Below are 278,353 nucleotides of genomic sequence, written 5' to 3'. Positions count from 1 at the left end.
CTCTCTCTCTCTCTCTCTCTCTCTCTCTCTCTGTTTTGCAGTAAACTGGATTCACCTTTTGTTTTGTGTTTGCATAGCGCCATCTGGTGTCAACGAGACGCTCAAGCATCAGGATGTGTTTTAGGTCAAATCCACACCAAAGATTTAAAAGCACACGGCTTCCACTTGAGGACTCTGAGAACTGTCGTTTGCAGAGGGTGCTGGGAATCGTAGCTCTGCGAAAGGTAAACTCACACTTCCCAGGACAACATTTTAAAACATCAGTGGTAAAATACAAAACAATTAAAAGCAAACTAGTTGAGAGCCATAATGAAAACACACCGCGACGTATCTAAAACAAACAATTAAGAACCTCCTGTACCTGCAGGTATAGAGTGGTATACAAATTGAATAAGTAAATAAAAAATAATTAAAAAACCCTGCTAGCACACATTTGCAAAACTAAGCAGCTTCTGGTAGGGTTTGAGAATAGATGGGGGACTGCGCGTTGAGATTGTATTGTTTTTAACACTCGATTGGGAGCCACCCAGAGTGGCTGGGGAAACTCAGCCAGATGGGCGGGGTATAAATAAATTATTATTATTATTATTATTATTATTATTATTATTATTATTATTATTATTTTCCTGCATTGCAGGGGGTTAGACTAGATGACCCCTGGGATCCCTTCCAACTCTACAGTTCTATGAGTCTATGAATTAAAATGCAGTTTGCCCTGACAGCAGCCCAGCAATCATCATTGTCTGTGCCTTCATTTCCAAAGGCCTGTCTGAACAGGAAGATCTTGTTAGCTTGCCAGTGGAAGGATAACAAAGACCTCCCTTGGGGTATGGGAGAGGTTGCAGAAGAGGCTGAATTTGCAACAATGGCAGAACTAAGCTTTTCTTTACGGCGTAAAAGCAGTGAACAGGGGCAAGATACATTTGTAACAAAATGGATAAAATTTATTCAGCTCTATAGAGCTAGAAAGACATGCTGGGAACAAATATTTTTGCTTCACTGTATTTTGAAGTACTTTGAATGTAACATTGTGTACAATATAAAATGCATCAGTGAAATCTTCCCAACATCTGATTAAAATTCTAGTAAGAAAGCTGTGCTATTCATATATTATATTAATAAAATAATAACAATATATATATATTTAAAAAATGTTTGTTCCATGCTTGCAAGGAATCAATCTTTTAATAATAATAATAATAATAATAATAATAATTTTTATTTATATCCTGCCCTCCCTGACCGAGACTGGGCTCAGGGCGGCTAACACCAAATATATAATACATTAAAAACACAAAATCAAATGATTAGTTTAAAATACAATTCGAATCACATTTAAAATCAAAATAAAATTAAGTGGGAATCCAAGAATCATAACCGTATGGGTAAGGAATTAAAAGTTCACCAGGCGTGGCCACTCGTGCTGGTCCCATATGGGCCGATAGAAATAGCCAATGAGGCCACTTACATACAGGGTCCCATAGAAAGAAGGGGGTCAGACTGGGCCCAGAACAAAGGCCTGGCGGAACAGCTCCGTCTTCCAGGCCCTGCGGAAAGATGTACAAATCCTGCAGGGCCCTGGTCTCTCGCGACAGAATGTACCACCAGACTGGGTCCAGGACTGAAAAGGTTCTGGCCCTGGTCAAGGCCAGTCTAACCTCCTTGATGCCCAGGACCTCCAAAGTATTATTGTTTGTGGACCGTAAGTGTGGCAGCACATATTCTTTGGAACTCCTTCATGTGGGTCTGATGAAAGCTTATTTCACTATAAAGACGTTGGCCGTTAAAGGCTGCCACAAGACTCCTCGCTATCTTTTTGCAGCAGCAGACCAAGATGGGCACCACATCTGGAAAGCATGGTTGGCTTTTTCTGGGGTCTTGATGGAGGATAGAAGACACTAGATGGCACTACGGACCTAAAATGGGCTGTGAAGCTGGCTGCCTGTAGAAGAGAAGTTCTATCTCATCCTTCTGAGAAGAGAAACTTGTTGGAGACCCTCTTTGTCGGTTCTGTGCAGGTGCCCTCTGTTCTCTGCCATGCCATCCATAGGCACGGCATGCCAGTTTGGTAGCTTCCATCTGTTCAATTATCTGCTGTGGGGATGCGATGAAGGAGAAGTTTGATCCAGCTCCCATTTAAAGGAGAACCTACCTAAGGCACGGGGATGCAGGTGGCGCTGTGGGTTATATCACAAAGCCTAGGACTTGCTGATCAGAAGGTCGGCGGTTCAAATCCCCACGACAGGGTGAGCTCCTGTTGTTCGGTCCCTGCTCCTGCCAACCTAGCAGTTCAAAAGCACGCCAAAGTGCAAGTAGATAAATAGGTACCACTCCGGCGGAAAGGCAAATGGCGTTTTCGTGCGCTGCTCTGGTTCGCCAGAAGCAGCTTAGTCATGCTGGCCACATGACCCGGAAGCTGTACGCCGGCTCCCTCGGCCAATAAAGCGAGATGAGCGCCGCAATCCCAGAGTCGGCCACGACTGGACCTAATGGTCAGGGGTCCCTTTACCTTTACCTTCATATCACTGTAATTTGCCCTAGGATCTTCTGGAAAGAGCAAGTATCAAATAGAATTGTCATCAGGGCTTTTCTTCAGGGGGAACTCAGTTCCGGCACCTCTCAGGTGGGGACATTTCCATTCTAGAAGAACGAGGGAGTAGGTGTTCATGGTGAGTTCTGGTACCTCTCTTTTCTAGAAAATAGCACCGATTGTTGGGACCATCATCCTCAACTGCAACACCATCGGATCTCCTGATGTTGTTGGACTACAACTCCCATCGCCCATTACCATTGGCTAAGGAGGCTGGGGATGATGTAAGCTGTAGTCCGGCAACATCTGGTTGAAGAACGCTGTGTCACACAAATGGAGGATTTCTGCCCTTGTTGACAATGAAATGACACGTGGCTTCTGCTGGTTTAGCTCCACAACAAGGAGGATAAACAAAGTTAGATAGACAGTAGGCTGCCTTGAAATCACTGCTTCTCACAATGCCGGTAATTTGGCAAGCGGGCTGAGTGACAGAGTCCTGAACAGCAACCTGCCGAGGAATCATCATGGTGGTTTGTTGTGCTAATGAGGGGCGGAGGAGACATGAATGACAGCAGGTGCTCAGCTCCTGGGTCTCTTTGCACTTGGCTGATTCATTCCCGATTGTAGAATCCTTCCTACAGGTGGTTGTGAATATAAAAAAGGATGTGCCAGGAGGCAAAAGAGACATGATTGGAACTCTCAAAGGAGGTGGCTTAGCTGGTTGCGAACAGAGAGAGGCAAATGTGCAGGTTGAATGCTGAAAAGCTGCTACCCCTATCCCCTGCCTTGTGGGCACCTGGTGACTGCATAGAATTGTAGAGATGGAACGGACCCCAAGGGTCAACTATAATAATAATTGTTATGTACTGAAGTTCTCACCCTGGGCCAGCAGGGGGAAACTGTAGATAGTTATGCAAATAAGGGATCGAAAGTGACGTTCAGTGACTGGATAGTTTTAGAAAATTGTTACAGTTACGTTGTACTGGAGCTCTATATAAGCAGGCTTACTGAACCCTTCAGTTCAGTTCTGTTCTGGCCTGTGAATAAACAAGAGCTGTTTGAAGAATCGCTGTGTCATCTGATATGTTCACCCACAACTTAACAACAACAACAACTTATTACTTATATCCCGCCCATCTGGCTAAGTTTCCCCAGCCACTCTGGGCGGCTCCCAATCGAGTGTTAAAACCAATACAGCGTTAAATATTAAAAACTTCCCTAAACAGGGCTGCCTTCAGATGTCTTTTAAATATAAGATAGCTGCTTATTTCCTTCACATCTGAAGGGAGGGTGTTCCACAGGGTGGGTGCCACTACCAAGAAGGCCCTCTGTCTGGTTCCCTGTAACCTCACAATGAGGGAACTGCCAGAACGCCCTTGGCGCTCGATCTCAGTGTCCGGGCTGAACGATGGGGGTGGAGACGCTCCTTCAGGTATAGAGGACTAGCTCAACCCCCAACAATGCTAAGGGCACCTCCATGACAACCACTGTTTTGGGGTGTGTGTGGAGTCAGGTGCATCCTGGAAATTTACGTTCCTGCAAAAAGAGTGGATTCAAGGGCTCTGCCACCCCAGTTATAAGGGTGGGGAAGCCTTTTCAGTCCAAAGGCCGCCTTCCCTTCTGGGCCCAGATACCTGCAGTGGGCGGGGCCTGGGGCAAAAGTGGGTGGAGCAACAAATCTGACCTTTGAATAGCAGGCTGGTTCCTACCCAGATGCACAGCCTACTGTCTCCCCCACACAAAGGCAAGCAAGAGGCCATGTTGCATTACAAGGGCCCATCCCAAGCAGGTGGAAACAGGCAAGGAAGGGACGAAGCAAGGCCAACAGGGGTTGGAACTGGGGAGGGTGTGTGGCCTGAGGGCCAGACAAAGAGGCCTTGAGGGCCACATTTGGTCCCTGAGCCTGAGGTCTCCCTCTCCTGATCTAGGGCAACTAGCCACTTAGACACACACACACAAAACCCACCGACCTTTTGTGGTTAGGAAAATGTTGGGGAAATGAAAAGAGCGCGAGAGACAAATGATTAATGATGAGACCTATGAACACCCTGCCAGTAAATCAGGATGAGTGCTTATTGTCATATAACCACTGTATAACCACCCTGTTCCTCTGATTCGATGAGGCAACAGCAAGCATTTTTTCCCCTTTTGAGAGCCAGTGTGGTGTAGTGCTTAAGAGTGGTGGACTCGTAAATCTGGTGAACCGGGTTCGCGTCTCCGCTCCTCCACATGCAGCTGCTGGGTGACCTTGGGCTAGTCACACTTCTCTGAAGTCTCTCAGCCCCACTCACCTCACAGAGTGTTTGTTGTGGGGGAGGAAGGGAAAGGAGATTGTGAGACGCTTTGAGACTCCTTCGGGTAGTGATAAAGCAGGGTATCAAATCCAAACTCCTCCTCTTTTTCTTCTTCTTGAAAGCTGCATTACCTCCAGAGTAGAATCAAAGAATTGTAGTGTTCAGAGGGACCCCAAAGTCATCTAGTCCAAGCCCCTGTGATCCAGGAGTCTGAGCTAAACATCCATAACAGATGGCCCTCCAGCCTCTGCTTAAAGACCTCCAGTGAGGGAGTCTGGTCCACTGTCAAACAGCTTTTGCTGTCAGAAAGATCTTGAGTAATCTCATGGAGACCAGGACAAGAAATCATAGAATTGTAGAGTTGGAAGGGACTCAAAGGGTCATCGAGTCCAACTGTGATGGCCTGGGAATCCGATTCAGAGGCTGAACCGGAGGAATCCCAGCCTTCACAGGAGTCCCCGCCTCCAGGGCCGGCTGAACTGGGGCAGGGCCTTGATTCTGAAGCACCTGCACCTGTGCCAGATCCTCAGGAGCAGGCACCAGGTGAATCCACTCTGGCTCCAGAGGTGGTTGAGGACTCAGTGCCTACAGGTGAGTCTCCCCCTGGGCCCAGTAACCCTTCAGCCTCTCCTGAACTGCAGAGGCTCAGGGCAGAGAGGCGAAGGGAACTGGTTTCTCCCAGGAGGAGTGCTCGCGGCTGGGACCGCCCCTGGCCTCAGAGAAGATAAAGGCCAGTCAGCCCGGTCCCAGGTTGCGGGAGCAACGTCGTTGAAGAACTGTTTTGGCCAGCACCCAGTCCGGTTCCCCCAGAGTTCCTGTCCTTGCCCGGCTTCCCGCTGTGGACCCCGCTTCGCCCGAGGAGGACTGTCTGCCGACCCTCAACTCAGGTCCTGGACCTCACCCCACGGTAACCTCCCCCCTGGACCAGCACACCAACCCCTGCCACTAAGGAAACATTAATGGTTATGCTGGGGAAGTGAGTCATTCTTTTAATTTATGTTGCCTGCCTCTGTCCACACGTAAGATTTATTTAATAAATAAAATAAATAAATGCTAAAAAGGAGCGGAAAGAACTCCTAGGGTATGGATGGGGAACCTGTGGCAGGTGATGGGAGTTGTAGTCCGGCGACATCTGGAGGGCCACAGGTTCCCCGTCCACGTTCCCAAGTTAAAATGCCCCCCCCCCAGTTAAAAAAATAATAATGCAAGATTGTTTGTGTGCCTCATCACAAGCTTCATTAACTGCCATGTCCTTTTTGTTAGCAAACATATCAAGAGTGTCTGACAGGCTGGCGTTGAATGGATCCGAGAGCACAACACATTGATCAGGCTATAAGAAGGGCATCTGACTCACTAATTGCAGCAGGGCAAAATAACCTCATCAGGACGCTGGAGTGAGCAGACTCCAATATTTCCAGCAATACGAAGGCAGAGGTAATGGCCCTTCAAGGCTAGGGGAGCAGAAATATCCATTCATCTGTCACTTAAGCTGTGTGTTTGATGCAGCCAGCGAAAGAGTTCAAAGGCACCTTTTTGAAGTCGCTGGCAGGCCTGACGAATCTTTTATGAAGCACCAGCCCTCAGTTCTTCCAGCTCTGAGCTGCAATGCTGGAGCTCCCTATTGGATAGCTCTTGTTCCCCAATGCCTGAGGATGAAAGACAAGTCAGATCAGGGGAAGCTGTGACAATCATGGAGGCACGGAGGAAGCTCATCAGGAGGAAGAGGTGGCACAAACTCTAAATATTGGACTTGAGTTTGAATTGCCAGCTCAGACCTAGCAACATGAATCCGCAGAAGAATCAACACGTGAGCTTTGCACGCCCATCGTAAATTCATATTTCAGTACCATTTCCCCCAACCTTCTCTTAACAATTATATATTTTTAATATGCCTGATTTGCTAATGTGATTTCTAATATTTCTTCATATACAGTGGTACCTTGGGTTAAGTACTTAATTCATTCCGGAGGTCGGTACTTAACCTGAAACTGTTCTTAACCTGAAGCACCACTTTAGCTAATGGGACCTCCTGCTGCCGCCGCGCTGCCAGAGCACGATTTCTGTTCTCATCCTGAAGCAAAGTTCTTAACCTGAGGTACTATTTCTGGGTTAGCGGAGTCTGTAACCTGAAGCGTATGTAACCCGAGGTACCACTGTAGTTTAAAAATGTGTAATTTATTTCATTTTAAATATGTGTTATGGGTTATTAACTATAATGTTGGTATCCATCTGTCTCGAGAAACAATGGAGTGTGCCTCTGGAGGTGAAGTCAAACCACTGTGTTAGAAGCACCAAAGTGACCTCTCTGGGGCACAAGCATGTGCATGGAGGTCCTGGGCTGCCCAGAAGGCCTCTCTCTTGGCCTCTCTGATGTGGTCCAAAGGAGAGCAGAGCAATATATTTGGCACTAGCTTGGCAACAGGAGTTGGCAGAAGAAGTCACATAAGGCACCATCCAACCCTCTTAGGGACTCCAGATTTGTGTAGGGTTTCACTCCTTGACCTTTTCTTCTCCTGAAGATATCCCACAAGGCAGGGGAGAGTTTTCCTTCTCCTAGATGGGCAACTGTCCCAGCTGGACGAGCCCCATCTCCTCCTCGCTTCCCTCTGCAGCACGTGAAGAAACTGCCATCTTGTCCGCTGGGCCTACTACCCATCTCGTCCACTCGATCAGCTGGAGCCTGTCTTCACATGTAGGAGAAGTCAGGGGAAATACTAACCATATTTCTTCTCAGCGTTTAAAAATAAATGTTAATTTAATGATGTGGGTACACACTTAGTGTATGAAATTAATTTCAAACAAACTAATTTGAGAACCCTACGTGAAAACCTTACCAGCAGGACCTGAATGCAACAATGCTTTCCCCACTTGTGATGCCCAGAAGATGGTACTCAGAGGCATAGTCCCTCTGGCAATGAAGGCAGGGCATAGCTATCCTGGCTAGTAGTCACTAGTAACCTGATCTTCCATGAATTTGTCCCAATGCTTTTTTCCTTGAGGGATGCGGGAGTACTCAAAGCCCTAAACATTTTGTGAATCTAATGGGAGAAGAAACTATTTTTAAAAATTGTTTCTTCTCTATCACAGCAAATCTTCAGTTCCTTTGCTACCCCCAATGGCGACCTCATTTCATTTCCTGGTGTTTCCTGAGTCTCAGACTGAAGCAAGCGTTTAATGTGTGAAGCAGTGTGGAATGTGGATGTGTGGTGTTTTACTGATGAAAGTTTGGTCTCATTGAGGGGCACTATTTCAATGAGTAGGAAGATTACATCTGGTGACGGACACCAGTGTGGAAGTTGCTGTAAGCTGTCAGCTGTTTAATACGAGGTAATGCATGTTCTTTGTACTTCTGTCCATTTACTGTACAGTGGTACCTCAGGTTAAGTACTTAATTTGTTCCGGAGGACCGTACTTAACCTGAAACTGTTCTTAACCTGAAGCATCACTTTAGCTAATGGGGCCTCCTCCTGCTGCTGCTGCTGCTGCGCCGCCGGAGCCCAATTTCTGTTCTCATCCTGAAGCAAAGTTCTTAACCTGAAGCACTATTTCTGGGTAAGCAGAGTCTGTAACCTGAAGTGTATGTAACCTGAAGCGTATGTAACCTGAAGCATATGTAACCTGAGGTACCACTGTATTTATTTTTCCTGATTTGAACTATAAAAATGGTGATTTTATTGAGTAAAAATGAGAGTACCCCTAAACATTTTTTAAAGAAAAAAAGCACTGATGTGTCCAACCCTCTTTTAAGGGCGTGAGAGTTGGCGGCCATCACTGCCTCCTCTGGGAGCGAATTCCAAAGTTTAACGATGCACTGCATGTAGAAGTACTTTCTTTTGCCTTCCCCCAAATCCTCCAACAGAAGACTTGAGTTCAAATACCCACCCAGGCACAAAGCTTGCTGGGCCCACCACTGCCTCTCAGCCTTACCTACCTCACAGGGTTGTTGTGGGGATTAAATGAGGAGGGGGAGAACCAGTGGCGTAGCGTGGGTTGTCAGCACCCGGGGCAAGGCAAGTAATTTGTGCCCCCTAACCCGTGGATTTGCACCCCCTAACCCTAACCCCCAGATGTTGCGCCCGGTGCGGCCGACCCCCCCTGCACCCCCCACGCTACGCCACTGGGGAGAACCATGGAACCACCTTGAGCTCCTTGGAGAAAAAGAGTATAAAGGCAATAAGTAAATAAATGGACATAGATTCTAGTACAGTGGACCTTGGGTTAAGTACTTAATTCGTTCCAGAGGTCCGTTCTTAACCTGAAACTGTTCTTAACCTGAAGCACCACTTTAGCTAATGGGGCCTCCTGCTGCCGCTGCGCTGCCGGAGCACGATTTCTGTTCTCATCCTGATGCAAAGTTCTTAACCTGAAGCATGATTTCTGGGTTAGCGGAGTCTGTAACCTGAAGCGTATGTAACCTGAGGTATCACTGTATTCTGAGATGGCAGGCAGGCAGGCAGATAAATGGCAGAATGGTGATTATGTGGCATTCTGGCTGACCTCTAGAAACAGCTTGTGCCTTTCAAGTGAGCTGCAGAAATTCTGAGCGCAAATTGGCGAGAAAGCCCTCTTCGCACAGAAGTCAGCTCTTCCGACAGCCTCGCTTCCCCCTTCCCGCATTCAACTTCACAGAGATGGCATCGCAAAGAGGCCGCCGACAAGAGCTCTCAATGCCAGGCCACCTGAAGCTTCCGAGTGCAGGTTACGAAGGGGCCTAACCTTTAGACGGGGAGTTGAAGCTTTATTAAAACAGCTGGAGCTGTTTTGACAGCCAGCTCTCCACCCCACCGCCCTCCCCTGGGCATCGGAGACAGATGAAACCAATAAACGCAGCTAATTGCAGATCCTCGTTGGCACAGCGAGAGCCCATCTTCTGAAAGGGATCAAGTTATCCTGCTGCTGTTTGGAAGCCAGGCAGAGATGTGTGGCAGCCAAAAGGAGGCTGGATAATTAACCCTGCGCCCAGTTGCTTTGTCATCCTTATGGCTTGGAAGATGATTCAGAGAGAGGAAAGGCTGGCATGTCTGGGCCTTTGGGGTTCAATTCTTTTTCTTTTTCTTTTTTAACCCAGCTGGAGGGATGCAGATGAAGTTTTATAAAATAACGCACAACGTAGGAATAGCGATTTTTCTTCCCTAATAGCAGAACATGGGTGTCGCCCCCTGAAATCGATTCAGGACAGATCACAAAACACATCGTTTCATAGAATCATAGTGTTGGAAGGGACCATGAGGCACACCTAGTCCTGCAATGCAGAAATCTTTTGCCCGGTGTGGGACATGAACTCACAATCCTGAGATTAAGAGTCTTTATGATACGATACGAAAATCTTTATTGTCATTGTCCCATACAGAACAACGAAATTGAAAAATCCACACAAAACATTCAAAACCCAACAAGCCTGCCACCCCACCTATCCCAACCTGGTTAGCCCCCTAAAAACTCTAATATCCCATAGTTAAATACAATACACTCCCATAGAGACTCCTTACACTGTGTTTAAAACCAAAATTGCATTTGGGTAGAAACTGTTTCTCAGGCGGCTAGTCCTATAACCCTGTACCTTCTTCCAGAAGGCAGAAGCTGAAAGAGATTATTTCCAGGGTGCACACTATCCTGCACTATCTCTGCAGCTAGAAGCATAGATTTGGTCCAAGGTGGGAAGAGTGCATCCAATTATTCTCTCCGCAGTCTTTACAACCCTGGACAGCATTGTTTTTCCCCTGACCGTGCAGCTCCCAAACCACACACACAGACCATAAGTTAATACACTCTCCACAGTACAATGGTAAAATACCATCAACAGGTCCTTTGACAGGTTGTTTTTCTGGAGGATTCTCAGAAATTACAACCTCTGCTGTGCTCAGTACCCACTGCGCTCTCCCCTCAGTACCACTCAACCCTGCTCCCCACTCTGGGTCTGATCTGGGTTTTGTGCTCTAAGTGATGGGTGGTGTAGCTGTAGCAATGAGAAAACAGCAGTTTTGGTTCCGGAGGCCTTACCCTGCAAATCCTATTCCATCGACATCCGCCACTCATTTATTTCCAGGCTCAACCTCGAAAGACTGAAGCAGCTGAGTGCTGGGTTTCCTTAGAAACCAGCTGCTCCCATATGAACCTGCCAGGCCTTCAAAGTTGACCTTGGATGCCCTGTTCTCTATTCTACCCATAACATGAGAACAGGTGGGCAGGTGTGGGAATGAGGGTCTTCTTTGGTATTGGTGCCAAGATGGTGGAATCCCCATTCGCTGGGCTCTTCTCCATGAGCATCTCCCTCCAGAAGTTGTTGAAAGCCAGCTCTCACCAGCAATGGCCAGCCAGCCTGGGATGATGGGAATTGTAGTCCAACAGCATTTTTTTTGGTAATTTTTTTAATTTAAAAAAATAAAAAATGTTCACAATAATTTCCATATCAAACAGGTTCATTGCTTCATAAATTGACTTCCCACCCCCATTTCTGCAGTGTTTTTACTCAAACCGTTTCTACTGCATTGCATTACAAAAACTTTCTCTCCTACAATTATTTTATCGTTTTTCTTCCACTGCTTTTATCTTGAATCTTGCCCGCAATTTCATTCGACTTTAGTATTTTTTTAAATGGTCCGTGAAAGGCCTCCATTCTTCCATGAAAAGTTCATGATTTTGATCTCTTAATTTGGTGTCAGCTTTGCCATTTCTGCGTAGTCTACTAGGCAGTGCTTTTTCCTGGATCTTAGGTGAGTCATTTTTTAAAAAAAATGACCAAAACTCTGAAGTTTCCTTAAAAAAAACAAAAAACTGAACATTTTTTTTTTTTTGGGGGGGTCTTCCTAAACAAAACTCAACAATTTTTGGGGTGTCCTTGTTTTTTACTTTTTGAAATCTGGCAACCCTTGTCTGGTGGAATGTTTAATTTGCTGCTGCTGTCTTTTGTAAGTTTTAATTGCTGCTATTTTTCTTGTGTTGAATGGATTTGTTGTGTTCACATTAGAGATAGATGAACATTGCTTAGAGTGTATCAACATAAAAGCATACAAATAATGACCTAAATAAACTAAACCTTTTGAACGAGTTGGGGAAAGGAGGAAGGATGCATTGTACATTTTTGGTCATTGGATTCGGTGTGATTCAAGTCTATTCATTTAAATGGGCCTACTCTGAGTAAATATTAATTGGATGCCACCCTATATTATATACAGTGGTGTAGCGTGGGTTGTCAGCACCCGGGGCAAGGCAAGTAATTTGCGCCCCCTAACCCGTGGATTTTAGTAGGGGCAGAGAGCTGTGAGTGCGAGCTCGCCCCCCGATGTTGCGCCCGGTGCGGCCGGCCTCCCTTGCACCCCCCACGCTATGCCACTGATTATATACCGTATTTTTTGCACCATAACACTCACTTTTTTCCTCCTAGAAAGTAAGGGGAAATGTCTGTGCGTGTTATGGAGCAAATGCCTGCGGGTGGCGGGGGGGGGGATCTGCTGCAGTCGTGAGCAGAGGATCCATGGTTCCCCTTCCTTCCCTCTGTGGTTACAAAGCATGGATCCACATGGATCCTCAGGATTTTTGCATTGGGCTACTCCAAACTCACTGTCAGATCACATGTCTGTGGCCACAGCATGAACCACAAAAATCATATATCCACTATTTCGTTTAGAATATTTTTTTTCTCGTTTTCCTCCTCTAAAACTACATGCGTGTTATGGTCTGGTGCGTGTTATAGAGCGAAAAATACGGTAACTCTTTTTACTTTGTTGTTAAGATAAGTGGGGCAGGTTGCGCTGAGGAGCTGCAGTTAACAGGGAGTGGCAACTAATTAATATTGGACAGGCCCCACGTTGGGCAAAAGATCCCTGCATTGCACAGGGTTGAACTAGATGATCCTTGTGGTCCTTTCTAAGTCTTCAGTTCTATGATTATCCTTGCCTTCTACCATTTTACAATTCTAAGGGTGAAGCCTTGCCCTCCCCTCAGTTCTACCTCATTGCCTAACCTAGACAAATCCGATCAATGCACCTTCCCTTGAGCTACTGCCCATTGATCTAATATATAATTTCTTTCTTCTCCTTGACTTTGAGTGTAATGAGATGAGCCTGGAGGGCCATGAGACTCTCTCTTTTAACACCATTCAGCCAATTTTCCAGATTATGAACAGCTCGACTTGGAAGCTGCTTTTAAGAAAAGGAGTCCCCTGTAGGGTGATAGACTTTCCTCTACATTTCCCCTCTCTTCCTCATCTGTTCTGATCGTTAACCACATGTGCTAGCGTCTTCTTCTTCCTGAGGCAGTAATCTACAAGTTTTTCAGGGCCTAGAAAGGCTCATTGATTTGTGACTTACATCTACATATCCGATGTACGTCCCACTTTTCCCCTCCAGGAGAGAAGTTGCTCAAAGCACCTTGCTAACATTTTTTTAAATAAAAAAAATAGCAATACCCTATCATTAAAGCCACATTTACAAGACAAAAAGCACTAAGACTACCGAATGGTTTAGAAATTAAATTAGGCAGCAACAGCATCAAAAGCTTGCCTAAAGAGAAAATACTTCAGTTGCCGGTAGATCACAAACGAAGGGGAAGATAATCTAGCTCAGGGATCACTAAACTTTTCAGGCCAGTTCGCACAATTCTGGGAACATGTGGTGGGCGCCAGTCACAAAATGGCCGCCACGTGATTTGCAGCATAACACAAAATGGGGATATTTACTGATATCATTCTTGGGTGCCATAGGAGGTACTTGATGGTACTGTAGTGTCTTCTGGCACTGTGATGCCTGTGGGCACTGCCTTGGCAACCCCTGACTGGGGATAGGGTAGAAATTTAGCTCAGTTCACATTTGAAAGGTGAAATTACCCAGCCACACTTTCTGAAGCAACATGTGAACCAAAACACAGGCATCCTTTGAAATTTGTGTTTCTCCATTTTCTCCAACTAAGTGATGTATAGAAAATGCCTATATGGTGTGCCTATAAATGCATATGTTAGTGAGAATAATGTACACAATGGCATTACATCAGCGGAAATTGCTTTGCAAAACATGTGTATACAGTGGTACCTCTGGATGCGAATGGGATCCGTTCCACAGGCCCGTACGCAACATGAAAAGAGCACAACCTGAAGTGCCGTATCTGCACATGTGCGTGGCGTGATTTGGTGCTTCTGCGCATGCGTGAAGCACGATTTAGCACTTCTGCGCACGTGTGAGCGGCGAAACCCGGAAGTAACCCATTCCGGTACTTCCAGGTCGCCACGGGATGTAACCCGAAAGAACGTAACATGAAGCAAACGTAACATGAGTTATGACTGTATTGGATTGGCTCAGTTCCAGTTCCCTGATGGGTGCTTTGAATGGGAAGTCAAGTAAGCCCTGCACTGCTACTGGTCCAAGGACTAATAATCTTATAATTATAGAGTTGGAAAGGACAATGAGGCTAATCTAGTCCAGCCCCCTGAAATGCAGGAATCTTTTGCCCAACGTAGGGCTTGATTTCAAAGTCTCATCCTCTATCAAATGAGCTTCAAATCAAGCAAAAACACTCAAAAAGGGTGCAAGGCAGTGCTGGTGAGGCATGTATTGTGGAGAGAGGATGTATGGCTCCAGAAAGGGCTGTGATCTGGAGAGAGCCTTGAGGGCCACACAGAGAAGCATTTGCTACCCTCACCCCCCCCCCAGGTCCGAGGCTTCCCACCCCTGCTCCAAGATGTCTTTCAGAAATGGTACCTTGCAGATTATGGCTCAGCACCCAAACAGAAGGGCGTCTTATGTAAGGCATCTGCCTCCTTGATAATGGTAATGATTAAGAAGAGCTTAATAGGGGACTACAATAAATTATTCAACCCCCTGATCCTTTTGAAATGCTAACAGGTCTTCTTTGAGGGACGCTTTGATTAAATTATGGCAGATCAGCCAGGCAGGTCTAATTGGTTCTCTCCAATGGTGGATGATCAGATTTGCCAGGTCAAGGCAAGTAATATGAATGGTTGCCCTGTCACGGGGACAAGAAACCCTCTCTAAAGATGTCTAGCTTGGGAAGGTTTTCTCCATGTCTTCCTTTGTTGCGATCTTGCTGTCATATATTGTTAGGCGTGATGCAGTTTACTGTGGCTGACCTGTATGTTTTGCTGTGTTCACTGCTTTGGGCTGAAAAGTGGCAATTAAGTAAGTAAAATTTCAGTCAATAAAAATGCACATTGGATTGAGGGACTCAAGGAGTTATCTAAGAACTTAGGGTCATCAGACACCTGGGGAAATTGAATGCTATTTGTGGAGGTTTCAACTAACAAGGCCATGGGCCCATCTCACCCAGCATCCAGTTTAAACAGTGGCCAAGCAGATGTTACGATGGGAAGGTACTTACCTGAGTACAACAGCACTCTCCCCATTTGAGATTCCCCACAGCTGGTATTCAGAAGCATCACTGCCTCCAATTGTGGAGATAGAACATAACTATCATAACCAGTAGCCACGGGCAACCTTACCCAACCCCCCAAATTGGGCTAATTCTCTTATATGGCCATTCATTTTGGGTTGGTGCTGACCTTTAAAGCCCTAAATGGCACTGGCTCAGTATACCTGAAGGAGCATCTTCACCCCATCATTCAGCCCAGATACTGAGGTTCGGTTCTGAGGGCCTTCAGGCAGTTCCCTCACTGCGAGAAGTGAAGTTACAGGGGGAAAGGGGCAGAGGGTCTTCTCAGCAGTGGCGCCCTCCCTGTGGAATGCCCTCCTATCAGATGTCAAGGAGATAAATAGCTACACAACTTCCTGAAGAGATCTGAAGACAAACATCTGTATAGAGAAGTTTTTAATGTTTGATGTTTTATTATGCTTTTATACTTGTTGAAAACTGCCCAGAGTGGCTGGGGAAACCCAGTCAGATGGGGGCAGGGTTCACCACCACCACACCACCACCACCACCATTATCCAAGTTGGTGGTCATCACCACTGGCGGAGGAAGAGGAGTGCAGAGGGTGCGCACCAACCCCGGCAGCATGATCCTGGTGGGGTGCCATCGCGGCTGCTTCCCCACCCATGCTGGGCACCACGCCCCCAAACATGCGCCACACCCCTGCGGGCGGAACGCCACACCCCTGGAACGCGCGCCAGCCCTGCCCCCTCCTGCTCTCCGCCCCCCAGTGGCAGAGCATGAAACTCCGGCACTGGTAATCACTGTCTCTCAGGGGAGTGAATTCCAAAGTTTAACAATGCCCAGAGTGGAGAAATCTTTCATCCTTCAGCTTCATTGGAAGGCCCTACGGTTGAGTGTTATGAGGGAGGGAAAATACCATTCACACCATGTACCATTTTATTCTCCTCTACCATGCCACCTCCCCTTCATGGATCACTGCCTTGTCGTGGCGAAGGGGCTTGAATAACTCCAAGAAGCTTTGAGCTATGCCGTGCAGGGCCACCCACGACAGACAAGTCATAGTCAAGAGTTTAGACTAAATGTGATCCACCTGGAGAAGGAACTGGCAAACCATGCTGTGGTTCATGGGGTCATGGAGAGTGGAACACAACTAAGATGACTAAACAGCAACAACCATGCCAACCTCTTATTTTCCTTTTCCCTAAAGGCCCCACAGGTTGTAAGCTTTCCTGACAGGAGAACCCTCACACTAAGAAGAACCCTTCCCATCTCTCCTAAGGAGAACATCTCTCGCCTCTTGCTTTCCTCGTGAGGCTCAATCCCATTGGAGAGGGAAGCTTTAATCAGGCCTCTTGCTACCAACACAAAGAGCAATGAATGGAGTGACTTGTCGGCTTTCGAAAGCCCTCGATAAATTTCTTCACTTGGCTCTGTATATGAAAGCAATAACAAATGCTCCTATATTAAAAGCCAGGCCTTTTGTTGAAAATGTGCCTTGCGCTTTTTGGCCGATAATGCACTGCCTAGTGCACAAATCCTTTACCCTCCTCAGCAATAGCTCCATGCTGAAACTAGTGCTGATTCAGAAGCACTTGACACTGGTCATGCCCTTATCTTCAGGCCAAACTACATGGGACATGCATTGTGCGAACCATCAGTAGCTCTTCAGAATCTCTGGCAGAGATCTTCCCCATCCCTTAATCCTTACAACTCACATGTTGGCAGCCTATGAGCCGTTTGAAGCCCTCAGAGTCCTCCAGCATGGCCTACTTGCAGAATGGCACCTGCTTTTGAATTCTGCTACCTATCTGCAGAGCTCATGCTCTCCCAAGTTCCCACACTGCCCTCCCCATTTCCCCCAGTGGCATAGCAAGCATTGCCGGTGCCCGGGGCAAGAAAAGGATTGTGCCACTTAACCTCCTTGCGGGCATTGGTTGGGAGGCAACGGGCAGACTTTGCTGTGCCCCTGGGGGTGGTCTGTCAGCGTTAATTAAATTGAATTCCTCCCCCATCCCTATGTATGAACCTCAATCGACACCCGCTTCAGCAACTGGCAAGAGCTGGTATAGAACCCAGGCAGCACAGTAAAATACCTGTACAAAATCCAGCAGTCGCCTGGAAGCACAGCGTTGCCAGACTGTGCTGACTAACGTAGACCGAGACAGTCTGAAAGGTGAGGAGCAAAAAGGCAAAGCTGATTTGAGACTAGGAAAACGTGGGAGGTAAATATTGTGACACGGCAGGCTGTTAAAGGAGTATGGTGTGTGCTTTAGGATAATCTGTGCTGAACAATCGATGCACAGGCACTCACAGGGCCTCAGTGGATGAGTTGACTAAAGAAAAAGAGGAAAACGACAGTTCACTGGGGATGGAGAATTAGATTTCGTAAGTATCCACTCCTGTCAAGCAACAGCACTACAGGAGTGGGCCTGTCATTGTGCTGAATTTCTATGGTGTCCTTTTGAATTTTAATTGCACATCTCACATCCGTAGTGTCAGGGACAGGGCAGAGGAGGAATGGTGGAGAGCGCCTCCCCAGCCTGAGCCTTCCAGAGAAGAAGAAGACCGTTCAGAATTACAACAGGGGTTTGAGGGAGGTCACAGCTCAGAGGCAGATGAGGGGGAAAGCTGGGAAATAATGGGAGAGAAGGAGGAGGAAGGGGAAGCACCAGGACGGCTGACGCACATAATGTCTTTAGAAAGCATTCCAGACCCACCTCTACCAGAACCAGGTGAGCCTTGAAAGTAGTAGAGCAAAGGGCTCACAGTGCTACCCATAGGGGAGAAGGTGACAAAAGGTGCTGGTTTTAATCTTTAAAGCCCTATACGGCCTAGGACCCTCGTACCTACGGGACCACCTCTCTTGGTATGTCCTACGGAGGACCTTACGGTCTTCAAATAAAAACATCTTGGAGATGTGGGCCACAGGGAGGTTAGGCTGGCCTCAACCAGAGCCAGGGCATTTTCGGCTGTGGCCCCGATCTGGTGGAGCGCTCTGTCACAAGAGACTAGGGCCCTGCGGGACTTGACATCTTTCCACAGGGACTGCAAGACAGAGCTGTTCCACCAGGCCTTTGGCCAAGGCACAGTCCGACCCCCTCCTTTGTTAATCCTCACAGAACTCTAGCCCAATGGTTTTGGATTTTGAACTGATTTTAGAATGAATTGATTTTAGAATGCTGTGTTACTTTTATTGTTGTTAGCCGCTCTGAGCCGGGCTTTGGCTGGGGAGGGCGGGATATAAATAAAATTTTATTATTATTACTATTACAGTGGTACCTCAGGTTAAGTACTTAATTCGTTCCGGAGGTCCGTACTTAACCTGAAACTGTTCTTAACCTGAAGCACCACTTTAGCTAATGGGACCTCCTGCTGCTGCCGTGCCACCGGAGCACAATTTCTGTTCTTATCCTGAAGCAAAGTTCTTAACCTGAGGTAATATTTCTGGGTTAGCAGAGTGTGTAACCTGAAGCGTATGTAACCTGAAGCGTATGTAACCCAAGGTACCACTGTATTACTACTACTACTACTACTACTACTACTACTACTACTATTATTATTAGCACGATGGCATTTCTTCAGTGGTCCTCCTCCCAGTGGTCATTTTCTCCTCTGGTCACTGCTACGGATGCACAACCTGAGTGTTTGTCTCTAGGCACTACGGTTATCTGCAAGGGATTCCGACACAGCAGGGTTAATGTTGCCAGCCTCCATGTTAAGTATCTTTGTAACACAAGAGTTGGTCTGCCAAGAGGCTTGGTGCCTGAAGCCAGCTCCGCGTAGAGCACATCCTTAGGGTTCCACGGGTTAAGAATCGAAGGGAGACACACGTCTCTAGGTCAGTGGTCATGTCCGCACACAGAGAAATAAAGACTTCTTTCCAGGCTAATGTGTGGCTTTCTGGGCACAGGCGACAGGCAACAATCAATTGGGAAGCCAGCAGAAATGACAGGGTGGTGCACATTTTTTCTGCCAACAGATTTGTGACTAAAAGCTAACCTGTCAAAGAGAAATGGCCCACAGCAATGGCCTGGTTTCAAGATGGTGAGATGCTGGCGGTATTACAGCTCACAATAAATCAATGACTTCGGATGGGAGAGGAAAGGCTCGCGCAAATAGATCACGTCGTCCTGGTGTGTGCGCACGCATTGGTGTGCCTTGCAAGCTTCTCTTGACACCAGCCAGGTGGCGGGTGATGGAGGTTGAAAGTGCACCCTTATTTGTTTAAGGGCATTAGACGGTATGCCTTAAATTAGTCACGGCAGCGGTGGCTGCGATGGCTATTTTTGTGACGGGAGGGAAAACATCTCTAATCAGTGTTGCAGGGTCAATAGCGAAAGGTCAGGGATTAAAAGAAGAGAGAGAGAGGCAGAGACGGAGCTGGGGTCTTTGTTAGATATTTAATAGCAATAATCTTGGGGTGGCACAGCCAAATTTGATTTCAATTTCCAACAAAGGAGAGTGCTCTATTTCTTTGGTAGCCATGTCTGAGGAATCATTCAGTGTTTGTCCAGACAAGTGGGACCTGCAAGTAGGGATGTGTGGAGGCCTTTTTGTGTGTGCAGGGAGATCTATACTATTGATCTTATATCATTTGGCCTGCTTTGATTTAACAAACTGTTTTTTTAACTCCAGCTGCTTCTGCCTCACATTTTTCTCCCTCTGGCTCTGAAACACAGAGCGGCAAAATTGTCAAAACTCCTCACTGTGGCGGGCAGGGGGGTGGGGTGGCAGAGTGGGCACTGTAGAAAAGAAGCTTATTTCATATGCCACAGTGGCATATGAGACAAGCTGCTGTTACTGTGCTGCCTACTGCTCCAAATGGTGAGGAGTTCTGTTGATTTCTTTTGGGTTTATCTTTATGATATTTTTTTTTAAAGGAGCTTGGAGATGGTGTAATAAATACATGACTCATTCTATCCACACATACCCTTCCCAGCTGACAGAGAGCCCGTATGTTTTATGGGTTTGTTTCTTCAGTTATTAAAACATTTATATGCCACCTCTCAATCAAAGATTCTCTCTCTCTCCACATATAGTGTAACATTATATATATGTATTAAAAAATCCCTGTGGTCAAAATTCAGACAAATAAAACAAAAGTGATAAAATGTCCTGTCAGTAACATCGTTTCACACTGAATCACATTAAATACTAGTGAGAATAAAACCATCATTATTTGTCTCCTAAAAGCCACTGGTGAGGGCTCCTCGTGAATGAATAAGGGGAAGGTGCTCCAAGCTCCACAAAGGATGGTCACATATCCTGCTTCACAGAGAGCAGTTCTCTATTTGAAGGCAACCTCTTGATGAACCAAGGGGGTATGAAGACAGGAATGGAGGAAGATAGGAAGATTAGTTCTTCTAATGAGTTGGACAGCTGGTCTATTTAGCACCCTATCAACTATAGATTTTGGAAAGCAGTTTGCTTGTCTGTCTGTCTGTCTGTCTGTCTGTCTGTCTGTCTGTCTGTCTGTTCTCTATAGGTTCAGCCGTTTATTGAGATATCATCACCAAACTCAGCTCCAGGTTTCTCGACATGGTGGCAGTCTTCGTCGCTGTTTGGACACCAGGCACCATTTTGAATCAAGATGGTGGACTGAAAAGTGACAAATGGCATAATTTTGTCTGTTTTTTTTGTCATAGGCTTGACCGCTGCTCTAGATAGCATCACCAAACTCAGCATGAGGGTTCCCAAAATGGGGTTGGGGTTTCTTCAGTGATGTTTTGATGCCAAGCACCATTTTGAGTGACAATATCATGGGGCAGAACACTCCTTCGTCAACCTGCTTGGATTGTCCCCTGGAGCCAGCTCTCCACACCCTAGACTACTGACTCCATCCCTGGCTTGAGACCCTTCTTGGAGGCCCAATCTCACCTCCCCCATCCTGCTAGGTCCCTCACTAGGGTGTCCAGCTCCCTGAGCACCTCCCATTCCCTCTTGGTTTCTCACCATTCCCTCCATGACATCTACACAGGACTCAGGATATTGCTAGACCTGCTAGGTGGACCTGTGGTTTGGCTCAGTAGAAAACAGCTTCTTACAGTCCTAAGATCTTATTCACATGAAAGGTTTTTTTTTTGTACTTGGTTGCCTGCACATACTCAGGTATGTGCAGACCCATGGGAGTGCTTTGTACTTGAGTATCCATAAATATATGGAAATATTTGGTATTCAGGTATCCATACTCATGTTTATACACTAATGCTCATGTACAAGTTCAAAAAACAAAGTGAGGTTCAGCCCTTAATGAGGCTTAAAATGTCATGTTTCCTCTTAAACACAGACACAACATCACTGCTCTGTCCATCTCTTTCTTCTCCACTTTTCAAGGGGGAAACCTGGAAGATTAAAGTCTCTGAACACCATTTGATCTCTCTTTCTCTCTGCCTCTCTCCACCCGCCCATTGTAAACAAGTACCAAAGGGAAAACACACGTGGTCTTTAATTACAACCAAATGAATGACTCAGTTACGCCTTACTTATTTATTTAGGAGCTCCATCTTTTGTAAAGCGTTTGGTTTGGAGACATGATTACAGCATTAATGACACCAATTATTCTCAGCCAGGACAAGAGCTGTAGCTGATGAGTGGAATTTTTTTCTTTCCCGAACCCATTGAATAAGAAGATGGGGATGACAACACAGCAAAAAAATTCCCCATTACGTATAGATGACACCTCCCCCTAGATGGCACCTTTGTTGCCCATAGTAATAGAATCATAAAATTGTACCGTTGGAAGGGACCCCTAGGGTCATCTAGTCCAACCCCCTGCTGCAATGCAGGAATATCAACTAAAGTATCCACGACAGATGCATGCAAAGCGCATGCTCTACCGCTGAATTTATTCACCATCCCTATTTATGTGTGCCAGGTCACACACCCCGGGGCTGACTTCAGCCTGAACAGAAGGGAGTCTCTGGTCACCTCATCTTTCTGCGCCACAGTTGAAAGTTCCTCCCCCCCTCCCCCAGCGGGTTTCCCAGTTAGCAGCTGATTTGGCACTCCTGAATCTGCTCTCCCCTTTATCACGGTGGCGTGCGGGAAGATAAACCGCGCAGCCCCTGTTTGATTTGTTTCAAGGGAGGAAGAAATTAAAAGGGCTCCTGTGTATAGCAGTAATTAAATTCCTAATCAGTGACAGCACATTTAGGAGAGATTTATGGGGTTTTAATGCCTGAGATGAATGCACAACAGACACTGCCACAGTGAGAGCCATGCAGTCAGAGTCACGTAGGTCGTGAAGCAGGAAGGGGACTCTGTGCTGGGTCTCTCCTCGAGGAAATGCCATCCTCCTGTTCCTCCTTTTTAAAACTAGGGCTTAACTTCATTGCCTTCCTTGATTACCGGCTTGCTAAGGACAAATCAATGTGATCTGATTGGTCATCATTAATTTTTTGGGAAGCAATTTAATTCATGCGCCCTGTTTTAAAAAAATGAAATCGCCCCTGCAACAAATAGAAAAATGCAGACTTAAGTATGTGGATACCAGGGACTGGTTGGGCACACAGGAATGGTGGGAATAACCGGCTAGGGAACCCCCAAAAGTTCAGAGCCAAGGGATTTGGGGTGGGATGACAACGAGCGGTCAGAGGGAGAAGAGGGACGGAGCTGGAAGGAGATGTTGGAAGCTGAAGAGATAACAGGGTTTAGTGAGCGGGGAGAGCCTGTGCTAGAGAGAAGCCCAGATGCAGAAAAGGAGGGAGGCCAAGAGGCAGAGAAGAGTCAGGCTTGTGAAGAGGAACGGGTGTCTCCACTTCCTGCTGCAACAAGCTCTCCCCCTCCGTCTCCCAGAACCAGGAGAGGCATGGAGCAGGAGGAACAATGGCAGACATGCAGGCGCAGTCTCAAATTGCTTTGAAAGAGCTCCACTGAAGAGGTGGAGATATAGGTGACTGTGGGGAGGTGGGGACCTTTAGTCTTGGCCACTGCTTCATGGGCCAAGACCTGTCAGAGATGAATTGCTGTGTTCACTATGCTTGACACTCCTGTGTTTTGCTGATGAAGAGTTAACTGCAACTTACTTGGTGTGATCTACTGCTGCCCGTTCTTGCCATCAGACAGTTGCCAACGGTTTTTAATTCTCAGATCTTTTGTATTTTATTGTGATATTCATTGGTGCAGCGGAAGGTGGAATGCAGGGGAGAGCAGCTCTAGGGTTTCATTCAGGATCGGAGCGAAAACATCATGTGCGCGAGCTCCAGGATAACAGATGGGACTCTCCTTGCTCTGGCAAGTGAGTGAGGCGATAAGGAGACTTTTATATTTGCTTGGTCAGGGAATGCCATCAAAGGAAAGGAAAGCTGTGTTTGCAGATTGTTTCAGAAAGTTTTTAAAGGTGACTTTGTTGTCTTATCGCTCATTGTTCGCTACCTGGGAGGAAAGGCAGGATATAAATTAAATTAAATTAGACAGACGGACAGACAGAGAGACAGATTTGTATACTGTCCTATACCTATAGGTCTTGGGCAGTTTACAACAAATCTACAGTAAATTGTTATGTACTGAGTTGAATAGGATCCAAAATGCAGCAGTCTGATTGGTCCTAGAACAATAGGATCAAAAATGCAGCAGTCTGATTGGTCCTAGAACAATAGGATTCAGAATGCAGCAGTCTGATTGGTCCTAGAACAATAGGATCCAAAATGCAGCAGTCTTATTGGTTCTAGAACAATAGGATTCAGAATGCAGCAGTCTGATTGGTCCTAGAACAATGCAGCAGTATGATTGGTCTGCAGGAGCCACCCAATCCAGCTCCAGATGGAAGTGAATCTACAGCCTGATTGGCCTACAGGAGAATTCCAGAATTAGCCAATCACGTGCAGCCCATTCTGTAAATAATGTATATAAAGCAGATACTGTGGGGGAACTTCCATTCCTCTTCACCACTATGAGCTGAATAAAGAGCATGGAATCCACTCTCGACTCTGAGTATATTTCATAAATAAAAGCGAACATTTGTTAGGTTTGCTTTTAAATGTGAACAGAATCAAATTTCTCCCTCAGCCCTACCAGGAAGCACAGAGATAGACAGAGAGACAGACAGACAGAAAGAAAGAAAGGTGTGGCAGAAAGACAGAACCACATTTGATCAAAGGCACCTTCCTGTTTCCGGAGAGCTGACCTTTTTTTTAAAAAAATGGAATTTCCCTCTTGCTTCCTTTGGGTGGCCTCTGAGCCCCCCCCCCCCGGTTCCTTTCCCCATTTCAATCCAGAGTATAATGCAACACGCTGTGTATGTGTTTTGTTTGCGCGACTGCACACCAGGCAGCCAAAAGACCAGCCGGAGCAAATGACAAACTTAATCTCAGGCCTGCCTGGTTAAACTCCAGTGCTTCTATATTCATTACAATTGTGCTGATTGATTATTCGATTCAGCCCTTCATTGCTATAGCTACCGCATGGAGGTAGCTTAGGTGATTGCTTCGCAAAGCCTGTTGCCTTTTTATTTTATTTTCTTCCTGGGAGAGGGGGACCTGCTGAGGGGCGTTGGGGGCGGGTGTCGATTCCCTGCAGCGACAAGCCAGATTGAGCCATGTGCAGAGATTTCAAGCCATACAGGCCCAGGAGCAGCATTGATTTCCCTTGTGGAACCATGGCGATTCTTGTTCCCCATATATTGAGCCTTTAAAGGTAATGGGGAAACTGCATGTGGAGTCAAGCCAAGCTGGCTTAAAGCGGGGAAGCAGATCACAGAAAGATCGTCTGTTTCTTCCATCTATTTTATTTCACATTTTAATATACATTTTAAAAGGTTGTGTGCCCAGTATACAACGATGCAAAAATGCCACAAGAGAGATAGGTTACGATTTATCTGCATCAGCTGGGGGTTGGATAATATTTGGTTCATGTGCTTCTTGTCTGTAATTTCTGTAAAGATGGCCAAATCAGATTTTCCTCCCCAAAATTCCAGGTAAAACTTCTGAATGGTATCTGGCCTACATTTCCGCAGATTATTAACAGGGACTGGCTAGCTTTTTCCTCCTGGCTGCACAAATCATGACCAGTTGCTGTTACAATTTTTAATTTCGTTATGTTACTTATGTTATTTTTTTAATTAAAAAAATCTTCTATATTTTAAGGTATCATGTTGTATAGCTTATTTTAGACGTGTTGTAGATATTCCTAACACCTTATATCATACATAAACTCAAGCCTTATGACAAACAGCTGAGGGAGTTGGGTATGTTTAGACTGAGAGGTGCTAAGATGTCGTTGTTGTTGTTTAGACATTTAGTTGTGTCCGACTCTTCGTGACCCCATGGACCAGAGCACGCCAGGCACTCCTATCTTCCACTGCCTCCCGCAGTTTGGTCAAACTCAAACTGCCATATTCAAATATCTGAAGGGCTGTCACATGAAAGACGGGGCAAGCTTGTTTTCTGCTGCTCCAGAGGGTAGGACCTGAATTCAAGTTACAGGGAAGGAGATTCTGACTAAATATTAGGAAGTAATTTTTGATGGTAAGAGCTGTTGGACTGTGGAACAAGCTACCTGGCAAGTTGGTGAGCTTTCTTTCATTGGTTTAGAAACACAGATTGTGCCATAGACTGGTCTGATGCAGAGTAATGGTGGGAAGAACCAGCTGGGGAACCCCCAGGGAAGAAGAAGGCTCAGAGCGCATGGACGGTGGTGGGACAATGATGAGCGGTCAGAGGGAGAAGACTGGGAAGAGGAAGTGCTGAAGGAAGCTTAGTGAGCTGGGAGAGTCAGTGGCAGAGAGAAGCCCAGATTTGGAGGCAGAAGCTGAAGCAGGAGGGTGGGAGGAGGAGGCCAAGAGGCAGAGATGAGTCTGGCTAGTCATGGGTGTCTCCTCCTCCTGCTGTGACCAGCTCCCCTCCCCCTTGTCTCCCAGAACCAGAAGTGGCATGAAAAGGGCGGACGATAGGTTGGCTTCATGTGTACACAGTCTCCAATTGCTGTGGGAAGGTGGGGACTTCCAGTCTTGGCAACTGATCCATGGACCTAATAAAGAGTTAACTCCAACTTGCACGGTGTGATTTACTGCTGGCTTACTCCTGACAGGTTGGACGGCTGCCTGTCAGAGATTGTTCAGCTGTGGTTCCTGCATTGCCAAAGATGACCTTTGCATGAAAACTGGATTGAATTTCTCTACCACCCCTAAAAAAAGACTGTTGTGCTGGGATAGAGGGGAAAACAATCCGGAGGGAAGCAGGCCTCTCAAGAACAACTGTCCTTTATTGCTGTAGAATGAGAGCAGTAAAATGAACACATCCACCAGAGCTCTGCAGTATGCAAACTACAGGAAGTCAAGAGGTCCAAAAGGCATTACACTGCAACACAGTGCCACCCACATACAGAACAAAGGCAAGCAGAATGTACCACCTTCCCAAATGTACTTTCAAAGCATTTTAAGGTCATAAATATGTACTTCCCTCCTTGATTGACTCGGCTGATCTCATTGTAAATTCACGTCCACTGTCTTTGCATTGCATGCGGGTCGGAGGGGGGGAAGCGGCGGCTGAAAACTCTCAGGTTCTTTGTTGTGTCTGGAGAGCCTTGCATACGCTCAGATTAATTGCAGGCTGCTGCCGAGGCTGAGCCATCAAATCCAGCCTGGGAGAAGTAATAGCTTGATTATTATTTAACAATCTAGGCCTGCCAAGCCACCTCTTATTTGCTGCGCTTGCTGTGCTTTGGAGTGTTCTTAAAAAGAAAAGGGGAGGGGGGGAGAAGCTAAAGAGAAAAGTCAGCGGGAATTCACCAATAAATGCTTTGGGCCTGGCTACCTCTTCATCTTCGCCATACTAAAAAGCTGCTTCCCAATGCACCGTAGCTGTGAAGGACGTTAAATGTTTTCATGAGGGAACAGCCAGAGGATTCACAAACTCTTACGTGATCTACAGCAGGCATTGAAAGCAGTATTCTTCCCTCAAAGAGAGAGCCGAGAGGTGCTATTCTCCTGGCGCAGCTAAGATCCACAGCATCCCCTGGAGAGAGGAAAGCTTTGTTAAACCACTCTTAGAATTACAGTGGACGCTTGGGCCACGATTTGGCACTTCTGCGCATGCACAAAGCACAATTTAGCGCTTCTGCGCATGCGCCAAAACCCAGAAGTAACCATTCCGGTACTTCCGGGTTCAGCGTGGTGCGCAACCCGAAATCGCGCAACTCGAAGCATCTGTTACCCAAAGTATGACTGTATAGCTCTGTGAGGGGAATAGAGGCCTCCTAACAATTCTTAGCACCCTGAACAAACTACAACTCCCAGATTCTTTGGGGGGGGGGGAGCCGTGACTGTTAAAATGGCATAGTAGTTGTCACGGTCTGGTTGGACGCAGAGGAATGGTGGGAGGAGCCAGCTGGGAAACCCCCAAGGGAAGAAGGCTAAGAGCCTGGGGATTGGTGGTGGGACAATGATGATTGGCTAACATTCTACCCAGCTCTGATTGGTTGTTGGGTCACCAGGAGGCTGACCCGGGGTCTGTCTGTCACAGATGGCTTTTCTAATGGATTTTGCTGTTTTGAATTTGTTTTGTATTTTTATATTGTATGAAAGCTGCCTTGGGTGGGCATACTTGATTAACTACAAATAAACAAAGGCACCATGGTATTTGTAGTTCCATGGAAATGCTCTGTTAGAGATCCCGCCCCTCCAGGAATTGCTATTCTTCATTCATCCTGAGGCCATAAAGTTCATGAGGCCATAAAGTTCTCATAGCCACACAGGACCTCAAGATAGGCAGGAGACATTTGATACAAAGTTTTATCATATCAGTGGGCCACAGTCTTGGATATTTTTGACACCTGGAAGCCAATTTTCTTGCAGCGCCATCATGAAATATTTATTGATCTGAAGATCGAGCTTAATTTCTGCCAACCCAGTCCAAAATGTTTTGTTGCCTGAGGCAAATATGTTGCCACAAGCAGAATCCATAGGCAGTTGCACATTGTTTCAACATTAGTGATAGGATAGGGCCAGTAGTTATTTGTCATTTGCAAGATGACAAATGAGCCGCAGAGAATGGATTGGAAGGAACAAACTTTACTTAGCAGTGTGCTCTGCCAAACTATATACAAGGGGTGATATGATAGCCATGTTCAAATATATAAAAGGATGTCACATAGAGGAGGGAGAAAGGTTGTTTTCTGCTGCTCCAGAGAAGCAGACACGGAGGAATGGATCCAAACTACAAGAAAGAAGATTCCACCTAAACATTAGGAAGAACTTCCTGACAGTAAGAGCTGTTCGACAGTGGAATTTGCTGCCAAGGAGTGTGGTGGAGTCTCCTTCTTTGGAGGTCTTTAAGCAGAGGCTTGACAACCATATGTCAGGAGTGCTCTGATGGTGTTTCCTGCTTGGCAGGGGGTTGGACTCGATGGCCCTTGTGGTCTCTTCCAACTCTATGATTCTATACAAAACAGAATCTTAGCTTCTTTTCCCTGCTAGTGTCACCTAGAACTGCTTCTTCACCATACAACCATTTCTAAAACGCTTTCATTCTCCTAGGTGAGCAGCCTTGCTTAGGGGAGTGGAGCGGTCAGTATTCTGAGGGCCGTATACCAGTGATGGACAGGGCCAGATACAAAAGTGGGTGGAGCAACACTCCCATCAGCTTGGCCAATGGGAAAGGCAGAAGGCATTCAGAATGCATATCGTTTTGTGCCATGCTCAAATAGGATCCAGCTGACTCGCACGAGAACGCAGCACCACTGCGACGGTAGTTCTGGAGGAGGAAAATGGGACATTTTGGGATCATGTCAGAAGTCAGGATGGCTTCTGTAATTCTGGGATGTCCTGGGGAAATCAGGACACTCAAAGGGCATATATCTGCCCAGCGGAGTCTTGCAAATGGGGCACTGCCCCACCAATTTCAGTCAGCTCTCAGCTGTCCCCCCGCCTGCCTCCTTACTTACATCCAGTCCAGGGATTGGCTCTGCTTGTGACAGCTTCCTACTTCTCCACACTCCCAGTGCCACCCTTGTAGAACTCAGCAGGAAGGAGGATGGAACAAAAGCAGAATTAATTGGCACTGCCTGTCATTGGCTCTGGCGCCACCTAGTGTTGGCCTCCTTGCCTTCTGCCCTATCAGTTCCAATGGGCACCAGCCACCACTGCAGCTGCTCTGGATATTTTCTGGGATGTAAACACTGACACACCACTCAAAGGAAATAAATAAACAGCACACAATAGGCAGGCAGCCCCCTGGAGCTGAGGATTTTATTAGAATACAAACAGGTATTGCCAAACACAATATAACCTCTACTTATGAAAATATCAACAATTACAGTTGAAATAGGCAGTAGTAGTAAGTCACCTTAGAAGAACAGTTTGCACCTATTATTTCTGTGTGGTTTTTTCCTTTTTAAATAAAAACTTTGTTCATAACTTTTTTTAAAAAAAAAAATTAAGCACGTAGACGGGTAACTTCTTGCCTGGCCTGATATAACCAGCTGTCTTTCTTTTCCCTTCCTGTTACAACTGGAGGCACCAAAATCAATTAAAAATACAGGAAGCTTCCCTCTCTTTGTCTTCCACCAGGGTCTCGATTATATTTTCTTTTGGCCTTGGTTAAATACTCACTGTGTGGATGTTGGAGGCTGCAAATAATTCAGCAAGACACTTATGAGTTATCAACAGTCATTGCATTCCGTATCAATAAACCAAGGGAATAGAATAAGGTCCTCAAAGGAGAGTCAAGGTGACCAAGGCTCAAGCGATTGCTTGAGGAGGCTGGATTTGCTCTCTGGTCCTCCCCAACAATATTTTGTGCGTAGTTTGGTTGGACCAGGATGCAAAATATGACCCTTCTCCCATTCACAAGTAAGCAATGAGCCTGCCACTTGTGCCAATGTGTCCTTCAATAAAAACACCACCAGAAGTAATGAGACAGTGCTTCTTCTTCACCCAGGCATAGTCCAGTGGCAGAGGGTCCCTTTTGCAAACTGAAGATGCAAGATTCGGTCCCCAGCAGCTCTTGTTATGACAGGTGTGGGGAACCATTGACCTTCTGGCTGTTGCTGAACTTCAACTGCTAGCATCAGCAAGCATGGCCAATGGTCAGGGGTGATGGGAGTTGTAGTTCAGCAACATCTGGAGGGCTGGGAATTCCTCACAGGTTGTGAGAAGGAACATAAGAAGTTGCCTTAAGTCAGGCTCAGGCTATTTATCGATTGACAATAGCGGATGGTGGATTGGGGCGATGGCACTCACTTGATTTCTGGTCCCCTGCACCCCTCTGCTGTGAGGGGGTGAGGTGGCGCAGTGCAAATGCATCAGTGCAGCCAATTCAGCACCCCTGCTGGTGCGTGTGCCCTGCACTGACCTTGCTGCCACCTTGCCCCTCTCACCCTCTGTTCTGGCACGCAGCAGCAGTGTGGCTAGTCAGAGGTCGAGTGAGAACCCTGTCATCCGCTGCTGTACATCGAGCCCAGTATGGATTTCCTCTGGCTGCCAGTGGCTCTTGATGGTCTCTGGGAGAACTTTCTTCATCGTCTGCTTCCTGGCCTGATAAAACTCCTCTTCAAAAGTAGAGAAAAAGGAGGCAGATTTGCACAAAGTGTTCATTGAGTGCAAATTGAGACACTATGGCTAAATTTGAAACTGAAATTCACAACACTATAGTGGGGAAGACTGTGACCAGGCGATCTGTGCTCTTGCCCAGTCTGTGGTCCAGGTGCTGACCGTTGATGATGTGCAACTCAAAGCCCCTCTTGCTATCCTTCTGTTTTTAAAGAGATTTATACATTGTGCCTGGAAGGATAAACACCCACCATCTATTATGTGACAGTGGCTTTTTGGTGGGTTCTCCTCCCTCCCTCCATTCCTGGTTTTCTTTCTCTTTTTCTCTTCCGCCATCTTTGTTAAAGGTAAAGGTGAAAGGACCCCTGACCATTAGGTCCAGTCGTGGCCAACTCTGGGGTTGCGGCGCTCATCTCGCTTTATTGGCCAAGGGAGCCGGCATACAGCTTCCGGGTCATGTGTCCAGCATGACTAAGCCGGTTCTGGCGAACCAGAGCAGTGCATGGAAACGCTGTTTACCTTCCCACCAGAGCGGTACCTATTTACCTACTTGCACTTTGACATGCTTTCAAACTGCTAGCTTGGCAGGAGCAGGGACTGAGCAATGGGAGCTCACCCCGCCAACCTTCTGATCGGTAAGTCCTAGGATATGTGGTTTAACCCACAGCGCCACCCGCGTCCCACCTATCTTTGTTAAACCCATCTTTGTTAAACTTGCCATTAATTTTCTTTTCCCCTCTCTCCTGCCATCTTTGTTAAACTTGCCATTAACTTCCTTTTTAAAGATCCCTCCTACTCCCCCTTCTTAGGGTTGTTTGTCCTTAAACAAGCAAATAAAATTTTAAGACTATGACTTGGGGCTGCCCAATGATGCTGAATGCTGGAACGCTGGAAGTTCCCTGTGGAATTTTGCTCCCAGAAGATGTAGTGATGGTCAGCAACTTGGATGGAGGATAAAGCTATTGGTTGCAATGTTCTAACTACACTGCCAGCTGCTGTGAGCTGCACATGGGCTGTTGTGCTTCTTCCCTACTTTCAGCCTTCCTGCATTCATCTGGTTGGCCACTGTGAGAACATGATGCTGGACTAGATGGACCATTGGCCTGATGCGTCAGGGATCTTCTTATGTACTTCCTGGAGACACCAGAGATTGAACCTAGGACCTTCTGTGTACAAAGGAGGGTCTCTTCCACTGCACTGTCATAGCTGGCCCCGGAAAGGCCCTGAGAGAGAGATATACAGGCCATTAAAGCAGACAAACACTGTGGTAGCTCAGTGCTCAGTTATGGGTGGTGATGCTAAAGGAGACTTAATGGCTTCCACAAGCTTCCGCCCCTTGTTTGGACAAATCCAAGCCTCCTAAAAAGGGGAGACATTGCGAAAGCTGAGAGGGCTGGCAGGGCATGCAATGGAAGCACCAAGGGCAGACCTTTATTCTCGTCTTTTAAAAATAGTAAAAGTATATGGCAATTGATTTCCACCTAGAAGGTTTAAAAAGTTTTTTTTTTTAAATCTAAACATTCAGTTGCTTTTTTTTTGCTAACGTAACAGAGTTAAATGCAGACTATAAATAGTTTAAATAGTTTAAACCTCCCACTCCCCAGTTATCAGATGCATTTTTTTTTTTAAAAAAGGATATATTGCACTTTGATGTATACAATCACGTTAACTCCTTCATCCGCCTTCCATTAAGCAAAGTCCAAATGAATGATAAAACAGAGGTGTTACACTCCTCCAACCTTAAGAACTGTTCGAAGGTAAACTTTGGTTCATTTCCACTTGCAAAGTGAAAAATGTAGAGAACTGGGAAGTTAAGGATAGGAAGTGGTAGGAGGAGAAAACCAATACTTCGTATAAAATTCAAGCTGATATACTTGTGCGCTCTTTTCACTGGTCATTATTTTGACAATTAACATTACTTTCTGAGTTTTACTGCAACCAATGTTTTAATATATGAATTGCACAGTATCCAAATCGGGGAAGGGGAAGCCCCAGTGACAACAATCTCCTCCTTCTCCTACTCACAACCTGCAAGTTGTGGTGCAAACTCACATCTACACAAAAGATCTTTGATAGCTAAGGAGGGGAAGTTTGGTTGTCAGCACCGAACCGAGGCTAAAACCTGGCTTACAGGTGCCCTAGAACGGGGATAGTCAATGTGGCGCCCACCAAATATTACTGTACTACCACTTCCATCGTTCCTTATCATTGCCATGCTGGCTGCAGCTGGTGGGAGTTCTGGTTCAACAACATCTGGAGGGCACCCCCTTTCCATGGGGAATGGTGGCGAGTCAAGTGACAACCCTGTGGCTAAGAAGCCATAGTAGCATTAAAATAGGATGGCCCAACTTGCCCAGGGGGTCCCAAAATCATGGGCTAGACCTGATCATAGCTGTGACTTCCATATAGGGTCAAGGCCCTTAGGGATATAGAATCTCAGTATCCACATACTACATGGGTGAGTCACCCTCCTTTGGTCTCATATGAAGATATCAGGCAACTGCCCCGATTCTACACTTTGACCGCATGTGCAAATTTTCATGGTTCTCTCCTGGAAATGGGCCCTTCATGTGATTACAAGCTACAGTTGACCTGCATTTGTTTTCATGCCACAAATCTATACACCCCGCTTGTGTAATGCTCTCCCCAGAGAGGTTTGCCTGGCGCCTTCATTACATATCTTTAGGCGCCAGGCAATAACATTCCTCTTTGACCAGGCCTTTGGCTAATTAAACAATCAATGGCCTTTTAAACTGTGTGTGTGTGTTTGCTTGTTATTGTTTATGTTTGTTATTATGTGAATGCATTGTTTTATTTTTAGATTGAAAACCGCCCTGAGATCTTCAGATGAAGGGCGGTATTGAATAATAATTATAATAATAATAATTTATTATTTATACCCCACCCATCTGGCTGGGCTTCCCCAGCCACTCTGGGCGGCTTCCAACAAAACATTAAAAGACAATAATTCATCATATATTAAAAGCTTCCCTAAATTCATAATAATAATAATAATAATAATAATAATAATAATAATACACCTTTGCAAAAAGGCTGAAAACACATCCTTTCTTTATAGCTGCCGATTGGACTCTGCATATCATACAGCCCCCGGCAATGCTCTTCCACAACTCTTTGTCATGGGATTCATATTCCTGTTCCTGAAAGCAACGGACGGAAGAACTGGGCTAGCAATGAACAAGGTGATTGAGACATGTGAGGAAACAACGCAGTCCAGTGTGCGGAGGTCTGCTGAAATCCCACACCCACGACGGTGCTTAGCACACCAGGAGTTACATTCCCCGTACTATACGGCCAGAGTTAACTGACCAACGCAGTTATTCAGCAGCAAGCCGTGAAGTACAATATCCCCTCAACTGTTTCCCAAACGTCTCAGAAACTCTGGTGTCATTTGTCATATGCTTTCGAAGCTGGGCTTCTGAAGGACTTGCTTATTTAAAAATGTTCTAACCATACTGCCGAAAGAATGTGATTCTTTCTTGGTCATTGTTACGCTATGAGGTCTCATGGATGTTACCTCCGAACCCCTTTTAGCGGGAGGGAGAGGTAACTCTGAAAGATAAATGATTTAATTCTCGAGCGCATAAAAAAACAAAAAGCACCCCATTCTCCATACATTCATGGTGTTGTTGTTGTTTTTTCAAATGTGTACAAATAAGCATTAGGAGCCCACTCAAGAAAGTCTTGCTGTCTTCTCGGGCTTCTGTGAGATTTATTGTCTCCATATAGATCACAAAATAATTCAGCATCACCCAGGGATCAAAGCACCGAGTGAGCTTCAATATGGACTTTTCAAAAAAGGTTCTTTTAAAAAAAAGATGCTCAAATATGTTATTTTTGTTCTCTGCTCAAGAAATCCCTTGCCTGCTCTTGGCACAATGTGCTCAACCATTCCGTGACACACAGCACTCATAGTGAAAAGGATAAGTTACAGCTCTCATGTTGCCTTGTGGGCCACAGGATGGCTTCTTCCAGTTCTGTGTCATTCCTCCAGAGAACCTAAAAAGACATACTGAGCTACCATACAAATCAATACTTTGCAGATGGATCGCTTCTTGTCTTCAACATTGGAATAATCCATGTGGTAGAACTCCGTGACAATTTGTAAACAAAAAATAACCAAGCCAGGGCAGATAATGTAAATAACCCCATCAAATATATATTTATATATGTATATATATAGAGAGAAAAGGTTCAGTACAGGTGTATGCTTGGTTAGAACATAAGTTCATTCAGGTACACTTCACAGTGGCCTATTATCACCAACAATGTTCCATGGCATCAGTGCTCAGACATCTAATTGCCACTTCTGAAAGCCTCTTTTTTCAAGGCCCTGTAGGAGATGTAGCCTGCTTCGCTGCCTCTTTCTGTCTCCCCGATATCAAAGGCTCCTGTTAACAGTTCTAGCCAACTCTCCTGACTCTGGGAGAGAAATTAAATCCAACAGCCACTCTTAGCAGTGACCATTGCTCCTCCGGCAGTTGCAGCCCATTGATGTAACCACTTGAAAAGAACTTTCCTCCACTGGGAAACCTTTTGAGTGAGGATCATGGCGATATCTTTATAGGCTTTCCATTCTTATCGTATTGGTAAACCAGCATTTTGATACAGTGGGAGTTGGCTGGAGATATCCAGGGACTGCTAGTTATGGAAAAGTTATGGTTTGTGTAGAATTGGACAGGTTGCTTCTGGCACTTAAAGAAAGCCTTGAGCGTTGTGGCTGCCATTGTGCGGAAGCGCTTGCTGATGAAACAGTACAGGAAAAAATTGATGGCTGTGTTCAGGAGCGCCAGCATGTTGGCAACATCTGAGACAATGTGGACTGACCAGCTGTTGTGTATTGGCGAGACGTAAAGGTGATAGAGGATCATGATAATCCTGGGCGCCCAAAGGATGGCGAAAATGGAGGTGATGGTAAACAAGATGGCGGTGGTTTTCCCAGTGGAATAGCCTCTCAGGCGGAAATTGCACTTCTGGCGAAGCTTGCACACGATGATGGAATTTAAGATGAAGAAGATGGAGCAGGGCACCAAGTAGACCGTGAAGCAATGGATCCAGATGAGGATGTGATGGACCAGTGTGCTTGTGTAGTCTTCTTTCCAAATATTGGGCCACCAGTAGTAAGGGATGCTGGTCAGAAAGCAAATGATATAAACGCTGACAATGACTTTCCGAGTGCGGGCTGGGTAAGAAACCGTGTGATATTTGAGAGGGTGGCAGACAGCAATGTAGCGGTCAATGGTCAGCGGCACAGTAATCCAAATGGACGTGTGGATGGACGAAAATTCCAAGACCTCGATGATTTTGTCCAGGATCTCTGGCATTTGCTTTTTCAAGATGAAGTCTTCCAATAAAAAGTCAACAAAGACAATGAAGAAGAGGACCAGCAAGTCAGCGGCTGCCAGAGCCAAAAGGTAATTGTAGGAGGACTTCTGCCTGCGTGCCACCAGCTGGGACAAAATGATGACGGTCAAAATGTTAGCTGAAGGGAGGGAGAGAGATAGGAGAGTTTTGTTAGCTTTACAGGAGAAATGGAGGCTGGTCCAATGGAACTGATGGGGTTCTGCCCGCCCCCCCCAGTCTGCCCTCAGCCCCCACCTGCCTGCCCATGAGTCCTTTTCCAAGCAGAGGTTGGCATCCCTAATTTCAGGGATGGGGTCTGATGTAAAGAGATTTGGAATAAAACATGGACGGAGGAAACGGGTGTCCTCCAGATGTTACTGAACTACAATCTCCATCATCTTTGATCATGCTGGCAGGGGCTGATGGGAGTTGTAGTCCAACAACAATGGGAGGGCCACAGGTTTCCTAATCTCAGTGTTGGAAGATGAGGAGATGTGTTTCATGGATCCAGGACACGGTCCTTCAGAACACGCTCTTTAATTGAGCCCTGATTTACCGTAATTCCATCCTCCCTGCAAAACGTGCTGGCTCAGCCTGATGCAAAGCTCTACCCACCCACACTTGCCGAAGCCCATTTAATTAGTGCATGAACAAAAGCGCAGAGGTTTGGTTTACCAACAGCGCACGCTGCCAAGTATTGACATTTTTATATGTGTACAGCAATTAGTATTTCTGCGGAGCGAAATGCGCCACATTTAATGTTAAACTCCAGATCGTGCTGATTGGCCTTGAAAAGGCAATCAAGAATAATTAGGAGGATTCCTCTGAATAAGAAGCAACAGAAATGATGTCCTTATATGCACCTTCTAGTGAAAGCTTGAATGCATATTATTTGCCACTTATGGCCTGGCATTTACCGCTCTTCCTCTTAGATTTCTAAATGCCGCTTTAAGCTTCATTTCCCATAAATATAGTCCATAATATATTTTGGATAGTTGTTTCTCCATCAGTCTCTATGCATTTGGATGCCTCTTGAGATGTTCCCAAGATGGAGCTTGCTTTCTGCTGCTCCAGAGGGTAGGAGCTGAACCAATAGAGTCAATTTACAAGAAAGGAGATTCCAATTAAACCTTAGTAAGAACTTTCTGATGGCAAGAGCTGCTCAGCGGTGGAACAGACTCCCTCAGAAGGTGGCGGACTCTCCTTCATTGGAGGTTTTTGAACAGAGGTTGGGTGACCCTCTGTCCAGGATGCTTTAGCTGTGATTCCTGCACTGTAAGGGGTTGGACTGCATGACCCTTGGTGTCCCTTACAACTCTCCAATTCTATGATTCCATCGTTAAGCTTCTTGCTCACTGCGATTTTCTGTTCCTACTCAGCTTTGAAAATGGGTTTTTGGTGCTTAAATGGATTGCGAGATACAGTGGTACCTCGGGTTACAGACATTTCAGGTTACGTGTTTTTGGGTTGCGCACTGCACCGAACCCGGAAGTACCAGAACAGGTTATTTCCGGGTTTTGGCACTCGCGCATACGCAGAAGCACTAAATCGCGCTTTGCACATGCGCAGAAGTGCCAAATTGTGACCCGCACATGTGCAGATGTGGTGCTGCGGCTTGAGAACACTGCAAGTTGCAAATATGCCTCCCACACAGATCACGTTCGCAACCTGAGGTTCCACTGTAATTTGCCAATAAAAAGCTGCATGTCTTGGTAGTTGAGCACCATCACTTTGCTAAAGGAAATCCTTTCAATTGCTGCTCATAATCCGTCTCTCAGCACTCAAGCTAACACATTTTTGCTATTAGATCTGCTTGGTCTAATAGCTACCACCGGGCAGAAATGCAGCTGCCCGTTTCTTAACAGAGACGGGGAGATGAGATTCTATGCACCTTTGGGTGCAAACTGAACCAAATTTCTCCCCTATCCCAACTTCCAAGGGGGATCAGTCAGGCCTCATCCCTGGACTGATGTTTTGTAGACTGATTTTAAGTGGAATGAATTTATTTCTTGCATTAATAGTTCACCTTTTCTGCAAACCCAAGGTGGTAACCATGCTTCTCCCCCTCCTCATTTAACCCCCCACAACAACCCAGTGAGGTAGGTTAAGCTGAGAGGCAGTGACTGGATCAAGGTCACCAGTGAACATCATGGCCAAGTTGAGATTTGAACCCTGGTCTGCCACTCTAACCACTACACCACACTGCCTCCACACTGCTGAAACTGTGTGGGTTTTTTTTATGACTGTGCTTGGTGAATTGTGGTGGTTTTTGTGTGTGTGTTGCTTATTGTTAAGGTTGGTGTTAAGTTTTAAACTGTGCTTTTTTGTTTCATTAAAGTGTGTTACATTTGGCACTTGGTGAGAAAAGTCTTCTGAAAAGCTAGATAAACATCTATAAAACAAATAGATAAAACAAATAGATAAAACAAATAAGCCCAGAGACTTGTCATTAAGATAAGGGAGAGATAAGGCTCGCTAGAATCCAGGGCTTCTTGCACTAACTCTTCTGCATTAGGTCTGGAGATCCATTTTAGCTCAATCCAGGTCCACAGACACTATAAAAGAAAACATTTTTTAAAATAAAAAAAATACAGTCACAATATATTCATTTTTAGATGTGTCTTATTGGTGATTCTGATATAGCTGGTTTTGTAGTTTGCCACGGGTTTCTTTGCCTATTGAATAAGCCAGCAAAAAGCAAGCAAGTAAATCAGTATATAGAACCACAAAGTTCATATACCAACTCTGTGCTCTGCATACTACTGGATCTCCTGCCTCAGCCAAACCTGACCATGGACTGCTCTGACCTTGCCTCTTGCCTGACACTTGCTGCAAACTCCACTAACTTGGACCATGACCCTGACCTGCAGGAGACAATTTTGGGATAGGTGGGCAAGTAGTCTAACCTGGGGCAAAGATGCCTCTTACGTTCCATCAAAGAAAGTTGTGTGAACCCTAATTGTCTAACCTGGAACAAGGCAGCCTCTTATATTTCTGTCTCTGACATCACCTTGCCAACAAAGGTCCGTATAGTGAAAGCTATGGTTTTCCCAGTAGTGATGTATGGAAGTGAGAGCTGGACCATAAAGAAGGCTGATCGCCAAAGAATTGATGCTTTTGAATTATGGTGCTGGAGGAGACTCTTGAGGGTCCCATGGACTGCAAGAAGATCAAACCTATACATTCTGAAGGAAATCAGCCCTGAGTGCTCACTGGCCACCTCATGAGAAGAGCAGACTCCCTGGAAAAGACCCTGATGTTGGGAAAGATGGAGGGCACAAGGAGAAGGGGATGGCAGAGGATGAGATGGTTGGACAGTGTTCTCGAAGCTACCAGCATGAGTTTGACCAAACTGTGGGAGGCAGTGGAAGACAGGAGTGCCTGGCATGCTCTGGTCCATGGGGTCACGAAGAGTCGGACACGACTAAACGACTAAACAACAACATGAATTTAGTGAGATCCCTAGGCAAAGATGGCTGTTTATCCCGTTGTCCCAAGAAGTCTGTGATCTTTTGCGATCCCTTCTGAGGCATCAATCCTCACCAAGCAAAGTAAGCCCATGTTTTCAGAATGGGTGCCGCCTGCCAGAGGCAAATGTCAGTGTGACTCTCCTGAAATACCACGAATTTCAGGTATGAGCTATTGCCTGGTCTTGTTCTCCTCACTCTGCAATCGAGTGTGTGATGGATGCCCTCTAAGGATGAACACAGGCAGACTGCTGGCAGATAGCTGACAGTTTCCTCCACTCATCAGAGTGGAACAGAGAGCACTCCTTAGTTGCATTTTTGTTCTGCACCTTTCTCCCACCAATCATGTGTAGATAGTAAGTGGCAAGTCTGAGATGCACAAGAGCTGTCTGTTTCCTATTGTCTGAGTGAAGAAGAAGAGTGCCTGGAGACCGTCAGTATTTTGCAAGAGGAATTCAAGTGCATACTGGAAAGTTAGGTCTGTGTAATTAAAGTGGGTCAAATCAGTCTTGCCACCCTAGCACAACAAATCCCCTTTGAGAAGCAAGCCAATGGACCTTTTTGCAGATAGGGAAATGCATTGAGAAGTGTGGGGGTGAAAGACTGATTAGCAGGAAGCTATATATATGCCAGGGACTTGGGTGGCGCTGTGGGTTAAACCACAGAACCTAGGACTTGCCGATCAGAAGGTCGGTGGTTCAAATCCCCATGACAGGGTGAGCTCCCGTTGCTCTGTCCCAGCTCCTGCCAACCCAGCAGTTCAAAAGCACATGAAAGTGCAAGTAGATAAATAGATACCGCTCTGGCGGGAAGGTAAATGGTGTTTCTGTGCGCTGCTCTGGTTTGCCAGAAGCGGCTTAGTCATGCTGGCCACATGACCCGGAAGCTGTACACCGGCTCCCTCAGCCAATAAAGCGAGATGACCATCGCAACCCCAGAGTCGGTCATGACTGGACCTAATGGTCAGGGGTCCCTTTACCTTTATATATATGCCAGACAAACAAATCAGAATGTATTTTCAATAAAGGATATAGTTTACAGAGGCCATCACAGTTTAAGGAGGATGTTGACAAGCTGGAATGTCTGCAGATGAGGGCGAACGAGATGATCAAGGGTCTGGAAACCAAGCCTTATGAGGAATGGTTGAAGGAGCTGGGTATGTTTAGCCTGGAAAAGAGGAAAGCTGGGGGAAGATATGATAGCTATCTTCAAATATGTAAAAGGTTGTCACATGGAAGATAGAGCAAGTTTGTTTTCTGCTGCTCTGGAGGGCTGGACCTGAACCAATCACTCCAAAGGACAATAAAAAGGAGATTCCGACTAAATGTTAGGAAGAGCCTTCTGGTGGTAAGAGCTGTTCAACAGTGGTTAGATGCAGCAATGTGTCAGTTTTGGTTTCTCTCAGTTTCTCATTTTCCCAATGAATCCATGTATTTAGACAGACCATCAGGGCAGCTAACTATTTGAAGTTAATTGCTAGGGCTTCATGTAGAATTGCTTTCACAGAACAAAGCCCTAGTGTTATGCCCTCTGCCTTTCTTGATGGCTGCTATAAGAAATTACTCTGCGTTCTGCAAAACAGCAATAGAGGAGTATATCACCCGGGGTTCTTTTTCTAAAGCTCGCCATGAAGAAAAATCCCTCTTCGGATCTTGAAATATGGGTCCCCCCAACAAAATTTAAAATTCGGCTTTGTAATTCGGAATTTATGTGATGTGATTTAATTTGATTTGATTGGCCGGTTAATAAAAATTATTATTATTTTTTAAAAAGAAAAAAAATCTGTCTGAGTATAGCCACAATAAGAATTGTGTTACACCAAATGAGTTCATGTGGGGTTTTTGTTTGTTTGTTTGTTTGCTGTAAAACCATGTTACTCTGTCTGTTTCTCTGTTTATGTTGGCAGTCAGGAAATTAAGAGCCAGATTTGTGGTTCAATTCTGTACGGTTGTTATTGTTGTTATGCCTTATAGCTAAACAATTAAAATTACTACTACAACATTTTTCCAATATTAAATCCAGCTCTTCCACATCAATTTGCTTTTTTTTCTTCAAAAAAGCAAGCCCCCATGAAAATTCATCAGCATTTAAAGCAAATATTTCTCCTCATATACACAATTTTTGTATGTAATTTCGTCTAATTGATACATACTTTTGCAAAGCAATCTCCCCTAATATATTGCATTTTTAAAGTGAATATAAGCATATATATATGCATACTTAACCCAAGCACATGCAATTTTTGACAGCTCAGTGAGAGATTTGCATTGCAAAATCCCAAGAAGTGTGAATTCTGGAGGACTGGGGTGTTTCGAGTTTATATCTTGCCAGAGCAAGTTAGGAAGGTTCACCTTTAAAGGTGAACTGAACTGAATTTCTCCTCTGCCCTCACCTCCCTGAAAGCTTTGTGCAAGCAAATCAGGACGAGTGCTCAATAAGCAGGCCATCTAGAGCTGTGATACTCAAGGTGCTGGCCTGCAGACCAGTGCTGGTCCACAGGCCATTGGGTGCTAGTCTGCAGCGACTCCACCACAGCCCAGTTTGGGTGGGACAATTCAGGGACCAAATGTGGCACCAGTCCCTGGCACACCGGTAATATTCCCCCCCTCCCCAGATAGTTTGAGAAGCACTGATCTAGCAGAGTCCTGGCTTCGTTCTCTGTTGCAGCTTGAGCATCTTGTACAAAGGGGGGGGGGAATTGCCCAACTCTTTTGTTGTTAATTGATGTGCTTGCCATGCGGATATATAACAGTGCCTAAGGCAAGGGAAGGAAAAAGTTGGCTGCCAAACAACTGACTCATCCAACCTGTCCTCCATCCCTGATCCAAGTCCCGAGGTCATCTTTCCTTTCCCAAGTTGGACCACAATCCATCACTGTTTGCAGCACCTTTTAGAACATTGTGTGTGTGTGTTTTTGTGCAATCTATGTAGGTTCTATTAATCAGATAGACCTGTAACAGGGCAAAAATAAAAAATAAAAAAATCAGCTATGTTGCTAACCATTCCTTCTGTTTCCAATGGCCAGGCATGGAAGCTAAAGTCACAAAAACACAAGAGGCAGGGATGAACTGATAGGGGGAACCTCAGTTTTTGCAGACATGCAATTTTATTTCAAGGAGCGAAATGCTTAAAGAAGGAAAATTCTAAAACAACCCAGTGAAGACCATTGAAGTTCCCAGAGACAGCAAGCCCTGCGTCTCCATATGTGCTACTGTACTCAGATCCTACTTGTGAGCTTTCCATAGACACTATGAGAACACAATGCTGGACTCTATGGACCTTTGGCCTGATCCATTAGGCTCTTCTAATGATCTTATCTAGTCCAGGGATGGGAAACCTGTGGCCCTCCAGTAACCAACATGGCCAGTGGCCAGATTATGTAAACTGTAGACAAAGGATGTCTGGCAGGCCAAAGGATCGATATCAACTACCTGCTCAATGCAGGGATGTTGGAACAGCCCACCACCTCCTTAGGCAGTCCATACCACCGTTGAACAGTTCTTACAGTTAGGAACCTCCTACTAACGTTTAGCCAAAATCTTCTCCTTGCAGCCCCCACCTATTGGCTCTAATCCTGCACTCTGAGCAACACAGAGGTGCATGGAGAAGTCTGCTTTCAGATATTTGAAGGCACCTGGTGTGTCTCCCCTTAAGCCTTCTCTTCTCCAGGTTCAACAAACCCATCTCATTTGAACGATCCTCATGGGGATTACTTCCCTTGAGCACATTCTGCCCATCTATGTGCTGATACCATGCAGTGCGAGGAATCCAGGCATGCCTGTTGGACATAAGACTTCTTCAAGGTTGTTATTACTGTGCAAAATGGCTGTACTTCCAACATCATGTGCCGCGCTCATTTCAGCAGCTGCTGAAATCACTGCTCTGACCTTGGCTTAGCAAAACAATCAGCGGGCGCTTCCTTGCAGAAACTCAAAGCTCGAGACCACAGGCTACTTCCAAGTTGTGCCCAATGTGCTGCTGTTTCCCTGCTGCCTGAAATTAAACAGCATCTGCCGCCACAGCTCTTCCACCCCCTGGAAATTGTATTTTAAAACAGTGGCAGCTTAGCAGACACTCTTGCCAGACTCATGGTATTGACCAGGGCTAAGTGTCTTTAATGCATACTCCTTCCTGCCACCTGCTACTTTTTTATCCTCCCTCCGAGCCATTTTTATGGATCTTTTACCCTTGCAACAAAAATAGACACTATCTCACTTTAACCACATAAGCCGTCATTTGTCCCTCTTTCTGAGCCTCAGAGCATTATCATTTGGCACAATTTTCACAAGCCCTGCTTGATGTGAAGGAATAATAAATTGCTTTTCAATATCTGTCAGTCCTGCAACCCAAGGCTTCTGCTCTTCTCTGACAGGCAGAAATTCATCAGGCAAAGCTTTCCCCATCACTGTCCTCCATTCTGGCTGCCACACAGAGAAAGCAGACAGAGAGAAACATTAGCATCCTCTCTCTTTCATCTCCTATATACTGGCGGTGAACTCATTATCCAAGTGCCTATATACCGCCACATTGACACCATACATTTAAAGGATGATGGCACCACTTTATATATATAAATTTTTATTAAGTTTTTCTTTAACAAATAATTTTGACAACCATGTTTACCAATTTACAGTTTTTGAACTTCCACCAGTACCTCCTTCAATCATCCATTTTTCATATCTTTACACATTTTCTATGTAGTATTGCCAATTTGATAATAACCTTCCATCTCAGTTTCTTTCTTACAATATACCTTGGTTTATCACAAAGCCTCTTTAAAACCCACTAGCGTTGTCTGTTCATCACCTACAGTTTTCAGATATTCCGATGGCACCACTTTAAACAGTCATGGATTCCTCCAAGGAATTCTGGGAGCTGTAGTTTGTTTAAAACATGAGAAGAGCCCTGGTGGATCTGGCTAATGGCCCATTCAGTCCAGCATCCTGTTCTCACAGGAGCCAACCACAAGCAGGACCTGAGCACAAGAACTCTCTCCTTTCATGAGGTTTCTAGCAACTGGCATTCAGTCATTACTGCCTCTGATGAACATAGTCATCATGGCTAGTAGCCATTGTCCTCCATATATTTGTCTAATCTCTCTATACAGTGGTACCTCAGGTTACATACACTTCAGGTTACACATGCTTGAGGTTACATACGCTTCAGGTTACAGACTCCGCTAACCCAGAAATAGTGCTTCATGTTAAGAACTTTGCTTCAGGATGAGAAGAGAAATTGCGCTCTGGCGGCGTGGCAGCAGCAGGAGGCCCCATTAGCTAAAGTGGTGCTTCAGGTTAAGAACAGTTTCAGGTTAAGTACGGCCCTCCGGAACGAATTAAGTACTTAACCCAAGGTACCACTGTATTTGTCTTACTTGGAGATGCTAGGGATTGAGTTTGGGGCATTTGGCATGCATGGGAGATGTTCTACCGCTGAGCTACGGCCCCTTTCATACAGTGAGACAACCTCCAAATGCACATTGAAATCTACGTCCGAGATTTCCAGCTTCCCAATTTAGGGGGTGGGGGTGGAGAGAGGCTTTGGCTGTTGCTGTTTATGACTGGAAGCCAGAAACCTTTCGCTGATGCAGATCACCCAGCAATTTACTAGCCGGACCAGATCTACCATCTGCCCACCCCTGCCTTAGATAAATGTCCTGTTCCCCAGCACATCTGCACAAACCCTCCCTGCCAATAACTCAGCGGCTCAAGCCGTCCTTGTCTTATCGCAAGCCTGAAATGAAACCCTCACATTTCTTCCATGCTCAGCATACTGTACATGTACAGCCGTGGAGGCTAGCAATGGAAACCCTGTCCTCAGATGACATTCCTGAATCGAGGCTGTGGAAGTGCATGCGGCGAAGGCATTGTTGTGCGTGGGATCCTTGTGGTCTCTTTTGATCACTTCATTAGCAGTGCCCTCACTCCTAATTGAATGAATTCAGCCTTCAGAAATACAGGCCACCCATGTTGTCCAAGGAGAGGGAGCATGTGTGTTTGTGTGTACATGTGTATCACACACAGAGATACTTGCACACCCCTTCTGACTCTAGGCCATGAGAGCTTAAGCCCCAATAAAGCTGCTGTTCTTTAGGAAGAACTACCTAGCCGATATTTGCAGTGGTAAGAAACAAAGGGGGAATTCTTCAGCCATTTCCCCCAAGCCTTACTAGAGTGGGAGGCCTGTAGCTCAGTGCCAGGGCATCTGCCTTGTATTCTGAAGGTCCCAGATTTAATTCCTGGCATCTCCAGATAGGGCTGGGAACGCATTTTGCCTGAAACCCTGCTGTAGAGTTGCAGTGCAGACTGGTCCATTGGGGAAAACAGGGAACTGCTCCACAAACCCCAGCCAGCTCTTACTTGTCTGCCTTCTCACCTGCAACCATTCCAGCGGGTGGTTGTGGCTGTCAGCTTCCTCCTCCTTAGTCCTTAGTTTTGCTGCTGCAGAATTCAGCAGAGAGGAGGATGGGGATAACACTAGAATTTGCTGGCTCAATCTATCATTGGCTCTGGCTCCCCCTCCTGTTTGGGCTCCCTGCCTTTCGCCCTGCCAGCCCCAGTGGGCACCAGCCACCACTGCCATGTTAGATGGACACAATGGCCAGCCTCAATATAAGGCAGTTTCCTATGTTCCTTGTCACCCAGCTCTTTTCAGGAAGATACAGATGGTGTGTCTGATTGCTTTCTATTAACTTCCTGCGCTCTGCTTCTTAAGGTGGACTCGATCAATTCTGTCAACAGCTACCCTGGCTCCTGTGTGAGAGGAGACCCAAGAGGCAGACCTAACCCTCCCCTTTTGTAGGAGGTTCCCCTTCCCTGCCCCCAGCCTCAGATACTGAAGAAAAAAGATGCTGTATTATAGCCAGAGTGAATCTGCTGGGTGGACATATCCATTCTGCTTTCCTCTCCCCCTCTAGGAACATTTCATCTGAATTCTTGGCATACAATTCCAGATGGGAAAGGAGGGAGGTGGAGAGAGAGAGAGGGAGGCAGGGAAGGAGGGAGAGAGAGGGAGAGGGGGCATACTTAATATTTCAGTGTATATACGCAGAGTAACAACGGCATGATTAACTACTCAGCAATGCAGAATTTGCAATGCCGGCTTCCAAAATGAGCAATTGCAGCTTAAGAGCCAATAAAGTATTGTTTGCAACAGCAGCGCTTCCACATTGAGCGAAGGATTTGTAAGTCAGTAAGCAGAGCCGTCATCCTTGCATTTCAATGATATGCTGTTAGGCATGGGCGAGCATCTCCGATATATCTTTATCTATTAATCATTGACAAATAAAGATGATGCAAACGACACGGTGCTTCCAAAGCCTTGCTTGCCCAGCCAGATCAATATGCAGCAGATTTTCTTTCTATAATGAATGGTGTTTTAAAAACAGATCATTCAGCTACTCTGGAAGGTTTGGCTGCGCTTGACATAATGAAATCCTCTCCAGATCCACAAAACAGGCAGAGAACAAGAGGTCACCTTGATGATCTTGAAAACCCACCAGCAGTGCAGCTAGCTAATTGTAAACTCTGGATTTAATGGTCCTGTAAGTGTGTCTGTGAAGGGGGGGAGGCACTTTAGAGAGTGTATTTCATTTCTGAGAGGGAGTTGTTAATTAAGCCTCCTCAAAATCTTCAGGACTTGGTCTAGCTGCTAAGGTTGGCTGTCTAGTCCGCTTCAGTTGCAGCGGAAGCAGCTGTTAGAGTGTCTGTGCTCTGGTGTTTGTCTACTGGCTGATGTGGTCCATTGCTGGGAATCCCCCCCCCCCAAAAAAAACCCCTCAGTTAACAATGCCCCTCCTGTTGGTTCCTTTGCAAAGATCCCTCAAGGTCGCCTCCCTTCCATTGGGTATCTCTAGACCAGTTTAACCTTTAGGGACCAATTTCATAATCTCTTACCATATATTTGCATGGTGGTCATGCTCCCGTTGTGACCCACCTTGGATCAGGTCCTGACCCAACCTGACTAGTGGAACCTGCAACAAAATGTTGCAGCTTGGAGTCCTCCTGGCCATTGCTCGAGCCAGGCAGCCATGCTCCCTCCCACAATACTCCCTTTCCTGCCCATTTTTTTTTTACCTGCACCCCAAATAGTCAGCATTCTGTGGTCACCAGGGAAGGGTGTAGCTCAGTGGTGGAGCATCTGCTTGGCATGAAGAAGGTCTTAGGTTCAATCCCCAGCTCCTCCATGGAGGGGCTGGGAGCCTCTGCTGCTGAAACCCTGCCAGTCAGTGTAGCCTGTAGTTAGCTAGATGAAACTGTCTTCTGACTCAATATAAGGCGGCTGTATTCCTATAAAAACATGCCTGTCAGTTGGGAATGGGTGAATCTGTCTGTTCTGGTTTCTCTCAGTGCCTCATTTCCCCAATCTTAACATCATCATCATTTCACCACCCTTCACTCTAAGGTCCCAGGGTGGGTTACAACATCAGAACACAACATTAAAAATAGTTTAAAACAACTTAAAGGTAAAGGTAAAGGGACCCCTGACCATTAGGTCCAGTCATGGACAACTCTGGGGTTGCAGCACTCATCTCGCTTTATTGGCTGAGGGAGCCGGCGTACAGCTTCCAGGTTATGTGGCCAGCATGACTAAGCCGCTTCTGGCGAACCAGAGCAGCACACAGAAACACTGTTTACCTTCCTGCCGGAGTGGTACCTATTTATCTACTTGCACTTTGATGTGCTTTCGAACTGCTAGGTGGGCAGTAGCAGGGACCGAGCAACAGGAGCTCACCCCGTCACGGGGATTTGAACCTCCGACCTTCTGATCAGCAAGCTCTAGGCTCTGTGGTTTAGACATCACAGATATTAGCTGAGTTCTACATCATTCTCTGAATCCCCTCGGGGGTGGGAGAGAAAGTCCTTGTGGAAATTTATCAGCATTTCAGTATGGATTTTTGCCTAATACACGCATTTTTACATGTTATTTTCATGACTGTGTTGAAAGTTGGATACTTTATCTCAGTGGGTGCATGTTTAGTACACATTACTTGGCAGGAGAACCGCGCTGCAAAAATTAAGAGAAGAACGGGTTTCTAAGGATGGCTGCGTTTAGCTTCTTTCAATGTTTCAGAAAGTGTGAGTTTGGGAGGTTAGCCTTTAAATAAGCTCTTTCCTATACTACCTCCCCTGGGAGCTGCAGACCCTGAGGGAAGGCAGAAGAAAGGAACACAGGGCCAGGAAGTATACATCCCATCATCTCCCCCTTGGCACGAGAGGATTCTGTCAGTCTTTGTTTTATATCAAACAAATTTTTGCTCTCATCTTCAAGCTGCAAACCGCTTTGGGTGCTTTGGCTGGAAGGCAGTATGTCAATCCAATAACAAACAAACAAACAAACAAACAAACAAACAAACAAACTTCTCCCCCATTCCCCACTTGACAGACCCAACTCAAAAGGATCCAACTGTTGTCTGGTGTGTGTACTCTAAAGTAGGAACCTGCTACAATCTCACAAAGCTTTCGAAAGGTTGGGTCCCAAATATCTGAAAGGCCATTTCCATCCCTTCTGATCTTCTCAGGTGTTCAGAGGGGGTCTCTTTTGGTAGTTCTGCCACCCTCAGTATTGTAGGGAAGGGTGGTCTGGGAGAGGACATTTTTCTGTGGCAGCTCCTATACTGTGGAACTCCTTCCTTATGGAGATGTGTTGGGAAAGCATTGTGCAGCTTTCCCAACACACACCTCCTTATCTTAGCTTCTGACAGTCGACGAGTTTTGATTTGTGGGATCCCGCTTCTCTTGTCAAATTCATACCACCCTGTTCCATTTGGAAAACTTTTGCCTCCTCTATCATCATAATGGTTTTATCTGTTTTTATAACTGCGTATTGCTTCATTGTTGTAAGCTGCTCTGGGATTTTATGGCGAAGAGTGGTTAAGAAGTCTTAATAACAGTGGCGTAGCGTGGGTTGTCAGCACCCGAGGCAAGGCAAGTAATTTGCGCCCCCTAACCCGTGGATTTTAGTAGGGGCAGAGAGCTGCGAGTGCGAGGGCGCCCCCCCAGATGTTGCGCCCGGTGCGGCTGGCCCCCCCTGCACCCTGCATGCTACGCCACTGCTTAATAAAAAGCAACAGCAAAATCCAGAACAACCCACTTAGGCTGCAATCCTATATCTGCTTACCTGAGAGTAAGCCTCATTGAACTCAATTGGACTGCACATAGAATCATAGAATCACAGTTGGATCATCTGGTCCAACCTCCTGAAATGCAGGACTCTTTTGCCCAGTATGGGGCTCAAACCCACAAGATTATGAGACCCATGCTCAACCGACTGAGCTATCATGTATAGGACTGTGCTGTTAATGTTACTTAACTGAACTGGAGGACAGGGTTGGGAGGGAACGTATGATGTACATAGAAAAAGAAAAGGGCACCCCCCCATATGGGAAACTCTTTCACGGCAGTTATGCCAGTGATTTTAAGGAATCACTATTTTTTTCTTTCAGAAGGAAGACATTCTGCATTTTGCAACCCCCATGAAATGTCTGGAAGTTTATTGGTCAAGTTATAACTCTGAAGCTGGTTTATACAGGTTAACTGTCTGAATTTTAGCTTCTGCGGCTGTTGAATTGCACTTTTTACCAGCATTGTTTTTTGTTTTTGTTTTTTTGAAAGCAGACAACCAGATCTTATTAAAATGATCTGGTTATAAAATCCACAGGGGTGGCAAATGGATGATGTGTTTTTTCTGAAGCTCTAATCCTATTTTGTCCACAATCTGAGTGGAGAGGCAGCACAGAGTAGTGGCTAAAGGGCTGGACTTGCCTTGCAGATGCTTGCAAGTGGAATTCTATCCATATCTGACTGAAAAGTAAAGCCCATTGAGTTGAATAGGACTTACCTCCCAGGAAAGTGTGTAGATAGGATTGCACTGAGTGACCTTGGGCCGGCCACTCTTCACTTTTAACCTACCTCACAGGGTTGTTGTGAGAATGAAAAGGGGGAAGGTTATCAAGGAGCTTGCTGAGTGATGTGGCTGAAATGTTTTGCCAGTTCTCCATAGTGGCTCATTTTCACACTGAACACCTCTGTCCTAACAAGCCTAATTCTCTCTAGAGCATTAATCCACTTGGTTTACTTAAGAAATGAAAACCTCTAAGTGCAATTGGCCAGGGAGGAAGCTGGGTGTGGTTATTCAGTAGAGAGGAAGTTCTTCTGCCAAAACTTAAAAGCACCCTGTATATATATATATATATATATATGCTTTCGTAGATTTTCACGGGTACAGGAATGCAGGTTTTGGTGTCCTCGGGTGTCTTCCCGTGTAAAAGCCTAGACACCCCAACTTTTACACGGGAAGACACCCGAGGACACCAAAACCTGCATATATATATATATATATATATATATATATATATATATTCCTTCTTGCTGTTTATTATTTATTTTATTTATTAAATTTATATACTGCCCTTAATTTGAGGCTCACAGGGCAGTTTGCAGTAGAATAAGCCATTTCACTACAATTTCACACATACAAGACCTTAACCCTGGGATTCTAAGGCTTCAAAGCCCCTGCTCCGAGAAGACTTTGCTCTCTAAAGAATTAGCTTAATGGTTCACAAGTAATGAGGCTCACCTGCAAACGTTGTCTTGGAGGTCTGCATTTCTAAGTTTCACAGGTATTATGAGCAGTATTATCGTTCTCTCCCCCTTACCCCATATTTCCCTTGCATCTGCCAAGCATGTTTTTTTTTAAAAAAACCCAACAACTGTCAAGCCGCTTCTCTGGCAGACGGAGTTGATGCATTTGAACCGTGAGCCAGAAAAGTGTTCTCTCAAAGCAGTCGTTGCTGTGTCAGCACCACGGACAGCTCATTTGTTGGGAGGCAAAAACAGCATGCCAGGAAACCTGTAAGCATGCACAGGCTGTAATTGTGGGCGAGATCTGCCCCCATTGACTTATGCGAATCACTCTGTATAAAAGTGTGCTGCCAGCCGCCTTAGTCTTGTCGGGACATGGTTTGGAAAGCATTGGATAGGGACGGGGAGTTCTTAACAAAAGAAGGACTAGACAAATTCACGGAGGTAACGAGCCTATCAATGGCTATAAAGTCATGACGGTGGCTAAACAAAACCTCCAGCTTCAGGGGAAGTCTATCACTGAACACCAGTTGCTGGGAGATTAACAGCAAGAAAGGGCTGCTTCTTTGATGCCCTGCTTCCCAGAGGCATCTGGTTGGCCACTGTTCAAAGCGGGAGGCTAGACCAGATTGCCTTTTGATCGGAGGCAGGATACTTACCAGTAAGACTTGCTAAACCCCAACTTCGCAGAGTTAACACACCTCACCTGCCCCAGACTCTCTTTTTTCTCTCCCACTCCATCCTACCTTGTCTGTCTGTTGTTGGCTCCCCAGTGGGGATTTACTGAGGGGTCTCCCCAAGTCTCAGCCCCGGCACCTATACTTGAACCCCAGCAGAGTCCTTCTTCATGGAAACCAGCCACTGTGTCCTCTGCAAAGGGACTGTGACCCCTCCCCCGAAAAAACCATTTTTGCAGACCTCATGGCCCCCTGCCCCACACATCCTTAAAGAGTCACCATAGTTGTTGTGGGGTTGGGTAGGGGAAAGCCATTGGAACTTAAAGCCAGGCGCCAAGTTTTGGTGGGCTGCCATCGAATCGCTCTCTCTCTAGAGTGGTCCAGGGAGCGTCCTGGGGCTTGGACCAGCCTCCCCGCTCCCCGCCCCGATCTCTTTCCTTCTCCCCCATTAAGTGATGCCTTACCTGGTAGCCCCAGGCAAAGAAGCAAGCTGTAGTAGACGACAGGTATGTACCCTAAGCCACAGCCGTGCAGAGAGCCATTGTGCATGTGGATGTAATCTTGCTCCATTGGACGTGCACCTCCCGGGTCCCCTCGCAGCGCTCAGGAAGGATGGAGGGCAGAATCAGCCTCCCAGACCCAACGCTCTGCATCCCAGCATCAGCCGCGGGAGAGAGCCGGCAGCAGCACCTGTCGCGGGGAAGACGCTGGGCAGTCTCTCCGCCAGTCGCTGGAGGAGGGAGCAGCAGTAGCGACGGCAGCACATGGTCTTCCTAGCCGGTGTAAGGGGAGGGTGGAGGAGGAGAAGGAGGAGGGATCTTCTTTTTTTCCTGCAGCTGCCTGTCGCGCAAAGGGTTAAGGCGCTTATCATTACTTTCCCCAGGCAGCGCAATGCTGGCTGGCGCTGCCCACCTTCGAATTACAGACAGATAAACACACACACACACACACACACACACAGTCTTCCCGGTCTGTCCTCGGGGTCCTAAGGACCACCCATTCCAGGCAGTCTCTTTGGATGGGTGGAAGCGTTGGTGCTTCTCACCCCCGCCATGGAATCGTGGAATTGGACTTCACACCCCAAAAGGCCACCTAGTTCAACTGCCCTGCAATGCAGGGAACCACAACTGACAGATGACCATCCAACTTCTGCTTAAAAAGCTCCAATGAAGGAGACGTCCCCGCCTTCCACTACTAAGAGCAACTGCCCCCTGATCTACCTACCTTCCTTCCTTCGTTCCTTCCTTGGTAGCCCCCTCAGCTACTGTTTCTAGAAGGAAGGAAGCAGAAGTCAGATCTAGCAAATCAAAAAGGGTCTTCAATTTGCATGTTTTGTTGTTGTTAAAGGAGTGAGGCAGCAGGGAGGTGGCTGTAGGGCAAGGTGCCAATCGAACACTACTGGCAATGCACCCACAGCAGGCTGGCGTCTGGGCCGCCCCTCCCCTCCTTCTCATCTTCCTTGTAAGTGGCCAGAAGGCACCCACCAGGAAGCTAATGCTGTGGCTCTCCATCCCCAGCTGAGGCACTTCTGTCCCAGAGAGTAGCTGCCAGTCAGTGTAGACAGTATTGAGTATTGAGCTAGACAAGTGTAAGGTGGCTTCTCATGTTCCACACTGTCTCCTTTGTGGTCTTTGTTATCGTTTTACAAAGGAATCGGCTCTAGGCTTATACCAAACCAGAATATTTGTTCACCTAACCCAGTTGCCTCTTCACTGACTGGCAGCAGCTGCCCAAGATCTAAGGCACATAATGGGGACACAAGGAACTGAATCTGCAACCTGGCATTCTACCCTGAACTAGTGCTATCAAATACGTTGGGGGGAGAGGAGTCCATGTATGGCAATAAACTGAACACGTGATCAAAGCAGAGAGGTCATTTTTCAAAAGGGAAAGGAAAACTTTTAACTCACTGTGCTCCCTGTGAGTTATGGGCATCTTCCCTAACTCTTGGGAGGAAATTTCTCGTTCCATCTCAGCCGAGTGGAGTTGCTCATATTTCAGCAGTGAAATATGCTGGAGCCAAAGAGCGGGGAGAATTAAGGACCTGTTCCCCTTTTCATTTTTTTGGGGGGGGGGGAGGCTGACCCACTGGGATGTTGCCAGATTAATCGCCTCATCCTCAGCCCACTTTGAATCATAACCTTGAAAGGTGGTAAATCCTTAAACAGGCCTTTTGCTCGTGTACTTTTAGAATCATCAGTGTTGTGGACAGCAGTGGCTCATTAAACAAGTTTTTTGTTTGGTTTTTTGGGGGTGGAATTTCTCCCTTTGGTGATGATTATTATGATGATACAACAACAACAACAACAACATACTGCCCATCTGACCGGGTTGCCTCAACCACTCTGGATGCCTCCCAACAAAATATTGAAAACACAGTAAAACATTAACCATTAAAAACTTCCTTGAACAGCAGCAGCGGGAGGACCTGCCTGCTACATTGCTGACTTTCACATAGGAACCTTCCTTTTAAAAATAGGTACTGTATCTCCTTGAAACCCCCAAGTTTGGCCTTAAGGTTCTGGAACAGACCTGATGCTGGAAGTGGTCAGGGGGTGTGGTAAAGGAAGGTTGTATGTCCTTAGATCTGACTTTCCCATGGGCTTGCGGTAGAGTTGCGCAACGTCTATGCTTGGGTGATCCATCACTGTCAATCTCAAGGGTGGGGAATCCCAGGCATGGAGGCCAAATGTGACTCTGCAGATCTCTCTCTCTCACCCATCCTTGGATCAGTGGCATGTGGTCAGTGGGCCAGGGGGGCTAGGCTAGTCCTCTAAATGTTCACAGTAAATTAGAGTATTAAAGTATGAAATCCTGGTGCTCCTTCCCAAAGCCCAGGAAGCTTCTACCCAGCTTAGGGAGGGAAGCACGATGCTCTGACAGTGTCCAAGAGCCCCCCTTCCCAAAGCCCGCCCAGCTTTGGGAAGGAGGCAGGAGGGCTTCAGCATCCTGTCAGAGGCCTGGCCCCTCCTTCGCAAAGCCCAGGAAGCTTCTGCTTAGCTTAGGGAGGCGCGATGCCCCCGTTTGACACGCACACAATGTCACCCTCCCAATCACCCTCGCAAGCTGGAGCCTCTGGACCCAACTGTTCCCCTATGAAATATTTCACCACAAGGCCTTCTTCAGGCCATACCCTTCCCAGTCCTTCTGCACACTGTTCCTGGGTGGAATGCGTCCTTGAAATGTTATAACGCTTCTTCCTTGCCTGGATAGATAACAACAACAAAAACAAATTATTATTATTATTTGTACCCCGCCCATCTGGCTGAGTCTCCCCAGCCACTCTGGGTGGCTTCCAACAAAGATTAAAAATACATTAAAATGTCACACATTTAAAACTTCCCTGAACAGGGCTGCCTTCAGATGTCTTCTGAATGTCAGGTAGTTGTTTCTCTCTTTGACATCTGATGGGAGGGTGCCACTACCGAGAAGGCCCTCTGCCTGGTTCCCTGTAGCTTTGCTTCTTGCAGTGAGGGAACCGCCAGAAGGCCCTTGGCGCTGGACCTCAGTGCCCGGGAAGAATGATGGGGGTGGAGACGCTCCTTCAGGTAAACTGGGTTGAGGCCGTTTAGGGCTTTAAAGGTCAACACCAACACTTTGAATTGTGCTCGGAAATGTACTGGGAGCCAATGTAGGTCTTTCAAGACTGGTGTTATGTGTGTGTAGGAACTTCCAATTTATACTGCGCAGAGGTAAGAGTTTCCTCCATGGCTCTGCCCACTTTTGCCCCTGTCTCCACCCATCCCTGCCATCCCTCCTGTCCCCAAGAATGTTTTCCACAAGGTAATGTCAGAGGTGGATTTATTGGGTTGTGCTGGGTGTGGAGGGCAGGGGATGCCATAAATATGACTTAGAATGGAGTGTGAGAGGCAAGCGGTGCTGAATTCTGGCATTGCACAGGGGGCAGCTGAAATTTGAGGCCTCAACGCCCACCACTGGCAATGTGGCCCCTGGACTGAGAAAAAGCTTTCCCCCTTCCCTTTGGTCTAGCATTCCCTTGGTTTCGGCTAAAAGTGGTTTGCAACAAGTCTCGAGTAGACTCTTGCACGCTCCCTGTGAATCACTAAATCCAGAGGGCAACCTGGTCGGAAGGCTGTCTCGTTTTTGTCACACTGGTGTGAGCCATTTAAACATCACTGCTCTCAAAAGATTGTGAGGTGAAGTCAAAGAACCCACAGAGAGCGGCATGTCTCATTTAGCCACTGAAAAGAGAAGAGGTGGTTCCTGTCCGGATAATAGATCAGAAGGATACAACAAAGCATGACTCACTGTTCTAATACAAACGAGCTTTATCAACAAAAGAATTGCACATTAATTTCTCGGGCCTGGAGAGCCTCTCACCAGAGGCTACAGCAGCCTAAGAAAGAACCTGCACATTCAGAAAGACCAGGTGGTATATCCTTCCTTTGCAGTGGTGCAAAGATATGGGCAGTGGTACCCATTGGGGGGAGAAGATGGAGGAGGGGGAGAAGATAGAGAGGCCAACTGGAGGCAGAGCCAATGACAGACAGAGCCAGAGCCAATGGCAGCCACTGTTCACTGATTCCAGTTTTGTCCCCATCCTGAGGTTGGTGGGTTGGTGCCCCAGTTGCCCTAACGGCCCAGCCTCCCTTGCTTCCTGGGTCTATACCAATATGCAGGTGTCAAAAATATAGCCAGTTTTGAAAGCTGTGGGAGCAAATTCTGGCATCACTCCCGGCCCAAGCAGCTGATGCAAGGATTTTGAACTAGGCATTTGTAGCTTTGAATTGTCTTCTTGCTTTTTTAAAAATCCTGATCTTAAATATTATTAGGTGTCTTGGGGATCCTGAATAGAAAAGCAGCATATAAGAGCGGCAGATCAAGCAGCTTTTAAAGGCACAAGCACAATGCAGGTTGTTTTTGCCCAATCAGTTGGCAACCTGAATCTCAGCACGAAACTCAAATTACCCCTTCTTGGTCTCTTCCCGCAACAGGTAACTACGTCTCTAACAGTGGCTCAGTAGTGGATTTTCCTTTGCATGCAAAGGTTCCAGTTCTCAGTATGTCTAAATGAGGATGGGAAAGATCTGCCAGCCAGTGCAGGTCACAGGGTAGCCAATATGCTGCCCTTGAAATGATGTTGCAATACAGCTCCCATCAGTCTTAGCAAGCCTGGCCAACAACGGTCAGGGATGATGGGAGATGATTTCTGGAGGGCACAATGTGTCTAGTCCCTGGCATCTTTGGAATGGAAGAGACTCCTGTCTTGGAATCCCGGGAATTCCAGTCAGTGTAGACAATACTGAGTTCGATGAACCAATAATCTGACTCAGCATAAGACACCTTCCTGTGGTCCTAACACCCTGAGTGAATGATTGTTAAAACACAAAAAAATAACGCTACTTGGATAGCTGCTGCCAGCCAGAGCAGGCAGTACTGAACTGGGTGGACCAATGGTCTGACTCAGTCTAAGGCAGCTTCCTACATTCTCGACTTCTGAACAGAGAAAACCCCTTCTCCACAATCTCCCTCCTTTCTCCACTGTAATTTCCCTCCTTGGGCTGTCACTGTAATTCCTCCTGGTTGGCACAAACCCTCTGCAGAAGGGAACAGGAAGGCTCTGTTTGTGGAGGTTTTGTCTGTGCCCATTGACTTTAATAACATTAATTCAATTTACAGCTGCTGGAAAGCCTGCTCCAAACTTTCAACTTTGTGACATGTATTAAAACATGGAAGGACTGCATGTTGGTTCCAGATTTTTATTTTATTTTATTTTATAATAAAAAACCCCAGCATATTAGTTAGAATTCATTCCATTTATTCAGTTTATATCCCATGCTCCCTCCCAAAGGAAACATTTTTTTTCTGAGAGTGGTTTTTAAGCACTCCCCCCCCTTTTGGGCCTGTTTTCTTTCTTAAAATGAAACAATACAATTATCTACTTATTTATTTAATTTATGAATTGCTTCCTAGGAAGCACCTCGAAGCAATTTCACAATACCATAAAAACACACATAAACACCCCCCCCCTGCAATACTCGTATGATAGGGTTTGGAAGGTTGTGCTTGTAGACAAGCTAACACACGGGTCAGCAAACTTTTTCAGCAGGGGGCTGGTCCACTGTCCCTCAGACCTTGGGGGGGCAGACTATATTGGGGGGGGGGAATAAACGAATTCCTATGCCCCACAAATAATCCAGAGATGCATTTTAAATAAAAGGACACATTCTACTCATGTAAAAACACCAGGCAGGCCCCACAAATAACCTAGAGATGCATTTTAAATAAAAGGGCACATTCTACTCATGTAAAAACACCAGGCAGGCCCAGTGGCGTAGCGTGGGGGGTGCAGGGGGGGCCGGCCGCACCGGGCGCAACATCTGGGGGGGCGTGCTCGCACTCGCAGCTCTCTGCCCCCTGCTAAAATCCACGGGTTAGGGGGCGCAAATTACTTTCCTTGCCCCGGGTGCTGACAACCCACGCTACGCCACTGGGCAGGCCCCACAAATAACCCAGAGATGCATTTTAAATAAAAGGGCACATTCTACTCATGTAAAAACACGCTGATTCCCGGACCGTCCGTGGGCCGGATTTAGAAGGTGATTGGACCGGATCTGGCCCCTGGGCCTTAGTTTGCCTACTCATGAGCTAACACAACATTGCAGAGCAGTCAGAGGTGAAATTACTAGACATAAATTCTATGATTACTGCTCTTTCATTAATTATTCTTATTTATTAAATTTGTATACCGCCAGAAGAACATAGACCATCTTCTGTTCAGTTTATTTTTTGGGAGAGGAATTTTTATCCTGAACTTTATCTCGATAGCCCCGGATTATCTTTATTTAGATATCATGCCACTGACTCTCTCCAAAGTTTAGAGATGATTTGTGTTCATATCACAAGTCTGCTGTTGCAATCGATCCTGTGTGACTGGCATTTATACACATATTTTTCCCAAAGTGTGTGATGAGGACGAATGGTTCACTTATGCATTTTATTTTTTGATACGATCTTTGGAATGTTTTATATCAGTTTGTTTGCTTTAAGGTTTCATATGGGGGGGGGGAACCCTCTCCCTTCTTTGCCGATTCATACACAAGGTGATGTTGCTGGTGGTGGGGGCGGTAATGATGTAATCTGCTCACAGCAAGGCTATGTGCTCCCGCAGCGTGAAGCTTTCCCTACTGGAGGTGGAGGCAGTTCACAGCAGCCTTAAGAGAACTCATCCTTTAATTATATTTTTGGTATCACTTCTACAGGGTGTCCTGTCAATAAAGGATCAAACTGAATTAAGGGAAAGGATGCAAGAGTCAACTGCAGACCGAGCGAAGATGTGCCCAGGATTTCAGACGCCAGAAGCAAGCATAAACAGTGACCTTTCGTCTGTGATTTCCATCAACTCTATGGGCGGGCAATTGGGTACATTTGTGCTATGATGAGGTGGGAATGGCAATGATGAGCATAAAGCCAACAAATGAGCTGCCAGGAAAGGCTGGGGAAATGGTTTCAACCTGAGGGCCATAGAGGTTCCTCACTGTGGCATGATGGGAAGTTTTGCTTCTGCACATGACTCTGGCAAACCGCTCTAAGCTGAAGCATTCCTTCTTCACCCACCCTAGAATGTTTAGTTCACATTGAGTTCATGAAACATCGTACCCTGACCTGTTCTTAATGCATGGTTGACCACATCTACGGAATGCGATAGTTATGTTCTTTTAAGTTTTGCTAGATCAATCACTAGTAATAGTTCAATAAGGAGGTTTTCATACCTGTCCAATTCTGTGTTCCCTTTCCCAACCTTTAATCTATTGATGATTAATGCCTATATGCAACCCTTGCATTGTATTTGTGTTAACCAATCAGCAACAAGCACATATGTGGCAATGCTGTAATATTCAATAAAAGGGACTCCCCAAGACATGCTCGAGAGATGCCTCCCATATGACACTTGTCATTCGCCTGTCGTTTATTTCAACCCAACAGTGGCGTTTGCCTCCTAGGTGGGTCATAAGGAAAGGGTTAAATGCGTGTGATGTTATTGGCCAGTGGGAACCCTAGGGGAGTTAGAGTGGGAGTTGTGTGGAAGTCAGTTGAGAGTTGGGAGTTGGAGAAGGAAGAGGGAGGATAAGTCTGTGGGTTGGTTGAGTTGAGTGGTGTTGTGAGAGAGTGAGAGGAACTGTTAGGTGGAGTCAGATAGATAGTTGGGATAATCAGTTTGAACTTGTTAGGAACATATAGGTCAGCAAAGAAACTAAGATTAAGAAACTGCCATGAAAAATTAACTGAAACCATAAGCTTGTTCATGCCTATAAAATAAACTTGATTATTTGTTAATATTAACAACTGTCTGGACTCCATGTGTACCCAAGAGAAACGGGTTGGTGGCAGCGGGAAAGCAATCAGTCGTGGCACAGGGATCAATAGACCGTCAAACGTCCGGGGACCCTGTGGGATCACCTCACTCACAGCCTCCCAAGGGCTACTTGCCAGGGGTTTTCGGACCAGAGGAGGAGAAAGTGGTGAAGGGCAATGGGCGCGACTCTGACACCTGCACATGTCGGCAGATCCGCACCATACATTTATGTGGGATGTAATTCACTGGGAGCAGTCAAATACAACATTCCTTGTTTTCCGAGAGCGGACATGCAAGGGGATGTTTGGTCCAGCCAGTTGAAACTTCCTGTTCCTCCTGGCTGGAGCATCCTTCGTTTGCATGTGATAGAAGGTGGCCATGACCTAACCTGTCCAGGTAACAAAAGGACAAGTCTCTCTTTCTTACTTCCTTCTTTGTTTGACCACCTTCTAGCTAGGACTGCTCTGCTAGCCTCTTAGCTAGCAGAAGCACTGGAATCTTTCTCCCATATGGGGTAGATCCACAAGTACATAGTTGTAACTAAGTCTGCCTTCAGGGATCCAGCTGTGAACTGATGTAAGTAAACTTATTTTATTGACTTTGAATAAGATTGTGGCATCTTTATTCTTTTAAGAGGGATTCAAGGGAACTTACCAGGAATGTACAATTCAATCTGGCACAGACTGAATTGCATAATAGTGAGAGGTTTACACAAGCCTGCAACCAGCTACCTGCTGTGAATGTAGAAACAGGAATGTAAACTCTGCTAAGTAAAGGAACTTGCTAGCGCAAGTGAGGAAGGATATTAATAAACAATATATCCTCTCCTGCCACCCTGAACATTCCCACAATTTAAAGCACAGCCAATGCAGATTTAAAGCACATGACTTCTTCCAAAAGAATCCCAAGGGCTGTAGTTTGTCCCTCCTAACCTTCACAATGAATCACAGCACCCAGGTTTCTTTGGGGTAAGTCATGAGTGAATGGGACCATTGCAAAAGATTTGGGTCCCAGTGAAGTCTTCCCGCCCAAGCCCCCAAGCCCCTGAGATAAGCCCAACACTTGGGGGGCACATGCACACTGAAATCAACCTAAAACCACCTCTTACCCTTATTTCGGATGGGATACCTGAATCTCCTCCTATTGAGGCTAGTTGCACCATCGAGCAGCCATTTTGACAGATATCGATGTTTCATTTTAAAGAGGTTCTCTCGTCAACTTGTTTTTAATTAGCCGTGGCAGATGTTCAGCTGGAAGAACATCTTAGGAATCCTGATTCTAATAACGTCCTGTTGGCTTTCAAATGTGCCTCTTAATGGGAATTTGTAATTAGAGCAGCCAAACAATTCTAGGGCAAGGGAGTTAAGCAAGATGTCCAGGCTGAGAGTAGGGTAGGGACTTCAATGCAAGCAATAGAGAGAGTTACGTCAACTTTTTGCCCATCTAAATTGCCCTTTCCTCCCTATAATTTTGTTATCTGGTGTGACGATAACTTTTTTTATTTAATATTTTATTTTTCATTTTCACACTTGACAATAGAATTGCAAATCTGGATTTACAGATCCAACTGAAACATCCAATCGGCGACCCCTCCTTCCCCCCTTTCTGTGGTTACTTATTTCCCCCCACTGCATAGACCGTTCATATCTAGTCGTTCTGTTTAAGTTATTCTCACAGCACATTTTTATATCAGTCCTGCTAGGGATTTAAGTGGGTTACAATAATTCTTCAGATAATCAATCAATTTCCCCCATTCTATATTAAAACACCTCTCTTCTTGATTTCTTAATCTTCTGGTAAATTTCACCATTTCTGCACCAGTTTTTGTTGCCCGTCTTCCTTAGTTGGAACTGTTTCTTCTTTTCATCTCTGGGCATAGTGTGCGAGCAGCTGTGGAAGCCAATTGGTCTACTTTTGAGTAGGACTTTGTTGGCTACAGCCAGTAATAATAATTATTTTATGGATCTATTGCATTTATACCAGACTTTTCCTGCAATGAACTCAAGGAGGCGTGCATGGTTCTCTTCCTCCCCATTTTATCCTCATGACAACCCTGTGAAGTAGGTTAGACTGAGAGGCTGTGAGTGGCCCAAGGCCACTCTGTTGACTTCCTGACTGAGCAGAGATCTGAACCCTGGCATAAGTCTAATAATCAGAGTAGGCCTACTGGAATTAGTGGAGATGCCTAACTTTGATTTCAGTGGAACTATCCTAACCAGAGGTGTTGGGGTGTGTGTCATAGGAGACTGAAGCCCCATTAATATTTCTGCAAGAGGATCCCTGTCTCCAGTGTCCCAGAGCTGCCCAATCAGCATGAAATGGGAGCATTTTAGCTGCTGAGAAGAAACCTTCTCAGTCTTTGTGCTGATCGGAGCCAATCAGAGTGAAAGGAGGGGAATCAGCCACTGAGGATTGGCTCTGAGGGCCAATCTGGAGAAGGCACATGGGGAGAACATCCAGGAGTTACTCTTCTGCATGCTCCAAAGATAATCTAAGAAGCTTAGAAGAGGCATGGATGTGACCGCCACAAAATCACCCTGCACATCTGAATTTGCCACTACACTACTGACCCTAACTTAGTTGGATACAATTCTCTGCCTCTGTGGAATTGTGTTTCCTTCAGTACAACTCAGAAGGCCAAGTAACATCTTGGGCCGGGATTCTTCTGGCTGTTTTGCCTTCCCTCTCCTGGTTTTAATGTGTGGTTGCTAAGCAGTGGCACGGCTGCAGAAATCCACCTGCGGTTCATGTTGGTGATCCCTTTAAAAATCCTGCTCCTCTAAGCACACATGAGGGTAGTTGTTCCCCTGCCCTCTCCCCACCTCTCTCTCTCATCCGTGATGTTTGTTTAAATTGCTAGGACTTCTTTCAAGCTGGAAGAGTCTTCTGAAGTTGCAAGTATTTGGACAGGCATAAAAGCAGCCCGAGGTTTATGGTGATATATTTAACAAAGGGTGTGTGTGTGTGTGTGTGTGTGTGTGTGTGTGTGTGTGTGTGTATCTTGGGATGTTCTCTTTTGTTGTTTTCTGGCCTTCTCCCTGGTAGAAGAATTCTTCCTTTACAATATAATCCCCCTTATCGGGCGCATTCAATTAGCTTTTGGCTGCAAGTCACACAATACTCCGCATTATTAAAATTGAAAGAGAAGGAACAAAATATAATGCAGCCCTCCCAAATGTTCAATGCGAGCTTTTCCAATTAAAAAAATTAATCAGAAAAAAGCATTATAACACTCCATCCCCATGTGGTACAGGATTCCTTCACTCTTTCAGATTTTAGATTAGGGTGGGGACCCCAACCAGTGTGGCCAGGGACAATAGGTGTTGAAGGACAACAAGATCTATTCCTTACCTTACACTATACATTTGCTGCATATTTAAAGCACTTGATCCCTCCCTCCAAGAATCCTGGGAACTATAGTTTTTTGGCAAAGGGTGTTTAAGGAGATAACAGAAATCGCTGGGTGAAAGCTGACCAAAAGTCTAGAGGTAGCATTATTATCAATTTACGATGGGGTGGAAGGTTCACAGGCTATGAAGGACTTGCTCGCAAATTTATTGACAGCTGCACAAATTATTATAGCTAGGAAGTGGAAGGGGCAAGCAGAATATAAAATGGGATCATGGTATAAAGAGGTGTGGGATATAGCTATCAATGATAAATTAACATGTGCCATTAAGGTAAGACGGGGAATATGCGGGATAAATGATTTTGAGGAGATATGGAGGGTGTCTGTAGAATTTGTACTGTTCTCTTCATCTATATGTTAAGTCTGCAAGTTGCGCATATTCCATCAGCTTAAGTTGCCATTCCTCTCTGGTTGGGACCTCGCTCGTTTTTCATTTTTGGGTTCACAAAACATGGGCCATAGTAGTAGCATACATAAATAACCTGTTTTGACACCTGGGAATTTCAGTCTGAATTATCCCCAACAGAAAGGACTCTGGTTTTTTTGGGAAAGTACTTTTAAACATTTTCCCCAATTCATTATGGATCATCTCTCAATACTCTTTTACCCTTTTACAAGTCTAGGAAGTAAACTTTCTACCAAGTCAGATTATTTCTCCACCCACCCAGTGTTGTCTGCTTTGAATAGCAGCGGCTTGCCAGCCAGGGTGGGGAACCTGATGTTAGTTTCTGTTTTGGTACTGTGCAGCTGCTTAGAGTCACAGGACTCTGTTTACATTCCAGAGACCCTCCATGCTCTTGGAAGTCTCACGGAGGCAGGAGACGGATGTGATGTTTACTGGTTTCCTGTTCCTTTGTTTCAGTTGCTCTCTGCTCTCATAGAGAGAGGATTTATATTTCTTTGCTGTCTGCGTAGCTTAGAAATAAAGCATAGCGATGTAGCCATAAATCTCATCACTTCTGCTGCTTTGATTCTCTGCTGAATGGAATGTGCCTGAGGCCTCATCAAAGGCTCAGGTCGTTAATTATTCGCCGGGAGGGCAATGTCGGAGGAAAATAAGCTTTATCAGCTTGGCCGAGCGGAGATCCCGACACCTTTGGCCCTCCGGTTGATGTACAAGAGCCCTCTTCCCTCTGGTGGTTTCCAGTCTCTGCCTGTGGAGACAGAGCACAGCCATCATGGCTAGTATCCTTGGATAGCTTTATCCTCAATGAGTCTGCCAAAACATTGCCTCTTGTGGGAGTGAGTTCCATAGTTCGGTCTCTGTAAAGAAGTACTTTCTTTTACCTGCCCTGAATCTTCCAACGTTCAGCTTCATTGTCTGCGAGTTCTAGTGTTTTTAGAGTGAATTCCCACTCCCCTCTATTCCCTGTTTCCATGACATGCCTGATTTTATAAATTTCTATCATGTTACCTCTTGCACACCTTTTCTCTTAACGAAAAAGCCCCAAATGTTGCAACTGTTGCTCATAGGGGAGTCATTTCATATCCATGAATCGACTTACCTTTTCAACAAGCTTTGAAAATAGAGAAATCCCAATCTTGGTTGGATCTGAAATAATTTATAAACCAAAAATTGTACTTAAATGGGGAGCCGTTTTTAATTTGCTTGTATATGTGGAATGATTTTTATGTGTGGAATTGTTTTTAATTGCTTTGACATACAGAATTGCTTTTAATTGTTTTTATTACTAATTTAAAAAAACAACAACTGTGGGATTGCTTTGAGTTATTTTATGGGAAGTGATTCATAAATGGAATCAGATCAATAAATAAACGAAGGAAGGAGGAGGAGGAGGAGGAGGAGGAGGAGGAGGAGGAGAAGAAGAAGAAGAAGAAGAAGAAGAAGAAGAAGAAGAAGAAGAAGAAGAAGAAGAAGGCTTCAAGACTGGTCCTCCACTCTCTCAACTGAGTTCATTTGAGGACAATATTCTCTTTCTCCCCACCAGCTAGCCTTTTCTGTAATGAAGCTGTTTTTCTCTGAGAAACTTCAGTGCTTTAGTGCACCTCATAAATTGAGCTTCCCTTGAAAACTGTGCCATAAGAGGATCAGTTTCATTTCCTAAATAGCTGGCCCAGGTCTGGCTAATGCCAAATAACCAAGGGATTAAGCAGAGTGGTATGGCAAGAAGCAAGGCAGAAAACTGTGACACCTCTTCCCAGATCAGACCTAAGCAGAAGGTCTGGCCAGGAAACTCTTTTATAGGCCTCAGGGTTAGTTACATAGCTGTCAACAGTCCCTTATTTGGCGGGAAAGTCCCTTATCCCAGCGCCGTGTCCCGCTGCTGTCCCGGATTGATGATATCCTGTAAATTTCCAGGATTTCAAAGGAAGCAGCTCCTCTCCCTCCCTCCCTGCTGGCCAGGGAGGAGGGAGGCTCCAACTGTGTTGCTTGGCTGCGTTGCTCACCCAATAAGGAGTCTAAGAACAACTGGGGGGTGGAGCTTGCATGCCTTGTGCCGATCAAATTGGCCGCATTGCCTGGGGACTCGCCTTTGAGGGATGAAGTCTTCCCTCAGGTCCACCTCCAGCCCCACCCCTGCACATAGCTGTGATTGGTCAAGGGTCACATGGGCGCGCCCCCAGAGGTTAGCACAACAAGAAGAGTTGGAAATGGTTCCTCCCGCTGTACCAATGCCATGTGGAGGGAGGGAACAGCCCTGTCATGGCCATGCCAGAGCCACAATGGCTGCTTCTGGTGAGATGCGCTGGAAAAGAGGAGCAAAAGGAGACGCCGATTTGCATACAATTTGCATGCGCTGATTTATAGGCATCATTTTATTTCTGCCGTTTCTAGCCCACTCTGCCTTCCAAAGGGGTACCAGATCAGCAAATGACAAAGCAGCATAATAATAATAATAATAATAAGAAGAAGAATAAAACAATTTTATAAAAGCATTAAAAATATTTAGAACAGGGATTCAGAAATAGGGAGCTTCCTTCAACATGAAATATTCACATATGTTTTATTGCTGCTTTCATTTTTTATATTGTATTTTATTGTGTTACAGTCCGAATTCTGTGGGAGTCATATTATTAATGCAATATAAGAAATAAAAGAAGTCATACAAAATACCAATAAAAATCATACAGCACCTAACACAGCACATTGCAGTTGCTACAACAGGCAGCAAGATAATTAAGTGGTCTCAGCAATTTTCAAGTGGCCTGTGGGGAAGTGGGGAGTTTAGGGAGCACTGATTTAGAACTTATGCAGTGCTTGTGGTCCAGTAATTGCCCACCTATGCGGGTGGCGCTGTGGGTTAAACCACAGAGCCTAGGACTTGCTGATCAGAAGGTCAGCGGTTCGAATCCCCGCGACAGAGTGAGCTCCCGTTGCTTGGTCCCTGCTCCTGCCAACCTAGCAGTTCGAAAGCACATCAAAGTGTAAGTAGATAAATAGGTACCACTCTGGCAGGAAGCTAAACGGTGTTTCCATGTGCTGCTCTGGTTCACCAGAAGCGGCTTAGTCATGCTGGCCACATGACCTAGAAGCTGTACGCCGGCTCCCTTGGCCAATAAAGCAAGATGAGCGCTGCAACCCCAGAGTCAGTCACGACTGGACCTAATGGTCAAGGGTCCCTTTATCTTTTAATGCTCTAAATCAGGTGTGGGGAACCTATGGCTCCCACAGATATTGCTTAGCTACAATCCCCATCTTCCCTGACTATTTCACATGCTTGCTGGGGCTGATGGGAATTGTAGTTCAGCAACATCTGGAGGGCCGAAAGCTCCCCCCCTTCTGTAGCTACCTGGAGCAGCAGTCACCTGCAAAAATAAAAAGGAATATGAAATTTATTAAAAGACTGCTGTTGGAATGCGTCATAAAATTCATTCGACTGCAGAATCCCAAAGAGAAGTGCATTGCAAACTACCCATTAGTCCAAAAGGTGCAGATGAGGTGAATTTGTTTGGGAATTTGGACCGGACAAATTCCTCAGGCAGCACACACCCTCCTGCAGTTGCTGCTTTGAATCTGTATTTAATGGTGACATTTACTCACAATCCCTATTTGTTTAGTGGCAGAATGCTGTCTGCCTGTCCCGGAGACTGGAATTTACAGCTGTGCTAGCATCTGCTTAATTCTGACATTTCATAAATGTTTTGTACTTTGAGGAGGGCAATGTTGTATGGCAGGAAAAAAAACTAACAAAAAAGGAGTAAGATAATGACATCTGCGACAGGGAAAAGGATTTCCTGGTGGCAGGAAATTTTTTAAAAAATTGTTTAAAAGAAAAGAAATATAAACAAACAGGATTGTCGTTAATCTAATAAATACCCCAATAATAGATAGGGCCCAGGCAACAATAGTATCATAACAGAAAAAGACAAGACAAGATCCTTCCAGACACCTTTTTGCTTGTGCATGATAATGTGAGCTTATGATTGTGTTAGGGCAATTGTACTTGATCCTCATTTCTATACAGTACCTCGGGTTACAGACGCTTCAGGTTACAGACCCTTCAGGTTACAGACTCTGCTAACCCAGAAATAGTACCTCGGGTTAAGAACTTTACCTCAGGATAAGAACAGAAATCACACGGCAGTGGGAGGCCCCATTAGCTAAAGTGGTACCTCAGGTTAAGAACAGTTTCAGGTTAAGAAGGGACCTCCAGAACAAATTAAGTTCTTAACCCGAGGTACCACTGTACTCTTTGCATCTGGCAAAAGCACCTGCAGGAAATTCGAGGTGGGCATACTGTTTTGTTTCCATTTGGTGAACGCCCTGTACTTTCTTGCTGAACTTCTGTTTTTATACCACAAATACTACAAGTTAGTGCAAGCAGTGCCCCTTCAGACAGCAATAATCAGGGCTTTGTTTCAGCTAGAACTTCAGTTCCGGCACCTCTCAGGTGGGTGCCAGTGCCAGTCTAAGAGAACGAGGGAGGCGTTCATGGTGAGAAAAATAGCACTGGCAATAATGAAACATCATAGAACAACTATTGAAGTGGAATTATGAGTGGGCCTCCCAGTACAAATTCACATTTACTGCGCTATTATTGTGTCAATGACATGTTGCAAGGTATAAAACAAAGCGCCTGGAGTGCCCACAATATTATTTTCTTGTTTTGGGTCTGCTACTATGGAAGAATGTGGTAATCATTAACACGTTCATCAAACAGAAAGGCCTTGAGGCACCATCATCAACATTAATTGATTAGTATTCCCCAGACACTTGGATCACAAATTATTTTTCCAAATCGTTGCGCAGCGGACTGGGAGTGTCCTTGTTCTGTTAGCGTTATTAGTATGAAAACAGAAAGTAAAGCTTCTTGCTGCTGGAAGCTTTGATTGCATCGAGCAAGTTCCCTGAGGAGCAAAGGGGTTTGATGACACCCCAGGGAAATTGTATGGGTTGGGGTGGAGATAGTTGCCCACATGTAAACGGGATTGATGTGGATCAAATTAGGTAAGTCTGCTTAGGAATCCATGCTTATCCCCAACTCCTACTTCCTAGTAATTTCTATACTCATGGAACACACTCCATTTTCTCCCCTATTTCGAAAGTTCAGAGGCGAGTGCTATTGTTTATGTCATCAAAATGGCAGCATGCAAGGAGTGAGTTTATCAGCAGGTCTGGGGAAACCCCAGGTTTTGCAAAGGTTAGGGATGCGTTGTAGTTTTCTCATTTTTCCAGTCTTAAATTCAGTTTTCCACATTGCTGCAGCAATTTGCTTTTTTAAAAAAATCATTGTATTATAAAGAATGGCACTGTTGTTGCAAATAGATTGTTCTGTTTATTGAAAATGTCAATAAAACATATATTTGAAAACTCATGGGAATCCTTCAGCATTTTAGTGCAAATGTCTCATAACAAACACATTTTGTATGCTATTTTGACACGTTTTTGCAAGCAAATTTTTCTTAATGTATTATGTTGTTTTCACTAATATATTCATTTTTATGCACACTGCTGGCTAATAGATGCATTTTTGTAAACATTGGTTGGAGAACTCCATTGCAAAATTTGGATAAATGTGAATTTCGTAGGCTAGCTATGTTTTGATTCACATATTGTTTCAGAAAGTGCACATTTAATAGATGCAGCTTCGAATGAAAATCGAATTCAATTTCTCCCTCGTCTCTAAGAGGTACAAACAAATCTTAAAAACAAAAATTATTGGCGCTCAGAGCTGGAAAGAGAGAGAATGATTGATTAAAAACCGCTATTGTTTAAATCTTTTAAATTTTCTTTTTACAGAATACCATTATCGGAGAGGACCCTTTCAAGGCTCCCCCCCCAATCAGGGGCAGAGAAAGGGGTGTGTGGTGGGGGCTGGCCACCCCAGGTGTCACCACTGAGGGGGTGACAAAATGGCGGGCGGTACTCACCATGGGGCATGCAGCGCTCCTGAGCCACGCATCTCTCCTGGGAGTGACACAGTGGCTTGGGTGCCCACAGGCTCCACGATGCCCCAAGCAGTCTACCCGCCGCCTCCCCCCCCCAGCTGTAGGGCGGCTGAGTGGGAGGAGGCAGGCAGACTCCTTGGAGGCCCCATGGATCATAGTGCCCTGGCTGGCCCCGCCCCCGTGGGTGGTGGGCCCCGCCCCTGGGGGCAGGGCATGCACGCCACCCCAGGCGCCTGATTGGCTTGCTCCGCTGCTGCTCCCAATACGGCTTTTGGTTGTTGTGGGTAGCTGCTGGTCTGGATCACTTGAGGTAAAGCACCTGTTAATTCAGTGGCTGCTGGTACAAGTGGGTGGCTAAATGTCACTTTTGCTTGATTACTCAGAAGTGACACATTATGGATAAGCAACACAACATGCGCCACAATTATATCCTGGAACAGAAAACTTTGGTCTGATCAGCTGCACCCAGCGAAGGAGAAAACAAAATATCAAGTTACCACATAATTAAGAAATTGAGAAATGGCTGTTGGCTAGTTTCCTTCTTCATTTTCGAAAGGGCAAGGCGCACAGAGGATTTGCACAGACCTGTAATATGCCAGGTATATCCAGGCACCTATGGAAAAAGGTCGTTCCTGGCTATAACCATAGATATAAACTTCACACCAAAAAGCAACAGCCTCTTCATGTTAAATGTCACCTGAGGCGAGGGATGTTGGCGAATTCAGACAAAAACAGAAGCAGAAGCAGAAGCAGAAATTGCCAGTGCTCGGTTATTTGTCCCATGTCCAGGACACAAATCAATCCAGCGAATATGATTAATATTCACTGTTGTTGCTGCTTTCAGTCTGGAAGTGATATGCAACTAATTACGTCCCTTGTCTCCATTTGCATGCCATTTCCTTTGCATCGAAATGAACTGAGTGGAAACTGTAGTGTCCACATAAGTGATGCAACTCCCCAACGTCTCCAGGTAGGGTCGAGAGAGACCTTTTTCTGAATCCCTGGGGAGTTGCTGCCAGTCCGAGTAGACAGCACTGAGCTAGATGGACCAATGGGTCTGACTGGCAGCTTCCAGTGGACACTAACATTACTATGTACGCTGCTGAACTGATCCATATTTTGGGCGCATTACGTGTGTTATGGCTAATCCTCTCTGCTGCTTGGTTTTTGCTGAAGAGCCGGCAGTAAATTGTGTACTTGTGTGTTTGTGGGCAGCTGGAGGGCAGCCACTTAGAGAATATAAATATCCGGCAAATTGGTTTCATTGTTTAAGCAGTAAGCTGTGATTTTGACCTAAGGTGGTAGCTGAAATAAAGACGTTTCAGCCTGCGTATACATGTCAGAGACGCATCATTTCTCTCATTCAAACTGCTCTTAGGAGATAGATCCTATTCAGAAACACTAAAAGCTTTACCACCTAAGTCCACCACCCACCTGTACACTGGCTCCCCCACCCTAGAGGATCCAATGGTTGTAGATTTACTAGATTTCACAACTACAGCATCATGGATCCCCAAGGTTGAATTTCAGCCAATCTTTAAGAGACCTTAGCTCAATAAACCTGTTTTGAATTCCCAAACCAATCTGGTAGCCACGTGATGGGAGTAGCAAACAGAGTTTTCAAGCATGTTTGCTTGGAGCAGGAATGAGGACCCAGTGGCCATCCAGGTAATGTAATCATCATCATCATCATCATCATCATCATCATCATCATCATCATTTATTTATACCCCGCTCATCTGGCTGGGTTTTCCCAGCCACTCTGGGCAGCTCCCAACAGAACATTAAAAACATGATAAAAGATCAAACATTAAAAACTTCCCTAAACAGGGCTGCCTTCAGATGTCTGCTAAAAGTCAGATTGTTTATTTCCTTGGTGGGAGGGCATTCCACAGGGCGGGCACCACTACCAAGAAGGCCCTCTGCCTGGTTCCCTATAACCTCACTTCTCACAGTGAGGGAACCGCCAGAAGGCCCTCGGAGCTGGACCTCAGTGTCTGGGCTGAACGATGGGGGTGGAGACGCTCCTTCATGTATACTGGGCCAAGGCTGTTTAGGGCTTTAAAGGTCAGCACCAACACCTTGAACATAGACCATAGAATCATAGAATTGCAGAGAGCGATAGAGAATTTGCTTTCCATGCAGAAGGTCCAGGTTCAATCCTTGGCATCCCCAGGTAGGGCTGCGAGAGACTCTCGCTGTCTGAAATCCTGGAGAGCTGCTGCCAGCCAGGGTAAAGAATACTGAGCTAGGTGGGCCACCGGCAGCTTCCTATGTTCAGTCTGAAATGTGGACAGGATAGGGAAACATTTGTCTATGGGATGGGTCTACCAACTGAATGGCACAGCGCTTCAAGGCGAAAGGAAGATATCGATTGTTCTCACTGAAGAACTTAACCGGTTTAGATAGCCAATGAAGATGTGCAGCTTTACCGCTCTTGCAAAATTGCTTACAGGAAGGCAGGCAAAGGCAACAGAAGGGTCAACTCGTTGATGGAGCCGCAGTGTTTCCCCCCCCATACCCAACTGATGGAAAATTTTAATGCACCAACTATAAACCTGGGATGGGGAACTGGTGGCCATAAAGTTCAATTACAACTTTATAGCTTGGTCCAAATGGGTTGAGAAGGATGCACTAGGTTCACGGCAGGCCAGCTAAAAACCATCGTCTCAAGGGCGCAACCAAGGTCATAATCCACCCCATTCATTTCAAGCATATTTCTTGCACATAGCTTCCCCCCACCCCTGGGGATCCTGGGAACATTAGCTGACCCCTCATGGAACTGCAATTTCCAGAACCATTAAGAAACTGTGGTCCCTTCTGTGAGGGAAGCTATGTGCTTGAAATTCATGGTGCGAATGTTATGTGAGGACTGGCTCCAAATTCAAACCTCCCAGCTTTAACCAGTTTGCCACCTGAGTCGTCAGGCTGAGGAATCATCTTCTGACTTTGACATGTTTCTCTGTGTTCACAGCTACACCCTGTCACGGGAGGGGAATTGGAAATGTGTGTTTCCTTGATGAATCACGCGCTTTTCCATTGTATTCAGATGGCCCCCGTTTTAATCTGGCCCGCCAAGCTTACTAACTAATGCATTTTCACATTTCTCATCCTCAGATGCTGTTTGAGGCTTATTCTTACCGACAGGCTATTTTATCATTATTCTTAAAAGCAGAGACCTGCAACAAATAATTTATAGAGTGCCGAACCAAAGATAACTAATGACCTGCTGGCACAGCCAGAGTTTGGCTATTTGATGGTGTTTTGTACTTGAGTATTCTAGTGGGCGAAGAGATATGTAATCTAATGGCGGCAATTATGAGGCTCTTCATGCAACTTTAGGGTGCTGTGTTTCTTAGCATGCAGAAGAGCAGCTCTGCCTTCCTGGCATTGACCCCTGTGACTTGCTCTGCTCCTGTATAAGATATGGGGGAACAATAGGAACAAACTCCTAGGGATCTGGGGGGGGGGGGGCTTCGGCCTGCACAATAAAATATTTGAGGGGGCTGCCCCTCCAAGTTGATGGGCATTCCTATTCAAGTAGTGTGTGCGCAGTGTGTCATGTGACTGATTATGTGGGGTGGGGCTTACCTGGGCCCCCACAGTATTTTATTCAGGTTGGCACCCCTTGGGGGAACAGAGTGCTTCCTAAGAGAACCAGAACCCCCTGTTGCGATCACACAGGGTCCCCTGACATTTCACCGTCTATTGATCCCTGTGCCACCATTTTATTTCTCGCTGCCACCACCCAGGCCCTACCTGGTACAATACTCAGTCAGGGTTAAATTGGAACATAAACTTCTGTTTATTTATTGCAGTTTAACAAGCGTGTGGTTTCATAAACTGTATCAGTCAATTACAATCATGGGGTGCCTATCCAGACCTATAACTTCCGCTACCTGCTCTCACTCACTAAACCACCTCTCAGATATTTACTTGTCTTCCTGGTTCTTAACTGTTCCTGTCTCAGCTTATTTCACTACACTAACTCAACCTACCCACAGACTCTATCCCAATTCACTCCCACTCCAACCAACCACCCAACTCCCAACGAACTCCTCCCTTCACCCCTCCCAAAGCTGGTTTTATAGTCCCTCTGACTCCACCCCCCTGGGTTCTGATTGGGTAACTTGTTTAACTAATTCACCTCCAGCACACTCATATGTTAACGTCACACCTCCATTGGCATTGGCAAGAGCTAGCCCATGAGGCAAGGTGAGGCAGTGGTTTCAGGGCAGCAGGCCATGGGAGGGTGTCAAGGGGACTCCCCAGCCAAAGCCAAAGATAACACAGTCACTTCTACAGCTCTAGATTTCTATGCACACCAATCTATCATCTGGGTAGCTATTCCCAGTCCATGGAACAGTTGTAGCAATGGGGGACCACCCCCTCTCCACCAGTTTATGCACCTCCTCCCCGATGGGCTGCATGCATGCAGCCAGAGACTGTGCCCGCCTGGCAACTTCCTCTGCTCATCCCTTTTCAGTCCCCTCCTGGTTCTGGGAGAGTGATGCAGGAGAGGGTGGGAAAGTACCTAGCACTTCACTTGCTGGCCCTGCCTCTTCCCTCTCCTAATTCCAACGCATTCTGTGCTCCACCCTCCAGCTCTGAAGTTCCCCCTGCCTCTGACTCTTCACTTCTGGCCGGAAATTTCTCGTAAATCACTGGCTCCCTCTCCCGACTCCAGCCCCCCTTCCCATGGTGCACAATTGCCTGTGTCCTGCCAGCCCCTGACAGAGAGGTGGCAGATCTGGCCTCCAAAGAGTGTGACACTTGTTGACCTCCAGTGATTGTCAACTGCATGCTCCACCTCCTCTGTTATGTGCCTGCCCACCACGGATGCATGGCAGCAAAGAAGGTCAGAGGCATTGCCTGTTTTGCCTCTAGCTGTGAAGGGGATGCAGTGTGGACACAGTCCTGAGGGTCAGAGGGAGAGACCTAGAGGACACCATTTGGCCTCTAGGCCCACGGTTCTCTCTCCCCTGGTGGGGAGGTTCCTTCCTTCTTGCTGCCTGAGACAGCCAATTGGGGGATCCTGAAAAAAGGTAAGCAGCAACACCCCCCCAACATTTTGAAGAAACTTCTCCAGTTTTCCCCAATTTACATGGGGGGGGGAAAGACTCTTGGGAAAGCAGAGAGAGGGCCTTAATTCTCATCCTAGTGATTACATTTTTTAAAAATGGAAAGGAGGAGGAAGGTGAAGAAACGTTCAGACAGAAAAGAAATATTATACTGCAGATGTGGCATGCAATCACCTCCCTGTTCAGTCTGCTGCCAGATTTTTTCTCAGCATCGAAATGCATTTTTATTTTTATAACAACAGCAGCAACAACATGAAAAGGTTTTACCAACATCTGGATGCTATTTGGCTGGCAACCAAACAACAGCAAACAATTCCACTCAGAGCTATAACGTAGCTGCCTTCTTTTTTAAATCGCACACTGGAATAACTTTCTATAATGTTACCTGATCGCTTAGAATGATATACAGGATCCTGTGTCAGATTTACAGTAAGGAGATGAAGTCAAGGCTGAGATGAGGAAGGATATTCAAAGCATGTTAACATGACCTCATTGTTCTTTTTAAAAAGTGATGTTCGCAGGACTGGTTCCAGAGTGTTTAGATTTTATTTTGGGGGAAGCAGGAACAGTGGCCAGTGTGTGTGTGTGTGTGTACTTTTAGCAGGTGAAGTGTTAGTGATAGGATTCTCTCCCTCACACTCTTCTTGCTTCCCACAGGCAGATGGTGTTCCTGGAAGCAAGTCCATTATGGGAAATGATGCAGCACCACATCGACCTCAGTCTGCCCACAGCCAGCCCCCCAACTTCCTTGCCTCCTTACTTACAACCAGCCCAAGGGGTGGCCCTGCCAGTCTGCTTCCTCCTCCTCAGTCTCAGGGTTGTCACTGGAGAACTCAGCAGAGAGGAAGATGGAAGCAAAACTGGGATTAGTAGTCTCTGCCTGCCATTGACTTTGGTGCCACCTGCTCTTGGGTTCCCTGCCTGCCACCCTGCCAGTCCCAAAGGGCGCCAGTCACCACTGGGGTGAGAGGGAGGTGAGGTGACTGAGGCAGGCCACAACTTTGTCTTTGCCTGCTTCTCTTGCTTTCTTCTTCCTTGGTGCAGGACAAACTTGGGGTTTGTTCCTTTGGTTCTTCACTCCATTCTGCGATTCTGATCAGCCCTTTTGTTTTGTCGCTTTCGGGGTTGTTTCAGGGTAGCTGACAGTTTTAAGGGAGCAAGTCAGAATGCGGCAAGCAACAAATTATCCCCTGTTATTTACACACGTGGAAAGCAATCAAAACCACCAGAACAATAGGAAGCGTGGAGATGCGCCATAAAGTTATATTCCACTGACGACATTCATTTTGTTAACTTCCTGTTGTCAGAAATCAATTTGCTTGGATTCGTTCCACAAATAATTGGAAGCCTCGCCAGTTCTAATCTTAAAAATGCTATAAAGCTGTCGGAGTCAATGAGTTTCAGTTCATGTAGGAATTATACATTCTGAACATTTCCTTTACTGGAAACAGATGTAGGAAGAGAGAAAAGACATTGTCGGGACTGGTGGTGAGAGATAGAAATAAATGTATGTAAACTGGAAAAAGGGGCAGAATGCAGGTTTTCGATTTGATTGCTGCAAGAGAGAGAAAGAGATGCTTTTTGTGTAGGACAGGGATGATGAACCTTTTCCAGGCCAAGGGCAGCATTTCCTCGTGCACAACCTTTCAGGGGCCATGTTCCAGTGGTGTGTAGAGCAACAAGTGCACATTTTTGCCTTTGTAAACGAGTTGGCTCTTGTCTGTCATTGGTGCTGCCTCCACCTCCCTGCCTTCCACCTACAATAGGCAGAAGCCACCAATGCTAGCCATCTTTGCCATTTCCCACAATGCCCCTGAACACAAGAAGGATGCTGGGGAAGAGGAACAGGCCCCTGAGATACCTCACAAATGAGTGCCCAGGTGTCTGAACACTCACCCTCAACACCATTTTCTGGACACGGTCCAGGAGGAAGGAGTGGAACCACATTGCACTACAGTGCCTCCATCTTCCAGCCCTCCTATAGAAGGATACCTGCTGCACCTGCTGTTACATAAGTCCATTAGACCAAGTCCTGTCTTCTGGGGCAGATCAGTTGGTCCTAGAGGGACTTGAAAAGTCAATGGCGTGTCCATCAGGCAGGTAGACCAGCCTGGACACAGGGATAGTTGGGGCACAGAAGGAATCACCCAGTACAGGCAGTGCATAGATAAACCATGGAACATGGAGCCACCAAATTGGGCAGCTTTAAAAGAGGATTAGGCAAATTCATAGAGGACAAGGCTACCCATAGTGATTAGCCATGATGACTATGTACTACCTGCACTGTCAGAAGCAGCATGCCTCATGACACCAGTTGCTGGGGATCTCAGGTGGGCAGAGTGGTGTTGCACTCAGGTCCCTCTTGCACACCTCCTGCTAGTATCTGGTTGGCCCCTGCGTGGACAGGAGGCTGGTCTGATCCAGCAGCCTTATCTAACGTTATAGTCTTGTTTTTGTAACAGAAGATAATAATGGCCTGGTAATGCCCTTGCTTTCTTCAGGGCTAATACCTGGTGCCTTTCAAAATTCAGAACCATGCATAATGGATGCCTTAACTCTACATATAAAATTATCATAAAAAGGCAATTCAGACTATTTTTGTCATTTGCTGTGCTGGATTATTCTCTCTTTTAAAAAGCTCTTAATGTCCATAGTCCTTCTTGGTTCCATAGAGCAAAAAGGAGTTCTCGTTGATCTATTGATTTTTTAAAAAAAACTTTGCCTTATTTTCTGCCTTACGCTTAAGCACTTTTGAAGATCGATATTTTTTACATTTTGACCAACCCACCACATAAAATATGGATTTATCCATTTGAGGACATTCAAATCGTGCACCTGAAACGTTTGTACCCAAGTAGAGCTTTCAGAAGAAGACATCTATATGCCTTATTTAATGCTACCCATAATTTAACATCATTGAAACAGCAAGGTTTTAGGGCAGAGGTTGCCAACCTTTTGGGGCTTGTGGGCTCAGTTGCAAATGGTTATCCATCTTGGGGACACCAAGCACCCCCTGCAAGGTGTTCTATTGGATACATTGGAATGCCTCTTGCAAGCCAAATTTTGAGAGGGGTGGTGAATCCCCGGCGCCACAAGGGAGGCCTCTGCAGGCCCTTGGGCACTTGTGGGCACCACATTGGCAACCCCTGACTTAGAAGCTATATAGTTTGATTAGTGATGGGTAAGCCTCCTAGTCTGAAATTGCAGAAGGCTAGGTTGCCTTTTAATGGCTGATGTTGTCCCTACCACTAGGTCAAATTAAGCTCACACTGGAAACTGCCTTATGCTGAGTCTAATCATTGGGCACGGACTGGCAATAGCTCCACAGGTTCCAGATGGTGCTGTGTGGTCTTTGTTTGCCTGAGCTTGAGTCTGGACTAAGCATTCTGAGCCCCTGTGTTCTGATTCGATACATGATATCCAATCACAGAACATTTCAGGATTTGGGCCTTTGCCATTGGCTCTTAAACTCTGAGTTATGATTCGCAGCTTGGAAGTTTAGACAGCCAATCCTGTTGGGAGTGGGAGTGGCGCCACTCAGAAATGTATATAAGCAGCTGCTTTGCCCCTGTCGTCCAGTTCTGTTAGTTCAATAAAGGTTCTTGCTGTTATCATTGTGTCTTGTCTCGTGGGAACCCACCTACACTTCACAGGGGTCTCTTCCAGTCCTACAAGCCAGGATTGATGGTGGGGTTTTCTGCATGCTGAGGAGATGCTGTACCTATGAACAATGGCCCTTCCGCACTGACCTATTACAGTAAATTTATTGAGTCGGCCAAGTTTAGATCTTCTTTCTCTGTCTTAGGCCTGTCAGGGACTGAAGCTACACTGCAACATGTTGTTGCAGGACTTGACTTCTACACTAGGAGTTGTAGCCAAAGTTAGGTCTATTTAGACACATTGAAATCAATGGACATGGCAAACTTTGGTCCCCTCATTTCAGGAGGTGCGTAGAACTTGGTTGGCTACAACCCTTGATTGACGAAGTGTTTGTACAATGGATTGATTGAAGGCTCATGGGAAAACATGATCCATTTAATGGTTCCATTGATAAATTAATGAACAGGTGATAACAATGGAATAGGGCTGGTGGCACAGTGGGTTGGTGCACCTGGTTGTTAACCAGAAGGTTGGTGGTTTGAGCCCACCCAGGGATGGTTGGGGACAGGATTCCCACATTGTAGGGGGTTGGACTAAATGACCCATGGGGTCCCTTCCAACTCGACAATTCTATGATTCTACGTCTGCCCTGAACAAAGTTCTTACATTCAAACCTGACGGAAACAGGACCTGCATTTTGCCCTGTGTGTGAAAATGCTTTCCATGTCACAGTTGGCCACGGGTACAAATTTCAGAATTAACCTCTGTTCCCAAATGGCTTAATCCATCTATCCTAATGAAGATGATCAAGAGGTCATTTTCTCTCCAGTGATGTTTTAGATGCAAGTCCTAAACTTGACTATATTTTTCATGGACAGGTGAAATATTTTTTTACTCCATTTGAATATTGGGCAGGAATGTTTATATGGCTACATCTTTAAGCGCTAAGAATCTGCTTTGCATCACGCTTTCGAAAAGGGTTTGCTCAATCTCCCTCTGAAGTAGCAATTCATTTTGATTATACACCCTCCCCCCAAATAAAAAGTGACCTTGCTTTATAGCCGCTGACCCATTCAAATGCAAAAGTGTTCTCTTCAGCAGGCAGAAACCAATGAACTACTGTTCCGCATGCAGATAAGGAGCAGTGATAGAGCACTGATGGCCCCTGTAGCAAACTAAAATAAGCTGGGCTTTTCTGGCTGTTAGTCTTCAGAGCTGGCTGGTCATTCCAAAGGCGCAAAGCCCAGCGTACAGGTTGCATTATCATGAGAGCCTTTGATGGGGCACTTTTGGCTATTTTCCCCACCCATGATGTTTGTTTGTCCTTCACTAGGAGCCGAACTTTTAGTGCTGCAGGCCCTGCCCTGTGGAACTCTCTGCCACTGGAGGTTTGGGAGCAACCACCTCTGCCTTCTTTCAGAGGTCCTCTGACAATGGTGCAGTTTTGCATACCCCTCATCCTGGTTTAGGGGGTTGTGGTCTCTCACGCGAGAGCACAGCACCTACAAATGAACGAGATAATAATAATAATAATATATTTATACTCCACACATCTGGCTGGGTTTCCCCAGCTACTCTGGGTGGCTCCCAATAGAATATTAAAAACACAATAGAACATCAAACATTAAAAACCTCCCTAAACAGGGCTGCCTTCAGATGTCTTCTAAAAGTCAGATAGTTGTTTATTTCCTTGACATCTGATGGGAGGGCGTTCCACAGGATGGGTGCCACTACCAAGAAGGCCCTCTGCCTGGTTTCCTGTAACCTCACTTCTCGCAGGGAGGGAACCGCCAGAAGGCCCTCAGAGCTGGACCTCAGTGCCTGGGCTGAACAGGCTTTTTGCCCCATAAAGTGTTTTTCTGAGCTCCATGGTCTCACACAGGTCACATGACTTGCATAGGAGCATGGATGAGAAGACGTTTGTCCCGGTTTTGGGGCTCAACATGTTGGAGGGTATGGAGGAAGGCACAGACAATAACAGATAACATATTGTTACAGGTAACACAGGTAACAATAACATACATGGTACCTTACAAGGTTATCTTACATGGTTCGGTTTAGAAATGTGCATCTGTCTTATATTTTAATATGTAAATTTAATTTATAGTGTACATTTTCTTAAAAAACTGATGATTTTATTTTGGGAAATGTTTAAGTCTCTCCCTGGTTTTTAACACGGGAGCTTGTTAATTTTAATGCCTATTTTGTATTTTCCCCATAAACCACTTAGGGGCTTTGATGAGTAAGCGGTAGATGCAATCCCATGGAATAAAAATAAAATAAACAATGTAGGCAAATGCTGTTGAATATACAGTGGTACCTCGGGTTACAGACGCTTCAGGTTACAGACTCTGCTAACCCAGAAATAGTACCTCGGGTTAAGAACTTTGCTTCAGGATGAGAACAGAAATCGCACAACAGTGGTGAGGCGGCAGCGGGAGCTTTAGCTAAGTGATACCTCAGGTTAAGAACAGTTTCAGGTTAAGAACGGACCTCCAGAATGAATAAAATTCTTAACCCAAAGTACCACTGTCTACTCAAAAGCTCAGTGACAGTTGCCCACAGCTACCACTATCCCTTGGGAGAAAAAAGCAATGACAAACGTAGTCAGCATCTTAAAAAGAAGAGACATCACCTTGCCAACAAAGGTCCATATAGTTAAAGCTATGGTTTTCCCAGTAGTGATGTATGGAAGTAAGAGCTGGTCCATAAAGAAGGCTGATCGCCAAAGAATTGATGCTTTTGAATTCTGGTGCTGGAGGAGACTCTTGAGAGTCCCATGGACTGAAAGAAGATCAAACGCGTCCATTCTTAAGGAAATCAGCCCTGAGTGCTCACTGGAAGGACAGATCCTTAAGCTGAGGCTCCAATACTTTGGCCACCTCATGAGAAGAGAAGACTCCCTGGAAAAGACCCTGATGCTGGGAAAGATGGAGGGCACAAGGAGAAGGGGATGACAGAGGACGAGATGGTTGGACAGTGTTCTCGAAGCTACCAGCATGAGCTTGACCAAACTGCGGGAGGCAGTGGAAGAGAGGAGTGCCTGGCGTGCTCTGGTCCATGGGGTCACGAAGAGTCAGACACGACTAAATGACTAAACAACAACAACAACCATCATCCCTACAGGGTGTGGGGATGTTGCAACAGCTATGCATGCCACTGAGTTACTGTGAGATTTTATGGGGGCTGCTTCGACCGAGCAGGTGTGTGATATCTGCCTGAGAGGATGTGATGGTCTGGAAAAGCCCAAGCCTGCCATCAGCATGGCTGATAAACGGAGAGACCCTGTGCTTTATTTCCTGGACTTCCTCCACTGAAATCTCACTCTGACAGTGAAAAATTGCATCTGGCGAAAGAGCAACCTGCATTATCTAAAACACGGGGGGGGGGGGGAAGCTCCCTGGTGGGAGATGGCAAAGTGGAGACCCCCCAAGGAGCAGCCATTACCACAAATTCTATGTTCCACCTCCGCTGTCAGAGGGAGTGTGTCAGTTGCCAGGAATAACAATTATGGAGAGGGAGTCCATTCAGTGCTGGATTTACTACTACTACTACTACTACTACTACTAATAATAATAATAATAAATTTATACCCCGCCCTCCCCGGCCAGAGCCAGGCTCAGGGCAGCAAACAACAGTAAAAATTACAGTAAAAACATAATGGGGGGGGGAACCAATTTAAAATACAGGTTAAAATGCCATTTAAAATGCAGCTTCTGGCACAACGGAACACTGTGATGGAAACCAGAGCACACGGAAATGCTGTTTACCTTCCTGCCACAGCAATACCTATTTATCTACTTGCACTGGTGAGCTTTCGAACTGCAGGTCAGCAGGAGCTGGGACAGAGCAACGGGAGCTCACCCCCTCGTGGGGATTCGAACCGCCAACCTTCTGATCGGCAAGCCCAAGAGGCTTGGTGATTTGGACCACAGAGCCACCCGCATCCAGAGGGTGCCCTCAATCCAAGGAGGACACAGACTTTTCCTAAAACACTTACCCAAGAGAGCAGGGTTCAAGGTGTAGTGTAATCTCAACAAGCCAAGGTTAAGCACAGAGAATCAGTTGAGGTTCAAAATGTAATCCAGAAAGAAGTTCAGGAAGTTCAGCAAGGAGCCAGAGGCCTAGGTTGTTTCTAGAAATTGGAATGCTCAAGAGGGAGGCTTTGAATACTGTGGCCTCCCAAAGCACATTCCAGATATGCAAGGAGGATGCAGCCAACTAAAGAGGTCTGAGGGGTGCATTTTGCTCCTGGACCTGAGCTTCTCCACTCCAGGATGAGATGATCTCCAAGTAATCTTCCACCTTCAAAATAGATGATTGTGATAAATCTGTGTCTGAGATGTGTGTTTTGTATAATGTTTTGGTAATACACTTTTTTTTAGTGATACCTGTTTCTACCTCAGATACACCTACATTTTCAAAAAAATAAAACTGAAAAGTTTTAAATTAATTAGAAGTGGGACTCTCTGCAGCCCATCAGCTAGCTGGGATGAAAGTTGGGTCTCAGATCTAGAAAGGCTGGAGATGGCCTGGTCTACATCTTGTTGTATAAGTGTTGTATTCTTGCTGTGTGTTAAAGGGGGAACTTTGGTAAAAACAAGCTCTGGGGATCCATTTATTTTGCCTTTTCAGATCTTGCATCTGAATTCCCGCTCTGTCTAGAAACATCAGAACAGTGTCCTTCCCAATTGGAGCTCACACATAAAAACAAAACTGCCCATTTTGCAAGGGCAGAATGAAACCTGACAGTTTCTTTTGCAGCAAGATGGATCATTCAGCCTTGGCAACGGGCACTCCCGCAAGCTTTTTATTTTTCTCTAGGGGGCCCTTAACCCGGAGGCTTGTACTTGCTGCTCTATCAAGCCAAATCACAGAAATTGGGTTGCTGCAGAGGAGGAATCAGTTCAGAAGTTAATTCAATGCCTCTTCAACCTTAGGTCTCCTTAGGTCTCCAGCTGTTATAAGACTACAACTCCCATCATATCTGACCCTCGGCTATGTTAAGTATAAATGTTTAATTTTATGTTGGAATGGAAAATAATTCTGTACATGGTCTGTATGTTCATTGCTAAGGGGGCATGGGAAATTCAATTGAAGGTAAGACGAACTCTCTGAGTATCTGACAGGTATAGTAATAATAATAATAATAATAATAATAATAATAATAATAATAATAATAATAATAATAATAATTTATTATTTATACCCCACCCATCTGGCTGGGTTTCCCCAGTCACTCTGGGCAGCTCCCAACTGAATATTAAAAACAATACAGCATCAAACATTAAAAACTTACCTAAACAGGGCCACCTTCAGTTGTCTTTTAAAAGTAATATAGTTGCTTATTGCCTTGACATTTGCTGGGAGGGCGTTCCACAGGGCAGGCGCCACTACCAAGAAGGCCCTCTGCCTGGTTCCCTGTAACCTCACTTCAGTGAGGGAACTGCCAGAAGGCCCTCGGCGCTGGACCTCAGTGTTCAGGCTGGACAATGGGGGTGGAGACGCTCCTTCAGGTATACAGGACTGAGCCGTTTAACAGTTGATATTCACTGCTAGTGTTTAACTTTAGATCATGTGAGAGGTATTCTCTTGCAAACTAACATCTCAGGGTGTTAGTTTTTGTTCTTTTTGCTCTCAAGCCACCGAAGACAAAAATTGTGCTTCTGAGTCTCTGCAGGAGAAAAAAAATAGCCTCGGGTTGGAATGTAGGCAAATGGCGTCTATGGGAGAGAAAGAGCTTTGTTTGTCAGCTCTGATTATAAATTGTACTTTATATTTTAAAGAAACTGAACCTGTGCTTGGGCAAGCATGCAATTTTATGCAACTATTTGGATGTATCATTGTTGTTTTATGTTCTGCTTTAAAGAAAGTTCTGTTAGTAAAGCTTTGAAAACATATTTTGGTCTGGATCATTTTAATTCCAAGTGATGTCAGTTTGTATTCATCCGATTGCTTCAAGTTGCACAATATTAATAGCTGCAATAGGCTAATCTGCCTGCGGATGATGGGTGTTTTAGTCCAGCAACATCTAGAGAGCCCACCTTCTGAGCTCTTGAAATTGGTACACTCATTGATTTTCCTTTTAAGGGACTTTTTCCTTTTCTACCTTTTCTACCCCACACTGATTTCTTTGAAAGCAGAAAGACTGTACTTTTAAAAAGGCAATTTCTCCATCCTCTCTTGTGTCTAGGAAAGCTCAGCTGAGGACATAATAGGGTTGTTTCTTTAAAGGAAGCACAGGCACCTGGGAAAGCTGCAGAATACCAGATAAATTAGTTGTTAAATGAAATAAAAGGCACTCCCAAACATCTTTGGGCCATTTTGAAAGTAAGACAAACACCACTAAAATCCCAACATGAGAATTTCACGGGATTTCTCTCTCCCTTTTTCCTATATTTGGAATACAGTTTCTTTTTTCAACCAGAAGGCCATATTACCTCCTCTGCAACCACTCTGAGGGCCACATGCCAGGGGTGGGCAGGGCCGGAGGCAAAAGTGGCCAGAGAAATGGAGGTACACCTTTATTTTTGCACAGCAGGTCCATTTCTACACATACTCCAACTCCCTCTCGTTCCCCCTTCCAGGCTAGTGAGAAGGATGCATTCTAGCCAGGTAAGGCAGTCCAGGTGAGTGCAAGGCTGGGATGCTGAGTGTTAAGTTGTGGGTGAACATATCAGACGACACAGCAATTCTTCAAACAGCTCTTGTTTATTCACAGGCCAGGACAGAACTGAACTGAAGGGCTCAGTCAGCCTGCTTATATAGAGCTCCAGTACCACGTTACTGTAACAACTTTCTAAAACTATCCAATCACTGAACGTCACTTTCAATCCTTCATTTGCATAACTATCTACAGTATCCACCCGCTGGCCCAGGGTGAGAACTTCAGTACATAATACTGAGGAATGTAATTTGGAGAGAGTGGGCGTGGCTTGGGGAGACTCCTGAGGGCCAGAAACAAAGACTTGGAGGGCCGCAGGCTGATGTGAACCGAACTTAAGATGGGGAAAAGTGGGAAACCGAGAGAAACTGACGGATACAGCCTACAGGGTTTGAGGTTGCTTTTCCCTGCTCTCCTGGTTCCTTGAGTTGACTCAGGCAAATAAGTTAAGCTACAAACTAGAGGCAAAGCAAAATGACAACAGCCTTTAATTAAGTCCAGGTATGAGACGGCGCAGATTTATTGAAACAAAATGCCGGACTGCAACATTTCTTCTTATCGTCGCTACACCTGCTAGACCCCTTTCTAGCACTGTTAATCCTCTTGAGTAATATAAGGCACAACCGCATTCCCTACGGCCCAATTTGTGTCCTGCTGTCTTCAGCACAGTGTCTGAAGGAGCAACGAGTGTAGGAGGAAGGCAGCTTTATTTATAATGCTGCCAGATTTGTTGCTGCAGCCTCTCCAGCTCCGGATTCTGAAGCGGCTAGGCATGGCGTCACTTCTTCTGAGGAAGGCCTGCGGAAGTGTGTAAGAAGGGGCACAAGAACTTTGGTGTCATTTCTGTGTTGCGTCTACATGAGAAGTTAAAGGTAAAGGAGCCCTGGACGGTTAAGTCCAATCAAAGGCGACTGTAGGGTTGTGGTGCTCATCTCGCTTTAGGCCGAGGGAGCCAGCGTTTGTCCACAGACAGCTTTCTGGGTCACGTGGCCAGCATGACTAATCCGCTTCTGGCACTACGGAACACCGTGATGGAAGCCAGAGCACACGGAAACTCCGTTTACCTTCCTGCCACAGCGGTACCTATTTATCTACTTGCACTGGCAGGCTTTTGAACTGCTAGGTTGGCAGGAGCTGGGACAGAGCAATGGGAGCTCACCCCGTTGCAGGTATTCGAACCGCCAATCTTCTGATTGGCAAGCCCAAGAGGCTCAGTGGTTTAGACCACAGTGCCACCTGCATGAGAAGGTCCCCGATAAACGGGCATAGCAGCACTGATCTTGTTTTAAAGGTGCCCTGTTCTTAATGAATATGGGAATGTGATGGGGAAAAGCAAATGAAAAGAACCCCGTATTTGTAAGCGCCACAGTCCCTTTGCCAGCAGCTGGGATCTGGGTATGTGCAATCTTTTGATTGTTTTCCATTGGTCTGTTTTAAATAATAATAATTAAACAAGCAGTATATGCATTCTGCGATATAAAATACAATAAATATTGGGAAAAGCTTCCTGGCAGTAAGAGCGGTTTGACAATGAGAACCGTGGCACAGAGGCTCTGCAACTATTTGTTAGGAATGCTCCATCTCTTGATTTCCTACACTGATCCAGGGGGTCAGACTAGATGACCCCCAGGTTCCCAATAGCTCCATCATTTAACAGAAGTAATGGAGGCTGATTTTTGCCCCTTCATTCACTGGAACCAAATGATGCATTGCTTCCCCTCCGCCTTAAACGAACCACCTAAAATGAACCTCAATCATTAACAGATGCAAAACCCAAGCAATTCAGAGTGCCTGTTCCCAGTAAATCTTCTGCTTTTGTCTCTACCAGTTCCCATAGAGTATTCTCACAGCAGAATATTAGTTGTACAAATTAAATGTGCAGCTTTGGCATTTATACAAAGTACAATAAAGGGGGACGGAATCAGCGCTCCCCCCCTTTGCCTACAAAATCAAATACTAAATTATGTAACACTGCATGTGTTTTTTATATAAAAAACCCCCATCCTTTCCAGTCACCTGGAATTTGGGGTAATAAAGCATTATTAGGGGGAGAAATTGCTTGGTTGTCGGTGACCTTAACAAGGCAGTGAGAAATTAATGAAAGCCAGAGGGAAATTGAAGACAAGCTCTGTTATAACAGTGCTGCAGTATTCTCCTTTTGCTGAGATGAAACACAAATGCCTTTTCTGGGAAATGTTCAAGCAGCTGGGCAAGTTCTATGTGTGACTAACCCTTGCAATCTCTAAAGCAATTTTTTCACGGTTTGAACAAGGGACTTGAAAGGCGTCTGAGCTTCCCGGCATAATTTTACTTGTCAAATGTATGTGCCAAGTAATAGTTGCCATATTATTTTGTAATATTTATGAGATTTTGTAATTGTGTTGTGCTCCAATGCTGTGTCTTGATGTATTTGCTTTGTATGTCATTTGTTTTTGATTTATTTTACTTGTGTACATTGTTTACAGAGATGTGTTGCTTAATTATGTTATTTGAAAGCTGACGAAGAAGAATTTAATTTACATCTCAACCTTCCTTGTGACAAACACGGCATTATTATTATAATTAGGTTTATAAAAACAATTAATAAGCTTAAAACAGTTAAAATGTACTCTCTCAACCTGTGATTTCAATGTTTCTGGGAACAGTTTGTTTCACACATCAAATGCCTGAGGAAGTGGAAAAGTGTTCGCTGAAAGCCAACAATGAGGGAGGCAGACACACCTCACAGGCATTTCACAAATGAGGAGCCACCATTAAGAAGGCCCTGCCAAAGGTCACTGCCAACTAGGCAAGACCCCGTGGTGTCTCCACCACTCCCACGATACTTCTCTTTGCTGTTGCACAGAATACCTGTCTAGCCCTGGGCCAGTTGCCAGTCCGGCGTTACAGTAGGGGTAGGGAACACTCCATGGGCAACCCTCTATTGCAGATATTAATACTGTGCAGCTTGAAGCAGTAGGATGAATAAAAACTGACTCTTCTTGGAATGGTTCAGGCCAATAATATTGTTCCAAAGCTTTACTAACTGAACTTTCTTCAAACAGGTACAGAAACAATTAATGATACATCCAAATAGTTGCATATAATCACATGCCTGTCCAAACATAGTCTCATTTTCCTACAAATATGGAATAACTTCTGACAAACATAGCTGACAAACATAGCTCTGTCTTTCTCACAGACTCCATTAGCCTGGAGGCTGTTTTCTCTCCAGAACAGTCCGTTGTCTTTGGTGGCTTTCAGAGAAAGAAAAAGAAGAAGATTTGCATCAGTCTCTAGCCATAGCAATAAAATAAAATGTACTGAAGACAGAGGTGAAAACTTAACTATACAAGATACATTTGGGAGGTTTACATCAATAATCAAATAATAGATCTTATTCTAATTGCCCCCGCTAAAAACCTTGCAGTTTTGAAGTATCAAACCCCTATTGCCAAGATGGTGATTTGCAGTTGAATACCTCTCACAAGTGATCTAAAGGTAAACACCATGTGAGAGAGCAGGGCAGAGATACGTTAACAGTTAATCATTAACCCATCAGGTACCCAGAGAGCTCTTCTTGGCTTCAGTGGAATTTTCCATACTAAAGCTTCAGCAATACACATACAGAGTTTAGGGATGTTTTTAATGACTAATGTTTTAATATATTTTTAATCTCTTGTTGGAAGCCGCCCAGGGTGGCTGGGGAAACCCAGCCAGATGCGCAGGGTATAAGTAATAAATTGTTGTTGTTGTTAAAATTATTTTCCCATTTCAGTGTACGATGAATTATACTAACACCCCCCCTCCCGGTTAGGGAACCCCTTTCACTAGCCCTGCTTTGCACTCTTCTTGGGTGTTTTTGTGTCTGGCTGGAATGTATCCCTGAACTCTGACCATTCCTCCTGCTTGTCTAGATGGTGGATGGAAAGGGATACACACCTCTCTTTCAGGGTTTCCACATTTCAAAAAGTGAAAATCCGGACAGAAAAGTTATTGAGCCTTTTTTTGCAAAATCACAATGAAATTGGACGTTTTTGAGCTATTTCTGAGGAAAATCAGCAAAAACAACACTGCTGACACGGGTTGCCATACATCTGGATTTTCCTGGACATTTAGCTGATTTCCGCCCGGACACTGCTTGTGGCTGGAGTATTCCAGATACGTCCAGGAAATTCCAGATGTATGGCAACCCTACTCCCTTTCTCTGAGTGTATAGAAACTAGCCTACAATACAACTGTAAAATGCCCAGCTGTAAAATGCCCCCCCTCGGTTGCCCTGAATGTGGCCCCCTACAAGAACTGCTCTACAGGAACTACCTGCTCAACTGTATCCCAATGTCAATTTACAAATGCTGTTTTGTTATTAGCTGGCAAAATCTTCCTCCCCATCTCTGCTTCTGCACTTCAGATCAATTAAGCCAGCTCATAGGAACGTGTTTACTTTAGCACAATTTATTCCCGCTGCCAATAAAGCAGAGCTCTTTGCTTTTATTATACAAATAAAAACTGGACCCCTGGTTGCACCAAGGGATGGATATATATATGTATGTACAGTGGATGTGACTAGGGATCAGTGCTTCTTTTCCTAGAAAAATAGGTGCAGGAGCTTTTGACAGACAACCCTAAGTTGTTGAGCTGGAACGCATCAAAAAAAGGTGGCAAAACTCAGTTCCGCTGAGTTCCAGCTGGAAAAAAAAGGCCTTCTTGTGATGACCCTAGAGACCAGTCTGCAAAAAGTATACAGTGGTACCTCGGGTTAAGAACTTAATTCGTTCCGGAGGTCCATTCTTAACCTGAAACTGTTCTTAACCTGAGGTACCACTTTAGCTAATGGGGCCTCCTGCTGCCATGCGATTTCTGTTCTCATCCTGAGGTAAAGTTCTTAACCCGAGGTACTATTTCTGGATTAGCGGAGTCTGTAACCTGACACATCTGTAACCTGAAGCGTCTGTGACCCGAGGTCCCACTGTACATTCTTCAGAAGGGACTATCCTACTGAAAGCCAGTGTATGGAGGTGGCTAGAGTTTCAGAAGGATTGGTTCACACTCAGATATTGGAGACCAAGGCTTGACTCCCCACTCAGCCATAAAGCTCACTGAGTGCATCCCTCGGGGACCTTCACAGGGTTGTTGTGCTGATAAAATATGGGAGGAGTGGAGAAGGTGTCTAGATTCCCTCCCCTCACTCTCTTATTACAATAGAACTTGTCGACATCACGTGAAGCTGAACGAAGGAGGATTTGGGACAGAAGAAAGGAAGCACATCTTCATGCAGCACATAGTTAAACTATGGAACTCACTGCCACTGGAGGCAGTGAGGGCTGCCAGCTTGGGTGGCTTTAAAGGAGGATTTAACGAATTCATGGAGAAGGGGAGCGTGCTCTTGTGCTTCAGTCCTGCTTGTGGGTTTCCCAAAGGCATCTAGCTGGCCACTGTGAGAACAGGTTGCTGGACTAAATAAATAATAATAATTTTTTTAAAAAATATTCCGCCCTCCCCAGCTGAAGCTGGGCCCAGGGCGGGTAACAACAATAATATAAGACAACATTTTAAAATCATTTCATTAAAAATAAAATACTTCAAATCAAATTGAAGCCAACCATTGGGTAGAGTTCTGAGAAAATTGCCAAAGGAGGGGGTCAGGCTATGCCCTGGCCAAAGGCTTGGCGGAACAGCTTTGTCTTGCAGGCCCTGTGGAAAGATGTCAAATCCTGCTAGATGGGCCATTGGCTTGATCTGGCGGGGTGGGGGTGGGGTGGGGGGCTTCTTATCTATTAAGAGAAATTTGCATTAAAGCAATGATGAAGTTTCATGAGGACATTTAAAAACCCCAATCAATCAAAAACTGATATGAAGAAGTAAGCTTAAGCGAAGCGGGGAATGAGAACTCAACAACTAAAATCGACCAGTTCACCCATGTCTAGATGTAGATCAGAGGGCTTAATGACCTCTCAACTGTTTTATGATTAGTTTGTGTGGAAAAGAGCTGAATTTTGCCAATCCCAGTTGCAAGCCAGCCCATCATTATATAATGCAGAGATACTGTCCTTGAAAAGGACACGTGCCCCTTATTTTCTAAAGGGACCCTGGCTGGACATTCCTTACTGCATTTTCCACTGAGTGATGTTTGTTGAACACACTTTATTTATAATGCAAAGCAGGGTTGTGGTGGAAAAGCGGTAATTAGCTTTTGAGTAATAATGAAACGCATCAAGTTCTCTTGAATTATTAAACATGATTAGTTTCTTTTCTCTCTCTCTCTTTTCTCTTTTTACTCCTGCAGGCCACAATATCTCTATTAAACGCCAATCAAAACTGTGGCGTGCTTTGATTTAGCAGAAGTGCCAGCTCACTAATGCATCCACAGAAATTATTGGGGGGTGGGGGCGGTTTGGCGGTGGTGGGGTAGGGTAGGTGTTTTCCCTTGGCCCTCCTGATACTTTTGTTTATATTCATGAACCCTCCGGCAATGAAAGTCAAACAGTTTATTTGGTGAGCTGCGCGGAGGGTGCATAATTTGACAGGTGAAATGGCTTTCTTTAAGATGCGGTGATGTTAATGGATTAGATTAGCAGGCTGAGAAAAGAGAACGCGTTCAGGGTTGCAGGCTGGCACAAGACTTTTTGCTTTTGAGGTCAAGGACAAGATGATTAGATGGGCGCTTGAATCTCCCTTTCATAGATGCACAGCTTGTGTGTCACACACAGCCCTGCAGTGGTGGCTCATGACTATTGGGAATGGTAGGGGTAGAAGGCAGGGAGACAACTTTTAGGCAGAAGAAGAAGAAAAAGAGTTTGGATTTGATATCCTGCTTTATCACTACCCTAAGGAATCTCAAAGCGGCTACAAATCTCCTTTCCCTTCCTCCCCCACAACAAACACTCTGTGAGGTGAGTGGGGCTGAGAGACTTCAGAGAAGTGTGACTGGCCCAAGGTCACCCAGCAGCTGCATGTGGAGGAGCGGAGACACGAACCCGGTTCCCATGATTACGAGACTACCGCTCTTAACCACTACACCACACTGGCTCATTGGCAGAGCCAATGGTAAGCAGAGACAACTGATTCTAGCTTTGTCCTCCCTGCTGAGATCTACAAGGGCAGCACTGAGACTATCAGTGGGGTAGGAGAGTCGGGGACTATGACCCAACCTCATATCTGGCAACCAACACACCCCTTCAGTTTCAGATAGTACAAGGGTAGACGAGTCTAAAAAACCCAGCACACAAATTTCCATGGCCCTCTAGTGTCTAGGGTGGCTCATGTACCAGAAGTACGGTAATGTACAGTGGTATCTCGGATTACAGACGCTTCAGTTTACAGACTCCATTAACCCAGAAATAGTACCTCGGGTTAAGAACTTTGCTTCAGGATGAGAACAGAAATTGCGTGGCGGCGGCATGGTGGCAGTGGGAGGCCCTATTAGCTAAAGTGGTCCCTCAGGTTAAGAACAGTTTCAGGTTAACAATGGACCTCCAGAACAAATTAAGTTCTTAACCTGAGGCACCACTGTATTTAGTGTTAACTCTGGAAGTGTACACTCGATTCTGAGCCTAGCCTCCTGATTTTTTTTTACTGCCCTATACTCAGGGGTCTCAGGGCGGTTCACAGAATAAAATCAAGATATAAAACCACAAAATACAGAATAAAAATAAAAACGACAACCCAATAACCCCACCCCACCCCCAAAAAAATATTTTAAAAGGGCATAGGCTATCAATCAAATCAATCAAAGGCCTGTTTAAAAAGGAACATTTTTGCCTGGAACCTAAAGGTGTATAATGAAGGCGCCAGGCGAACTTCCCTGGGGAGAGCATTCCATAGACAGGGAGCCACTGCAGAGAAGGCCCGTTCTCGTGATGCCACCCTCCAGACCTCTCAAGGAGGCAGCGCACAAAGGAGGGCCTCAGAAGATGATCTCAGGGTCTGGGCAGGTTCATATGGAAAGAGGCAGTCCTTGAGGCATTGCTGTCCTGAGCTGTTTAAGGCTTTATAGGTCAAAACCAGAATCATAGAGTTGGAAGAGACCATCGAGTCCAACCCACTGCCAAGCAGGAAACACCATCAGAGCACTCCTGACATATGGTTGTCAAGCCTCTGCTTAAAGACCTCCAAAGAAGGAGACTCCACCACACTACTTGGCAGCAAATTCCACTGTCGAAGCACTTTGCTCACTAGGGCTTCCTCACCTGGCCAGGTGAAGAGGAGGTGGTTGCCTCAGAGAGAAGGTGCATAGCCCAAAGAGAGAAACTTTTCTCCGAGAAGAGCTAGCAGGTCAGAAGGCTGCTCTTGCTTCTGTGAGAAGCAGTGAGCTTCTCCCCTCCGCCAGCTTGGCTACAAACATAAATAGCTGGCCAAAAAGGGGAAGAAGAAGAAGAACAAGAAGAGTTTGGATTTGATATCCTGCTTTATCACTACCCGAAGGAGTCTCAAAGCGGCTAACATTCTCCTTTCCCTTCCTCCCCCACAACAAACACTCTGTGAGGTGAGAGAGGCTGAGAGACTTCAGAGAAGTGTGACTGGCCCAAGGTCACCCAGCAGCTGCATGTGGAGGAGCGGAGACACGAACCCGGTTCCCATGATTACGAGACTACCGCTCTTAACCACTACACTACACTGGCTCTCATGGAGTGGTGGGCCATTTGTTACCCTGCAGCCCTCAGAGTACCTGTGCATGCGCCCCTCATTTCCCTGCCCCCTCCGGCAGTCTCACGGGGAAACAAGACCCACATTTACCTGGGATGCACACATGTGGCTATTGCAGGCTGTATGTGCCAGCACTACTCCTTACCAAGGGCACAAGAGACCCTCAGTACGGATCTGTATCCATCTAGCCTTCTCCAGGATAACTTGCTATAATCTGCCCATGTAGCTTGGGACCGGAATCTGAGTTCCAAAGTCGATGAAGGTTGGAGAGAATGCAGGAGATTTAATCAAGTTGTGTTTAGCAGAGGACTTTTTGATGTTGTGCATGCAGCATGCGACGGACAGATTGTTAATGAGCTCTCATCCAAGTTCCTGGTAAGTTACCCCAAGGATCTAATTTATAGGCGGAATAACCTTCTTGGTCCTTGATTGACTCAATCTAATTTTAGGTATCACATATGCACCTGTTGAGTGATGGGACCTTGGGCTCTTTTTTTAAAAAATAGACCTACCAGGTCAAAAAGAAATGGAGGGCATCCTTGGAGTCAGGGCCTTGTCTGAGAACTGTCTCTCAGAGGGGGACATAAACTTGTGTCTACCATTGCAAACTGCTAGCAAGGGCTCAGATGTGTGTTGCTTTTCCATGCAAAGAAAGTAAGAGTGTAATCATTGCATCTAAATCACACACACACGCACCATACATTTAAAGAACCGTGACACCACTTTAAACAGTCATGGCTTCCCCCAAAGAATCATGGGATTTGTAGTTTAAGAATGCTGAGAGTTGTCAGGATACCCCTATTCCTCCTCCCAGAGTTACCTGGAGAGGCACTGATTGTTAAACCACTCTGCAAACTGTAGCTCTAGGAAGGAAATATGGGTATTCTAACAGCCCTCGGCATCCTTAACAAACTACAGTTCCCAGAATTCTTTGGAGGAAGCTTAAAGTGGTGTCGTAGTGCTCTAAATGTAGGGTGTGAATGTAGCCATAGAAAACCAGAAGTTACGGAGAATAATAGTAATTTAAGCCTTCAGGTTCGTGGAAGGAAGACTTTACGAGTTCACCACATATCCAACTGGCATTGGAGCATATCACCAAAAATAGTGGACAGACTAGCAAGGCTGCTCTCTAGCTCCCCGGTGAGTTCAGAGAAGCCCAATGAAAGCAACAAATGTTATCATTTTCACTGTATTGAAAGGCAGGTAGCTTGAAACTCCAGCTAGTACAGAAAGCAGTGGCTAGACTGTTGATGATGCTTTTGTTAAAACCTCTGCACTGGCTGATACACTCTTAACCCCCCCACCACCAGAGTCAGTCTCTTATCAAATTCTAGATTACTTTCTGCACACACCCCTCTCTATCCTCCATCAAGACAACTGAGAGGCATTATGAGAATTCAAGAAGACATTCCACTCAGGCAAAATCACCCAGGATGCAAAGCTAGGGCCAGAAAGGGGTGTGGTTTGGGAAAAGGAGGTGTGGCTTTGATGGTAGGTGTGGCTTAGGGAAAGTTCTGAAGGGCATATAGAGAGACCTGTAGTTCTATGAGAGATGCTTACCAAACAATTGTGAGTGGGTTCAGAAAGTGGGATTCAGTTGGGTTGAGGGAGGAGGGTTTTGGTGACCCAAACTGTTAGCCTGCACCCCTGCAAAGTTTTGTGCTACTTTATGCCCCTAATGTGGTGTCTTGTCCAGATACTGTATCTTCTAGCAAGACCAGCCGATTTCTTAGAACGCGCTGGGAAGGGCTCAAAAATAGCAGTTTCTGAGGAACTTAATTACGTTTCTTCCATGCTCTGTGATTTTCTCCATGAAGGTTGGATGATTACTTTTCACAGAAGCTTGCTCGGCTTAAGAACTTCAAAATATGTATCGGAGACATTTGCTAGTTGGAAGCAAAGCACTTCCCTCTTCTGAACTGAATCCTGGGCTACCAGATTCCCCCATGTTTAATAATTACACACAGACACTTCTTGGTGGTCAAAGGTATTTCACAATGTCCCCCATCGTCTTACCTAATTGTTGTCAGTTTCTGCTGCAGTTTGATCTCTCTCTCCAGTGCTCTTTCGGCCAAATGCCCCAAACCAATGCAGTGCTGTTGTACCAGTTGACTCAAAAGTGCCTTGAACCCAACCAGGGAAGCTGTTTTTGAGCATGGACTGGGAATGAGCAAATGTATAAAGTATGAAGAATGCAGATAAACCTTTACTTAAGCTACCAGCATGCTTGTGGCTTAACAAAATCATTGATTTTGCTTTCAGGGAGACTCAAGGACATATGTTGTACAAGCATCACAACATCTTCAGATTTTGACACCCCCACCCCCCGTTCTGTAGTGTAATCAGTCCTGCCTTTAACAGAAGTCACCCAAGGGCCACATTTCGTTCTGGGCAACTTTCCAGGGGCCACATACCATTGGTAGGCATTGCCAGAGTCAAAAGTGGAAGGAGGAAGGTATATAATTTTTACCTTTGTACCGTCGGCTAGTTTCTACACACACACACACCTCTGTCATCCATCCTGATTAGCAAGAGGCATTATCAGAGTTAAATGACACATTTGAAATCATAGAATTGTAGAGTTGGAAGGGACACCAAGGGTCATCTAGTCTAACCCCCTGCAATACAGGAATCTCAACTAACGCATCCTTGGCAAATGGCCATCCAACCTCTGCTTGAAAACGTCTGATGAAGGAGAGTCCACAACCTCCTGAGGGAGACCATTCCACTCTCAAACAGCTCTTACTGTCAGAAAGTTCTTCCAGATTTTGAGTTGGAATCTCCTTTCTTGTAACTTGAAGCTATCGGTTCCAGTCCTACCCTCCGGAGCAGGAGAAAACAAGCTTGCTCCATCCTGCATGCAACAGCCCTTGAGATATTTGAAGGTGGCTTTCATATCTCCTCTCAGTTTCCTCTTTTCCAGGCTAAGCATACCCAGCTCCTTCAACCGTTCCTCATAAGGCTTGGTTTCTGGACCCATGATCATCTTGGTTGCCTGCCAATATCCATCTTCAGTAAGGAAACAACACCCAAGGAAGGTGAAAGGTAGGGCCAATGAAAATTGTGGCCCAGAGAGAGGGGACGTGACTGGGGAGGGAGTGTGTGACCTTGTGAGAGTGCCAGTGTCCAGGTGGAGAGGCCTAAGGGCCCCTCCGCCTTCATGAACAGAAGGACACATTTGATATAAGGCTGTAACTAGGCTGAGGAGCTTGCACCCCGTCTGGTACACGTGGCCTTCGGCGAAATTTAATGTGGTCCTAATTCCATGCAATATACAGAAACACACACACCGATAGAGACCACTGTCTCCATTCCTCTTTGCTCTGGTTCCACCCTCCATCAGCTAAAATGCATGATCGATTCCCCCCCCCCATGGGTCAACGGTCCTTTATAGAGGATGGGTTCTCATTCCCTGCTGTACATCTTTCCCCAGGAATACTTACTTCTGAGTAAATGTGCATTGGATTTCACTGTCAGTTCATGCATTTGGCATGGGGGAGACACAGGGCCGTCTTTACTGGGGGTGCAAGGGGTGCAGCGCACCCAGGTGCCAATTCTGGGGGGAGGGGTGCCAAATGTATGCCTACTATATACTGGTCCCTCTCAATTGGCAGCTGTTCAAAGCAATGGAGTGAAAGTCCCCGCCCCCTCCTCCATTGCTCTGTTACTCCATAGTGTTAAATATTCAGGAAACAAAAGCAGTTCTTTCTGCTGCGTCATTGTTACAGGTGAGCGATTCCCCCCCCCAAAAAAGCTCAACAATTTTGGCTTCCCTGCTCCCAGCGCTGGGCGGATCTTTGCACCCCGGCGGCACATATGCTAAAGACTGCCCTGGGGAGACATCTGTTCACATTTAAAGGTCAACTTACCTACTCTGAACTTTTTGAAGCAATAAGGAGGGGGAGAAACAGGGACACCACCAGGAGCTCCTTGGAGGAAAAGATGGGGTATACATGCAACAAACAAACAAACAAACAAACAAACAAACAAACAAGCAAGCAAAAAATTCCAAAATGGAACACCAGTGTTCAGTCAGGACCAGGCATAGGGTTCCCATACCCCAACCCACGTAAATAAGAGACCAATGAGACTGGTTTTTTGGATCAAACAGGCCACAGCCTTATTGAATACAGATGAAAGAGGTTTGGTTTAGACATGGGGCAATCAAAATACTTGTGGCCCGCCAGCCGGAAGTGACGTGTGGTCAATCCAGATCGGGGTTCCTAAGACTTACATCCAATAGGACAGGCATCCCCAAACTTGGCCAGATGTTTTGGGACTACAATTCCCACCATCCCTGACCACTGGTTCTGCTAGCTAGGGATGATGGGAGTTGTAGTCCCAAAACATCTGGAGGGGTGAGTTTGGGGATGCCTGCAATAGGGTGACCCCTGCAGAGACTGCCGTTTGGGGGAGGGCATGCGGACATGGCCACTCCCCTCGGATCCTTTTAACGGGATACCCCAGTGTTTGGAGGGGCAGGCAGAGACTACAACCTTCCCTCCACCCAGAACAAAGCATTTCCCCAATGCCTAACCAGTTCTGACCATTGCTATGAGGTAGGCAAAACCACCGGGTCGGTGCCAATTAGCCCGGTGGGCAAATTCCTACCCAGCCCCTTAAGAACGGTGACCACTGTAGGAATAACAGAGGGCGACAGGAGGTTGGATGCAGGTGAGCTGTGCAGGAGCAAGCTGGCAAGTATGCTCCAAGACAAGCTGCCGGCTAGCTCTGTAGAGGCTCCTTTTATTAGCACAATATGCAAAAGCAGTCAGATACATTTTGGACTGTGACCTTTATACATCTTCCAATCCCGAGATCATGGGGTGGTACAAAGTTATTTTGGCACCTGTTTCCACTGCGTCATTTCCCCCTTGAACAATGTATGACGAAGGAGACAAAGGTCACAGACAGGGCACGGCAGACCACTAAGAGGGCAAAGGTTAGATAGAGGGCATGATGTTCAGACAGCTGTGGCTTTGTCTGAGAGTGGAAGTGTGCTCCACACCCAGCGATCATTCCTTCAGACCACCGTAGGCACGGCAAAGTCATTGATATCAGCTTCAACCGAGGGTGGGTGGGCAGGGGAAAAATCCGGTGAAGGAACAAACAGGTAGTGCCCCAGGTGCAGGCTGCTCATATGGGCAAGGGGCGGATCCAAGGTGTTACGGAAGGGGGGGGGCATGTCTTCTTCACCTTCTTCTTCGCTACAATATATCAATTTATTTCCAATTGTCAATGTCAAAAGGGACTAAAATCTATAAAATTCATAGAAAATCAACGTGCCAGTTTGCTCTGATCAGCCTAATATATTCATGATGTAATCTGTGTAACCAAACCTCTCTTTAATGTATTCATGACGTGTTTTGCACTGTATTCTGGGACATGGAGGGAAGTTTCAAAAACTCATGTCACCCCTTTCTCACGGTTCAATCTCGTCTTGAACCTGTTGGCCAATAAACTTGGATCTTCTGCAGTTTGCTCCTGTCTCCGGCTGAGCTCATTTTCCTCCGCAGGGACCCACGGACTGAGTCCGATGAGCTGGGTGGCAGAGCAGCCTCGCACCCAGATTTTTGCCGTAACAAAGGGAAGCCCGACTGCTCTGTCGGCTCCACCCCCTAGTCCCCAGCCTGCATCCCCATTAGCCAAAGCCGGGTGCAGGCTAGGATCCAGTTCCTGATAGGTGGAGGGGGCTTAAGCCCCCACCGCCTATCAGGTAGGGCACCGCTGTTCCAGTTCCCTCGTCGGGGCTCCAGTGAAGCCTCTGCCGTCCTGCAATGCCGCCACACCAAAAGGGGTGAGCGGAGTTCCATTAATCTGAGATTAGAAACCACTGTATTCACTCATCCCCAATTTCCTGTCTGGACTAGCTTTGTCCCTCTCTCAATTTCTGGAACTTTTCAGGGAGCGGATAATTTGGACTGGAAGCAGTCGGAAAACCTAAAGGGGGACTTGGATTTCTGATAAATCCTATTGCATTTCTGCAAACAGCTGATATTTCACTTGAGAGCACATAAAAAATTTAAAGCATCACTAAATACTAAAGAGGAGGGGGGGGAGGAGAGAAAGGAAAAATAAATAAAGAAAGAGTCCTCTGTACTCCTAAAGTGAAATTATTGAAGCAATAAAGAGTAATGCTTTTGCAGATGAGTCTCCAGACTTGCAGTGCCGAGCAAATCAATAATGTCATCCTATTTGCCAGGAGGATCAAAATACTTGAGGAAATGGCTGCAGAGTGAAAGGGGAGGGAAAGGGGCTGGGGGAAAAAAGAGAGAAAGGGAGAGATTTGGTTCAATCCATCAACATGCTGTACAATGCAATAACCCAGGACCAGCTAACAGGCTTGCTAGATAAAAGCTTGAAAGGCGTTTAATCAAAGATTTGGGTCGGTGAAGGCTAATTATAAGTCTGAAGGCGAAGACTTATGCAGGGAGGGGTAAAGGGGGAGGGAACCATACCATCTGAAAAAGGTTTGAAGAGGTTATAGCAGTTGCTGGAGAATGGGGGGGAAGAAGTGTGTCAAGAGGGATAATCACTTTGTACTCAGCTGCAGCATCTCATGGAAAGAAGTAAGGACACTCTTGAACATTCATAAAAAAATGAAACAAAGAAATCATTGGCTGAGCTGCCCCTCCACATATTGCACTGGTTGAAGGTGGCTTAATAATATGAGATCTTGATGGCAGAGCATGTGCTTTGCTCACAGAAGGTCCTGGGTTCAAACTCTGACGTCTCTTAGTAGGGGTGGCGAAACCTCCTGTTTGGAAGCCTGGAGAGCTGCTGCCGGTCCGAGCAGAGAGTGCTGAGCTAGATGGACAGATGTTCTGTTAAGGCAGCTTCCTACACTCCTGTGACTTGCATTCATTTTTCACCTGAGCTGAAAGATTGGCTTATGAACGAATCTGGGCTCTTAAGATCGGCCTCAGAGGCCTTGTCCTGGCTCATGGAAGCCTGGCAGGAATCAGGAACAGGGTCTTCTTGGTGATGGCTCCCCTTCTATGCAGCTTGCTCTCCTGACAAATCTATCCGGAACCCTCCTCTTCAGAGTTCCAAGGAGAACATTCGCTGCTGTTTATGATGGTTTTGTTTTAGGAATTATGATTTTAATAATTTAGGCTGTAATTCTACATATAGATGGACATTTTTATTACTCCCAATCGAATTAGAATCGAAGAATTGTGGGAGGGAACACAAGGGTCATCTAGTCCAACCCCAGGCTTGAACTCAAAACCCTGAGATTAAGAGTCTAATGCTCTGCCCCTTGTGGAAGGGATCACACCCAGAAATCGTTTAAAAAGCAATTGAGATAAGTATCAGATTCTCTGTTTGAAATCTGGGTCACTGGAGTGCAAAGTGAGGGGTCTCCAAAAACCATGAATGTAACAGCAAAGAGTGGAGCCCCAATCTCTTTTATGTAGATTTCCAGAAACACAGAGTTATATGCCTGGTGCTCTTGAAGATTACATTAGGACAAATTCAGATGCGGTTGCTATATATATATGTATGTTTGTATATTCTCCTTTGCTCTCTTTCCTTCTTCCCAAATTCCCACTCCCTGTGTGCCCCTGGATGTGCCCCTGCCCAGCAGTCAACAAGACATGGAAGAATCATCTCCTAGTAAATGCCACATCTCTGCAAAACATTCATTAGGGAAAGTGAGTTGCTGCCTGACTCCGAAATCATAGAACGTGCATTCCCCCACCCCACCCCCAACCGCCGGGAAATTAGCAAAATAAAACCAGCAAAATGTCAGTAAATATCAGCATAATTTAACCAGCTTCCCTTTACTAAATATGACCTTACGTGTAAGTAAAACAACTTCCTGATGTCGTCTCCTCTTCCCTGAGAACTCTCGATTTGCCTCCGAGTGTGACTTTCCTCCTTATTGCTTCAGTGCATTAGGGATTGCCATGGTTTGAGCAAGATCCCGCTGTCCCAGACTGTGTACAAATGCCCTCTTTCCTCCAAGCTGTTTATGATTTTGTAAAGCACTTAGAAAGCCATTCATGTCATTCTTCTTCTGGACCCTCCTCAGGGACATGTGTCATGGGCTGCTGGACCCATATGTAGCATCCCCATGTGTGTCGCTGTGGTCTAAACCACTGAACCTCTTGGGCTTGCTGATCGAAAGGTCAGGGGTCCGAATCCCTGTGACGGGGTGAGCTCCCATTGCTCTGTCCCAGCTCCTGACAACCTAACAGCGAGTGCAAGTAGATAAGTAGGTACCACTGTGGCGGGAAGGTAAACAGCATTTCCATGCACTCTGGCACTCGTCATGGTCCTCCGTGTGCCATTAGCGGTTTAGTCATGCTGGCCACATGACCCGGAAAACTGTCTGTGGACAAATGCCAGCTCCCTCTGCCTGAAAGTGAGAATATAAAATAGGGTTCTGGGTAGGTTCTGAGCTTTTGGGCAAATAACCTTCTAGGCCTAGGCAGATTCCACCCATCCAGACTTGCTATTAGATCCTCATGGGCCGGAAGGGTTTCCTGTTCCAGCTAAGCCTTGTTTGAGCAGCAATGGTGTTGGGTGTTTCTGGCTTGTTCTTGGGTCCTCAGTTTTGCTTTGTCTCCTTGCTTGTGATTTACCTCAAACTGCAGCCAACCCAGTCTTGACAGCATATCACAGAGCCAGGACACCTAATGGCAAGGGATTTGCAACAGGCCCAACCACAATGCCCATGAGATGTTTCAGTTGCTACAGTCTTAGGTGTCGCGCTGCCTGGACTGCCTCCATCTCCAGTTCCCCCGTCCTCACCCTCCAACTCTGCTGGAATGGCCCAGCAGGTCTGAAAGCCCAGTTTTCCACTCTGAGTAAACTTTGTGCAAGCAAATGAGGATGAACGCTCAATAAACAGGTCAGCTGGAGGATCCCCTTGTGCATGTCGTATGAATTTGTATTTGCGTTAGGTATATTTTACATGATAATTTCATGCAGCTATTCCACACACGAGGAGATAAGGGGGCAGTTGAAGACTTCATTTGAGAAGCATTTTAAAAAACCAATCATCTCAGCGCAATCCTATAAATGTCTACTCAGAAGTAAGCCCTATTGTTTTCAATGGGGCTTTCTCCTTGGTAATTGTGCATTGGATCACAGCCTCAGTTTGTCAAGAGAGGATCGCCGTCATGGACTTTTGGCTGAGCTCAAGAACACAACAATTCAGTTGGGTACATTTAAATAAAACAGAGGGCATCGCTAATGGTGGTGCTCATGACCTTTCAATGAGTTAAAATGCCATTAATAATAGAGCCAAGATAAATAATGGGTGAATGAACCTGAACAATATCTCTCTCTCTCTCTCTCTCTCTCTCTCTCTCTCTCTCTCTCTCTCTCTCTCGGCTTAATTATTTGTGCCTCTATGACTCCCTTTTCTACTTGGCCTATAATGTAGCACTCCCCACCAGCTCAAAACCAATTCGCTTTTTTCCTTTCCTTTTCAGGAGGAAGGCTGGTCATTGATGTTAGCAATAAAAATCACTTGCGAGAGATTCTGCAGCCCATTTGGCACTTGAGAGGGAAGAGAGAAAAATGCGGGCAAGGACAAAAATGACAAATGACACTTCCGTGCATCATGCCTGATTGCGGTGACTTTTTATTTTTATTTTTTTATCACAAGCCACATTCAAAGGCAAACGGTTTGAGATAGTTCTATCTCTCCTGATTGCAGTCCTTCGTCTTCTGGGATTGTTAACACATTCTTTACATTTGGGAATACAACCCCTACCTTTATATAGGACAGAGGCAGAAAACCTGTGGTCCTCCAGATGTCACTGAACTCCAGCCCAGACAGGACCTACTGACCATTGTCCCTGGCAGTGAGCTGTGTCACTGCAACTTCCTCATGAAGAGCTTTTTAGAGAATTACCTTCAGTGCCTGGACTGACGGTGCCCATCCAGGCTGGCCTTGGGCCGCTCCTGCACAGGAAGTCATATAAGAGGGCTTCCTGCCTGATCTGAACTTTGTTCTGAGCTCTAAGTCTGTAGCTTTACTCTTTGATCCCACCTTATTAAAGAATGGACGATTTGCTCTTTCATTAGCATCCTGCTTTCCAGTGGTTTTAGTTAGAGTTCCAGGAACTGCCCCACTCTTTCCCCCATTAACAAATCTAGCCACCTGTTTGAGACCGGATGTCCCTGTTCTGCCAGATCCTAACCCCCCATACCAGGCTTCCTCAAACTCAGCCCTCCAGATGTTTTTGGCCGACAACTCCCATGATCCCTAGCTGGCAGAACCAGTGGTCAGGGATGATGGGAATTGTAGTCTCAAAACATCTGGAGGGGCGAGTTTGAGGAAGCCTGCCCTATACGGTGTCATGGCTTCTCAGCATTTATAATTTGTATACTTGTCTTTGTGACAGAACTGTAATTCAACTAAAAATGGGATCTGTGGTGAAGCCTGGCTATGTTCTGGTAAATGACAGGTTAGACTACTGCAATGTGTCATACGTGGGACTTCTTTTGAAGACTGTTCAGAGACTAAAGCTAGTACAGAACACACTGGCTACATTGTTTGCTGAACATGAAGGCATGAACATGAAACTGGTTCTGGCTCAACTGTAGATTTGTTTCCAGGCCCAATTCAAAATGCTGGGTTTGGCCTTAAAGACTTATGCATCTTGGACCACCTCTCCCTGTATGAACCTGCCCGGATCCTGAGATTGCCAGCTGAGACCCTTCTCTGTGCACCACCTCCAAAGAAAGTCCAGGGGATGGCATTGAGGGAGCTGGCCTTTTCTGTGGTAGCCCCTCTTTATTATGCATTTATTAATTTTGTATCCTACCCTTCCTCCAAAAGTAACCTGGGGTCATCCAACACACAAGGAGCAGAACATCCAAAACCAGCTCAGATACAGAAAAAGAAACAAATTAGGATAAATATCTCCACTTCAAAGACTTGTTGAAAAGAGAAAGTCTTCAGTCTCTTTCTGAAGAGACAACCAAGATGTCACTGGTCTAATATTTAACAAGTGGGAATTCCAGCACCTTGAATTTGGTCTGGTTTATGGAATGCTCTCCCCATGGAGGCCTTCCAAGCACCAACCTCGTCATTATTTAAATGCAGGAAAAGATGGCTTTGTATTTTCACAGACGTATGGGCAGTGCTAGTGATACTATATATCATGGTTGATCTCTTTTAGTGGGAAGTGATGTAGAAAGGGAATAAATGTAAGTCCAATGAGAAGTTCCCAGACTGGTTGAAGGTCTCTGTTTTAGGTGCTTTTCCCAAGATCAAACTGTCCTTGTAACTGTTCCACCAGCAGCAGCTTGACTCCATATCCATATCCAAAACTTGCTGTCATCAGAGAATAGAACACCTGTTTGCTCAGGCCTTCATCCATGTCTGTTGGGGCTGTGACGCTCGGCTTGCATAAGGGTTGGCCGACGCGAAGCTGCCTTTTGACTGTGTGTTCGTCATGATGGATGACTGCGGTCCAAAATGTAGACATCATCACCACATGGAGTCCTTTGCCGGGCTCTGACATGTTGGCAACCAGAGAGGAAACGTTTAGCAAGGCGACTGCATGAACATCCCTGCACAGCATGGATCTGTAGGATTGTGTCAATTACATTTCTCGCCTCTCGACATAATTGGATGTAGAGGGAAGAGGGCCAGCCGAGGGGGTACGAAACAGACAAAGCTCTCTGAGGATTCTCTATACAAAGCACATATCTGATGATATACTCATTCCTTTGAGTGATGTTTGCTCGGATGCGGTGCTCAGTCAATCGTGCCTTAAATCTATGACTCATCGACATTTTCCATCAACTGTTAAGACAATCCCTATAGGAGGCTTACTCACGGCTGGCCTTTGCCCCTGCTGGTTGCAGGGAAGCAGAAGAATTTAGGTAAAGACATTCGCTGTATGCAGCATCACAAACACCGACTCCTGGTGGACACTGGGTGCCTGGAAAAGGTGGACCTCAGGTACGATCAAGCAGGAAGCTTCTTACACACTTATTAAAGTTGAAAATAGAAGACAAGATGGCAAGTGGGAAGTGCTTGGAGAAATCAATCCCAGGAGAAAACCAAAGGTAGCAGAGGGACTATTGTCCCTTATTCACAATCCACATTGCTGTGATCATCTGGAGCAGTGCTCCCAACTTCCCCTAAGTTACCAGGTGTTCATTTAGTTTCTAAGTGGACTAAGTCTTTTAGTGTCGTGGTAACACACCTTTGGAGCTTGGGAGTCAGAGGTGGACAGAGGTCTCAGATCTGGACCAGTTGAAGACCGCTGAGTTAAACTGTGCATAAAATGCACACGTTAGTGAAAACAACGTGCAGGAATGTATTCTGTAAGGGAGAATTTATTTGCGAAAAAGGTGCATAACAGGCAAAATTGCATAGTAGGATGTGGGGCTATGGGGGAGCAAGCCCTCTTGGGGTGCTAATGCTGGGAACCCTTCCATTGTAGGCTCAGTTTGTATACATGTGTACATAAGCCATATATCACAGAGACACCACAGTTTCCACTGTCCTTCATTCTAAAAGAAACGCGAACCCTGGATAAGTGCCTGGAACCCCTGGAATCTTGAGGATCAGGTGGCATGCAAAATTAACAACCTGGAGCCGTACTGATTCCAAGTCAACAATTTAGGCTAAATTATCCTATTTTTGGGATGCGGGTGGCGTTGTGGGTTAAACCACAGAGCCTAGGGCTTGCCGATCAGAAGGTTGGCGGTTCGAATCCCCGTGACAGGGTGAGCTCCCGTTACTCAGTCCCTGCTCCAGCCAGCCTAGCAGTTTGAAAGCATGTCAAAGTGCAAGTAGATAAATAGGTACCGCTCTGGCAGGAAGGTAAACGGCGTTTCCGTGCACTACTCTGGTTTGCCAGAAGCGGCTTAGTCATGCTGGCCACATGACCTGGAAGCTGTACGCCAGCTCCCTTGGCCAGTAAAGCGAGATGAGCGCTGCAACCCCAGAGTCGGTCACAACTGGACCTAATGGTCAGGAGTCCCTTTACCTTTATCCAATTTCTATATATGTATAGACTGGCAGACTTGAAGCGGAGCATGAAATTTGTGCTTCTAACCAGGGAGGGCAGGGGCTCCAAGCCATCACTGGCTGTCTCCCACAGATAAAGCAAAGGGTTGTGCGCGCACATGTGTTTGAGCCCCATGGCTGAGTGCTGTCTGGCTCATAGATAAAAAGAAACATGAGCAGCATCTGGATTTTTGCCAGTGGCACTCTGGAAGCCTGAGAAGCACTGTTGTTCCTTCTGTGACCTTGTTGCTGTTGAATCAGCGCTGTGCCTGTTGACATGTGCTCAGATGAGCGCTATGACCCACCCCTGCTTTTGTACCTTCCCCCCTACCTTGGGCACAGGATTTAAATTCTCTCTCTGCAGATGCCGCCTGGTGTGGTAATTGCAATTTTCCTGATAGGCCATCTGGCTATATATGGCAAGTTCTTTTGAGGCAGGGGTCTGTAAGCAGTCTGCAACAGGTTACCCTTCCACCACAAGGCATGGGGAGGGAAGTTTGTGTAATGCTCTCCAAAGATGGATCTGCTTGGCACCTTCTCTTCTATCTTCTAGGGCCCTTCCAGATGATCTAGTTATTCAGCATTCATCCTGATTCGCTCGCACAAAGTTTATGTGGAAGTTAGACTATGACTGTTTTTTATAGAGCATTCATTCTGATTCGTTTGTGACAGGGGAGGAAAAACTCTTGGGATCACGAGCCTGCAATTTCTCCTGGCTCCCGAGCTACAATTCTCAGAGTTCGCAGTGGAGGGATTGATTCTTAAACCACTCTGGGAATTGTAGTTCTGTGAGGGGAATAAGGTTCAGAGGTTGCTTCTCTCTCTCTCTCTCTCTCTCTCTCTCTCTCTCTCTCTCTCTCTCTCTCTCTCTCTCTCTCACACACACACACACACACACACACACACACACACACACACACAGAGAGAGAGAGACCCACACCCACACCCCAGACCCTTCAAGTGTCCCTATTTACCAGCCATCCTGGTTTCCGATTTGATCCCGGAATGTCCCAATTTTTCCTTAGGACGTCCCTATTTTCAGCAGAGAAATGTTGGAGGGTGACCCCCAAGCCAAGGAGGTAAGTAACTATACAAACGTTTAGAAGACATCTGAAGGAAACCCTGCAGAGGGAAGGTTGTTGTTGATGATGATTATGGAATAGGATATCCCTATTTTCATGGCCACAGTTCAAGGCTATATACCAGTTAAGCAAATGCACTGGAGGAGACCACAGAGCAGGGTTGATGAGGAGTATGGCCTTGGGAGAGACTCAAGGGCTATATGTTGTTTAGTCGTATAGTTGTGTCTGGATCAGAGCACGCCAGGCACTCCTGTCTTCCGCTGCCTCCTGCGGTTTGGTCAAACACATGTTGGTAGCTTTGAGAACACTGTCCAACCATCTCGTTCTCTGTTGTCCCCTTCTCCTTGTGCCCTCAATTTTTCCCAACATCAGGGTCTTTTCCAGGGAGTCTTCTCTTCTCATGAGGTGGCCAAAGTATTGGAGCCTCAGCTTTCAGGATCTGTCCTTCCAGTGAGCACTCAGGGCTGATTTCCTTCAGAATGAATAGGTTTGATCTTCTTGCAGTCCATGGGACTCTCAAGAGTCTCCTCCAGCACCATAATTCAAAAGCATCTATTATTTGGCGATCAGCCTTCTTTATGGTCCAGCTCTCACTTTCATACATCACTACTGGGAAAACCATAGCTTTAACTACACGGACCTTTGTCGGCAAGTTGATGTCTCTGCTTTTTAAGATGCTGTCTAGGTTTGTCATTGCTTTTCTCCCAAGAAGCAGACGTCTTTTAATTTCGTGACTGCTGTCACCATCTGCAGTGATCATGGAACCCAAGAAAGTAAAATCTCTCACTGCCTCCATTTCTTCCCCTTCTATTTGCCAGGAGGTGATGGGACCAGTGGCCATATAGTGAGGCTCATAGGGCCATATCTAGCCCCCAGGCCTAAGGCTCCCTACCCCTGCAATAAAACAACATTTTTGTTACCTGGACAGTAATTGTGCACTGCATTGTAGACTTGCTTAGCCCTGGAGGTGACGTCCTTAGTGATGTCTATGAAATGTATTGTTTGAGGAGGGGGAGAGAGAGATTTGTTTAGGGGGAGAGAGGGGGGAGAGAGAGAGAGATGGCTTGTTACCCATTTAATCAGTGCTGTGGGAAGCTCTAGCCTCAGAGGGAAAGAGTTATCTGGGTTACAAATGAGACGAGAACAAAGCTATTAGCGATGCTATCTGTTTTCCCGAGGTAATTTTGCTGCCGTCCCCTCAGGTTGGCAGAGCGGACTTCCTTATCAGATGATGGCGACAAAACAGGATTGTCAAACCACATTTTTATTCACCTGAGGTAGTAGGAGAGAGCAGCATTCTCCTGGAAAGTGCCAGAGCGGTCATGTTTCCCCAATAGATCAACTGACTGACTCAAAGCCTTGTAAGACTCATGTCGATTGTAACAGAGGGCATTAGAGGGAATGGGTGAAACTGTCAATTTTGGTTTCTCTCCTTTTCTTGTTTTTCTAACCTTAAATTCAGTTCATCACATTTACACATCACTCCACCATTTTTGTGAAAATGGTCCCTCAGATATAATGTTCCTCAAATAGAATGCATCACTGTACAGTGGTACCTCGGGTTACATACGCTTCAGGTTACAGACTCTGCTAACCCATAAATAGTGCTTCAGGTTAAGAACTTTGCTTCAGGATAACAGAAACCGTGCTCTGGCGGTGCGGCAGCAGCAGGAGGCCCCATTAGCTAAAGTGGTGCTTCAGGTTAAGAACAGTTTCACGTTCAGTACGGACCTCCGGAACGAATTAAGTACTTAACCCGAGGTACCATTGTATTTTATTTTCATGAACATATGCATTTATATGTACAATTTCCTTTGGTCCATGTGTGTTTGCACAGTTTACTAGGCTGGAGAGCTGCACTGCAAAATTCAAACAAGTGCAAATTTCAAAGGATGACTGTGTTTGTGTTCTCATATTGTTGCAGAATGTCCGTGTTAGCCTTTCAATAGGGACTGAATTTAATTTCTCCTCCAGCCCTAGAAGATGAAAAGGGGAAGCTTTGAATTATTTATTTAATATTAATAGAGCTCTTCATAGCTTCTTTTCTTCTTCCACACAATGTCTCCATGGCACTTACAAAATGTTAAAGTACAGATCAACTTATCAAGCATATAAAATGGAAAACACAAAATAAAGCATGAGAATAATTAAAATGTGTTCACCCATCAACAGCAGCCAGAGGGACAAATCCTGCCCCACTCCAATAAAAGATGAGTGCCAAAATGTGCCAGAATCATACCATGTTAAAATGGGCAGCGTGGAATCGGGCTGGATTCCAGAGTAGCATTTTCAGACTTTTTCCAATGAGGAAGTAAACTGCTAAAAAAAAATATCTAGAAACATTTTTTCTATCCCCCTCCTCTATTTTTAAGTTTTGTTTGTGAAATGATGAAATGATAAAATTGTGCAATAGTGCAATGGTGAAAAGATGAAGATGTGCCACATGACTGGACAAATCTGGAACCTAAAAATATCTCAAACTGTGAAGATGCTATGGTTAAAAGCATAGAGGGGAGATTGCAGCCAACTGTCTCCCCAAGTTTTCCAGTTGATGATGTACCTGAATTTGTTCACTGGGTGCCTTAGAGAACATGGGATGAGGAATCGACTCCCACTCTTGGATACCAACCCAGAACAGATGTCTCTGAATCATATTAATTCTTGCCACGGCCTGAAGTGATTCAGTCACAGCAATGAGGCTGTCATTTCACTAGAAGCTTGTCATGGTTTGGGGCCCATGAAGATAAATTACAGAAAGAGGACTGGCAACAACACAACTTCCTATCTGCAGAGTGGCCAGCAGCCTTTTTTTCTGGGGGTACTCAAGGATACGGACATCTTTTTTTTACCAGATGTTAAAAGCGTGGCTCTTACTGTAACAACTTCATGGTGAGTTCCTTTAAAAGAAAACAGCACTGTATATAAACCTACTCTTCCCTCCTTCCCTCCTTATGGCTGCCAACATGTGTCAATTTTAAGAAATTAATAACAATATCAATAACAATAACAACAATAATTTTATATGCCACCCATCTGACTATGCTCCAACATTCTCCCCCCTTCTCCTTTGCTTGCTAGAAACCATATAATACTTGCATTCCAACAATTTTCTGATAACGTTCTGCTCTAACCAAATCCATTTGTTGGTATTTCCAGTGCCTTCCCAAATAGGACTCAGCTACATTAGTCAAAAAAACAACGCTTTGAATGATTTATAAACATGCAACACCAGGTGGCACCGGAGAGCAAAAAAAATTTCTATTCTATGATTTTTACATAGCGGTTTTTTCTTTCGTTATAACGATTTAATTTCTGACTTATTCATAGTGTTCTTTTCCTGGGTGTAGATCCACCTATAGATTGATCCATCCATCCATTCCTGATGTAGATTATGATCCAGGCTCACAGTATCTTCTAAAACAGAGGATTTGAAAGATCCCATCCATATGATGGAGATTGCATTGGTCCCCACAGTAAACAAACACATACTAGTGTTTCAGGGAATTGCCATCTACAGGGATAGCAAAACTTGCCCAGTTAAGCTGCTTAAATGTGATTTGGGGGATGCTGGGTGGATTCTCTTGAAAAAGAAAATATGATGACTAAGTCATCTTTCATGTGTGTCTTGCAGAATTGCATGCAGTTAGCTAAATATAGCTAATTGATGCTGGGATTGTCAGAAAGACAAGAAAGATAATTAGCAGTGTTTGTTTACAAAAGAACCAATTCACAATCGAAAACATGAATTCTTAATTCCAGAAAATCTGCAAAGGATTTCTTCGAAGGATTTGGGGAAGGGCCACAGCTCAGTAACAGAGCAGTTGACATCTCCTCCATCAAGACAATTTTTAGGATGTCCTTCTGACAGACCAGAGTAGATGCGTGGCACGTTCTAAAACTGCTGGTAGGAATAGGGGAGAAACTTCATCCAGGCTCACATTTAAAGACAGCCTTACTTAATTTGTGGTTTCTAAAACAATACCTGAACCAGAAAACTGCCATCTTTCAAAATTCGCACTCTGAATTCTGCAGTGCTCCAGCCAAATAATGGATACAGAAATGCATATCCATGAATAAAGTCAGGGCCAGCCCGATACATTTTGACACCTGAGGCAGACCACAAAATGGCACACTCCTGCCAGAAAAGAAGGAGTGAAGATTTACACTGGGAACAAGCAATGGTGGCAAGAGAGGGGATCAAATCAACCTTACTGGGAATCAAGTGCCATCATTGGGGGAAAGGGGCCTCCTTTGAATCATGCCTGGCATATACAGACCCCAGGAGACCCCACATTTCCTCCCTAGGGGTAGAAGGACAAAGGGACGCGGGTGGCGCTGTGGGTTAAACCACAGAGCCTAGGACTTGCCGATCAGAAGGTCGGCGGTTCAAATCCCCGCGACAGGGTGAGCTCCCGTTGCTCGGTCCCTGCTCCTGCCAACCTAGCAGTTCGAAAGCACGTCAAAGTGCAAGTAGATAAATAGGTACCACTCCAGCGGGAAGGTAAACGGCGTTTCCGTGTGCTGCTCTGGTTCACCAGAAATCATGCTGGCCACATGACCCGGAAGCTGTACGCCGGCTCCCTCGGCCAATAAAGCGAGATGAGCGCCCCAACCCCAGAGCTGGTCATGACTGGACCTAATGGTCAGGGGTCCCTTTACCTTTACCTTACTGTGGAGGCAGTATTGCAGCATGGCAAGAAGCTTGCCACAGCCATCATGGCAACAGCAGAGGGTGAGGCACTCCATGGAAGCTGGATCTGCTGCCCCTGTGTATCCTGCCTCCTGAGGCAGTGACCTCATCTTGCCTCATGGATGGGCCAGCGCTGGGTAACGTGTTCATATAGACAACATAAGCTGGTGAAAATAACATAGAAAAATACATTGTATTGGGGGAGGGATTGCTTTGCAGAAATGCATCTATTCATCAAAATTAGGTGTGTAAGGAGAAAATCACACTAAAATGCTGATGAATTTTCAGGAGGATTTGAAAAATAATAATAATACAAGCATGAACTGATGTGAAAATGTGGAGAGCTGAAGTGGAGATTTGTTAAGAGACCTCGATTCCCAGCACAGAGCTACAATTCTCAGAGTAGTTTACCAGCCGATTCCTCTTCCCAGGACCTCTGGGGATTGTAGCTCTGTGAGAGGGAAAAGGGGTCTCCTGGCAACTCTCGCCACTCTTAACAAACTACAGCTCCCAGAATTCCTTGGGGGGAAATCACAACTGTTTAGAATGGCAGCATAGTGCTTTGAATGCATTCTGTGACCGTGGCCTGTGACATGTTGTTATTCATTGTCTTATCCTACAGGAACAGTGGTACATTTGGGCAATTTTTTTTTGCTGGGGAAAGGTCTCTCTCTTTAAGATTCAGGTAAAAGGCCTCATGAAACAAGACTGTAGATCAATTGGTATGGTTCTAGCCAGGATAGAAAATTCTGTCCATTTTAGTTCTTCTCAGTTTCTCATTCCACCCTGCCCCCCTTAAATTCATTTCCCTACTTTCTGCATCAGGTGTTGTTTTTAAAGCCCTCGTGAAAATTCATAGCACCTTAGTGCTTATTTCCTCTAGTATGCACATTTTACCCCAATATAATGCATTTCATATATCATTTCCATTAATATATGTATCTTATGCACACTTTCTCTGGATGGCCACATTTTTATACATCTTGTTTGGTTGAAGAACTGCACCACAAAATTTCAAAAGTGCAAATTTCAAAAGAGAGCTGTGCTTCCATTCGCAGATTGTTTCAGAAACTGAAAATTAGGTAGATTTGCATTAAAATCCTAATCAAATTGAGTTCCTCCCCCATCACTAGGCCCCAGTGGGAGCAGGGAGAGCTTCTGTAGTTCTTTGTAGGCTTCATTTATGAGCAAGGAGCATCTGTGAGCCAAGTTTGCAAGCGCAATTGTTTATTGCACTTCATGAAATTAGTGCTGGCACCTGTTTAGAATATGGAATGGGCAATGAAATGAAATAAAAATCAAATGCTAGGCTCAGCTTCTGGCAGATTTCACAGCCACCACTTAATAAAGGCATATTGCTTTGTCAGGAGTGTTTGAACACACAACATTCCATTGCCTTTCCTGACTAATTGGGATTCTACCTGTGTTAGTCTTGACAAGCAAACAACATTTATTCCAGAAGATATTCAAGGCCCACCTGCATCTCAATGAAGTATTCTTCTTTTTTAAAAAAGAAGCTTCATTAACATTCATCTAATGCTTACAGTATAACAGCTAACCAAGGGGAGCTCAGCTGAGATGCCTGGAGAGTTCTTTGCCTGAGAAAGATGAACCAGCAGTCTTGATGATGATTAATCAGCAGTTAATATCTTTAACTATGGACCTGAGTCACCTAACGCTATTTACATATAATTCCTGGCAATATTTCTGCCTCTCCGCAGTGGACTCAGCCCCCTGTAACCACCAAAATCAGACTTGATATGCATGTTGTGGGGAAAGTAATTTTTATTTCTGTAAATATTTATTTAGACAGTCTGTATACCATTTAACAGCAGTTGTCTCTAACTGATGTATGAAGAACACAATGAAAATTAAAATGGGTTAAAACGATAACATCAGAATTCAGTTTAAATACATGCAAAGTATTCAGTAGGTGGCGGAAGTTCAACAGGTAGGAGGGACTTGTCTTGCCCTCCGCTGGAAGGGAGTTCTATAAAACAGGGCCCTCAATACTGAATGCACAGATCTGATAGGTACAAGGCATTCATCAGAGCCTTGGGGAATCACTAACAGTGACTCCCTACAAAGACCTCAGTCTTCAGGCATCCTGGACTTTGGAACCAGTGGCATAGCGTGGGTTGTCAGTGCCCGGGGCTATGCGAGGGGATGGGTGTGAGGGAGTATGCATGCACATTCAACTGCCTAATGGCATCTGCATCACCCAGGAGATCGCAGCCACAGAGATAAGAAAAGAAGAGTCATTCTGTTGTCTGGAGAGGTCACTTCCTGTTTTGCATGTAGAAGCTGTTTTCAATGGAGCCCAGTGATGGAAGTGCACAGCTGTATTGAGGCAGCACTGGGTGTTGGAATTTTGTGCCCCTAACAATTTTGCACCCAGGGCAACTACCCCTGTGCCCCCCTCCATGCTACGCTACTGCCTTGACCCTAGCCTGTTAGTGTAAGGGAAGCTAGTGCAAGTGTTTGAGCGCTGGAGATATACGCTGGAAGAAGTCTTCCCCCATGAACAGACAATGTGAGAAGGAAGGAGGTCTGGCACCAGAGTGAGGCATCCACAGGCAGTTTCTGGGGTCCCAGGGCCTTGGTGGGGCCCAAAGTTACACAAACACTAATACTGAGTCTCCTGTATTAGGCAGTTAAGTCTGGGATCTAATAAGGCACTGTTTTAATTCCCACAATGACAACGTTGCTCCAGGGCAGGAGCACGGAACCTTTCTTTTAAGTCCATGGGCCACCCTGCAAACTTCTGGGAGCCACTTGCCAGCAATGATCATGGCTGATGTGACATTGGGCTAGTTTTGTACAGTAGGCTAGTTTCTACGTACGCACATCTTGGACGCCAACGGTGCGTTCAATTAGTGGAGAGAGCTACATGCAGCAGTAAGCACAAATAAGATGTTCCAAAGTTGAAATAATGGGGTTGGGTATCAGAAGCACATTCATGGAGAGCATCATCTGTGGCCTTGGGCTGACTAGGAAGGAGTGCACCAGGAAGACTGGATCACTCATATAATAAATTCATCTAAGAAGAGCACATTAAATTGATCTAGATTTCCATCCCCTCCACCACAGTAAAAGAAAATCAGCACGCAGATAGCCCATTACATTTTCCTCTCTCTGTTCGACTGAATTCTTCACCACCTTACTGCAGCAAGGTTTTCTCTCGTTGGCTGTTAAGCAAATGTATGGATGGAGGAGACTAGAACAGCAGACATCAGCACGGTCACCCACGCTCCTTGTAAACCTGTTGAGGAAGAATACTCTCATATTCAAAGTTTGCAGGTGAAAATGATTTCAGAGATTTATTTCATAGAATCGTAGAACTGTAGAGTTGGAAGGGATCCAAAAGGTCATCTAGTTTAAATTCACCTTTCCCTTGTAAGATACATGACCTTACGGACCAATGAGTCTTATGTAAAACACAATTTGGGTCTGGTACCAAATTTGCTCGTGTTTCATTTGTAAGACACAGGAGGCAAAACATATCTATTGCATTCAGTGGCGTAGCGTGGGGGGTGCAGGGGGCCCCGGCCGCACTGGGCACAACATCTGGAGGTTAGGGTTAGGGGGCGCAAATCCACGGGTTGGGGGGTGCAAATTACTTGCCTTGCCCCGGGTGCTGACACCCCACGCTACGCCACTGATTGCATTTGAGAAATGCTACAAAATGTGTCCAAGTTATCATTATGCATGCCTACCCTTACCTGGGATTTTTTGAAGCCAGAACATTGCATCCAGATAATAATTTCAAGTTTGCTTTTTTATTTATTTAATGGGAACCCACCCACCCTTCAGGTAACAAACAAAAAAAGAGCTTACCTTGAGGTGCAGCATCCCCAGCAAGATGTTCAAAACCTGTACCAGGTGGCAGAAAAGGGTATTTTATTTTATTTTATTTTTTATTAGCTTTATATACCGCCCTTCATCATAAGATCTAAGGGCAGTTCACTGGATAAAAACAAGTAAATAAGTAAAACAAAACAGTTGGTAAGGATCACTGTACATTTTGTACAAACACCCGTTTTATGGAGCCATTTATTTCTGTCCATAAGACAGACCCGAATGCAGTTCACTTCCTTTGTTTGCCTGATGAAATTATTCCTCTCTGTTATCATCCTTTCCATTGTTCCTGCCACTCTGGGTTATTAACTAGACTTTTCTGGTTTTACCACTAAAAGTAATAGAAAGAATGCATGCTGCATACTAAAAAATTCTGCTTACTGAAGCCGCAGGAGGGACCTATTTGACAGCAGGGTAAGCGAGGCTCCTGGGCTCATCAGTGTGGTGCATTGGGTGGAGTGTTGGACTGTAAACTGGCAGATAGAGATTCTTTTTCTGCCTAGCTGTGAATGAGGATGTTGGAGAATTCCTTGCAAAATGGAAATTGGAATGGAAATTGCCACAATTCATGCGTTTGCTGAGGTCAGGGACAGAAATCATGCCAGCAAAAATGAGTGGTATCAGTGCCTTTCTTTCTTTTGTTTGGCTGTGAACATTACATAAGTAATTGCCTTTAGAAATTGCACATCATTTGATAAACCATACAGACCTTTCTTTCAAAGGCTGGCGGACCAGAATTTGGGGGTTAGCTGTAGCAGAAAAGTTAATGGAGGAGAAACACCAACATTTGGAAAAGTTCATTTGATGGTACATAGTACCTTCTCGTAAATTGTGTGATCCAACAACAAGGTCAGATTCTTCTGCCTCCCCTCTAAAAAATCTATATGGTTGGATATTATTCCCATGCATGAGGCTTACAAAGTGCTGTTAATTTTTAATGTGAATGTGTGAAATTATCGTCAATTTTGTTCCCATTATAATGCTGGAGTTTATGGACAGACACCCAGTTTAATTTCTGTTTTGGTTAGTGTACTATGTTTGTTTTATATTTTGTTTGTATATTTTACAAAATTTTAATACATTTATGGGGGAAATGATTACATTGTTTTCTGCATTGTTCCACTGAAATGTGTCAGTGTTAATGACATAATTATGTTTGTTGCAGTCACAGCAGATGGTAAGTTGAGTAATGTAGGTAGGTTTCAGTGGGAGCTGGATTGTAGCAGCTGCAAAATTTCCAGTGTGATACTGGCCATTATCTCCCTTTCGTTCTCTTAACCTAACCAACCTCACAGGGTGGTTGTGAGAATAAAGAGAGAGGATCTTGAATGCTGCCCTGAACTTATTGGAGGATAGGCGTCATGACAACTATAACAGGACCAGCGAAGTGCTGCTATTCAGCATTCCAACTAATCTATTCTATTCCCTCACTCTCATTTCTTCCATCATTCACTCAGCATTCCACATCCACTGAGCATCCTTAGTCCCACTCGGCTGTTTGCGGATTACTCCCTCCATTTAAGATTGCTTTCCTTCTCTTTTAGGGACAGGTAGACTAGTTAAAGCTATGGTTTTCCCAGTAGTGATGTATGGAAGTGAGAGCTGGAACACTAATCTGGGATGGCCACTAATCTGGATGGCTTTGAAGAGGATTAGGCAAATGCCTGGGCAACAAAGCTATAAGATCCAGAATTGCTGATCGCCGAAGAATTGATGCTTTTAAATTATGGTGCTGGAGGAGACTCTTGAGAGTCCCATGGACTGCAAGAAGATCAAACCTATCAATTCTGAAGGAAATCAGCCCTTAGTGCTCACTGGAAGGACAGATCGTGAAGCTGAGGCTCCAATACTTTGGCCACCTCATGAGAAGAGAAGACTCCCTGGAAAAGACCCTGATGTTGGGAAAGAGTGAGGGCACAAGGAGAAGGGGACGACACAGGACGAGATGGTTGGATAGTGTTCTCAAAGCTACCAGCATGAGTTTGACCAAACTGTGGGAGGCAGTGGAAGACAGGAGCGCCTGGCGTGCTCTGGTCCATGGGGTCACGAAGAGGCGGACACGACTAAACAACAACAACAGACACCAGCCCATAGGCATGTGTAATGAGAGTCCCTGGTATACTCAAGCAAACCCAGTGTTTAAAAAACTGGGGATCAATGGAAGCAGACAGAAAGAAATGCAGGCAGAAGAAAAAGGCTGGAATGGATTGGCAGAAGTATAGCCCAGGCAGAAGCTGCTGATCCACTCCAGACTTTTTATTCTGCCTGCACCTGCAGCTGTCTCTGTCTCATGGCTCTGTCTCCATCTGAGTTCTGCTCACCACCTGTTGTGCAGCAAGATCTGTGAAGGTGAGGGGCTGCTTCTGTGGCACACAAGCAAGGAGAAGGAGGAGGAACTATCCTGCCCTTGGTCCTCCAGATCTGCCCTGCCTCTGGTCAGCTTGGCATGGGTCTATTTCTCTGCAGGAAAAATCTTCTGTTTGGTTGTTTTGGTTAGCTTTTTGTCATCCTGCCCCCTTCTTCCTTCATTGAAACAAACAAATGCATTTAAAAATGCATTCCCTGTTTAGGGAAGCTTTTAATGTTTGATGTATCACAGTATTTTAATATTCTTTTGGAAGCCACCCAGAGTGGCTGGGGAAACCCAGCCAGATGGGTGGGGTATAAATAATAAATTATTATTATTATTATTATTATTATTATTATTATTAAAAGATCCTTGGGTGTACCCCCTAATGAAATGTGCTGAACATTCCTATGCATGAACCTAGCATTCTCCCCAATATGTTTCTTTCTTACATCCAGGGACTTTCCTTGTAAGAAGAAGCATCCAGCGATTCACCTTCAAGCTGAAATCTCCAGCCTAGATACAGGTTCAGCACTTTTGCCCTTGTTATTGTATTTGAAACACACACACACACACACACACACACGTACGTGTCTTTACCTTGGCGGGCAATGGGACCCACATCCAACAAATAGCCCTTTGCGACAGCAGCAGCAGCCTGGCGACTTTCAATTCCTGCGCAGCGCTACAGGAGAGAAATGTGATTTGGTTTCTCAGGAAGGGATGAAATGGACCATCCATTAGTATCAGAGTACATTGGAACCCACTAAGCTACAATTCATACTGATGAGCATCAGGCTCACCGGTCTGCATGGTCCAGCGCTAGGGTCGCAGAGGCGGACTTCGCAGTGGAGATAAACGAGGTTATGATTCCCAACGAACTTGAACACTTGGAGGGAAAACCGTCCTTGAGCCGAGACTCCATTTTCTGGGACTGTTATACTGGCATCCCGTCTGTTTGGGCAGCTGCAAAACCAGCAAGAATGTTACGTAAGACGAGCCCCACCAGTCCATCTAGAACAGGGATGGGGAACCTTAGGCCGGGAGGCGGCATGTAACCCATCAGGCCTCTCCTTCTGCCCCTCAGAACTCTCCCTAGCCACACCCCCTCTTCACTGGCCACACCTCCTTACCAGCCCTGCTTCACACCCTCCTTGAGTGTTTTGCCTGGCTGGACTGTGTCCCTGAACGCCAATCATGACTCTTGATAATGCCCAGGTGGAGCATAGAGAGGGATGAGGTGCATGTGTGTAAACACTAGCTCAATGCACAAAGGTAAAATTTGCATCTGCTGCTCCACCCACTTTTGCCTCTGTCCCACCCAGGGGGCCCCAGAAGGCTGCCCAGAAGGGAATGTGTCCAGCATCTGTCTCCAAAATGGCTCGCCAGATGTTTCCAATAACCCCATAACACAGAGACAGCCAGAATTCTGTTTGATGCAGAGGGGGAAATTAGACACAGTGGGCATATCCCATTGCCTCTTTCCCCAGTATCTTCCTAGTCTTGCTTCTTAAAATTAATTTCCGTGCGTCACTTTTCTTCCATTGAATTTACAAGAGCATTCTGGAGCTTCCCAGACAGGTACTAACCAGCCACATATTTTCAGCTAGGTTGCAGTCTGCCCTTGTATCCCTGATCCCAATCCGGATGCTCCTTCCACTCTAGGCTTCATTTCCCACACCCCGGAACCCGATCCTGAAACCATGAATGGAAAAGGACAGTCCCTTGATCAAATCCACACACCCCCCTTACTGTACCTGTTTTGAATGATGAAATATTTCAGAGGGTCAGCGGTGTCTTCTGTGGGCGTTGCAAAGCAATTGTCCATCAGCAAGACAAAGTTGCTCACGTCCCCATTGGTGACCATGACACCAACATAGAGCCATGTCTGAGTTGGCAACACGGCCATTGCTCCCTCATAGGGCGAGGTGTAGTTTTGGTCTCTGTAGAGAGCCATCTTAATTATAAACTGACCTGCTCCTTCAATGCTGATGTTGGTTGAACTGGAAGGTGAAAAAAAGGAAGTAAGAGTGTATTCAGATGTGGGGATTATGAGCATAAGAAGATGCTGTTGGCCCATCTAGTCCAGCATCCTGTTCTCACAGTGGCCAGCCAGATGTCTGAGGGAAACCCACACAGGGTTGCAGGACCATGCTTCCAGTAGCTAGTATTCAGAAGCATTGCTACCTCCCACTGTGGAGAACCAGAAGAGGTATGAAGAGGATGGAGCAAAGACAGACAAGGCAAATAAGTCTCAGGTTGCTGGGGAAGGACTCAGGGGAGGAGGAGATTTAAAGAGCTGTGGGAAAGCAGCAACCTTCAGTCCTCGCAACTGCCTCATTGGGACAAGACCTACTGGGAAGTGATGCTGTGCTCACTAGGCCTGAACTGCTCTGTTTCTTTGAATAAGAGTTAGCTTCATGGACACCTTGTGAGTATTCAATGGTCTAAACTACTGAGTCTCTTGGGCTTGCCGTTAAGAAGGTTGGCGGTTCAAATCCACACAACAGGGTGAGCTCCCATTGATCTGACCCAGCTCCTGCCAACCTAGCAGTTCGAAAGCATGCCACTGCAAGTAGATAAATAGGTACCACTGTGGCGGGAAGGTAAACAGCGTTTCCATGTGCTCTGGTTTCCATTACGGTGTTCTATTGTGCCAGAAGTGGTTTAGTCATGTTGGCCACATGACCCGGAAAGCTGTCTGTGGACAAACGCCATCTCCCTTGGCCTGAAAGCGAGATGAGCACCACAACCCCATAGTCGCCTTTGACGGGACTTAACCGTCCAGGGGTCCTTTACCTTTTACCTTTTTTAAACCAACTCCCACCTTGACAGTGATGCCCTTGCAGAACTTAACAGGGAGGAGGATGAGAACAAAACTACAATTAGTTTGCTCTGTCTGCAATTGCCTCAGGCTCTGCCTGCTCTCTGGGCTCTCTGCATTCTGCTCTGCCAGTCTTGACGGGCATCAGCCACCACTGAACTAGCTTACAGTACAAAGGTAAAATTTACATTCATTGCTTTGTCCAAGTTGCCACTGGCCCTTGCCTACCACTGGCATGTGGCCCCTGGAAGATTGCCCAGAAGTGAAAGTGGACCTTGAGCTGAAGAAGAAGAACCCATATCCAACCCCTGCTCCCTCACATTACTCCCCAGTGGTTGGAACCCTAAATAGAAATGAAAGTATCATTAGGCAAGATGAACAGCTTTCCTCTTAATAAGTAATGCCGTACCTGACAATGGGCTGGATGGCCGTTCTGAGGCTGGTTTTCATATCCAATGGGTAGGAACACTGGAAATTAATTTTGATTTCGTTCTCTCTAATGACAGTCCCATCAGCCAGATAGAGTGTGTTGCTATAAGTAGCATGGGTTTCATTTTTCTGAAAGGGGAAATAAAAAGAATTAAAGCAGCCCGTCTCCTGACTTCAGCACAGTTACATGTATCCCTGGCTATTATTTCCAAGTGCACATTTCTACTGTGAAAGAGAGAGGGAAGCTGCTTTCAAGGAAATGGAAACGGCTCTCCTAGCCCCCTTACTCCCCAGTTTCATAGATGCTCCCTCTTTGTCTCCTGTGGCTGCTTTGGCACCATTGCTTTTAGAAGTATCTCCCTCCTGACCACAAGAGTCTTGTGTCTTGGCTCCCTCCCCAAAACACACTTACTTCATTTGAAATAAGAAAGAGTTCTTTATTTGAGCAAGTACAGGCTCAGCAGCAGACACAAGACTCAGGAAAGTACAGGGGTTCAGAAGAGCAGGGCAAGGAGTTCAGAACTGGATGGAAGCAACCAAGATGTCCCAACAAGTTGCTATGCATGCCAAGCTTCTAAAGACAAGACACACCCTGCTCCCTCACCAGACTTGCTTGCCTTGTGGGAATGTCGGGGTTGGATATGGGTAGGTTTTTCTGCTCCCATATGCTGAGGTGCCTGGTTCTAGGAGACAAGACTGCACCCTCCTGCTTGAGCTTCTGTTCAGTTACTGCTGACTCCTCTTCTACCTCCCCTTGTGCCCAGAGCCCTCCCCAACTTCCACTGAGGCTCCACAAGCAGGTCAAGGGGAGGGAGAGACCAGTGTCCCTGCTGCTGCTTAGGAAGTGGCTGAGGTCAAGGTGTAAAGGGGAAAGCCCACTTCCTCTGACCCAGTTTCAGTCTGGCCCATTTCTTCTTCCTTCTGCAACAGAGCCTGCCAATCTACAACTGATCCCAAGAGCACTGTGGGGCTCACAACCTATAGCCAATCAGGGGTCCTGTAACCGGAATGGTGATCCTCGGCCCTCCAAATGTTTTTGGCCTACAACTCCCATGATCCCTAGCTAGCAGGACCAGTGGTCAGGGATGATGGGAATTGTAGTCTCAAAGCATCTGGAGGCCTGAGGTTGAGGAAGCCTGCTCTAAATTGACTTCATGATGAGACAATGTAGCCAATCATCTCCTGCCTTAAGTATTTGCAGATATGAGAACCATCTACAGGAAAGGATCCAGAAAATCCTTCCTGGTGAGGCTTTCCCACTGAATAGAGAACCTACCGTCAATAGCGTTCCACACTGACCAGCTTGGGTGGGTGTCACCACAGAGACCACTGTTCTGTTCCCCTGCTCTACAAAACCAGCACATCGGTTGTCTCTCAGATGCATGGTTAAATTCTGGAAGCTATTGAGGGTGCACTTTGCCATGGAGACCTTGATTTCATTTGCACCACACTCCAGTTGTGGCTCCATGTTTGAAGCATCTTAAGAACAAGAACAAATAGTAGTTGTAGTGGGAGCAGCTGTTAATATTTACTCAGTACATTCTTTTACTGCTAGATTATTTCCCCCATTTCAAAACCTCCAAGCAGTTCATATATTGAACCAACAATCTGTTGTAATTATTATTTTACATTCCTAGCTGCAGGAGTGCTGTGTGTGGAATAAGTAGCACAGCAAATACAGAGGTGTTTTTTTTGTTTTGTTTTTACACTAAACTGTAAGTGTTATAATTCTGCGGGGCTCAGAGTTCATTCTGGCTAGCTGATAAACCTCTTGCAGTGTCTCCTTTGAAAACAGTGGTGCTTTGATTGACATCAAGAAATCGTGGGAGTTTGCTGAAGCAGAGTTGCATAAAGAAATAGTCTGATAAGATTGACTGTCAAAAGACTCAAGCAATGGACAGTTTATTACTCCTGGCAAATAAAGCCATTCTGAGCACAAGCCATCCTGGGGGTCATGAGGTTAACAAAATGAAGGGAGGTCTGATACTAACTGGAGATTGAGGAGGAAGGAAGAAAAGCCTAAGAAAATAAACAATCTACAGGTAGTTATTTAAGAAGGACTGTGAGGGAAGAAAAGGTTGCCTATCACACCCTACTTGTTCGGATAGCTTTGTTGCTTTACAATTGCAGGTTGCTTTACTCCCAACAATATTATGAATTTTCTGCCTCTGGGGATTAATCTGCGATGGCTCGTTTGCATGTGCCATTTGAATTTTCAATTAAAACAGGGATGGGAAACCTGCAGCCTCCCAGATGCTGTTAGATCAGACTTCAACTCCCATCATCTCCAGGCAGCATGGCCAATAGTCAGGGAAGATGGGAACTGTAGTCTAACAACATTTGGATAGTAATATGTTTCCCACCCTTGGTTTAAAAGATGGAAAATCTGGATTTGGGGCAGCCACTGTGATGTTCTTCAGATGTTTGGATTACCTCTCCTATTGTCCCTGGCTATTTGCCATGCCGGCTAGGGATAGTGGACATTGTAGTCCATGACATCTAGATGGCATCTGAGAGGCTTGCCTGGTGCCTTCTTTGCATACCTTTAGGTGGCAGGCAAAAACATTTCTTTATACCCAGGCCTTTGGCTGATTGAACATGCTATGGCCTTTTAAATGGGGGGGGGGTTACTGATTTGTTTTTGTTTTATTATGTATTTTGTGTTCTCATTTTGTATCTTTATGTTGTGAACCACCCTGTGATCTTCGGGTGAAGAGCGGTATACAGATTTAATAAATTCTAAGAATAATAGATAACGTTTGGTACCCCTGATCTGTATATAGTGAGGGGGGGGAAGTATTTGATCCCCTGCTAAATTTGCCCGTTTGCCCTCTGACGAAGAAATGACCGATCCATAATTTATAATGAGTGAAATAAGTATTTGATCCCCTATCAACCAGCCAAATGTCAGGCTACCTGGTATCTTCACTGTATGTAACGAGCTGAGATTAGAAGCACCTGCTGTAAGGGAGAGGTCTTACCTGTAATCCCAGCTCGTTACAGTACCTGTACAAAAGACACCTGTCGAGAGAAGCAATCAGTGACCCAAAACACTGGGCCAAGGCAACAAAGGAGTGGCTCAAGAAGAAGCACATTAAGGTCCTGGAGTGGCCTAGCCAGTCTCCAGACCTTAATCCCATCAAAAATCTGTGGAGGGAGCTGAAGGTTCGAGTAGCTGCACATCAGCCTCAAAATCTTACTGACTCGGAGAGGATCTGCAAAGAGAAGTGGGACAAAATACCTCCTGAGATGTGTGCAAACCTGGTGGCCACCTACAAGAAACATCTGACCTCTGTAATTGCCAACAAGGGTTTTGCCACCAAGTACTAAGTCATCTTTTGGAAAGGGATCAAATACTTATTTCACTCATTATAATGCACATCAATCTGTGACTTAGGTCTTCTGGGTTTCTGGGGTTTTTTCCTGTTGTTATTCTGTCTCTCACAGCTACAATAAACCTACCATTAAAATTATGGACTGGTCATTTCTTCGTCAGAGGGCAAATGGGCAAATTTAGCAGGGGATCAAATACTTTCCCCCCTCACTGTAAATGAGCCCTTGCATGCCAGTGGGTGATGTTACGACTGTCCTAGGGTAGTATCACTCATTCCTCCTTTCTCGCTCCATGCTCTTTCGTCTTGGTCTTTCCCAGCCCTGACACCCTCAATGCACCTACCAGAATTGCAGGAGCAGCCCCATTTCCCATTGATCAGCTTGCACTCTTCTTCTGCATTGCATCCATGGCATGGGCTCCCTACGTACGCAGGATCTGGAAGATTGCATTGATGAAACACAAAGTGGATCGTGATTCACAGGTAATGCAAATGCAATAAATTAAAAAATAGATCGCTCTTTTCCCAATGCAAAACTTTTCTCCAAAACAATTCCAAGCAACATACCTGTGCAATAAGTCAAGGAACAAGCTGGTGTCCCTTGAAACTGGTAGACGTAATAACCACCTACGCAAGCTTTAATCTGTACAGGGATAGACCAGTGACAACAGTTACCACTCCAGTCGGCGCAGGCGGTACGGGTTACTATTTCATCATTACGGGTGGGGTGCAATCCATTTAGCCACATGGGTGCATCAGTGTTACACCTATTGATTGGCACGCAAGATTCTGGCATGCGCTCTCCTCCACTGCCTACAAATCGATACCACCCTTTTTTATCACTGTCACAGTTATTTCCATCCCCGTAGGAGGTGCTTCGCCAGGGCTGATCTAGAACCGTGTGACTCGAACACGGATCGGAGCAGGAACGGGATCCGTTGAGTCCCACACATTCTTCAGCAAAGCCAGCAGGTTTGCAATGGAAGCCATCTCCACTGTAACCCTCAGGACAGGAGCAGGAATAGTTGCCGTGGGTGTTAATACAGGTTGCTAAGGAATGGCAATGATTTAGACCGCGGCTGGAACACTCGTCCACGTCGGAGCAAGTGGCCCCGTCTCCAGTGAACCCATCTTGACAGATGCATTGGCGGAGATCTCCATTCTTCTCACAGGTGGCATTTGGGTGGCAGTCTGAACACTGTACTGTAGCTAGTGAAATAGAATAAAAAAGGGAAATGGCTTTAGCTTAGCAGTAGAGCACATGCTTTCTGTGCAGAAGGTCCAAGGTTCAATTGCCAGGTTCAATCACAACAGCAAAAAGTATCTCGTTAAAACAGGACATTTGTCTCCTTACCGTTCACCAGCCTCATCGTCTGTGCAAAGGTGGAACATCTGAGACTGACTAAGAACAAGAGCAGATTAAATGGATGCTTCATACTTAGCCGTAAAAGGAAAAGCGACGATACCCAAGAACACAGGGCGACAGATAGCCAGGCTGAAAGGAAGACAAAAAGATATATATTATTCCCTATAAATTGCGCTTTCTCAGTTTCAGAACCTATTAATAAAAGAAAATCTGGCATTACTAATAAGGACTCATCTGGACCAGAGTCAAATATCAAGGACTGCTCCCTGCTGGTTCATGTAATCCCCCAAAATCAATACAAAAGACACCCTTGTTCTGAACCTCTAGGCCTGTGAACAACTTATTTTAATAAGGAGGGAAATATATAAATAAAAAACTCATGGACTCAGCTTTAAAGCACTCAGGAGTCACCGTATTTCAGTTGAGCTCCAATTGAAAACTAAAGCTTTAGTTTTAAAGAACGAAATTTTAACCAACCACTCCCCAAACTCTTATAAGCAGTTTGCAGCATTGCAGCACATGGTCAATACAGTAACCACCTTTGCTGATGTGCCTATGATGTCCGGACATTGTTGTGTCTCTGCACATTCGTTAGAACTGAAATAAATTTTGGAACATGTCCTTTTGTTATCTTTTTTCAATTTTGTATTGAAATTCCTCATAATGAAATTAAGATTTTGACCTTGGCTTTGAACTCAAACTTTGAAATTTGGTGAAACTGGGTTGTCCTGCTGGACAGCCTTATACCTGCTTACTGGGGAGCCAGCCCCTTCAGACTCAATGGGACTTATTTCTATGAAGACAGCACAGTATAAGACTACACCGTTAATATCAGTAGAAGCTTCTTTTATAATTATAGTTGTTCATTTCTTTCAACATTTGTATAAAATAATAAAGCATGCTAGGATCACATTTCCGAGGTACATTTTCATTTTCTAGATAGAATAATAGCTTTTTGCAGCATTCAAAATAAGTGATAAAGCATGCCAGTAATTCATTAGGCACATTAGGAAGTTCCTTGATTGGTCAAGTTTAAAATACAACCCCTTGCCAAGTATCAAATCATGTCTTAGTTCAACCACTATTGCATGCCAGCTATCAGTTCCAATAAATGTTCAGTATCATTGCAAGCCAATTGTCAAATATTGTCAAACTAGTTACCATTGCATGTCAGCTATCAAATAACATGAAATGCACAATATCATTGCAAGGCCATTATCAAACATTGTCAGATCTTAATGCCGTTGTATGTCAAGCTATCAAATACTCTCCAGTGTCAGTGTGCAGCATTTTATTGCTCCAACTTCTAGAGTAATTTCCACCAAACATGCTTCAGCTGCAAACTCAGAATAGCCAACAAATATTTGATATCAACATTTGCACAAAAGGACGTTAAGCATTTTTGAAAGGCAATTCTTTTTAATTAAATGTCATGCTTTTGTGGGAACAAGAAGAACCATGGAAGGATCACTGCATGCTGTCATGATCCTAGCTCGTAATATGCTAGCCCAGTATTGCACTGGCCCTCCCTTGCAGTAGCTTTTAAACCCTGAACGGGATGACACAATCCTTGTGCTCCCATAGCTTCTACAGTGGACTTTTTGTTTCTGCCTCTCTCATAGCAATAGAACATGGGAACATCCAATGATGCTGAATGTTGGGAGATTTATCCCAGAGCCAGGGTGGTGTAGTGGTTAAGAGTGGTGGACTCATAATCTGGTGAACTGAGTTCGATTCCCCGCTCCCCCACATGCAGCTGCTGGGTGACCTTGGGCTAGTCACACTTCTCTGAAGTGTCTCATTTTTCAAAAAACAAAACAAAATAAATATAAAATATATGTTTGGCATTTCACATATCATATGATCTCTCTTTCTCTGCCACCCAAGAGCGCAACTCAATCTTTTGCCCAAACAACCTTGTGGTTACCTTCAGAACAGAAGCCAGTGGGATTCAGCCATGCCAGTTTGCAAACAATGATGCAACATTTTAAAAAAGAATAGGGAGTTGAATAGTTAGCTTGCTTCTCTTTTGCATGGACCATGCCTGGACCTTGGCTAACTCATTGAAGTAAATATTGGTCTTTGGAACAAAGCAATCTCAAAGCTGTCTTGGGATACTGAAGAGCTTTCAAAGAATTGATTGATTCAGTAGCCTCAATTAAACAAAGAAAGGCTTGACTGTACATTAAGAAGTGTCAAGTAATTGGAGTTTAGCCACTCAAGATCTTACATCACTTCACCTGGAGACTGTTTGCTTCTTTCAAGGACTACTTCTCATCAGCAAATGCGGCTCCATTAAGGTGAGTGAAGCACTGCCAACCTCTGCCCTTGCTTGCCTGCCTTCTTTCTTACAACCAATCAGGAGGTGGCTCTCTCTGTCCTTGGCTCCGGCTCCATCCACTCTTGGTCTCTCTGCTTTCCACCCCACCAGTCCCAATGTGTACCAGCCACCACTGCTCCTGATCCCTGACTTCCCCTTAAAAACCCATGGACATACATTGCCCCAAACTCCACCCACCCAATCTGCTCAACTTTCATAGAATCATAGAATTGTAGAGTTGGAAGGGAGCCTGAGGGTCATCTCAACTAATGCAGGGATCTCAACTAAAGCATCCACCACAGATGGCCATCAAACCTCTGCTTAAAAACCTCCAAGGAAGGAGAGTCCACCACTTTCCAAAGGAGTCTGTTCCATTATCAAACAGCTCTTGCTGTCAGAAAGCTATTCATGATGTTTAGCAGGAATCTTCATTGGTTTGGGGCCTACCCTCCAGAGCAGGAGACAACAAGCTTGCTCAATCTTCCATGTGACAACCCTTTAGCTGTTTGAAGATGGTTGTCGTATTTCTTCTGTCTCCTCTTTACCAAACTAAACATGCCCAACTCCCTCATAAGGCTTAGTTTCCAGACCCTTGATCATCTTGGTCACCCTCCTCTGCACACGTTCCAGCTTGTCAATATCCTTCTTAAAATGGTGGTGCCCAGAACGGGACACAGGACTCCAGGTGGGCTCTGACCAAGGCAAAACACAGTGGAACTATGAGTTCCCTTGATCTGGACGCTAGACTTCTGTTGATGCAGCCTAGAATAGCATTAGCTTTTCTTATTGCTGGTTCACCCTGTTTCAGAAGGCTGTTTAAGAACATTATCATCCTGATCATTATTAAGTCATACTGAAACAAACACCCATTTGCTACTATGTATAGGAATTTTCACAAAAATAGTCCCTGTGTGTTAAGGAAGGGAAAGGAGTTTTTATTTATTTATTGCCTTGATTTCCCACCTTTTTCTCCAAGGAAATCAAGGTGGTATACATGGTTCACCCCCCTCATTTAATCTCAACAATAACCCTGTTAGGTAGCTCGGGCTGAGAGGCAGCGACTGAACCAAGCTCACCCAATGAGTCTTCATGGCCAGTTGGGGATTTGAACCCTGATCTCACAGGTCCTAGTCCGACCCTCTACCAGCCTTTCTCAACCTTGGGTCCCCAGATGTTTTTGGCCTACAACTCCCATCATCCCTTACCACTGGTCCTGTGAGCTAGGGATCATGGGAGTTGTAGGCCAAAAACATCTGGGGACCCAAGGTTGAGAACCACTGCAGGACTAAACCATGGGTAGGCAGACTAAGCCCCGGGGGCCGGATCTGGCCCAATCACCTTCTAAATCCGGCCCGCAGACAGTCCAGGAATCAGCACATTTTTACATGAGTAGAATGTGTGCTTTTATTTAAAATGCATCTCTGCGTTATTTGTGGGGCATAGGAATTAGTTCATTTTTTTATTTTTTATTTTTTCAAAATATAGTCCGGTCCCCCCACAAGGGCTGAGGGACAGTGGACCGGCCCCCTACTGAAGAAGTTTGCTGACCCCTGCAGTCTAACCACTATGCTACATTGTCTGGCTGTTCCAGTTGTCACTACCAATGCTCTTGGCAGTCCCATCCAGGCTGAGTATGCATTCGGTGTCCTTGAGATGGGGCTCCATGCAAAGGGAAATCCTGGACCAAACATTGATATGTGGATAGAAGATGTCATAGCTGCCAAGCATGGGGTGGCAAGGTACACAGCTAGTTTGAGCATTCCTGCACCCCCCTCACATTGTGGGGAAGGAAAAGGAAAATATTTTCAGTGGCCATTTTTCCCAACTCACAAAATTTGCATGTGCTTGTTTCCCCAATTTTTGCAAAGCAACTTCCTCTAAAAAAGTACATTTTGGTATGCTATTTTTACTATTATATGTGCTTTTGTGCGCACTTCACTCTGGTATATGCATTCTTTGTGCACACTACTTGGCTGGAGAACTGCGTTTTAAAATTAAGAAAAAAGCAAATTTGAGAAGAGGGTGGTGTTTTGGTTTGTCCCTTTTTAAAAAATATGTGGATTTGGTAGGTTTGCCTTTAAATTAAAACTGGATCAAATTTCTTGCCATCTGTGGTTACACAAGGGAGGATGTAAGGCATCTTACATATTCAAAATTCCTAGAAAAACCTGCATCTTTAATTCAGCTTCTGCATCTTGCCATTTCATCTTCAGTTCAATCTATTCAACTCACTGGCAGCCCGACTTGCTGGTTATCTATGCAGGAGCTGAATAAATGAGATGGCTAAAATTCAGTGCACCTTTGAGTAGGAGAGGGCAGGCTTTGGGCTTATGGGATCTAACCTTTTCCCAAAAAATCCAGGGTCAGCTGGAGCCAGGTTCAAATGGCAAAAGTCACATCCACACCACTGTGGGGCAGCTTTAAACACTCCCAGCTTCGCCCAAAGAATCTTGGAAAGCTTATAGTTTGTTAAGGGTGCTGAGAGCTGTTAGGAAACCCCTATTCCCCTCACACAGCTGCAATTCCCCAAATGCAAGAATTAAAATTGCAAATGCTTGAGTTAATATGAAGTGCAAACTGGGCATTTGAGCTGTGCCAACAGAAAAGCTTCATCAGAGCAGCCTGCAGACCTCTTTCTACGGGACGGGACACTTTCCTGGGTCTGCTTTGGTTAGCAACAAGGAAGCTGAGTTAGACATACTCAAAAGCTATTCCAGAGGCAGCTGAGGTTCATTGGGACCAGTGGGGCAGAAGGCGGGGAGATCAGCAGTGTGTGGAACAAGAGCCAATAATAATAATATTAATAATTTCTTATTTATACCCCGCCCATCTGGCTGGGTTTCCCCAGCCACTCTGGGCGGCCTCCAACCGAATATTAAAAACACAATACAGCATTAAACATTAAAAACTTCCCTTAACAGTGCCACCTACAGATGTCTTTTAAAAGTCAGATAGTTGCTTATTTCCTTGACATCTGATGGGAGGGAGTTCCACAGGGCAGGTGCCACTACCAAGAAGGCCCTCTGCCTGGTTGCCTGTAACTTGGCTTCTTGCAGTGAGGAAACCGCCAGAAGGCCCTTGGCGCTGGACCTCAGTGTCCGGGCTGAATGATGGGGGTGGAGACACTCCTTCAGGTATACAGGGCTGAAGCTGTTTAGAGCTTTAAAGGTCAGCACCAACACTTTGAATTGTGCTCGGAAATGTACTGGGAGCCAATGTAGGTCTTTCAAGACCAGTGTTATGTGGTCTTGGCGGCTGCTCCCAGTCACTAGTCTAGCTGCCGCATTCTGGATTAATTGTAATGACAGGCAGAGTCATGTCCTGATTGGTTGGCATTAAGAAGAGAAGCAGGTGGGGGCTTGCTCAGAAAAGACTGAGGTGGATAAGCCAGTTTTCCATTCTCTATCATGAGCCAATCTCCACTCCTGCTGAGAATGATCATCACTGAGCCAAAACACACACAATCAAACCAGTGCATTTCTTTCTCTTGTCTTTATTTGTTTGAATATTTTCCCAAATCCCATATGATCAGGTCAAGATTCTTGTAAACAACTCTACCATCCTTCAAAAATCAATGTTATCTGTGCTTTAAGGAAAACCTACAGCTCTTCCTTTTGCACAGTTCTTTCCTTCTCCTTCTCAGAGTCTTCTTTCTTGGTTTTGGATGAGTCCTGATAAACAATCAAATAAAAAAAGTAAGTCATGCAACAAAGATTCTTCATAACAAGTTAGCCTTAGAAGAAGCAGCAAACTGGCCAGGCTGGACTTACAACTTGGGGGTGGGCCAATGGCCTTCTGTGAAGGACATGGGCCCCACTGGAGTCAAGAAGTCTTACTTCTGAGTAGACATGCTTAAGGTAAAGGTAAAGGGACCCCTGACCATTAGCGGCGCTCATCTCGCTTTACTGGCTGAGGGAGCCGGCGTACAGCTTCTGGGTCATGTGGCCAGCGTGACAAAGCTGCTTCTGGCAAACCAGAGCAGCGCACGGAAACGCCGTTTACCTTCCTGCCACAGCGGTACCTATTTATCTACTTGCACTTTGATGTGCTTTCAAACTGCTAGGTTGGCAGGAGCAGGGACTGAGCAACGGGAGCTCACCCCGTCGCGGGGATTCGAACCGCTGACCTTCTGATCGGCAAGTCCTAGGCTCTGTGGTTTAACCCACAGCGCCAACATGCTTAGGACTGTGCTATAGGTTCTGAGCCACACATTAGCCCAAGAAGTGTGGATCAGGTAATTTTGCATTGTGAATCCACAAAGACAGGATTCCTCAGGCATGGGTACATGAATCCATTATGTGCAAGACAATCCTAAAACCACCTTTAAACATAAATATATACCTTACCTTCTTTCTTGCCTTAATTTGTTCTTCTAAGAATTTAGCAAAAGCATCGAGATTGTGCTCGCCTTTGTATGGGACAACCTTTGAGGAGGAAAAAACAGGGGGGAGAGGTGAATGGAACAGTGAAATGTCTGTTATTTTGTGGATGCATAGGGCAACATGCTTGGTACATGCTTGCCCTACAGACATCCTTTAACACAGATATTGGGTTGTATACTTGGAGTAGACTTAATGAAGTTAATGCACATTACTAACTTTGGTTTACGAATTTTGCTCAAAGTAGTATTTAGCTGGATACAGCCCATTGTTCCAATGCTTATGAAGGTCCCAATCCATATTGGCATTCTGCTGGCTTTTGAAGACATTTCCCTTGAACTCTCAACCTGAATCTTCTGTTTTAATTAATGGGATTGTTTTTTATTTCATATTTTAATGCTGAATGTTTCTACAGTGGTACCTCGGGTTACATACGCTTCAGGTTACATATGCTTCAGGTTACAGACTCTGCTAACCCAGAAATAGTACCTTGGGTTAAGAACTTTGCTTCAGGATGAGAACAGAAATCGTGCTTCAGCGGCGCAGCAGCAGCAGGAGGCTCCATTAGCTAAAGTGGTGCTTCAGATTAAGAACAGTTTCAGGTTAAGAACGGACCTCTGGAATGAATTAAGTACTTAACCTGAGGTACCACTGTATTTTAATATTTGTGGACCTGGTCTTTTATATATATATATATATATATATATATATATATATATATATATATATATGCTTTCGTAGATTTTCACGGGTACAGGAATGCAGGTTTTGGTGTCCTCGGGTGTCTTCCCGTGTAAAAGTTGGGGTGTCTAGGCGACGTTTCGACGAGGTCTCACTCGTCATCTCCAGGCTGGTGCTTTCGGCTTCTTGTTACTGGAACAGAGCAGGATCTCAGTGTTTGAGTTCCTATAAATACTGTTGAGGGGGTGTGGTGTATAGCCTCCAATGTTCTGGGCAGAGAGGAAGTTCCCAGGCTAGTGTGCCTTTTCTTCTTTTGTTCCTTAATTACTTGAGGGATATCTTGAGTGATTTCTTGAGTGATATCCTGAGTACCACTTAGGTGGGTCATTAGGTGTGGATTAGTTGCTAAAGTCTTTGTGTCTTGACCTCTTGAACTTTGTGAAGAGTTTTTCTGAGAAGATGGCTGTACTGCACTTAGTTGTGCTCTGGCTTGGCTTCGTGTATAGGGGCGAGCTGTGGTTTTGTGGCCTGTGTCAGCCAGATCTGTGTAGGGATTGCAGGGGGGTGCAGCATCCGGAGGTGCCACCATGGTTTGGCTACTGGATGGTGTCTGTAATTTATCTGTGGAGAGGGTCTGGGTTTGGGTCTGGTGTGGTTGATTGGTGATGGCGTTCTGTGTGCCTCTGGATCTGGTGTCAGTTTTTGTGGGGAGGGCTAATTTCCAGATGTCTGGCAAGCGGGATGTGTCGTCACGCTTGTTCATGTTGTGAGGGTGTTTCTCTATCTCGATGGCTTCCATGATTATTCTCTTGTGGTGATGTTCCATGTTAAAGAGCAATTTGGAATCTGCAAAATTAATTTCGTGTCCTGTTTCTTTCATGTAAGAAAGAAAGAAACAGGACACGAAATTAATTTTGCAGATTCCAAATTGCTCTTTAACATGGAACATCACCACAAGAGAATAATCATGGAAGCCATCGAGATAGAGAAACACCCTCACAACATGAACAAGCGTGACGACACATCCCGCTTGCCAGACATCTGGAAATTAGCCCTCCCCACAAAAACTGACACCAGATCCAGAGGCACACAGAACGCCATCACCAATCAACCACACCAGACCCAAACCCAGACCCTCTCCACAGATAAATTACAGACACCATCCAGTAGCCAAACCATGGTGGCACCTCCGGATGCTGCACCCCCCTGCAATCCCTACACAGATCTGGCTGACACAGGCCACAAAACCACAGCTCGCCCCTATACACGAAGCCAAGCCAGAGCACAACTAAGTGCAGTACAGCCATCTTCTCAGAAAAACTCTTCACAAAGTTCAAGAGGTCAAGACACAAAGACTTTAGCAACCAATCCACACCTAATGACCCACCTAAGTGGTACTCAGGATATCACTCAAGAAATCACTCAAGATATCCCTCAAGTAATTAAGGAACAAAAGAAGAAAAGGCACACTAGCCTGGGAACTTCCTCTCTGCCCAGAACATTGGAGGCTATACACCACACCCCCTCAACAGTATTTATAGGAACTCAAACACTGAGATCCTGCTCTGTTCCAGTAACAAGAAGCCGAAAGCACCAGCCTGAAGATGACGAGTGAGACCTCGTCGAAACGTCGCCTAGACACCCCAACTTTTACACGGGAAGACACCCGAGGACACCAAAACCTGCATATATATATATATATATATATATTGTAAACTGTTGAGAAGCCAATCTGGCAAAAAGCAGTACATAAATTAAAATAGCAGCAAGTGCCTGGCATTGCTCGGGAATTCCAAGAAACAGTTGAAATCGGGGGTTAAAGTCAGTGCAGTTTTGAAACGTTCAGTCTGCCATCTTGATTCAAAATGGCATCCAAGTGAATCTGAACTTAGACAAAAACCTGCTCTTTGATCTGAAGAACTACCATGAAGAAAACTGCTTACAATATCTTAAGATTTGGGGAAAAAACCTGAAAAAACCTGTAGACCTTTTAGGGAGCTTAAATATTGAGGTGGACCTTAACTTTATTTGCTGTTGGTGCTAAGGGGCAGATCTGAATATTTTTTATGTTGATGGTTTCTTGCTTTTGAGGGAAAGGGGGTGGTTACCTGTTTTATTGCAAGCATAATACTTTTATCTACACTATGTTTCACACAATTTGTAAAACTACTCCACACTTATTCCCCCCCCCCCCAATTTTCCAAAATTTCCTTTTTTTCCCGGTGGGAAACGTTTTTTTCCTCATGGCTTCAAAATTTCCGGAAATTTTACATCTCTACTCTGGACTGCCAGCATCAAGCAGGAAATTGGACCCAGTGGCAAACAAGTCCTGCCCCCACCCTCCAAATCTGTGATTTGATTATTTTATTCCAGTGCATGGCCAATTGAGAGAACTAATGGCAACACATCCCAGCTGCCGACCTTCTCAATTAGTATTCCTAGAGGGTGAAAACACATCAGGCCAGGAGCAATGCAAAACAAGAAAAGGAAATGCATTTATATTCCAAAAAGAACCAAATGCCCCAGGCTTCGGTAAACAGACACATTTTTACGCCACCTAAATGCTCAGGGCTCCCTCTTTGGTTCATTAGAATCTGGGCATGCACACACAGCATTACCTTCCTAAGAGATTAAATGAGGACAAATGTCTTTGGATGTAATTTATGTGTGGGGAATAGGGGGAGAGAGGAGGGGGAAAAAAAGGAAAACCTGAGTAATGTCTTAATTATAAAAGAGTGCCATTGAATTGAATTACTTGGCTCCAGAGGTGATGTTCTCACTTCAGTTAGATTATCCATCGAAATGGTGAAGCAAACCCATTTGTTTGATGTATTTTTTATTATTTGTGACCTCCTTTGTTGTAAGACTAATTCCATGGTTGTTGTTTCTTTTTGAAAAGCACAGAAGAATGGTGGGTCTGAAACGTAATCGGGAAGAAGGCGCCAGAAGTTTCTGTTGCACCCAGAAATGTTTCAAGCATTGCTTGAGATATTAAGTGCCCATTCAGATGTGAGGGAATGCTGAATTCATTTTCTGAATATAATGCTAGTGCTTCTGTCCTGTTTCCTAATGTTTCTCACATTGCAATACCTGCTGCATTGTGGAACCGTAGCTTTTTGACCGATCTGCCAGCTAAATTTAATTCACACCAGTGGGTGTGCTCTGACTAGGCTGCCAAACAGTGAAAAGTTGTTGTTGAAGAAGAAGAAGAGTTTGGATTTGATATCCAAGGAGTCTCAAAGCGGCTAACAATCTCCTTTCCCTTCCTCCCCCACAACATACAGTCTGTGAGGTGAGTGAGGCTGAGAGACTTCAGAGAAATGTGACTGGCCCAAGGTCACCCAGCAGCTGCATGTGGAGGAGCGGAGACGCAAACCCAGTTCACCAGATTACGAGTCCACCACTCTTAAACCACTACACCACACTGGCGAGCTTTGACATGGGTTGACATGGATTTCCCCGGACAACAGTATTCCAGATATTTCCAGGAAATTCCAGGCGTATGGCAACCCTAGCTCTGACACACCCACAAATGTAATTGGAAAGTGTTGCTACTCCGCTATCTTTCTGCAGATGTGTGTGTCTGTTTCTCCATGATTCATGCATGGTAACAGCAAGAAATGTAGTTTTCCTTTGCTTTTGAGTCCACAGAACACCCTCGCTTGCTGCTAGAATTGCATCCCTTCCCCCTCCTATTTCATCACAAGACATCCATTACCCATAAGTACCCAATGAGGGTGGAAAACATCTCACCTCCGTTTCAGATCCTGCAGGAAAGTACCTGAAGAAGGGGTACCGTTCCAGGTTGATTAACAGAATGTCATTTGCCGTGAAGTCTATTTTGGCAATGACAACGTTTTTCCGGCTTTCATACAACTTGCCAAATTCGTCCCATACAGGTAGCAGTTTTTGGCAGTCGCGAGACCAGGGTGCATCTAGGATCGAAAACCAAGAATATGCCATTTTAAAATTAATTAATTAATTAATTAATTAATTAATTAATTAATAGTGGTGGTGCTGAACTTATAACACCTTCTAATGGTGTAGTCAGCTAGTGAGTGCCGACAGAACTGTACAGTTGTACCTCAGGTTACATACGCTTCAGGTTACAGACTCCGCTAACCCAGAAATAATACCTCGGGTTAAGAACTTTGCTTCAGGATGAGAACCGAAATCATGCTCCAGCGGCTCAGCGGCAGCAGGAGGCCCCATTAGCTAAAGTGGTCTTCAGGTTAAGAACAGTTTCAGGTTAAGAATGGACCTCTGGAAGGAATTAAGTACGTAACCCGAGTTACCACTGTAGCCAAAGTTAGACTACTGAGAAACAAAAGAGAGGTATTGGAATGCACTGGCAAGTACTTTTTATTTTAAAAAATAAACTTTCAAAGGGGAATCCTGGGAACTTTAGTTTGCTAAATGGCCTGGGATTGTAGTTCTGTGAGGTCAGCAGCCTAAACAAACTACAGTTCCCAGGATCCTCCATGACTGTTAAAGTGGTCCAAGTGTGCATGAAATGTGCGCTATGGGAGTGAAAACTGTTTCCGCTGCAGGCAAGTTTAAACTAGCAGCATTTGCTTGAACATACACAAGCCGACTCCATATCAGCTCAGTGTGCCACTCTGCTGCTGTCTTCAATCAAATCAAGTAATTCTTTCCCTGTGAGAGCTCATCCACCAGAGTCTCCTCTTCAGAAGTGCAAGTGATACTCACAGAACAGGACAAACACGTGGTTCTTCTTATTAAAGACAACCCGGTCAAAGTTGCTCCCAACCAGCACTTTCACCGGCTTCTTATCCCAGCCTTCTTGGATTTCCTCGCTGGATTTATGTGGCTAATAAGGGGGAAAGAGATAAGAACGGATGTCAACAGGGGCTCATCTTTGAAGCTGTGCTGGGTGGTTAAGTGGCTCTCTTTGCTAAAAGTCCTTGGTGAGGCTTATCTGGCTGGCCACATGTTCCCTTTCACTTTAATTACCAGCTGTCTGCTTTGTCCCATAGCAGGAGAGCAGAACTACTCACTACAGTAGAGCAATTTGTCAAAATCCCAGGGACATAGGATGATACTTTATACCGAGTCAAGCCATGGGTCCATCTATAGCATAGGTAGGCAAACTAAGGCCCGGGGGCTGGATCCGGCCCAATCGCCTTCTAAATCTGGCCTGCAGATGGTCTAGGAATGAGCGTGTTTTTACATGAGTAGAAGGTGTGCTTTTATTTAAAATGCATCTCTGGGTTATTTGTGGGGCATAGGAATTTGTTCATTTTTCTCCTTCAAAATATAGTCTCGCCCCCCCATAAGGTCTGAGGGACAGTGGACCGGCCCCCTGCTGGAAAAGTTTGCTGACCCCTGATCTATAGTATTTCAGGCAGAGGACATTCTCAGACTTACTGGGAGATGCTGAGGACTCATCCTGAGACCATCTGTATACAAAATAGATGCTCTATCTCTCCATGGCCCTTGGTGAAATTCTGAGTCGACCTTCGCTCCATCTAGTTCAGTATTGTCTCCCCTGATTAGCAGCAGCTCACCAGTGTTTCAGGCAGAGTTCCCTCCAAGCTCTACCCGGAGATGGTAGGGATTGAACCTGGGGATTGAACCTCTGATACAAAACTAATGCTCAGCTACTGAGCTATGTCCCTTCCTGTTATGTACTAAAGTTCTCACCCTGGGCCAGCAGGGGAATACTGTAGATAGTTATGCAAATAAGGGATCGAAAGTGACGTTCAGTGATTGGATAGTTACAGAAAATGGTTACTGTTGCATTGTAGTGGAGCTCTATATAAGCAGGCTGGCTGAACCCTTTAGTTCAGTTGTGTTCTGGCCTGTGAATAAACAAGAGCTGTTTGGAGAATTGCTGTGTTCACCCACAACTTAACACTTCCCTGTTGTAAGGCACCTTCCCCAACCATGTACAGAATAGGGAGTGGATTTCCTTCTACTCTGTTGCCTCAGCATCTTCTGATTCAATATGTCTGGCATTCCACTCATCTTAAACCAAAATGCACTATACAATGCAGTCACAGCAAAGAACAAAGCACCAAAACCGTGGTGTCAATTTACATGGTTTTAAGACGTTGGCAGTCCATACAGGTTCTCCATAGAAAGGTTTGTGAGGCTGGTGGAAGAACTTTACTTTCTTTTCCCCTTACATATGAAAAAAGGGAAACCAGGTTTCATTAAAGATGTTTTCTTTTATCATCTGCAATTCTTCTGAGTCCAGTTAGTCGTTCTGAACTAGCAATATCCCAAATATTATTGAACCATGTCTCCACCTGGGATTCCACCTGGCATTCCATGCATCTCGAACTCTGACTGAGGATTTATATAGTTCCTTATCAAGATTTATATACCACTTCATCAAAATATATAGGCAGTTCACATAACGTGGCATGCAATATTGATTAAAAAGAGCAAAAGCAAGGCAGACTTTAAAAACAGCAGACATAATAAAATGATCAAGACAGAGATAAACTCAGCAGATATTAAAGACAAATGTACATATTAAAAGTACATGTCTGGGAAAGGCTTGTTATGTGGCAAGGTCCCGACTCTCCCCCCCCCCCCCCAGGTTGAATAAAGACACTTGACGGCAGTATTTTAGGTTAATGGGCTAAAAAAGGCCACAACTTTATTGGTTACATATTGTGAGCAGTATTGGCTTAGGCATTGGAACTAACTATATCTGACTCCTGCCCATCTACAGGGAGTCCGGGAAGGGTTAACCACCCATAGGGGAGTCCTGCTGATGCACATCAACTAGGAGCTCCGCCAGGGTCACCAATAGGGGTCGTGCCTTAGGCCCTAGCCTCCCCAGGCTTCGGACAGGGTGACGCCCCCAGAATCCTTTAACAGAATGTGTGGGGGAGGTGATGGCGCTACCTCCCCTCCCCTCTTCTCCAGCAATATTCCAATGCCTAACCACCAAACTTTACAAAGTTGTGATGATTTGCTACGAGGTAGGAGAAAACCAAGTAGCTGGTGCCAATTTGCCAAGTGGAAAAGTCTTACCAGGCTCCTCAACAGTGACCAACCAAAGTCCATAGCAAGGTCAAAAGAGATAAAAAAATCTAAAGGGTGGGAGGGTGGGAAAACAGGAGCAGCTGGAAGAGCGAAAAGGGAAGAGCTTCCTACTGCGTCCTGCTTAAATCAAGCAGGCCACACCCCCAGACCACTCGGATTGGTTGTCTGGGCAGTGACGCAGCTGGGAATCTCCCCAATCGCGCAGGGCTGACCACACCCCTGCGCATGTGAAGGGGTCGTGAGTGCCCGCAACCCCACCTCCTTCAAAGCGGAAGTGGCTTTGAAACCTACCAACCAACCAACAACAGCATTTTTTAAAAAGAAGTAAGGCAACTCTGAAGGAAACAGCAAAGAAAAAATAGGAGACTATAGCTAAAAGACAGCAGGGTTTAGTGCAATGGTGGGGAACTGTTTTGGCTCCACAAACCAAATCCTTATCAGGATCAGCCTTGTGTGCCAAATTTGACATGGCACTATTATTGCTGGTGGGTGAATGCCTGGGAACCACAGCACAAAGGGCATTGCTAGCCCTACACTCAGTGCTGTAGGGAGCGTTGATCATAGGGTTGGCAAAGCATTCTCTCCCCAGGTGGGTGATAGAGAAAATAGCCTGCATTTTACAGGCTCCCTTTGGCTGCCAGCCAAAGAACCCACCGATCATCAGCTGCCATCAACATTACAATTTCTAGGGTGGTTTAACTTTAACTATACATGCACATTAATAAAACACTGCAAAAAAAGCAATTGATTCACTTGTGAGGCTCAATAGGAGCCACACCAATGAAACCGACAAATTGTTTGCCATGGTATGCCAAATGAAAAGTGTGACCCTGTTTGCTTCCATCCCAAAAGCTCACCTTTGCTTTTCCTTCTAAGTAGTTCCGGCAGAAGTGTCGTAGATTCTCCGGGGTCACTTCATCTGCAGGCATCTTGTACTTGACATTACTTGTCAAGTTTAGGATTTGAACAGAAGGGACTTCTACCTCTGTTACCCGGAAGTACTCAATCACACGGCCATTTCTGGTTTCATCAGTATCCACAAAGATGAACATGATCTGAAGAATGAAAGAAGCAAGAAATATTTCTACCCCCTTACATCCCAGAACAGTTTCCCACCTTAGGCCCCCAGACATTGTTCTGATTATAACTCCCATCATCCCTGACCATTGGCTATGCTGTCTGGGGACAGTGGGGCTTATAATCCAACAGCATTTGGGGCCTCAAAATGGCTGTCCTAGACGGTGCCTGAAGACTGATTTTTTTATTATTTTATTTTATATTATTATTATTATTTACTGCTCTGTGACCCTCAAGTGAAAGGCAGTATAGAAATTCAAATACCAATAACAATAATTTATTTATTTCATTAAAAAATATACTGTTTGATTGTAGAAAAAACTTCAACACGCATGTTTAAAATGATATCTTTATGGATGCTTTTTGTTGTATATTTCCTTGATATATTTGTATGAAAGTGCAAGTTATAAATGTGTAAATAAATGAATAAAATATCTACCGCAGGGAACTAAGCAGAGGGCCTTCTCAGTAGTGGCACCCACCCTGTGGAACTCCCTCCTGTCAGATGTCAAACCTATAAACAACTATATGACTGGGGCTATTTCTCATATTTCACAGCTGCTCGCCCCCAGTCCGTCATTTACAGGACTGCCTTTGGAACTGCATTTGAATATAGGCTTGCGAGACGATCCCAGGAAAGCAAACATCTACAATGTCCTCAGCACTCTGACATCCAATATTTGCAATCCAGGAGAACTCCAGAAAGCGACATTTTACCAACCTTCCCTCTGAATTCCGAGGCAGCAGATGTATAATTGTCATAAGCTGAGCCAAACATGTCAGCACTCTTGGCCATGAAGAGAACGATGTGATTTTCAACGGGCACGTCAAAAATCTTCACAGATGTCTGGAAAACAAAACATCAGAGCTCTCTCACAGAAGCCTGGCAACGAAGGTCACAATCCAGAAAGAGACTGAGGGTTGTAGTCAGCTAAGCCCTACTTAGAGTAGACCTGTTGAAATGAATGAACCTGAATTCTTTACTGCCCCGTTCAGAGACAGCAAGACTGTGGGACTATTTCAAAGTTTCTTGTTGGAGATATTCTAGTACAGTGGTACCTCAGGTTACATACGCTTCAGGTTACAGACTCCGCTAACCCAGAAATAGTACCTCAGGTTAAGAACTTTGCTTCAGGAGAACAGAAATCGTGCTCCGGCAGCGTGGCGGCAGCAGGAGGCCCCATTAGCTAAAGTAGTGCTTCAGGTTAAGAATAGTTTCAGGTTAAGAACGGACCTCCAGAACAAATTAAGTACTTAACCTGAGGTACCACTGTAATTGGGAGCTGGAGCATTTACTAAGAGAGGGAGATAGAAGCAGCTCACATCCCTGCTGTAGAGAATACAGTGGTACCTCGGGTTACGTATGCTTCAGGTTACATACACTTCAGGTTACAGACTCTGTTAATCCAGAAATATTACCTTGGGTTAAGAACTTTGCTTCAGGATGAGAACAGAAATCGCAGCAGCAGCAGGAGGCCCCATTACGTAAGTGGTGCCTCAGGTTAAGAACAGTTTCAGGTTAAGAACGGACCTTCGGAACGAATTAAGTTCTTAACCCGAGGTACCACTGTATTGAGCTGAGCAGAGAAGTCTGGGCTATTAGGGCAAATGGGGCACGGACCCACTCATCTCAGTGTACCCTCGGTCATAGAAAATGGCCCCGGATCATCCAGGGAGCCTAATGATTGAGTAGAGACCCAAACTCAGGTCTCCCCAATCCTAATCTGAGACTCCAACCACTCAGGCAGCTCCAAACTCACCTCAAGATTATACTCTATGACTAAATCCATGGTGAATGTTTTTATTAATCCAGTAAGGTCCACTTTGTTCAGTTTGCCTTCTTCGGATGCTTCATTATGAACGGGCTTTCCCTGGAGCACAAGAAATATTCGATTTAACAATAAAGGGGGCCACATTCCCTGTTAACATTCGCATGGGGAGGGCGAATCGTTGGATTCAGTTGCTGCCTTGTGCCTTTCGAGAAATGATGTTTGAAAAATGGCTGCCCTCCTGTGGCGCAATGAGTCAGTGTGTCTGGCTGCTAACCAGAAGGTTGGTGGTTCAAGCCCACCCAGGGATGGCTGGGGCTAGGATTCCTTCATTGCAGGGGGTTGGACTAGATGACCCTTGGGATCCCTTCTAACTCTACAATTCTATGATAAAGCAGCTTTCTCTAACCATCTGCTTTGGGTGCAGAAGGTCCCAGTTTTAATCCTCGGCCTCTCCAGCTGGGGCTTGGAATGTCCCATGTCTGAATCCCTGGACTACAACTTCCATCAAACACAGTCATCTCATTTTTTTAAAGAGCCACAACATTTTCCCATCGGTCAAAGCATAATGGCTGTGTTTAATCACGTGACAGATAGCAGTGGCCATTTCCACTAATGTGAAAAAGGTGCACTGCTCTCATTTCATCCAGCTGTTTAGTTGAAGCATTTCACTCCAGCAAAGAAAAAGGCTCTGTGAGGAGATCACAAAATATCACCTCAGGCTTCAAATATAAAAGACATAGCACAAAAGGAAAGGAAATTGGGAGTTTGAAGGAAAACAAGAAGTCCAGACACTAAGACCATAATGGAGTTCTTGTAACAAGCAGCTGGAAGGAATAATAATAAGAAGAAGAGTTTGGATTTGATATCCTGCTTTATCACTACCCTAAGGAGTCTCAAAGTGGCTAACAATCTCCTTTCCCTTTCTGCCCCACAACAAACACTCTGTGAGGTGAGTGAAGCTGAGAGACTTCAGAGAAGTGTGACTAGCCCAAGGTCACCCAGCAGCTGCATGTAGAGAAGTGGGGAATCGAACCCAGTTCACCAGATTACGAGTCCACTGCTCTTAATCATTACACTGCATTGTTCAAGGAGAGGAGAGCCAAAAGCTGCTGGCCTGTCCCTGTTCCCTTACAGCTTTTTATACATATAATGTATTTCTGCACTGTTTCCACTACATAGGGATCCCACTGGAGAATGAGTTTAACATTAGTATATAAGATACACATGTTAATAATACCTTTTGGAACACAACCACCGTGTCTTCTCTGATGCCAAAGTCAGCAAAAACCTCTTCGCTGGCTGTTACTCCAAATGGAAGTTCAGGGACATCTCTTGCAGAATCATAGAAAACCTCCACAGCTCCACCTTGAAGGCTCTGTATATGGGGAGGGTTGAGGGGAGAAAAACATAAGAGAAGCCCTGCTGGGTCAGTACAGTAGCCTATCTAGTACAGAATCCTGTTTTCACATTGGCCAACCAGATGTGTGTAGGAAACCCACAAGAGCCCTCTCTCCTCCTACAGCTTCCAGCAATTGGTATTCAGAAGGTTTTCTGCCACTGACCATGGACAAAGAGTATCGCCATCACGGTTCGTAGCCACTGATAGCCCTATCTTTCATGAATTTGTCTAAGCCTCCTTTAAAGTCATCTAAGAGTTGCACATCAACAACAGGACACAACGTGAAACTCAGTGCTGAATTCGCACACAGGCTAAATCAGCTGCAGTTTAGGACCTCAGATGATAAATGATGATGATGATGATGATGATGATTTATTATTTGTACCCTGCCCATCTGGCTGAGTTTCCCCAACCACTCTGGGTGGCTTCCAACAAAGATTAAAAATACATTAAAATGTCACACATTAAAAACTTCCCTGAACAGGGCTGCCTTCAGATGTCTTCTAAATGTCAGGTAATTGCTTATCTCTTTGACATCTGATGGGAGGGTGTTCCACAGGGTGGGCGCCACTACTGAGAAGGCCCTCTGCCTGGTTCCCTGTAGCTTTGCTTCTCACAGTGAGGGAGCTGCCAGGCCCTCGGCACTGGACCTCAGTGTCCGGGTAGAACGATGGAGGTGGAGACGCTCCTTCAGGTATACAGGACCAAGGCCGTTTAGGGCTTTAAAGGACAGCACCAACACTTTGAATTGTGCTCAGAAATGTACTGGGAGCCAATGTAGGTCTTTTAAGTGTTATGTGGTCTCGGCTGCCACTCCCCAGTCACCACTCTAGCTGCCGTATTCTGGATTAGTTATAGTTTCTGGGTCACCTTCAAAGGTAGCCCCACATAGAGCGCATTGCAGTAGTCCAAGCGGGAGATAACTAGAGTAACTAGATGTTACTATGTGGGGTTTTTTTTTTGCTAAATTTCATGGTACTCCAGGTGGGGTCTGACCAAGGTACTATTATTTCCCTTGATCTGAACACTACACCATCATTAATTGCATTAGCTCTTTTTGCTGCTGCATCACATCAATTCCCATCCACAATAGTTTACCTTAAAAAAGCCAATCACCACCAAATCATCGGAGTCTATGAAGGTTTTGGCCTGGTCTGTGCTATTAAGAAGTACAGTACTGAGTCCTATTTGTCTCCTGACCCATGTAATGAAGGCAGAAGCTTCTCTAACTCCTGTTAAAAAGAAAAGAAAAGAAGAAGAATCAACAGGTTTAACAGCAGGAATGATACAATTACCAGAATCGTTAAACAAACAATCCCTCTTTCCCATAGTTCACTAATAAACGTAATTCTGTGAGGCGAATAGTAGTTCTCTTTATAATCCTCAGCACCCTTCACAAACTACAATTCCCAGGATTCTTTGGGGCAGCCATGGCTGTTTAAAGTGGCATGTGAGTGCTTTAAATGTGTGGTCCAGGTGGGGCCTAATGTCCCACATGTCCCGACGTGCCCTTTCACACATCCAAACAGAGCACTTTAAGAGAGTTTAACTGAGTAGTGGGGAGCCTCAGACCAGGAGTCTGAATGCGGCCCCCCAGATCTCTCTATCTGGCCCTCAGGACTGTCCCACCTCTCACAGGTCCTGTTTTGCACCCTTGAGTGTTTTTGCCTGGCTGGAATATGTCACTGAACTCTAACAGTGCCTGTTGGTTGGATGGAAGACAGGGAGAGAGGGGTGTAGAAACAATTCTAAATGTAAATATTCACATTCATTGCTCCGCCCACTTTTAACTCTGACTCCTCCCACCACTGGCATGGCATGTGTCCCACAGCAGATTGCCCAGAAGGAAACGTGATCCTTGGGCTGAAATAGGTTCCCCATTCCTGGCTTAACTAATGCACGGTTGTGCCTTTCCTGTGTAATTGGAAGTGCTGCCAATTAGCTGCCTAATCACCAGCTTTCGCGTCTGTTCAGGTTTGTTCAGGTCAAGCCACTCTCTTTTTTATTATTATTATTTAAAGAAAACCCCGAAAAGAGCACGTCCTGATGTGATTTACATGGCAAATCTGGAAAACACCGTTCAGCCCGCGTCCCAACCCTGCACAAAATATCGACTAGCAATTTAATCCAGAATGATTTCAGGATCATTCCACAGCTTATTGAGCAGGCTGCCTAATTGAATTAGGTGGCAGAAGCAAAACCCATATGTTTTTCTGCTAAACAAAAGGGGAAATAAAAAGGTGCTGAGAAGCAGTGCATGAGCTGTTCAGTGCTGAAGCTGAGCTTTCCCCAGTGGCAAGGGATCCAAAGTTTTAACTCCTGAAAATCCATCTGCTTAAGTTGAAAGCGGTTGTGGCGTTTGCCTCCTAGGTGGGTCATTAGGAAAGGGTTAAATGAGTGAGAATGTGATTGGCCAGTGGGGAGTAAAAGTTAGAGTGGGAGGTTTTGAAAGTCAGTTGAGGTTTGGGAGTTGAAGAAGGAAGAGGGGAGGATTAGGTGTGGGTTGGTAGACTTGTATTGTGAGAGAGTGAGAGGAATTGTTAGGTGGAGTCAGATAGATAGTTGGGGATAATCAGTTTGAGGTTGTTAGGAACTAAGATTAAGAAACTGTCAAGAATAACTAACTGAAACCACAAGCTTGTTCCTGCGCTTAAAAATAAACTTGAGTATTTGTTTATGTTAACAACTGTCTGGACTCCGTGTGTCCCTGTGAGAAACGGGGTGGTGGCAGCGGAAAAAGCAATCACAGTGGTGGCACAGGGTCAATAGACCGTCAAACGTCCGGGGGCCCTGTGTGATCGCCACAGTGGTTTTTGAAGATTTGACCAAATGAGACCCTGCAACAAAATGTTGCAGTAGGGAGATTGCAGCCACTGTGTTTCATTCCCCCCTCTCCTCATTCCAATACTAACAACCTCTGAAGGGCCAGGAATTCCCCATCTCTGGAGTATGCAGGCATCTGGTGATGCTGGCAGACGACATGTTCAGAGTGTGCTTTTTGTGAGCAAAGATTTATGTCCCTGCTATGAAAAGTGAGCATTTTCATCCCATTTCATAGACACACACAACCCAACTGTTCCCAATGTGGTGGGCATATTTTGTGGGGGATGAAGTGTTTTGTGAAACTGTCTCCCTCCCACCCCTTTCCACCCAGCCCTAAATGCCCCTGTCCTTATTCAACACTCTTGCATGTGCTCAAATTTATTACGTTTTGAAATGATTCCGTTGTATGCTTGAGAGCTGGGCACATGCTCCCCCTTGTGAGCAAACAGGCATATTTGCAGCTGCATATGGGCTTACCTTTGCAATCAACGGGGTTTTTCCTGTCACCGTCTACAAAAAACTTCAGGGTCGGATATTCCAGGATGCCGAATTCCTTTTTTAAGTCTTTCTGATCGGTCACATCCACTTTGCCAAATCGGATATCCACAGATTCCTTCTTCAACTGTTCTGCAGCTTTGGCAAACTCTGCAGCCAAGCTCTGAGAAGGTCCAGATAACGGGATGTCTGGGGAAAACCAAGACAAAGAAAAGCAGTTGCTTATCCACATTGGCTAGGATGCCCCTTACACAGAAGAACAGAAGAACAGAAGAACAACGGCCTGTTCTCACAACAGCCAACCACTTGCCTGTAGGAAACACATAATCAGCATCACTACCAGGGCCAGATTTAGGTTTGAGGAGGCCCTAAACTACTGAAGGTAATGGGGCCCTTTATATGCCCAGCTGTCCTTTGTCAACAAGTTGTCACTGTTTTTTTGTGTTGAATATATGCTATTTGGTAATTTATGGACCTAATAGGTATCCAAAGCCATTTCCACAGAACAAAATATGTATTTTATCAATGTAATTGTTGAACTGAAATACAATTAAGAAGAAGTATATTAAAAATGAGCAAACCAGTGATATTTTAGGGAGCAGGCTAGTAGGCAGGGCTCATTACTTACATCATAGGAGCCTACACAACACAAAACACTATTGCTGTATGTAGGTTTTATTTTGTTTGTTTTTTATCTTATATTTTGGAAATGTACATCCAGGTGTTTTTTTCCTTTAAATTTTTTTGGGGCCCCCAAGAGTGTGGGGCACTAAGCTATAGCTTGTTTCGATCATATGTAAATCCGACACTGATCACCACAGAAGAGAATAGGTTTGTGTACAAGTTGCATATGCTAATGTACATTTATAGATGCAAATTTAGAAAGAACTATGCTAATGTAAACAGAATTACAGTACATCTTCATAGTGGGAAGAACTGTGACCAGGTAAAGAGTGTGTTTTTGCTATTTCTTTATTTCATTTACTTAGCAAGATTTATATACCGCTTAATCAAATAATAATAATCTCTAAGCAGTTTATATATTATATTGTGAACTGCCTTGAGCTCTACAGATGTAGGGCTGTGTACAAATTTCAACGATAATAGATGCATTAATAAATACATTAATAAAACAATGCAAAATATTCATTGAATATAGTAATAAAGCAGGCTTTAAAAGCAGTAGATGTATTAAACGTATCACAGATAACATCAACATTTAAAAAAATGTACACAATAAAATCAGGTGTCTGGGTTTGCCTTTAAAAAGTTTTTAGTGGCTATCGAAAACAGTGCAATGAAGGCTCTGCCTAATACCAGCAGGCAGGGAGTTCCAGGGGAAAGGAGCTGCAGAACTAAAAGACTAATCTCCCACAAAAACAACACAAACATTACAAGGCATGTGTAATAATGCCAGTAAGTATGGATGGGAAACTTCTGTGATTCAATTACTGTGTACTGTAGCAGGGATGTTCCAATGAAATTGATAGTTGGGAGATTCAGGACAGACAAAAGGAAATGCTTTTTCATAAAAAGTTAACCTATGGAAATCGCTCCCACAAGGAGTAGGGATGGCCACTAATCTGGATGGCTTTGAAGAGGATTAGGCAAATGCTTGGGCAACAAAGCTATAAGATCCAGAATTGCTGATCGCCGAAGAATTGATGCTTTTGAATTATGGTGCTGGAGGAGACTCTTGAGAGTCCCATGGACTGCAAGAAGATCAAACCTCTCCATTCTGAAGGAAATCAGCCCTGAGTGCTCACTGGAAGGACAAATCATGAAGATGAGGCTCCAATACTTTGGCCACCTCATGAGAAGAGAAGACTCCCTGGAAAAGACCCTGATGTTGGGAAAGATGGAGGGCACACGGAGAAGGGGATGACAGAGGACGAGATGGTTGGACAGTGTTCTCGAAGCAACCAGCATGAGTTTGACCAAACTGTGGGAGGCAGTAGAAGACAGGAGTGCCTGGCATGCTCTGGTCCATGGGGTCATGAAGAGTCGGACATGACTAAACGACTAAACAACAACATCAGGTTATCAGACCGTTACAAAATGAATGAAAATAACACAAAGCAACATTGACAGAGATTTAGCTCAGGCCCAAATAAAGTACAATGTAAAACGAGCTTTAAAATGCCAAATTTCCCCTGGCAGATCACAGCATGCCCTTTTGGCGATGTAATATTTGACTAGTAGTAGTCACAATGACAAGATTACCTTCAGGAGCCAGAGTGATTCTGTTACCCTACAAAGGGGGTCTGGAAATGACACCGGTCCTCTTTTGCCAAATAAAGACAGCAACGTCATGGAAAGAGTTCAGATTTATTGCAGACTGCAGTAAGAATAAATGATCCAGAGGAATTCTCCAAATTATGGACGCCGGACGCAAAATTCAAGGCACTTTTATAACATTCTCTTTACATGATTAGCCCATGAGCGATCCCTTTCAGCAATATGATTGGATAAAAGGTAAAGGTAAAGGGACCCCTGCCCATTAGGTCCAGTCGTGACCGACTCTGGGGTTGCGGCGCTCATCTCGCTTTATTGGCCGAGGGAGCCGGCGTACAGCTTCCAGGTCATGTGGTCATGTGATTCTGACTCAACAGTGTGAAAACATAAAGGGGCCTTGATCCTTAATTGACTCAATTGACAGAGATAATCTGATTGACACTGGACATCTCTGGCTTTGAGATTTAACGAACGTTACATCAAGTGTGTAAAACAAATGCATTAAAAATCTCTGTTTAGCTTGGTGTCTGCTTCTTGTTAAAACTAAGTAGGAAGCTGGCAGAGCTTCAAGGCCAAAGCTGCACTGAATTCCTTGCAAAATAAGCAGGCAGGAGAGAGATGGTTTTCTTTCCAACACATTTCCAGTACAGGGCAGTGGCAAAGATATGTTGTGGTTGTTGAGTCAGAATCACAGAGTTGGAAGTTTAAGCATTTTCTCCTTGTAACCCCCACCCCCACCACCTGCAAATAGAAGATGCATTTTTGTGTTTTCGCTAACAAACAGGGCCTCTCTTATCAGCTCTGCATAGCAGAATGAAACCAGCCTTCAACTTCAAAGCCAGGACAATTTTCCTGATCCAGACAAGTCTTCATGTAAGAGATAGCAGAAAAGCAACATTTTGTATGGGACAGAAGAATAGTGAATTTATAAGCTTTGATTAGTAAAACTTTGACAGTAAGAGCTGTTCGACAGAGGAACAGTCTCCCTCGGGAGGTTGTGTTCATGCACATAGCAGGCCGTGGTCAGTTGTGTATCAGAAACATGTTCTGTGACAGAGGATGTAATTGCATAGGGGTTTGCGCACTGTGGATTCTGACATACAGTGGATGCTTGGGTTGTGAACGTGATCCATGCGGGATGCACGTTCGCAACCCACAGCGTTCACAACCCGTGTCTGCACACACACAGGTTGCGATTTGGCACTTCTGCGTGTGTACTAAGCGTGATTTAGTGCTTCTGCGCATGCGTGACCGCCGAAACCCAGAAGTAACCTGTTCCAGTACTTCTGGGTTTCGGCGGTCTGTAACCCGAAAAAACGCAACCTGAAGTGGCTGTATCCCAAGGTATGACTGTACTTCCTGGGCCATAACACCCACCTGGGTCCCAGGTGAGGACACCCAGGCATCAACTCTGTATTCCAGTTCTCGGGCTGATGAGCAGGAGAGAGCGAATGCTGGACTCAGATGCAGAAGAGTTCTTTTAACCACAGAGCCTCTCCTCTCCTTTCTCTTTAAACCGACCTTGAGAGCAGACAGCCATTAAAATAAAAGATCCCTTCCAACCAAGCCCCTCTAGATTTTGCTGGCCTCCAGCTCCCATTAGCCCAGCCAGCATGACCAATGGTCACAGCATCCTCTGCAACAGTGGGAGAGAAGGCTGAGGTAGCATAGAAAGTTATGGCTCATTACAGCCAACTGAATGTAGAAATAAATAACTTTCCTATATTTATTCCTCAAGACACCGTATTATGTAACTGTCCTATCTGAAACCAGCATGGGACAGTCACTTTCATTAAACTTTTGATAAATGGCTAGAAGGTTTTAATCTGTTCATCTTAACATGTCGATCAGTTGCAAATCCCCGAAACATTTATTTTCATCATAATTACCAGGAGACCTCCATTAATCATCCTCTAGCCTGCCACAGCCATCAGCCGCCTTGAAATAATACCCAGCAGCCTCCTTGGAACATTAATTATTTCATCTAATGTCTTCTATGGCATTCAATAGAGAAGAGAACTCAAACAGAAGACTTTTGATCCTTGCCTGTTAGGCTTTTATGTAACCGCATTTGGGGATGGGGATATTTAAGAATCATGGGTCTTAGGGCAATTTGTGTGTGGAGTCCCAATCAGGGCAGCCCAATCTATTTTGCTACTTAGGGCGAATGGCATCATGCAGAAGCTGGCATGAATAGCAGTTGGCTCCCACTTTGACACAGAGTCAGTGTGATGTGGCATTTAGAGCAGAGTTTCCCAAATTGTGGTCTCCAGTTGTTTTTCGACTACAACTCCCATCATTCCTAGCTAGCAGGACCAGTGGTCAGGGATGATGGAAATTGTAGTCAAAAATGGCTGGAGACCAAAGTTTGGGAAATTCTCAGGTGCTCCCATAACAGCTAAGGTGATGAGCCAATTTTGTGATCAGACTTTGGTGAAAGCGGAAAAGGCGTACTTGTGGCTGGAAGACATGAACGGCCAAGGTGTTCCTGTCAATGGTAACATGATGGGAGAAAAAGCTTTTGACTTGTAAGCACTGTTCAAACCTCTTATCAAAGAGGGGAGGCCTTGTGACGAGAAGGAGTTCAAAGCCAGCCAAGGTTGGCTCAACAGCTTCAACCTGAAAAACGGGCACAGCCCTGGCGAGGCCTACTCCAAACAATTAAAGAAACTGATAGAAGAAAAGAGATATCTCCCTGAACAAGTTTTCAACGCTGGCAAGACGGGGCTCTTCTGGAAGAAAATGCTCAGCCCCATAGCGCCACCTCCATCATCCAGCCTCTCCACCAAGGTGTAGTTCGCTGCTTCAAGGCCAAGTACACAAGTCTTATGTTCTCGTGGGTCTTCAACGCTATGGACGCTGATCCCAGCCTCAACACGGCTGAGCGTTGGAAATCTTTCAACATCGCTGACTGCATAAAGGCATGTGACTGTAAGTATAGTGTGTTGAACCTATGGTCAGAGAGACCCAGGTTCAGATCACCCACTCAGCCATGAGACTCACTGGGTGGCCTTGGGCCAGTCACTAATCTCTCAACCTAACCTACCTCACAGGGTTGTTGTGAGGATAACACCAGGGAGAGAACCATGTATGCTGCTCTGAGAGCCCTGCAGGTAGATGATGATGAAGAAGAAGAGTTTGGATTTGATATCCCACTTTATCACTACCCTAAGGAGTCTCAAAGCGGCTAACATTCTCCTTTCCCTTCCTCCCCCACAACAAACACTCTGTGAGGTGAGTGGGGCTGAGAGACTTCAAAGAAGTGTGACTGGCCCAAGGTCACCCAGCAGCTGCATGTGGAGGAGCAGAGACGCGAACCCGGTTCACCAGATTACGAGTCTACCACTCTTAACCACTACACCACACTGGCTATCTTCACTGGTAGGGTTGGATCAAAATATAATAATAATAATAATAATAATAATAATAATAATAATAATAATAAATTCCTAAGCATATAATTCAGCAGGTTAAAGTGATGCATCATTAGAAAACAATATGGATGGGGAACTTTTTCAGCCTGAGGGCCACAATCCCTCATTCCAGGGGCCACATACCTGTGGTGGCCATGGGAAAAATCGGTGTAGTCAGACATGCACAACTTTCCAACCTCTACCCAGGCAAGCAAAAGGTTTTATCACCATTTGAGGACACATTCCAGCCTAGCGAAATCGCCATATCAGGGCACGTAGCCAAGCCAGCGAAGGGCGTGGCTTCTGGGGCGTGGTCTGGGCAGAGTCTTAAGGGCCTGATAGAGAGAGGGCTGCATTCAGACCCTCGGCCTGAGGTTCCCTGCCCCGTCCCATGATGAAAGCTTATCTTGCTGCACCCTGAGCTCCTTGAGGAATAAATAAACTAATGTTAATAATAAACTAATAATAATAATAGCTGCTGCTGCTGCTTTGGGGGTCTCCACTGCAGAGGGAAAGCAGTTTATAAGCAGTGGAGGCTGACCTATTCAGGCAAATTTTGCATGGCCCCATCAATCTCAGACTGCCTTCGGCCAACCCCTACATGCCGTTCTTCTTACTGACATCTTGCTTGTTATTGTCTCTGCCTCCACCCACTGCTGGTCTCCCAGTCGTCTGCCTTACCAGTCTCGATAGGCAGCAGCCACCACTAAAGATAAGTAAAGAAAGGAAGGAATGGGGTACCCCTCACTACACACAGCAGATGAGAACACTGAGGGCACCGCTCCAAGCCAAGGCTGGACTTTGTCCCATCACTGCTGCACAGATTGTACGACAGTCGGGCCAGGCAATTCAGGCTACAGCTGTGAGCAAGCTTTCACTTTTGCCTAAAAACAACAAGCCAGGCACGGGACACAGAAAAGGATCGGCAGAGGGGAACCAGGGACACAACAGTCATAGTGAGAGGCTCAGTCAAGACAACCACCCACTCCCCAACTCCTGAGGACTGGTGAGTACTAAAAAGGCTTAAATATTTTAGAGGAGGGGTTGGGACACTCTGTTTGTGCCTGCCCTGTGAACAAATGGCTGTATCCAACTCTAGTCCTACTCGGGGGAGAAATTAATGGACATGATCAGTGCTTCTTCTTTCAAAGAAAAGGTGCCGGTATTCACCATGAAGTTGTGATGTAAGACCCACACTTTTAACATTTGGTGGGAGCGAAAGTTGCCAGTACTGTGTACCCAGAAAAAAAAGCACTGGAACTTAGGGACATTGATTCTAATGGGTTTACTCTGAGTAGAACTTTGCTAGATACAAGCCAAAGTTTTGTGTGTGTGTGTGTGTGTGTCCTGACAACCAGCCCTCACTCTCATATTACAAATAAAAATAAAAATAAAAATGCAGACAGCTGTGGGCACCGTGCAATATGCTATTTTTGGGGTTTGCTCAGTGCCCATCAGTGCTTCCGTTATAGGGAAAGGGTCACAGCACAGGGGTAGGTAGGGAGCTTGCAGAAAGTCCCTAGATGACCCCTGGAAGTGGAGGGAATGGGGGAGAGTCCTTCCCCATTCCTTTCTAGATAACAAATTTTTGATCCTCCAGTGTTTCATAATTCTAATGAACATACTTTTCTTTGTTGGAAGGAAAAAAAATATGCATCCCCCCACTGTTACATAAGAAGGTCAAAGAGTAAGCTGCATGAATAAGCCTCTTCTAAGAAATTCAGTGACTCACAGACAATAACACATTTTACATTCAAAATGTCCGTGTGTCCCCCTCTCCACCGCATAGAAAACACACAATACCATATTCACCTCCTTTATCTTTGCTTATTTTTTATAAGAAAGGCATGTATGACTAGTCTCCAGGGAGAGGGGAGAAATTCAGTTCTGTTCAAATTGTAACGTGAACCTACCACTTTCCAAAACAATATGCAAACCAAAACACAATTATCCTTTAAAATTCACACTTCATGTTGTTCGATGCTGTTTTCTGAGCCAACCAATGTGAATAGAAATACATATATTCATGAAAACAACATATTAAAATGCATTATATCAGTGGAAATCACTTGCATTTTTTTTTTTTTTACTTCAGGAAAAACTGCATTCAGAACTCTGTATATTAGGGGGGAAATGTTCTGAAATGCTAATGGGCTTCCATGAAGACTTAGAATAATAATAACCACAAACCTAGAAATGTGATGAACTGGAAAAAAGGGAAACAGAAAAAAAACAAAAACAGAATCGACAAGTTCACTTGCTGCCCCAAAGTCCCATTTTCAAAACTTCAAACAGAATTCTTCTGTATATACAGAAGAATACATATACAGAATACATATACAGAAGAATACATATACATATACAGAATTCTTCTGTATATGTTTTAGCAAAACATATATCCACAAAATCGTTCTGCACTAATAATGGATGCTCATTATTTGCATTGATTTTTCAGTTTGCTAAAAAGTTAATAAGTGACTACAACTATTGCTAGATCAAAGCCAAAATCAACCTTGGCATATTTTTATACCAATGGATTAAACTGAAAAGTCAACAGCAGGAACACACCATGAGCTGGTATACATTATGCAGCGAGAAAATAAGGGCATGGCGCCTTGACTTGCTTTCACAGCATCTAGATTCTCTTGTAATATGCTTCTTCTTTGCTTGAATCAGATCATTGGCTGCAGTTTCTATATTAGTTAGGAGTGGGGGAGATTTAGAAGTCCTAAATTTGGCTTGGCTTGTGGACTACAGTAGTTGGCTTTTAGATACCCCAGCTCAACGAGCCCATGGAAAGGGTGGAATAAATAAGACCTTTTCACCCCAAGGGAAGCATTCCTTTCTGGACAACATAGGAAGTAATTCCTGTTGATTCAGTTGGACATATTTTGCTTCTGAGCAGACATTGTAAGGATTGCACAGTTAGTTTAAGGTGCCACGAGGCAAATACGTTGATTTCTGTTTCCCTCGTTTTCTCATTTTTCTATTCTTAAGTTTGCTTCACATTTTCACATCGGTGTTTGTGTGATATTTATGAAAATTCACCAGCATTTTAGTGCTATTTTCTCCTTACACACAATTTTGCCTAATATCTACATTTTTGTAGAGTGACTTCCCCTAATATCACACATGTTGTTAGCATGAATGTAAGCATCTTCAGGTACACTTTACGCTAATATACGCTTTTGTATATATATGAGTTGCCTGACAAACTGTGCCACAAAAATCTGAGAAGTGCAAATTTCGCAGGATGGCTGTGTTTCGGTTCTTGTACTCCTCCCCCCAAAAAAGTACAAATTAGGCAGATTCACCTTTAAATGACAGCAGAATAAAATTTACCCTACATCCCCAGCACTGTTAGACATTCGGGTTTAAAGTGCCCATTTTGTGAAGATTATCTCATCAGCCAGTGTGGCCTAGTGGTTAGACTGAGGTTCAAACCCTTGCTCATCCACGAAACTCACGGAATGACCTTGGGCCAGTCACAGTCTCTCAGCCTAACCTACCTCACAGGGTTGTTGTGAGGCCAAAATGGAGAGGAACAGAACCACGTATGGCACCTTCAGCTCCTTGGAGGAAAGAGGAAATAGAAAATAGAAATGTAGTGATAGATGATAGATAGATGATAGATAGATAGATAGATAGATAGATAGATAGATAGTAATATCTCTTTTGGAAGAAGTAGTACTTACAGAACTCCACCAGCAGGTACTGTGTTCCATTCAGCGCCCTGTCAAAGTTGCTCTTTTTCAGGACCAGAACATTGTCCTCCTCCTTGATTTGGGACAGTTTGGCTTTCTTTAGTTTCTTCTCCGATGGGCCAATGCCACCTTCTGCGGTAGAAAGAGGAAGGCACGTTAAACCAGTCAGGACAAGCAGCCACAGAGCTCTCATTCTGGCCTTCCAGGATGTTGCAGACACCACGGAAGAGGAGAAAGGGGACCTAGCCTGGGTCTGCTCTGGTTAAAAATGTCCATGGCCTTATCAGCAGGCCACGTGGCTTAATTCCCACACAATTAGAGATAGGGGACTGGGCTCGCTGCAAAGAGAATTGAGTCTGCTCCCTCTTTGAATTGTTAAAGCTACTAACACTTTAGGAACCTAGGGTCAGGGGCGGAGGAAGGGGTGCAGTGGGGGTGGTACGCCCCTGGTGTCACCACTGAAGGGGGTGACAAAATGTCGGGTGGCACTCACCTCGGGGATTGCAGCACGCCCGAGCCACACATCTTTCCTGGGAGTAACACGGTGGCTTGGGTGCCAGGCAGACTCCTCGCTGCCCCAAATGGTCCACCAGCTGCCCCCCAGCTGTCAGGTAGCTGAGTGGGAGGAGGCAGGCAGACTCCTCAGGGGTCCCACGGAGCATGCTGCCCCGGCTTGCCCTGCCCCACGGGCTTCTGGCCCTGCCCCTGGGCACAGAAGATGCGCAGCACCCCAGGCGCCTGATCGGCTTGCTCCGCCGCTGCCTGGGATGCTCCCCTTATACCAAGTCATAGCACTGGTCCATCTTATTTATTAGCTCAATGAGTTAAAAGTCTGCTTCAGTAGCATCAAACCAACCATGTGGTGCACAGGGTGAAAGAAAAATAAAGTGCAGAAACACTCTAAGAACAGTAGCTCAATCCGACAAACTCTAAAACAACAAAACCACCCGAAACAGGTTTAAGCATTTTGTCAAATTGAAAACAGATCTTCCATAAATGGCTGCCACACGTAATTACAGAAATTGGCATGCTCACAGGTAAAAATGATATCCTGGGTCCTAGATGACATATTTTGCCTGTTTTTGACAATGGATCTTCTTCATTTACTTCTGGTAGGTGTTCAGTTAGTATCCATTTGAGGCTAGAGAGACACTTCATGCTATGCCCTAGGCAGTGCTTTTTTCCCTTAAAAATGTTTAGGGGTACTCTCATTTTGACTCAAGAAAATCACAATTTTATAGTTCAAATCGGGGAAAGTAAATGGACAAAAGTACAAAATTCTCAAAATGTTTAGGAGTATGTGTACCCCTGCGTCCCCCCCAGGAAAAAAGGCACTGGCCCTAGGTAACTGGTTCAAGGAAGTTATGTTCATTGCTGTGTCAAAGAAATTGACACGAGATGGTGATCATTCTGATTTCACCTCTATTCAGGGGTTATTTATATAGGACATCACAAATTTCATTACAATAGTTATCATAGTTAACATAGGAAACTGCCTCATACTGAATCAGACCACTAGCCTATCCAGCTCAGTGCTGTCTACACAGACAGGTAGCAGTTTTCCAGGGTTTCAGGCAAGGGACATTCCCAGCCCTACCTGGGCTTTGAAGTTGTCACCTGACACAATGATGACATCAGATGATTTACAGGTGGGTGGTTCCATCCATTTGTCAAAAATGGTTTGTGACTCAGTTCTTGATCTAGCCTGCAAGCTGGAAAACATTCCCCACCTAAAGTGCCATTTTTGTGCTCTCAATGACAAGCCGTCTTTGAAAATGACCCACAATGCACCTTTCCCCCCTGTTATCATTAAGCACACAGAATACTTAATATAATGAGCCTGTGTGCAGCGGCCTCAGGGAAAGATAGGTTCATGCACAAACAGTCATGCAGAACAAAAACCAGGAGCTTAATGAGAACGGCAATACCCCACTGCCAAAAAGGGGGGTGGTGAAATGAGCTGGTTTGACAAACCCTGCCCCCAATTCTATTTTAAAAGATTGTTATAGGCCTAGAAGAAGCTTTTGCAAAACAAAAAACAACAACAACAAAACACCTTGTACCCGTCACAAGTGAGCATAATCCTTTAGTATTTCTTTATTGGATTCATGTCCCACGTTTGTCTCCAATAATAATAATAATAATAATAATAATTTATTATTTGTACCCTGCCCATCTGGCTGGATTTCCCCAGCCACTCTGGGCGGCTTCCAGCAAAGATTAAAAATACATTAAAATGTCACACATTAAAAACTTCCCTGAACAAGGCTGCCTTCAGATGTCTTCTAAATGTCAGGTAGTTGTCTATCTCTTTGACATCTGATGGGAGGCCGTTCCACAGGGCGGGTGCCACTACCAAGAAGGCCCTCTGCCTGGTTCCCTGTAACTTGGCTTCTCACAGCGAGGGAACCGCCAGAAGGCCCTCGGCGATGGACCTCAGTGTCCGGGCAGAATGATGGGGGTGGAGACGCTTCTTCAGTTATACTGGGCCAAGGCCATTTAAGGCTTTAAAGGTCAACACCAACACTTTGAATTGTGCTCGGAAACGTACGGGGAGCCAACGTAGGTCTTTCAAGACCGGTGTTATGTCTCCAAGGAACTCAAGGTAGCATACATGACTTCCCCCTTCTTATTTAATCCCACAACAACCCTGTGAGGTAGGCTAGGCCGAGAGGCAGTGAGTGACCCAAAGTCACCCAGTGAATTTCATGGCCAAGTGGGGATTTGAACCCTGGTCTCCCAGGTGGAGCTGACTTCTCTGCAGGGACAGCAGAATGTGAGAATACCCCCAGTGTAGTAACTGGAAGGAAAGATATACTGGAAGGAAGTGGTCTCTCTGACCTTCCATAACCGACCACTTCATTTTCCAACACTGTATAGCTAGATATAATAATAATAATTTATTATTTATACCCCACCCATCTTCCCTAAACAGTGTTGCCTTCAGATGTCTTCTATAAGTCAGCTAGTTGTTTATCTCCTTGAGATCTGTTGGGAGGGCGGGCGCCACTACTGAGAAGGCCCTCTGTCTGGTTCCCTGTAACTTGACTTCTCGCAGTGAGGGCCTTGTCGCAGAAGGCCCTCGGAGCTGGACCTCAGTGTCTGGGCTGAACGATGGGGTGGAGAAGTTCCTTCAGGTAGACTGGGCCAAGGCTGTTTAGGGCTTTAAAGGTCAGCACCTTGAATTGTGCTTGGAAACGTACTGAGAGCCAATGTAGGTCTTTCAGGACCGGTGTTATGTGGTCTCGGTGGCCACTCCCAGTCACCAGTCTAGCTGCCACATTCTGGATTAATTGTAGTTTCTTGGTCACCTTCAAAGGTAGCCCCAAGTGTTCTCACCCAAGTTGCTCACAACCTCCCTGATCTCCTGGATTCAAGATCTTTACCTCAAACAAAAACAAGGAAAAATCAAACATTTCTCCTGTATGCTTTTGAGTGATTCTGTGGAATCAGTCAACCTCTAGTGTGTAGTCAGAAATATTCTGCAAGTCATTCTATTGGCACATCTAACACAATACTGACTTGGTATAACGTATTTTACAATGTTCCTAATGTATCAGATGTTTCTGTTAACTGCAAAAGTTGCTTTTTTTTAGAAAAACTTTTCTGCTTTTACAACAAGTCATTGCAGAAAAATCCAACTAAGTTGATGTTCTCAAGCTGCCTTTTGCTCTGGTGCCATGAAGACCTTGTTTAAATGCTTCTGGAATCTGCGACCACCTCACACATTGCTCCATCAAGTCAAAAGACACCTTGCCTCTCCAATCACCTCACACTACGAAGCTATAAACCGGTGTGAACAGGAAGTGCCCAAGTACTTCAATTTTGCTAGTGATGTTCTGGACAGGTGGACCCAAGTGGAAAAGGTATGAATTTGTCTGCTTTAAGAAGACATTGGTGGCTGGCAGGAAAACAGGATATTGATGGTACTATAGGTATGCTTTTATGTTCTCCTTGGAGTACAGGGGACCTGTGGTTTTGTTCAGTTACATGTTCCCCAAACTAAGAGACTGAAGGAAGTCTTGGATTTGGTCACACGGGTTATCTAACTCTAGTCATTGGCAGGATTCTGATCCATGATTTCTGTAAGCTCCCTTTATTTGCCTTGAGTTACCTGGGCTGACTATGGATCTAATTCAGTTGTAGACAGGTATCGACGAATCAACTAGTTTTGACGTCTCTGGCTTCCTTAATTTTCCAATTTTAAATCTCCATATTCTTGCAACAATTTGTGATTATTTGTTTTAATCCTCATGAAAATTCATCAGCATTTGCCTGCGAATTTCTCCTAGCAGTGTTTTTTGTGGGGTTTTTTTTTAACCAAGCTGCATATTGGAAAGCTCTTTTACCTAATGCAATACATGTTGGTATGTCATATTCATGAACAAATGCCATTCTTTGTGCATAATTTCCCTTAATATATGTGTTTTTGTATTTACCATTTGGTTGGAGAACTGCATCACAAACTTCAGAGAGATGAAAATTTCAAAGGATAACCATGTTTCAGTTCACATTTTGGTTCAAAAAGTCCAAATTAGGTATTTTCTCGTTAAAATGCAAACAGAAGTGAATTTCCCCTCCCATTCATTGTGGCAGACCACATAATTTGCATGCCTGAGATCCCAGGTTGGGAATGACCTCTGACCTGGGAATGATCGCTGTCTGAAACCCAGGAGAGCTGCTGCCATTCATTGCAGAGATTTGTTTCATATTATATTGAATATGCAGCCCCCTGTAATTTATAACTTCCCCCTCGACATCAGGAATAGTTTTAGCAACTCCTTGTTGCAACTTCACCAACAAAAGGAAAGCTGCAGGCGGTAAATGGGGGTGAACAAAGACAGGAACCTTTCCTCTCCTGTTGCAAACGCCGTCACTGGCAAGACCAGGCATAGGCAAACTCTGGCCCTCCAGATGTTTGGGACTACAATTCCCATCATCCCTGACCACCGGTCCTGTTAGCTAGGGATGATGGGAGTTGTAGTCCCAAACATCTGGAGGGCCGGAGTTTGCCTATGCCTGGGCAAGACGTTATCTTTTCCTCTCAACCAGAAGAAGCAGAAACAGAAGCAGAAACTCTAGGCAGTTCAGCAACTAATTAGAGAGTATCCCGTCCAGCAATAAAATCAAAACGCTACAAAAAAAAAAAGGATGCCAAGCGTGCCAAGCGAAGGGCGACTCCCAACACACCTGCAAGCTCACCGCAGCCAAAACACACAATAAGATAAAAAAAGTTCTTGATAAAAAACAACAATGGGACACGGGTGGTGTTGTGGGTTAAACCACTGAGCCTAGGGCTTTCCAATCAGATGATCGGCGGTTCGAATCCCTGTGACAGGGTGAGCTCCCGTTGCTCGGTCCCTGCTCCTGCCAACCTAGCAGTTCAAAAGCACATCAAAGTGCAACTAGATAAATAGGTACCACTCAGGCGGGAAGGTAAACGGCGTTTCCATGCGCTGCTCTGGTTCGCCAGAAGCGGCTTAGTCATGCTGGCCACATGACCTGGAAGCTGTATGCCGGCTCCCTCGGCCAATAAAGCGAGATGAGCACCGCAACCCCAGAGTCAGCCATGACTGGACCTAATGGTCAGGGGTCCCTTTACCTATAAAACAACAACACGCAGTTGCTTACAGCAATACAACCAAATAAAAGAAAGAAACGGTTTCGGAACAATTAAGACTTCAAAAGGTATTTAAAACGATAAAAACTTGAGCAAACTGCGGAGCTAAAAACAAACGGTGCTCACCCGGAAGTGCCCCCTCAGGGATGAGCCACACCAATTCGTTGTAGACAATACCAACTAGATGGGCCTATGAGTTGACTCAGTATAGGGCAGCTCCCTAGGATGACTGCTTCCAAGGCAAGTCTATTCCTAGGAGACTCCAGCCTGCTCTTTCTTTGCCTTGCCTGTTAGTCATAAAATCCTATCTGATTCACACATGTGCTTGGCCCTGTGGATTAGGCATCATTTTTAGTTGTCTTTCATCTTATTATAGCTTTTTGGGTTATCTGTTAGGAGGGAAAGAGATCTCCAAACCCAGCCTTCTGGTGGGTGAATGACCAGAGCAAAGAGGTGAAGTGGAGCTTTGAGGAACTGGGAGTCTTATCCCGGAAAGCTGCCAACATGCTCCTTGGTCCATGCGGCTTGCAAAGAGGTGACCGGATCATGACAGTTCTACCCCGGATTCCAGAATGGTGGCTACTAAGTGTGGCTTGTATGCGGACAGGTTAGTCAATATTATGGGCAAGAAAATAGTCATTAGTGTTGGGTGGATTTGGAGAGCAGGATAGGATATTATTTCATTATTTATCCTCCCTCTTACTTGTGTGAGTCCAATGTTTAGCTAGCAGAGCTTAAAATTTAGCATCCCTTTGCAGCATCAAACGTAGAAACTTCTGGGACAAAGGATGCTTAACCTTATTAGTAATTATCCAGGATGCTTTAGCAGACTAGATCTTCCATTTTATCCCTTTCATTTGGTTTAAATGTAATGTGATGTAAGAATAAAATTACAGTTCATTTACATAAAGCTTCAGACTTGATTCAGCAGTAAGCAGCAGTGAAAAACAAACAAGGCAGAATTTACTTCTAGATTACAAAATACATGGTTTAAATTAAAAAATTGGAATCTAGTAGCATCCTTTCTCTGTTGGCTACATGGCGAAGAAAGAAAACTGAGCTCTGAGCAGGAAGGAATAATAATAATAATAATAATAATAATAATAATAATAATAATAATAATAATAATTTATTTCTACCCCACCCATCTGGCTGGGTTTCCCCAGCCACTCGGGGCGGCTTCCAACAGAAGGTTAAAAATACATTTAAGGAAGTAGTAACGATTATTTTCTTATGTTTACTTTTCCTGCCAGGGCAAGCAAAGGTTGTGACCTCACAGAGCCCCATCTCTAGGAATTTACAGGAGAAACTCCATGGGTCTTAACCCTTTGCTTATCTAGCAACATATGAAATTTTATTTCGGCTGTGACATTATTTCCCAGAATAAGAACATAAGACGAGTCTGCTAGATTAGACCAATGGCTCATCCAGATCAGCATGCTGTTCTCACAGAGGCCACCCAGATCCTTGTGGGGAATCCTTAAGCAAGACCTGAACACAAGAGCACTCTCCCCTCCTGCGGTTTCCAGCAAGTGGTATTCAGAAGAATTCCTGCCTCCGACCGTGGAGGCAGAGCAGAACCAGTTCTAGATAAACCTTTAGAACAGTGTTCCCCAACCTTGGGCCTCCAGCTGTTTTTGGACTACAACTCCCATCATCCTTGACCACTGGTCTTGCTAGCGAGGGATGATGGGAGTTGTAGTCCAAAAACAGCTGGAGGCCCAAGGTTGGGGAACACTGCTTTAGAAGAAGGCTTGGAAGGCTTTAAAAGGGACTTAGTCAAACATATGGAGGATAAGGCTATCAATGGCTATTAGTCCTGGCGGTTTTGTACTACCTTCAAGTATCACAGGCAGTGTGCCTCTGAATAACAGTGGCTGGGGATCATGAGTGGAAGAGAATTATTACACTCTGTTTATGGGTGTGCTGGGCCCGGGGGTAACCCAAGTAATGCAGTCCAGGTCCGGTCCCGAATCCAAGGGTTCCGCAAGGAGTCAGTCTGACAGGGCCAAGGCAGGACACAAGGCAGGAAACCAGGCAAAGTCAGGCACAGGATCACAGGTAGGTTCTGGCAAACAGCAATGTTGCTCCCGCAACCTGGGATGGGGTCCGACAGCCTTTTATCTCTGTCGGGGTAACGGCCGGTCCTGATCCCCCAGTGACTCACCTCCCTGTCTCGTCCGAAGGCGAGCACTCCTCCTGCGAGTACTCAGGTCTCTCCTTCTCTCAGACCTTAGTCTCTGCAGCTCGGGAGATGTCGGTGGGTTACTAGACCCAGAGGCTGCCTCAGCCTCTCCTGACCCAACTGGTAGTAGAGCAGCTGCACGTTATTGCCCAGCAGAGGGCAACGAGGTAATCCCCACATCTGGAGCCAGGGCAGGCTCAGGCCCCTGACTCGGCCCAGCTGGTGCTTGTTGCAGGGGAACCTGTGCAGACTGGGGCTCTTCAGAATCAGACCCCAGACTAGGTTCAAATGCCGCCTAAGGCAAAGGATCCGGTGCAGACTGAGACTCCTCTGGCTCCAAGCCTGCGTCCCAGGCCATCACAATGAGCATCCTAGAGACATCTGGTCAGCCACTGTGAAAACAGTATGCTGATCTAGATGGACCTTTGTTCTGACCCAGTAGAGCTCTTCTTTATGTTCTTATGCTACTAATTCATTTATCTGAGGTTCAGCACACCTGCTTTAACCACCGCATTATCCTCAAATGAGACACCGCTGTGTGTGCAGCCTCCCCAAGCACGGAGACTTTCTGGGTTTCCTGCTCACAACATTCTCTGCTTCTTTTCCAGGTGTTGTTTTCATCCCAGGGACTCCCCAGTTAACTGCCAAAGACATCTCCTACAGGCTCCAGGCTTCCAAAGCCAAATGCATCGTGGTCAGCGACGCCTTGGCCCCCGCAGTGGACTCGGTCCTGTCCGAATGCAAGTCTCTGAAAACCAAGCTTCTTGTGTCTGACAGCAGCAGAGATGGCTGGCTGAACTTCAAGGATCTCTTCCAGTAAGTACTGCAATGGACAGAGCATGAAATGAGAGCAACCAATTGCTATGCTCAATCTGCTAAGATGTTCCAGGTGTACAACACTTACTCAGTTATAGCTTTCTTTGGAAGGATATCACTGAGGACTCACTGATGTTTTGTAACATTGGTATTTATTTACCAGCTGGGTGTAGGTGGAAGCATAGATAGAACCAAGGGTAAATAACTATCTTCAGGCCTAGGGCCAGACTGACCCACAACAAACCCTTCAAGGGTCATGTGTTAAGGGGGCTAGAGCTAAAGTGAAAAAGTGGGGATAGCCAATTTTATTTCTTTTTTTAAAAAAAAACTCATTTGGGGGGATCAGTAATATCACAAAAACCTTTTGACACCACAGCAGGGGCTCTTCAGGAGTGATTAGTTAAAACATTTAAAAAAAATTTTTAATAGACAAATTTGGAAGAGCTTGACAGGCACAGAAATGCTTTTGGCATCACAATGGGATACTTACGAGACCACACACTAAAAATATATAATCCATTTTAAATTTATATAAATGGACAAATTTGGGGGGGTCTTTGGAGCATGCCCAGAAAACTTCTTGGTGGCCGAGAAACTTGGATGCTGTACAGCAATCCATTGGATTTATGCCAAGCTGGTGTAGTTTGGGAAGCTTGCCAGGGGGTTTCATTCATGAAATGCATGTTTCACATTGATCCCGTGCGATGTCACTGTTTTTAAGAGCAGCACCTGCCAACCACGACTGCGTTAAGACAACAAGCGACGAGCCCATGATCATCTACTTTACAAGTGGGAGCACAGGGTCTCCCAAAATGGTGGAACATTCCCACTGCAGTTACGGGATTGGATTTACAGCAAGTGGCAGGTAACACCCGTTGACTTCTTTCAAACTCTTGGGATGGCAAAACGGTGCAACATCATTTTGGATTAGGGTGCAAAGGGCCCTGACAGGATTGGAAAGCTTCAGGTTAAGAGGAAGGCAGGTGGATCAGAAGGATGGGAAGCTAGGACTGGGGCACAGGTGCTGGGTTCTGTCCAGCTCTTGGGGGGCAGCAGAAGTATGACGTCACGTGGCAGGAGGAGGCCTGATGGGGACTGTCACATCCACGGGAAGGCCTGATGGGGCCCAATACGGCTCTGGCTAGGCCTGACGGGGCATGGAATATTGACAGGGCCCAGTCCCCTGGTTGAAAATGGGGGGTGACTTGGTGCTCCCCCCAGATGGCGCCCCTGAGCCAGGTAAAGCAGCATTGCCCATTACTAAGGTGGTAAGAAGGCAACAATTTCTGTTCTGGACTGTATTCATCACTGTCAGCACTGTTTCTCTTGCACTGCAGTTTGGTTTCCCTCCAATACTACGTTATTTGTCTCACTGTCTGCTACTTAATGCAAGTTATGTAACTTACATAATGTATGTAACTTTGGCATAGCTTGCAAGGTGGGGGAGAACAGAGCAGCAGTCTCAACCAATGGTGCAATTAGAGAGTTTTAGACTTGACTTAGATTATGATGTGTTCCCTGTAGCCCCCTAGGGTCTTCTGTTCTGCTAAATGGGGCCCTAGACTTCCTCCCCAAAGTCTTACCTGTCAGCAGGGACAAAGCATTGCTGGAGGTGAGGAGATTTCTCTTTTTGATCCACTCCACTATCCTTATGGACTTTGCACTTCTCCACCAGCTCTCCCCGTACCCTCTAAATCAGATGTGCAACATCTCTGCCGAGACATCCTGTAAACTGCTTCCCAGGATCCTGACTATAGATAGCCAATACAAATGTGTTCTTTCTCACTGAACAGGCACTGGATGAACCTGAGTCCTTCAGATATATTCTGGAATACATCTGACACAGGATGGGTGAAGTCAGCTTGGAGCAGCGTGTTTGCTCCGTGGATCAATGGGTCGTGTGTCTTTGTACATCACCTGTTGAAGTTCGAACCCGCCGTCATAATAAATGTAAGAATAAAGGTCTGTGGAGTGTAGGTGGGTTCGGGCATGACCCAAGACCAAGATTCGGCTCAAAAAGGATTTATTGGAACATCAGGAACAAGAAGAACAAGAATGGCAAACAGGAACACTTGGCCTGGTATATATACCTTAAGCTGGCCCAGGCAAAACACACCCACCACCTGTGATAGGCTGCCTTAATGCTGCAATTAGTGAATCACAACACTGGCCCTATCTCAGCAGCAATTGGCAGCCTGCCACCTATTAAGAATGTCTTTGGAGGGTTTTAGAATCCTCTCTGTCTTTTGTTATGCAGATGAAGCTCCTGAGCTCCAGGAGGCTTGAAGGCCAAGGCCTACATTGCATTCATGCAGCCTGGCTTCCATCTACCATGCCTGCATACATAACAGCCTGCATGCAGGTCATAGGTTCACTTTTAAGGAAAGGGTTCAGTTGTAAGGGATGAGCATTTCATGCAAAAAGTTTCAGATTCAAGCTTTGGCAAATATGGAAAAGACTTCAGTCTGAGGATCTCAAGAGCCTATGCCAGGCTATGTAGGGTCTGTGGACCAGGTATGAGGAACCTCAAGGTTGGGGCCCAAATAAAGCCCTCTATGCTTCTAAAGAAGGCCTACTGGACTCCCCCTAGATCACACCCCTTTCCAAGCCACAACCCTCACTGGTCCTGCTTTGCAGCCTCCTTGACCGCTTTTGCCCATCTAGAATGTGTCCTTCAACTCTAATAATGCCTCTTGATTCCCTGGGCGGAGGACAGAGAGGGATGTGAGAGTGTGTAGAATCTAGAGCTGTGCACTGGGTCCCAAACTGGGTCTTTCTGATTCTGGTAGACCCAACATTCAGCTGGATCATGTTGAGGCAGCATGGGATCACCCCAGATCAACTGAAGTCCACCCAGAGTGATCTGGGGCTGTCAAAAGAGGGATCCACCTGGCAGCAAGGAGAAGCTAAGGAGATGGGCAATCAGTCTGTGTACATTGTTGCACTGCATACCCATTTTTCTGATGTTTCTAAAGAGAGCTTCTTTCGAAAGTTCCTTCTGACGTCCCACCGAAAGCTACCCTCCTAATGTTGGATCTCACCCTATGCTCCAAAACCAGAATTTGAGGTTGCAATAATGGTTGTACTTCCATTGCCTCCGTTCAGACTCTCAACCGATACCCAATCACGACTTTCTGCACAGCTCCTACTGCATACCGGATGTTGGTTCAGCACGATCTCACCAGGTACTTTTTAATGTGTAACTGGAAAGATGAACACAAGAGAAGAACTGTGATGAGAATTGGATGGGTGGCAAACGTTTCTTGTCATTTGCTCATATTTACCACGGACGGCCCTAGTTCCTAGTAGATCACTGTCCTTGTTTTATGGAGATGGGTTGTTAAAATTTTGCTAGCACATGAACATATTTTGGTGCCATGCTCTTGCAAGAGCCAACTGACTCGTGCGAGAGCACAGCACCACTGCTGAGCTCAGCAGCAGCTGTGCTGAAGGGAGTGGGCATTCTGGAATCTAATCAGAAGCCGGGATGGCTTCTGTAATTCCACGATGTCCCAGGAAAACACTTGAAGGGTATGTGTTTTTACCTTATTCACACTGTAGAATGCCTGTGTGGGCAGGTAAGGAAAGATTGTAATTCATTTCTACCCTGTTGCATTATGGGAGAAAGAGACACTCTTGAGTCATTGTCCATAGTTTGAGGCTTGGGGGGTTCTTGGGAATGGAGCCTGGCCCGTACACCATGGCAAATGTTACGAAAACAGATGCTTAACCTAGTCTATCATTTGAATAATTGCATGACTAGAGAAATTGCATACTGTTCCCTGCATTTTCTTAATCAAGTTAAGCATAATACCACTGCAAAGTGGTTTATGAAACACAATCTAATCAAATTCAAGGGATTAGGTGAAAAGAAAACACCAGCACAAATCCAGCTGGCTATAGCTGGTACCTCTGTAGCAGGTGTGGGGAACCGACAGCCCTCTAGATGTTTTGGGAACACAACTGGCATCAGCCCCAGTGTCCCGCTCTAGGTGAGTCCCAGGTTGCAGGAGACTTTCCAGATAACCAAGGCTGTTGTGGGTACGGGCAGCAGGAACATCCAAGGGCAGCCCAAGGTCCAATTCCAGACAAGCAGTGGTTCCAAGAGGGGCTCAGGCAAGGGTCCATCTGAGCTCCAGTCTAGGGCAGCAGAGATTCATACAAGAACTCAGACAAGAGGGCAGCCCAAAGTCCAGCTCACCAGCAGCTCAGACAAAAAACAGGTCAAAGGGCAGGTCAAAGTCCAGGTAAGAAAACAGCTAGCTGTAAAAACATTGGCAGGACTATTGTAATAACCTGCAGTTTTAAAAATATAGATATATGAAAATAGATGAATAAAAGAATGATTTAATATAATTTAGAATATGCAAGGAATGATGATAGGGTGGCGCTGTGGGTAAAACCTCAGTGCCTAGGACTTGCCGATCACATGGTCGGCGGTTCGAATCCCCTTGGCAGGGTGAGCTCCCATCGTTCGGTCCCAGCTCCTGCCCACCTAGCAGTTTGAAAGCACTCTTAAGTGCAAGTAGATAAATAGGTACCGCGGGAAGGTAAACGGCGTTTCCGTGTTGCGCTGGTGCAGGCTCACCAGAGCAGCTTCGTCACGCTGGCCACGTGACCCGGAAGTGGTCTCCAGACAGCACTGGCCCCCAGCCTCTTAAGCAAGATGGGCGTACAACCCCAGAGTCGGACACGACTGGCCCATACGGGCAGGGGTACCTTTACCTTTAAGGAATGATGATAAAAAAATTAATGAAGTGCAGAAAGAGGAGGAAGGAAGTCGAGTTTTGAAATGTTTGATTTACTGTTAAACTACTATTGAAATGTATATAAATGAAAACCATAAATATATGAAGAAAACAGCTAGTTCTGTGTACAACACAAAGTGGTGGTAGCAAGACATTGAGGCATTAAGCCAGAGATGCCATAACCCCAGCCTGGGCCCTGCTGCAGCCTCTTTGAGATTCTGCAGAGAGACCTACTCAGGAGGAGGGTCCATGAATAAATAGCCCTTTACTCACGAGGAGTTTTCTGCAACAGAGCATTTCTCATGGCTGTGAGGGTCTTGGCCTGCCTCTTGAGGTACCATCACCCCTAGGTCTTGTTCTGCCTCTGCATCCCAGACTGAGCTCCCTTTCTGCAGGGAGGGGGCCCCGCCAGTCTCCCCCAAGGGTCCCAACTCTTCCATGGATATTGTTCTGGGCTATTCCTGAGTTTCTGGGGCTCTGGATCCTCCTTGGTAGAGGAGTCCTCTGGTTGGGGCATGGGACCCAGCAAGCAGAGCCAATGATCGGGGTGATGGGAGTTGTAGTTCAGCAACATCTGGCGGGCCAAAGCTCCCTCACCCCTGATCTATAGGATTTCTACTGATGGTTGCCATTTCTTCTCAAGCTGCAAATTCATGAGCCTGAAGCACTGTGTGACAGGAGGGGAACCACTCATCCCAGAAGTGATGGAGCGGTGGAAGGCTCATACAGGGCTGGATATCTATGAAGGCTATGGACAAACAGAAACAGTATGTCTGTCTTTGTTAGTGTGTGGTGGTGGGTCTTTCAACTAATCTTTTTTAGCCCAAGGGCTGCATTCCATTCTGTCCACTCTTCTGGGGGGTAAATTCTAGTGGTGGGCGGGGCTAGGGACAAAAGTGGGCGGAGCAAGGAATGTAAATCTTTCTTTTTTTCCTGGGCGCTAGTTTCTACATGCACCTCTCTATCCCCTTTGCTCCTAGACCAAACCTTGCTTGTCTTAGATTGGTATGCTGTCTTCTCATGCCACAGTGAAAACAATCTCCTCCCTCTCCAACATCACCCCAAATTTCATTTAGTTGTATTGTGCTCTCTCGCTCTCTCTTTCTCTCTTTCTTACAGGTAACAATATGTTCCAATATAAAGGGAATGAAAATCAAACCGGGCTCACTAGGAATGGCTTCTCCACCATATGATGTCCAGGTACAAAGACATACTTAAATTTACCAGAATGGTGTCCATTGAAAGGGTTGAAAAGAAAACAGAGAATAAATATTCTTTATCCTTGTACTTTAATTCCTATAATTTATCTGTCACCAAGTAAATGCCCATTATTTTGAATTGTGCGGAAGTCCTGTGTATGCAAGTAATTTGCTCTTTTCTCAGCTGTGTCCCAGCTGAGCAGTACATTTTCCTTGTTCCAAAGAATTGAATGAGAATCAATGAAAACTGATTGGCCCCCTCTTTCTTTATCTAAATATTCTCAAATGTTTTCCATTTCTCAATAGAATATCATGTACTAGAACTCTGTGAACACACACACACACACATGCATGTGCACGCGCGCGCGCACACACACACACACACACAATGCATGCATTATATATCTATCTATCTATCATCTATCTATCTCTATATCTATCTATCTATCTATCTATCTATCTATCTATCTATCTATCTATCATCTATCTATCATCTATCTATCTATCTATCTATCTGTCTATCTATCTATCTATCTATCTATATCTATCTATCTATCTATCTATCTATCTATCTATCTATCTATCTATCTATCTATATCTATCTATATCTATCTATCTATCTATCATCTATCATCTATCATCTATCATCTATCTATCTATCATCTATCTATCTATCTACCATCTATCTATCTATCTATCTATCATCTATCTATCTATCATCTATCTATCTATCTATCTATCTATATCTATCTATCTATCTATCTATCTAATCTATCTATATCTATCTATCTACCGTAGAACTTAATGGGGGCCATTGATTACTAAGTCAATCCTCACTTGCATAGTTCAGTTCTCCATCTACATGTTCCTACTCTTTCCCGTTTCTTGGAGTGTAACAGAACCCTGAGAACAAGCTTTATCTATTTTTATTTATTCCATAGAACCTAATGGGTGCCACAGAGAACCAAGGCCAGTCAATTGAAATAATATGTGCATTTTGGGAAGCTTCCTTCTGTTGTTTGTTTGTTTGTTTGTTTGTTTGTACAGACTGTAGATGATGAAGGCAATGTTCAACCTCCAGGACAAGAAGGGTACATTGCGATCAGAATCAAACCCAAGCGACCATTTTGTCTTTTCTCAGGGTACTTAGTAAGTATTATTTGAGGTGATGAAGTGGGCAAACTAAGGAAGGACAAGAAAATCAACACATAAGACTCTTGCTACATATTCCTGTGTAACTTTTAAAGCCAGGGGGAGGCAAAGCTGTACCCTCCAGATATTGTAGGTCTTCGAATCCCATCAGCCTCAGCCAGCCTGGCCAGATGTCAGCAACATCTGAAAGGCATCATGTTGCCTGCCCCTGCTCTAATGAATGTGTTGTACTTCCCTGTTCTTGTGGGAGGGATGTATTTTGGGTTTTTATGTTCATTTTTGTGTAATGTTTTCTAATAAATAATAATAAAAACTTGATTTGGTGTTCCCCAGCAGGTTTGGTGAAAATGTTCACCAACAGCTTCACTTGATCTGGGTTTGCATTTGTAACAGGGTTTAGTTGTGGGAAGGGATGGGGGAAGGGATTCGATCCTATTCACATGTAAAGATGAACCTTCTTCATTTGCACTTCCCTAAACAATACCCAAACTGAAATACAGCCATCCTTTGGAATTTGCACTTCTCTGAATTTTGCATTGTAATGGAATGTGTACCCAATATACTAGGGCATATGTCAGGGTAAACGGCATAACTTATCTAGCTGTGTTATATTAAGGGAAATGGCTTTGCAGGACCTTGGTGCAACAGCCCTTTCCCCATTTGTGAATCCCAACAACTGGTATTCACAGTCATACCATCTCTGATGGTGGAGATGGAAAATAGCTGTCATGGCTAGAATCTGTTCATAACTTCATCATCCATGAATTTGTCTAATCCTCTTTTCAAACCATCCACTCTCCCTTTACATGATGGTTTGGTTTAGGGTCTGGTGGAGAGTATGGGAAAATAGAGGCAACAGAGAGGAGGAGGTAGGTCCCACTCAGTTAGGGCAGAGGAAGTGACAACATCTGGTCCTAGGACCCTCTAAGATCTGGAGCTAACACTGTAATCAACCCAAGAGCCAGTCACCTTGCTATTTTATCTTGAGGCACCATTACCAAAAGGGACAGATCAGCAGTCATTGGTTGAAATGTTGTTTGGTTGTTGTTGCCAGGATAACCCTGAGAAAACAGCAGCTAGTGAACGTGGCGATTTCTATATCACTGGAGACAGAGCGATTAAAGATGAAGAAGGTTATTTCTTTTTTGTCGGAAGATCAGACGATTTGATTAATTCGGCTGGGTAGGTTTGGTTCAGTTGGCTTTTTCATTTGCTCTGTGACAAAAGGCACGGGACTGACCTCCTTCTCTCTCTTAGGTACCGTATCGGCCCATTTGAAGTGGAGAGCGCCTTGATAGAGCACCCAGCTGTGGTGGAATCGGCTGTGGTCAGCAGCCCAGATCCCGTGAGAGGAGAGGTAACACAGATTCAGGGAGCCAAGACATTCTGCAACACACGATACTCAGGGGGCAAAAGCCACATGCAGTTTGGGGAAAGCGTAATAAATCTTGAAACATGACAGCGGCACTGGCAGAACTGCATTTCCAAGATGCTTCTGAGTCTAGGAACTATGAAAATGTTCTCAGTGAGCAAACTCACCTTAGCTCAGCTGGGTACAAATGAAAAGGGGGGGGGAGGGAAACAGCCCAATGCATGATCTTACCAGGACCACAATGGGGTCTAAATATCTTCCTTTCCCTGGAGATGCTGCCAATCTCCATGAATACCTAAATCCTGGTCTTCCCTTCCCTCTAAACAGTTATATTTGATATGCTCTTTCTACGGCCAACACAAAATTAATTTATGAAGAATAATAATAAAATTTTATTTATATCCCGCCCTCCCCAGCCGAAGCTGGGCTCAGAGTGGCTAACAACAGTAAAATAATACAACATTCTAAAATCAGTTCATTCTAAAATCAGTTCAAATCAAATTAATGGCAACCATTGGACTAGAGTTCTGTGAGGATTGCCAAAGGAGGAGGTCAGGCTGTGCCCTGGCCAAAGGCCTGGCCAAAGGTCTGTCTTGTAGGCCCTGCGGAAAGATGGCAAGTCCCGCAGGGCCCTAGTCTCTTGTGACGGAGCGTTCCACCAGATTGGAGCCACAGCCGAAAAAGCCCTGGCTCTGGTTGAGGCCAGCCTAACCTCTCTGTGGCCCAGGACCTCCAAGATGTTTTTGTTTGAAGACCGTAAGGTTCTCCATGGGACATACCAGGAGAGGCGGTCCCGTAGGTACGAGGGTCCTAGGCCGTATAGAGCTTTAGAGGTTAAAACCAGCACCTTAAACCTGATCCTGTACTCCACTGGGAGCCAGTGCAGCTGGTATAGCACTGGGTGAATGTGATCTCGCAGTGAGGACCCCGTAAGGTGTCTCGCCACGGCATTCTGCACCTGCTGGAGTTTCTGGGTCAGTCTCAAGCCCCACATAGAATAAGTTACAGTAATCCAATCTGGATCTATCTTGGCCTGTAGTTCTCCAAGTGATAATCCTTCTGTAGAATAAATGGCGCCATCCATGCTCAAGAGTTGGGGCAACAGCAGGCTCAGGGGAACCCGCCAAATTTGCAATATTTAGAGGGGAATTTCCTAAGTGGGGTGAAACTACATGAGAATAGAGCATGCTTAGTGGATGTGAAATGCTGGCTGACTGCAGGGGGACGAGGGGAAGGGGGAATAGAATGGAGTGTCTTTTGCTACACCAAGCACTTGATCACACTGAAACCTACTTTTTCTCTCTGAGTCATTAAAGCACATACAATTGGCATCCTATAGGTGGTGAAAGCCTTTGTCGTCTTGTCACCTGCCTTTTTATCACATGACCCAGAAGAATTAATCAAGGAGCTCCAGGATCATGTGAAAAAGGTGACTGCTCCTTACAAGTATCCTAGAAAGGCAAGTATCTTCCCAGGACCTAACCAGGAAATGGCAGTGTGTGTTGAGAAGTCAAACTTTGGGAAATCAAGAAGTTGTGTCTCACTTTCCTGTTGGACTGATGTGATATGTGCCCTAATGGCTTGGTGCTGATCTGGGAGACTTTTCCCTGCTCATGACTCTAGGTACAGGAAGACAGCAATGATTTCACTGGTTCTCTGTAAGTGATATTGTGTACGAAGAGAGGAAGCGGCCTTATCCCAAGTCAGACCAACAGTCTGTCTATCTTCTCCCGATTCCTGCAACCTCTATTAACTCTGCTTGCTCAGGTCTCCCCTGCCTCCTGCAAACCACAAGAGCAGGCTCCAGCAAAAATCACAATGCAGGGAAAACCGGGAAAACAGCCAATGCCTCTACATATAGCAGCATATTGCGATGTTTAGCTAATGATATATCGCGATGTTGAAAACCAGATATTGCCCAGCCCTGTCCATGGGTACTAGTCATGGTGGCAGGACCCTCCTTCCTTGTGCTTCAGTAGCAGCAAGCATCTGAATTACTAGCTGCAAGGGAACAGAGTGATTACGCTCCTGTTCTGCTTGTAGGCTTCCCAGAGACACCTGGCTGCCACCGTGAGAAAGAAGAGTCTGGACTGCATTGGCTTTCAGTCTGATCCACTAGGGCCCTTAGATCTTCAGAGGCCCTTCTCCAGGTCCCTCATCTGAGGAAGGCTTGGAGGGTAGTGACAAGGGAAAGGGCCTTGTCAGTTGTGGCTATTCAACTGGCTATTCAACGAAGGAGCCAGTGTGGTGTAGTGGTTAAGAGCGGTAGACTCATAATCTGGAGAACCGGGTTCGCTTCCCTGCTCCTCCACATGCAGCTGCTGGGTGACCTTGGGCCAGTCACACTTCTCTGAAGTCTCTCAGCCCCACTCACCTCACAGAGTGTTTGTTGTGGGAGAGGAAGGGAAAGGAGAATGTTAGCCGCTTTGAGACTCCTTAGGGTAGTGATAAAGCGGGATATCACATCCAAACTCTTCTTCTCCATCATCATCATCTGTGGAATGCTGTCTCCAGCAATGCCTATCGGGTGCCTTCACTGACATATTTTCAGCGTCAGGTCAAGCCTTTCCTTTTTCCAGCCAGGCCTTGGGCTAACCGTGATGCTATCCTTTTCTTCCCAGTGTGCTATCAAAGCTTCCTCCAGCTGTTACAAGAGTTGTTTTGCTAGCTTTGCAAGGTGTAATATATTTATATTAATTTTTGTATGCCTGTTAAGTTGCTTGGAAGCCTTCAAGTAACGAACAAGTCTAATGAATAATAGCAATGATCGTAGACTGGAGACGTTTTCAGGGGGGAGATGTTGTTGTTGTTGTTGGCTGGAAGAAGCCATTAACTTGACACTTCCACTCACATGAAGAACACTAAACTCTTGTGAGCCATGGTAACGTGACTGCGATAAATGACATCAATGTCTTTTACTTTGCTAGGTCGAGTTTGTCCAAGAGCTGCCAAAGACAGCTGCAGGGAAAATGCGAAGGAACGTTTTGCGGAAAAGAGAGTGGGGGACTGTCTAGCTTTGGAAGGACATTTGCATATGCAGAATCGTCCTGCAATCAGCTGTTTGCTCTGACGATGGAGAGTTTCCCCATCTTGCCTTCATACCCTAATCTATTGCTAAGTTCTGATATCTCAAGCAAAGGGTTTCACGCTGTCCAGCAACAATAACTATACTTTCTCCTAAGTTTGCTTCTCTTCATATGAATATCTCGACATTCCACCATTCTTCTTGGCTTTACCTTTTCGGTATGACTTTCTATGCCAAAATACCAACATGCTTTCTCAGCAGGCCAACTGTTTTGAAAAGGCACGAGCCTTAAAATGAGCAGAGTGTCACTTCACAACTCTTCACAGCATGGATCCATGAAAAAGATGGGCAAATTGCCATGTGAAACTCCTGTGATTTTCCAGGATGCAAATTGATTTTTTTTCTAGACCCAAATAACACAGAAATGAGCATGAAACTTACACTACATTCCATTCCTTTAGTTCTCCATAACTGCCTTTCTACATCATGTGAAAGCTCAAATATAATGGGCAAAATAACAGCTAGGGGAACGTCAGGAGAATGGAATTAATTGCAGTGAGAATGCAGCCTTTGTTGCCAAAGTGAAACTGCAATACATCGGGAATTCTTCACGGTTACATGTTTATTATTATTTCCTGTAGCCCTTCAGATGAAGTTGGTGGGTTCCATCTCCCATCCGTCACAAGACAGAAATGATGGGAGTTGTAGTCCAGCAACATCTGGAGAGACCCAGCTATGTAGAATGCAATGGATGTGTAGTTTGCTACAGCTGGCAGTTCTTCAGCTCATTCTAAGGATGGGCAAATTTGTTGATTCTGGTTTCTAGTTTTTCCAATCTTAAATCGGTTTCTAGATTAGCTTGTCTTAGTCTGCGCAAAAATTCATAGGCATTCCTGCTGGCATTTCTTCTAATAGATGCATTTTTGTATGCAACGCTACCTAATTTATAGATTTTTGTGAACAATTTCCCATAACATAACAAAATTTTCGGTATTATCTTCATGTGCGCACTTCTAGGTGCATCTATGTACAAATTCTTTGGTTGGGAAACTTCATTGCAAAATTCAGTAAAATGTGGGTTTTAAAGGAGAGCTGCACCCCCCCCCCCATGTATTGGTTTGGGAAGTGCAAATCTGGTAAGTTTGTATTAAAATATGAACTGAACTAACCTTTATTGTTGTTGTTGTTTATTCCATCCCCAAGTCATTCATATATTTCCCTTCCTTTGTGTTGCTGATGAACATGGTTGCACATGGTTGTAAAGCAAAGCTCCGCAACCCCAGAGTCGTCTGTGACTGGACTTAACTGTCAGTGGTCCTTTGGTAAAGGACCCCTGGATGGTTAAGTCCAGTCAAAGGCAACTATGGGGTTGCGGCACTCATCTCGATTTCAGGCCGAGGGAGCAGGCGTTTGTCCACAGACAGCTTTCTGGGTCATGTGGCCAGCATGACTAAATGGCTTCTGGTGCAACGGGACATCGTGATGGAAACCAGAGAGCACAGAAATGCCGTTTACCTTCCCGCCACAGTGGTACCTATTTATCTACTCACACTGGTGTGCTTTCGAACTGCTAGGTTGGCAGGAGCTGGGACAGAGCAACGGGAGCTCACCCCATCATGGGGATTCGAACTGCCAACCTTCCAATCAGCAAGCCCAAGAGGCTCAGTGGTTTAGACCACAGCGGCACCTGCTCCCTTAACACTCATCTAATCAACATACAACTGGCCCATCCCTTTGTGACATCTCAGTGATTTAACCAAGGGCAGCCAGAGGAGACAGACACCACTACATGCCTAAGTCCATGGTGACATCAGAGCAAATCTGTCACTTTTGCAAAATACCCTTGCTAAATGCCATAGGCTGTGATCCTCCTCATCGTATAAACTTATACTGAAGAACATTAGTTCTTTGCACTGTTTTGCAGAAACACTTGGGTCAGAAACGCCGCATAGCCTGTGTATATTTCCCTTGCATTCTACCCAACCATAATTTTATAAGACATTAATGTACACGAAACATTTATGTTGTGCTGCCCACTGTGTAACGTATTTGCAGAGCTGACCTTTGCATTTCTTCAAAGGAGTTTTCTGATTGTACCAAATAAATAATCGCTGGAAATAAAGGTTTTTTTAACTCTTTTTGTGGGGAGGGGGGGAGAAATATTTATTAAAGTTTTCACAATACAATAAAAGAAACAAACTAATAAAGAAAAGCAAGAAACGAAAGAAGAAACAAAGGAAGGAACAGAAAAAGAACCTATAAGATCCTCCCTCAACACTGTATCTTAAATTTCATCCCCTACAAAGAAAGGGGTTTTCTCATTCCTTACACAGAAATATCTGAAAGAACACTTCCTCCCCTATTGACCTGCCCAGGAATTAAGATCATCAAAGGAGATCTTTCTGGTGGTGCCACCACTCTCAGAGGTTCAAAGTGGGTCTTTGGTTAGAGGCCTTCTCAGTGATGGCACCAAGAATATGAAACTACCTCTTCAGAAAGATACATGTGGCACCAGCTCTTTACAGGTCTCAATGGTTGCTGAAGACAGCTCTTTAACCTGGCCTTCAAAAACTGAAGAGATTATTTCAGTGTCCTCCCTGTGGACCCATGTTCTATGGCTTATTGATTTTGGAGTTGTATTTTGGGGGGGAGGGGATTATGGTTAACAGTAACTAGTTTCTACTGTTTTGCTTGTGTTTTTATATGCAGTAATCTGCCTGGAACCTTCTTTTGAACGCACTATGAAAATTCTAAGGTGTCAAAAAACAATAAAATAAATTTAATAAATACCCAGAGTGGGCACACATACACAGGTGCGTAAACCATTTTCTGAAATGGTGCAGGAGAGCAATCCCAAAGCCATTTTGACTCTCTTAAATGACCCCAAATATTTCTCTGCTGTAAAGGACGTATCTGGGGAAGAATAATTTTACAAATAGTTATTTTTCACTTGTAAATCCTGTAAATAAATAAACTGCTTGGAATGGAACCTCTGCAAATCCGGTTTGGCAAGTATCTGTTGAGCAGGAGATGTAAAATGGAGATGTAATAGGGACAACGCTTCTTTGAAACACATATTTATAACAATGTCCCACACTAAGTTTTGGGAGAAAGTTTTGCATTGTATAAATAACACGTTACGGAGGAATTTAAGATTTTCAAATGTGAATATTCTTTTGAACTATATACCTATTGTATGGAAAGTGAAAACGGAACAGTGAAAATGGATTCTACATGCCATAATGGTGGCTAAGAAATTGATATTGATGAACTGGAGGAATAGAGATATGATTCCCCTTAATCAATGGCTTGACAATATGACAGCATTAGCAACATATGAACAGACTGCATATAGACACAGACTTTCTTTGGATGGATATAATGATATATGAAATGACTTTACACAGAATATGTGTAGTTACACAGAATATGTTAAGTTATTGATAAAGATATTTGTACTAGGCTAATAAGACTATACACATCTGTATACAACATACGGAAATGTAATGGAGTGTTTTTCTTTTATTTCTATTTTCATTCATGTTATTCTTTTTTCTTTTTCTTTTTCATCACTCTTTTTATAAACGAAATTCTTCTAATAAAATACTAATTTAAAAAAGCAGAGCAGACTGTCAATAGAGCATCTTCTGTGTATCAGTAGGTACAAATTTGTGAACGGGAATCAGGAACTAAGGTATTTACCTAGGGTTGACATATTTCATTTCCTGGGGTTGCCATAGTTCTTAATCCAAGGTACTGTTTCTGGGTTAGTGGAGTCTGTAACCTGAAGCGCCTGTAACCTAAAGCGTCTATAACCCGAGGTACCACTGTAATCCGTTCCGGAGGTATGTTTGTAAACCAAAACAGGTTGTAACCCAAGGCCCCCCCAAAATTTTTGTTTGTAATCCCCCCCCAAAAAGGGGGTTATAATCCAAAAAAAGGTTGCAAACCGGGACACGCACTTCCGGGTTTGACGTGTTTGTAATCCAAAATGTATGCAAACCAAGATGTACGCAAACCATGATACCACCGTACGATAATAGTTTGCAGCTGAGCGCTCAGTGTACTTCACAGCCAGTTAGTGCAGATGATACCCAATTAGAATTGTAGCCTTAGAAGGGACCCTGAAGATCATCCGATCCCAACCTCTGCAATGCAAGAATATGCAGCTGTTCCATACAGGGATTGAACCTGCAAGCTGGGCATTGTCAACACCACACTCTAACCAACTGAGCTATCCAAGCTGATGGACCAGTGGTCTGATTCACTATGTTGTTGCTCTGAACACAGACCTCAGAGATTTCTTTAAAGCCCTTGAACACAGAGAGACAGGGTCACTCTAGGAATGAAGGGGGTGGGGGAGAGAATGTTAAGAAATCTGTATGCAGATGTAAATGTTTACCTTGTTGCTTTCATTCCCTCCTCAAGCTGTTGCCTGAGAAGGGTCAAAGTACCATCATATTTTACGGATTATGTCAATTATTAGAGGACACTGGCATCCAATACTTGGCCACACACCTTTTTGCTGTGGAAGTGCCTGCCAAGGCAATTCAGGACCCTCAGTGCGTATGAAATTCTCCAAGCAATAGCTGCCACAACTGCGTTGAAGACAGAGGTGTCCTGAAAAGCGACAGAGCCCAGTGAAGAAGCCCTTTCTCCTAAAAACCTTTTGCTCCAGTTCCTGACCTACCAGAACTCTCAGGTTAGTGCTCTCCCCTAAGGGGCCTAAATCCCCAACTACATTTGAACAGCAAAAATGGCACTGAAAAACTGCATTTTATCCAGCAGATGTTGGATGAGCATTTCTCTTTATTTCTCTTCATTTATGGCATGGGTGGTAAAGTCCTCCAGACGTTCTTAGACTACAACACCCTATAACCCTAGCTAACTTGGGCAATGGTCGGGGATAATGGGAGTTGTTGTTCAGCAACCCCAGAGTTGGCCACAACTGGACCTAATGGTCAGGGGTCCCTTTACCTTTACCCTTTAATATACAAATACACACACAAACTTCTGTGTATATATATGTGTGTGTGTGAATAGTTCTGTTGTCAACTCACTTACACTGTCAATTCAATAATAAAGAGTGGAAGGAAACAACAACAACAATTGTGGGATGAACAAATTGTTTAATGGGAAGATGTCTAAACAAATCAGGGTGTGTGCTCATTGCCATATAACCTCTCCAACACATCAGAACAAATGCTAATGGCTGGGCATAGTATCATCTCTCCGTAAGCTTTGTCCAAACAAATCAGGATGGCTGCTTTATAAACTGGTCATCTGGAGCAGCGCAATAAATCCATATCTCCCTGACGCACACCCCTGCCTTAGGCAAGTACTGTATCTTTCCTTCCATCAACGCATGGTCTGCAACAGGAGAGCAATTGTGCTAATCTGCCTTAAAGATGACGATGGCTGCCATTATTTGGAATTGCATTTATTCTTCTGTGCCGTGCTTTTTTTTCTTGTAGATTGGTGACCCAAAGGAGTATTTTAATTTTTTTAGCCCTAACGTCATTGCAAGGTTCCGCCATGAAAACTTTACTGAAATCACAGATTCTCAGATCGTTCTGGATACTTCGACTGCATCACCGATGGTTCCACAGGCACAACAGGTTCCTTGGCTCTCCCATTTTTGCTCAGTACGAAGCTCAAAGCCAAGGAGAGCAGCAGCTACCTGAGTATTTTAACTTTGCAAGTGACGTATTGGATAAATGGTCACAGATCGAGAAGGTAGAATTTACTTTCCTTCTACAGATGAAGTGGCTCCTTCTAAATTAATATCTGATTGTGTCCTTTCTTGAAAAGCAGTTAACGTGTGTGTGTGTGTGCATGTGTATTTCTAGAAATATATATACACACACATATGATGCTTTGATGCCAACTTACTTCTAAAATACAAGCACCTCCAAACCATGAGAGATCTGTGGTAGCGTTTCAAGCACATACAACAAAATTTAGTTACAGATAGGTAGCCGTGTTGGTCTGCCATAGTCAAAACAAAAAAAATTCCTTCCAGTAGCACCTTAAAGACCAACTAAGTTAGTTCTTGGTATGAGCTTTCGTGTGCATGCACACTTGTGTATCTGAAGAAGTGTGCATGCACACGAAAGCTCATACCAAGAACTAACTTAGTTGGTCTTTAAGGTGCTACTGGAAGGATTTTTTTTTTGTTTTAACAAAATTTAGGTTTGCACAATTAAAGTGGATTAAAACGCTTTATCATCCCAGCACAACAAATCCACTTTAAAAAAGAATTGAACCTTTTACAGTTAAGAAAATTACGGAGGAATGCATTAAAAAGTGAGGAGTGAGCAAATGATTAATGGGCAGATGTATAAACACCCCACAGACAAATCAGGTATAATGCTCTTTGGTGTACAAACCCACCCCCACCAGATTGCAGTAGACGTTGAGTAAAGACCAGATACAATCTAATCTTCACATAAGCTTTATGTAAGCAAATAAGGATGAAGGCGGCAGCTAGACTGGTGACTGGGAGTGGCGACCGAGACCATATAACACCAGTCCTGAAAGATCTTCATTGGCTCCCAGTACGTTTCTGAGCACAATTCAAAGTGTTGGTACTGACCTTTAAAGCCCTAAACAGCCTTGGTCCTGTATACCCGAAGGAGCATCTCCACCTCCATCATCCAGCCTGGATACTGAGGTCCAGAGCCAAGGGCCTTCCAGCAATTCCCTCACTGCAAGAAGTGAGGTTACAGGGAACCAGGCAGAGGGCCTTCTCGGTAGTGGCACCCACCCTGTGGAACACCCTCCCAGCAGAGGTCAAGGCAATAAACTACTATTTTACTTTTAAAAGACACCTGAAGGCGGCCCTGTTTAGGGAAGCTTTTAATGTCTGATGCTGTATTGTTTTTGATATTTGGTTGGAAGCTGCCCAGAGTGGCTAGGGAGACACAGTCAGATGGGCGGGGTATAAATAATAAATTATTATTGTTATATTATTATAACAGGCTGCCTGGAGGAGCCCAGTAATAAGTTTCATCCACACACCCTCCAAGCCTGATCTGGAATTGACGTGGTCATCACATACCCCTCAACTGTCCTGCTTAAATCAGGACATCCCATTTTGGGGGGCTTTGCTCGCGCATGAGGACACAGCACCCTAAAACACACGAGAGCATGGTACCTAAAAACACGATAGATCACAGTGCCCAGAAACACACATTTCAAATAAACACGGTCAGCTCTCAGGCTGAAAAAAGGACCCCCGCCCCTGCTAAATCAGGTCTATAAACAAAACAAACTTTTCCTTTTCTTTTAACACATCTGCATTTATTTTGCAGGAAGGAAAAAGACCTTCTAACCCAGCACTATGGTGGATAAATGGAAGAGGGGGTGAAGTAAGGTGGAGCTTTGAGGAGTTGGGAGTCCTGTCCAGGAAAGTGGCCAATATACTCTCCAACCAATGTGGGCTATGCAAAGGAGACAGAGTTTTGGTTATCCTACCCCGAATCCCGGAATGGTGGTTGGTGACCGTGGCTTGCATAAGGACAGGTCAATAAAAATAGCCGAACGTAATACAGAAAGGATGGTGAACCTGTGACTCTTCCGGTGCTGTTAGACTCCAAATCCCATCAGCCTCAGCCAGCATGGCCAATGTTCAGGGAACAAGATGGGACCTGGAGTCTTGCAGCCACAGAACCAGGAGGCCACAAGTTCCCCAACCTTGAAATACAGCCTTTCTTGGAACTGTCTTGAACTACAACTTCCATCATCCCCAGCCAAAACTTCCAATGGTCAAGCATGATGGGAGTTGTAGTGCAAGACATCAGGAAGGCATCATGTTGGGGGGGCAGCTCTTGGTGGCGACCCACAAGTTGGAACAATAAAGCAAGTGTGGGCAATTTCTGGCCCTCCAGATGTTACTAAACTACATCTCCCATCCGCCCTAGCAAGAAGGGTCAATGGTGAGGCATGACTGGAGTTGTAGTTTAGTAACATCTGGTGGCCAATGGTTCCCCCATACCTGTCATAAAATGGTGGTCAGGAGACTCCATGCCAGATTAGACCGACCAGGCAGAGGCATAGGAAGGTCAGGTGGTACCCGGTGCGGAACATTTCTTGTCACCCCCCCAGACACACACATTGATATATATAATTTTTTTGCCTGCAAAAATGGTTTTATCTTATTTCATATTTTCTTACAAAGGAATGTGGATTCTGAGCCTCTGATAACAAGTAGGCGACTATGGATAGATATTTAAATCTACAGGATGGATTGTGTTTTGGCTTCTGTTATTTTATTTATATTTATTGTTTATTTATTTAATAAAAATTATTTTTTAAAACCTGCAAAACAAAAAACGACAGCAGTAAAATCAAGAAAAATTAACAATCCTACTTTAAAACATACAAAAGCAAAAATATTAAGATTAAAATTACTTCAACTTCCTAAGATCTAGGTATGCTTGCCTAAAGAAGAATGCTTTTAGCAGGTGCCGGAAAAGAGTCTAGCAAAGGCACGTGCTTTGCTGAAATTTCAGCCTTCACGACATAGGAAAACGGCCAGGTAAACAGCTATTTTCGTGGAGGAGGGTCAAGATATTAACTGGTATGCATGAAATTTCATATGTAGCTATATAATCCCTAGTGTACTAAGGTAGGACCTTTGGAGCAGGCATTTTTTTAATTAAAAAAAAAGTTTTTAATGAACCGCCCAAGTGGGACAGTAATTGTTCCTTGATAATTTGTCACCCCCTCCATGATGGCACATGGGGTGGCCCTCCCGCTGTCCCCCTTTCCTACACCCCTGCCACCAGGCCTCTCCATTTGGCCCAGAATACCATTTGAGTCTCCAAAACTCCTACAACACAGATCCACCTGTCCTTAAAAAGAACATTGCTCTTCTTGTAGGAATCATCCTTATGCCTGGAATACCCCAGTTAACAGCAAAAGACATTCAGCACAGACTTCAGGCATCGAAGGCCAAGTGTATCATCACCACAGACGCTGTGGCCCCTGCAGTGGATTCCATTGCAGGCAGCTGCAACTTCCTGCAAACCAAGCTGGTGGTATCTGAAGGCCCGAGGGATGGGTGGCTGAATTTCAAAGAACTCTGCAAGTGAGTATCCCTCATTGTGCTCCATCCAACAACACAGGGGTGGAGAACCTTCGGGGCCAGGGGACCAAATGCAGCCCTCCAAGCCTCTCTGGTTAGCCCTTGAGACTTTCCTCAGGCCATAGCCATTTTCCAGGCATACATTCTCTCAGTGCTTTTTTCCCCTAGAAAAAAAAGGTGCTGGTATTCACCATGAAGTTGTTACAGTAAATGCCACACTTTTTAACAACAAAAAAGAGGTGCCAGTGCTGCATACCCTTGAGTAAAGGTAAAGGGACCCCTGACCATTAGGTCCAGTCGTGGCCGACTCTGGGGTTGCCACGCTCATCTCGCTTTATTGGCCGAGGGAGCCGATGTACAGCTTCCGGGTAATGTGGCCAGCATGACTAAGCCGCTTCTGGCGAACCAGAGCAACATACGGAAACGCCGTTTACCTTCCCACCGGAGCGGCACCTATTTATCTACTTGCACTTTGAGGTGCTTTTGAACTGCTAGGTTGGCAGGAGCAGGGACCAAGCAATGGGACCTCACACTTTCACAGGGAATCGAACCACCGACCTTCTGATTGGCAGGTCCTATGCTCTGTGGTTTAACCCACAGTGCCACCCATGTCCCAACACCCTTGTTGTTATTGTTGTTTAGTCATTTAGTCGTGTCCAACTCTTCGTGACTCCATGGACAAGAGCACACCAGTCGCTTCTGTCTTCCATTGTCTCCCGCAGTTTGGTCAGACTCATGTTTGTAGCTTCGAGAACACTATCCATCCATCTCGTCCTCTGTCGCCCCCTTCTCCTTGTACCCTCCATCTTTCCCAACATCAGGGTCTTTTCCAGGGAGTCTTCTCTTCTCATGAGGTGGCCAAAGTATTGGAGTCTCAGCTTCAGGAGCTGTCCTTCAATACCCTCGAGTACGCCCTGAAAACAACAACATGGCTTTCTCTCCTCAGACCACCCCCTCCCAGGCCCTGCTTTGCCTTGGGTGCTTTTGCCTGGCTGGAATGCGTCCCTAAGCCATGTTAAGGCTTCTTGCGTAGATAGAGGCTAAATTTGGGTATGTGATTGTGGGTGGAAAGTGGCCTCTTGCATTTGTGATTGGAGTTGCTTTAACTATTGTGGCTTTCTGTGTTACACAGAGAGGCTCCCGACAGCCATACTTGTGTGAGAACAAAGATCCATGATCCAATGGTCATTTACTTCACCAGTGGAACGACGGGGGCTCCAAAGATGGCTGAGCATTCCCAAGGGAGTCTTGGCTTTCGGCCCATCGCCCACAAAAGGTATCAAATAGAGCCGAAGCAAAAATGTACTGAGAAAAGGTCTTGAGGTTTTCTATTTCTCCTCACCAAAGAAGGTTACTTTGCAACATTTTCTCCATATATTCTCCACCATTTTGTGAGGCAGTTTCCATTTCCCATCAGCCCCCATTCCACAATTCCCCAGAAATGCATTATGAGGGATACAAAATGGCGGCCAGGCTGCCAACACAGTTGCTGCTGCTGCCAACACTAACACTGAGACCCACCCCTGAGAAACTCATGAAGAACTTCTCTCCCACTCACCCTCAGCCAATCTTCCCTCAATTTCTCTTGGCACAAGTTCAGGGTCCAGCATCATAGAGTCAGGCAAGGCAAGGCAGGGCAAAGTCCAGTTTTCAGAAAGACAGAGGAGGGTCAAGCAAGGCAAAGTCAAGTCCAGCTTATGGTGAAGCAAGGCAAGTGCAGCAAAGTAAGATAGGCATTCGGGAATGCAGAACAGCCTTGTGGAGCACTGAAGGCAGAGACGCATTCATGCAATTCATGTTTCAGACTGCACACCTAAATGTGAATGCAGCAAAACACCAGGCACAATTACTGGGCGGTACCTGATCAGCATTAATCTAAGGGGGGCACCTTAGGGTTTCCAAAATGGGGGCAGAGACCCTAGTAGATCAAGGTTGCAAAGGGTACAAATGTATTTAATAAATAAATTTAAAATAATAATAATACCAAACAGTACAATGCCAGCCGCTGAGCATAATCTTCAAGGCCCTTGTTGCATGCTTGAATTGCCTGTTGCCATTTTCTTTCCTCTATTATATCAGATACTGGCTGGATTTGACCCCTGCTGACATTATGTGGTCCACTGCAGATACAGGATGGGTGGTGGCTTCTCTGGGGTCTGTTTTCGAACCATGGGCTTTGGGTTCCTGCGTCTTCATACACAGCCTGCAGCAAATAGAATCAACAATTATCCTGAATGTAAGATTCTTGCTCCTGTCTCTTCAAACATTCTACCTGATTTTTCTCTGTAATGGCAGCTAGTCAGTGGCTGGGATTACATTAGAAGTGGAGGAACATTAATGAGACTGACTGTTTTTTAACATTATTTTTTACTAATTGCTATTGTGTCTGAGTCTGCGGAATAGGTTGGGATTTATGCCCACAGGTGGCGCTGTGGGTTAAACCACAGAGCCTAGGGCTTGCCGATCAGAAGGCCGGCGGTTCGAATCCCCGTGACAGGGTGAGCTCCTGTTGCTCGGTCCCTGCTCCTGCCAAGCTAGCAGTTTGAAAGCACGTCAAAGTGCAAGTAGATAAATAGGTACAGCTCCGGCGGGAAGGTAAACGGCGTTTCCATGCGCTGCTCTGGTTCGCCAGAAGCGGCTTAGTCATGCTGGTCACATGACCCGGAAGCTGTACATCGGCTCCCTCGGCCAATAAAGCGAGATGAGCACCGCAACCCCAGAGTTGGTCACGACTGGACCTAATGGTCAGGGGTCCCTTTATCTTTACCTAAGGTTAATCAGACCACAATTGCTTTTGTTTTACTTAGGGATGGAGGAGAATGTTTGTCTTGGGGGATTAGGGATAAATTCAGTTTGCATTTCAAGATAAACCTACCTAATTCACACTTTCTGAAACAACATGAGAGCCAAAACATGAGAGCCTTCTTCAAATATCTGAAGGACTGTCAATGGAAGATGGAGCAAGCTTGTTTTCTGCCACATGCAGCCCTCTCAGTCTGGCCTTTGGGGTTCTCCCCAAACTACAACCCTCACTAATCTTGCATTGTACTCTCCTTGGGTGTTTTGGTCTGGATAGACTGTGTCCTTGAACTCTGATAATGCTTTTCATTTGGAGACTAGAGAGCGTGTAGAACTAAGCCCTCTGTTCAAGGGTAAAATTAACATTGGTTGCTCCACCCACTTGCCCCTCAGGCCACACCCACCATGGGCATGTGGCCCTCAAAAGGTTGCCAAGAAGAGAGTGTGACCCTCAGCCTGAAAAATGTTCCCCACCCCCCTAGTTTAACATTACTGTGCATCAGCCAATTTGTGAGAGAAACCAAGACAGTTAATATAAAACTCAGTTGCTCAAGACATTGGGTTGGATCAGATTGTGTTGTTCTTGCACAACCTTTGCCTTTTTTTACGTGCTAGACTCTGTCCCGGTTTCCCATCACCACCATCCTGGGTGCTCCAACCTTGTTCCGAATGTTGGCACAGTGCGATCTCACCAGGTACCTTGAAGAACTCCTTTCAAAATACGATGATTTCAGAATGGATTTGCTGCATGTGTCCAGACTCTGATGTCAGTGATGTTATTGAAGCTCTAGTTTGAAATACAAACCTTAGCATCTTGACCTGCTTGTTTCCAATACCAGACAAACGTTACATTCCAAGAATTGCAATTGCGATTTGAGAGGAAGAGAAGAACTTCTACTTCTACTTCTGGTATCTGGAATGGTAGCAGCAGGAAAGGGTGTGGTTCTTGCTCTTTTCCCTTGGTGGTGTCTTGAACACTGCTACAGCAGTGCCTTGGGCACTAGGGAGCCTGGGAAATGTGTTTTTCCCCAGGCACCAGATAGCTTCAGTTTAGACCTCTGTACACATATTCATGGCTCAGGATGGAGACACACAACTATATTTAGATACTGATGCAGTGATCCTTTTTTCCAGTGGCCTGAAGGTGTGTTAAGACCACATTTCACCATAGTCTTAAATACCATCAAAGCAGTATCTGGCGCACTGGGAAGCTTGGGAAATGTGCTTTTCCTAGGGTGCCCAATAACTTCTGTGCAACATGTTCTGGGTACTCAGAATGTGCCTATCTAGGCCTGCCCGCTAGATGCCAATGCTTGCACCAGCCACACTCCTGGACAACACATATGTTGAGGTCTATGGGGGTGGGGTGATGCAGATGTGCTTTAGAGATACCCCCTTCACCTATTCCGTACCCATAGCCACCAAATGACTGAAGAGAGTTTGTGTTCTTTCCCCATGGAGTGTAACTCCCAACAACCTGCCAGGCCTTGTTGATGACCCCCTCCTTGAACTGTGCATTTCTAAGATGCTGCATAAAATGTCCTTGGGGGTTCTCTTGTTCACCCACATTTAGTTATAAGTTCATGAGTCTGCAGTACTGCTTAAGTGGAGGAGAACCTCTGAATCCTGAAGTGATGGAGCAGTGGAAGAGCATGACAGGACTGCACATCTATGATCTCTATGGACAGACGGAAACAGTAGGTGCTCCTGTTTGTTCTTATGCTTTCAATGATCTTTTAAGATGGAGATAGGGGAACTCAAACACATGGGCCAAGGTGGACGCCAAGCCTCGCTATCTGGCCCTCAGGATTCTCCTCATGCCACATCCCTCCCCAGCCACACTCCCCAGGTCATGACCTTCACTGACCCCTGCTTTGCACTCCCATTTAGTGTTTTCATTAGGTAAATAAACAGTTGTCATTGAACTCACATAAAATGCTTCTTCCTTGCCTAAAAGGAGGATTGTGGGTATTATGAGTATCTGTCAGCTTCCCCCACTCCTGCACCTTCAGCTCATGTTCTGGGCCAAGCTGATTGTCTTTAAGCATCATCAGTTTGCTTCCCGAGAAATGGGCTAAAAAGAATAGTGAGGTCTTTTGGGTTCAGGCCCAACTTCTGCACCTACCCTGTTTCCCCGAAAGTAAGACATCCCCCCAAAATAAGACCTACTTCCAGTTTTGCCTCTCGCTGTAATATAAGGCATCCCCCCCAAAAAAGACCTCCCCGATAATAAGACCTCCCCTGAACATAAGGCCTCCCTGGAATATAAGGCCCCCGAAGCTACCGTAAGGCGTCCGACTCCTCTGGACCGTAGCAGCGGGCGCTGCCACGCAGCTCACTGATGGGCCGCAGTACAACCAGAGCTGTTCAGGCAGTGCAAGGTCTCTTTAAATCAGAGAGCCCGTGCCACCGCCAGGATAAGCTGCCGCCTGCTGCTCGCTCTGCCCTGACGGAGTCTGGCTGACTCAGAATTAGACAATAAATGTGTACCATATTCTTCTTCATGGAAAAATAAGACATCCCCTGAAAATAAGACCTAACACATCTTTGGGAGCAAAAATTAATATAAGACACTGTTTTATTTTTGGGAAAACAGGGTAGCTCAAACAAAGGCAGTGACATCCCCTGCTATTTATCTACACTCATGATTTATAATGTTAAGGAAGGGTTAAGGAACAGTTATCATAACATATTTGGACATACTACGTTTTGCTTGTGACGTTAATAATGTGTTATTAAAATGAGACACCATAGGGCGCTGCAGAGCAACCAGGAACCGGGCAATAGGGAAACTGCTTTTTATGAAGGAAACAAGGTAAGGAATGATTTATTTTAGCAGTATGCCCTGGGACGTTTTAGAACAATATATCTAATAGTTTAGTGTAGACCTGGCCCTAGTCCAGTGTTTCCCAACCGGTGTTCCGCGGCACACTAGTGTGCCGCGAGACGTTGCCTGGTGTGCCGTGGGAGGGAGGCGGGCGAGTTGGGCGGCGGGAGCGCAAGGCTTGCGGGCGGCAGCCGGCAGCACGGAGCACGGGGCGCCCTTCGGAGGACGCCCCGTGCTCCGCGCTGGTGTCGGCAAGCCTTGCGCACCCGGGGGATCTCCCCCCCGAGAGCGCAAGGCTTGCGGGCGGAAGCCGGCAGCACGGAGCACGGGGCGCCCTTTGGAGGACGCCCCATGCTCCGCGCTGGTGTTGGCCAGCCTTGCACACCCGGGGGATCTCCCCCCGAGAGCGCAAGGCTTGCGGGCGGCAGCTGGCAGCGCGGAGCACGGGGCGCCCTTCGGAGGACGCCCCATGCTCCGCGCTGGTGTTGGCAAGCCTTGCACACCCGGGGGATCTCCCCCCGAGAGCGCAAGGCTTGCGGGCGGAAGCCGGCAGCACGGAGGACGGGGCGCCCTTTGGAGGATGCCCCGTGCTCCGCGGTGGTGTCGGCCAGCCTTGCGCACCCGGGGGATCTCCCCCCAGGAGCGCAAGGCTTGCGGGCGGCAGCTGGCAGCACGGAGCACGGGGCGCCCTTCGGAGGACGCCCCGTGCTCCGCGCTGGTGTTGGCCAGCCTTGCACACCCGGGGGATCTCCCCCCAGGAGCGCAAGGCTTGCGGGCGGCAGCTGGCAGCGCGGAGCACGGGGCACCCTTCGGAGGACGCCCCGTGCTCCGCGCTCGTGTTGGCAAGCTTTGCGCACCCGGGGGCGCGTGGGGCGCCCTGAAACAGAGGGTTCCCCATGCTGCGGACTGTAGCCTGCCGCCCCACGCGCGCGGGGCGCCCTGAAGCAGAGCGCCCCTCGCGCCAGGCAGACATGGGCCAGCCCCACAAGCTCGGGGGACAGCGGGGAGGCGCAGCACCACCATCCCACTGTTCCCCGACCTGGTTTTTTGGGGGGGGGAAATAAAGGGAAAAAAATTTTCCTTTATTTCCCCCCCCCAAAAAAGTAGGTGCGTCCTATTTCATAATAAAGTAATTATAAAATACTTTCTTTGTGTTTATTTGATGCCTATTAAAGAGAGTTACTTTATATATAGTCAGTATAGGCACACAGTTAATTTTTTAAACATTTTCTAATGGTGGTGTGCCTCAAGATTTTTTTCATGAAACAAGTGTGCCTTTGCCCAAAAAAGGTTGGGAAACACTGCCCTAGTCAAATGTTGTAAAGCTACAGAAACTTGGGAATGTGCCATTTGAAATCCTTGCGAGTCACTTCAGTGTAAACGTGCAGAAGATCAAGATGCAAAGATATCAAAAGCTGTTGGGGAAATGCCATATAGTCCCTTTCGAAACAATATAACAATCTTCTTTTAAACAGGGTGCAATTTGTGCGGTTAAAAAAGGGATGAAAATTAAACCTGGTTCAATGGGAAAGGCATGTGCACCATATCAAGTCGAGGTGAGTGGTTCCTATTTTTCTAGCTCCTATCCATTTTTAAATGACAGCCAGCGAAGGCTGGTCCATTAGGGGAAATGGGGCACTGCACTACCAATGTCAGTCCGCCTTCAGCCAACACCCTCCCCCCGCAGCTGCCTATCTACCTACTTACAACCAGCCTCAGAGTGGCCCCAGCTGCCAGCTTCCCCCTTCCTCCTTAGTCTCAGTGTTGCCCTTGTAAAACTCAACAGGGAAGAATATGGAGACAAAACTAGAATTAGTTCACTTTGCCAGTCATTTGGTTCTACCTACTGCTGGCCTCCTTGCTTTCTGCCACACTAATCCCAATGGGCACCAGCCGAAACCACAGAGTACAGCTGTTGTGACACACCAAAATGGAGGGTACTTGATGCTGTGGTCTAAACCACTGAGCCTCTTGGGCTTGCCGATCAGAAGGTCGGCAGTTCAAATCCCCGTGACGGAGTGAGCTCCCGTTGCTCTGTCCCAGCTTCTGCCAACCTAACAGTTCAAAAGCATGCCCGTGCAAGTAGATAAATAGCTACCACTGCGGCGGGAAGGTAAATGGCATTTCCATGCACCCTGGCTTCCATCACGGTGTTCCGTTGCACCAGAAGTGGTTTAGTCCTGCTGGCCACGTGACCCGGAAAGCTGTCAGTGGACAAACACCAGATCCTTCGGCTTGAAAGTGAGATGAGTGCCGCAACCCCATAGTTGCCTTTGAATGAGCTTAATCGTCCGGGGGTCCTTTACCTTTACTTTTCTCTTTTTCTAGATCATAGATGAAGAAGCAAATGTTCTGCCACCTGGGAAAGAAGGAGAAATAGGCATCAGAGTGAAGCCCCAAAGGCCCCTTGGTTTCTTCTCTCACTATGTAGTAAGAAGCCTTCTGGAGAACTTCATTGATTTTTGTGTGGCATATGAAGGGACACCATAATTAGAAAGGCTGGGTGAATCCACAGAGCTTTGTTCCCCTTGGTTCAACTCAGGTTTATTCTGCATTTTCATCACTACTGCCCCAGAATGGGGGGGGGGGGAGAGTTCTCAAGTGAAATTGGGAAGGAGTTGCAGATTTGTGTCTTTATTTACATATAAAATAATATTCATATACCATCCATCCAAATAAAATATCAAAACAGTGGACGGCATGCTTTGTATATGTCCGTCTAATACAGAATAAAGGCAATACAAAAGAAATATTAAAGTGACTGGCTCATCTTGAGGAAATTTTAACAAATGCATAGGCCTATTGGCATCAAAAGATCCTCAACAGCAATTAGCAGTAGGAGAGAAATTAGATTCAGTCTTCATTTGAAGCTGAATTTGTCAAATATGCCCTTTCCAATATATATATGTCTCTCTCTCTGTGTGAACAGATCTGTCCTTCAAAATTTGCACCCCTCTGAATTTCGTTTGCATTATTTAGTTATTTACTTTTAAATTTGCATACCACCCTTCCTCTGTAGATCTCAGAGTGGCTTACAGCATAAAAATGCAAGACGAAACCACAAAATACATAATAAAAACAAGAACAAAGCAAAACAATGACCCCTCTCCCTCCAAGCCCCTCCTACAAGCACATTAAAAAGGATATAGGATATTAGTAATGCTATTTTTCTAGATAAAGAGGTACCGGAACTCACCATGAACCTTGTTCTCTTAGAATGGCAATGATGGCCACCTGAGAGGTGCCAGAACTGAGTTCCAGTGAGTTCCAGCTGGAAAAATAGCCCCAAATGTTAGTCGGTCACAAGCCTGGCTGGAGATATGCTATGTAGTTTGCCAACCAACCAATATTACATAAATATTAGGGGACACTGTGCATGAAAACAAACATATTGATGAAACCCATAAAAAGGCATTGTGTTTGGCTTAACCACCATTCATCTTCTCATTGAACTCTGGGAACTGTAGTTCTGTGAGGGGAATAGGGTATAAGGACCTCCTAACCATCTGTCAGCACCCTTAACAAACCAGAGTTCTCAGTCAGTGTAGAGACAATACTGAACCAAATGGACCAATGTTCTGACTCCGGGTGAGGCAGCTTCTGATGCTCCTATAACTCTGCAGTCCTGGGGCAAAATGTCCCTGTGGTTAATTCTCCCTTTCTGAACTGTTTTCATTAGGATAACCCAGAGAAAACAGCTGCAACAGAACGAGGGGATTTTTACCTTACTGGGGACAGAGGACTGATGGATAAAGATGGATACTTTTGGTTTATCGGGAGAGCTGACGATGTCATCAATTCTTCAGGGTTGGTTTGTTCTCTTCCTTTCCTAATTCTGTAGCTCTTTGAAGCCGGATGCTTCAGGATCCCCAAATTAACTTGCATTGGCACGAACATGATTCTAAGCAGCCAGTGCTCTGTAGCAGCCGGATGTTGGACGAAGATCCGGGAGACCTTCAACCAATCACAGGCTTGCAGGCTGATCTACTTCACAGGGTTGTTGTGAAGCTAACATGCGGAGGGGTGAATGATACTTTGAGCCCCTCAGAGGGGAGTTAAAGGAGATGTTATGATTATCTAGAGTAGTAGCAGTTGTGATTCAGCTCCCAGAGCAGAGGTTCCCTGTCTGTGATTTATTGTTTTCTGCAACGTATGAGAGCCAGTGTGGTGTAGTGGTTAAGAGTAGTAGACTCATAATCTGGTGAACCGGGTTCGATTCCTTGCTCCTCCACATGCAGCTGCTGGGTGACCTTGGGCCAGTCACACTTCTCGAAAGTCTCTCAGCCCCACTCACCTCACCTTGTTGTGGGGGAGGAAGGGAAAGTAGAATGATAGCCACTTTGAGACTCCTTCGGGTAGTGATAAAGCGGGATAGCAAATCCAAACTCTTCTTCTTCAACTGTTGGCTGTAAGCTTCTTTATACATAATATGTCTGTGTTTTCACCCCAGGTTCCAACAAATGCAACTAATATACTCATCCTTCTCATCTGCAAAATAGACATTATTCAGGTTAAAAGACATTTCCGTGTGGGGCATCTTTCCCCCTACAATTTGCCCATTGTTCATTGTTGCTTTGTTGTTGTTGTTATGTCAATTTCTTAGGTATCGCATTGGACCATTTGAAATAGAAAGCGCCCTTTTGGAGCATCCAGCGGTAGCAGAAGCCGCAGCTGTCAGCAGCCCAGATCCGCTCAGAGGAGAGGTAACAATTGCAAAAACAACATCTGCCCAGCAGGGCTAGGGAACCTGTGGCTCTCCAGGTTTCACTGGACTGCAACTTCCATAATCCCAGGCTATTGGTCCTGCTGCCTGGGGCTAAGAGAGCTAGTATGCTGCAGTGGTTAGAGTTGTGTAGTGCTCAGACTAAATCCTGGGAGAGCAGGGTTCAGACCTGCCACACAGCCATGAAGCTCACCGGGTGCCCTGGGGCCTGTCACTGCTGCTCAGTATAGCGTACCTCACAGGGTTGATCAATAAATATTTTATTTATAAAACAAGTACGTTTCCAAGCACAATTCAAAGCAGTGGTGCTGACCTTTAAAGCCCCAATCTGCCTTGACCCTGTAGACTTGAAGGAGCATCTCCACCCCCATTGTCCAGCCCTGTATACCTGAAGGAGCATCTCCACCCCCATCGTCTAGCCCGGACACTGAGGTCCAGCTCTGAGGGCCTTCTGGTGCTTCCCTCACTGCAGCTAGTGAAGCTACAGGGAACCAGGCACAGGGTCTTCTCGGTGGTGGCACCCACCCTGTGGAATGCCCTCCCACCCGATGCTAAGGAGATAAGTAACTATATGACTTTTAGAAGACATCAGAAGGCAGCCCTGGACAGGGAAGATTTTAGTGGTTGATGTTTTATTGTGGTTTTTTATATATTTTGTTGGAAGCTGCCCAGAGTGGCTGGGGCAACCCAGTCAGATGGGTGACATATTGTTGTTGTTGTTCTTGTTGTTGTTACTGTATTATTATTATTATTAAGAGCCCTGTCTGGAGCAGGCCAATAGTCGCCTAATCCCACATCCTGTTATCCCAGTGCCATCTGTGGGATACTCACATGCAGGACATACAGAATATGTGAGGATGGGAGGTTTAGGGAGTTTGTGCAGGGTGTGGCACGGCTGTTGGTGACTGGAGTGAGCAAGGGCACAGCTCCGTGTGTGTGTGTGTGTGTGTGTGTGTGTGTGTGTGTGTGAGAGAGAGAGAGAGAGAGAGAGAGAGAGAGAGAGAGAGAGAGAGAGAGAGAGATTCTCTTTGCTTATATGCCAACTCTGCCTCTTAGGTGGTGAAGGCATTTGTGGTCCTGTCCCCAGCCTACACACTCCAAGACAAGGAAAAATTAACACTCCAGTTGCAGGAGCATGTCAAGAAAGTTACTGCTCCATACAAATATCCAAGGAAGGCAAGTATTACCAGGGAATATAGAGATGTTTAGACACAGTGGTGCTGGAGAGAACGGTGTTGGAAGCTCAGGAATAACATACTCCCCCCTCCAAAAAAAAATAGAGATATGAAAGGTCACTAGTCATATTTTCTATACCATAATTATGCCTCTGATCTTTCAAGAAATGAAGGCACACCAGTTACTTTGGAATCTAATCAACTAGTAATTATCATTAGTCTTTGATTTGACTTCTAATTTTCCTCATGATTACTATGTTCCCCAATCTTGTTAACCAGTTCTTAATTACTGGGATTTGAAAGGCTCCTCCTTTCATACTTTCAAACTTATTTTCCCAACAGCAAAATGTCTGTGTCTTAGGTCATAACCTCACCAAACATTTAAAACACTTTTATGCCACTAACAATCTTGGCTTCCCCCCCAAAATATTGGGAAGTATAGTTTGTTAAGGGTTCTGAGCTGCAATGTCCAGAGTGGTTTAACAGTCAATCCCTTTTCCCAGGAACTCTGGGAATTTATCTCTGTGAGAGAAATAGGGATGTCCTAACATCTCCCAGAACCCTTAACAAACTAAAGGTAAAGGTAAAGGTACCCCTGCCCGTACGGGCCAGTCTTGACAGACTCTGGGGTTGTGCGCCCATCTCACTTAAGAGGCCAGGGGCCAGCGCTGTCCGGAGACACTTCCGGGTCACGTGGCCAGCGTGACAAAGCTGCATCTGGCGAGCCAGAGCCGCACACGGAAACGCCGTTTACCTTCCCGCTGGTAAGCGGTCCCTATTTATCTACTTGTACCCGGAGGTGCTTTCGAACTGCTAGGTTGGCAGGCGCTAGGACAGAGCAGCGGGAGCGCACCCCGCCGCAGGGATTCGAACCGCCGACCTTTCGATCGGCAAGTCCTAGGCGCTGAGGCTTTAACCCACAGCGCCACCTGCAACAAACTACAGCTCCCAATAATCTTTAGGGAGGATAGCCCTTAATGTTAAAGTGGTATAATAGTGCCTTAAGTGTACACGACTTGATAAAGAATGCTGTGTTATTAAATACATTGCAATAAGAACACCTCTAGTTGGGACATGCACTGTCACTAATAACAGGTACCCATTTGCCCAATCTGGATGCTGAATTCCACACCCTCCTTGAAAAACTCAGAGAAGTGATCCATATTCACCATTCATGAACAAGTCCATAAATGTCAGAGGCTAACTGAATTCAGGCCTGTTTGCAACACTCATCAACTGATAGATGCCCTGATCTCGGACCCCATGCCTCTGCAAACAGATTGCTCAGAAATAACAGCCCCCACCTGCAATCCAAAGCGGCGCATTTTACCTAGACCAGGGGCAGGGAACCTTTGGTCCTCCAGTTGTTGCTGAACTACAGGTCCCTTCATCCTTTTGTCTGTAAAGGCCAGCCCACATAGACTGTCATTATTCGGAGCAGACACTCTACCTGCACTATGCTAAACAGCCGCAGCTGTTGTATAGGAAGTCACTCTATGGGTTGATTTGCCATTCTTCCTTTCTTGTTGTTGTTCTTGTTTTGCTAGATGGAGTTTGTCAAGGAGCTGCCGAAGACAGTCACGGGGAAAATCAGACGGAACGAGTTAAGGAACAAAGAATGGGGGCGAGTTTAACACAATGGGGGAGGTTGCACAACTACCGAGTTTTCTTGAACGCTGTGGACGTTATTCAAGGCTTGTTGATATTGGGATGACCTAACTCTTGGCTGGACTTTGAGCGTCCAGATTAGAGACTATGGGGATGATAAACAATGAAGGAAGGGAAAGTAGACTGTACCATTACTATGCAGAGATAGCCACCCACTCTTCCACGCAGTGACAAGTCTGAGACAGCAACACGAGATTTAAGTGGATGGGAGAGACCTCAGGAGATTTTGAAATATTCGCTTCATTTACAAATTTTCAAGAAGAGCACTGTGGAAGCAAATGGACATCTACTGCAAGCAGCACAACTCCTAATCCTCCACCAGAATCCTGAATAGCCGCTGCATCCCAAGAATTCTTCCATTTAAGTCAGCTCCAGCGTCCTTAGGGCTATCTCCATCTGAACTACTAAAATTGGATTTAATTTCAGCCAAGAGAATTATAACTCACAAATTAGAGGAGATTGATTTACAATTTAATATTGCGACAGGTGGTGGCACCTGTTCGCCGACAAACCTTGGCTTAACACCACCAACGAAGCTTCCATCTTATTTAACTACCTTATCTGTGGTGATGCACAGGTACGCCTTTATAAAGGCTAGATTCAATGTTTTCCCATCAAATGTGTTGGGTAACAGACTCTCCAACGGACAGATCTCACTCCTCTGTGACTGTAAAAGTGGATCTACGGAATCGTTATATCATATAATCTTCTGTTGTCCTATACATTCGGCTTCACGGTCCAAGTTTCTGGCCCCATATTTATCGAGAATAGCTGACAGACCTCAGGAAGCCCAAATAATATACTTATTAAACGACGAAGACTCAAGTAGATCCCTTGCAGTCGCTAGATACCTGATTAATGTCTTATTCCATAAGAGGAGAAATGGATCACTGTATGACTCTGACAGCTTAGCCAAACTTAAGAACCATCAATAAGTGTCAGAACTAAGACGCATATCCCCCAAAATCTGAGGGATTTGAATTGCGGTCGACATAGAGGGAGCTTATTGTGTATAGTTTACTTAATTGAAGTAAAATTGGTTTTATAGGGGTGTTTTAACTTGGAACTGTTTAAATTGTATTGTTTATGGATAAATTTTGATGTATTGTTTTTAGATATGGGCCAATGGCCGTAATAAACCAATCAAATCAAAAAAAGTCAGCTCCAGCTTTATACTTGGTGGGGGGCATATCTCTTTCCCGTTCTCTTTGACTCTAGGCTCTTCCGGCCCGCCACTATTTTTGGTTGGGATTCAGCCACATTCCAGCAAATTCAGATTGTGCAATTAAAGTAAGAACGGTTTTATTTGTGTGTGCAATGGGCATTACAAAACATAGGGATAGCACATATGTCTACAATCACAAATCAGCAGCAGTTAAAGTTGATTTGGCACTCTTGTGTAACATACTCACTTCTCTCCCACAACCAGACTTCTTATGACAAGTGATGATAATGACGCAAAGCTCTAGTTCTCCTTCACATCTGCAGGTGAGGCGGTGGATGTGCTGGACTGGGGTCTGGCCTTTGTAATGGACTGGATGAGAGCCAATAAACTGAAGCTCAATCCAGATAGGACAGAGGCACTGTTAGTAGGTGGTTCCTTAGACCAGATGGAGACTGCTTGCTCCTGGGGGTTTACACACCCTCTAAAGGAGCAGGTACATAACCTGGGGGTGTTCCTGGATCCAGTGCTGTAGTTTTGGGCCCAAGTGGTGGGGAATACCTTCTGTCAGCTTTGGCTGGTGGCCAAGCTACGCCCTTACCTAACTGATGTGGCCTATGCTCTGGTAACCTCTAGGTTAGACTACTGCAATGTGTTATACATGGGGCTGCCTCTGAAGATGGTTTGGAAACTTCAGCTGGTGCAAAATTTAATGGCCAGGTTGCTCATGGGTGCAAGATGACTGGCCCAACTGCACTGGCTTAATAATTCATTTCTGGGCCCGATTCAAAGCGCTGGTGCTGACCTATAAAGCCTAGCATGTCTCAGGACCTCATTACCTTAAAGACCTCCTCTCCTCATACAAACAGACCCAGGCCATGTGGTGTTATGCAAGGCCTTCTCTGGGTGGCCTCTCCCCTGGTGGTGTGCCGAGGATGACATCATCACATGTCTTTAGGTGCCAGGTGAAAACATTCCCATTTTACCCAGGACTTCAGCAATTAAACAATCTATGGCCTTTTAAAAGTGGACAGGTGGATATTATGACACCCCCCAATTGTTTTATTGTTTTTATGTTATGTAAATTATGTTTTTAATGTTGTACTGGGATCTTTGGTTAAAGGGTGGTATATAAATTGAATAATCAATCAATCAATCAATCAATCAATCAATGATTGCTTGCCACACACAAATCAGAAGGAAAGCTCAATAAATAGCCAACATTGCCTAACAAACTTTGTGCAAATAAAGGTGACCTTGAACTCTGAGAATGGCTCTTTGTTGTTTGGGTGGAGAGCCGTCTGCAGCTGTGTACAGAAACTAGCCTACTGTACAAAGGTAAAATCTGTATTCATTGTTCCGGTCACTTTTGCCTATGGCCCTGCCCACTATTGGCATGCCCTTCATAAGGTTTGCCTTATGAAGAGAATGTGGCCTTCAGTCGAGAGCGAAAGGTGAATAAAGTCATGTCATGGAGTGGCTGGGTGCAGAGGAGGGGTGGGAGGCACCAGCTGGGGAACCCCAAGAAAACCCCCTGGGGAAGAAAGCTCAGTACCAGGAGACTGGAGATAGGATGATGTTGAGTGGCCAGAGGGAGAAGAGGGAGCCGACCAGGAGGAGGAGGGGTCAGAAGCTGGAGAGGTAACAGGGTTTAGTGAGCAGGAAGAGGCTGTGGCAGAGAGCAGTCCAGAATCAGTGGCAGAAGGGGAGGATGGTGAGAAGGAGGGGCCAAGAGGCAGAGATGAGTCAGGCTGCTGAAGAAGCCAGGGAGTCTCCCCTTCTCTTCTCCCCCATGGACTCCTAGAACACAAAGAGGAATGAAGAGGGCAGAGCAAAGAGAGATAAGACGAAGGAGTCCTAGGCTGCTGGGGAAAGAGTCTTAGAGAGCAGCGGGGAGGCAGGGACCTTCAGTCCTCACAGTTGGGGCCTCATTAGGAATAGACCTACTAGGACGAGTTGCTGTGACCACTAGGCCTGTGCTGTTTTGGATTCTTTGAAGAAAGAGTTAACTTCACTGGCACCAGGGTTTTTATTGCTGGCATGCTCCAGTCTCCAGCTGCTAACAAATAACAGCAGCAATTGCAGAAGCTCCTAGGTCCAATCCCTAGCATTTCCAGGTATGGCTGGGAGAGACTCTCTGCCTGGATTTCTGGAGAGTTACTGCCATCCTAAAAATCAGAGACAACAAAGGTCCGTATAGTTAAAGCTGTGGTTCTCCCAGTAGTAATGTATGGAAGTGAGAGCTGGACCATAAAGAAGGCTGATTGCCAAAGAATTGATGCTTTTGAATTATGGTGCTGGAGGAGACTCATGAGAGTCCCATGGACTGCAAGAAGATCAAAGCTATCCATTCTTAAGGAAATCAGCCCTGAGTACTCACTGGAAGGACAGATCCTGAGGCTCCAATACTTTGGCCACCTCATGAGAAGAGAAGACTCCCAGGAAAAGACCCTGATGTTGGGAAAGATGGAGGGCACAAGGAGAAGGGGACGACAGAGGATGAGATGGTTGGACAGTGTTCTCAAAGCTACCAGCATGAGTTTGACCAAACTGTGGGAGGCAGTGGAAGACAGGAGTGCCTGGCAAGGCTCTGGTCCATGGGGTCACAAAGAGTCGGACATGACCAAACGACTAAACAACAACAACAACACTGCCTATCAGTGTAGGTAGTACTGAGCTGGATGGAGCAATGTTCTGGCTCAGTTAAAGGTAGCTTCTGCTCTCCCTATGAACTCACTAACAAGACTTGAAGTTAACAACCCTCTGAGTTGTGCCATCTGTGCAGAAGGCTTGCCAAATGCAGAAGAGCTGTCTTTACCAGATTTTGAGGTAACAAAAATGGTAATAGATGGAATCTTCTCAATGGGGTGGGGATAGGTTTCTGTACAGCATTTGAAGTAATACACAGAACTGTCTACAGAGGGGTGGGGCCCATAAGACCACCAAGTTTGCATTCATACCATACATTTAAAGTGCTATGGTAGCACTTTAATAAGCCATGGCTTTCCCCCACAGAATTCTGGGAGCTTTAGCTTTTTAAGGGTATGGAGAGTAGTTAAGCAAAGCAAAGGGACCCCTGATCGTTAGGTACAGTCGTGGCCGACTTTGGGGTCGCGGTGCTCATCTCGCTTTATTGGCCGAGGGAGCTGGCATACAGCTTCCAGGTCATGTGGATAGCATGACTAAGCCACTTCTGGCGAACCAGAGCAGTGTAGGCCCCTATTCACATCCAAGAGCTACAATTCCCATAGTTCCCCATGAAGAGGGATTGATCATTAAACCACTCAGGGAACTGTAGTTCTGGGAGGGGAATCAGGGCCTCCTAAGAACTCTCGCATCTCAAATTCTTTGGAGGAAGCCATGACTGTTTAAAGTAGACCCTAGTGCTTTGAATGTCTGATGTGAATGAAGCCTAAGTCCAGGTGGTGGACCGTCTGCCAACAAAAGGAAAAGCTGATAACTGTGCTAGTGCCACTTCTAATGGTGAGCACAACCCTGAGAAAATGGTGGAGAATTTTCATCCCCCCAGAGAAATTCTACGGAGTCTCCCCATCACAATTTCTCTGCCAGCAAATAAGGTGAGGAAATTCAAGAGCCCATTTGCATGCAGCCTTAAATTTATCTACAAACGAACCTGAACTTTAGATACAAGGCTCTTCCGAACCTTAACACTGAGGTCAACAGGAAACTGACAAGTTCAAATCACGACATGGTGGCCCCTGAGTTCAAAGGAGAATTGATTAACTTGGATGAGGCTCTGTTCTGCAGACCTCTGCAAGTTTGGTATTACAAATGGATGACCAAGTAAAACTAGCAGATCAAAAGTGAGGCACGTTGAGCAATCCCATGCCACTGGATGATCCTGTCCAACTTCCTGGCTACATTTATGTCCACCACTAGTTCCATTCAGTTCATGGTTTGAGTCTTACCCTCCAGAACAGGAGAAAACTTAATCCATCTTCCATGTGACAAACTTTTAGATAATGGAAGATGGCTATCATATCTCCTTTCATCCTCCTCTTTTCCAGGCTAATCACCAACTCCCTCAACTGTTACTCCCAACGCTTGCTTTCCAGACCCTTGATCAACTTGGTTGCCCTCCTCTGTGTTAGGATATTTCCGTTCCACCTTAAATGTTCAGGCATGATTGTTGTGTATCACATGCCTGTTTACTCCTAGCACTGTTCTCTCTGGGAACTTCTGTTTTGTATATAGCTTTTGTTCCAGCTTTTTTCCTGGACACGGTGGCAAGCACTCATGTTTTTCCTTTGTTCTGATCTACGTTGAATAAAGCTGTAAATATGCTCTCCTGTCTGACTCTTCCGTTGTGGAGACTGCTGAAAAGGGTGTGCACGAGTCTTGGAATGTCTCTGAGGCTCATGTTGCTAATTGACTGATGCTGTTCCACGGGAGACCAGTGATCGTCCAGAGATGACTGGGGGGGGGGCTGCATGATGGCTCCGTCTCCCTGGCAGCATCCCAACACTCTGCACACATCCAGCTTGTCAATATCCTTCTTAAATTGTGGTGCCCAGAACTGGGACACAGGACTCCAGGTGTGGTCTGACCAAGGCAGAATAGAGCCGGACTATTATTATATGAAATCTAAACAGAACCCCAAGCCAATAATCTGGCTGTTGCACTTTGGACCAATTTAAGTTTTTGAGTTGTTTTCAATGGCTGCCTCATGCATAGTACATTGCAACAACCCAATCTGGAAGTTACCAGAGCATGTAAATAATGTCACAATAGCCTTCATTTCAGTTCACATTTTTTTGTTTTGGGAAGGGTGAATTTGGTAATTAACTTTCAAATGCAAACTGAGCTGAACCTCTTCTTCATTACTAAAGAAAATAGTACAAAATGTTGAAAAGCTCTGTGACCTCCTTCAAAAGGAAACCAAACCAGAACCCCAGAACTGATCACCACTTGATTCACCACTTGAAGAACTAGGGAAAGCCCAGCAAGATCTTGAATGAAACAGGAAAGGCCACCGTTTCTACCTTCCAGAGTCAAGGAAAGAGTACCGCCATCTCTGGATTTGCTAAACCTCTCTACTCCATTTTCCCTTATCCAACCTGCATTCCCCAATGACTTTTGGGAAAAAAGGGCATATCTTATATTTCAGCATAAATTAATTTGGAGGAAAGAACGGGGGCCTTTTTGCAAGTACGTGGCGATCTAGTCAAACATTAACTTTTGACTTACATCAGACTATTCAAGTGAGAGGTTCTCCAATGTCAACCGATGGATCTCTGATAAAAGTTAATGTTAATGTACTGCTTGCTGTTTAATTCAGTTCTCAAAAACCCTGGTGAATTTCCTTTTGGAGTGCTCTCTGCTATTCCAGAGTGTGGGTTGTGGTAAGTTGTCTGCATGTTTATACAGAGATTCTAGTTTCTGAGTTGTATAAGGTCCTCTGGGTATGTGTCTAACAATGAAACTATGCTGTTAAAACAATCAGATCTTACATAAAGCATGTAGGTACCAACGGCCAACTAAATATAGTCACAAAAGCAATCAGTTTGAAATGAGCTGTAACTAATATACATAGATATTTTCCAGTTGTTTCAAGAAAGCATTAGCCACAGCTCAACTAACTAGGAGTGCTTTCAGACTCTTTTTGGGTAGGATTCAGTCACATAGATGCAGATTCAGGATGCGCCATTGATGTTGATTTTGTGCTCTTGCACACCAAACCCAGTTTCCAAAGCCACCGCAAAACTGGATGAGTGCTCAGTAAACAACCCCGTCTGCAATCCAATCACTATTGATGCTTAATAGACAATGTAGAACCATCCTATATTTCAGCTAGATTATATTTATTTAGAGACTCTTGTTACATGTTACATTCCCATGTTGTTTTTGAAGAATGGTGCTTAGGAAGTAGGTAGAAGCTGGCTGTTTGTACAATGTCAGGATGGTCCAGTCAGTGGTGCTCTTAAGAAGTGGTTTATACATAAGAATGTAAAATGTTGTCAGGGGGTGGATCTACACACCGGGGGAGGGGGGCGTGTTATAAATAAGTCAGAAATTAAATCCGCTATGGGAAACCGCTTATAATTTTATTTGCTCTCTGGCGCCATCTGGTGTTGCATGTTTATAACACATTCAAAAGGCTGATTCCAGGTTCTGTAGTTTGCATGGCTGCCAATAGGAGGCCCCACCAACTGCAGCATGAGGAAGAGCGGTGCAGCCCAGCAAGCTGTTTAACAGAGCAGGGGGGGGGCTTGAAGCACCTGCCCCACTCCATTAAACGTGTCCACAGCAAGGTTTAGCAACCCACTGGGTGAAGTGCCTTCACGCACACACTCACAAATACTACCAGCTTTTGAATTTCACTGCTTGCCCTTTTCACATTTTGTGTGAACAATAATATCATTTGTAGGCATAGCGGGATCTGCAATACTATATTCACTTACCTGGGAGTAAGTCCTATTTAAGGACGCGGGTGGTGCTGTGGGTTAAATCACAGAGCCTAGGACTTGCCGATCAGAAGGTTGCCGGTTCAAATCGCCGTGACAGGGTGAGCTCCCGTTGCTCGATCCCTGCTCCTGCCAACCTAGCAGTTCAAAAGCACGTCAAAGTGCAAGTAGATAAATAGGTGGGAAGGTAAACGGCGTTTCCGTGCATTGCTCTGGTTCACCAGAAGCGGCTTAGTCATGCTGGCCACATGACCCGGAAGCTGTACGCCAGCTCCGTCAGCCAGTAAAGCAAGATGAGCGCCGCAACCCCAGAGTTGGTGATGGGGGGGGGGGAGAAAATTGATTTTTCAAAAGCCTCCAGCAAACAGTGATGAAATCTCTTTAGTTTTCAGTAATTTGAAAACCAGGCAAGGATATTATACAGGCACTGCTTGCCTGTCCTTAAACTCCCTCTCTGAAAAATATATAATTTCATGTATCAAGGGTTTCCCTTCAGTTATGCTTATTCGTCAGGGACATCAGCATTAAATTAGGACTTTTCAGTGGGGCATGTGGAATTCCTCCTCATATTTATTTATTAAATATATATGCAACTTTTCTCCTGGTGCAGAACCTAAGACAGCTTGTTGTTTAGTTGCTTAGTTTTGTCCGACTCTTCGTGACCCCATGGACCAGAGCACGCCAGGCACTCCTGTCTTCCACTGCCTCCCACAGTTTGGTCAAACTCATGCTGGTAGCTTCAAGAACACTATCCAACCATCTCGTCCTCTGTCGTCCCCTTATCCTTGTGCCCTCTATCTTTCCCAACATCAGGGTCTTTTCCAGGGAGTCTTCTCTTCTCATGAGGTGGCCAAAGTATTGGAGTCTCAGCTTCATGATCTGTCCTTCCAGTGAGCACTCAGGGCTGATTTCCTTCAGAATGAAGATGTTTGATCTTCTTGCAGTCCATGGGACTCTCAAGAGTCTCCTCCAGCACCATAATTCAAAAGCATCAATTCTTCGGCGATCAGCCTTCTTGATGGTCCAGCTCTCACTTCCATACATCACTCCTGGGAAGACCGTAGCTTTAACTGTACGGACCTTTGCTGGCAAGGTGATGTCTCTGCTTACAGCATCAATTAAAACAGATGAAGCTTCCAATTATAAATATTAAAACCAATTAAATAGGTAAGCTTTGTTTTAAAAAGCACCGAAAACACTGAAAACCATTCAAATTCTTGCACACACTCAAAAGAACATCACCCACCTCAGAAGACCCCATCTGTTCATGGTCAAAGGCCAGTTGGAACAAAGAAATATTTGGCTGGCAGCAAAAGGAAAGTCCAGAGGGGGCCAGCCTAGTCTCATGGAAGAGAGTTCCACAATCTGGGAGCAACCACTGAGAAGGCCCTCTTACTTTCTTGCCCAATGTGCTACAAAAGTGGCAGAACCGAGAGAGATGCCTACAGAAAGCATTCTTTTTTAAAGGGACCAAATGTGTACTAAATGTGTCCTTTAGAGAAAAGTGTGCCCAAATATACATATAAATGCGGAACTGTTGAGAAAGTCGCGTATGTTGACCTGGAAAAGAGGAGACTTAAATTATAATATTAATAATAAATTTTTATTTATACCCCGCCCTTCCCAGTTCAGAAAACCAGGCTCAGGGTGGCAAACAACAAATTTAAAACACTTAATTGATGCAACCAAAAACAGCATAAAATACAGTATAAAATGTGGATAACAATAAATTCAGAATTCAAAAATCAATTTAGGGGGGAAATCCATCCAATAAACATTAGATGATCACCAGGGCTAGCTGGCTAGATTAGTTCTATTTGGGCAAGCCAGCAAGGAGACCAGGGGAGAATTAGCTGTGGGATCCCATATGTTATGTACTGAGGTTCTCAGCCTGGGCCAGCAGGGGGATACTGTAGATAGTTTTCACTCAGGTCCACATATGCAAATAAGGAATTGAAAGTGACGTTCACTGATTGGATAGTTACAGAAAGTTGTTACTATTGCCTTGTAGTTGAGCTCTATATAAGCAGGTTGGCTGAGCCCTTCAGCCCAGTTCTGTTCTGGCCTGTGAATAAACAAGAGCTGTTTGAAGAATCACTGTGTCGTCTGATATGTTCACCCACAACTTAACACCAGAGCGGGTAATCTTCATAAAAAGGGAAGGGGGAGGGAAGGAAGGGGAATAAAAGATCAGGCTAAGTTCAAATTGAAAGAGGTGAAAGGATGGCCATCTTCAAATATCTGAGGGGCTGTCACAAGGAAAATTGAGCAAGCTGCTCCGGAGGGTAGGCCCTCAACCAACGGACCCAAATTACAAAAAAGGAAGTTCCAACTAAACATCAGGAAGAACTTTACGATGGTAAGAGCTGTTCAACCCTGGAGTGAGATGCTTCAAAAGGTGGTGGGATCTCCTTCATTTAATTTTTTAAAAACCAGAGATTGGATGGCCATCTGTCAGGGGTCCTTTAGCTGTGATTCCTTCACTGCAGGGGCTCTGACTAGATTAGGGTCACTTCCAACTTTACAGTTCTCAGATTCCAGGATTCTTTGAGGCTGGAACCTGGCCCAGCAGCAAATTGGCAATTGGAACGTGATGCACAGTTCAGCTCCCATTTTCAACACTGAAAGAGCTATATAGAGCAGGCTTCGTCAACCTTGGCCCTCCAGATGTTTTTGGCCTACAACTCTCACGATCCCTAGCTAGCAGGACCAGTGGTCAGGGATGCTGGGAATTGTAGTCTCAAAACATCTGGAGGGCCGAGGTTGAGGAAGCCTGATACAGAGTAACTCTGAATTCCCACCCCTAAGACACATTCTGGCTATGGAGTGAAGTTGCATTTCCATTGGAGTTCCACTTTGCACTTTTGTCACTGGAATTTATTCAATGCATACATATTTTTCTGTCATTGGTGTTTCGTTTTTGTTCTTGAGCAGAATCTTGAATTATCCTGGTTAATTCTTTTTTTCCTTTTTCTTTTGGTTTTCCATAAAGGCAAGAATTGTTTTCATGGCAGGGGCAAGGAAGCTTCTCTCCAGAATTCCAGTTTTAAAGTCTTTTAGTGCTTTCAAATTGCCTTGTAGAATCATGAGTCAACCTTGCAGTGGATCTCCATTTCTGGATTTCTCAGACACTGAAGCCCTCTACAAAAATGTGCCAGAGCATTTTAATTTTGCACATGATGTCCTGGATCAATGGAGCCAAAAGGAAAAGGTAAGGGACTGTATCTGTCATGATTTCCTAATATTATCAGTCAGTCGTGCTGATCTTTATTGTTTATAGCAAACGGTCATTGAATATGTCTCTCAAAACAAACTGTATGTCAACAAAACATAAACTAGCATTACTTTTCAGCAAATCATCAAAACCTAAAGTTGCAAAGTTCTCCATTTCATTTACATTAAGAAGTGAAGTCCCTTTGGTAGTCAAAACTGTTTTGAGTCAATAAAAAAGAGTAGCACAGAAACTTCCTCACTGCTAGCTAGAGTTGAGAAAAGTTGTCCTGTTTGGCTTTTCTCAGTTTCTCATTTTTCCTGTCTTAAATTCAGTTCTCAACATTTTCCCCTCAGCTTACAAACCCATTCTGCCTCCTGCCTTAAAATGTCTGCATAGAATTCATCAGTATTTTAGTGTGAAAGTTCTTGTCTAACCCTTACATCCTCTGGTTTTTTTCATTTTCCCTTATTTAACATGCCAAGTGATGTTCAAAATTCTGAATGTTTTTGTATGTTTCCTTTGTATAAGTGGCATTAAGATTGTTACTTGAGGTCTGCTTAATTAATTTCTGTTCTCCTGAGGACTTGAATTTACAGAGTATCAGATACGTTGCAAATTTTGTCTGTAGATAGTCTAGCTTCAGCTGTTTATAGGGATGCTACATCTATAGTTTGATTAATTTTATGCCTACTTGCTCAAAAACAGTAGGCATAAAATTAATCAAACCATAGATAAAATATGAAACAGGATGTAAGGGATAGTTTGATTTTATTGGTGTCTTCTTTGGAATATTTTATAGGGTTTTCTGTAAACCGCTGAGAAAACTTTTGCTGATTATTTGGTATATAAATCTTTGAGAGATAGCTAAGTAAAATAGCTTCCATTTTTTCCATCCTTTGTGCCTGATAGGATGGAAAGAGACCTTCCAATCCCGCTCTTTGGTGGGTAAGTGGGAAAGGCGAGGAGGTGCGGTGGAGCTTTGAGGAGCTGGCATTCTTAACAAGGAAAGCAGCCAATGTCCTCTCCAAAGCTTGCAATCTGCAGAAGGGAGACCGAATCGTCATCATCCTCCCCAGGGTGCCTGAGTGGTGGCTGATCAGTGTGGGCTGCATCAGAGCAGGTGAGTGAAGCCCTCTCTGTGCTAGGAACCAACAGAAAGATCCAATTTTTTTTGCTGTGTCTTCCTCTCCTCTCTTTTTAATCACACTTTGTTTTGCTCCTAGGTGTCACCTTCATCCCAGCCACGACCCTATTGACTGCTCAAGACATCTTGTACCGGCTCCAAAAGTCTCGGGCCAAATGTATAGTTACAAACAACGCCTTGGCTCCATTGATCGACTCTGTTGCATCTGATTGCCAGTTCCTGAAAACTCGGATGTTGGTCTCCAAAGGCACCAGCAGAGAAGGATGGCTGAACTTCCATGACCTGCTGAAGTGAGAAGTGTTAAGCAAGTCAGGGATAAGTCAAAGAGTGAGATAGAAAAACCTGGTGTCTGCAGTATTCATCACCTACATCAGGAAGATAGCCAATTACTTGCCAACATTTGTATAGCGGACAAAAATGTATATAAAAATATGTATTTTGGGAGGAATGTCAACTAAAATGTTGCAGAATTTTCACGGGATTTTTTTATTATTTAAGTACAGTGGAACCTCGGGTTATGTACTGTCCTCCTTATGAACGCTTCGGGTAACAAGCTCCGCTAACCCGGAAGTAGATGACCCTGGTTGCGAACTTTGCCCTGGGATGTGAGCGGAGGTCACGTGGCGGCAGCGGGAGGACCCATTAGCGAAAGTGTGCCTCATGTTAAGAACTGTTTCATGTTAAGAATAGACCTCCGGAATGAATTAAGTTTGTAACCGGAGGTACCACTGTACAGTGGTACCTCGGGATGCGAACGGGAACCGCTCCGGAGCCCCATTCACATCCCGAATGGAACGCAAGACGTGACGGCGCATCTGCATGTGCGCGGGTCGCATTTTGCCGCTATTGCGCATGCGCATGACATCGTTTTCAGCATCTGCGCATGCGCGAGCAGCAAAACCCAGAAGTAACGCGCTCCGTTACTTCTGGGATGCCGCGGAGCGCAACACGAACACGCTCAACCCGAAGCGCATTCAACTCGAGGTATGACTGTATATGAATCACAAGCTGATTCAAAAATTCGAGGAACTTGAGTTAATTTGAATGGAGTATCTTGGATGAAGTCTTCCCACTGCAACATTTTATTGCAGTTGGCACTTATCTGTTTTCTATTGGAATCCTAATTTCCCAGAATACCTTAAGTTTACAAGATCACAGACCATTGATTTTTATTGCACCTACCCCATTCTTACTACTTGCCTACTTTTCTGTTTTTTAAAGTGCTGCAGACAGTGATCATCAGCCTGTCAAAACAAGGAGTCAAGATCCAATGACCATCTACTTTACCAGTGGAACCACAGGTTATCCCAAAATGGTGGAACACTCCTGCAGCAGTTTGGGGATTGGGCTGACAGTTGTTGGAAGGTATCTATCCCTTTCTAAATCTTCAGGGGCAACAAACACAACAGAAAGTCCTGTGGCAGTTTAAAGAATGGCTATTTAATTGTGGCAAGAACTTTGATAGTCATGATGGAGCAGCTGTAATCTTTGTTTTAAGCTTAAGGCACACTAAAACTGCAATTCTTAGTCATCCAAAAGAGAGCCCCCATTTTAAAATAAGTGCACATTACCACAGCTTTGAACCATTTCCATCTCTCCACCTCCCCCATTCTAGCACCTGCTGCTGTCCTTTAAGTCTTAAAATCAAAAGATCTCATCCCATATCTTTTCACCCTGTCTAGTTTGTTCCTCAAACATTTTTGTTGTTTAGTCGTTTAGTCGTGTCCGACTCTTCGTGACCCCATGGACCAGAGAACGCCAGGCACCTCTGTCCTCCACTGCCTCCCGCAGTTTGGTCAAACTCATGCTGGTAACCTCGAAAACACTATCCAACCATCTCGTCCTCTGCCGTCCCCTTCTCCTTGTGCCCTCCATCTTTCCCAACATCAGGGTCTTCTCCAGGGAGTCTTCTCTTCTCATGAGGTGGCCAAAGTACTGGAGCCTCAGCTTCACGATCTGTCCTTCCAGTGAGCACTCAGGGTTGATTTCCTTCAGTATGGAGAGGTTTGATCTTCTTGCAGTCCATGGGACTCTCAAGAGTCTCCTCCAGCACCATAATTCAAAAGCATCAATTCTTCGGCGATCAGCCCTCTTTATGGTCCAGCTCTCACTTCCATAGATCACTACTGGGAAAACCATAGCTTTAACTATACGAACCTTTGTTGGCAAGGTGATGTCTCTACTTCTCAAGATGCTGTCTAGGCCTGTCATTGCCCTTCTCCCAAGAAGCAGGCGTCTTTTAATTTCGTGGCGGCTGTCACCATCTGCAGTGATCATTGAGCCCAAGAAAGTAAAATCTCTCACTACCTCCATTTCTTCCCCTTCTATTTGCCAGGAGGTGATGGGACCAGTGGCCATGATCTTCGTTTTTTTGATGTTGAGCTTCAGTCCATATTTTTCGCTCTCCTCTTTCACCCTCATTAAAAGGTTCTTTAATTCCTCCTCACTTTCTGCCATCAAGGTTGTGTCATCTGCATATCTGAGGTTGTTGATATTTCTTCCGGCAATCTTAATTCCGGCTAGGGATTCATCCAGCCCAGCCTTTCGCATGATGAATTCTGCATATAAGTTAAATAAGCAGGGAGACAAAATACAGCCTTGTCGTACTCCTTTCCCAATTTTGAACCAATCAGTTGTTCCATATCCAGTTCTAACTGTAGCTTCTTGTCCCACATAGAGATTTCTCAGGAGACAGATGAGGTGATCTGGCACTCCCATTTCTTTAAGAACTTGCCATAGTTTGCCGTGGTCGACACAGTCAAAGGCTTTTGCATAGTCAATGAAGCAGAAGTAGATGTCTTTCTGGAACTCTCTAGCTTTCTCCATAATCCAGCGCATGTTTGCAATTTGGTCTCTGGTTCCTCTGCCTCTTCTAAATCCAGCTTGCACTTCTGGGAGTTCTCGGTCCACATACTGCTTGAGCCTTCCTTGTAGAATTTTAAGCATAACCTTGCTAGCGTGTGAAATGAGTTCAATTGTGCGGTAGTTGGAGCATTCTTTGGCACTGCCCTTCTTTGGGATTGGGATGTAGACTGATCTTCTCCAATCTTCTGGCCACTGCTGAGTTTTCCAAACTTGCTGGCATATTGAGTGTAGCACCTTAACGGCATCATCTTTTAAAATTTTAAATAGTTCAGCTGGAATACCATCACTTCCACTGGCCTTGTTATTTGCAGTGCTTTCTAAGGCCCATTTGACTTCACTTTCCAGGATGTCTGGCTCAAGGTCAGCAACCACACTACCTGGGGTATACGAGACATCCATTTCTTTCTGGTATAATTCCTCTGTGTATTCTTGCCACCTCTTCTTGATGTCTTCTGCTTCTGTTAGGTCCTTTCCACTTTTGTCCTTTATTATGGAAATCTTTGTACGAAATGTTCCTTTCATATCTCCAATTTTCTTGAACAGATCTCTGGTTCTTCCCATTCTATTGCTTTCCTCTATTTCTTTGCATTGCTCGTTTAAGAAGGTCTTCTTGTCTCTCCTTGCTATTCTTTGAAAATCTGCATTCAATTTCCTGTATCTTTCACCATCTCCCTCGCATTTTGCTTGTCTTCTCTCCCCCGCTATTTGTAAGGCCTCATTGGACAGCCACTTTGCTTTCTTGCATTTCCTTTTCATTGGGATGGTTTTCGTTGCTGCCTCCTGTATAATGTTACGAGCCTCCATCCATAGTTCTTCAGGCATTCTGTCCACCAAATCTAAATCCTTAAACCTGTTCCTCACTTCCACTGTGTATTCATAAGGGATTTGACTTAGATTGTATCTTACCGGCCCAGTGGTTTTTCCTACTTTCTTCAGTTTAAGCTTGAATTTTGCTATAAGAAGCTGATGATCTGAGCCACAGTCAGCTCCAGGTCTTGTTTTTGCCGACTGTATAGAGCTTCTCCATCTTTGGCTGCAGAGAATATAATCAATCTGATTTCGATGCTGCCCATCTGGTGATGTCCATGTGTAGAGTCGTCTCTTGTGCTGTTGGAAAAGCGTGTTTGTGATGACCAGCTTGTTCTCTTGGCAGAACTCTATTAGCCTTTGCCCTGCTTCGTTTGATCTCCAAGGCCAAACTTGCCAGTTGTTCCTTTTATCTCTTGACTCCCTACTTTAGCATTCCAATCCCCTATAATGAGAAGAACATCCTTCTTTGGTGTCACTTCTATAAGGTCTTGTAAGTCTTCATAGAATTGGTCAATTTCAGTTTCTTCAGCACAAGTAGTTGGTGCATAAACTTGGATTACTGTGATGTTAAAAGGTCTGCCTTGGATTCGTATCGAGATCATTCTATCATTTTTGAGATTGCATCCCAGTACAGCTTTCGCCACTCTTTGTTGACTATGAGGGCCACTCCATTTCTTTTACGGGTTTCTTGCCCACAGTAGTAGATATGATGGTCATCCGAACTGAATTCACCCATTCCCGTCCATTTTAGTTCACTGATGCCCAGGATGTCAATATTTATTCTTGCCATCTCATTTTTGACCACCTCCAACTTACCCAGGTTCATGGTTCTTACATTCCAGGTTCCTATGCAATATTTTTCTTTACAGAATTGGACTTTCCTTTCGCTTCCAGGCATATCCGCAACTGAGCGTCCTTTCGGCTTTGGCCCAGCCGCTTCATCAGCTCTGGATCTACTTGTACTTGCCCTCCGCTCTTCCCCAGTAGCATGTTGGACGCCTTCCGACCTGAGGGGCTCATCTTCCAGCGTCATATCTTTTATATGCCTGTTGTCTTTGTCCATGGAGTTTTCTTGGCAGGGATACTGGAGTGGCTTGCCGGTTCCTCCTCCAGGTGGATCACGTTTGGTCAAAACTCTCCACTATGACCTGTTCATCTTGGGTGCCCTGCTCGGCATAGTTCATAGCTTCTCTGAGTTCTTCAAGCCCCTTCGCCACGACAAGGCAGTGATCCATGAAGGGGTCCTCAAACATAAGTACGTCTAATAAATGTAACTGAGCAGTTGTCGTGTTTGCCTCCTTATTAACAGGTACTGGATGGACCTGAATCCTTCCGATGTGATCTGGGGTTTCTCCGACACAGGCTGGATCAAATTCGTCTTCAGCAATTTGTACCCTTCGTGGATCCAAGGGGCGTGCATCTTTCAGCATGGCATGCTCCAATTCGAGCCAACGACTGTTCTCAATGTAAGGCTAACGTTGCCTTATTCCATAGGCAGGAAGCTTTGGGGCAGAAGACCAAGGTGTTTGGGAAGAAGAAGAAGAAGAAGAAGAAGAAGAAGAAGAAGAAGAAGAAGAAGAAGAAGAGTTTGGATTTGATATCCCGCCTTTCACTCCCCTTCAGGAGTCTCAAAGTGGCTAACATTCTCCTTTCCCTTCCTCCCCCACAACAAACACTCTGTGAGGAGAGTGGGGCTGAGAGACCTCAAAGAAGTGTGACTGGCCCAAGGTCACCCAGCAGCTGCATGTGGAGGAGCGGAGACGCGAACCCGGTTCCCCAGATTACGAGACTACCGCTCTTAACCACTACACCACACTGGCTCTCCCACTGCTTTGGGGGAGTTGCTCTGCCAACACAGATCCTGAGTTTTCTCCTTGAGCTCTAAACCCAGACGAGTGGTTGGGAATTTGCTTTGCATTCAGAAGGTTCTGGGTTCAATGACATCTCTAGGTAGGGCTGTGAAAGATTCCCTGTCTGGGACCCTGTGGAGTTGCTTTCAATCAGCGTAGACAAAGCTAAGCTAGATGGACCAATCTGATGCAGTTTAAGGCAGGTTCCTATACATACTCCATAATAGCCTTGCCTGCCTTGCAAGAGCTTTCTGGGGTCTCCAACAGAGGTCTTTCCCCAATACCTCCTATCTCATCTGAGGGGTGGAGAACATTTGTCAGCATCAAGGCCCATGTAACCTTCTGGGCAATATCCCAAGGGCCACTTGCCAGTGGTGGGTGGGGCCAAAGGGGAAATTGGGCAGAGTAATAAATGTAAATTGAACGTTTGTACAATGAGGTATTTTCTACTCACTCATTTGCTTCTCTTCCTCCACTCTGGAAGTTCAAGAGCCAATGTGGTGTAGTGGTTAAGAGCGGTGGACTCGTAATCTGGTGAACCGGGTTCGCGTCTCCGCTCCTCCACATGCAGCTGCTGGGTGACCTTGGGCTAGTCACACTTCTCTGAAGTCTCTCAGGCTCACTCACCTCAGAGAGTGTTTGTTGTGGCGGATGAAGGGAAAGGAGAATGTTAGCCGCTTTGAGACTCCTTCGGGAAGTGATAAAGCGGGATATAAAATCTAAACTCTTTTTCTTTTTCTTCTTCTTCTTCTTCTTCTTCTTCTTCTTCTTCTTCTTCTAGATTAAGGGAACATCCCCACCAAGCAAAACATCCAAGAAGAGTTCATAGCAGGGCCAGGGAGGGCTGTGGCCTGGAAAGAGTTGGAGAAGTAGCTGGGGAGCATTCCAAGGGCCGGATAGAAAGGTCTGAAGGGCTGCATTCTGCCCCAGTCTGAGGTTCCCCAGAGAGGCTAAGAATTTATCTGAGAATCTTCTGCATTCAAAGCTCTTCCCGCTGAGCAGTGGTCCCTCTCCAGAGCACAATTCCCTCTTTTTGACGGAGGCAGGAAATCTGTTTCCTCCATTTCTTGGTAGAAGTAAAAACAACAATTCAGCCTTGCAGGAAAATGTTTCCGACAAAAAGTTAAAAATCAGAAATCAACCCTTGTGAGACTTCTGGAATCACTTGGTGCAATAGGAATGTGTTTGTGCTTTCCCCTCTAGACCCTCACCAAGTATCCCGTGACAACTTTCTGTGGCCCCCCAACTGTTTATCGTATGCTTCTGCAGCACAACGTTGGAAGGTATGGCAAACACTGCATGGTAGCATCTGTGCATTTTAAAACTCAAGACTAACTCCCTGCTTTTTTTTTTAAGTGCACTTCCGAGTCCCTCTGCCTGGGTTTACAGAATCATAGATTCACAGAACTGCAGAGTTGGAAAGGACAACAAGGGTCATCTAGTCCAACCCCCTGCCTGTTTTTTCTTCCTTTTGTTTTAGCTTGTTTCCTATTAAATTCATCTCATTATTCATATTTCGTGCTTCCTTTGGAAATACTGTATATCATAGAATCTTAGAATTGTAGTCAAGGGATGCCCCAAGGCTCACCTAGACAACCCTCTGTGATTTCATTTTCCATTTCTTTATTTCTTGCATTTACAATATTTCCATTTTCTACTTCTTGCTTGCACTTGATAACATTTTTAAAAAAAATTCTGAACTCAATCTGACCCTAACCTGAGCATTGGCCAAGCTTTTCCGGGACTGATGGGCATTCGAGTCCAACATTACACCAGCACTAGGTGTGCTAACTGGGATGCTATTGTACGCCTTGCTACAGAGGCAATAATCACTGTTGACTCCAAGCTTCTTCATACCCTCATGCAGATACAAGTTCAAGAGCCTGAGACGATGCCTGAGCGGTGGGGAAGGCAACAGCCCTGAAGTGATGGAGCAGTGGAAAGCACAGACAGGAGTGGGAATCCGTGAAGGCTATGGGCAGACAGAGACGGTATGTTGGCCTTTGGCCATGTATCTATAGACAACAACAATAAACCTATGGTTACGTGAAACATACTCAATAAACACACAAGATGTAACCGGCTGTAAAGGTAAAGGGACCCCTGATCATTAGGTCCAGTCGTGGCCAACTCTGGCTCATCTCGCTTTATTGGCCGAGGAAGCCGGTGTACAGCTTCCGGGTCATGTGGCCAGCATGACTAAGCTGCTTCTGACAAACCAGAGCAGCGCATGGAAACACCGTTTACCTTCCCGCCGGAGTGGTACCTATTTATCTACTTGCACTTTGACGTGCTTTCGAACTGCTAGGTTGGCAGGAGCAGGGACCGAGCAGCAGGAGCTCACCCCGTCATGGGGATTCGAACCGTTGACCTTCCGATCGGCAAGTCCTGGGCTCTGTGGTTTAACCCACAGCACCACCCGTGTCCCTATAACCGGCTGTACTTTTGAATAAATAAGATATACTATTCATTGTATTAAATTGTAGATTTCAACGGAAGTTCAACAGAAAAAGCAGAAGACCCAGTGGATCAGCTCATTGCAAGAATTTCTGGAATATTAGCCTAGTTTCACAACCACTACTATGCTATAAGATCCACTATCCTGTAATATTACATATGAGCCTGTTCTACTGATGAAGCCTAGGATGGCGAAACAAGGCTAATATTCCAGAAATCCTTGTCTTAGACTCTGAAAGGATTCTGTGGAACTGTAACAACCCTTCATGTGGATATTGGACTCTTTGAACAAACAGGTAGAATATATACTTTTACATGTATGGACCTTATGCATGAACTGAGTAGAGAATGACTAGAGAATGAACTGATCTACTGGGTCTTCTGCTTTTTTCGTTGAACTTTATGAGATTTCCGTTGAAATCTACAATTTGATACAATGAATAGTATACCTTATTTATCATGTATCTATAGAATCATAGAATCACAGAATTGTAGAGTGGGAAGGGAGCCCAATGGTCATTTAGTCCCCCCGCTGCGATGCAGAAAACTTGCCTACTACTGTCCCTGTGTGGGCTCGAACCGCTAACCTTCTGGTTAACAGCCAAGCACAGCTGGCCCATTGTGCCAGCAGAAGCTTTTCAAATCCAAATGCATGCTTTCCCCAAAACGCCCCACCTGAGAGAATCCATATTGGAGAGAATGGAATGGAGTGCCCTGGAAAAGGGCATGGTTGGCTGGTTGGAACCCTGTATAGGAAAAGTATACCTGAAGGAACGTCTCCACCCCCATTGTTCAGCCCCATCACTGAGATCTACCTCCGAGGGCCTTCTGACAGTCCTCTCACTGTAAGTGGTAAAGTTACAGGGAACCAAGCAGAGGGGCTTCTTGGTAGTGGCACCGAGCCTTTGTAATGCCCTCCCATCAGATGTCAAGGAGATATCAGATGTCAAGGAAACATCTAAAACACAACTTTTAGAAGACCTCTGAAGGCAGCCCTGTTCAGTGGTACCTTGGGTTAAGTACTTAATTCGTTCCGGAGGTCTGTTCTGAACCTGAAACTGTTCTTAACCTGAAGCACCACTTTAGCTAATGGGGCCTCCTGCTGCCGCTGCGCCGCCGGAGCACGATTTCTGTTCTCAACCTGAAGCACTATTTCTGGGTTAGCGGAGTGTGTAACCTGAAGCATATGTAACCTGAGGTACCACTGTATCAGGAAGTTTTTTTTTTAATGTTTTACATTTTATTATGTTTTAATATGTACTGGGAGCAGCCCAGAGTGGCTGGGGAAACCCAGCCAGATGGGCGGGGTATAAATAATAAAATTGTTGTTGCTGTTCCATGCCGCAACTTCTCCTGCAGACTCTAGCTTGTACAGTCCCTCACTCAGCTATGGCCCTTCCCCAAATCTGTAAACGGAAGACAGATAAAGTCAACTGAAAATTCTCTAATCTGTTAAAAACCATAGTTTCAAAGAGTGAGAGAGAGAAACCTAATTGAACATTTACCATTTCTTTAAACAGACTATGTTATGTTCGACTAGGAGAGATATGAAAGTCAAGCCTGGCTTTGCTGGAACGCCAGCTCCTCCCTTTGATGTCCAGGTAGGAATATTTATAATGCAGAGAAGCCATAACAGTCAGCCATAATAACCCATGTTGCTTGGGTAAACACCACGATGTGGCCCTATTGCTCAACTAAAGAGACAAAACAGAAAAGCTCACATAACTGACGCTTGGGGTTCCATCTTTCTAGATAATAGATGAACATTGCAATCGCCTACCTCCAGGGGAAGAAGGAGACATTGCTGTTAAGATCAAACCCAAAAGGCCCCTGGGTCTCTTCACCTGCTATGTGGTAAGAAAGGAACCCTCTCAAATGATTGGGCAGCCTCCAAGGAATATAACAGAGGTGGGGGACCTTCCAGATGTTCCTGACTGGACCTCCCACCATCCCTCTCCATTGACCATGATTGCAAGGACTGTTGTAGTAGAGCAACATTTAGAGGACCACCCCTACAATAAAAAGATATTGGGTCCTTTTTCAGCAGATGTTAATAAGGCTGGGTGGGGGACTTACAAACCCGTTAAAATCAAAGCAAGCTGGCAATCAGTTTAAATCATTTGCGGAGAACATTTGTCCCTCCAGATGTTGCAGAACTACAACTCCCATCTACCCCAGAAAGCACAGCAAGCAAGCTGGGGATGATGGGGATTGTAGTTCAGGGCCAAAGGTTCCCTACATCTGGTTTAAACCAAATAAGTAAGGGAAAATATGATGGAGCAAAAATTGCTAGGAGAGTTCATACATCAAAAATTGTGTGGGGGGGGGTGGTTACCCCACCTTACTGAAAAAACAGGTCAGGAATCATAACAGTGGATCATGCCATTTAACAACGGAATGCCTGGGTAAGCAGAAATGTCTTAGCCTGATGTCTAAAAGCTGGCAATGATGGTGCCAGGCATGTTTCCCTGGGGAGAGCATTTCAGAAACAAGGGGCCACCACTGAAAAAGCCCATTCTTGTGTTGCCATTGTCCGCACCTTCCTTGGAGAAGGCACTCAGGGAAGGGCCCCTGCTAATGACAGCAGAATCCATGTAGTTTGATAGAGAAAGATATTAGCCATCATGGCTATATGCAATCTCCAGGACCAGAAGTGCCATGAGTTGTATTTCATGCTAGTTCTTTGCAGCTAACCAAATGTGAAAGCGCAAGCGTCTCTGTGTTAACCAAATGCCAAAGCCAACTTTTACCCAGGAAAGCACTCAGTTTGAGATCTTAGAAAATTCCGCCTGTGTTGCTAGATCTGTGATGGGCCCTTCACAAATGCAGGATACCATCTGATGTTGCAAGAATCAAGAGATGAATGTGCCTTTGTAGCTTTGTTGATCTCCACTGCATTGTTCTTAGGATGACCCTGAGAAAACAGCCGCAACAGAGCGTGGGGACTTCTACATCACCGGGGACAGAGGGTTCATGGATGAAGAGGGATATGTCCAGTTTGTGGCAAGAGCCGATGATGTTATCTTGTCCTCTGGGTATGCTTATTTTGTAAAACACTTGGCACGGCTGTTTGGTTTTTTTAACCGTGCCACAAGTATCTGCAATGCAAAAGTTGCAACACCATTAAAAGACTAGAAATCAAGCCAGCACCGTCCCTGGTAAAGTAACATTCCATACATTTAAAGCTCATTCATTTCCTCAGAGAACCCTGGGAACTGCAACTTGTTAAGGGTGCTGGGAACTGTAGTTCTGTGAAAATTAAACTGCAGTTGCCAGGGTTCTTTGGGGGAAGCTGTGGGTGGTATTTGTAAAATTAGCGTAGCGTGGCTAATTGGATTGGACCCCAATTAGGCGCATCTGCTTGAATGGAAGCCCGGCACGCCTCCTTCGCGCCTCTTCTGCTGGTCCTCCGTCCTCCGTCAGCCACAGTAGCAGAATATACCCTCAGCGTGCTGTTGCATGCGGTGCAAACAGATCAAACACACTTAGGCGTCAGTGTGTTTATAACTCAGTCTTTATTCAGGCAGTAAAACAATTACAGAGCTTCCCTGGGCTCAGAGCACACATTTTGTGCTTCCGTCTCCTTCAAACGCAGAGACAAACAGGCAGTGAGTAAAGCCACTCCTTCCTTCTAGTCACGCCTCAGGAATGGAGAGACGTCACTCAGAACTCCTTAATCCTGTGAGTTCTGAATCCACTAGATCCACTAAGTAAAATTTAGCTGAATGATACCCTATGAGCTTTAAATTCAAAGTACAGTCATACCTCGGGTTAAATATGCTTCAGGGTGAATATTTTTAGTTTGCGTTCCGCAGTGACCCAGAAGTAATGGAGCACGTTACTTCCGGGTTTCGCTGCTTGTGCATGCGCAGACGCTCAAAATGCCATCACGCGCATGCACGGAAGCGACCCACACATGTGCAGACACGGGTTGCGTTCACTTCAGTATGCGAACGGGGCTCCGGAATGGATCCTGTTCACATCCAGAGGTACCACTGTAACGCTAAGGAGATGCTTCTATAACCACAAGTGTTTCTGTTTGTCTCACAAAGACAGGTCCCGGTCTCCCCAGCACACTTGGGGGTCTAGGGAGTGGAGGGGGAGGAGCCCTATTCCACTAGCAGAAACCTTTGTGCTGGCTTACACTCATGGGACCGTGCAGATGAATCCTTGCCCCTGGGGTGCTGGGAGTTATAGTTGAACAATATATTGAGGGTCAAAGTCCTCCCCGCACCTGAATCAGGGTGAGATCCAATCTTAGCCCTATTCAGAGTAGACCCATTGAAATTAACAGACCTAAGTTAACCGTGTTAGCACACACAAAGCTCTGCTTCAGGTTGATAGCTTGCCAAGATCTAACTTCTCCTTCAAATCTGAGGTATCGCATTGGGCCATCGGAAGTAGAAAATGCCTTGATGGAGCACCCGGCGGTGGCAGAAGCAGCCGTCGTCAGCAGCCCAGATCCCGTCCGAGGAGAGGTACGGTACTCCTCCTCCTCCTCCTCTTCTTCTTCAATATGTTTGTATTGAAAGATTTTCACTAAGTAACAAAAATACATCCAGTGTCTCTATTCTCAAATCGTTGAGTCCTTCATATAGGTCAGTTACAATCAGTTTGAGACATTTTTTGTTATAGGCAATGTGGGTTGTAGGGGACATGCAGCTCCACCTGTAGTATAAGCATGGAAATTGGAAGTTAAGGCTTCTGTGTTCCTGCTCAGTCTGTGGTCCAGGAGCTAAGTGTGGATGGGCAGCTTCTAGGTCTCTGCGCTTCCTTCTGAGGGTTGTTGGACTGGTCTTTGGACTGGTCAGCCCTTCAAATACTGCAGGGCCAATGGTACCCCACACCTGAAAAAGGGCACCTTCACAATAGAGGGCTATCCCAGGACATCCTAGGAGGAATGAGTCTCATCTTGCTTCCTCCCTGTTTCGTATTCTATGTAGAGCAGGGGGCGGATGTGTGTGTGCAAGAGAGCATTCAGTGATGTCTGAGCCCCCACCAGCTGCCTCAGGTGGGATAATCCAGACCTACATTCCCCATCTCTGCAAGAGCTAGGTTTTTGTCAGAGATGGAGGTGAGCACAGTTGATTATATCATAGGAAGTTTCCTTATTCTGAGCCAGGCCATTGGTTCATCTAGCCTAGTATTGTCCTCACAGACTGGCAGTGGCTCTCCAAGTTTGCAGGCTGGGTTCTCTCACAGCCCGACCTGGAGAAGCTGGGGTCTTCTGCAGGCAAAGCTCTAACCACTGAGCTACAGCCCTTCCCCTCATTTCCTCCCCTTTCACACACACAAGCACGGCTATCAATTAACCTTGCCTCCATTCGCCTTCATTGTAGGTTGTGAAAGCTTTCCTCGTCCTGTCGCCAGTTTATCAGTCACATGACAAAGAACAATTAATTCTTGAACTGCAAACACATGCCAAGAAAGTGACAGCTCCTTACAAGTACCCCCGAAAGGCAAGTACAGTGTTCAGAATTACTCGGCATCAGTCACTGGGTCTTGGGTGAAGGGAGAGACAATGTTCTTAAGAATGGATTAGGAATGATCGTAGCCTAGCAATGCTTCCAGACTCTGGTTTCAGACAAGAGTCACATTTCAAAGCAAAATTACCTGATTTGTGCTGTCCTTTGAAATTTGTGCTGTCCTTTGAAATTTGAATTTTACGATGCAGTTGTCCAATGGAGTTGTGCATTCAAAATGAATATACTGGAGTAAATTTGCACAAAAGTGCAAAAATGCATTATATTAAGGGGAGCTGATTTGCAAAAAATAAATAAAAATGTTTATATTTGAAGAAATTTGCACACAAATGGTCGTGAATTTTCATGTGCACATTTAGAAATGTTAATTCGCAAACTGATATTGAAATGTGAAGAGTTGAATTTAAGACTGGAAAAATGAGGAAATGAGATAAATCAAAATTGACATATTCACCTGTCCTCTGGTTGGTGGGGATTGAAAAAAAGACGTGTTCTGCCACTAAGCTACAATCCCTCTCCAATGGCTCCTATTTAAATGTGTATTATCTCTCTGAATATATATTACTGTTATAATCCACCCTTCACCAGTAGGTCTCAAGCTGGGTTACAACCATTTAAAATCCAAAATTAAAAACTTTAAACCTAGTTTTAAACTCCAAGTTTGATACATTTCAACTGCCAGAGACCACTGCAGCATTAGGAGAAGTGTGAAGTCAGTACATTTGTCCAAGACATGCAACTCGGGTCATTTCACAAAGGAATTTGCAACGCCTGAATTCCTCAACCATTCAGATGCAGAAATTCAGCTGCTGTAGCATCTTTGCTGTGTGGAGCTGAAAGGAGGGTCAAAAACTCCCATGGCTAAGCCTCTGACTGCCATACCCCAGATTCAAGGCCCAGGAGTCTTTCCAGGAGAGGCGGGGACAGCTGGTCATCCTGTGTTTTGTTAAGACTTGGGTTAAGATTCCTCTGTTCCACAAAAGTTGACTAAATGCAACTCCAAAAAAAGTTGATGTGCTCAGTTTATCTCTCTCTTTTTAATCCTTCAAAACAGATAGAGTTTGTTCAAGACCTACCCAAGACAATTTCTGGGAAAATCCAGAGGAAGGAGCTGAGGCTGAAAGAGTGGGGGAAAGCCTAAGGAGACTCTGAAGCTATCAAAAAAGGACTGGTTGTCACAACAATATCACAGATGGATAGATGATGATGCTCTATTTGCCTTGGTGGCTGTTGGGTTGCCAACATTGTACAAAATTCTAGTGTCTCTCGTGGCTCTGAAATAGGAATTTACAGCCTATGGGATATTAATTGGCCTGTTGGTGTCCTTCATGGTCACTTAAGTTTCTTTCCTGTATTATAAATTAATGGTTAATTATTGAAATGTTAGTGCTGTAAATGGTATTATGATTTTAATTATGTATTGTGGTTATTGTGTTGCTGCTTTGGGGGTGTTACTCTTTTGTAAACTGCTTTGGATACAAGTTTGCAGAAAATGCAGTATAGAAATAATGTCATTATTATATTATATCATTATTATTTTATCATTATGAGCTGAAGAATTTCTCCTCTCCTGTCAGTATATATCAGTATTGTCTTGACATATCTTAGGGAAGTAGCAACAACTATATAATGCCAATCGGAATAAATATGGAAAGTTGGTTTACATAAAATAGTGTCTAATGAATAAAATGGCTTAGTAGCTTACACTGCCATTGCAGAAAAATAAAAGAGCAATCTCATGAATTGTTACAACTTACACAATATATTCAAACCTGCATTACAAGGACCATAAGCATAAATCACAGGTGATGAACCTTGGGCCTTTCAGATGCTACTGGACCATAGCTGTCAACGTTTCCCTTTTTTTAAGGGAAATTCCCTTATTCTGAATAGGATTCCTCACAAGAAAAGGGAAAAGTTGACAGCTATGTACTGGACTCCAATCTCATCAGCCCCACCCTTGAGTTCCTTTACCAATAATTCAGGAATTTTCACCACTGTAGCTAAGCCAAATTTTACTGCCTGTGTTTTCTGACTTGTGTATGGAAAAGCACATGGACCTGACCTTTAAAGAGTTTGTAAGTAAACTAATTTTAATTTGCTAAATGTGTGATCATCTTCTATGCTGGGGAGGAGGGGAACTTTGGATGAAATGTAGAAGGGCGTATTTTAAAGGTCTAACAGTCTATATTTCCACACTTTGCTTTGCTGCATATTATGTGATTTTAAATCTCTGCTGGAGTTCTCTAACCAAAGAGTACTTGCCCAAAGCCTAGATCTTGACATCCAGGAATTATACCATTTCCCCCCACCCCTTGCCACAACACTTTTTGGTCTAACTGGAATCATGTGTCATGATAAGATTGTTTTGAAGTTAAGCTCAAAGACTTTAAGATCTGCAACTGGGTTGCGTCAACCCAGTTGGATACTTCACCCACATATCTGAGGAAGTAGATGCTGGCTTATGAAAGCTTATGTCTTATTTTCTTTTTTTAATAAACACAGTCTTTAATGTGCCACAGACCCTTTTGTTCCCCTGACCCTGATACCACAGACTAACACAGCTACCTCTCTTCTGTTTTATTTTTTTACATGCAATTTAGACAAACAAAAACAGACAAAACTGCTTTAAAGAGTGGGTGAGAGAGGTGGGTTTTGTCAGCAAATGCAAGCTTATTCAGCTGGCTAGTGTTGTAAATAAAAATATGCCCTTTTCCCTTATGGGGTATCCAAGAGCCCATATAGAGTCCTTACATAGGTTCCCTATTGGTAGGAGAAAATAACAGAGGCCAACCAGAGAATATTGAGAAGCAAAGCAGCTAGTAAGCTTGATCTTTATTGATCTGTTGCAACAGGGTGCTCCCCTCACATGCAGGAGAGGAAGAGGACCCAGAACAATGCTGTGCAAGGGTTTATAAAGACTTTTGAAATTCCCATTCTGTAGATCAAGACCACCCCCAGAAACATTATGCATACATCACAGAAGGGGTGTAACCTAAGACCACCCCTCAGATACATCCCACCTACATCACAGAAATTTAAATGTTGTTTTCCTCTTGTCCTTGTTTATCTCCTGTCTGGCAGGTTACTTGATTGGATTTCCTGGGGAGCCTGGCCATTCTTTTGTAGTGGTAAAATACTTATTTCCTGGGCCAGGTCACAGGCTCACACCTTGTATCTTAAATGTGTCCTTAAGACAGGATTTGTGAGGAAAGAGACAATGGGGAGACTTTTCCATTTTGACCATGCAGAGAAACATTTGCTCAGTTTAGGAATCAAAATGGTTCCAGGTTGGCTTTCCTGTGCTGATCTATGTACATGTGGTTATGAACGTTGCCATATATCTAAAACCATAAAATTCCTATCACATTATCCCCCCTTTGGGGCTAGAATTTTCCTTAAAAATTTTTGCCCCACAAATAATAACATCGTATGTTGTAAATGGATGCCTTTGTATAAATATATCTTAAAAATAACATATGTTGCATTTTGTTACTAAATTACTTGTGGCATTCTAGCTCTTGGGAGAAACATTTTCTCAATAGTGGCTATGCTTTACATTTAGCAGGAAGGTCCACTACTGACTGAAAAATGCAGTTGGTGTTTTGTCCTTCACCATTTTTGTGTGTTTCTCAGGTGTCAAGCTAGCTCTTCTGTGGTCTCACACTGGCATAGTGCTACAGCAACACATCCTGTCTGTTGAATCCCCTCGGGGCTTTCATTTAACCATGTCGCCTGGCACTCACCATAGCTGCCACAGGTTTGGACATATCATGAGAGAGATGTCTTTGCCTTGGCCTTTCTATGGGATTTTATTTTATTGGCGTTGGTCTTGCACTCATGGGAGGTTGCTCACTTGCACTTAAAGACCAAAAAGCTAATTGCAGCCTGGATACACTTGCCCAATTCAAACTGAGTCCAATTTGAATTTAATTTGCCCCATGGTTCTCAACTCTTCAAACCAATCTGTTAAAAGAAAACCATTCTTAAAAAGGGCACTTGTCCAAATAAGTCAATTTAACTCTATAAGGGATCATTCCTGCTAAACCAAAGCATATCCACCTTCATGTATCTTAGAAGCTTCTCCTTGGTAAAGCGAATTTTAGCACATTTTAAAAGGGTAGGGAAGGTTGGCATAGTGCCAGGTGGGACAATCTAAACATTGGATTATACAATAGCCTGGTCTATTAGAACGCATAAAATGTATGAGAATCCTCCACTGGGGTGTAAGGAATAAGACATTAAACAAAAACAATTACACACAAAAATAGCCCCGCCCCCTTTGTGGAAATAACACACTGTCAGGCACATTTCAACACACACTGTCAGACACATTTCAACATTCCTACGTAATAATACATAATAAAAAAAACTAATTAAATATCAGTTGCATATCTTGACACAATTGTGATCTTTTACGTATGTATCTTTTGAATCCTGGAGCACAGAGGCTTGAGGTTCAAGCGAAAAAAACATCCTTGCAATTCAACTCCACCCCCCTTTGTCAGCCCCACTCCCCCGTCAGTCTATATCCTTTGAAAGAGATAGCTGTGGGCATTTTGAAAACTCTGGTGTCTGTTACAGGTCTTGTGATGGTGAAGAACTGAGTTGAGGGGTTGTTGCTGCTTTTTCATCATTGCACATCTGTAGAAGTGATATCCTGTAAGGGGGCAGGGTTTTTGGGGGGACTTAAGACAAGAGTTAGAAAAGGAAGGGGCAAAAGCCCCCCCAAATCTCCTTGAGTTATCTTAGCACGTTAAACATTTTACTCATTTTAATATTATTATCACATTTTCATATAATTACTGTTATTATCTGCTAAGTTTGTTTGCTTTCCTTCAGTTAGTTTTTTTTTCATATTATTAAATAAAAAATTACTCCAAGTGTAGAGAAAGAGAACTGTAAAAGATACAACAAAGGTTAAAAAAATAAAAAAGAAAGCAAAAAATTAGATTACCAGTCAGATGAAAACAAGACTTGACACAAAGACATCAGATTTAGAAAAGAATTATTATTAAAGAATACAAAGATATTATCAAAACCACACAGATTACTACTGGACTGAAAAAATGGGAAAACATTGGGAAAAGGCTTAAAATTCAGCATGTGCTATCTGATAAGTAGAACTTGATGAAAATGACTTTCAACATGTGATGGACATGCCCCAAAAGTAAAACACACACACACACACTCAATGACCTATGAGGAACCAAAAATAAATAAATGCTAAGACACACAATTTTTTAAGTAACCTGAAGTAATCTGTTTTGGCATTCTAACAACCCAATGAAAAACTGATTAATAAATGAAAAACGGATTATTTGTAACCTAAAAAAAATGTCAAAGCCACAAAGAGATAGAGGGAAATAAACTAATATAGCAGGGATTCAGACTTGTTTTGCTGAACAGAAATGACTGTTTGGCTTTAAGGGAAGAAAGACGAAAAGAAATACAAATGCAATTACTTTTTATAGAGTATTTAAATCACTGTTTGCATCCCCTCATTATCATTCGTGCTGTGGGAGAAAAGAAGGGACAAACACTTTGTTAATGGCGTTCACATATTCTGTTAAGAGGGAAAATTATTTCATGTGAGAAGTCAGTCAGGAAATGCTGTTCCTAAAATGCATAGGCATACACACACAGACACACACACAAAAAAAACTTATAAAATTTAAATCCCATTGGGGAGGCAAACTACTCAAGAGAGGAACTCACAGTGGGAGTGCTTTGATATTTACCTGTGAAAAGAATTTGGCATGTTAGATTTGAAACTTGGCAACCTCTTGATTAAGTAGCCCTTGGAGCAAAAGACACATTAAGGGTGATTTCCCTCAATGGTTCCAAGTTTTACATAAGGAAATTTGGATAGGTTTCTCCCTGCAAGCACATGCTCTGCAAACCTCCTCTCCCCCTTCTTTCCCCCCTCCTTCCTCTCTCTCTCTCTTTCTCTCTCGCTTTTTTTTAAAAGCTGATCTAGCCTCTGTGCATGTGCAGAGTTCATGTCTCAGCAAACCTTTTATTTTATTGAAAATGTTGCATGTTTCGGCTAAATTAGAATTTGAATAAGGGAAGGGAAGGGTAAGGAGTAGATTTTAAAAATAGGGTTAGATTTTAAAACAAAAAAGAGAAACTCAGCAATTTAAGTATTCACCAAAGCTAACAATTGCAGCCCAAGCAAAGGGACAATTGCTTCCTTTATGTACAGGAAAGGGCTAATATCCCTCTGGCCATTCGCGGAACAATCTGCCACGCCCTTATATATGGGAAAAAATGGCCAGAGAGTCAGAATTCATCAGATTTTAACATTCTCAGTCATTTCAGCCTTACCATTTGCAGACAAAATCTTCTGCCCTTTATTTACAGGTATGGTCAAGGCGCATTCTACCTGATTATATGAATTTGTATGTGCTTAAACTTTGAGTAGACTTTTTTTCTGTAAATAGACAAAATGATAAACACTGTAATCACTCAACTGTAATCACTGAAATGCCTGATATCACCAGTTCTGCTTCAAAACATCACGGCTTTCACCTCTCACCTTTTAAAACCAAAGAGCAAATCTGGGCTGAATTTCAACTCATCAGCCACAAATTGGGAAAGTTGAAAGGGACCTGGGGTCATCTAGTCCAACCCTAAAATACAGGGTTCACAGCAAGATTTGTACTACCAGAAACACACACATACTTATGTACACAGACACAACTGGGGAAGAGACCACAAGCCATGCGCCTATCACAAGCCATGCACCTATCATGTACTAAGGAAGAGGAAAATAAAAGTACCCAACTTTATACAGAACCCTTTTAGCAGATCTTGAGATTAGTTTGAGTTTACTTCCTTAGACGTGCAAGTTCCTTAGAGTGCAAGTTCCTAGACAAATGATCTTTAAAGGAAGATTGAAGTGAACATTTTTCCTAAGATAGGGAGAGGATTTCTTATAAAGCATAGTTAAAACAGCCATAGATTTGATTTAAAAGGAATACAAAAGTGACAATTTTTCCTGAACTTGCAGAGGAATAGTAAGCCTAATCTGATTTGCAGAGGAATAGTAAGCCTAATCTATGCCCCCCCTTTTACAGTTTCCCTTAAAGGAAGCTTACTCGGGAGTAAATTTACCTGGTACAGAAGAAGAAAAAACCCTGAAAGAGACAGAATGAAACGGGGGGGGGGGGCATTTTCTAAGAAAAGAGGCCAGGAAGTCTTATAGAGACTGATTATCAGGAGCCTTACAATAACTCTTCTGTCCAACGAAATCAAAGTTAAAACTGGACTCAGATATTTTCTTAGAAGACCATACTTTCATAGGCATATGCTTAATGAAGTACATACAAGGAGGAAGACTCTTTTGAGCCTCTCTCAAATAACAAACATTTATATTTATATATATATATATAAAACATAACAAATAAACACTACATTCTCATTTTTGTCTTGTTTAAGATTGATAAGGCCCAACATGGCTTCCTTAGATTTAGAATTTGGAGCAAGCTTGCATTTTTATTTTAGATGGCACATTTAAGATAAGCAGCTGCTGGATGTTACCTAAGTATAATTTAAACACAGGAAAAATGTTTCTTAAACACAAATTGAAGGGGACTGTCAGAGTCCAGGCCAGAAATAAGCACCAACTGGGCTTCTTTCCCATCAGGAGTCTGCAGGTTCATTTCTTTTGATTGAGGTGCACCCATTTTAAGAATTTTAATAGTGCTAGCTTTTACTTTTATACTGCAGTCGGGGTTTTATCCCCACTTTTCAGGAAACACAATAAATAACCCACAGTAGACTCAATTTGGACAACTCCGAGAATTAGTACTGTGACACACCGCCGTTCGTCTGGCCTGACTTACTAGGCTGGTACAGCTGTTGGCCTTTCCTGGATACTAAGCTAACAGTGCGGTCAGCGATCTCAACCCCCCCCCCTTTGGTCATTTCTCAGCCAGGGAGCCCACAGCAACCTCCTGCCTCTTACAATCTAATCTGAGAGTTCCCTACTGGACGCTTGCGTAGCGCAGTGCCAGATTGGGACTCAGAAATGACAAAGAAGGAAAGGAATCAGGTGCCCTTGCTTTCTCTGCTCACAGGTCATCTCTAACAAAGATCGCCATGGCAGAGGTGTGGCTGCACCTGGGAGTTATAGTTTTCAGTACAGAAGAAAAAGCACGACCTTTTTTCTGGGCAAAACTCCTAAGGAATAGGTCAGCATATAGACTGTAGAAGGGAAATGAAAGAAGTCACACACAACTTTTGCCTGGGCATACTCCGAAGGGCTAGGGCTGGTGTTGAGATCAAGGGGACAGAAAGGAGGAGAAGGCAATTTTTATATGAGGAAAAAAGTAGAAATTTTAGATTTGAAGGGAAAAGGAAGAATTAAAGAATTTTGGTTGCTGTGGTTTAGAGAACCCAACCCACTACCCGTGTTTCCTACTTAATACTCACTTCCGCATGCGCTGTTCCTGGTGATCCCACGATCTCTTGACTGGTTGTTTAAGGCCGGCCTGATCAAGCGTTGCTTCCTCTGGTTAGCCCCGCTGAACCTCCAGTTATTTCCAGACCCTGGGATCGATGGAAGACTGGTTATTCCTCCTGGCAAACTGCCTGGTGCGCGCTGGATAACCAGTCCTTCCTCGCTTCCAGAATCCGGGTAACCAAAAGTCCCTTCGTGCGTGGTCGCCATCTGTTGTAAATAAAAATATGCCCTTTTCCCTTATGGGGTATCCAAGAGCCCATATAGAGTCCTTACATAGGTTCCCTATTGGTAGGAGAAAATAACAGAGGCCAACCAGAGAATATTGAGAAGCAAAGCAGCTAGTAAGCTTGATCTTTATTGATCTGTTGCAACAGGGTGCTCCCCTCACATGCAGGAGAGGAAGAGGACCCAGAACAATGCTGTGCAAGGGTTTATAAAGACTTTTGAAATTCCCATTCTGTAGATCAAGACCACCCCCAGAAACATTATGCATACATCACAGAAGGGGTGTAACCTAAGACCACCCCTCAGATACATCCCACCTACATCACAGAAATTTAAATGTTGTTTTTCTCTTGTCCTTGTTTATCTCCTGTCTGGCAGGTTACTTGATTGGATTTCCTGGGGAGCCTGGCCATTCTTTTGTAGTGGTAAAATACTTATTTCCTGGGCCAGGTCACAGGCTCACACCTTGTATCTTAAATGTGTCCTTAAGACAGGATTTGTGAGGAAAGAGACAATGGGGAGACTTTTCCATTTTGACCATGCAGAGAAACATTTGCTCAGTTTAGGAATCAAAATGGTTCCAGGTTGGCTTTCCTGTGCTGATCTATGTACATGTGGTTATGAACGTTGCCATATATCTAAAACCATAAAATTCCTATCACACTAGCTTGAGCCAATATAAGATAGCCTTAAGCCTGGTCTTAAACTGGAAGGTTGTCTTTTAACAATCATGGATATTCTAGGGTCTGGAGTTGTTGCAACACTCCTGCAAAACACTCCTGATGTTTTCCTTTGAATTGTGTTCAGTCCACCATTCTCACCAATTCACCATGCATAGATTGGTATTAGTGGAAAGCCCATTTTGATGTTTCCACTGGTGAAAGTACAATTACCGCATCCTGCGATGGAGATCTGAATGCAGGCCAGATGGAATCTCCACTACTTTGTCCTCTCTCTCTCTCTTTTTGAAAACATTGTGTTTTTTTAATCATTTCCTTCAATGTAACAAGGAACAATAAAAAGGAACAAATAAATCAGTAATAAATAATACAGTGGTACCTCAGTTTACGAACTTAATCCGTTCTGGAAGTCCGTTCTTAAACTGAAACCATTCTTAAACCGAGGCGCACTTTCCCTAATGAGGCCTCCCATTGCTGGTGCCCTTCCACTGTTCAGATTCCGTTCTTAGACTGAGGTAAACTTCTCAAACCGGGACACTACTTCCAGTTTTGCAGAGTTCATAAACTGAATCATTCGTAAACAGGACTGTTCTTAAACCAAGGTACAACTGTAAAATAAAATAAAATCATCACACACAGAGTGGGTTATATACACATGTATGCACAACACAGGCATGTATATGCATGTGGTATACAGAATAATTTAAGTGACTGGAACTAAATAAAATAATGGGCTATACAACAAGAAGAGGTACAAAATGTTTAGGACTGAGGTGAATGGTTAGACAAGAAAGGCAAGCGGTATCTCAGAGGATATTTAGTACATTCAGGTTGTATGAGGTAAGTCAAGAACAGCATATTTTCAGATTTTTCAGATTCTATCAGTCCTCTGAGAAGCCTCTTTCACTGGGTAAAGTTTTTTCTTGTAATACCAAATTCTAGACTTCACTCTCCCTCCAGAGAGAACATAGAATTATGTTTCCAGTGGTGATCTATTTCCATCTTAGTAGCCAAAGGAAGAAATAAAATCAAGTCTTTGGGGGTTAAATCATTCATGTTATTCAGAAAGATAGAGCGCAAACCAAACCAGGGTCAAGAGGAAGGATCTGACGAACAATAGCGGAGATTTGTTGGGAAACTTCACCCAAGACACGCAGAGCAGGTCCAAAGGTAGACAAAGGTAACCATTCCATTGCACCCCTCCAGCAACTGGGTGTGAGGTCAGCATTCATTTTAGACAGATATTTTGTTAAAGCAAAATAAAGCCTAACCTATCCTCTTGCTGACCAGTCTCTCTCATCCATTAATTTATTTTACAAATATTTTAACATAAATTAATGAACTAAGGGAGCGCTTTGGGATATAAGTGACAATCTAGTAGAACATTAACACCAGATTGCAGAACAATTGTAGAAAAAGGTTGCCCAATGTCACTGAATGGAGTAAAAGTTAATGTTTATGTTCTTAAAGCTTAAACATTTTCAGCTAAATCTGACTCTCTTAAACTCTGGTGAATTTCCTTTTGCACTTCTTTCCAGAGTGTAGGATGTGGTAAGTATGTACAGGTATATATATATATATATTATACTATTTCTTGTTCCAGTCTGAAAAAAACTTAAGAAGTTTCCTTTAGCAAACGCAGATGGCAGTAAATGGGGTTTCTGAATTTCAGACCTACAGATATGCGTCTAACAATGAAACAATCTAATCTGACATAAATATATAGGTCCCAGAGCCCAACTAAAGATAGTCACAAAAGCAGTCCGACTGAAATGAGCTATGACTAATATTTTCTTTCAGGTATTTTTTTTAAAAAGAACAACTTTAAACGCAACCATTTTTTTAATGGATCAGAGCAAACTTATGTTGTGCATTTATACCTGATTTGGTTATCTTGCTCAAGAGACCAGACCCTGCCCACTGGACTTTTTGCTATAAGAAAACAGAGCTGGAAAATGCACTGGGAAGTGTGGTGTAACAATTGCTTGATGCGACACTATATAACAAATCACCAATATTCAGTAAGCAGTTGACATTATCTACCTTCTGCTGCCCACAAACATGAAGTGTAGTTGATGCTCATGAACAGCTAACTTTGGTGCATTCCGGTCTACCACTTGCACACTTTATCAATGGGGTCCATTGCAGATAGCCTACAGTTAGCCTTCTATTTTCAGCATGAGACTGAAGGAACTAATACTCTGAGCTCTTCATTTCCACCCTGAAGAAAGATCCTGGATCTGGAATGAAGTTGCATTTCCATTGCATTGTCCCAGTTGCATCGTTGCATCCGTCTTTCTTTTCCATATACTACGACATCAGTGTTCATTTTGTTTTCTGTTCTTGAGCAGAATTTGGAATGTTCTTTTTTTATCCTTCTGGTTTTCCATCAAGGCAAGAACATTCATGGCAGCTGCAATGAAGCATCTCTCCAGACTTTTAAAATCTCTGAGTGCCTCCAAATTGCCCTATAGAATTAAAAGTCAACCTTGCAGTGGATCTCCAGATTTGGATTTCTCCGACTATGAAGCTCTCTACAAGAATGTGCCCGAACATTTCAATTTTGCAAGTGATGTGCTGGATAAATGGAGCCAAAAGGAGAAGGTATGAAACTCTGTCATGATTTCTTCCTAATATTATCAATCAATCAATCAATCAATCAATCTTTATTACGGTCCAGAGACCCAACAAATCATTACAAATCAATACACAATTTTGTTGCATTGTGCAAAATATGAGCAGGCCAGGGCTGAACTGATATTACCCTTGCTGGTACCTTTCCCGGGAAAATCAGAGGCTCACTATGTCAGGTTCCTACTGGAAGACCGGACAAATGCTAGAACGTTAGCAGTGGCAAAGTTTTTATCGGTGGTTGCAAGAACAAATGAGCCCTATATTCTAAACAAAATGCTTGACTAATATTATCAGCCAGCCTTTCTTTGCTGTTTACAGTCAACAGTCATTGCAACAAAAACAATTAATCCAGGTGGAAGTTAGCATCAATTTTTCGATCCGCAAATCATCTAAACTTAAAATTGTAAAATTCCCTGAATCTTTTAAATTAAAATGCCTCTTTGGCAATCAACACTGTTTTTTTTATTAAAAAATGCCAGTAGCTTTCTTACTGCTGGCACATATAACATTACTCTATAGGTAACAAATGAAGCCATCTAATAATATAATATCATCTCATAGACAGAAATGCATTACTACTGCAATGTGCTCTACATGGGGCTACCTTTGAAGGTGACCCAGAAACTGCAATTAATCCAGAATGCAGCAGCTAGACTGATGACTGGGAGTGGCCACCGGGACCACGTAACACCGGTCCTGAGAGATCTGCATTGGCTCCCAGTACGTTTCTGAGCACAATTCAAAGTGTTGGTGCTGACCTTTAAAGCCCTAAATGGCCTCAGTCCTGTATACCTGAAGGAGCTTCTCCACCCCCACCGTTCAGCCTGAGCATACGATTTGAAAATAAGGGATCAGCAGCCTCAAAAATAAGGGACCAGCAGCCTCACCTGTCCCGGGGACAGTCTACGGGATATCTAACAATCTGGGATAGCAGCGGGAAGCAGCGGGAAATGGCGCTGGAATAAGGGAATTTCCCGCCAAAAAAAGGGAAGGTTGACAGCTATGACAATGAGATCCAGTGCCGAGGGCCTTCTGGCGGTTCCCTCATTGCGAGAAGTGAGGTTACAGGGAACTAGACAGAGGGCCTTCTCGGTAGTGGCGCCCACCTTGTGAAACACCCTCCCATCAGATGTCAAGGAAATAAGCAGCTATCTTATCTTTAAAAAACATCTGAAGGCAGCCCTATTTAGGGAAGTTTTTAATATTTAATGCTGTATTGTTTTTAACACTTGATTGGGAGCCGCCCAGAGTAGCTGGGAAAACTCAGCCAGATGGGCGGGGTATAAATAATTTTTTATTTTTTATTTTTATTTTTTATTTTTAAACGTTACAATGGACTTGAGCAACTGATCAAATCTCTCCATCATGTTAGTTCCTTAATCAGGGTTACCCTCCTTTGAACTGCAGTATTTCTTAGGACACAATTGATAGTGCTATTAAATTAATTCTAGCAGAAAGAATACACCTGGGCAATACATTGATTTAATACAGCATTCATTCCACTATGAAGGAAGTGAAAATAGGGGTGGGAGAAGGAAACTGATTAAGTTTGAAATTAAAGGCGGACTTACGTAATTTGCATTTCCTGAAACAAGGTTCAAACCAAATGAAGCCATCCTTCAAAATCTGCAGTTTTTCAAATTTTGCACTGTGGCCCTCCAGCCAAATAGTTTGTACAGACATGCATATACTAGTTTAAAGCCATTAGATTATATTTTGGTGAAAATAGCATGCAAATATGCATTATATGAGGGGAAAATTGCTTTCGAAAATGTTTATATCAGGATAAATTTGTGCTAAAAGACTGATGAATTTTCATGACGGTTTAAAAATAAAAAACTGCAAACTGATGGGGAAATATGGGATCTTGCCAAGCCTATCCACGTGGTTCAGAATTGGATCCCTGCCACTGTACTCAACAAGACTTTCTCCAAAATAAGTTTGAATTGGAATGCAACATCAGAATGAAAGTCCATTTCATGTTCATTGTTGTATTTTATCTATAGTTTGGTAAATGTTATGCCGACATATTTTGTATGTTTGATCAGTATTTATTGGTATATACTTGTGAATGGCTCATATTCTTTTCTGTAAACAGCTTAGAGGCTTCTTGTTGGACAAACAGTAGATACATTTTTGGGTAAGGGTTTCTACTCTGCATGCAGAAGGTGGCAGGTTCATTCCCCAGCATCTGCCAGGCTTCAGGAAATTGGCTCCCTGCCCCCCATGGTAGTAGATAAGCAGAACAAAGGAAAAGGAGTCTTCTTACCAGTTACAAACTTTAATAATCACAGCGAGAGAACAAAGAATGCAGCTCCTAGAAAGTGTGGTGCTCCCAATTAAGGATCACCCCCCCTTCCATCCCTATTAATCTTCGTCATTCCCACGTCTTGTAATCTGAGCTTGTACCTGCTAATATTGTAATGTCTCATTCTCACATTGCAGAATGTTGCAGGCTGCCTTTAATTACTTACCGTATTTTTTGCTCTATAAGACTCACTTTTTCCCTCTTTTGTACCTGATAGGATGGAAAGAGACCTTCCAATCCCGCTCTTTGGTGGGTAAGTGGGAAAGGCGAGGAGGTGCGGTGGAGCTTTGAGGAGCTGGCATTCTTAACAAGGAAAGCAGCCAACGTCCTCTCCAAAGCCTGCAATCTGCAGAAGGGAGATCGAATCGTCATCATCCTCCCCAGGGTGCCTGAGTGGTGGCTGATCAGTGTGGGCTGCATCAGAGCAGGTGAGTCAGGTCCTCTCTGTGCTAGGAACCAACAGAAAGATCCATTTTTTTGCTGTGTCTTCCTCTCCTCTCTTTTAATCACACTTTGTTCTGCTCCTAGGTGTCACCTTCATCCCAGCCACGACCCTATTGACTGCTCAAGACATCTTGTACCGGCTCCAAAAGTCTCGGGCCAAATGTATAGTTACAAACGACGCCTTGGCTCCATTGATCGACTCTGTTGCATCTGATTGCCAGTTCCTGAAAACTCGGATGTTGGTCTCCAAAGGCACCAGCAGAGAAGGATGGCTGAACTTCCATGACCTGCTAAAGTGAGAATCTCTGCTGCTTTGTTAAGCAAGTCAGGGATAAGTCAAAGAGTGAGATACAGAAAAACCCGCAATCTTCATCCTCTAGACAGGAGATAAAGGAGATAAGTAACTATACAGCTTTTAGAAGACACCTGAAGGCAGCCCTGTATGAGAAAGGGTTTTTTAAAAATGTTTAACGTTTTATTGTGTTTTAATATACCGTCGTACCTTGGAAGTCAAACAGAATCCATTCCAGAAGTCCGTTCAACTTCTAAAATGTTTGGAAACCAAAGTGCGGCTTCTGATTGGCTGCAGGAAGTTCCTGCAGCCAATCGGAAGCCATGGAAGCCCCATCAGACGTTTGGCTTCCAAAAATAGTTCACAAACCAAAACAGTCACTTCCGGGTTTGCGGCATTCAGGAGCCAAAACGTTCAGAAACTAAGCTGTTTGGAAACCAAGGTATGACTGTATGTTGGAAGCCACCCAGGGTGACTGGGGCAACCCAGTCAGATGGGAGGGGTATACATTATTATTATTATTATTATTATTATTATTATTATTATTATTATTATTCCAGGAAGGTGGCCAGGGTGATATTCCTTCCAGATGTTGTGTCCCAGGCACCATGGTCAATGTTCAGGGGTGATAGATATTGTTGCCCTGCAATAAATGGGGGGTATGAGGGATTTGACCTGGAAAACAATAAAAAAATAACCAGTGTTTGCAAACCTTGTCACCCAATCGGTAGGGCTTGCCTGATACATTTTTCTGCTGGAGAAGAACAAGATCATGCAAAGGGATGGGGGAGGAATTTGGTTTGCTTCAGATTTTAGTGTGAAACTACCTAATTCACAATTTCTGAAACAATATGTGAACTCAAAGGCAGCCGTTTTCAACTTCTCTGAAAATTGTGATGCAATTGTCCCACCAAATACTGTGTACAGAAATGCATACAGCATGTGCATAAATATGCACATATTAGTGAAAATTACAGCCACAAACCATTGTGTGAGGAAACATCACTTGCAAAAATGGGCTAAACAGACAAAGGTGTGTGCAAAAAATATGTATTTTGACAGAAAATGTCCACTAAAATCTTGGGAGAATATTCATGAGGGCTTAAAAAAAAAATCGCAAACTGATGCAGAACTTAAGACTGGAAGAATGAGAAACTGATGTAGTTCATAATTGAGTCTTATGGACGAGGGCTCAGTACTGCAACATTTTGCTGCAGGTCCCACATATTCATTTTCTCATTTGTAGTCTAGTCATGCACACTGGAAGCCAAATCCCCATGCTACTCAATTAGTATAAAAATGCCTCTTATAAACGAATAAAAATAACATTGACCAACAACAAGTTCAGGACAAAGGGAAGCATTACATAACAGAACTACTTACTGGATGCTACCAGATGTTGTGGGAGATGTTCTTCCCTCTATTTCTAGTGTTCAGAGATGAGTGTTGATCTTTACGTAACCAAGACAGCACTATCCATGTACAAAGTGGGATGCTTCTGTAACGGAACCATTTGGTAACAGACACATCCAAATCCTAAAAGAAGCTGAAAGAATTTCACAATTTGAGCTTGCAAGATCATAAACCATTTTGACCACATCTAGTCCACTTTTACATACCCGCTTCTCTACTTTAAAGAGCTGCAGGTGATCATCACCAGCCTGTTAAAACAAGGAGTGAAGATCCAATGATCATCTACTTCACCAGTGGAACCACGGGTTATCCCAAAATGGTGGAACATTCCTGCAGCAGTTTGGGGATTGGACTAGCAAGTACCGGAAGGTATCTCCTATCCCTTTCTAAATCTTCAGGTGCAGGAAACACAACAGGGAGTCCTATGTGAGATTTGAAGAGTGACAATTTTATTGTGGCAGAAGTCATCTGATGGCCTCCTCAAAAAGCTTAAACCACAATAAAGTGTCAATCCTCAGATACCCAAAGTAGGGCAACTGGACACAGCTGGGCTGGGTTGCTGGTGTTATTATGCAAATCTATGGTGTGACCACACTTGGGGTGCTATGTACATTTCTGGCCATCTCACCTCAAAAAGGATATTGTGGAACTGGAACATGTTCAGAACTTTAAAAGGAGCCTGTTAGAACAGTCCATTGTGTCCAGTCCAATGCCCATAAGAAGCCTCCAAGCAGGATCTGAGTGCAATAGTACTTTTCCTACTTCCTAGCAACTGGTATTCAGAGGTGTGCTACCTACAACATAGAGATAGGACACAGCAGTCTTTAGACGAGCCTTATCCTCTGTGAAGATGTCTAATCCTTTTTTAAAGCAATTGAGGTTGGTGAACATCTCACCAAACATTGCCAACACAGCTAATCACAGTTTCAGGAAGGTTGTTTAAATCTGAGATATTGCCCAACCTTGATCAGCTTAAAGTCATCCCCCACAAACCCCACATTCCAGCAGTTGCTGTTCTTTAAGTCTTAAAACCAAAAGATCTGACCACATATGACTTTGTGTTACATTTCGTGTGGCCCACAGACATTGACTATTTATTTAATTAAATGTAATTCTAGGGCACCTATCATAGAATCATAGAATTGTAGAGTTGGCAGGCACCCCAAGAGTCATCGAATCCAATTTCCTGCAATGCAGGAATGTCAATTAAGCATCCATGGCAGATGGCCATCCAACCTCTGCTTAAAAACTTCCAATGAAGGAGAGTCCACAACTTCCTGATGGAGCCTGTTGAACAGCTCTTACCGCCACAAAGTTCTTCCTGATGTTTAGTCAGAATCTCATTTCTTGTGACTTGTAGCCATTGGTTTGGGTCCTACCTTCCAGAGAAGGAGAAAACAAGCTTGCTCCATCTTCCATGTGACAACCCTTTAGATATTTGAAGATGGCTAGCACATCGCCTCTCAGTCTCCTCTTTTTCAGGTTAAACATACCCAACTCCCACAACCGTTCCTCATAGGGCTTGGTTTCCAGACCCTTGATCATCTTGGTTGTCCTCCTCTGTACATGTTCCAGCTTGTCAACATCCTTAAATTGTGGCGCCCAGAATTGGACACAGTATTCCAGGTTTAGTCTGACCAAGGCAGAATAGAACAGCACTATTCCTTCCCTTGATCTGAACACTATACTTCTGTTGATGCAGCCTAGAATAGCATTAGGTCTTCTTCTTTTCTTCACATGTACAGCTGACAAACCAAGTGTTCCCCATCTTATATTACACTTGTTTGCCTCCTTATTAACAGGAACTGGATGGACCTGAAAGCTTCAGATTTGATGTGGGGTTTCTCCGACACAGGCTGGATCAAATTTGCCTTCAGCAATGTGTACCCTACATGGATGCTAGGGGCATGTGTCTTTCAGCATGGCATGCTGCAGTTCGAGCCAACAACCGTTCTCAATGTAAGGCTAATATTGCCCTATTCGAAAGGCAGGAAGCATGTAAAATATAAGATGTGTGAGACCTCCTGAATCACATGATGCATTTGGAGTGTGTGTGCTCTTCCCTCCTAGACTCTTTCCAAATATCCAGTGACGATCTTCTGTGGCACCCCAACTATTTTCCGTATGCTTCTGCAGCACGACGTTAGCAGGTACAACTACCTGGCTGTGATTTCTAGAACTCCACTCTAGAGTAACTTGATTCCTGTTTGTTTACCTCACTTCAAAGTCACTCTGCCTGGCTTGAGTCCAGTGATGGCTGGTGCCTGTCGGAACTGGTTGGGCAAAAGACAGGGAGGCCAACAGTAGGTGGCGCCAAAGAGCCAATAATAGAGAAAAAAAACTCCCCTACTGGTTCTAAGTAAGAACTCTATGGGAGATGACTGAGGGTAGACTTTGATGGGGCACTGCACAATTTGCCAGAATAAACCAGCCTCTGCTGGCTGACTCTTTTGTTGTCCTTCCCCTTTTCAATTTTACCTCTATATCTATAAAATTCTCAGAGTGTGGATCCAGCTGAGGCCAAATTGGCACCACTCATTCTTTGCTTTTCCGTGTGTTCTGGATAAAAGTTGGGTTTGGTAGAATTAAAACAGTTGTCTCTTTTTAGGAAGACTAAATGCTTCTTCATATCCTTGTTCAGATACCAGTTCAAGAGTCTGAGACGATGCCTGAGTGGTGGGGAGCCAATCAACCTTGAAGTGATTGAGCAGTGGAAAGCTCATACCGGAATAGTAATCCGTGAAGGCTATGGGCAGACAGAGACTGTATGTTTGCATTCAGACACAAACATATATGCCAATGAGCAGCAGAAGCCTATCAAATCTGTATGCATACTTTCCCCCAAAAAAACTCCCCAACTTTGATATGTCCCTCAGTCCACATTGATCATACATAATTCTTATGCAGCATGTCTGCACAGGTAGAAACGGGGGGAAATTGACACCCAGAAGCCCAGGCTCACTGTGATGCCAAGAATATCTGATTGGGTGGGGTGAGGGAATGGAATGGAATACCCTGTAAAAGGATGTGGCTGTTGTTTTTTGAAATCCTTTGCAAGAAGACTTCACTTCTTGCATTTTTTTTTGCAGGTCCAGCTTGTATGATCCTTCCCCAAATCGGTAAAGAGGCAGATAGTTAAAGTCAACTAATAATAATAATAATAATAATTTATTATTTGTACCCCGCCCATCTGGCTGGGTTTCCCCAGCCACTCTGGGCGGCTTCCAACAGAAATGAAAATTACACTAAAATGTCACATATTAAAAACTTCCCTGAACAGGGCTGCCTTCAGATGTCTTCTGAATGTCAGGTAGTTGTCCATCGCCTTGACATCCGGTGGGAGGGCATTCCACAGGGCGGGCGCCACCACCGAGAAGGCCCTCTGCCTGGTTCCCTGCAACTTGGCCTCTTGCAGGGGGGGGACCGCCAGAAGGCCCTCGGAGCTGGACCTCAGGGCAGAACGATGGGGGAGGAGACGCTCCTTCAGATATACTGGACCGAGGCCATTTAGGGCTTTAAAGGTCAGCACCAACACTTTGAATTGTGCTCGGAAACGTACTGGGAGCCAATGTAGGTCTTTCAAGACCAGTGTTATATGGTCTCGGCGGCCGCTCCCAGTCACCAGTCTAGCTGCCGCATTCTGGATTAGTTGTAGTTTCCGGGTCACCTTCAAAGGTAGCCCCACGTAGAGCGCATTGCAGTAGTCCAAGCGGGAGATAACCAGAGCATGTACCACTCTGGCAAGACAGTCCGCAGGCAGATAGGGTCTCAGCCTACGTACCAGATGGAGCTGGTAAACAGCTGCCCTGGATACAGATTTGACCTGTGCCTCCATGGACAGCTGTGAGTCCAAAATGACTCCCAGGCTGCGCACCTGGTCCTGCAGAGGCACAGTTACCCCATTCAGGACCAGAATTAGAATTTATCTAATTCATTAAAATCCATAGTTACACACACACACACACAGAGAGAGAGAGAGAGAGAGAGAGAGAGAGAGAGAGAGAGAGAGAGAGAGAGCGCTGATTGCACATCTACCATTTTTTCCTCAGACCATACTTTGTTCAACCCCGAAGGATATGAAAGTCAAGCCGGGGTTTATTGGACCATCATCTCATCCCTTTGATGTCCAGGTAGGCATGTTTATAACACAGGGGAGCTATAATGGTCATCCTGGTTGTAACAGCCCATGTTGTATGATTTAATATCACGATACCATATTCTAGTAAAACTTAACACTCAGCTAAAATGACAAAATGGAAAAGCTTGCATAACCCACCCTTGCTTATCTTTCTTTCTAGATAATAGATGAACATTGCAATCGCCTGCCTCCTGGGGAAGAAGGAGACATTGCTGTTAAAATCAAACCCCAAAGGCCCTTGGGTCTCTTCTCTGGCTACTTGGTAAGGAGCATAGGTGCCAATGCCCTGGGTGCCTGAACACCCACAAAAATCCCCATGAAGGGGCTGGGCACCCACAAATTTCAGTGCCAGGGCCATGCACGCTGCATGGCACCCATGGCCCCAGACACCGATGGTCGCAGGGCCAAGCTAGCACTGCTGGTAAGACGGGACCCTTTCAAATGGTTGGGCATTATTCAAGGAATATATGATCATGAGTGTTTCCTCAGCAGACACTAGGAGGACAAAGACTTCAGCAAGACCTCCTGGCTTCATTTGTCTGCATTCTTGCTTAATGCGCTGAGTTGTTTTTATATTTTTGTCCATTTTTGTTCATTCATTTAAGATCCCAGGGCAGGTGGCAAAAATAAAACACACAATTATAAGACACTTGTGACCAAAAAGCAAACAACTTAAAAACAATTCCCTATATCAAAACCATTCAAGAATGTAAAAGCAATCAATTTCACCTCTAGAAACATTTTTTTAAAAAAAAAAAATAGTTCCAGTACTGATGTCAATTGAGGTAAGAAATATATCCATTTAAAGGACTGTTGAAAGAGGAAGGTCTTTTGATGCTTACGGAAGCTGCCTTCCTGGAAAGAAGTTTTTGGATGAAAGTGTAATTTAAAGGGGTATTCACCAAATTCATAGAGGATGTAATTATCATTATTTGTTGCTTTCCACAATAAAATGACTCAAATTGACTTGCAAAGCCATAATATGACCATCAGTTGATGGGAGCAGCAATGGGAGGGTGTACAAGAATAGAAAGACCTTTTATCTGATCCAGCAGGACTCTTTGAGAATGATATGAACAAATGTATGAATGTTGTGGAGACGGGAGAGACTGAGACATCGTTAAGCCCCAGCTTGATGCTCCTGCTTTCTTGCGTACATCTTTGACATCTCCGGCAAACCAAATGTGAGAGCCAACTCCTCACCCACCAAACACACACACACATTGAATTTGTTGTGGTAGGAGAACATTCTGTCTGTGTTGCTAGATCTGCGACAGGCCCTTCACAAGGGCAGGACACCCCTTGAAGTTGCCGGAATCGAGAGATAAATGTTTCCCTCTTTGGCTTTAGTGATTTCTGCTGCATTGTTCTTAGGATGACCCTGAGAAAACAGCCTCGACAGAACGTGGAGACTTCTACATCACTGGGGACCGAGGGATCATGGATGAAGATGGCTACATCCGATTTGTGGCAAGAGCTGATGACGTCATCTTATCTGCTGGGTAAGCCTATTTTATGGGCACTTGGAAGTGCCCATAAATAAAATGACTCAAATTGGCACCCAAAAAGGACTTTTCTCCAAACCAAGACATCCCAAATGTTATAACCTTTCCTGCTAAAGGAATTGCTCTATCATCTTCATTGTTTTTGTTGCCCTTCTCCAATTCTGCGGTGGGGGGGGGGGTTTGAAGCGTCCAGAAAAGAATTTAACTTGCGACTCTCGGTATGCAAAGCATGTGTCCTCATGTTGAGCTATGGCTCCTCCTTGTTAGGTATCGTATCGGGCCCTATGAAGTGGAACATGCCTTAATGGAACACCCGGCAGTGGCAGAATCGGCTGTTGTCAGCAGTCCAGATCCCATCAGGGGAGAGGTAACATGAAATGGACCACCATCCACAGTCAGCACCTGGACAGCAGACTGAGCAGGCAGACATGTCACTTGGTGACAATTTCCTATTCCCCACCCTCCTTGTGATGAGATGCACTGTATTTCTACTCAAACTATGCCTGTTATTCCCAAATTTGCATGAATACATATCCATTCACATATATCCATTCACTGCACACAAGTGGTGTAGTGACATTAAAGGTTTGTTGTTGTTGTTGTTGTTGTTGTTGTTATTATTTCCATTTTTATGCAAAATCTTGTAGGTTGTGAAAGCACTGATTGTGGCCTTTCTTTTATTTTTTGGGTGGTAGGTTGTAAAAGCCTTTATCGTCCTGTCGCCTGCTTACGAGTCACGAGAGAAAGACCAATTAATTTGTGAGCTGCAGGACCATGTCAAGAAGACAACAGCACCTTACAAGTACCCCAGAAAGGTAAGAAGAGGGTTTGCGGTTCCTGGGCATCAATCTTGAGGCTGGATTTAACAACAGGCAACCCCAGCCAGCAGGCTTGGACTGCGGTATAGCCTGCCAACTCCAACATTTGAACTGCCCAATCATGATCAGATGGGGAGGAGCAGCCTGAACAACAGACCAGAGTCAGGAAGTCTTCACTGCTGTCTAGGAATGAAAGCCTTGGACACTCAGTACAGTCATCCAAAGAGCAGCCGTCCCTCCCTCCCCTCACGCTGCTGTTCTTTAACATGTCATCAAGCACAATTCTGTATACAGGATGAGAGTGTCTTGCACGCTAAATATCTCAACGCATCACATACTATAACTCCAAATAATGCAAGCTCAAAGAATATATATAAATATACAGTCTCAAATCAGTCTTGAAGAGATATATACAATCGTACAAATTACTATTCAATGCCACCAGGTTCAAGAGTTCATACTGAAGGCCAGAGCGCAGGTTCTCCGCATTAAATCTTGTAGATAAGAAACTGTGTACGAGGAGGACTCTGACAACGAGATGTCCGGGTAAAATCTCTGTCTCGTCTTCCTCTTTCAGGTCGGTCCAAGTACACTGATGAACAGGCAACTTGGTGCTCACAATTAGGTCAGGTCCTGCCTTGCGTGGGCACTCAGCTCCTGGTAAAATGCTGTTTAGCATGTGTCTTAACCTTGTTTTTGCTTCCAGGTGCCCCCTGTGTATTGACCGTGCTATGGTTTGAAATAATAATAGTAATAGTAATAATAGTAATCTTCTGGGAGCAAATTCCACAGCTTATGTATGTACTGTATGAAGAAGTACCTCTTATTATCTGTCCTGAATCTTTGAACATTCAGCTTCAATGGATCACCCTGAGTCTAAGTCATTTAAACACTTCTATCATGGTTTCCCCTGGGAAAAGGAATGACTACAATGACCAATAAAATGTGCTCCTCCCTCTCTCTCTCTCTCTCTCTCTCTCTCTCTCTCTCTCTCTCTCTCTCTCTCTCTCTCTCTCTCTCTCCTTGATCTTTCAAAACAGATAGAGTTTGTTCAAGACCTGCCCAAGACAATTTCTGGAAAAATCCAAAGGAAACAGCTGAGGAAGAAGGAGTGGGAGAAAGCATAACAGGACTCTGAAATCAGGATGAAAGAACTGGTTTTTATTTGTCTCAATAATCTCAGAGGTAGATAGATGATAGATTAGATAGATGATAGATAGATGATAGATAGATAGATGATAGATAGATAGATAGATAGATGATAGATAGATGATGATAGATAGATAGATAGATAGATAGATAGATAGATAGATAGATAGATAGATAGATAGATGATAGATAGATAGATGATAGATAGATAGAAAGATAGATAGATATAGATAGATAGATAGATAGATAGATAGATAGATAGATAGATAGATAGATAGATGATAGATAGATAGATAGATAGATAGATAGATAGATAGATAGATGATAGATAGATAGATAGATAGATAGATAGATAGATAGATGATAGATAGATAGATAGATAGATGATAGATAGATAGATAGATAGATAGATGATAGATAGATAGATAGATAGATGATAGATAGATAGATGATAGATAGATAGATAGATAGATAGATAGATAGATGATAGATAGATAGATAGATGATAGATAGATAGATAGATAGATAGATAGATAGATAGATAGATAGATGATAGATAGAAGATGTAAACTGTTTGCCATCAGGGACAAATTAGACATCACCAATCACCTATCAGCATACGGTAACATTAAAGGGTTTCTGACTATGCATGAAGCCTGACGTCAGCACTTTCCAAATCACTTCAAGGTTGGATTACTGTAATGCACTCTGTGTGGGGCTTCCCTGGCACCTGACCCAGAAACTGCAGTTAGCCTAGAATTCTGCAGCATGGCTGCTGACAGGAGTAAAACTCCATCTGCATATGACACCTCTGCTCAGAAATCTGCTCTGGCTGCCCATTGGTTACTGCGACAAGTTCAAAGGCGTATATTAAGCCCGTAACAGTTTGGCACCAGTTCGTTTGTGAGATCACCTTACCCCATACATGACCACGCAAATTCCCCCTACACCTAATCTTTCCTGTCATCTCCTTTAAGTAGAGATTTCATTTGTTTGCACCTCCTGCATGCACAACATGTTCCAGTGGCGAACTTAGGGCTTTAAAATTTCAGCTGCGCTCTGCAATGCCAAAATTTAGCACTCCCCATGCCTTCCATTGTGCATCAATGTTTCAGCGCCCTCTCGACTCGGCACCTAATGCGGGTGAACCAGTCATGCTCCCCTAAACCCGCCTCTTCGTGTGCCCAACTTCTGCGCTGTGATTTCTTACTGAATATACTTTAAGAAATAGATGATTGGGTTCCACTGCCCATTATTAATCTGTTCTAGGTTACAATTGCAAAAACAAAATAAAAAAGACCTCTGTTCATTGCCAAGCTGTGCTTAATGTTGTTTTAAACCATACATCACCTGAAGCAAAAGGACGTGTGCTACCTTAGTGTGCTCATTTGGTTGTTTATATCATAAGCATTCGGTGAAACACAGGACAAAGGAGCTGTCCCCTCTCTAAATAACTTTGCTACCCATGTCTTCAAGAAGACCTCGGTTCTCTTTCATTGCCACAAAGCCGAGCTCACGAACACATCAGCTCAGACACAGCCTGGGAGAACGGCAAACTGGTCTGATGGCCAAGCTGCCAATTATCTTTCAGCAAAGACCTCAATGGAGTGATTACCTGGCAAACAAACAGCAGTTCCCAGAAGGAACGGTGCCAAGTGCCGCCCCGCAGGTGGATCTATAATACCCCAGCACTTTGGGGGATAATGCTGTGTTTCTACAACGACTAAGCTTTTAATTGATGCTGGTGAGGGAGACGAGGTCAGCTTTCTTCCATCTCATAAGGGCAACTCACATTAATAGCGAGTAAGAAGGACACTCCTGTTGGGTGCAGAGGGCATCTCCATGCCCTTTCATGCTTCATGCTTGCTAAACAAAATGAGAGCAGTGAGCAGAAGACTACATAGGAGCTGACTCCCAAGGAAAGCATTTGTCACTAGTAATGAGTTCTCCAGGGGACGAGGCTCTGTTTGTTTGGCACAGATACCACCTTAGCAACACAAACAACAGAAACATATTGCCCTGCTTATGGACTTCCCCATAGAGACCTCGTTATCCACCATGGGAAGCAAGATGCTGGACTAGATAGAGCCTGGATGTGGGGACCATTGGTCCTCCAGATGCTGTTGAACTATCATCATCCTCTGATGGGAGTTGTAGCTCAGCAACATCTGGAGGGTCAAACGTTTCTCATTCCTGAGTTAGACTTTTAGCCTGATTCAGTAGGCGTCTTAGGCATGTATTTAGTAAGGACAGTCCCTATTATCTAGTAAATGCCTCACTGCCCATATTCATCTCATGGTGGTGATCAGTTCAGGCTTCAAGAATGTAAGAAGAGCATTAAGGACCTAAGAAGAGGCTGCAGGATCAGGCCAATGGCCCATCTAGTCCAGCATCCTGTTCTCACAGTGGACAACAAGAAAGCAGGATTTGAACACGAGAGCACTCACCCCTTCTTGTGCAAGCTGCACCTCTAGTTTCCAGTTCCTGGTTTTGGGCAGGATTCTGTCCCAGCCAACAGTCCAAGATGGGGTTTGCATCAAGTGAGGCAGGTGTAATGGGGGGTGGGCTTGTGGCAAGTCCTGAGATACCAGATCACATACCAATAGCACCAGTTCCAAATCCAGAAATGTAAAGATTATTGTGCTAATTTTACTGGTTATAATGCTAGCACTTCTTCCCCAGTTTCTAATATTCCTTTTACACAGCAGCACCATGTTGTGTTATGGAACTGAGGCTTAAAAAAAAATCATTAAAAGGGTGGGGAAAGACCATATTTTGCCAGTGCAAAACTCAAGCAATTTTGGCGGAAATGACTGGCAGAATCCGAGACCAGGGAGAAGAGTTGGTGGAAGAAGATTGGAAGAAATTCAAAGACTATTTGCAGAAACATTGTAAAATTAATGAATGTTAAAATGATGTTGGATTGAAATGAAGCGGCCTTAGAAACAAGGTTAATAAGAACATGTAAAAATGGATTGATAATGGATGAAAATATAAAGCTATAATATGTTAAGATATAGAATTAAGATAAAAACAAAGAGGGTAAGGATTTGCTGAATTAACCATGTGAACTGGAATACAAAAAAGGGAGGTGTGAGGAGGTCAGGGAAATAAGTAAAAGAAATATAAGGCATGAAAAGAATGATTTGTTTTTAATTCTTTTCTATTTTTCATGTATTTCGTATTTTCCCTTTGTATTTTTGTACCTTTTTTACTTTTATTTTTTATTTTTTTATTATTCTGTAACTTTTTCTGTCTGTAAAACTTTAATAAATATCATTTTTTTAAAAAACCTCAAACAATTTTCCCAGTTATTGGGGATGCAAATGGATCCCCCCACCCTCAAAACAATCAACACCAGAAACAAGTGCTAAATCTCCACTAGATTTCCAGAAGTGGCTTTCACATTATGGGGATGACCACCCAAATGCAGTCAGACTCAGCTCAGGTTCCAGAAAGGCAAAATCAAACACAGCAGAGGGCAAGTCTGGACAAACAAGGTGAACATAACACCTAGTCTAGATGATGGGCTGGAATACTACTCCTATATACCGTCCAAGTGTCCCCATTTTCCAAGAACAGTACCAGAATTACAGAAGCCATCCCAGTTTCTAATTTGATCCCAGAATGTCCCGGTTTTCCTTTTTCTTTCCCTCCATGTTTCAGAGAACAATTAAAAATGGTGTATGTCTGTAGTTGCAAAAATGGGAGTCCTGTTTATATGGAGAATAAATCCCTGAACCAAATGAAGGAAATGTTGACGCTGGCATATACTCTTGAAGGAAAGGCTCACCAATCCACTTTCAATTCTTTAATTCCAATGCTTCTACAGCCAGCAGTTTCTTTGGAAATGCAGGGCGTATCTATTTCTTTACAGCCATACCTTGGTTCTCAAATGGAATCAGTTCTGGAAGTCCATTCAACTTCTGAAAACATTCAAAAACCAAGGCGCGGCTTCCAATTGGCTGCAGGAGCTTCCTGCACTCAAGCGGAAGCCACATCGGATGTTCAGCTTCCGAAAAATGTTCGCAGACCAGAACACTTACTTCCGGGTTTGCGGTATTCGGGAGCCAAAACATTCGAGTCGTGAGGCGTTCAACAACCAAGGTATGACTGCATTGTAAATGGAGCCTTACACTGTCTACTCAGAAGTAAGTTCTGCTGTGTTCAAGGGTTCTGAGGCTTTTAAATGGTACACCTGGTAACTGCCTGTTTGTTCCTCAAAACAGAAGCATTTTTTTTCTTTATACCCCTATGCTGTCCTCTCCTGAGATTTCCCATCATCCTTCCTCAGTCTTGCCAAGGGAGTCAAAATTCATTGAAAACATGGTACTTGGAGGCAGAATTATGCAAATTGATTTAATGTGCCTAATGTATTCATAACAAAGAATGGTGGTTGCCCTAACCGATGGCTTTAATTGAATCACAACTCCATCCCTTAATAGATGTTTTAATATTTTAAATAGCTATGCCCAAGGGCCTTTGTGCAGCTCAACAAACTTATGCTAAACCATCATTAACTTTTAGGCATTTTGCCCAAATTGCTATGATGAGTGGAAACAGTACAGCGCTACGGCACAACTGGAGCAAGAAAATGAAGTACCACACAGGAGAAACAAGAGGAGATTGGGGACAATGGTGGCTCAGTATCAAAATATGCTTGTTCTGTTCTTCATTCTAAGTGAGCAGGTATTGCACCAGGGCTGGTGTCAGCAAATGGTATCCTTGGGCAGTTGCCAGGGTGCCAACAACCTGGTTCACAGCTCTGAGAAATGCTAGGCAGCAGGGTCTAGCTGCCATTTTAACTTCCCACGTTGTCCAGAACCAAACATCATTCTGGGGCCTTGTAGGAGATTAAAATGGTGCCCCCTGCCCATCTTGAATTGCTTGAAGTAGTGCAGCTCCCTGACATGACCGCTAGTTGAGTGTGTCAGGGTCCACAAGCGGAGGAGGAGGAGCAGGAGGAGGCCACTAGAGTGTCAGACTACAATCTGGAAGACCAGGCTTCAAATCCCCATGAACCTCAACTGGGTGGCCTTGGACCAGTCACTGCCCCTTTGTCCTAACCAACCTTGCAGAGTTGTTGCATGGATAATATGGAGAGGGTTAGAAAGAGCCATGAAGATGTGTGCTTTACTGAATGAATGAACCAACGAACGAATGAACCAACGAATGAATATTGGCATCGGCAGTCTGAATGGGAATGTTTTCCTCCAATCCAAATATTTTTATTTATTTATTTGAAGGTGGCGAATTATAAACCACCCATTATTCAAAACAGGATTCCAGGGCGGCATGCAATCAAATTTTTAAATGACAGAAACATTGCAAGACAAACTGATACGGTGGTACTTCAGGTTAAGTACTTAATTCGTTCCGGAGGTCCATTCTTAACCTGAAACTGTTCTTAACCTGAAGCACCACTTTAGCTAATGGGGCCTCCTGCTGCTGCCACGCTGCCAGAGCACAATTTCTGTTCTCATCCTGAAGCAAAGTTCTTAACCCGAGGTACTATTTCTGGGTTAGCGGAGTCTGTAACCTGAAGCATATGTAACCCGAGGTACCACTGTATGAATAAAAGTAAGAAGACTAAAACTGTTCAACAATCAAAAATGACTGCTAGTATTATCAACCCCGGGCAATCTGGATAAGGTCTGGAGTGGGGAATACAGGGTTAAAGGCACCACATCACCCTCCACCAGCTGCTACCCCCCCCCCCATGCATGCCAGTTACTTACTTAAAACAACAACAACAACTATGGAATTGTTAATTGTATGAATGCCATCCTGTATAGTTCTACCTGCACCACAAAACTTCCTGAACTCCTATATTAGCTGTTTCCGCCCCCCAAATCTCTGCTGGCACCATAGGGTGAAATTATAGCTTCACCTGCAGCGGATTAGTTATTGATCTGCAGTGAGAGGCCAAGGAGAGGCATGGCTAGTATACGTTTTCTTTTCTGCTCTTTGTGGCTAAAAAAAAAAAAGGATCATTGGTGAAACAAACAACTTCATTCTCACAGGGGAATAATCCTTTCCAGCGAAAGGCCCTTATAGTACGAACAAGACTCATACGCTTTGGAGAAGCCAGATTGAGGAGCAGGAATTGGGCAGAGGCTCTTTCCATCTCTGGTGGTGCAGGATGACATCTTGTCTAAGCCAACTGCCTCCAGGTAACAATGGTTTGCTTGCTTTTGAGCTATTGGTTCTTCCATGCACACCCTGAATTTTTTTAGCAAATTCTTATCTATCCTTGCAACAGTCCTGTGAGGTAGGAAGGTTGCCTAGCACGAACTTTCTCATCGCTACTCCTACTGCCAAACTAGATGTGATGCCACACTTTTTTGAAAAAGGGAATAACTTGCAGGGGGCTGATCTGGACCAAGAGAATGCATGAGAGCTTTATGGAAGTTGCTTTAGACTGCTTTTAGTATTGTGTTGTAAGGTTGTGTTTTGCTGATGTAAACTGCCCTTCAGGTTGAAGGGCAGCTAATTAATAATAGTAATCATAAATGATCATAATGTAACTGTTTGCCCCGTCCGTAATACTGATTACAAATGTTAGAGATATTGGGTTCAGTTTCCATACAGAAGGTGCATCTAACTAATTCACCGTTCTCAAAACAATATGTGAATTGAAACGTAGCCGTCCGTTGAAATTTGCACTTCTCCAAATTTTGCAATGCATTTCTCAGACCAAATAATGAGGACAAAAATGAATATGCTAGCAGAAGGCATGCAGGCTTGCATACAACATACAAAACTTCATTGTGTTACCCGGGGCTTAAAAAACCCAAAAACCATGAATTGCTGCAGAAATGCTGAGAAATGAGTTTAAGATTGGGAAAATGAGACCCTTAGAGGGGCAAAATTGACAGATCCTTCCATCTGCTAGTCAGGGATGTTGTGCTTGCATGCCTTGTGTGTCTATTTTGTATTCTTTTTAAATGTGTATACTGTTTTTTGTGCATTTAACTATTTTTTCCCCATTTTTATTGTTTATTGCAATTGGGTAGAAGGCAATTAATAAATTGATAATCATCCTGCATTGCATATCCTATACAATGCAAATGCAAATAAACATCCAAGACAGAGATGTAATAAATAAATAAAAATACATTTGGCTGGAAAAGCTGGCTAGAACAAAAATGTCCTTAGTTATTTCAAGAAATTATAAGTAGTGGCTACAGGAGCTGGTCTAGATGACATCTAAGTCAACAGTTCTATGGTTCTATAACAAATAATGATTCGTTTTCTCTTTTCTTGAAGGACCAAACCACCCATGATCTCAGGCCCACTCACATTGCAACATGCAAATCTTACTCAAGCTCAAAATACTCAGGCCTGCCTGGAGCTGCCCATCACTTTGCAGGGCATTCCAGAATGACAACAAGAGGTTTGCTTCACTTGACCTTTCACACTACGAAGCTATTAACCGGGGCGACAAGGAGGTCCCAGAGTACTTTAATTTTGCAAGCGATGTGCTGGATCAATGGTCCAAAGCTGAAAAGGTAACCTTTCTCCCCATTCAGGGTAGCCATTTCCTGCTTTACTGGGGTGATATGCCAAGACAGTGCTTGAATTTGGGAGGAAGGGGGATCCAATAAAGAGAGACACCTCGTTCCTGGCCTCCGCCAGATTATATATATATATATATATATATATATATATATATATATATATATATATATAATATTTTTATTATTTTTAGCATACAATTTTTTTTTAAGACATACCACACAAATTATTATACATATGTCCTTGTTTGGACTTCCTTCAGCATCTCTGATAGCCTTCCGTCTTGATTATTTCTCTCCTGCAATTCTTAACTTAATATTGCCTTTACCTTTTCTAACAAATCAATTCTCCCTTTCCATTTTTACAATATTTCTTAAATTACTGCTCACAGAACTTTTTGTAGTCCTACAAACGTAATCTGATCATCACAAATACTCAGTAAATTTAGTCCAGTCTTCGGTAAACCTCTGGTCCTGCCAATCTCGGATCTTTCCTGTTAGTTTGTCTAATTCTGCATAGTCCATCAATTTCAACCACCATTCTTCTAATGTTGGTAGTTCTTCTTGCTTCCATTTTTGGACCGGCCTCCACCAGATTTTAGCCAAATTGCGTCCCCTTTAACCTTCAGAAAAGAGTAGCTAAGATAAGTGTCTCAAAAGATAAGGCAACCGGGAGCCCTCAACCCATTTAGCCACTTAGCTAGGTGTAATGGTTGTAAGGGGTTACTTGTGCGTAAGTTGCCTGCTAGTTGTGTTCGATTGCCTGGTTCACCATGCCTTGGCTGCCAGCCCACACTCTGTGGCCGGTCAGTCACTTGCAGAATCTGTCAGTGGGCGTTTCTTGAACCTTTTCCAGCATAAGAGCTGTTTGACACCAAGTCTCCTCCTACTTTCCCTGCGCAGAACTCGTCTGTGCAAGTAAGGGGAAGGCAGGGGTGTGCCAGCGCTCTCTCCACTAGTCTCTGATGCAAGGTCCCTTCTCCGGCATCGCTCTGGAGCCCTGCCTCTGCCTCTCGCTCTGATGTCAGTTCCCTGACACTAGGCAAAAGCAGTCATCTTTCACCAGATCTTTGGCTTTTACTTACCCATGGTCTCTTTGAGTGAATGGGATGTTTTAATCTAGCTCATGGGTAGGCAAACTAAGGCCTGGGGGCCGGATGTGGCCCAATCGCCTTCTAAATCCAGCCTGCGGACGGTCTGGGAATCAGCGTGTTTTTACATGAGTAGAATGTATCCTTTTATTTAAAACGCATCTCTGGGTTATTTGTGGAGCATAGGAATTCATTCATTTATTTTCCCCAAAAAATATATATATAGTCCGCCCCCCCCCCCACAAGGTCTGAGGGACAGTGGACCGGCCCCCTGCTAAAAATGTTTGCTGACCACTGTTCTAGCTTGTAAAAAACAGCTCTTTTTGCTTTTTCTTTGTTTTATTTTTCTCCAGTTTTAACGTATCTGTTTGCTTGCTTGTTTTTACTGTAAATCACTTAGTTACTTTGGTTAAAAAAAGAGTGGCCAATAACAACTTATTCTTGTTCTTGTTATTGTTGTTGTTATCGTTGTTATTATTGTTGTTATTACCGCTGCTGATGCTGCTATTACTCTGTTCTGAAGGTTGGTTACACAAAGCTTACGTGGTGGTTAAACTGTGCCCAGACTTTACTGAGCATTCGTTCCGATTTGTTTGCACAGCCTGCATTTACGTATTGATAAAAGGGCTGGAGACTTACTGTATTTTTTGCTCTATAAGGCTCACTTTTCCCCTCCTAAAAAGTAAGGGGAAATGTGTGTGCGTCTTATGGAGCGAATGCAGGCTGCGCAGCTATCCCAGAAGCCAGAACAGCAAGAGGGATTGCTGCTTTCACTGCGCAGCGATCCCTCTTGCTGTTCTGGCTTTTGAGATTCAGAATATTTTTTTCCTTGTTTTCCTCCTCCCAAAACTAGGTGCGTCTTATGGTCTGGTGCGTCTTATAGAGCGAAAAATACAGTACTTTAATTTTTTGCAAAAGTACTTTAATTTTTTGCAAAGGGGGGCAGAGGGCTGCTGTTGTATGATACAACCTTATCCATAAAGTCTCTACCATAAACTGGAGAACACCCTGAAACTGATGCTGTTTTGCAGGATGGAAGCAGGACATCCAATCCAGCTCTCTGGTGGATAGACGGCAAAGGAGAGGAAGTGAGATGGAGCTTTGAGGAGCTGGGAGTCCTGTCACGGAAAGCGGCCAATGTGCTCTCTGGCCCATGCGGTCTGCAAAGAGGAGACCGAGTGGTTCTCATTCTGCCTCGAGTCCCAGAATGGTGGCTGCTGAATGTGGCATGCATTCGGTCAGGTAAGCACATCTTGGGTGCTCTGGAAACTCGAGAAACTGCTGTAGGTGCCAGTCACAAAATGGCTGCTGTGGGGTTGTGTGTAGTATGACATAAATTGGCTGCTGCGTCTAAAAAGGAGACAAAGACACAAAATGGACCATGCAACAGAGGTTCTCCACCACTGCTAAGCAGGTCTGGGCCTGCGTTCCATCTTAGAAGAAAAGGGGTGTCTAATCCATCCGTCCCCACATACGCCCAGGGATGGAAAGAAGAAAAAGTCCCATCGAAAGAAGAATGGATAATGAAGATGATGGACTATGTGGAGATGGCAAGGCTGACCAAGAAGATGACAAATTTAATAGATAACGCCATAACTTTATAGAATATAATATTAAAGAACATTGAAAAAGTTTAAAAAACCTTAGCAGGATTTACATAACACTTGTTTTTTAAAATAACAACAGATAAAAATGAAGTATAACTATTTGGATAAATGTAATTATATGCAGTTTTAAAAGGTGAATTTTGGAAGCCAAGGGAGGGGTAGAGGGAAGTCTGGGGGTTCAGGGAACCCCATAAAGGTACTGATATGACCATGGTTTTATGAAATTGTGTGTGTGTGTGTGTGTGTGTGTGTGTGTCTAAAATGTTTTCCTTGTTAAAACTTTGAAAATATTTTTTTTTCTAAAAAAGGAAGAAAAGTGGGATAATAAGCTAAAAACACAAGTGAATCCATGAAACCTAAACACCATTTTGAATGTGTTGGTCTTCTAGGGATTGTATTCATGCCAGGGACACCTCAGCTGACGGCCAAAGATATCCAGTACAGACTCCAGGTTTCAAAAGCCAAATGCATCATTACCCATGACACCTTGACCCCTGCAGTGGACTCCATTTCATCTTCTTGCCCCTTTCTGAAAACAAAGTTGCTGCTCTCCGATGGCAGGAGGGGGGGCTGGCTGAACTTCAAGGAGCTGCTTGAGTGAGTAACAGTGGCTTTGCTTATACGGCAGGAGAAATGTCCTGGTAGGGTTCAGAACCGGCAATGAACCCACATCTCAACATGCACATTCTTCAGGTTACTGAATGTGGCCCCTTTGTGATACCACTTTAAACAGTCATGGCTTCCCCCAAAGAATCCTGGGAAATGTAGTTAAGACTGCTGAGTTGTTAAGAGACCTCTCTTCCCCTCAGAATGCTACTATTCCCAGACTGGTTTAGCAGTCAATTCCTCTTTCCAGGGGATGCTGGGAACTGTAGTTCTCTGAGGGGAATAGGGGTCTTCTAACAATTCTCAGCACCCTTAACACTTTACAGATTTTTGGGGGGAAGGAACGGCTGTTTATAATATTATAGAATCAGAGAATTATAGTGTTGGAATGGACTGTGAGGGTCATCTAGTCCAGCCCCCTGCAATCCAGGAATCTTTTGCCCAATGAGAGGCTCAGACCCACGACCCTAAGATCAGAGGCAGATTTAGGGGAGTGCACACAGTTTGGCCACCTTAGGCACTGAGCTGAGAGGGCACCGCAAAAATGACTTCGAACGGAAGGCGAGAGGTGGAGGTGGGCACTGAATTTTGGCATCACACAGGGCACTGTTGAAATTTGAAATGTCGAAGTTCGCCACTGCTGAGATTAAGAGCCCGATGCTCTACTGACTGAGCATAATAGTACTTGAAGTGTATGACTGGTGACCACAACTGGGTTTGGAAAACCACCTGCCCTATAAGTTCCCCACAACTCCTCAGAGCTCCTGTTGTAGCATCGCTCTTGGGCATTATAGGAAGTTAAAATGGCAGACAGCTTCCCTGATCAGGCCACTACTTCCAAGAATATTGGTGTTGCTGGGTGGTAAAGTCCAGGAGACCATCAAACCTGCAACCAGCTCTAGCAAAGGCCCATCTCATCCAACACCTTGTTCTCACAGTGGCCAACCAGATGCCTTGTGGGAAGTCCACAAACAAAATATCATTTCAGCTGCACTTTCTTCACTTGCCATTCCAAAGGAGTGGTATTCAGAAGCATACAGTTGCTCATGAGTGTCTGAGAATGAGCATCGGCACAGGAGGTTCATGTGACAATTGCATGACACAAAGCCACGTTAATAGGCTCCCACAGTTGGCACTTATGAGGCTGGTCCCTGTTATAGCTTCTGTTTGCACCCTCTGCTGTACATTTAAATACAGAAGACTTGGACATTCACTTCCTTGACCTGTCACCCTTTTTGACTTTCTTGAAGCGTGGCCCCTTCTGATCATAGCTGCGTGAAAACCAAGAGCGATGAACCAATGACGATCTACTTCACAAGTGGAACTACTGGGTCTCCAAAAATGGCAGAGCATTCCCAAAGCAGTTTAGCTCTTGGATTGGCATTATCTGGAAGGTATAGTTCTATAATTTGCTTGTGTTTTTATAAATCTCCAGGAAGCATTAAAGCATTAAACTAACTCTCTCTCTCTCTCTCTCTCTCTCTCTCTCTCTCTCTCTCTCTCTCTCTCTCTCTCTCTCTCTGGAGCAGGGATAGACAAATCATTTTTCAGTTTTCTCAGTTTCTCATTTTTCCAGTCTTAAATTTGGTTCTCCATATTTCTGCAGCAATCTGAATTAAAAAAAAAATCCTAGTGACAATTTCTCCTAATAAACACAATTTTGTATGCTATTTTGACAAACATACACATTTTAACTAGTACATTTTGAATACTGTTTTTGTGAATATGTGTGTATGTGCACACTTTACCCAAATGTAATGCATTTTTTTGTACACACTGCTGGGTTGGAGAGCTGCCTTGCAAAATTCAGAAAAGTAAGGATTTTATAGGATAGTGGTGTTTTGGTTCGCCTATTGTTTCCCACAGTGTGAATTTGATAAATTCAACTTTTAAATGCAAAGTGAATCAATTTTCTTCCCCATCCCCAAGTTCACAGGAGAAATTGAACCTGGTGGGCAAAGAAAGTGAGGTTTGCAGGCTGCCACCCATCAACTGATCATTTCCATATCCCATATCCTCTCTGAAAGTCTCTGGGCAGAGTGAAAGACAGTTTTTCTTGTATGTATTAGTGCAGACTCCCATCTCTCAACCTCTGTCTCTTTCAGGTCTTGGCTGGACATAAGGCCTTCAGACATCATCTGGAACATGTCCGATACAGGCTGGGTGAAGGCAGGCCTGGGGAGTGTTTTTGCCCCATGGCTTCGAGGCGTCACCGTCTTTGTACACAGCATGCCCCAGTTTGAGCCGAGAGAATTCCTAAATGTAAGAATATAAGTCCTATCTTGGGGGGGGTGGTAAGCTATGTTTCACACTCTCTGCCAACTGGGTAAAAAAACAACCCAGACTATGGAACCTTGACCAAGTGAAGTGACCTGCAGGTCGCAGCCAGAGGGCCAGTGTGGCCCTTCAGACCTCTCTGTCTGGCCCTTTGAACTCTCCCCTGGCCTACCACTTCCTGACCCTGCTTCATAGTGTTTTTCCTAGTTGGGAATGGATCCTTGAACTTTGATAGTGCATCTTGTTTGGCTGGATGGAGGATAGACAGTGGAGTATGCCAGCATGTGGATACCAGCCGGCAGTGCAGTGGTTAAGGGGGAAAAAATACATTTGTTGCTTTGATCATTTTTGCCCCCAGCCTCACCCAAAACTGGCCTATGGCCCTCAGGAGGTTTACTAGAAGCAAATGTGGCCCTCAGGCTGAAAAGGAGTCACTATCCCTGTCTTAGGTTCTGAAGCTCTGAGCTATCACCCAGCCTTGCTCCAGCACAACTGAGAAATTGCCCCACTACCTACTATGTTACCGTTTGAAATGCACTTATTTATTTGAAAAATTATAAACTACACTTTTTATAAAAATAAATATATATCAAGACCGCTGGCAGCATATACACCACATGATATCTATTAATATCTATAAAACAGTATGCTATAGAGCAGTGTTTCCCAAACGTAGATCTCCAGCAGTTTTTGGACTACAACTCCCATCATCCCTAGGTAGCAGGACCAGTGGTAAGGAATGATGGGAACTGTAGTCCAGAAACAGCTGGATAGCCAATTTGGGGAAACCCTGGTGTAGTGGATAGAGTTTCAGACTAGGACCTGGGAGACTTAGGTTCAAATCCCTATGCATTTGTGAACCTCACTGGTTCATGGTCCAGTCACTAACTCCTACCCTAGCCCATGTTGCAGGATTGTTGTGAGGATAAAATGGGTTTGTGGAGCAGAGAGATAATGAACTCTTCCTAGGGCTCTTTGGGTAAAGGGAAGGCTCAAAATGTGCTCTTGTTACCCACAAAGCGAAATATATTTTACATTGTGAATTTGTGCTTTTCTTCCCTTCCTACTTTCTCTAGACTCTCTCCCAGTATCCAATAACGACAGTGTGCAGCGCCCCAACAGCCTATCGCATGTTGGTGCAGCATGATCTTACCAGGTACCCTGTGTTATTGTTTTGCATCGGGAATGTAGCCGTTCTTTTGTGATTGCCATCCAGCCTTGGAAGGGAAAACCTCCCACCTGTATCTGTCCACCACAATGATCCTCCCAGTCTGCACATCAAAGTGCTGCAATCCTGCATCTAGCGCACTGTTCACCAATGTGCTGGTGGGAAAAAACACAGCATCACCAGTGGCGTAGCATGGGTTGCCAGTGCCTGGGGCTGCACGGAGGGGGCGGGTGGGAGAGAAATGGACGGAATATGCATGTGCATTCAACCGCCTAATGGCGTCCGCATCACCGAGTGATCGCAGCCACAGAGATAAGAAAAGAAGTTTTTCCATTGTCTGGAGAGGTCACTTCCTGGTTCACATGGAGAATCAATTTTCAATGGAGCCCCGTGACATTTTTTTTAAATTTTTTTAAGGAAAGCACTGTGACTCCTTCCTCTTATTTCTATTAAGCTACAGGTTCAAGAACCTGAGGCACTGTTTGACAGGAGGGGAGCCGCTCAACCCGGAGGTGATGGTGCAATGGAAAAGGCAGACGGGTCTGGATATCTACGAAGGCTATGGACAGACTGAAGTGGTAGGCCCAATTGAGCGGGTCAGCATAGCAAGCGAAAGAAACCAGGGCACAGTGTAACATCCTTTGTTGCTGGAGCAAAACTAGAAGTGCTTAATGCAGTGGAACCCTAACCGAGTTAATGTGCTTAGCCAATGTCATAATAACCATCATCCTTCAAAAAGTGTTTAGTTAATTTGTTGCATCTTCCTTCCTAGGAACTCAAAGTAGCGGACAGAGCCACATTTCCCAGAGTTCCCTGGGAAGAGGGTTCTCCTAACAACTTTCATCATCCTTAGTGAACAATTGCTGCCAGGATTCTACAAAGGAAGCTATAATGGGCTATGGGGTTGCTTGTGCGTAAAGCGCAAACTGCTCTGAGCTGAGTAGTTTGGACAAAACTTTGCCCCCAGGCTGGACAGTCAGTACACCGTGACTGTCTCAATCACTGGAAGAATCCGTCAGTGGGCGTTTCCTGAATTTCTTCCAACATAAGAGTTCTTTCACACCCAATCGTCATCTCCCTTCTCTGCGCGAAAGCTGTCTGCGCAGAGTGGGTGTCCCCAGAGGAGGTCCTGTGCTCTCCCCGCTGGTTTCACTGGCAGAGTCCTGGAGCCTTCTCTCCGCAGCTCCCTCGGACTCCCCTTTCTCCCTGGTGTCACCTCTTTCTCCTTCCCCAGCGGAAGCGTCCTCTCTCCCTCTGCTGGTTCCCTCTCCAGCATCATCATTTGGGAGCCTCAGCGCCACCCTTGGCTCCGATGGCAGTTCCCTGACATAAGCCATGACCATTTAAAGTGGTATAATTCTGCTTTAAATGCACAGTGCAAATGGGGCCTGGTATTTGCATAGTGTACGCCCATTGAAATAAATAGACCTCAATTAGCCATGCCCAATAATTTCAACTGGTTTACCCTGAGGGGAACTTTGTTAGAGACAGCCCATTTAAAAGCAATCATTAAACAATAATTTCAGAGTTGTCAAGACAGTATCAAATTGACAGCCATCAAATTCCTGAGCAAACAGGAATGTTAATAATGAGGGCATTCCACAAATGGGGAGCCACCGCTGAGAAGGTTCTGTCACAGGTCTGTACAAACTGAGTTATCTGCTCGAAATTTTAAAGTGGAATAAAAATGCAACTTACACAGATGATCAAGGGTTTGAAAACTTTTGTTTGCTGCAGGGTATTATATCGCAAAATGAGAAAGGGAAGAAAATTAAGCCTGGGTCCATGGGCACACCAGCTCCACCATATGATGTTCAGGTAAGAGGGCAGCTAATTTGTCAGGTGGGTCTAGTGAAAATATGGAAACAAGAAGAGTTTCAAGAAATTAGTAATGATATCTGTGTGTTTAGAGGTGTTTCCCCACCCCCACCCCTCTAAACCATAACTGTACTTGCCTTTCCCCCCTAGATTATAGATGAAAACGGCAATATTTTGCCTCGTGGGGAAGAAGGAGACATTGCCATTAGAATAAAATCCAAGAGACCATTTTGTTTCTTTTCCCGCTATGTGGTAAGCAGTTCATTTCTATGCAAGACAGTTCCCTCTGTATAGTTTCTGGGAATCAAATCAAAGCAGCCGTTTTGTTTTTCTTGCTGCATGTTAAGTGATTTATATACAACACGTTTCCCCTTTTAATTTTTGGTATGTCAAATCTAAGTGGCCATTTTGTATTTTCTCTTGCTTCACAGTAAATTTAGATACGAGTTCTTTCCCCTCTGTAGTTCTGTACACCAAATCAAATCGGCCATTTGGTTTTCTCTCTCTCGTTATATGGTAAGGAGTAGCAATTCTCTGTATGTCAATGTAATTGCAATGCGATGGCAACATTTTTACCACCGTAATCAGGGGTGGGGAACTCTTGCCTGTGAGTTTAAATAGGCCTGCCAAGCCTCCCCATTTGGTCTACAAGGCTGCTTTGCGGCTGGGCCAAAGGGACTTGTGCGGCGCTGTGCAAGTCCTTATAATCAGCTGGTCGGCAGAGCTTGAATAGCACAGGACAGAGAGCAAAATGGGTCACCTGATGTCATTGTGGTGTCAATGCCCTTATATTAGGATACTGGATTAGATGTGGCAGTGTCTGGATCGTGGAAGACCTCATGTTCTTATGATTGCAGCCTAAGGGGGCCATTGCAAAAAGTCACCCCACTCCCCACATAACTTAACCAATTCCTCAATTCTAAGTGTGTTCAAAAGCATGCCAGTGCAAGTAGATAAATGGGTACCGCTGCGGCGGGAAGGTAAATGGCGTTTCCGTGCGCTCTGGCACTCGTCACGGTCCTCCGTGTGCCAGAAGCGGTTTAGTCATGCTGGCCACATGACCCGGAAAACTGTCTGTGGACAAATGCTGGCTCCCTCAGTTTAAAAGCGAGATGAGTGCCACAACCCCATAGTTGCCTTTGACTGGACTTAACCATCCAGGGGTCCTTTACCCTTTACTGTTTATCCTGCAGGAGTAGGAATTATTTCCTAAGTAAGAGCAGCAGCCAGAGACTCCTGATTCACATAGACATATCATTGTGTTTATTGTAAGGATAATCCAGAGAAAACTGCTACAGTCTTCCGTGGGAATTTCTACATTACTGGAGACAGAGGGCTAATGGATGAAGATGGATATTTGTGGTTTGTTGGGCGATCCGATGATGTTATCATCTCTTCTGGGTTTGTACATTGCAGAATGTGTTACTACAGAGAGGAGCAAGTATTTGTTAATATTTCTAGGCCACTTTCCCACTGGTTAGCCTTCAAAACAGCTAACAGATTTTTAAAGCAAAATGACAATAGATACAAATGCACAAAATACACAGGAAAATGAGAAAGCAAGTACAAGGGGAAATGGCTAATTATAAAGAAACAGAACACAAACTTGGAAGCAGATAGATGACTCAAGGCCCAAGGCCTTATGAAATAAAACAGTTTTACTAGTACACCATACCCTCCAACATGACCAGGCCCAAAAACTGTTATGCACGTCTTCTGGGTGAGTTACGTGATCTGCACAAGATCACGGCCCTGAATAAAGTGCTTTTGGGAGGTGAGATTGCGGCGTTAGATTACACAAGATTGCTGCGCCCAAAATGGCTGCCATGCTTACACATGAAAAAACGGTCCTGGTGGCCGCTCCCTGTCGCCAGTATGGCAACCACATTCTGGATTAGCTGTAGTTTCCAAGTCACCTTCAGAGTCAACTGGCCTTTTTGTTGTTGTTGCTTCCAGGTATCGTATTGGGCCTTTTGAGGTGGAAAGTGCTCTGATTGAGCACCCAGCAGTGGTCGAATCGGCTGTGGTGAGCAGTCCAGATCCTGTCAGAGGGGAGGTAATGAAATGCTAAATAAGAAACTCAAATCCTATTTAATGCATGGCCTGGGAATTATGGTTGTCTACAAGGCAGAGGATTTGCAGACTACAAATGTTCCCATCTTTGCATGGTTTCATCTTTACAGGGTTACCAACTTTTTTGGATCAGTGTGAATATTGGGAATTTTGGGAAAGTATAGGAATCGGGGCGTTGGGGAAACAGCAGCTGCTTCAGAGGGTAGGGCCTGAAGCACTGGATTCAAATTACAAGGAAGAAGATTCCAACTAACATTAGGAAGAACGTTCTGATGGTAAGAGCTGTTCAACAGTGGAATAGACTCCCTCAGAAGGTGGTGGACTCCCCTTCGTTTTTAAACAGAGATTGGATAGCCATGTGCCAGAGATTCCTTACCTGTGATTCCTGCATTGCAGGGGGTTGGTCAAGTTGACCATTGGTGTCTCTTCCAACCCTTCACAGTTCTATGATTCTACACAGGAACAAAGGAAGCCCTGAGAAAGAGGGGATGATGATAAGTCGGAGTGCCTGCGGGAGTGTGACTTGGCCTGTGTTCACACTCCTTTTTAATTTGCACTCACTTCATTTACAGTGCTGGGTTCTTTATGTGTTCACATGACATTATCCAAAAGTCTTATGTATCCTGTTTGATGTGTTGTTTCTCAAACCTGGCTTCTCCCTAGTTAGAGTCCTTGAGTTGCTCCTAATTTGTCTCTAGCTGAGATTTAGACACATTTTCATAGGGTAAAGATGCCCAACCTACCTGTGTGTACACAAATAGAAATGAATTACATTAATGAAGCCCTGCTGATGTGAACAGCTGATGGCAGGGGGAGCTGTGAAATGCACCAGGATGGGGACAGATCCCCTATGCTCTAAGGCAGCAATGGAAAAACATCTAAGCATGGAAAGCGTTCAGTTCCCACCAAGACCCTTAGCAATTTTCAAGTTGTTGTTGCTCTTTGCAGGGGGTATGGGCGAAGGAACCACCCATGCTATGGTACAGAAACAGTAAAATTTGTTCCTGAATTAAATTCCTCTCCATGTGGTCCTAAAGTCCTCCTGAAGATTGAAAAAACAAAAAATTCCCCTTTCCTTATTTATTGCTTTCGATTAACTAAATGTTGCAACATGTGCTGATTGTTTTTTTATCCTCCTTAGGTGGTGAAAGCTTTTGTGGTCTTATCTCCTTCCTTTGCATCACACAACCCTGAGAAGTTAACCCTTGAGCTGCAAGAACATGTCAAAAAGGTGACTGCTCCATACAAATATCCCAGAAAGGTGAGTTGTGTTAAAAACTGATCCCAAATAATATCCATGTTTCCTTTTAGTTGGACAGGCTTGTCAATAGTGAAGCCTGTAGTCAGGAGCAGGAGGTCTGTGAATACTAGTTCCTTAGGAGGGGGCTACTGTGTTTGTGCCTTACCAAGGACTTCCTGAAGGCATCTGATTGGCCACCAGGAAAAGGAGGGTACTGGGCTGAATGGAACTTTGGTCTGATCTATAGCAGGGCTGCTGTTCCCATATCAGCTTCACCCCTTCAGTGGCCAAATAGCATACTCCGATTTGCCTAACTTTAACGTTTATAGACATTTGCAATTTAATTCTGGTGCTTCCTTTTTTTCTCCTTCTTCCATCAGATGGAATTTGTCCAAGAGCTGCCAAAAACCATCACAGGCAAAATTCGAAGAAATGTATTGAGGAAAAAGGAGTGGGGACCCATTTAGTTCTGTGCTGAGGTTAAGGCAAGAGTTCTCCACCATCAGCATTAGGCTGGCATTTAAAATGTGTAGAACCAAGTGTGTGCTAAACTGTCTTAGTTTTAAGAGTATTTAGGTCACAATGTGGGCAGATGTTAAAAGTGATCACCTGATTCCAAACTATTTAATGGTACCTAACACATGCAAGGTTCAGATTAAAAAGGACAAGCAGGGGCTGCAACAAGATGTTGTAGCCAGTGGATACTCAGCTCTTATCAGGAATACCCCAGTTCAGGGTTCCAGGATATGATCAGCTGTAAGAGTGGGTTGAGCGTGAGCAATTCCCCCAGTGTTGTTGTTTTTTTTAAAGAAAATAGATTTTTCTTTTGTACTTTTTCTGCAACCTTTGAAGTTCCACCATTTGTGACAGTCACACTCTTTTGTTTCCCAGTGGTTCCGTTTTGGCTACTTTCCTGTTGGCACTTGCCATCTGTGATTACTATTTAGAGGGAGTGATTTGTTAGAAGGCTTCTCTGGGCTAATTTGTCATGAAAGAATATGGGTGTTCCATACAAGCCTAGACCTGAGCCTGTCATTTAAAAGATGCCTTATAGCACAGATAGGGAGCCTGTGGTCTTCTGGATGCTGTTTGGATTCTGGCTGCCATCAACCCTAGCCAGAATGGCCAGTGATCAGCTGACAATTGGCATTGTTGTTTAACATCTGGAAGGCAACAGGTTCCCTGCCCTGCCTTTGAACTGACGTAGGAAGCTGCCTTACACTGAGTAAGAGCTTCTCACGTAGAATTAGACACAGACTAGCAGAAGTTTTTTAGGATGTTGGACAGGGGCCTTTCGCAGCCCTTCCTTGATGTCAGGGCTTGAACTTGGGACCTTCTGCATGCAACACATTCTATAAGCTGTACCACTGAACTGCAGGGGTTGGGCTAGATGACCCTTTGGATCCCTCTGAACTCTACAAATCTATGATTCTGTGATCCAAGAGGCAATACTGAGCTAGATGGACTCTTGGCCTTATCCCACTTCATGTATTCCTTTTATATAAGACAGCAACATTGCATTGAAATTGCTTGTTCCTTTTTTTAAAGTCGCCATTTTACAAAGTATACTTAGTCCTCGACCAAACAAAAAAATCACAGAGGAATGGCATCAAACTGAAACAAAATCAGTTTAATAAAAAAACAATGTACAAAAACAAGACAATATACAAAACAGAATCATTTTTTTAACCTGTCTCAGATGTTCTTCTACTACAAGGATTCTTTTCTGAGAAGGAAATTCCAAATCGAAACTAAAGCCAAACTCATGCAGGCAACTTGTTTTAAAAAACGAAGTTTAAAATGACACTGCAAGACCCAATTTAATAAAGAACCCTTCCCAAGCCCCATACAACACCTTCGATCTTAGAGAAAATACCCCCACTCCCCGCAAAAAAATGCTTTTTGTAGTTCCCCAGCAGAACTAATGCTCTGGTGTCTCACTCCAGGCCTATTTTGTCACTTTCCCAGGCCTATAATAACTTCTTCCCCTAACAACCAAAAGAGGTGCGAGTTTCTGTCTGGTCACAGCCCTCACCTTTCAGCTGCTCAGCCAAGGATTTTGTTGCTCTAGGAGCAAGCACCCTGAAACTGCCTGGAAGTATATGTGACAGAGAGCTGACTCTACCAATTTTCTGATGGAGCCAGAAACGGGAGCCTGGGAGGCAAATTTTATGGCCCAAGACAGAAAAGCAGTGGCAGATCCTTCCCACAAATGGGCCACAAGGCCGTATCTCTAGGGTCACAACTGCCCGCTAAATGGAGGGCAGGCATTCCCCTTTAAACTTCCCACCTCTAGTTTAACAGTGTGACCCAGTGTTAATGGAAATGTAGATGCAGCAACCCCACACTGGCTGCTGTGGGGCAGCCCTTTGCTCATAAATGCAAGACACTGATGCTGCTCTTTTCCATAGGCTACAGAGACGAATGTGAGACTACCATGGCCAGCTCTCCTAGTTTTCAAGGGTTAGATGAGGTATCGCTGCAGCATTCCACCTATGTGGGTGCTTCAGGGAGGGGGCATACTATGTATCTGAAGCCAGGGTGGGAAACCTTTGACCCTCCAGGTGTTGCTGGGACTGCAGCTTTCAGGCTGGCATTGATGGTAGTTGGGAACTGGGAACCCTGGTGTTATGGGGCTCCACCAGGAAACCAGGCCTGCAGTGGAACAGAAGAGCCTTTCATACAGACCTGCTCTTCATCAGTCAAAGGCCAGAGTTGTGTGGCCCTGCTTGTGAGACCACTGGCATCTATTCTTCTCCTGTCCTTCCTTTCTTTCTCAATCTTCAGAAAAGGGTTTTGCTTAGGAAAGGCAGTCACCCATGCTGGATTATCTGGCTACAACATCCTCCTGGAGCAAACTCACCTTACCTTACCCGGTATGTGGGTTCATTAAGCAACATTCACCAACACGCTGCTTGGCACAAGGTGGCTAGAACCCACCAGGTCTAGGAGGAGGACACAATGCGCCCACTGGCAGAGATGGTGGAGAACTGTGTTGGTCTGTTAGCTGCCAGACACATAAGCTAAAGGTTACCCACCTTGCCTGTGGAAACAACTCCAAAAGGATTATTCCCAATCTCTGCAAACATATTTCAATACAGTTTCATTTCTCTCTCAACTTACTCTCAGATCTTTTGTCTACTTCAGAGTTGGGGGGGGTGACTGTGGCCCTCCAAGTATTTCCTGGACTCCAGCTCCCATCAGCCCCAGCCCATGTGGCCCATCATAGTCAGAGATGATGGCAGCTGTAGTCCAGCAAAAGTTGCAGGGCCACAGGTTCCCCATCCCTAATCTATCTGCTAATAAATCCCTACCAACACATAAGGTATATACTACCCACGAGGTTTTTATAAAACTTGTATTTTTTTTTTAAAAAAAAAACCCTGCTCCCTCTCCACCACACACTGCTATGGTTTTAGGAAGTGTTTGTCCCAGATCCTGAATCAACTCTGGATTCACAATAGTTTAGAAATCTGAAGCATGTAGCCATGGCCAGGCCAGTGTGAAAATCTGATTATGGCTTGCATCAGTTCATTGGCTTGAAGACAGCATGCTTGCCCTATATTGACCAACAGTTGTTACCAAACGAGGCAGCAAGAACCCACACAGATAAGTGTTATTTGTCTGTAAACAACCATACAAGAGATGCTGCCCGTGCCTGGATTTAACACCAACAGCAAATGAGAAATAGCGCATTTTAAGTAGCAGTTAATGTTGATGGGGGGGGGGGTGATTCAGCAAAATTAGGCCAAAATCTCATTGTCAAAAGGAACTCAAGCCTTGGTATGCTTTGAGTTTCACCTCTCTCGTTGACATTTTTACAGAGACTCACATTCGCTGGACTGGAGCTAGAGGCTTGGTTCAGATTTCATATCTAAAGCACAGTGTGACTGTCAAGGTCCTGCCTTGGGGCTCACCAGCTCTCAACTCTTCCTTTGTATGCTCCGACTCCCTCTCCAGAACTGGAAACCCATTTCAAGCCATGTGTTCAAATCCAGGTTTGGGGTCAAACTCTGGTTGGCTGTAACCACCAATCTGCACAAATCGAGGAGGAACACCCAACTACTGTTACCAAAGACTAGGAAGCAAGGGAACACCCTGGAGCTTGCAATCAGGAGATGGGAGCTCTCGGTTTGGCTGTGGCTTCTGATCAGAGAGCTCTGTTCTCCTGTTTGCAAGCTCCAGGCTGTTCCCTTGCTTCCTAGTCTGTGGCAACATTTAGTTTGGTGTTCCTCCTCGATTTGTGCAGATTGATGGTTTGGCTAAACAGCCTAACTGCCATAAAGCTATAAAAGACAATTAAAGCACACCCACACCCAATTCATTGATAGCCATCCTTCAGAGTCTCTCCCCCAGTAAGTTTCATGAATGGTCCTAGTCCTTGTGATTGTCGCTGGCCTCTGCCACCTCAGTCTTCTCCTCCACTTTCTCCTCAGTTGGTTTTTCCCCATCCAGGCCCCCCTCTTGGGACACTTTGGAAGCATCCTGCTGCCCTTCCCCTTCCTTGCTCTTCACCACTTCCTGGAGGTTGTACTTCCTGAACAGAATGTAGTCCTTCACCACACTCAAGCAGCAGATGTTCTTTATGATGCCCACCACGATGGTGAACTCGGGGTTGCTCAGATCAACTTTGTTTTCTGGGTTGAGATGGCCAACGACTCCTGCCAAGGCAACAAAGAAGGGTTGGGGAGGCAGAAAGCCCTCTGGTAAGCCTGGAGAGTAATACTTTTGATCAGCCACAAATGAAGAGATGGTGTCCCATAAGGGCTAAGAGACTATGGACAGAAGAAGAGCTCTGCTGGATCTGGCCAAAGGCCCATCTAACCCCACATTCAGTTCTCACAGAGGCCAACTAGATGCCTCTCTGGGAAGCCCACCAGCAGGACCTCAGCACTTGCCCCACTTGCGAGTCCCAGAAGCTGGTATTCAAAGGCATACACCCTCTGACAGTGGAGTTAGAACATAATCTTATTCTCCAAATTTTTCTAATCTTCTTTTGAAGCCATCCAAGATCACATCCACAACATACATTTAAAGCACATGGCTTCCTCCAAAGAATCTTGGGAGCTGCAGTTTAACCTTCACTGAGCTACAATGCCCAGCACCCTCAACAAACTACAGTTCCAAGGATTTTTTGGAGTAGCCATAACTACCTCCTGTGGTAGTAAACTGCAGTTTAACTGTGTGCTGCATGTCTTTAGCAATCCATCATCTTTTCATCTTCGGCCACTTAAGAACAGCCTGATGATGATGGCCATACTTGGCATGATGAGAGACACACATATTTTATTTCAGCTTAAGTATTTAATACCTTCCTCTTCCATACAAAGGGAATGTATCCAGATTAAGGCTGCAATCCTCTACCTGGGAACAAGGCCATCAGAACTCAATGGGGCTCACATTTAAGGATACATATTTTAAAAAATACACTGTTAAGTTGGTTGCTCACAGGTCCGCTGAAATCAATGGGAACTCAATTAGCTTAGGCTGCAACCCTGCGCCCATTTACCTGGGAATAAGTCCACTGAACTTGATGGAACTTACTTCCAAGCAAGTATGTTATGAGGGCTGCATTGTTAGTCTGGGTCCAACCCACTGTTCCACCCCACCCTGAAAGCACTAAAGTTAGAAATGAAGATCTAAGAGAGATAGGGAAGCTGAAGGACTCCACATGTTGCTGGACTCCAACTCCCATCAGCCCCTGCTACTTCAGCCAATGTTCAGGAGGGCCACCAGTTCCCCATCCCTGATCGAAAAAATCTGGCAACCAAAGTCATGTGAAAAATAGTGGCTGAGAGATATGACAGAGGCAAGGAAAATGGTGCCCTGGAATCTGTTTTCAGTCTCAGAATAGAGCCCCCAGTCCTTTTCACACACAAATCCTACTTGTTCCCCCTGCCCTAAGTTTGCTTTGTTTCAGCAACCTAAAAGCAAAGAAAAAACCACCCTATTTTTTGTTGCTCCTATTAAACAACTGGGAGTCAGAAACCCTACTACAAATCAGCCAGAGATCCTCAACAGATCCTGACTTACCTTCTGCCTATTCCTGCTACTAGAAAATAAATCACTTACCTGCCAGTTCTTTGATGACTTCTTCCCGGCTCAGGTGACTGTTATTTCGAGCCTTGTAAACAATCTGAAAAGTGCCTTTACGGGGACTTTTAAACCAAGGTTCAAAGAAGGTCTCTGAATATTGTTTCATGTCCTCCAGGAAAGCTTTGCAGGTGCCCGAAACAGGCAACATACGCAAGATGACTCTGGTCTTCTTCTTCTTGGTGGCTTTCATGTCCTGCAGGATGTGGTGCACCAACTTCTCAGGCTCTGCAAGAGGAAGGCAGTGAGAGAGACTTTTTCATTCATTCCTCTGGGTGAAGAAAGGGCATCTCTAAAGGCATGGAAGTCTAGGTGCAAACACAGGGAGATGCCAATCCCAAAACTGGGCAGGGCCACCTCTTTTCTCTCTCTTTCTACCACCTCTCTGCTTCCCCCTCTGATGCCCATCATTTCCACTTAGTGTATTCAGGACTCAGAACTTACGCTCTTGCCCATTATGCTACCTCTTCCCATTCCATGCATGCTTACCTACACCCAGCGTCCTAATGAAAACTACATTGTTGGCACCGCTCTCAACCGACTGGAACCGTCGCAGCTTCTGCTCTGTCGAGGTGCGAATCTGATCCACTTCTTTTTTCAGTGCAGCTTCAGCATCGTCGTCGTCCTCCTCATTTCCTGACAGTCTGCTCTCATCTTGATCTGTGAACTTTACAGACACATGCACACATATTGTTAGTCAAGTTAACTCAGCGAGGAAAGCTTCTTTAGAGCTGGTACAAGCTTAAATTCTTATACAAATTCGGTCGGTCTCTCCTTAAAAAAAATCAACACAGCCCTGTTAAAAAAAACAATTAATACGGCTGTGTTAAACAATTAAACACGGGTCCCCACAATTTATAATGGTGTTAAGCAAGGGAAAGTTTCCTCTAGCCATTTTGTCCTTACCATGCGGAGCTGTATGAATTTCTATCATCTTATTTGCCTTATTTATCTTAAACTAAAAAAAATCCCAAACGCTGCAACCTCTCTTCACGGGGGCGTTGCTTCATTCCCTTGATCCTTTTTGGTCGCCCTTTTCTAAAGCTTCCCCAGCAATATCCGTTTCGAGGGGAGAAGACACAGTACAGTGGTACCTCGGGTTTAGGACTTAATTCGTTCTATTCCAAAAGCAGCTGCACCACAGATTTGCATAAGGGTATTACGATTCCGACGGTTCTTCTCTCCCCCCCCCCCAAGCGATATATAAGTTTATAAACTCCTATCGTGCCGCGTCTTGCTCCCCTTCCTACTCGAAACCCAAAAGTCCTCTTCCTACCTGCTCGGGCCCGTAGAGCTGCTCGCCATACTCGCCCAGCAGGCTGTAGGCTTCGGCCACGCACTTGCGCTCGTTCATGTTGCAGGTGATGAGGATGCCGCACATGCCGGGCTCCAGCTGGCGGGAGCCGCCGGGCCGGGCCCGCTTGGCCGCCTGCAGGTACTGCGCTTTGGGCCGCCGCTTGCGAGAGGCAGCCGGCGCGGCAGCGGGCGGCGTCTCCACGGCAGCCATCGCGGGCGTCGGGAAAGGCGAACCGCGGAGGCGGCGTCAACGGCTTGTCCCGCATCGGCTCGCGTGTCGGCGCCCTTTCGATGGCGTCATCGGGACGCGCCGGAGGAAGCACCATAGAGATAGGAAACAAAGCTTAGAGGTAGAAAATATTAGCATGTTTAATTGTTATTCATTTATTTATTTTTCTGCCGCGGGGGGGGGGGTGTGGACCTGCGGTTCTGCTGGTGCTGCCGGACTACGACTCCCCCACCGGCTTGGCCACCAGGGATGATGGGGGTGGTAATCAGACAGCATTGGGCCTACTCCTATCATAGAGGCGCCAAGGGATAGAGTGGCGCCGCTCTGCAGTCATAGAGCATTGAGGCTCTCCCTTTTACTCTGTTTTTGTTAAAGTATAGAGGTGCTAATGAAGCGAAATGCGGGAATCTGTGGCTTCCCATTTAGCTGTGCATTTCCTACCAGAAGTACAGGCCTTAGGCTTTCCCCGTCTCCATGGCAACAGGCAAACTGTTATCCGTCTCGCAGTTCCGCGCTGTGCCCCAAAGTAGTTTCCCGCCGGGTCCTAAAACCCGACTGATACAGCAACTTTGGAAAAGCTGTTACGGAGCTAAAGTCTACACGCACCCTCCCCGCCCCCCGCTATATTTCTGTTATCCGTGTCAGCTTCCAAAAAGCTGCCTAATAAATTTCCCATTTAAATTACTAGCATATGCCATATAAACCTTCCTCAGGAAACAAAACCATGCAATGCCAACTTTGCAGAGACCCAGGCATGCTAATCAAATGGGTGATTTCAGATATATTTATTTCCTTTATTGGATTTCTGGCCTGCCTTTCTAAAAGAGCCCAGGGTAGCAAGCCACAAAGTAGCAAAAGGAAAAAAAGGAAACATTAAAAATAAATTTAAAAGTGTATTTTAAAACATGAAGAGTGGGACTCCTGAAAGCTATAGATTGTAGGCTTTTGATATCAGGGAACTTAAAAATAAATAAATCAATGTACCCTAGTGTTACTGTACATGGTCTAAATAATTGGCCCAGGGTGATGGGTGAGCTGTCAGGGTAACGGTGACCTGCCCTCCTTTTTAAGCTGCTGGCTTAAATGTCACCAACCACCAGTGGCGTAGGACAGGTTGACAGTGCCCGGGGCGGGCGCATGCACACTGGGGAAGCAGAGGGTGAACGGAGCCTGTAACAGAACTTTGATAAGAGGAGAAGCCGGGAAATCAAGAAGAATGCAGTACTGATCATGGAAAATACTAAGAAATGAACTAGACTGTCGGCAGTTCTTCTCTGTTTCTCTTGGCGCATTTCCAGTAGATAGCCAGGCCTTCCCATCACCTGAAGTTAGTATTTGAGAAAACAGAAGGAGGCGGCACTGAATCGCTCAGGTCCCCCACCCAACCATAGTGTTTGCTTTATGTTCTTCAGTCTCAGAATGCACAGAATTCCTCGTC

At 44.8% G+C, this 278,353-nt stretch overlaps 8 protein-coding genes across 12 annotated transcripts; 4 read left to right on the top strand and 4 right to left on the bottom strand.

Annotated features, from left to right (window-relative positions):
- Positions 1–33,651: 33,651 nt before the first annotated feature.
- GPR139 (G protein-coupled receptor 139) lies at positions 33,652–52,684 on the bottom strand. Of its 2 annotated transcripts, none has more exons than XM_081888898.1 (2): positions 52,204–52,684; positions 33,652–36,152 (listed from the first exon to the last, which is right to left on the bottom strand). In XM_081888898.1, exons 1-2 carry the CDS (start codon positions 52,307–52,309, stop codon positions 35,218–35,220), a joined length of 1,041 nt encoding a protein of 346 aa, XP_081745024.1. In that variant the 5' UTR covers positions 52,310–52,684; the 3' UTR covers positions 33,652–35,217. The 2 variants fall into 2 exon arrangements, with proteins under 2 accessions (XP_081745024.1, XP_081745025.1); XM_081888899.1 differs by lacking the exon at positions 52,204–52,684 and adding an exon at positions 45,856–45,901.
- Positions 52,685–114,310: 61,626 nt separating this feature from the next.
- On the bottom strand, positions 114,311–126,823 carry UMOD (uromodulin). Its single transcript, XM_081888880.1, has 10 exons — positions 126,688–126,823; positions 125,901–126,542; positions 125,678–125,770; positions 123,278–123,480; positions 121,982–122,130; positions 120,506–120,751; positions 119,552–119,714; positions 119,349–119,433; positions 116,381–116,416; positions 114,311–115,805 (listed from the first exon to the last, which is right to left on the bottom strand). The coding sequence occupies exons 1-10, from the start codon at positions 126,767–126,769 to the stop codon at positions 115,735–115,737; spliced, it is 1,770 nt and encodes a 589-aa protein (XP_081745006.1). The 5' UTR covers positions 126,770–126,823; the 3' UTR covers positions 114,311–115,734.
- A 5,673-nt stretch (positions 126,824–132,496) lies between these two features.
- PDILT (protein disulfide isomerase like, testis expressed) lies at positions 132,497–158,269 on the bottom strand. The gene is made up of 11 exons (XM_081888890.1): positions 158,009–158,269; positions 148,648–148,854; positions 146,446–146,579; positions 145,186–145,323; positions 143,937–144,047; positions 142,898–143,023; positions 141,957–142,154; positions 138,790–138,910; positions 137,833–138,014; positions 133,366–133,443; positions 132,497–132,690 (listed from the first exon to the last, which is right to left on the bottom strand). Exons 1-11 carry the CDS (start codon positions 158,208–158,210, stop codon positions 132,619–132,621), a joined length of 1,569 nt encoding a protein of 522 aa, XP_081745016.1. The 5' UTR covers positions 158,211–158,269; the 3' UTR covers positions 132,497–132,618.
- On the top strand, positions 154,829–180,256 carry LOC309357016 (acyl-coenzyme A synthetase ACSM5, mitochondrial-like). Of its 4 annotated transcripts, none has more exons than XM_081888885.1 (14): positions 154,829–155,319; positions 161,649–161,883; positions 164,034–164,244; positions 166,431–166,638; positions 167,360–167,503; positions 168,432–168,588; positions 169,744–169,823; positions 172,030–172,153; positions 172,506–172,586; positions 173,633–173,734; positions 174,792–174,919; positions 174,995–175,094; positions 176,449–176,568; positions 178,037–180,256. In XM_081888885.1, exons 2-14 carry the CDS (start codon positions 161,698–161,700, stop codon positions 178,121–178,123), a joined length of 1,728 nt encoding a protein of 575 aa, XP_081745011.1. In that variant the 5' UTR covers positions 154,829–155,319; positions 161,649–161,697; the 3' UTR covers positions 178,124–180,256. The 4 variants fall into 4 exon arrangements, with proteins under 4 accessions (XP_081745011.1, XP_081745012.1, XP_081745014.1 ...); XM_081888886.1 differs by having other exon boundaries at positions 161,614–161,883; XM_081888888.1 differs by lacking the exon at positions 154,829–155,319 and adding an exon at positions 155,349–155,497.
- Positions 180,257–187,943: 7,687 nt separating this feature from the next.
- LOC309357012 (acyl-coenzyme A synthetase ACSM3, mitochondrial-like) lies at positions 187,944–227,930 on the top strand. The gene is made up of 14 exons (XM_081888879.1): positions 187,944–187,963; positions 210,994–211,212; positions 212,125–212,335; positions 212,439–212,649; positions 213,581–213,724; positions 217,344–217,500; positions 219,088–219,167; positions 219,752–219,875; positions 221,862–221,942; positions 222,094–222,195; positions 223,249–223,376; positions 224,720–224,819; positions 225,681–225,800; positions 226,879–227,930. The coding sequence occupies exons 1-14, from the start codon at positions 187,958–187,960 to the stop codon at positions 226,963–226,965; spliced, it is 1,770 nt and encodes a 589-aa protein (XP_081745005.1). The 5' UTR covers positions 187,944–187,957; the 3' UTR covers positions 226,966–227,930.
- LOC309357022 (acyl-coenzyme A synthetase ACSM4, mitochondrial-like) lies at positions 188,201–200,559 on the top strand. Its single transcript, XM_081888897.1, has 10 exons — positions 188,201–188,498; positions 189,302–189,458; positions 190,637–190,716; positions 191,595–191,718; positions 194,324–194,404; positions 195,177–195,278; positions 196,528–196,655; positions 197,452–197,551; positions 198,628–198,747; positions 200,294–200,559. The coding sequence occupies exons 1-10, from the start codon at positions 188,404–188,406 to the stop codon at positions 200,378–200,380; spliced, it is 1,074 nt and encodes a 357-aa protein (XP_081745023.1). The 5' UTR covers positions 188,201–188,403; the 3' UTR covers positions 200,381–200,559.
- An 8,711-nt stretch (positions 227,931–236,641) lies between the features above and the next one.
- On the top strand, positions 236,642–270,099 carry LOC309356237 (uncharacterized protein). The gene is made up of 28 exons (XM_081887510.1): positions 236,642–236,750; positions 237,594–237,803; positions 240,359–240,569; positions 240,670–240,880; positions 242,516–242,659; positions 244,093–244,249; positions 244,361–244,440; positions 244,932–245,115; positions 246,340–246,420; positions 246,589–246,690; positions 247,803–247,930; positions 248,201–248,300; positions 248,629–248,748; positions 249,792–249,862; positions 251,377–251,569; positions 257,193–257,411; positions 259,540–259,750; positions 260,505–260,712; positions 261,972–262,115; positions 262,827–262,983; positions 264,075–264,154; positions 264,621–264,744; positions 265,904–265,984; positions 266,135–266,236; positions 267,258–267,385; positions 267,941–268,040; positions 269,199–269,318; positions 269,678–270,099. The coding sequence occupies exons 2-28, from the start codon at positions 237,606–237,608 to the stop codon at positions 269,762–269,764; spliced, it is 3,741 nt and encodes a 1,246-aa protein (XP_081743636.1). The 5' UTR covers positions 236,642–236,750; positions 237,594–237,605; the 3' UTR covers positions 269,765–270,099.
- An 807-nt stretch (positions 270,100–270,906) lies between these two features.
- On the bottom strand, positions 270,907–276,912 carry THUMPD1 (THUMP domain 1 NAT10 acetyltransferase adaptor). The gene is made up of 4 exons (XM_081888903.1): positions 276,667–276,912; positions 275,880–276,057; positions 275,370–275,618; positions 270,907–273,958 (listed from the first exon to the last, which is right to left on the bottom strand). Exons 1-4 carry the CDS (start codon positions 276,895–276,897, stop codon positions 273,672–273,674), a joined length of 945 nt encoding a protein of 314 aa, XP_081745029.1. The 5' UTR covers positions 276,898–276,912; the 3' UTR covers positions 270,907–273,671.
- Positions 276,913–278,353: the final 1,441 nt, after the last annotated feature.

Source organism: Podarcis melisellensis, assembly GCF_964234715.1.
Source record: "Podarcis melisellensis genome assembly, chromosome: 14".
NCBI lineage: Eukaryota > Metazoa > Chordata > Lepidosauria > Squamata > Lacertidae > Podarcis > Podarcis melisellensis.
The sequence above is the reverse complement of the archived record's forward strand: the minus strand, read 5'-3'. Positions and strand labels throughout refer to the sequence as shown.

Coding starts and splice junctions, on each gene's coding strand:
- GPR139 (XM_081888898.1), bottom strand. CDS start 52,309: ATGGAGCAAGATTACATCCACATGCACAATGGCTCTCTGCACGGCTGT. Junction 36,153..52,203: donor TCTTTGCCTGGGGCTACCAG/GTAAGGCATCAC, acceptor CCCTCCCTTCAG/CTAACATTTTGACCGTCATC.
- UMOD (XM_081888880.1), bottom strand. CDS start 126,769: ATGAAGCATCCATTTAATCTGCTCTTGTTCTTAGTCAGTCTCAGATGT. Junction 126,543..126,687: donor GACGATGAGGCTGGTGAACG/GTAAGGAGACAA, acceptor CTATTTCACTAG/CTACAGTACAGTGTTCAGAC. Junction 125,771..125,900: donor TTCCTTGACTTATTGCACAG/GTATGTTGCTTG, acceptor GCAATCTTCCAG/ATCCTGCGTACGTAGGGAGC.
- PDILT (XM_081888890.1), bottom strand. CDS start 158,210: ATGAGAGCTCTGTGGCTGCTTGTCCTGACTGGTTTAACGTGCCTTCCT. Junction 146,580..148,647: donor AAACCCCGTTGATTGCAAAG/GTAAGCCCATAT, acceptor TCTTTTTAACAG/GAGTTAGAGAAGCTTCTGCC. Junction 145,324..146,445: donor TGGTGATTGGCTTTTTTAAG/GTAAACTATTGT, acceptor CCCCATATACAG/AGCCTTCAAGGTGGAGCTGT.
- LOC309357016 (XM_081888885.1), top strand. CDS start 161,698: ATGAAGACCTTGTTTAAATGCTTCTGGAATCTGCGACCACCTCACACA. Junction 166,639..167,359: donor AACTTCAAGGATCTCTTCCA/GTAAGTACTGCA, acceptor ACTGTTTTTAAG/AGCAGCACCTGCCAACCACG. Junction 176,569..178,036: donor CTTACAAGTATCCTAGAAAG/GCAAGTATCTTC, acceptor TTACTTTGCTAG/GTCGAGTTTGTCCAAGAGCT.
- LOC309357012 (XM_081888879.1), top strand. Junction 224,820..225,680: donor CAGATCCCGTCCGAGGAGAG/GTACGGTACTCC, acceptor CCTTCATTGTAG/GTTGTGAAAGCTTTCCTCGT. Junction 225,801..226,878: donor CTTACAAGTACCCCCGAAAG/GCAAGTACAGTG, acceptor CCTTCAAAACAG/ATAGAGTTTGTTCAAGACCT.
- LOC309357022 (XM_081888897.1), top strand. CDS start 188,404: ATGGTCATTTACTTCACCAGTGGAACGACGGGGGCTCCAAAGATGGCT. Junction 188,499..189,301: donor CGGCCCATCGCCCACAAAAG/GTATCAAATAGA, acceptor CTATTATATCAG/ATACTGGCTGGATTTGACCC. Junction 190,717..191,594: donor GCACAGTGCGATCTCACCAG/GTACCTTGAAGA, acceptor ACCCACATTTAG/TTATAAGTTCATGAGTCTGC.
- LOC309356237 (XM_081887510.1), top strand. CDS start 237,606: ATGGCAGCTGCAATGAAGCATCTCTCCAGACTTTTAAAATCTCTGAGT. Junction 237,804..240,358: donor AATGGAGCCAAAAGGAGAAG/GTATGAAACTCT, acceptor TGTACCTGATAG/GATGGAAAGAGACCTTCCAA. Junction 245,116..246,339: donor AGCAGAAGCCTATCAAATCT/GTATGCATACTT, acceptor TTTTTTCCTCAG/ACCATACTTTGTTCAACCCC.
- THUMPD1 (XM_081888903.1), bottom strand. CDS start 276,897: ATGGCTGCCGTGGAGACGCCGCCCGCTGCCGCGCCGGCTGCCTCTCGC. Junction 275,619..275,879: donor CATTAGGACGCTGGGTGTAG/GTAAGCATGCAT, acceptor TTCCTCTTGCAG/AGCCTGAGAAGTTGGTGCAC. Junction 273,959..275,369: donor AGTCATCAAAGAACTGGCAG/GTAAGTGATTTA, acceptor TTGCCTTGGCAG/GAGTCGTTGGCCATCTCAAC.